The 286760-nt window shown below is 43.8% G+C and overlaps 5 protein-coding genes across 13 annotated transcripts; 2 read left to right on the top strand and 3 right to left on the bottom strand.

Moving 5' to 3' along the window:
- Window positions 1–24141: 24141 nt before the first annotated feature.
- LOC132872389 (aquaporin-3-like) lies at window positions 24142–34982 on the bottom strand. Its single transcript, XM_060907163.1, has 6 exons — window positions 34799–34982; window positions 32208–32334; window positions 31870–32007; window positions 31676–31776; window positions 25715–25932; window positions 24142–25598 (listed from the first exon to the last, which is right to left on the bottom strand). The coding sequence occupies exons 1-6, from the start codon at window positions 34904–34906 to the stop codon at window positions 25427–25429; spliced, it is 864 nt and encodes a 287-aa protein (XP_060763146.1). The 5' UTR covers window positions 34907–34982; the 3' UTR covers window positions 24142–25426.
- Window positions 34983–86058: 51076 nt separating this feature from the next.
- LOC132872388 (aquaporin-3-like) lies at window positions 86059–93597 on the bottom strand. Its single transcript, XM_060907162.1, has 6 exons — window positions 93415–93597; window positions 90789–90915; window positions 90451–90588; window positions 90257–90357; window positions 87632–87849; window positions 86059–87515 (listed from the first exon to the last, which is right to left on the bottom strand). The coding sequence occupies exons 1-6, from the start codon at window positions 93520–93522 to the stop codon at window positions 87344–87346; spliced, it is 864 nt and encodes a 287-aa protein (XP_060763145.1). The 5' UTR covers window positions 93523–93597; the 3' UTR covers window positions 86059–87343.
- Window positions 93598–94861: 1264 nt separating this feature from the next.
- polk (polymerase (DNA directed) kappa) lies at window positions 94862–215003 on the top strand. 4 transcript variants are annotated; one of them, XM_060907158.1, is made up of 17 exons: window positions 94862–94880; window positions 137279–137390; window positions 169048–169210; window positions 169318–169474; window positions 175311–175430; window positions 181534–181686; window positions 186472–186603; window positions 186725–186875; window positions 187305–187481; window positions 204227–204351; window positions 204449–204615; window positions 206478–206510; window positions 206684–206780; window positions 206954–207125; window positions 210728–211861; window positions 214527–214566; window positions 214680–215003. In XM_060907158.1, the coding sequence occupies exons 4-17, from the start codon at window positions 169349–169351 to the stop codon at window positions 214780–214782; spliced, it is 2730 nt and encodes a 909-aa protein (XP_060763141.1). In that variant the 5' UTR covers window positions 94862–94880; window positions 137279–137390; window positions 169048–169210; window positions 169318–169348; the 3' UTR covers window positions 214783–215003. The 4 variants fall into 4 exon arrangements, with proteins under 4 accessions (XP_060763141.1, XP_060763144.1, XP_060763140.1 ...); XM_060907161.1 differs by lacking the exon at window positions 94862–94880 and adding an exon at window positions 133557–134039 and having other exon boundaries at window positions 204227–204342; XM_060907157.1 differs by lacking the exon at window positions 94862–94880 and adding an exon at window positions 133558–134039.
- A 3447-nt stretch (window positions 215004–218450) lies between these two features.
- ankdd1b (ankyrin repeat and death domain containing 1B) lies at window positions 218451–237411 on the top strand. Of its 2 annotated transcripts, none has more exons than XM_060907156.1 (15): window positions 218451–218623; window positions 218822–218922; window positions 223631–223729; window positions 223839–223937; window positions 224052–224156; window positions 225317–225421; window positions 227850–227948; window positions 228131–228229; window positions 228361–228459; window positions 233299–233397; window positions 233744–233842; window positions 233921–234016; window positions 234348–234549; window positions 236532–236663; window positions 236853–237411. In XM_060907156.1, exons 1-15 carry the CDS (start codon window positions 218452–218454, stop codon window positions 236906–236908), a joined length of 1662 nt encoding a protein of 553 aa, XP_060763139.1. In that variant the 5' UTR covers window position 218451; the 3' UTR covers window positions 236909–237411. The 2 variants fall into 2 exon arrangements, with proteins under 2 accessions (XP_060763139.1, XP_060763138.1); XM_060907155.1 differs by having other exon boundaries at window positions 227847–227948.
- Window positions 237412–237872: 461 nt separating this feature from the next.
- poc5 (POC5 centriolar protein homolog (Chlamydomonas)) lies at window positions 237873–263488 on the bottom strand. 5 transcript variants are annotated; one of them, XM_060907150.1, is made up of 13 exons: window positions 263381–263488; window positions 262914–263006; window positions 262657–262804; window positions 260900–261004; window positions 259108–259283; window positions 258399–258575; window positions 256463–256567; window positions 251134–251313; window positions 250892–251057; window positions 245095–245276; window positions 243018–243137; window positions 242710–242898; window positions 237873–238203 (listed from the first exon to the last, which is right to left on the bottom strand). In XM_060907150.1, exons 2-13 carry the CDS (start codon window positions 263004–263006, stop codon window positions 238060–238062), a joined length of 1785 nt encoding a protein of 594 aa, XP_060763133.1. In that variant the 5' UTR covers window positions 263381–263488; the 3' UTR covers window positions 237873–238059. The 5 variants fall into 5 exon arrangements, with proteins under 5 accessions (XP_060763133.1, XP_060763134.1, XP_060763135.1 ...); XM_060907151.1 differs by having other exon boundaries at window positions 242710–242895; XM_060907152.1 differs by having other exon boundaries at window positions 245128–245276.
- Between the last annotated feature and the right edge of the window lie 23272 nt (window positions 263489–286760).

Genomic DNA, 286760 nt, shown 5'->3' with positions numbered 1-286760 from the left:
GAATGACCTAGTTCTGCATACATATCTGCTGCCATGACACACTCGATTTTTCTTTTCTACCCTGGGGATTAGCTATAATTCAGTGTCATTAGACACTGACTTTCACTGCATTTGGTCAAGGCTGATATTGTTTGATATTGATCTGCAAAGCATACCATAGTTGATTTTTTTTTTTTATTTCTTTGTGCCAGAATATCTGATGTTTGCTTTCAATTATGTCTGCACTTTAAGACAAATCCAGCACAGGGGTGAATATATAGTCAGATCTAAAGCCTAAATGAGGTCACTGGGGAAGCCATGGCCTAATGGTTTGAGAAGCAGCTTTCGGATCATGACCCGTTCGATTCCCTGGACCAGCAGGGAACTGGCTGAAGTGCCCTTGAGCAAGGCACCTAGCCCCCAACTGTGCTCCCCAGGCTGCTCTAGGTATGTTGTATGTCACTCTGGATAAGAGTGTCTGCTAAATGCCATTAATGTAATGTAACTGGGTTTATGTCTGTGAAGGTTCTCAGTCATACAGGTCATAGTAAACCATGGTTGATAAAGAAGGCAACTGGACTTGCTTGAAATTCTTGAAGACGTTTCACCTCTCATCTGAAAGGCTTCTTCAGTTCTGTATGACTAGTGGGGAGTTCCAGGTATTTATCCTCTAGTGGATCAAAAGTAACCCTCAGGAGAGTCATCTACAACAACTAGAAAAGGACCATGCCATCAACCAATCTCTGTACTACAGACTGTACCCTAGGGAAGTCCTTCCTCTCATTTATGGACAGCCCCAAGATTCACAAGGAAGGAGCTCCACTCAGACCCATCATCAGCAGTATAAACTTGGTCATCTATAACATTGCCAAACACCTAGCTACCATCCTAGCTCCTCTTGCTGGAAACATGCCACATCACATCAATAACTCCCAAGATTTTGCCACTAAAGTTGCAGACCTTAAGCTAGACTCAGAAGAAACCATGGTTTCCTACAATGTCACTTCTCTTTTTACCTGCATTCCCACCACAGAAGCAGTCAAATCCAACCATGGTTTACTATGACCTGGATGACTGAGAACCTTCACAGATATATTTCCATGCACTTTGGGATGAAAACCCTTTGACTGGTGCGAGAGTATGAGAAGACTTCCAGAAAACTTGCAGATTACAGAAACCACCTGTGTTTCAACCTAAGATGCTGACAATCCAAGATTATCCCCACAAGCCTATGCCTGGGTTCCACTGTCAAAGGACACAGAGCAGAAAGAATCCTCCAGAAGGCCCAGAACCAACTTCTCAATGAGAGAGTGAGACAAGTACATTTCACCATCGATGCCCTCCAAACCAAGACTGAACTGATGTTTGAAGAATTGACCACATTTCTTCCCAGTGAAGTCTTGGAATGAGTCTCTGAGTTCATTGAGAAGGCATGGATCTCACAGCACAACAAAGGAAAGGAACAACAGATACACAAATTTCAAACACTGCTGTCTAAAACCACCTCTTCCCACAAAACAGAAGTGCTGATTTGGAGGAAGAAATCTGACCAGGCAACACAACCTGACATCCAAGAGAAGTGGGTAAAGAACTTATCCAACAGGGAACTCACCCAACCAGAGAAGGATGTTTTATCCAAAGGACCAAACTTTGCAGTTTCACCAGAGCAGATACCAGTGGTAGATCTCATCACAGCCACAGAGTCAGCCATCAGAAACAACAATTTGACTGGCACAGAGGCAGAACAACTTAGACTGAAAGTATCAGCTGCCCTTACCAGTGTGAAAGCAGCCCCCTCCAACCTCACCATCTAAGAAAGGAGGGCTCTTACATCACTTCAAAGAGACCAGAATGTCACTATTCTTCCTGCTGACAAAGGGAGATGCACAGTGGTGCTAAACACAGCAGACTACCACTCAAAGATGACCAGTCTCCTCAGTGACACAACCACCTATGAAACCCTGAGGCAGGAAACCATGGTTTCCTATGATGTCACTTCTCTTTTCACCTGCATTCCCACCACAGAAGCAGCAAATCTGTTAGGAAATGACTTCTTCAAGACAGCACCTTACCGGACAGAATGAACCTCACCACAGACCACATTTGCACCCTGTTTGACCTCTGCCTGAACACCACCTATTTCCAGTTCAACGAATGTTTCTACAGACAGAAGCAAGAATGCACCATAGGCTCACCAGTGTCCCCTATAGTGGCCAATCTATACATGGAGGAAGTGGAAAACAAAGCTTTGACCACTTTTTCAGGAGTCGCTCCCAGCCACTGGTTCAGGTATGCGGATGACACCTGGGTTAAAATCAAAACCCATGAGGTGGAAGCCTTCACATAGCACATCAATGCAGTGGATATCAACATCAAATTCACTCAGTAGGATGTCAGTGGAAACAACCTAGCCTTTTGGACTGTGGTGTGCACATCGAACAAGCCTTAGCATTGAGGTCTACCAGAAACCCCCACACACAGACCAGTACCTTCTGTTTGACTCTCACCACCCACTGGAACACAAATGACCTTACATACAGGGCTCAGAACATTCCTACAATGGTAGAGGGAAAAGAGAAAGAGCAAAAACACATCAAGGAAGTACTTCAGAAGTGTGGGCATCCCAACTGGGCTTTCATCAAGACCAGAAAAAGAAACATTAGGCACAGGGAAGAAAACAGCAACAAATGCAAGAACATTGTCATTCCCTAAATTTCTGGATTATCTGAGAAACTCAGGAGGATCTTCTACAAACACAACATTCCTGTACATTTCAGACCCAGTAACACTCTGAGGCAGAAAGTGGTTCACCCTAAGGACAGAATACCCAGACACAAATGCCCCTTTTCCACTAAATCAGTTCCAGGGCTGGTTTGGGGCCAGTGCTTAGTTTGGAACTGGGTTTTCTGTTTCCATTGACAAAGAACTGGCTCTGGGGCCAGAAAAACCGGTTCCAGGCTAGCACCAGCTCTTTGCTGGGCCAGAGGAAAGAACCGCTTATGTCAGTGGGGGGTGGCAGAGTTGTTAAGACCAACAACAATAGCAAGACCGCGAAAGGTCACCATTTTTAAATAAGCGACGAGATATCATGGATGCAGTAAAGCAGCAGTCATCCATTATTGTTGTTGATGGTGTTGCTGCTTCTTCTTCTTCTCTGTGTTGTTGTTGCTTCGATGTTCGGGCCAAGGTTTATGCAAACGCAGCGATGTAACTGACGTATACAGTGACGTAATGACGTGGCTCCCCTTAGCACCCCGAGCTATGGAAAAGCAAACTGGTTCTCAGCTGGCTTGCAAGTTGAACGAATTATGAACCAGCACCAGCACTGGCTCCAAACCAGCCCTGGAACTGATTTGGTGGAAAAGGGGTAAAACAGGACAACATCGTGTACGCAATTAAATGCAGTGAGGAATGCACAGACCTGTACACTGGGGAAAGGAAACAACTGCTTCACAGGCACATGGCTCAACACAGGAGAAGCAGTTCCTCAGGACAGGACTCTGCAGTCTGTCTTCATCTTAAGAACAAATGACATTCGTTTTGGGACTGCAATGTATGCATTTTAGCCAGAGAAGACCAGTGATTTGAAAGAGGAGTAAAATAAGCCATCTTTGTCAACCTGGAACAACCATCACTGAACAGAGGAAGTGGTCTGAGGCCCACTTTACACGGGGACGGTATAAAACAAAAACGCAAAAGTCCGTTTTCGTTCTCACTTTTTTCCGCGTCTACACGACCGTTTTCAAGGAGGAAATCTGCGTCTATACGGTGACGCATAAATGTCTCCGCTATGTCTGCACGCATGCGCAACATCTTCCGTCTTGTCTGATCTGCACATCTGCGCCGCTGTTCTGTCAAGTTATCCTACCAAGCCTACTACACATGCGCGAAATCCAGGAGGGTAGGAAAATTTAACAGTAGTTTTGTCCCACCGATCAGCTGGGCTGATAGAAAATCGGTGAGAATTTCACGCATTTGCCGATTTTTATGTTTTGTGCGTATTGGTCGAGTCTTTGGCCGAGTCAAATAATTTGTAATGACTTGTTTTAAATAATAAAACGGTCTGTATGAGAACTTGCTAGGATAACTTTACAGAACACCGGTCCGGCTGAGGTACTGTAGTGCTCGAGGGAGGAGCAGGAGCAAACCGAAACTCTTTTAATCTGCCTTTATTAAGTAACACTCACTCTTGTTTCGGTGAAGAAGAGAAAAGGCAGTGTCCATCTCAGCAAAATAAACCCGTTCGGCTGCTAGTTTTGTTTTCAGTCTCGGGTTTATGGTTTCACGAGCGGCTTGAATAGGCGGCGCGCGTGCATGCACACGCGTGTGCGCGTGTGTGTGTAACTTGGCGACACCAAACTGAGGAGCTCCAGCCGGGCGGGTGAGCAGGAAAACACATCTACTGCATTAAAACACAGAGCAGCTTGAAGGTCCGTTGGATCGATGTAATCAGACATGCTCTTACTTTTTTACTTACTTTCTTACTTCCCGGGTTGGCATGTGCAGTATATGACATATGTATGACGTAAACGCGTACCCGACGTGAGCAGATCCGAGCTGAGTTTCGCGTATTGGGTAGTTTAGACGGATATGCAACGGGGGCCGTTTTTAACTTATCCACTTTGGAAGGCGTTTTCAATTTTATCCGTTTTTCAGCCTCGGAAACGCCGTCCCCGTGTAAACGAAAGGCACTTCTGATAAAATATTTAGTCGTTTTTACCCGACAGCGTCCTCGTGTAAACGGGCCCTGACACACCACTTATCAGCCACCTACAATGCAGTCCTTGGCACACTTCCAAGAAAACTGAACACACATCCACACCAAAACTCAGCTGACTTCAGTGACTCACATGATGGCAGAGAGAGCCAATGACCCACAGATCACCCTAATGACTCTCTAGGTTGATAACACCGTTCACATCCAGCCCCCAGGGCCCTACACATACAGGATGACTCAATGACCCAGGTGACCTCAATGACTCTCCTTAGGGTTGCTTTTGATCCACTAGAGGATAAATACCTGGAACTCCCCACTCGTCAGACAGAACTAAAGAAGCCTTTCGGATGAAAGGTGAAATGTCTTCAAGAATTTCAAGGAAGTCCAGTTGCTTTCTTTACCAATCACAGTAACTGGGTTTAGGAAATACTTTGTTTGAAGCAATGTGTTTTGAGGATTCAGAGAAAAGGAAAAGTCATGGATAATCATGCTGGTTTTCAAATTTTCAGGGAGGAAGCTGGAAGTGGTTTTTAGAGAAGAGCTGACAAGAAAAAAAATAATTCAAAGCATTGGTTCAGTGAGGGGCGGCACGGTGGTATAGCGGTTAGCACTGTCGCCTCACAGCAAGAAGGTCCGGGTTTGAGCCCCGTGGCCAGCGAGGGCCTTTCTGTGCAGAGTTTGCATGTTCTCCCCGTGTCCACGTGGGTTTCCTCCGGGTGCTCCGGTTTCCCCCACAGTCCAAAGACATGCAGGTTAGGTTAACTGGTGACTCTAAATTGACTGTAGGTGTGAATGTGAGTGTGAATGCTTGTCTGTGTCTATGTGTCAGCCCTGTGATGACCTGGCGACTTGTCCAGGGTGTACCCCGCCTTTCGCGGGTGGTCAGCTGGGATAGGCTCCAGCTTGCCTGCGACCCTGTAGAACAGGATAAAGCGGCTAGAGATAATGAGATGAGATGAGATGGTTCAGTGAGAAAGCAACACTCAGACTGAGGAAAGTGAAAATGGGCTTACTTCCCAAATATTACCAGTTAATATCTTATAGATATACTTGGATGGTCAGGATAAGTGTCTTCTATCCTGTCATTCATAAAAATCATTCTTTTTCTCATCTTGATGTGCCAAAAAAAAAAATCAACCATTTTTATATCATCCTTAGTTTTGGCTCATGCAAATAGTGCCCCAGCAAGATCCCCAGTCTTTGCAAAATCATATATAATGCTTGAAAAGTCGTTTGGTACAAGGCTGACCTAACTCTGTGACTAATAACACATTGTCTTTAGATGTGAGAGGGTGTCAGACTTTAAGTCTTTTCAAAGTCCTTTAGTGTTTGTTTGGCATTAGATGCTGACATGACTAGTTATTTAAATATACTGATGAAGCTTTGCAAACGACTCATGAAGAACAGGAAGATGACAAAACATGACCGATGTTAACATACATTTTGTGCCACATGGTTCTGATTAGCCTTTTTTAAAATAATTTGTTTATTAGGACATAGTTTCAGTGTACATATCATAAAACAGGAATGGCCATGTCCCATTTTTTCATAAACCATCAGACAATAAGCAAAAACTGACACTTATACAGAAAAAAAAGAAAAGAAACCCTACCCACCTTCACCACCCACATTGGACCATTCCCATACTAAAGCAAAGAGCATGAAGGCAAGGCAAGGCAAGTTTATTTATTTAGCGCATTTCATACACAGTGGCAGTTCAATATGCTTTACAGAGGTAAAGGCAAAACAGTAAACAATAGAAAATAAAATTACATAAAATAAAGGGGGAAGAAGAAAGAAAAATAATATAAGAATTAAACAATAGTAGAAATAAAGTAATAAAATGAAGTAAAAGTTCAGTAAAAAACAGCAGAATAAAATGGAATAAAAGTTAAGTAAAGTTTAAAACATGCAAAGACTGTAAAAGTTAAGTAAAGTTTAAAACATGTAAAGATGGCAATATTTATCAGTTAGCAGAAAGCATCTGAAAACAGCTTGGTCTTTAGTCTAGATTTGAAGCTGCCAACAGCAGGAGCATTTTTGATGTCCTCTGGGAGTTGGTTCCATAGCTGTACTGCATAGTAGCTAAAAGCTGCTTCACCACACTTTGTTTTAACAACAGGTTTTACCAGTAAATTTTGCTGCTGCGATCTGGTAGATCTGATTGGGTTAGGCCGCTGCAACATATCAGAGAGGTAATTGGGCCCTGTACCATTTAGAGATTTGTACACCAGCAGCAATGCTTTAAAGTCAATTCTGTAGCTTACTGGAAGCCAGTGAAGGGACCTTAGAATTGGAGTAATGTGCTCTGTTCTTTTTGTTCGTGTGAGAACCCTAGCCGCTGCATTTTGAATCACCTGAAGTCGTTTGATGGTCTTTTTTGGCAGGCCTGTGGAAAGGCCATTGCAGTAGTCAACCCTACTAGAGATGAAGGCATGTATAAGTTTTTCCAAATCATTTTTTGACATAAGTCCTCTTAGTTTGGAAATGTTTTTTAGGTGATAAAATGCCGATTTAGTGATTGCTTTCATGTGACTGTCAAAGTTTAGCTCACTGTCAATGAAAACACCAAGATTTTTAACCATATCTTTTGTTTTAATCCCCTTTGTGTCAAGAATAGTGGTAATCCTGAGTCTTTCACCTTTTTTCCCAAATAGAATTACTTCTGTTTTATCTGTGTTCAGTTGAAGAAAATTTTGTGACATCCAGTTGTTGATTTGGTCGATACACTGGTAGAGACATTCAAGGGGGGCATAATCATTAGGTGATAGAGCAAAATAAATTTGGGTGTCATCTGGATAGCAGTGATACAAAATTGAGTTGTTCTTGATAATTTGTCCAAGTGGGAGCATATAAAGGTTGAATAGTAATGGTCCAAGGATCGATCCCTGAGGGACACCACAGGTCAAGGACATTGTTGTTGAAGTGCAATTTCCCATGGTAACAAAAAAGCTTCTATCTTTTAAGTATGATTTTAACCAATTGATAACTTTACCAGTCAACCCAACCCAGTGTTCAAGTCGATATAGCAGATATATGAAGAGTGTTACTGTCTTAAGTTTGTTCTGGTGTAATGTTTTCTATTTGAAATTAAGTACTGGAAGCTGTAGACATGTTATCAAAATAAGAGAGGAAAGGCTGCCATGTAATGTAAAACTTCTCAGTTGATCCTCTTAGAGAAAATTTTATCTTCTCCAATTTCAGGAATGACATCACATCAGTTATCCAAACGTGTTGTCCTGGGGCAATTGGTGACTTCCAGTGTAGGAGGATACATCTACAGGCAATTAAAGAGGCAAATGATAGCACATTCAATTTTTGTATGCTGAATTTAGGATAATTCAAAGGGACTCCAAAAATAGCAATAAGTGGACAAGGTTCTATTTCAATCTCTAAAACTTCAGACATGACTTTGAAAAAGTTCTTCCAAAAACCTGTCAACTTTGAGCAGGACCAAAAGGTATGGGCAAGATGTGATGGAACAGAGACACATCTATTACAGGCTTCACTAGTACCAGGAAAGTATTTTGCCAATTTGGCTTTGCTTAAGTGCATCCTATGTAGCACCTTAAACTGTATTAGGTTGAGACGGGCACAGGATGAAGAATGATTGACTTGTAATTTGGCTTTATCCCACCATTCGTCATGAAACTGGACTTCCAGCTCAGTCTCCCATTCATGTTTGATTTTGTCAAAAGGTGAAGGGTCAGATTTCAAAAGGAAAGTGTATAGCTTGGATGTTAGCCCCATCTGATTAAGTGGCTTATCTATAATATGTGGTGATGTATCATCGGGCAGATATGGGAATGTAGTGCAATTGTCTTTAACAAAACTGCGAAGCTGAAGATAATGGAAAAAATGGTTTTGGGGGAGATCATATTGGCATGATAGGGTTTGGAAATCTGCAAATGTGCCATTAAGAAATAATTCTCTGAATGACCTGATACCTTTGTAATTCCAATGTGTAAAATTCCAATGTTGCAGAGTCAAGCTTGGAGGGCAAAAAGTAATGATTATTGCATAATGGTCCAAAGAAGGCAAGATCGTATAATTTAAAGTGTTTGTGAAACTCATCTCATCTCATCTCATTATCTCTAGCCGCTTTATCCTGTTCTACAGGGTCGCAGGCAAGCTGGAGCCTATCCCAGCTGACTACGGGCGAAAGGCGGGGTACACCCTGGACAAGTCGCCAGGTCATCACAGGGCTGACACATAGACACAGACAACCATTCACACTCACATTCACACCTACGGTCAATTTAGAGTCACCAGTTAACCTAACCTGCATGTCTTTGGACTGTGGGGGAAACCGGAGCACCCGGAGGAAACCCACGCGGACACGGGGAGAACATGCAAACTCCGCACAGAAAGGCCCTCGCTGGCCACGGGGCTCGAACCCAGACCTTCTTGCTGTGAGGCGACAGCGCTAACCACTACACCACCGTCCCACCCGTTTGTGAAACTGTGTCCATATTTTCAAAGTTGACAAAACCACTGGATTAGAAGTATAATTTCTTGCTGGGATAGGTAAAGGGGAGCATGTCAAGTCTACAAGTGAGGGAGTGTGACAAGAGAGAAACTCCATTTTACACCAATCTAAATCCTCCTCATATCAACAGCTGAGTATTTTATGTACAACCCCGATTCCAAAAAAGTTGGGACAAAGTACAAATTGTAAATAAAAACGGAATGCAATGATGTGGAAGTTTCAAAATTCCATATTTTATTCAGAATAGAACATAGATGACATATCAAATGTTTAAACTGAGAAAATGTATCATTTAAAGAGAAAAATTAGGGGATTTTAAATTTCATGACAACAACACATCTCAAAAAAGTTGGAACAAGGCCATGTTTACCACTGTGACACATCCCCTTTTCTCTTTACAACAGTCTGTAAACGTCTGGGGACTGAGGAGACAAGTTGCTCAAGTTTAGGGATAGGAATGTTAACCCATTCTTGTCTAATGTAGGATTCTAGTTGCTCAACTGTCTTAGGTCTTTTTTGTCGTATCTTCCGTTTTATGATGCACCAAATGTTTTCTATGGGTGAAAGATCTGGACTGCAGGCTGGCCAGTTCAGTACCCGGACCCTTCTTCTACACAGCCATGATGCTGTAATTGATGCAGTATGTGGTTTGGCATTGTCATGTTGGAAAATGCAAGGTCTTCCCTGAAAGAGACGTCATCTGGATGGGAGCATACTGTATGTTGCTCTAGAACCTGGATATACCTTTCAGCATTGATGGTGTCTTTCCAGATGTGTAAGCTGCCCATGCCACACGCACTAATGCAACCCCACACCATCAGAGATGCAGGCTTCTGAACTGAGCGCTGATAACAACTTGGGTTGTCCTTCTCCTCTTTAGTCCGAATGACACGGCGTCCCTGATTTCCATAAAGAACTTCAAATTTTGATTTGTCTGACCACAGAACAGTTTTCCACTTTGCCACAGTCCATTTTAAATGAGCCTTGGCCCAGAGAAGACGTCTGCGCTTCTGGATCATGTTTAGATACGGCTTCTTCTTTGAACTATAGAGTTTTAGCTGGCAACGGTGAATTGTGTTCACAGATAATGTTCTCTGGAAATATTCCTGAGCCCATTTTGTGATTTCCAATACAGAAGCATGTCTGTATGTGATGCAGTGCCGTCTAAGGGCCCGAAGATCACGGGCACCCAGTATGGTTTTCCGGCCTTGACCCTTACGCACAGAGATTCTTCCAGATTCTCTGAATCTTTTGATGATATTATGCACTGGAGATGATGATATGTTCAAACTCTTTGCAATTTTACACTGTCGAACTCCTTTCTGATATTGCTCCACTATTTGTCGGTGCAGAATTAGGGGGATTGGTGATCCTCTTCCCATCTTTACTTCTGAGAGCCGCTGCCACTCCAAGATGTTCTTTTTATACCCAGTCATGTTAATGACCTATTGCCAATTGACCTAATGAGTTGCAATTTGGTCCTCCAGCTGTTCCTTTTTTGTACCTTTAACTTTTCCAGCCTCTTATTGCCCCTGTCCCAACTTTTTTGAGATGTGTTGCTGTCATGAAATTTCAAATGAGCCAATATTTGGCATGAAATTTCAAAATGTCTCACTTTCGACATTTGATATGTTGTCTATGTTCTATTGTGAATACAATATCAGTTTTTGAGATTTGTAAATTATTGCATTCCGTTTTTATTTACAATTTGTACTTTGTCCCACCTTTTTTGGAATCGGGGTTGTATACAGTATTTGCTGCCCAGTAATAAAAAATAAAATTAGGGAGGCCCAGTCCCCCCTCCCATCTCACTGCCTGCAGAGCACTCCTCCTTATTCTTGCCACCCTTCCTGCCCATAAAAATGGAAGAATAATTTTGTCAAGCCATTGGAAGAATGTTTTGGTCAGGAAGAGCGGAAGACATTGAAAAAGAAACAAAAACCTGGGCAAGATATTAATTTTTATGGTCTGCACTCTGCCTGCCAATGACAGTGGCAACTTGGTCCATTTTTGTCGATCTGCTTTCACCTTGGTTAGTAGCTTATCAAAGTTAAGTTTATGTAGATCCTGAAATGAATGGGCAACGTTAATTCCCAAATATCTGAAGCTGTCTGAAGTGAGACGGAAGGGTATCTGTCCCTGTTTAAGCTGTTTTGCTAAAGCATTAATTGGGAAACACACTGTTTTTTGGAGATTGATTTTGTACCCTGAAAAAGTGCCAAAATCATCCAAGATCTGAATTATTCTGTTAGCACAAATGACTAGGTCTGTGATGTAAAGTAAAAGATCATCTGCATACAGGGAGATATAATGTTCCACATTTTCTCGCCGTATGTCCTGCAGATGTGCTGATGTTCTCAGTTTTATGGCTAAGGGTTCAATGACTCATTCTCATCTCATCTCATCTCATCTCATCTCATCTCATTATCTCTAGCCGCTTTATCCTGTTCCACAGGGTCGCAGGCAAGCTGGAGCCTATCCCAGCTGACTACGGGCGAAAGGCGGGGTACACCCTGGACAAGTCGCCAGGTCATCACAGGGCTGACACATAGACACAGACAACCATTCACACTCACATTCACACCTACGGTCAATTTAGAGTCACCAGTTAACCTAACCTGCATGTCTTTGGACTGTGGGGGAAACCGGAGCACCCGGAGGAAACCCACGCGGACACGGGGAGAACATGCAAACTCCGCACAGAAAGGCCCTTGCCGGGCACGGGGCTCGAACCCGGACCTTCTTGCTGTGAGGCGACAGCGCTAACCACTACACCACCGTGCCGCCCGGTTCAATGACTAGCGCAAATAATAAAGATGATAGTGGACAGCCTTGACGGGTTCCACGGGACAGTGAAAAATATGATGAGCACTGGTTGTTTGTATGGACATGAGCTTGAGGTGAGGTATAAAGCAAGCGCACCCAATAAATAAATTTTTGACCCAACCCAAATTTTCCCAGCAATTTAAACAAGTACCCCCATTCAACCCTGTCAAAGGCTTTTTCTGCATCTAATGAGAGTACTACTTCAGGCTTTGTTGCTGTAGATGGTGCAGAAATTATATTTATCAGACGGCGTATATTTGAGAACAAATGATGCCCTCTAATGAAGCCAGTCTGATCCTCAGAGATGATGGAGGGGAGGCATGGTTCTAACCTTTTTGCCAGAATTTTTGCAAGTATTTTAACATCAACGTTTAAAAGAGAGATGGGTCTGTAGGAACTGCATTTTACAGGGTTTTTGTCTTTTTTGAGAATGACTGAAATAGTGGCCTCTGTTAAAGTGTTTGGCAAAGTCCCCAGGGATAGAGAATAATTAAACATGTCTAGTAGTAATGGAGCTAGCTGTATTGAGAATTTTTTATAGAATTCAGACGGGAATCCGTCTGGTCTAGGGGTTTTACCATTATTCATTTCCTTTATACCACTATATATCTCTCCCAGTATAATTGGTTGGTCTAGTGATATTCGTGTTAGTATATCAACGGTTGGCATATCTATGCTATTTAGAAATGTGTCCATGTTTATGTCTGTATGGGGGGGGCTCAGATGTATAGAGTTTGGAGTAGTATGACTTGAAGGTGGCATTAACTTTTAAGGGACATGTTGTAATACTATTAGAATTATCATAGATCTGTGGGATATGTCGTGATGCTGCTTGTTGTTTGAGCTGGAAAGCCAGCAGGTGACTGGCTTTATCGCCATATTCATAAAGTTTCCCTTTCGACCTCAGTATTGTTTGCTCTGCCTTCTCTGTAGGAGAAAGATCAAACTGGGTTTGGAGGTTCACTTTTTGTTGGTATAACTCTGGAGTGGGAGCTATAGCATATTGTCTATCAATTTCAGATATCATTTCAATTATATCGGTTTGTGTCTTTCTGCGCAGCTTATTATGATAAGAATAAGAAATTAGAGTTAGAGTTAGAAACTTTATTGTCCCCATGGGGAAATTTTGGTTATTCCTCCTCTGATAATAGCTTTCAAGGCTTCCCATAGTAATGATGGACTGGTCTCATCTGAATTGTTAAAACTTAAAAATTCCTCTATTGCTTGAATTATTGAAGTGCAGAAAGTATCTATAGACAATAAAAATGTGTTAAGTCTCCACTGTGGATTTCCAGCTGTTGGAGAGTCAAATCTGAGGTCAAGCAAGAGAGGAGCATGATCTGAAATTACTATTGCTGAATATTCAGAAGAGTGCACAGACGGCAGCAATATCTTTTCAATAAAAAGATAGTCTATCCTTGAATACATGTGGTGTACATGTGAGAAGAACAAATACGCCTTAGTGTTTTGATATAAATATCTCCAAGGATCGCAACCTCCACAGTCTTCCATGAATGATTTCAATGTCATCGCCATTTTTGATAGATTTGTCACCCTAGAGCTGGAGTGATCCAACTGAGTGTCCAAAACACAATTTAGATCTCCCCAAAAATTAAATAATGTGTGTCCATATTCGGGATTAAAGATAAAAGTGTAGTCATAAATTTATCATCATCAATATTGGGAGCATACACACACACACACACACACACACACACACACACACACACACACTAGTGTGACTGGTAAATGAAAGAGTCTTCCCGAGACAATAATGAAGCGCCCATTACGGTCAGGTATTATGTTTTCGGGAATGAACTGTAGCTTTTTAGAAATCAAGATAGCTGTCCCTCTAGCTTTTGAGTTAAATAAAGAATGAAATACTTGTCCCACCCATGGGCGCCTAAGCCTTGGATGATCACTCAATTTAAGGTGGGTTTCCTGAAGAAAATATCTGCTTTGTGCAGTTTGATATGCTGGAACACTTTTGCCCTCTTAACAGGACCATTTAACCCTCTAACATTCTATGACATGAATTTGACATGTAGCTTTTCCAACTCATAACCAGTATTTGTATTAATCATGGGATTCTAGTGATATAATCTCTGGAAAAAACACATTAAATTCCATAGATAATGTTTCATGTGAAATCGTGTTTTGCTTAACAATATAAGTATTATGATTGAGACCAATGTAACCCCCCCACCACCCAATCTCCAACCCAGAAGAAAAGAAAAAAAAAAGAAAAGCAAAAGGTAACATAAAATTAAGTAGCAGCATTAGAACAATCTGCTAGGTTTAAAATCCTATGCTCGTCCTTCCTTTGAAGCGAGCTGCAGGTCCCTCTTCCAATGGCACTTCCAACACTTAACGCAACGTTTGTGTCTAACCAAAACTTAAAAGTATCAAGAAAGCTCCTGCATATTCGAACACATTCTATTAAACATGCACATAATACAATTACAAGTTTCCCTAGTTCTTGGCAGTTCCGTTGGAGAGTCGTGCAATGAACTGTTCCAGTACCACCAGATAGACGATTCCCTCGGCGTCGCAGTTGTCAGCCCTCAGCCACCGCCGGCAGGCGTCCCGGAGTTGCTGGCCAAACGCAAACGGCTGGCCGACTTCCTCTAGGCGCAGAGCGTGGAAGCGCTGGCGTTGTTGTTCAGAGGTGCGCCCCACACGCTGGAGGACGGCCCGGCGCAGGTCTGCATAGACCAGCCAGCTGTCGGTGGGGAGCTGTAGCGCGGCCAGCTGCACCTCACCTGTTAGCAGGGGAGGAGGTGCGCCGCGTGCTGTTCCACCGGCCAGCCCCAGGCCTCTGTTGCTTGCTCGAAGAGCACTAGGAAGGCCTCAGGGTCATCGTGCGGGCCCATCTTTGTTAGGGTGAAGGGGAGAGGGCCTGCGGTGGTGGAGGTGGTGGACCCCGCCAACGCAAGGAGGTGCCGGAATGCCTGATGATCTTCCTGTTGTGCCAGCACCAGGGCCTCGAACTTTTCCGCTTGCTCCTTTCGGAGGGCGAGCAGCGCCTGGTGCTGGCTCTGTTGGGCCGTGGTGAGGGCGTGGATCAGGTCCGCGAAGCGGGAGGACTCCATGGGGCTGTTCTCCTCTGTGCTCCCATCCTGGGTTTCGGCACCACTGTAGTATGTTGAACGGGTGGGTGGAGCACAGAAGTACGGCAGGCAAGAACTGAGTTTGCAAAAGCTCTTTATTTTCAGCTTTTCAGCTTCACATACTACTCCCAGTCACACAGACATGCATACACACATCAGTTGCCTGGTAGGGGAGAGAGCTCCCTTCCTCTGCTCTCTCTCTCCTTATATAGGGCGCGGTCACTGGGGAAGACACACAAACACAGATTAACCAACATCAGGTGCAGTGATTCTGCCACTTACCTTCCCTGACTTCGCCCTCCGGTCACACACCGACGCTTGACTACGCCCCCGCTGCCACAGTGTTCATTGAGATATTGTTTAAAATGTTACTTTTCAAAAGGGGGTGTACTCATTTACGTTGAGCACTGTATAAGTACCTTAGAGGGTACTGGCCCTGTGACAAGCCACTGTATGCCTAAAGGTACAATATTTTCTGAGAGTGTAGACATACTTCCTTTAAGTAATACAGAGTAAACACATCATGACACCTTCTGATGCCAACATTTGTTTATGGGTATGCCTATAAAAGAATGACTTAACTCAGCCAAGGTGGTTATCAAAAAGTCAGCAAGCATCATAAATCTTGACACTTGGTTCTTATGCATGGCCTTGGAGTTCAATTTCACAAGGCAACACAACACAAACATTGTGTCAACAAGACTAAAATATGAGTGCTTCAATGTGAGTATTTGGGGGATTTCAGTTGAAAGAGCTTTATGACACCTGCACAAGCTGAGGCTCGTCCTACAGAACTATTTTTCTACTTCATAGCCATAGATATCCATTTTCTTTTTCTATCATATTAAAATCTCAAAAATCAGTTGTGTCAATGGTCACAACTGCATAATTAATCAACTGCCTATAGGCAAAATTGTATGCCAAATTCACAGTGTGATAATTATACACCCTGATAAAGAGTTTTTGTTTTCATTACATCACAGCATAATGCATTGATAAAGTTAGTGTGCTTTAGAGGGAAAAAAACACTTAATGTGGTATAAAATTCTCTTAGAACGTATGAAGGAATCACACCTTAAATGTGTTGAAGTAACATTACTGTCTATGCATTCATTCATCTTCAGTAAGTATTTCATTTGGTCAGGATTGTATTGGAGCTGGAGCTTATCTTGGAAATATTTGGCATGAGGTAAGAATACATCCTGAATGGGATATGGGATGCCAGATTATTGCAAGGCACCATACATAAACACGTTCATGCACACTTTCATGCATCGAGCCATTTACTTGCATGTTTTAGGAACACACTGTGTCAGACATTTCCTGTGCTGACTGTGCGATGATGATGATGATCATCATCATGATGGTGACAACACACTCTTGGCTGGTATACAACAATTAAATACACATCGTGGTGCTTTCTCCTTCAGTCACTTAGGAAGTGACTGTAGCTTTCGGCCAGGAGAAGATGTCATCAGATGGTGTCCAAATTTCATCGGGTGTTTCAACCCTAAACCACAACGCCCACCAGTTGGCCGGTCAGCAGTGATGGCCAGTCACTACCCAACTTCTCCTGGCCCCCAGCTTAACTCCTCCTTCCTATTCCAAAGCCAGCAAGAGGCTCTCTCCGCTGCCTCCCCCAACCTATGGACAGCTATCTTCCTCTCCTTTCCTACTATTCCCAAAGCTGTGAGCGTGTTCCATACAAACTCTGCCGGGAAGCTCCTGAATCCAATCTCAGTTGGGAATAGCCAGGCCTGCCATCCTTTGTCCCTACATTGCTGGACCAGGTCCTGATACTTGGTGGCTTTATGCTCTGAGGCCTCGACATATCCATCTTCCCATGGGATTGTCAGTTCAATCAGGATGATCTTCTTGGCCTCCTCAGACCATATGACCATGTCAGGCCTCAGGGTGATTTGAATGACCTGGGGAAAGTGTAGTTTCCTTCCCAGGTCCACCCTCATCTCCCACAATGGTGCTGTCTGCAGGAGACCCTTCTTGATCTTCTTGGAGGATGGTGGTTTCTCCCCCTCCCTGATGAACTGAATAGATGGTGTTAGTCTCACGTGGACTTGCTGATTTTTCTGTCTCTCCTGCTCCAAAATGTCAGCCAGTGCTCTGAGGACCTTGTCATGGTACCATCTGTATCTTCCCTGGCTCAGGGCAGTCTTGCAACCTGCCAACATGTGCACCATCGTTCCTCTCTCCCCACATAACCTGCACAATGGGTCCTCCCTCATTCCCCACCTGTGCAAGTTTGTTGGAGTTGGAAGGGTATCATACACTGAATGGAGAAGGAAAGAGATGCGATAAGGCTCCAGTCTCCAGAGTTCAGGCCAGGTGATCTTATGCTTTGGCAGGTCCCACTTCATCCAGGCTCCTTGTGATCCAAGCTCCACAACCCTAGCCCTTCTCCCCTCCTCCTCTAGCTGTCGGACCTCTGCTTGGATCATGTCTCTCCTCTGCTTTGGGTCTGCTTTCGCCCACTGCTGGAAATGGGTGGATTCGAGTCCCTGGCGCCCAGCGCACAGGTTCCCAATGATGTCCTTTAACTTCAGCAGAGTTTCTGCTTGTGCCATCGATGTGTCTGCTGCCCATTTGCATCCGGATCTTGTGGTGACGCCTGCGCCTCTGACCTTTCCATCAGCAGAGTCTCTGAACATCATCACGGCTCTGCACTTTGCAACCTTGAACTCTTCAACCACCGATGATAAGGGCAGTTGCAGCTGACCAGACCTTATGTATAGCCCTACTGATGTGAAGCTTGGTGGAATACCAAGCCACCTGCAGAGGTGTTTGTTCACTTGCCTCTTGATTCCTTCCACCATTGACATAGGAACTTCATAAATTGTCAGTAGCCACAAAAGTCTTGGTAGCAGACCATACTGTATGGCCAGGCCTTAAACTTGCCTGGTAAGCCTGAACTCTCAATCTTACGAAGCCATTCCTCTGCCTGCTTTTCTGTCCTGGAAACACTGCCTCTGTTGTTGAGGGATGAGTCGTACCACTTGCCCAGGCATTTTATTGGGTTTTCCTCAATTGATGGTATAGCCTCCCCCTGGATTTGGAGTTGGAACTTGTTTGTAACTTTACCATTCCTGATCACCATGCTTCTCGACTTCCTTGGCTTGAACCTCATTTGAGCCCGATTTGCCATGTCGTTGAGTGTCTTCAGTATCCACCTTGCTTGCACATGGGTTGCTGTTGTAATAGTGAGGTCATGCATAAAGGATTTTACTGGAGGTTGGCAAATACCAGGCTCCATTATTAGCCCTCTGGATTCCTTCCCTGCTGCTGTTATAAGCAGGTTCATTCCCATTATGAACAAGATGGGGGAGATGGTGCAACCTGTTACCTGTTACCGCACCATTTGATGGTGGCTGTTGCTGCCGTTATGTGAAACCGTTTCTGCTACTGTGTTGGACTAATATTACTGCTTGACTGCCCAATTTTAGTTAATAGGCTACAGGTAAAAACCTTGTTCATTGCTCAGCAAGCCCCGCTACCAACAGGGTAAATAACATGAGAGAAGGTTAACACTAGCTAGTTTATTGGCCAGCAAGCCCTGCTATCAACAGAGCAATGAACATAGGCTACATCCACACGACAACGGCCACGAGATTTAAAAAAAAAAATATCGTGTCCACATGGGCAACGGATCAGTAAAATATCAGGTACATATGGCAACGCAACGCTTGCTGAAAACGATGCAATACACATGCCACACCTCTACGTGCGCTGTAAGACGGTCCCATCGGAGACACCAGAACAATAGAAGAAGTAAGGATGCATGCACATAAACCTGGTGGCCCGTTGCTGGGATACGTCAGAGTGTCCGCCATATTGGATGTGGCAAATCTTCCCCGTAAACCAATGCAAGTAAATGGACTGAACTTCATAAAGCCCCTTTCTACAATAATATTTAACTCGATGCCTTTTATTCACCCATTAAGACACACACGTATATATTTGGGAAACAAACAGGCATCAAAACAACATATATAACTTTTAATGTGATGGTTAACATGCAGTAGGCCTATACCGGAATCAAGCTATCGGAAACTCTTTTTTTTTAATTCCGCTGCTACTATCGTAGGCTACTAACGATATCTACACATCAAGGCATGTTTTGGAGCTCAGCGGGGATCGTGTAGAATAATGTGCTGTGGTTACGCTGCTGAAGCCGTGCCGTGCCATCTCCGCATCACTTTCATTAAATGCCGTGCAGATAGGCTATAAAATGTCTCCAAAAACAATTTTTGCAATATACAGTGCTATATGGAAAAAAATTCAATTAAACCATATTACAATGGGATTGCTCCATGTGATTGCTTCACAGTCTGACATGCTTCCAATCTCTTCTATTTTTGAGTGTGCCATCACCATCTGACAGCTGGTGGTGAAATTGGTTGGGTGGGCTATGAAATAAATTATAAATTTATTTATAAATTATAAATTGTTTGGAGACAGGTTTCACTGAGCGGCTATTATGCGCGAGACTTCATATTAGCCACAAAGTCAGAAAAATCTGTTCGTAAAATTACGTTATAATGACCAAATACAATGAAAAGTATTTTTCCAGTCTCACCTGTGAAAGGTAATCCTATGTGATCTCGTTTGGACGGTAAACCTGTTGGTACAGTTAAACGCAGCACATGAATGAGGCATCTTTATTCTCCGCTTTGCCCCATCCAATATGGCAGCGAGGATGACGTATGATTCTACGCGGAAGGCGGCGTCTATGTTTATATGTCTATGCCTGGCGTGAAGCACTCACAGTCATGTGGTTGTGACGTCATCGTAAACAAATCCGTTCTACTCATCCAGACGACTTCGCAACGGCGCCGTTGCCAGATTTTTTCACTCTGGAACCCGTTTTCAAAAGATTTCGTTTTGGGACACCCAAAACGCCGGTGCCGTGTGGACGCCAGGCCGAAACGATAAACAATTTTATCAGATTCACCTGAATCCGTTGCCATGTGGACAGGGCCATAGTGTCTCACTTGTTTCTCTGTAGTCTTGCTAAATGATGAGTTCAAGGTTGTCCCATTGTCTCCTCGATAGTTCTTCTACATATGGAACACAAAGTAGTGCATTTTTCCCCCCACTGCACGAGAAGTCTGTATAAGCAAAGTGAACAATCCTAGGGGCGTTCTCTTCACGCATTTTAGCGCCATTAACGTTAGTTTGTTCCTGAACATGACGTACAGTATGAACAGGTGAATGTGCATTCTCTTGCATGAAATTAGTACAAAAATTAATGTAGATATAAATATCTTATGCAAAATTATTATGGCATGTTACAAAAAATAAAGAAAAATCAGAGTCCTCATCTCCAATTTATGAGTCCAAAGGCAGTTAATGCATGAGTCTGAGTCCAAGTCCGAGTCATCAGTGCTCAAATCCAAGTCAAGTCAACCCCGGGTCCTGATAACATTCCTGGTCGTGTACTGAGAAACTGTGCCGAGGAGCTCACAGATGTCTTTACAGACATCTTCAACATCTCGTTGACCCAGGCTGTTGACCCCATGCGCCTCAAAACCACCACCATCATCCCGGTCCCGAAGAAGCCGTCTCCCTCCTGCTTCAATGACTACCGCCCTGTCGCACTCACTCCCATCCTCATGAAGTGCTTCGAGCGGCTAGTCATGAGGCATATCAAGTCTGCCCTCCCCCCCGCCCTGGATCCTTTCCAGTTTGCATATCAGTCCAACCGTTCGACCGATGACGCCATCTCCACTGCCCTCCACTCAGCCCTCACCCACCTGGAGACAAAAGACTCGTATGTCAGAATGCTGTTCATAGACTTTAGCTCAGCATTCAACACAATCATTCCTCAGCAGCTCATTCACAAACTGGGACTCAACACCTGCTGGGACTCAACACCTCCCTGTGCAACTGGCTGCTGGACTTCCTGACGGGGAGACCATAGACTGTACGGGTCAGCAGCAACTCCTCCAGCACCATCACACTGAACACGGGGGCCCCCCAAGGATGTGTGCTAAGCCCCCTCCTCTTCACTCTGCTGACCCACGACTGCACACCAACATCCAGCTCAAATCTCTTCATTAAGTTTGGGGATGACACGACTGTGGTGGGTCTCATCAACAATGGCGATGAGACAATCTACAGGAGTGAGGTGAGCCACTTGGCCATGTGGTGCAAGGACAACAATCTCCGTCTGAATGTGGAGAAGACGAAGGAGATTGTTATGGACTTCAGGAGAGAGCACACCCAGCATGCTCCACTATCTATCAACAGTGCTGCAGTGGAGAGGGTGAGCAGCACCAAGTTTCTGGGTGTGCACATCTCTGAAGACCTGTCCTGGAGCAACAACACTGCATCACTGGCCAAAAAAGCCCAACAGCGTCTGTACTTCCTCCGCAAACTGAGGAGAGCAAGAGCTCCGGCCCCCATCATGCACACTTTCTACAGAGGCACCATCGAGAACATCCTGACCAGCTGCATCACCGTGTGGTACGGCGCCTGCACCGTGTCCTGCTGCAAGTATCTGCAGCGCATCGTGAGAGCAGCTGAGAGGATCATTGGCGTCTCTCTCCCTTCTCTAATGGATATTTATAACTCCCGCCTCACCCGCAAAGCCATCAGGATTGCAGGTGACCCCACCCACCCATCTCACAGCCTCTTCAGCCTGCTGCCATCGGGGAGGAGACTGCGGAGTCTCCGGACCAAAACCAGCAGGTTCAAGAACAGTTTCTTTCACCAGGCAGCCAGGAGGCTCAACTCCCTCCCTGTTCTGCCCCTCCTCCCCCCTCTGCCCCCTGCCACAGATTCTGCTCACACACCCCCCTTCAGCATCTGACATGTCATCCTCAAAGTCCCCCCCCAACACACACACACACACACACACACACACACACACACACACACACACACACACACACACACACACATCTCATCGTTCATTAACACACTGAACTCAGGGACTGCACATCTCACTTTACCTTGCTCATTTGCACTATTCCACACTACCTCATCTTAACAGCTGCTAGTTTGTTTATTCTGCTTATTTCATGTTTCATGTTTACCTGCTATACCTCAAGTGCCCTTGACTGTTTAGTTATCTGAACCAATTTATGTGTGTGTGTGTGTGTGTGTGTGTGTGTGTGTGTGTGTGTGTGTGTTTGTGAGTGTTTAGTCTACGTCTAGTTCATATCTAGAGTGTTTATACTGTTTATATTGTCTGTTTGAGTGTTTAGTCTATGTCTTGTTCTTATCTAGTGTTTATACTGTTTATTTATACTGTTTATATTGTTTGAGTGTTTAGTCTATGTCTAGTTCCTATCTAGAGTGTTTATACTGTTTATATTGGTTTTTTTTTCAATTATTCTATTTTTATTTATTGCATTGCCAGTTTGCACCATGGGTCAGAGAGGACTGATATTTCATCTGTGCTGTATGTCGAGCATGTATAGCATATTTTACAATAAAGTTGACTTGACTTGAAGTCACGAGTCCTTAAAATTAGGGCACGAGTTGGACTCGAGTCTGAGTCCTGGACTCGAGTACTACAAGCCTGGACCATTGCCTGTACTTTGACGTTGACCATGCATCACAATTTGGATTTGTTTGCCAGCCTGCTTTAATAAACTCTCTGCCGTTGTTACATTCGTCTGTCCCCTATATTCCTGACAACCGTATCTATCCTAGCCTCACAATGCACACTGTCCCTTCTTTCACTGAATAAACCAAACACACAAATGCTTCACACTTCAATACTGTCTTTTATGTAAAAAGCCTTGGAAGATGAACTTGAAAAACAGATGCCCACAGGCATCCATGAAAGGTATGTGGACAGATTGCTCCCTGAAGATCTTAGATGAAAGATAACAGACATTTTAATATTGAAACACTAGCCCTGTGAAATTGTTCGACTTCACATTTACCAGGAACAACTGATCCACGCAGTTGAAAGTAGGTGCACACTACTGCATGTACCAAAAATCGGTAGCCATCCGAGTTAAATTTCCTGGTACAAGCAAGTATTTAAAAGTAATATTGAAATTATATCCATGTGAGAAACTGTAGTGAAAAATGAGACAGTTTGTTATTGAAGTGTGATAAAGAGCAAAATACAAAGGGCATCACTGACTTTCGGTTGTGAAATTTTCAGGAACTAGTTAGCAAAGGTGACAAATGTGGACCTCAACATTAATGATGGGAACAATAAATCCCAAAGTCTCTCATGATTACAGCAAATAACCTCTGTAGCAAGTAGAACCCAATTCATGTTATTATTATTTTTTTTAAATTAGTCCCAAAACCACCATGTGTACAAGCCAATACTGAAGGGTGAATTCAGAGAGCAGGTGATCTTAATAGTGGAAACTACAACATTAATTTTACATGAATCTCATCATTTTGTAGTATATGAATATGTGAATATTTGACAATAGTGCACCATGGTGCACTATTTGTTTTACATCCAACACGAAACATGACAAACTTACTACATCATAACTAATAAATCAACAAACAACTAAAAGGTTTAAAGGGTTCATTTACATGTTTAAAAATCCATTAAGTATACAAAACACAAAATTTGGATGCATACAGGAGCAAACCTCTCTGGTTTTCAATATTAAACGTAGTTTTGATAATAGTGCTAATAATAAAACTAGTAATGTAAAAGATTCTGATAAGTTTAAATGCACAAGGCCATGCAAATTTAAATGCTTGTTCAATTGAGGAATAAAAGGGAGTTTAAAAAAAAAAAAGCAGTCGACCACAATGCTATTGAAAATGCAAAATGGAGTCAAAGTGCAGTGCTTTTTTTTTTGGCAAGACAATTTTTTTTTTGCCATTCTACTTTTTTTGCAATGTTTTATTTTTTTTTAAGTAAAACAAGTAAACAGGTATTCAAATATATATATATATATATATATATATATATATATATATATATATATATATATATATATATCTTTCCCAAAGACAGCAGTAGTTCCCAAAGAAATTTTAATTACATTTACTGTCGAAAGAAAAACAAAGGGAGGTTGTAGTGAATTCTTTACTTATAGTCAAAGTATATGAACATCAGATATGGATTTTGGCATGGGCAATATGGTTCCGCCCAGGGCGGCACCGTTCAAGTTGCTGCATGTTGGATAAATATAATATCAACACAAGCACAATGTTTCTGTAGCTGGTGAGCTCCCCTGATCAGTTCGCTGGCCCTTCTATTTGTGCTGTTTAGAAAAGTCTAGCCAAAAAATGTGGGATCATTCAGCAGATATTTAACTGTCAGAATGGGTGCAAACGTCAAACACCATCATCACTGCCTTTCTCACATGGAGCTACCAGTCCACCTCTAACCTTTTACAAAAATATGTCCTTTGCACCTCCTCCATGCCTCCTCCTACTTGGTTTAGTCTCTTGACCCTTGACTTACTCTTGGGGGATGAGTAACCACTCAACCTCAAACAGCAGAAATGCTAGTATTTTGGATAAACTTTAGCCATTCCAAAAGTTGAAACAAGAAGGGAAAAACCATCAGGCACACAATTTAAGAATAATAATGAGAAGTGTCATAGATAAAGGTCGGCTATAGATAAAGGTAACTATACTCTGTCATTTACTATGTGGGGCTGGGGTGGTTGGCGAAATCAGACTTCCACACCAGGGTGCCAAGTGATCCATCTTCAGCACTGATCAACATTACTAAGATGCTAATATGCTATTTTAGCCATAATAGAACAGCTAAGAATTCTCCTAAACAATTTACATAGGATATAACAGTTAACAAATAACAGAAGTTCATCACTCACCTATAAGTTTCTTGCCTGACTGAAAAAAATATATTTACACCGAAATGAAAATTAGCAAGTGTGCATACATGTACTAATGCTCACATGGTCATAATCAACTTAAGTACAAAAAAAAATCTCAGCATGATATTAATACAGAAACATTTCAAATAGTACAAAATATATTGTAAATGCAAAGGTTGTAATGCTTTTCCATGATTTGAATTTTGTTTCCATTATTTCTTTCCTTTCTAGAATTAATATAATTCGTCATGAAGAAAGAGCATTTAGGCTTATGTCATGAGGATATATAGAGTACAGAGCACAGATAACAAAGCACTTATAAGTATATACTGTATTGTATGATAGCAATTTTGTGAAATGTAATTAATTGAAGATAGACAGCTGTGTTCTTCCTTACAGGATTCCCTCCATGATAGGCAAGAATACCTCTTGGAATTGTGTCATTGCTCGTAACCTATTGAATCATGAGCAAAACAGTTGTAGGTCTAGTTGCTATATTAATCAACCCAGCTTAGGAAGCTGAAGAATCAACATCATTTAACTTGACAGTAATCTCTTGTGCTGCCTCTTGCTTGTCCCGTGCCTCCCCTTCTGTATGCCAACCCACCATCAGTTGGTACAAAATCACTCCAATGACTGTCCCCACGAATGGTGCAAAGATAGGCACCAGGAACCAGGCCTGCCTGTAAGTGTTGGGGAGAAATAGTTTCATTCATGTGTTTATAATACTATTGCAATGGAAATTGATTCTTCATAAGAGCCGAGGCTGGCAGATAATTTGGTGTTGAGATTAACCTACCTAAAGACTTCTGCACCCCAGCCTGCAATGGCAGTGAAAAGACGAGGCCCCAGGTCCCTAGCTGGGTTTACAGCATAGCCTGCATTGAAGCCCATAGATAAACCGATGACAAGTACAGTGAATCCCACAGTGAAGGCCTCAAGTCCTTGTGGGATGGGGTTGTTGTAGGGGTCTACTATGGCCAGGATGCACACAATCAGTGCAGCTGTGCCTATCACCTATAAAGTATAACAATGAACAAGTGGTGAGATAAAGGTCAGATTCATTTAGTTTAGCTGCACCTGGTTTGAGTAATTCATCAGACAAAGAGGAACAGTTCATACACCTAGATCATATGAGTTACAAAATGTAGACTCAAAAACAAACAAACAAACAAACAAAAAAACACAAAACACATTATAGCATACTCAGTGTTGGTTACTGGGTGAACTGATTTTTTTGTAGAAATTCAACCTGGAAATGTGAGCCCAATGAAACATCAAATTTACTATCATCTTGAAGCTGGAGAGAAAAGTTGTGTACAGCATATGTACAGGCGCGGTTTTAAGGGGTGGCAAAAGGTGGCAGTTGCCACTATAAAAATATGTCTTGCCACCACAGTTGCCCGCTTATTTTAAAAAGAATTATTTATTAAAACACATTTTTGAAATTCAATTATCTATCTACAGCGATACTAAGCCCTTATCTCATCTCTACCTACCATTATTTACGTTATTTCACACCCCACCCCACCCCCGGAATTTTGAAATGAGAGACGTTCTTCTGTTATGATTCTTCTGAATGCTCGACTTCTGATGAGGCAACGTCATTGGTTGGATTTATGGAGTGCTGTCTCACTAGGTTCCAGTAGTAGCTATACCTGTAAGTTATGTTTTTCTTTCTGTGTATGCTAGGCAACAAAATGAAAGCTAATAGTTTTGTAAAGTGATAGGCTTTAGAAAGTAAACAACTTGTGTGTTGTGTGCAGGGCTTTGAACCGGTTCAAGGAACGGAAACAAAAACCGGGAACTTTTTCTATTTCACATGGAACAGAAACGAAACCAGAAACTTTATTATTTTTTATGTTCCGGAACAGAAACGCTTATTAAAAATAATGGTAACCGGTTAATACCGGTTTTTATTTCGTTCCTCAAAGTTTCTGTAGCCTACAAATAAAAAAGTCATTCTTCTCCTGCGCAAGTTTCTATGACCCGCTGGGGTTCACTTCCTGTGTGACGTTCGCTGACTGAATGGAGAGAGCGGGAGGGTGGACTACTATCATGTCTCCACATCTTAAATAAGAGGTAAATATTGCAGTCTATCATTATTCAAAAACGTCAATTTCAAACACGATATCAATATATTTGTCCACGTTAATGAGAGGCTCGCGAACATTAAATGACGTTAACCTCTGTTAGCCTATCAATGCATAGGGCCTGACTAGCCTTTGGTAACACACTAAACGAATTATCTTTCATTTTTGGCACTTTTTCTGTTTGTGTAGATGGGAAGACATACTGAGAATCCAAATCGCCAACATTTGAAATAATAATTCTCGTCTCGTCTCGTCTTCTTCCGCTTTATCCGGGACCGGGTCGCGGAGGCAGCAGTCTAAGCAGGGAAGCCCAAACTTCCCTTTCCCCAGACACCTCGGCCAGCTCCTCGGGAAGAACACCGAGGCGTTCCCAGGCCAGCCGAGAGACATAGTCCCTCCAGCGTGTCCTGGGTCTTCCCCGGGGCCTCCTCCCGGGGGGATATGCCTGGAACACCTCCCCAGGGAGGCGTCCAGGAGGCATCCGAAAAAGATGCCCGAGCCACCTCAGCTGATTCCTCTCGATGTGGAGCAGCAGCGGCTCTACTCCGAGCTCCTCCCGAGTGACTGTGCTTCTCACCCTATCTCTAAGGGAGCGCCCAGCCACCCTGCGAAGGAAACTCATTTCGGCCGCTTGTATCCGCGATCTTGTCCTTTCGGTCATTACCCAAAGCTCATGACCATAGGTGAGAGTCGGAACGTAGATCGACCGGTAAATTGAGAGCTTCGCCTTTTGGCTCAGCTCCTTCTTCACCACAACGGACCGGTAAAGCGACCGCATCACTGCGGAGGCTGCACCGATCCTTCCCTCACTCGTGAACAAGATCCCGAGATACTTAAACTCCTCCACTTGAGGCAGAACTTCTCCACCAACCTGGAGAGGGCAAGCCACCCTTTTCCGGTCGAGAACCATGGCCTCGGACTTGGAGGTGCTGATTCTCATCCCAGCCGCTTCACACTCGACTGCAAACCGCCCCAGTGCATGCTGAAGGTCCTGGTTTGAAGAAGCCAACAGGACAACATCATCCGCAAAAAGCAGAGATGAAATCCTGTGGTTCCCAAACAGGATTCCTTCTGGCCCCTGGCTGCGCCTAGAAATTCTGTCCATAAAAATTATGAACAGAACCGGTGACAAAGGGCAGCCCTGCCGGAGTCCAACATGCACTGGGAACAGGTCTGACTTACTGCCGGCAATGCGAACCAGACTCCTGCTCCGTTCGTACAGGGACCGGACAGCCCTTAGCAAAGAGCCCCGAACCCCATACTCCCGAAGCACCCCCCACAGAATACTACGGGGGACACGGTCGAATGCCTTCTCCAGATCCACAAAGCACATGTGGACTGGTTGGGCAAACTCCCATGAACCCTCGAGCACCCTATGAAGGGTATAGAGCTGGTCCAGTGTTCCGCGACCAGGACGAAAACCGCATTGTTCCTCCTGGATCCGAGGTTCGACTATTGGTCGAATTCTCCTCTCCAGTACCCTGGAGTAAACCTTCCCTGGGAGGCTGAGAAGTGTGATTCCCCTATAATTGGGGCACACTCTCCGGTCCCCTTTCTTAAAAAGAGGGACCACCACCCCAGTCTGCCACTCCAGAGGCACTGTCCCTGACCGCCACGCGATGTTGCAGAGGCGTGTCAACCAAGACAGCCCCTCAACATCCAGAGACTTGAGATACTCAGGGCGGATCTCATCCACCCCCGGTGCCTTGCCACCGAGGAGCTTGCAAACCACCTCAGTGACTTCGGCTTGGGTAATGGACGAGTCCACCTCTGAGTCATCAGCCTCAGTCTCCTCAGTGGAAGACATGACGGTGGGATTGAGGAGATCCTCAAAGTATTCCTTCCACCGCCCGACAATGTCCCCAGTCGAGGTCAACAGCTCCCCACCCGCACTGTAAACAGTGTTGGCAGAGTACTGCTTCCCCCTCCTGAGGCGCCGGACGGTTTGCCAGAATTTCTTCGAGGCCGACCGATAGTCCTTCTCCATGGCCTCCCCGAACTCCTCCCAGTTCCGAGTTTTTGCCTCTGCAACTGCCCGAGCTGCAGCACGCCTGGCCTGCCGATACCCGTCAGCTGCCTCGGGAGTCCTGGAGGTTAACATGGCCCGATAGGACTCCTTCTTCAGCTTGACGGCATCCCTTACTTCTGGTGTCCACCACCGGGTTTGGGGATTGCCGCCACGACAGGCACCGGAGACCTTGCGGCCACAGCTCTGAACAGCCGCGTCCACAATGGAGGTAGAGAACATGGTCCACTCAGACTCAATGTCCCCTGCCTCCCTCGGAAGCTGGGAAAAGCTCTCCCGGAGGTGGGAGTTAAAGACCTCCCCGACAGAGTGCTCGGCCAGACGTTCCCAGCAGACCCTCACCATACGTTTGGGCCTGCCAGGTCTGTCCAGCTTCCTCCTCCGCCAGCGGATCCAACTCACCACCAGGTGGTGATCAGTTGACAGCTCAGCCCCTCTCTTCACCCGAGTGTCCAAGACATAGGGCCGGAGATCAGATGAAACGACTACAAAGTCTATCATTGACCTCCGACCTAAGGTGTCCTGGTGCCACGTGCACTTATGGACACCCCTATGCTCGAACATGGTGTTCGTTATGGACAAACCGTGACTAGCACAGAAGTCCAATAACAAAACACCACTCGGGTTCAGATCGGGGAGGCCGTTCCTCCCAACCACGCCCCTCCAGGTGTCACTGTCATCTCCCACGTGAGCATTGAAGTCCCCCAGTAACACAATGGAGTCCCCAGTCTGAGCACTCCTCAGTACCTCTCCCAGGGACTCCAAGAAGGCCGGATACTCTATACTGCTATTTGGGCCATAGGCACAAACAACAGCAAGAGCCCTCTCCCCAATCCGAAGGCGCAGCGAGGCGACCCTCTCGTTCACTGGGGTAAACTCCAACACATGGCGGCTGAGCTGGGGAGCTATAAGCAAGCCCACACCAGCCCGCCGCCGCTCACCACGGGCGACTCCAGAGAAGTGGAGAGTCCAGCCCCTCTCGAGGAGCTGGGTTCCAGAGCCCAAGCTGTGCGTGGAGGTGAGCCCGACTATCTCTAGCCGGTACCTCTCAACCTCCCGCACAAGCTCAGGCTCTTTCCCCCCCAGCGAAGTGACATTCCATGTCCCAACAGCCAGCCGCTGTGTCCGGGGATCAGGTCGTCGAGGCCCCTGCCTTCGACTGCCACCCAATCCACATTGCACCAGTCCCCTACTGCTACCTCTGTGGGTGGTGAACCCACAGGAGGTCGGGCCCACGTCAGCTCTTCGGGCTGAGCCCGGCCGGGCCCCATGGGCAAAGGCCCGGCCACCAAGCGCTCGCATACGAGCCCCAACCCCGGGCCTGGCTCCAGGGTGGGGCCCCGGCTGCGTCATCCCGGGCGACGTCACGGTCCTCGGATTTTTCTCCATAGGGGTTTTGGTGAACTGCTCTTAGTCTGGCCTGTCACCTAGGACCTGTCTGCCTTGGGAAACCCTGACAGGGGCATAATGCCCCCGACAACATAGCTCCTAGGATCATTCAAGCACACAAACCCCTCCACCACAATAAGGTGGCAGTTCAAGGAGGGGTGAAATAATAATTGTTTTGAATTATTTCTTGTCTTATTTAATGAAGATTGTAATAGAATTAGCCTACATTTGGCTTAAGCTGGATGAGACAGAGACATAATTTTATAGCCATTTGTTAAACAGCTGACAGGGAACGTAATTAACCGTTCCGGGAACGAAATTTTTTTGTTCTAACCGGTTTGGGAACGTCTATTTAATGGTGGAACCCAAAACCAGAAACATTAAAATTCCGTTTCTGTTCGGAACGAACCAATAGGAAAAAAATTCTGGTTCAAAGCCCTGGTTGTGTGTTAGCATTACTAGCAGGTCAGCCTAGCTCGCGTTTTCGCCTGTGTGCTATTCAGTTTAGTGATATCTTAATTTGTTTCTTTTAGTTTTACGGAAATCGAGGATGAACACATCTGTATAAGTTTGAAGTCTTCAGTAAAGATCCACAATCTAAACCGTTCGCTATCTGTCTATTTTTTGATACATCGCTAGGGCAGAATAATTCCATTCATTGCTTGGGAATATACTTTCAGAAAAGATGGTTTAGATGGTTGAATCCATTTTCCTTGATGGTACAATAGCTCAATACATATTTGACAAGATGACTTGATTGTGAGTCTTTCTTGAGCGTAAGTAAAAATGATTTCTACGATTTGCTTAAACTGCTGCATCGACAACCTATGCCCCCCTCCTGGAACCTATGCCCCCCCTTTGCCACCCTAAGGAAAAATCTCTGGAGCCACCACTGCATATGTAGCTGTTCTCCAGAGCTAAAGGCATGACTTCAATGTGACCAACAAAAAACTTGGCAGATGCAACTCTGAACTCAATGGTTGATACGTCTCCCAAGTTATGAACTGATTCCAACCCTGGACTCAAAAGTATTTGGAGAAATTGGGAGCTACATGAAACCATACATTCTTCATGGAAAGGATGTTGGGGATAGAAATAGTTCATCATTTTTCAGTCTAAGAAGGCTGTGCTTTTGAACACACAGTGTTCTATGACCTTTCAACTTCAACTAAATATATGAGACACACTCAGACATCACATCAGCATATAAGAACAGCAACAGATATTATCATGTAGTGATGGAATTACTAACCTGATCAAAAAAGCCGTTAGCGATACTAAGGTGTTTACCAGGATAGGTGGCAAAAATTTCACTTAGATCACTGTCTTGATCTTCATGTACCTTGATGGCATCTTAATCATGGAATTAAAAAAAAAATGTTTGAAAATTATGAACAGTATTTTTGGAATTCTATTACAATGGATTAATCTTCTTGTGATACTTACCATAATACATGCCAAAGACGATACCAGCCCCAAAAAAGGCACCAATTGTCTGAGCAAGAAAGTACACCAGAAACTTTCTCCATTTTGCCCTTCCAAGAAGGCAGAGGGCAAAAGTTACAGCTGGGTTCAGATGACCGCCTGTGAAATTGGTGGCAAAACTTATAATTTATGAAAGGTGAATGGTAAAAAACATTTCAGAACAAAATGAAAGAACAGGGGGAAAAAAGGTTTTAACACTTTGCTTTAATTCCTAAGAATATCTGTGACTAAAATTATTTCTTTCTTCATATCTACAGAGTGGACAAATTAGTGTTCAATATTGAAAGAATTTGTGGTACCTGAGACTTGGCCGCACACCAAGATTCCGAGTGTGGCTGCAAAGCCAAAGGCTAGGTTTACAGCGAGGAAGATGCCATGAGATCCTTTACTGAGTGTTAACTGAGCCACTGCACCACAACCAAACATCTGCAGACAGAAACAAGAATGGATTAAGCACCAAAGCAAGATTGATTCAAGAGATAGATAGATTACATTTTCCCGAGAACAGTCCAAAGACAGTGAACATGTTATCAAAAGTGTGTAGCTCAAGATGGCAGATATGATCAAAACTTTTGGGAGTCAGTTTTCATATCACTATTACTTGTGGCATAAATTAGTGTAGGGGTCCAGCTAGCTGAAATAGATGCTATTCTTGAATTAAAATATAGAAAAGGCTATAGAATCAGTATATGTGAAGTAATTAATATGTCAATTTATCAACCTTGCATATGAAATGCAATTCAGTACAGTGTAATTTTTTTTAGGAAATTATCATGTCCTTGATCAATAAAATATACATATGAACACCTCTCTGGGCTTATTTAACATACCAGATCTTCACACTCTTATTAATTTTTCTTTGAATTTGAATCGAACCGCAATAACATCATTTGATTGATCCTGTAGCTCTTGACAAATCCTTGAAAGTACCTTAGCTAGTGTGCCAGACTAGTGTCTGGCATGTAAGAGCAGCAAGTGGGTATTAAGGTGTTTAACAGAGCCATAGATCATATAGTCTGGATAAAGTCTTCCATTCTTTAGGTGTTCTGAATCACATTAATTTTACTCCAATCTCGGCATAGACATCATTTGTCCTTAAACATAGTAGTCAAGATGCCTTTCAGACACACTTCAGAATAGAAGTTATTTTCTGACAAATAATGTCTCCATACATAGAGGAAATTAATTTTTTTTAGCAAAATGTAACAACGCATCCTTTACAACACATGATTGCCATATCTTTGTAAACACATGTCTCTCCCATTCATTATGAACTTATGTTAACATATCTGGTGTTTTACATGTCAATGCACTTTGAATACATTTACTTAAATGATCTTTGTGCTGTAGGCATGAGAATGATTTCAATACGTTCTTCTTTTGAAGAAATCCAAGCAGTTTCACTGATATTTTAGATCAAACTCAGTCCAATCCCACAGAAGAGCTACTGTAGCACAAACTGCTGAAAAAGTTAATGCTGACACCTTTCTGTTTTAGTCAGCATTAAATTTTTCAGCAGTTTGTGCTACAGTAGCTCTTCTGTGGGATTGGATCATATGGGCTAGCCTTCATGCCCCATGCAAATCAGTGAGCCTTCAACGCCCATGACCCTGTTGCTGTTTCACCGGTTGTCCTTCCTTGGACCACTTTTGGTCGGTACTAACCACTGCATACCGCAAACACCCCACAAGATGTGTCATTTTGGACATGCTCAGACCCAGTCATCTAGCCATCACAATTTGTCAAAGTCACTCAGATCCTTACACTTGCCCATTTTTCCTGCTTCCAACGCATCAACTTCGAGAACTGACTGTTCTCTTGCTGCCGAATATATCCCAGCCCTTAACAGGTGCCACTGTAACAACGTAATCAAGATAATTCACTTTACCTATCAGTGTTTTTAATTTTATGGCTGATCATTGTCAGTGTATGTCTTTACTGGTACATATGTAGTTAGATAACGAACTGGTTTACATGGTGTGTGAATGTCAATCAGCATGTTAGTTAAAAGTAGAAAGTAAGAAAAGTAACACGCACGCACGCACACACACACACACGTTCATATTTATATATATTATGGCCTGTCACTTGCATGTTAATTCTTCCCTGGATTAATTCATCTATGTTATTACTGACCTCATTTCTTATCATAACAGTGCCCTTGAGGAAAGAATGTCTTAAAGCGTTTTTTGTTTGTTAGGGTGTACCCCGCCTTTCACCCATAGTCAGCTGCGATAGGCTCCAGCTTGCCTGCGACCCTGTAGAACAGGATAAAGCAGCTAGAGATAATGAGATGAGATGAGATTTATTCCTCCCAGTGAGCCAGAACTGATTATCATTCCATGTACACTGTATGCATATCTATGCATAACAATACATCAGTTATTTACTAAATTGCACCATCTGGTGAATGTTTTTTTATTTTCCAGTTGCCCCTATAATGCTGCCTATAACCTTAAGCTGATTACAAATATCAACAGTGGAACAGAAAAAAACAAAAATAAATTTACGCATTGTGTATTGTCAAATCCATCAACCAGTGAAGGCAAACTGCATCAACAACTATTTGTCCAGTAAATGCATATCTGCTCATTAAAAATAAATAAATACAAAAATTAAAAAAATATAAAAACCTTAGTTACTGTGCACCAGTTGGATGAATATTCTCTTTATTATCTCTTTATTTGGCCTTTTAAGGCTGTCAATTAAAATATTAGCAATGGGACAGATACACTGAAGGGTATTTGAAAGTTTATCAAATAATGTTACTGAATGCAAATAATATCAGAACTAGAGAAATGATACAAATATGAACATTTTACGAATCAAAGAAAAATGTGAGCTTTTATGAATTAATAAAAGAGAGTGCAAAGAAGAGGCAGACACTCACCACCAGGATTAGCGTCCCCAAGCATTCAGCCAGTCCCTGACGTGCTAGCTTATTACGGATTTGCAAGGTCTGAGCTAGCTTATTCAGTACAAACTTTTGCCTGCTCATTGTCCTGCTGAATTCTTGACTCCAGTTGAATGCTGCACTTTACGTTCCTCAGTGGAATGATTTCAAATTGGCTCAGCATTCTCCTTTGATACTTATATAGGCCTATGCCCAACCCTCTATTACCTCTCATGACCAGCCTCTATACACACCCCTTGTTGAGTCTTGCTTATCCACTTGTCCAAAACAGCTGTTTCAGAGATTGACATGAAACTGGGCCCACTGACTTATCGTCTTTCTCATACTGACACCCTAAAAACATGGGTTAAAAAAAAAAAGGTTCTTAAAGAAACAACAAAATTCCGGTTAGCCAATTCACATGTAAGCTTTGCTGACGAAGCATGTGATACTGTGTTAATTCACATGCAGTATATTTAATTTGTTATTTACCACCATGGAGGACACTTCTTAATCTGTTATGCCTTGTCATGATCAGCTCTTTTATTCTGAGAACTTGGAAAGCAAGCACACACACACACACACACACACACACACACACACACACACACACACACACACAAATCAAAGACTCACACCCAACCATAGTTGGCTTGGTTCACTCAGTTAAGATTATCTCATCTCATTATCTCTAACCACTTTATCCTGTTCTACAGGGTCGCAGGCAAGCTGGAGCCTATCCCAGCTGACTACGGGCGAAAGGCGGGGTACACCCTGGACAAGTCACCAGGTCATCACAGGGCTGACACATAGACACAGACCAGTTAAGATTATATTACAGTTAAAGGTTCCATCTTTAGATTGTCCCTCTGGGTGAACCCTTGAAGGATCTTTGCAGAACCCTATGTAGAACATTCCTGTCTCCTGTGAGTACCGCAAAGCATCTCTGGCTGTTACCGTAATTGTAGCACATTTATTATAGATTTAAGATTTAAAGTTGTAAAGCGATTTACAAATTCTTGTCTGGAAGTTCAGCACTTCTTGTTCCTGACTTTTGCACTTGTTGTACATTGCTCCAGACAAGAGTGTTTGCTAAATTCCTATAATGTAATGTAGAAAAGAGAATTTATTTGTAGAAAGACAGAACCATAATCCATCCAAAGGACCCTTGAGGAACCATTTTAAAAAGTGGAATTATGATGCAGTCCTCTGTAGCAAAAGCATTTATCCATTTTATTTGATCAGCACTGAAACCTCAGGTTCATCAATAGGTCTTATTATCATAGCTATGGTTTTGAAAACAGGATCCATAATGTTGCAATGGTGGCTGTCAAGCTATACTACTCAAGGAAGGCTGTCTGTCTCTCTGTCTCTGTCTGTTCGCCTATGCAAATCGACACGGCTGGTGCGCACTCCATATTTTGCACATGGATTGATGACACCCCAGAGGGGCCCATGACATTTTCGATTTTTCAAAACATGGGATTAGTGCTAACACACTATTCATTTCCCATAGGCTACACACTCGCGCTAACACACTGCACGCAGCCTCGGCGAGGAATCCCCTCCCCCACTCACCTGAGAGTTTCGATTGGACAGGACCTCGCAATCAGTGCTCCTTCCCGGAGCCTTCCACTAGGGCCAAGCCTACATCACCGAGGAGACACGGGGAGCGATTTAGCCCCTGTGAAGAGCGCCATTCAGAGGAAATCAGGTTCACAGGCAATAACTACTAGTTGTTATTAAAGTTGCTCTAGTTATTATTTAATTGTTATATTTGAATATCTGATAACTTGAACTGATCGCTTGATTGCAATGAACATTAATGGCAACAAGGATCTTATTCCAGTTTTAACAAAACCAGGCAAAATGCTGTTACTCTGAGAGACAAATCTAAACCTTATCATAATGTAATCTGTCTGTGTTCTGTGGGTGAAAATTTCAGGAATCAAAAGCTAAGTAATAAATATAGTAGTATATATTTATCTAATGTAGCTAATATTTGAATAACCAAATTATGTTAAATGTTTGAAAGTGGAATTGAGAGTTGGTTGTTGAGAGAAGGTTGCTGCACAAACTGCTCAATATAATAGACATCACATCCCCTCCCTGCATGAACTAGTGGTTGAGCAAAAGGTTTTCATTTGGAGGCTCCTTCATCTCTGCTGTAGCAAGGACCGCTATAGGTGTTAGGACTTGGACTGTTTTGGCCTCTAGAGGCCGCTGTTATTTCCTTTTCGTGTCATATTTATTTTGGCCTCTAGAGGCCGCCACTGTTCCTGTGTTTTGTGTTTTTTTTTGTTAATTGCCTGTTAGTCCTAATTATCATCACCTGTGTCCTTAATTAGTTTGTGTATTTATACCCCTGAGTTCAGTCCTCTTGTCACGGAGTCTTTGTGCTGTTATGTTTATCTCCAGTTTCCTTTGTACTGTGTTTTGTGGATCTTCTGAGCTTTTGCATTTTTGCCTTTTTCTTTTTGAATTATACTCTTTGTTTTTGTTTTTTTGTTTTGCCCTGGATTGTATATAGTGTACATAGTATAAATAAACCTTTTGTTACTTTTTCTACTTCCGCCTCACGCCTCTGCATTTGAGTCATTCCCCTGGTGGCCTAGTGGGGGTTTGCTGGATTATATCACACCAACGAACCAGGTTCGAATCCCAGCAAAACCCTAACAGAAAGACTCCGTCATGACCGACTCAGCAGAGGCTGCTTCAACTGTCTACCCGGCCAACCTTCAGGGAATTATGGCAGCTTTGACACGCTTCGGAGCGACCATGGACGCTCATGGACGTACGCTCACCAGCCAACGTGAGGCCCTTACTCGCCACGAGGAACTGCTTCAGCAAATTGGGAAAACCCTGGCACAGCTGACATCCCTCCCTACCTCTACCTGGAGACCGTCTACCTCCTTCAGTGACTGTCCAGAACCCATGCAAGTGGGTCGTACTCGCCTCTCCGCATCTGAGAGGGAGCGCAGAAGGAGGGACAAGTGCTGCATCTACTGTGGCAAGCCTGGTCACTTCCGAGCATCATGTCCTGAACTCTTGGGAAAAGGACCGCCCCGTCCAGCCGAGGGAGGGTTGTGACGGGGCCTACCCTCTCTCCCGGACTCCCTGGCCAAGGAATCTACATCCCGGTCTCCATCTCCTGGGGTGAGTCTGTCCACTCTTGTCAAGCTTTGATAGACTCAGGGGCGGCTGGGAACTTTATGGATATTCACTTTGCCCAAAGCATCAATATACCTACTGCACCTCTTGAAGTCCCTCTGTCTGTGTCTGCCCTCGATGGCCAAGTGTTAGGTGATGGAAGAGTCACTCAAGTTACTTCTCCAGTCTTCCTCCAGTCTCAAGGTCACAAGGAAGAAATATCCCTGCACCTAATTCCTTCACCTGAGTTCCCAGTTATTCTAGGCCTTCCTTGGCTTACTCGCCACAACCCTCGCATAGACTGGGTAACAAGCCAGGTTGTGGAATGGGGCCCTGCATGCCATGCCTCTTGTCTGCTCTCTAGCTCTCCTGTGTCTCCTGCCGAGCCCCCTGATCTCACCGAGTTATCTCAAGTTCCCACAGAGTACTGGGATCTCAAGGAGGTATTCAGCAAGAGCAGGGCCGCCGTTCTTCCTCCGCACCGGGCCTACGACTGTGCCATCGACTTGCTCCCTGGGACTACCCCTCCTCGTGGCAGACTGTTTTCCCTCTCTCAGCCAGAACGCAAGGCCATGGAGGAATACCTCAAAGACGCCCTGGTCTCTGGGTTCATTCGACCCTTCACCTCACCTGCTGGTGCCGGCTTCTTCTTTGTCGGCAAGAAGGATGGGGGGCTCCGACCATGTATTGACTACAGGGGCCTGAACAAGATCACTGTGCGCAACCGATATCCCCTTCCGCTGATGTCCACTGCTTTCGACCTGCTCCAAGGCGCCACCGTCTTCACCAAGTTGGACCTACGGAACGCATACCACCTCATTCGTATCCGACAGGGAGACGAGTGGAAGACTGCCTTTAACACCCCGTCTGGGCACTACGAATACCAGGTGATGCCCTTCGGACTCACCAACGCACCAGCTGTTTTTCAGGCCCTAATCAACGACGTCTTAAGGGACATGATTAACCTGTACGTCTTTGTCTACCTCGATGACATCCTTATCTTTTCCAAGACCATGCAGGAGCACCGCCACCATGTCTGCCAGGTTCTCCAGAGGCTGCTGCAGAACAATCTGTTCGCCAAGGCCCAGAAATGCGAATTTCATGTTCCCGAGGTCTCCTTTCTGGGATTTATTGTACGGACAGGCCAACTCCAAATGGACCCTGCCAAGACCCTGGCCGTCCGGGACTGGCCTACTCCCAAGTCCGTTAAGGAGGTTCAGCGGTTCTTAGGATTCGCTAACTTCTACCGCAAGTTCATCAGGAACTTCAGTTCTGTGGCAGCACCCATGTCAGACCTCACCAAAGGGACAGGTGGATCTTATGGCTGGTCTCCTCAGGCAGAAAAGGCGTTCAAAGACCTCAAGGCCCGCTTCTGCACGGCACCCATTCTGGTCCTCCCGGACACCTCCCAACCATTCATCGTGGAGGTGGACGCCTCAGACAGTGGTGTCGGCGCGGTACTCTCTCAACGTTCGGAAGGAAAGCTGCACCCCTGCGCTTGCTTCTCCCACCGCCTGAGTCCTGCGGAGTCCCGGTACGATGTGGGGGATCGAGAACTGCTAGCGGTCAAACTGGCCCTTGAGGAGTGGAGGCACTGGCTGGAGGGAGCGCAACATCCATTCCTGGTTTGGACTGACCACAAGAACCTGGAGTACCTCCAGCAAGCCAAGAGACTGAACCCTCGACAGGGTAGGTGGGCCCTGTTTTTCAGTCGGTTTGACTTCACCCTCTCGTACCGTCCCGGCTCCAAGAACACCAAACCTGACGCACTGTCCAGGCTGTTTTCTGCCACTAACAGGGAGAATGAAGTCGGGCCTATTATCCCGGTGTCCCGGATTGTGGCCCCTGTCCGCTGGGGTATTGAGGAGGCTGTTCGACGAGCCCAACGCCAGGACCCCGGTCCTGGGACGGGGCCACCGGGCCTCTTGTACGTCCCACATCAAGCCCGGGCCAAGGTTCTCCAGTGGGGTCACTCTTCCCCTCTCACCGCCCACCCGGGAGCTCAGAGGACCCTGGACTTCCTGAAAAGACGCTTCTGGTGGCCTAACATGGAGCAGGAAGTAAGGTCATTTGTCCTGTCCTGTGAGGTTTGCACCAGAACCAAGAACCCACGACAGCGTCCCCAGGGTCTCCTGCATCCTCTGACCATTCCCCGGCATCCCTGGTCCCACGTGGCAGTCGAATTCATCACGGGTCTCCCTGAGTCACAAGGTAACATGGTCATTTTGGTCATTGTTGACAGATTCTCCAAGGCCTGCCGCTTCATACCTCTGTGCAAACTCCCCTCTGCTCTTGAAACAGCGAAACTTATATTTAATCATGTCTTCTGAGTCTTTGGTCTTCCACAGGACATCGTCTCAGACCGAGGGCCCCAGTTCTCCTCCCGAGTGTGGCACGGGTTCTGCAAGGTCATCGGAGCCACTGCCAGCCTCTCCTCTGGGTTTCACCCACAGTCCAATGGTCAGACGGAGAGGCTCAACCAGGACCTGGAAACCACCCTGCGAGGCCTGGCTATGGATAACCCGACATCGTGGAGCACCTGGCTGCCATGGGCAGAGTACGCCCACAACACCCTGCAGTCATCGGCCACCAAGCTGTCGCCATTCCAGTGCCAATTCGGGTTCCAGCCACCTCTGTTCCCGGACCAGGAGGAGGACGCGGGGGTGCCCTCGGTCAACCAATATGTGAGACGGTGTCGCAAGACCTGGAGCAAGGTCAGGAAGACCCTCATACAGACCTCCAGAACCAACCAGACTCAGGCCAACCGACACAGAAGACCTGCACACACTTTCCGCCCTGGGCAGCGGGTTTGGCTGTCCACTAAGGACCTTCCGCTGCGGGTGGAGAACCGCAAGCTTGCTCCTCGCTACATTGGCCCCTTCAAGGTGGTGCGCAGGGTGAACCCTGTCTCCTACCGGCTCCAGTTGCCCCGGACTCTGAGGATCAACCCCACTTTCCATGTTTCCCTGTTGCGGCCCATACTGACGTCTACGTATGCCCCTGCCCCTAGGAACCCCCCACCCCCCCGCATCTTCCAGGGGCAGACTGTGTTCACTGTGCATCGCCTGCTTGACTCCCGCCGGGTCCGCGGCGGGTTGCAATATCTGGTGGACTGGGAGGGCTATGGTCCTGAGGAGCGCTGCTGGGTTCCTGCTCGGGATGTCCTGGATAAAGAACTGTGTCGGGACTTCCATTCGGCCCATCCGGATCGCCCTGGGAACGTCAGGAGACGCTCCTAGAGGGGGGGGTCCTGTTAGGACTTGGACTGTTTTGGCCTCTAGAGGCCGCTGTTATTTCCTTTTCGTGTCATATTTATTTTGGCCTCTAGAGGCCGCCACTGTTCCTGTGTTTTGTGTTTTTTTTTGTTAATTGCCTGTTAGTCCTAATTATCATCACCTGTGTCCTTAATTAGTTTGTGTATTTATACCCCTGAGTTCAGTCCTCTTGTCACGGAGTCTTTGTGCTGTTATGTTTATCTCCAGTTTCCTTTGTACTGTGTTTTGTGGATCTTCTGAGCTTTTGCATTTTTGCCTTTTTCTTTTTGAATTATACTCTTTGTTTTTGTTTTTTTGTTTTGCCCTGGATTGTATATAGTGTACATAGTATAAATAAACCTTTTGTTACTTTTTCTACTTCCGCCTCACGCCTCTGCATTTGAGTCATTCCCCTGGTGGCCTAGTGGGGGTTTGCTGGATCATCACACCAACGAACCAGGTTTGAATCCCAGCAAAACCCTAACAATAGGAAGTCATTCCTGCCAAGTGCAATATCAATATATCATGACTTTCCTCTGTGCCAGGAGAGGACACTTGTCCTCTGAGTGGCAATACACAAAGCATATTTTATATTTAACTTGCACAATTTAGAGCTGTATCATAATCTCAATTTTTATTCCATTATATTTTCTCCAGTAGGGCAGCACAGTGGTGTAGTGATTAGCACTGTTGCCTCACAGCAAGAAGGTTCTGGGTTCGAGCCCAGTGGCCGACGGGGGCCTTCCTGTGTGGAGTTTGCATGTTCTCCCCATGTCTGGGTTTCCTCCGGGTGCTTCGGTTTCCCCCACAGTCCAAAGACATGCAGGTTAGGCTAATTGGTGGCTCTAAATTGACCGTAGGTGTGAATGGTTGTTTGTCTGTATGTGTCAGCCCTGAGATGATCTGGTGACTTGTCCAGGGTGTACCCCGCCTCTCACCCGTAATCAGCTGGGATAGGCTCCAGCTTGCCTGCGACCCTGCACAAGATAGGATGGATTTTCTCCAGTCGTCTAGTAGGTGGTGTAGATGTCTACAGTACCAGTCAGAAGTTTGGACAGACCTTCTAATTCAGTGGTTTTTCTTTATTTTTATGAATTAAAAGACACTTCCTGTCTTAATGATAGACTGTCTTTTCTCTTTACTTAGTTGAGCGGTTCTTGACAATACGCATGACTACAATTATCGAATAGGCTAGTTACTATACTTTTATTATTTATTATTTCCTCTTTGATAATGTCAAAAACATTAATAAGGGAAGAAATTTGACTAACTTTTGACAAGGCACATCTGCTCATTGAAAAGCATTCCAAGTGACTACCTCATGTTATTGCTATGTTATAACAGTTTTCATGTCATCAGTATCGTTCTACAATGAGGAAATAGTCAAAATACAGAAGAACCTATGAATGAGAAGTTGTGTGCAAACTTTTGACACACCTTTTTATAATAATAATAATAATAATAAGTATTATTGTCTGTTTTGTGTAAGTCATGTATGTTTTTTGTGAGTGATGTGAATTTGCTCCCATGTGTCTGGGGAATTTGTGTCTGGGGAAAGGGAAGTTTGGGCTTCCATGCTTAGACTGCTGCCTCCGCGACCCGGTCCCGGATAAGCGGAAGAAGACGAGACGAGACGATGTGAATTTGCTCCCACAACACTGCCATTTCCTCTAGGGGATCAAACACAAACAAACAAACAAACAAACAAACAAACCCTAATCTATCTGTAGAATCTTCTTGCTGTGAGGAAACATTGCCAACCACTGCACCACCATGCTGCCTAATCAGGACATATCTAAAGAATTTGAGTCATAGCCAATCAAGCAAGGCATCAACGCAAAACTCTTCTCATTATCTCTAGCCTGCTCTACAGGGTTGCAGGCAAGCTGGTGCCCATCCCAGCCGACTATGGGCGAAAGGCGGGGTACACCCTGGACAAGTCGCCAGGCCATCACAGGGCCGACACATAGACACAGACAACCATTCATACTCACATTCACACCTACGGTCAATTTAGAGTCACCAGTTAAACTAACCTGCATGTCTTTGGAGCGTGGGGGAAACCGGAGCACCCGGAGGAAACCCATGTGGACACGGGGAGAACATGCAAACTCCGCACAGAAAGGCCCAAGCCGGCCACGGGGCTTGAACCCGGACCTTCTTGCTGTGAGGCGACAGCGCTAACCACTACACCACCATGCCGCCCCTCAACGCAAAACTGAAATGGCAAATTAGTATTTCAGCACAAATTAGCATACTTTCCTTGAGTGGGGTATAGACAAGCCACAAGATTCTTCTTAAATATATCACTGCAATGTATTTGAAGATTTTAACATCAGTAACCCACTTGATTAAGGCTTTAAAACCTCTCTTTAAAAGGTTGCCTTGGACCTTCCTTTTGGTTTATGCTTGGACTTGCAAGGAAGATGACAGAAAGTGGAAATCTAAATAATCCCCTCATGTGTAAACATAAAACTGGGAAGATGAACAATTTTTGGCAAGCTCTCAATATGCTCAGTCAACTGTGTTATACTGTACATTCACCATCCACTTTCATAGGAACACCAGTATAGCTGCTCATTTATGAGGCTATCCAATCAGCCAATCATGTGGCAGCAGCAAAATGCATAAAATCATGCAAAGACAGGTCAAGAGTTTCAGTTAATGTGCACATCAAACATCAGATTGGGAGAAGAGTGTGAGCTCTGTGACTGCCTAAAAGCAGAAGCCATGGCCTAATGGTTAGAGAAGCAGCTTTGGGACCAAAAGGTTGCTGGTACGATTCCCTGGACTAGCAGGACTGGCTGAAGTGCCCTTAAGTAAGGCACCTAACCCCTAACTGTTCCAGTAAGAGTGGTGGTGTACTTTGTGTCTGATTAGCCAAAGGAAAAACTGATGATGTGATTACCAGTTCGGGCAATGCATGGCCAAAAAAAAAACAAAAAACAAAAGCAGAGCTTCTAATAAATGTACCGTATGTGCAAAATATCTGCAAGCACACAAAATCAACCTGAATAGAATAATAATATTACAGCATATGACCCATTGAATTGTGTAGTGTATTTCATGACAATAAATTACTGCATTGTCTTGTGACAGTGATACCAATAATGAGATATACATCACAGTTACAAATACATATTTATTTCTTTTTTTTGTAACCGTATACCATGCACCAGAAACAACACGACATTTATTATGGTGTGACTCTGCTGGGTGCCTGGTGGACAGCAGTGAACCAGCGCTTTCACTTTACATCATTACTGTACGGTATACGGTAGTTACGACTGAATATCAAACTTGATATGTCAAACTGGTGTCTGGCTACACCTCTCACATCCATACATGTTGGAGCTCAGCGCACACAGCCGCAGACTGCAAAGCATGTGCACACCATTAGGATTAATTACCATGCACCTGTTCCTGATTAAAGCTCAATCACAGCGCATACATATAGGACTGTCAATAACACAGACTTTGCAAAAGCCTTGTGTTTTGTATCGCTTTGCTGGGCTGGGCTGGTTAATGTACACTCACCAGCCACTTTATTAGGTGCACCCATACACCTGCTTCTTCTTCTTGTATGTCAGTTGCAGTTGACTGTTTACTGCAGATTTGTTAGCTACCGTAGCTCAGGAAAGCTACCCAGGACGTTGAGCAGTTCCCACCCAACCATTCACACACACATATTCACACCTATGAGCAATTTAGAGGAGCCAGTCAACCTAACCACATGTCTTTGGATGGTGCGGGAAAACCCACACAGACAAGACACACACACACACACACACACACACACACACACACACACACACACACACACACTATGGCCAAGCCTACACCTGGTAGACAATGGACCATCACACTTATTGTGCTTATTGAACATCTCATTCCAGATTTAGTCCTTCGTTGTTATAAAAACCTTCACTTTTCTGGAAAGGCTTTCCACTAGCATGGTCAAGCATCGATCTGTGACAGGAGGGCAGAGTCAGGGAAGGTAAGTGGCAGAATCACTACACCTGATTTAAATTAACCTGTTTGTGTGTCTTCCCAGCAACCACGCCCTATAAGGAGAGAGAGAGCAGAGGAAGAGAGCTCTCTCCCCAATCAGATGACTTATGTGTGTGTGTATGCGTGTGGCTGGGAGAGTGTGTTTGCGACTGAAAAGTGAAAATAAAAAGAGTTTTTGGAACTCAGTTCTGGCCTGCCGTACTTCTGTGCTCCACCCACCCGCTCTGATTTCAACAGTGGTGCCGAAACCCGGGACGGAGCACAGAGGAGAACAGCCCCATGGAGTCCTCCCCCTTCGCAGACCTGATCCACGCCCTCACCACGGCCCAACAGAGCCAGCACCAGGTGCTGCTCGCCCTCCGAAAGGAGCAAGAACAACGGTCCGAGGCCCTGGTGCTGGCCCAACAGGAAGATCGTCAGGCGTTCCGGCACCTCCTCGCGTCGGTGGGGTCCATCATCTCCACCACTGCAGGCCCACTCCACCTCACCCTAATGAAAGATGGGCCTGCACGACAACCCCGAGGCCTTCCTCACGCTATTTGAACAAGCAACAGAGGCCTCAGGGTGGCCGGTGGAACAGCGCGCGGTGCGCCTCCTCCCTCTGCTAATGGGCGAGGCGCAGCTGGCCGCACTACAGCTCTCCGCCGACAGCCGGCTGGTCTACACGGACCTGTGCCGGGCTGTCCTCCAGCATGTGGGGCGCACCCCCAAACAACATCATCAGCGCTTCCGCGCTCTGCGCCTAGAGAAGGTCGGCCACCCGTTCGCGTTTGGCCAGCAACTCCGGGACGCCTGTTAGGCAGTGGCTGAGGGCTGACAACCGCGACGCCGAGGGAGTCGTCGACCTGGTGGCACTGGAGCAGTTCATCGTGCAACTTCCCAAAGGAACAGCGGAGTGGGTCCAGTGCCATCACCCGGCGTCGCTGGATCAGGCCATCGAGTTGGCGGAGGATCATTTGGCAGCTGTTCCCACGGCAGGATAACAGATCCCCTCTTCGCTTCTCTCCTCTCTCTCTCTCCCTCCTCCCCTTCTGTGTCTCGTCCTCGCCCCGTTCCCCCACCGCGGAGGCGGGGGCCGGCTCCCTCACAGCCGGTCCGCTGCACCCGCGGTGCCCTCCCGTTTCCCGCTTCCGTGTCTGTCTCTCTCCCCCCTCAGGTGAGTGAGCCCCAGAGTACCGGTGCAGAGAGAAAGCCTGGGTCGGTTTGCTGGCGCTGCGGGGAGCCGGGGCACCTCCAGCATCAATGCTCGGCAAAGGAGGTGGGCGTGGTGGTCCGGATCCCCAACGTGCCAGGAGCTGCCCTCGATCGAGCTGGAGCGTATCACATACCGGTGAGTATCCAAGGGGATACGTATCAGGCTTTGGTGGACTCCGGCTGTAATCAGACCTCAATCCACCAAAGCCTGGTGCAAGACGAGGCATTGGGGGGAGCACAATTGGTGAAGGTGTTGTGTGTGCATGGGGATGTTCACAACTACCCTTTAGTGTCGGTCCACATTCTATTTCGAGGGGAGAAATTTAGTGTAAAGGCGGCGGTTAATCCTCGCCTTACCCACTCGATAATTTTGGGGACTGATTGGCCGGGATTTGGGGAGTTAATGAGTCATTTAGTAAAGAGTGGGTCCTGCTGTAGTTCAGCAGGGGGAGGTCCCAGTGTCACATTGGCGGGAGCAGCTGTCACAGAGTCATCTCCGTGTCAGAGTGAGGAGCAGCAGGCTCCTCCTCCCTGTCTTGGGGAATCCCTAGAGGATTTCCCATTAGAGCAGTCACGAGGCGAGACTCTGCGGCATGCGTTTGACCAAGTGAGACTAATTGATGGTCAAACGCTCCAGCCAAACGCCACGCCGTCCTTCCCCTATTTCTCTATTATGAAAGATAGATTATACCGAGTGACGCAGGACACTCAGACTAAAGAGCAGATCATGCAGCTTTTGATTCCAAAGAGCCGCCGGGACTTAGTATTCCAGGCGGCTCACCTGAATCCCATGGCTGGACACTTGGGGCAGGATAAGACACTAGCCCGAATAATGGCCCGGTTCTATTGGCCAGGGATTTGCGGCGATGTCTGTAGGTGGTGTACGGCGTGCCGCGAATGCCAGTTAGTAAATCCAGCGGCCATTCCAAAAGCGCCTTTGCGCCCTCTACCATTAATCGAAACCCCGTTCGAAAGAATTGGGATGGATCTCGTCGGACCATTAGATCGGTCAACACGAGGGTACTGCTTTATTTTAGTCCTGTTGGACTATGCAACGCGATACCCGGAAGCAGTGCCTCTGCGCAATATCTCAGCATGCAGTATTGCGGAAGCGCTCTTCCACGTCATCTCCCGAGTTGGAATCCCCAAAGAGATTCTGACTGATCAAGGCACCTCCTTTATGTTATGCACACTGAGTGAATTGTATGGGTTATTGGGAATCAAGCTGATCTGCACCAGCATTTATCACCCACAAATGGACGGTTTAATCGCACCTTCAAAAACATAATTAAAAAATGTGTAAGTGAGGACGCCCGTAATTGGAATAAATGGCTCGAACCCCTGCTTTTCGCAGTGCGAAAGGTCCCACAAGCCTCTACGGGGTTCTCCTCATTCTAATTATTATATGGGCGTAAGCCGCGTGGCATCCTAGATGTGCTGTGAGAAAATTGGGAGGAGGGACCTTCAACCAGCAAAAATACAATTCAATACGTTCTCGACCTGCGCGCAAAACTCCACACCCTCATGCACCTAACCCAGGAGAATTTGCAGTAGGCCCAAGAACGGCAAATCCGCCTGGACGACAGGGGCACGCGCCTTAGGGAGTTCGCACCGGGAGATAAAGTGCTCATGCTGTTGCCCACGTCGAGCTCCAAATTGGTCGCCAAGTGGCAAGGACCCTTTGAGGTCACACGGCGAGTTGGGGACGTCGACTATGAGGTGAGGCGAACGGACAGGGGCGGGGCATTACAGATTTACCACCTTAATCTGTTAAAACTCTGGAATGAGGAGGTCCCCGTGGCATTGGTGTCGCTGGTTCCAGAGAAGGCGGAGCTGGGGCCAGAGGTTCAAAAGGGAACATTGACTACCACTCCGGTCCCCTGAGGAGGCCACCTCTCCTCGACCCAACTCACGGAGGTTGCCCAGTTGCAAGCCGAATTTTCGGACGTGTTCTCACCCCTGCCCGGCCGCACCCGCCTCATAGAACGCCACATTGAGACGCCCCCGGGGTGGTTGTGCGCAGCTGCCCGAACACAAAAAAAAGGTGGTTCGGGAAGAACTCGAGGCCATGCTCGACATGGGCATCGTCGAGGAGTCCCACAGTGACTGGAGCAGCCCGGTGGTCTTGGTTCCCAAGGCCGACGGGTCGGTCCGGTTCTGTGTGGACTATAGAAAAGTCAATGCGGTGTCTAAATTCGACGCTTACCCAATGCCTCGTATTAATGAGTTGCTTGATCGACTAGGCATGGCTCGTTTTTATTTGACACTGGATTTGACAAAGGGATATTGGCAGATCCCCTTGACTCCATTATCCCGAGAAAAAACGGCCATTTCCACACCGTTTGGCTTCCACCAGTTTGTCACACTTCCTTTTGGGCTGTTTGGGGCGCCCGCTACGTTCCAGCGGCTGATGGATAGGGTCCTCCGCCCCCATGCCACCTATGCGGCCGCATACCTCGATGATATTATCTATAGTAATGACTGGCCGCGGCACCTGCAACATCTGAGGGCCATCCTTAGGTCGCTGAGGTGAGCGGGTCTCACAGCCAACCCGAAGAAGTGTGCGATTGGGCGGGTGGAAGTACGGTATCTGGGCTTCCACTTGGGCAATGGGCAGGTGCGTTCCCAAATTAACAAGACAGCAGCGATTGCGGCCTGCCTGAGGCCCAAGACCAAAAAGGGGGTGAGACAGTTCCTGGGGCTGGCTGGCTACTATCGTAGGTTTATACCTAATTATTCAGACGTCACCAGCCCGCTGACTGATCTCACTAAAAAGGGAGCACCAGATCCAGTCCAGTGGACGGAGCAATGCCAGCAGGCTTTTTCTGAGGTAAAGGCTGCACTGTGTGGGGGGCCACTGTTACACTCCCCTGACTTTTCTCTCCCCTTTATATTGCAGACGGATGTGTCGGACAGAGGGCTGGGGGCGGTTTTGTCCCAGGAGGTGGAGGGGGAGGATTGCCCAGTGCTGTACATAAGCCGGAAGCTGTCAGTACGTGAGGGGCGCTACAGCACCATAGAGAAGGAGTGCCTGGCCATCAAGGGGGCTGTCCTCACCCTCCGCTACTACCTGCTGGGATGCCCTTTCACCCTCTGTTCGGACTACGCGCCCCTCCAGTGGCTCCACCGCATGAAGGATGCCAATGCGCGGATCACCCGTTGGTATCTGGCACTCCAACCCTTTAACTTCAAGGTGGTCCACAGGCCGGGGGTGCAGATGGTCATGGCGGACTTCCTCTCCCGTCGGGGGGGGGGGGGGGGGGGAGTTGGCTGCGGGCCGGACGGCTGCCCGGCCTGAGTCGGGCGGTGGGGGTATGTGGCAGTGGGGGCGTGGTCAAGCGTCGATCTGTGACAGGAGGGCGGAGTCAAGGAAGATAAGTGGCAGAATCACTACACCTGATGTTAATTAACCTGTTTGTGTGTCTTCCCAGCAACCACGCCCTATATAAGGAGAGAGAGAGAGCAGAGGAAGAGAGCTCTCTCCCCAATCAGATGACTTATGTGTGTGTATGCGCGTGTGGCTGGGAGAGTGTGTTTGCGACCGAAAAGTGCAAATAAAGAGTTTTTGGAACTCAGTTCTGGCCTGCCGTACTTCTGTGCTCCACCGACCCGCTCTGATTTCAACACACGCGTGTGCAACTCTCTTTGTTTTTCCAGTGCTTTAAGCATTCTTTTAGCTATGCCATATCTTTGTGCTGTATATGGTCATGGTCACAACAGTAATCATGACTGTGGCACGTTCCGATTTTTTAGAATTCCGTCAATGGTTCAGAAAGACGGTGAGGAAACTCTGAGGTTTTGAACAGAGAGGAGACGAGGGGATCAGGACACTTCGTCCAATGGCCATTTCATCCAATAGTTAAGACATTTCATCCAAAGCCTTTTTCATATGCACTATCAATTATTTTATATTTCAGGTATTCCGGTGTTCGTGAACGAAAGCCCTGTGAGAGCGCTGCTTGGTGCCTAAAGATTTAACATGATCTAGCCGTATTTAAAAATTAATAACTCAGCCAGGGGAGCTAGCAGTGAAGCCAAATTTTACAGGCACCTCCCTCTAAGCCTCCCCCTTCGAAAGAGCACAGTCTAGGGTCAGTAGGACTGCGCCTTGGCCTGGTATTTGCGAATGAATCCCCTGCAAGAGCACTGCTCTGCAACTGAAGATTTAATATGATCCTGCCAGAAACATATACAGGGAAGTGAGCAGCCTGCAATGACAAGGGAGTTAATTCATCCCAGGATCAGCAAGTGGCATGGGCTGACGTGGTTACCCCCTTAGTATGATCTTTAGTGTCAAAGCGCACGTACCATGGCACTCATTTGCTTTACAAAAATGTGTTTTGCCTTGGTCAAATTCCATTGAGAATGCCTCCTTTTTTTCAAACAAACAAATACCTGAAATATAAAATAATTGATAGTGCATATGAAAAAGGCTTTGAACAAAACGTCTTAACTATTGGACAAAAAGGCATTGGACGAAATGACCTGTATTCGTACTCAATGGTTGGTAGAAGTGTCTTATCTTCAGAAAAGTCTGAATTTTTTAAATAAGTCAAAACCACACATATCTCTCTTCTCCTTGTATCGAATCTTCGCTCGACCGTTCAAATCGTGGTAATACTGAGAAAATTCAGCATTGTTTACAGACACGCTTTCAGCGGCTGCCATCCTAGTTGCTTTGAATATCCACCATCATGGCGGACGCTCATGATGTAGCACATTTTGGTCACGTGGTTGCAAGTCATCTATAGACCCTTTTCAGTCACGTGACCTTCGTAAACGCGACCACCATTTTGGACATGTAGTGGACTTCGGCTCAAATCAGTTTGAATGCAAGGAAGGCGACAAACAAAAAACATAAAAGAAAAAGGAGCGAGATGCAGAAAACACCTTCACTATCCAGCGACGTAGGGCATTTACAGGGCGAGCAGAGGGAGAGGTACTGTATTTGCAAAAATTGAGGTTAGCAGGCTTAGAGAACGACGTTTACCTGCTTCCACCAGGATTGTTCACTGACGTACGCTCCGGCTTGCTCCCCCTCAAATTAAGCAGCGCGCTCCGGCTTGCTCCCCCTCAAATTAAGAAGCTTGCTCCGCCGGAGCGCGCTGCTTAATTTGAGGGGGAGCAAGCCGGAGCACGCTCCAGAACCTCAGCCAGAGCACTCCGGGAGCAAGCCGGAGCGCGCTGCTTAATTTGAGGGGGAGCAAGCTGGAGCGCGCTCCGGAACCTCGGATGTTGGCTCCAGCAGCTATTTACACTGGATCCGGTGTAAATAGCTGCCGGATCATCATTACAGTAAGCTAGTAAATACAGTAAAGGAAAAACTTGAGACTGAAAGGTTTTAACAGTCATCCAAATGACTGAACGTAAACATTGCTACAGTAACATACCAGCTACTATGTTGTTGACATTAGCTAGTCAACAATAGCTACTACAGAAGAACAAAGAGGTCACCTCTTTGTTCTTCTGTAGTAGCTATGGGTTATTTTAACCTATTTGGTTACACACTCGCCGCCACAGAATGTTAACAGCAATGTAATGCCTTGTCTGGCTAATTTTATTCGTCTTACCTCCAACAAAGTGGTCACTACACAAGCGTTGGTATGCCGAGGGCTGCCAATCTTTCCTGTTAATGGCCGCTATCCATCTTCTCCATCGGGATCCGAAAAAATGATAAACCTTGCCTTGTTTGTTGATGGCTACTACATCCAGGTGCACAACAATATAGTGGCATGATGGAAGTCTTGCTGAAAGTAAAAACTTTCTTTGCTGCCGTTCCTCAATGTTGGCTGTGGTAAACTATTGGTAGTACATGTCCAAAATGGCGGCCGCGTTTGTCGTGACATCATGTGAAAAGGGTCCATAGAAGTAAGGACTCTGTCATACCACTTGAGTTCTTCCACTCCAAAGTTTGCAAACCATGTCTTCATGGACCTCACTTGTATATACATACAGTGGAGGTTAAAGATCTGAGACTACTAAAGACAATGATTCTATTTTTCAAGTTTAACAACTTTAATACAAAATTTTAATCACAACTTATCAGCAATAACCTGACTGAAGTACAGAATTTTATAGAATTAATTTAGTATCCCTCACAGGCCTGGACTTTGTTGATATCTGTCTACTCTGCAACCAGATCCATCAAGCCCAGGAGCTGCTACTCCAACTTGGGGCCAAATGTAACAAGGTAGGACTTGGTCTGAATACCAAAAAGACCAAGGAAGATCAGGTAGTACACTCAAAGAGGGGCAAGATTTCAAGTACCTGGGGTCCTGGTTGGAGTCTATTGAAACGGACATTAAATGTTGGAAAACTCTACCCTGGAGAGCGTTAAATAGCATGAAGAAGACTTGAAAGTCAAGAGTGTCAAGGGAGGTCAAGCTGAGCTACTTCTTGGCCACAGCAGAGTCTGTTCTGCTGTATGGATGTGAAGCTTGGACCGTAAAACCAGGGCTTGAAAGATCTCTCGATGGTTGCTACACATGCATGCTGTGCACAGTCCTTAATGTTAGCTGGAGGCAGCACATCACAAATGAAGTGCTTGTAGCGGTTCTCACAGGAGGGCGGAGCACAGAAGACGGCAAGACAGAGTTCAGGTTGGTAAAGCGTTTGCTTATTGTTACACTTTTCAGTGAACATCTATCATATAATCACAGACACACACACACACACACACACACACACACACACACACACACACACAATCGGCATCTGGTTCGGGAAAGAGCTCTCTTTGCGCTCGCTCTCCCTCCTTAAGTAGGGCGCGGTCACTGGGAAGACACACAAACACAGGTTAATTGACATCAGGTGTAGTGATTCTGCCACTTACCTTCCCTGACTCCGCCCTCCGGTCACAGACCGGCGCTTGACCATGCCCCTGCTGCCACATACCCCCACCGCCCGACTCAGGCCGGGCGGCCGTCCGGCCTGCAGCTGACTCCCCCCCCTTGACGGGAGAGGAAGTCCGCTATGACTATCTGCACCACGGCCTGTGGATCACCTTGAAAATAAAGGGTTGGAGTGCCAGATACCAACAGGTGATCTGCGCGTTGGCATCCTTCATGCGGTGGAGCCACTGGAGGGGCGCGTGGTCCGAACAGAGGGTGAAAGGGCGTCCCAGCAGGTAGTAATGGAGGGCGAGGACCACCCACTTGATTGCTAAGCACTCTTTTTCAATCGTGCTGTAGCGCCTTTCACGCACCAACAGTTTCCTACTGATGTACAAGACTGGGCAGTCCTCCCCCTCCACCTCCTGGGACAAAACAGCCCCCAGCCCTCTGTCCGATGCATCTGTCTGTAACATAAAGGGGAGAGAGAAGTCAGGGGAGTGTAAAAGTGGCCCCCCACACAGTGTGGCCTTTACCTCAGAAAAATCCCGCTGGCATTGCTCCGTCCCCTGGACCGGATCTGGTGCCCCCTTTTTAGTCAGATCAGTGAGCGGGCTGGTGACGTCCGAATAATTAGGTATAAACCTACGATAATAGCCAGCCAGCCCCAGGAACTGTCTCACCCCCTTTTTGGTCTTGGGCCTTGGGCAGGCTGCAATTGCTGCTGTCTTATTAATTTGGGGATGCACCTGCCCGTTGCCCAAGTGGAAGCCCAGATACCGTACTTCCACCCGCCCAATCGCACACTTCTTTGGGTTGGCTGTGAGACCCGCTGGCCTCAGCGACCTAAGGACGGCCCTCAGGTGTTCGAGGTGCCTTGTTCAGTCATTACTATAGACAATAATGTCGTCAAGGTAGGTGGCCGCATAGGTGGCGTGGGGGTGCAGGACCCTGTCCATCAGCCGCTGGAACATAGTGGGCACCCCAAACAGCCTAAAAGGAAGTGTGACAAATTGGTGTAAGCCGAACGGTGTGGAAAAGGCCGTTTTTTCTCGGGATAGTGGAGTCAAGGGGATCTGCCAATATCCCTTTGTTAAATCCAGTGTCGAATAGAAGCGAGCTGTGCCTAGTCGATCGAGCAACTCATCAATACAAGGCATTGGGTACACATCGAATTTAGACACCGTGTTGACTTTTCTATAGTCCACACAGAACCGGACCGACCCGTCGGCCTTGGGTACCAAGACCACCGGGCTGCTCCAGTCACTGTGGGACTCCTCGACGATGCCCATTTCGAGCATGGCCTCGAGTTCTTCCCGAACGACTTTTTTCTTGTGTTCAGGTAGCCTGTAAGGGCGGCTACGCACTACCACCCCCGGGGGTATCTCAATGTGGTGCTCTATGAGGTTGGTGCAGCTGGGCAGAGGCGAGAACACGTCCGAAAACTTGGTCTGCAACTGGGTAACCTCCATGAGTTGGGTCGGGGAGAGGTGGTCTCCACAGGGGACCGGAGAGGTATGCGATGCCAATGCCCCTTTTTGAACCTCCGGCCCCAGCTCCGCCTTCTCCGGAACCACCGACACCAATGCTACGGGGACCTCCTCGTTCCAGAGTTTGAGTAGATTGAGGTGGTAAATCTGTAGCGCCCCACCCCTGTCCGTTCGCCTCACCTCATAGTCGACATCCCCTACTCGCCATGTGACCTCAAAGGGTCCTTACCACTTGGTGATCAATTTGGAGCTCGATGTGGGCAACAGTACAAGTACTTTATCTCCCGGTGCGAACTCCCTAAGGCGCGTACCCCTGTCGTACAGGCAGGTTTGCCGTTCTTGGGCCTGCTGCAAATTCTCCTAGGTTAGATGTGTGAGTGTGTGGAGTTTTGGGCGCAGGTCGAGAACGTATTGAATTTCATTTTTTCTTGGTGAACGTCCCTCCTCCCAATTTTCTCACAGCACATCTAGGATGCCGTGCGGCTTACGCCCATATAATAAGTCAAATGAGGAGAACCCCGTGGAGGCTTGGGGGACCTCTCGCACTGCAAATAGCAAGGGTTCGAGCCATTTATCCCAGTTACGTGCGTCCTCACTTACAAATTTTTTAATTATATTCTTGAGGGTGCAATTGAACCGTTCAACTAAACCGTCCGTTTGTGGGTGATACATGCTGGTGTGGATCGGCTTAATACCTAATAGCCCATACAGTTCGTTCAGTGTTCGTGACATAAACGTGGTGCCTTGATCAGTCAGAATCTCTTTCGGGATTCCAACTCGGGAGATGACGCGGAAGAGCGCCTCCGCAATACTGCGTGCTGAGATATTGCGGAGAGGCACTGCTTCCGGGTATCACGTTGCATAGTCCACCAGAACTAATATAAAGCGGTACCCTCGTGTTGACCGATCTAATGGCCCGACGAGATCCATCCCAATTCTTTCAAACGGGGTCTTGATTAACAGTAAAGGGCGCACGACAACCAAGTGCACGACATCCAAGGGCACGGAGTGATGGTAGCATCTTCTCTTTCAGTATAGAGCAATACATCTGTGAATTCATGATGCCATCAATGAAATGCAGCTTCCTGACACCAAATTTTTTTTAAATAACTTTTATTTTTATATTTATTATATATATATATATATATATATATATATATATATATATATATATATATATATACACACACACACACACACACACACACACGAGGGTAAGTCAAAAAGTTCTAAGACAAATGAAAAAAATTATGAAAATAACAAATCTATCTCTCTACTTATCCTCCATTTAATTCTAAATACTTCTGCAAGCAATGATTCCATCGGAGAATTCCTTCTTTGTATTCTTTTTCTGAATTCCTTTGAATTCCTGTTGAAATTACAACATCTGTCTTAGAACTTTTTGACTTACCCTCGTGTGTATATATATATGAACTCATCCCAAGTTCAAACATTAGTTTTGTGTTGTTTAAAATTGAACTGAAATCAAACTATGATCTTGATTTCTATGCATTATTCAATGTCTGAAAACACTTTTTTTGTTATTCTAACCAATTATCATTTTCTGCAATTACATGTTCAAAAGTGACAATATTTTTATGTGGAATTTAAGGGAAATGTTGTCAGTAGTTTATGGAATAAAACGAAAATGTTCATGATATGGAATCAATTTTGTGCCAAAATGTTCATACAATACTTTTGAAATATCAAACAAAAACGATAAATCAAAATTAAAAAAAAATTTAAGTCAATTATCAGTAGTAAAACCAGAGAAACTGATAGATAGATAGATAGATAGATAGATAGATAGATAGATAGATAGATAGATAGATAGAAAATTATCAGTTTGAAATCAAACTATGATCTTGATTTCTATGCATTATTCAAGGTCTGAAAACCTTCTATGTAAATGGAAATGTGCTGACAAAGAGAGTGTATTAAGAAGGTGGAAAGAGTACTTTGAGGATTTATTAAATGAGGTGAATCCAAGAGAGAAAAGATCAGATTCATTGGAGACAGCAAATCAGGAAGCAGAGTTGGTTCGTAAGGATGAGGTGAGGGCAGCCATGAAAAGAATGAAGACTGGGAAAGCAGTCGGACCAGATGGTATCCCGATTGAGGCTTGGAGATGTTTGGGTGAGACGGCTGTGGAGTTCCTAACAAGATTGCTTAATAAGATCCTAGAGAATGAGAAAATGCCAAATGAATGGAGAAAGTGTGCTAGTCCCAATATACAAGAATAAGGGAGGTGTACAGAGCTGCAGTAATTACAGAGGAATAAAATTGATGAGCCACACCACGAAGCTATGGGAAAGGATATTGGAGGCGAGACTGAGAAGAGAGGTAGCAATCTGTGAACAGCAGTACGGGTTTATGCCAAGGAAGAGCACGTCGGATGCAATTTTTGCTTTAAGAATGTTAATGGAGAAGTACAGAGAAGGCCAGAGAAAGCTACACTGTGTGTTTGTAGACCTGGAGAAGGCATACGATAGAGTGCCGAGAGAGGAGTTATGGTATTGTAGGAGAAAGAGTGGAGTGAATGAGAAGTATATTAGAGTGGTGCAAGACACGTATGAGAACAGTGAAACAGCAGTGAGGTGTGCAGTTGGAACAACTGAATGGTTCAAGGTGAAGGTGGGACTTCATCAAGGATCTGCTTCGAGTCCTTTTTTGTTTGCCATAGTGATGGATAGCTTGACGGACGAAGTGAGGCGAGCCACCATGGAACATGATGTTTGCGGATGATATTGTGATATGTGGTGAAAGTAGAAAGGAGGTTGAGCTGGGTTTGGAGAGATGGAGGTATGCATTAGAACGAAGAGGAATGAAGGTGAGCAGTAGCAAAACAGAATACATGTGCATCAATGAGAATGGGGATGAGAGTGTAATGAAGATGCAAGGAGTAGACATAAAGAAAGTTGGTGAATTCAAGTACCTGGGGTCATCTGTGCAGGAAAATGGGGGCTGCGATAGTGAGGTGAGAAAGAGAGTGCAGGCAGGCTGGAGCAGTTGGAGAAGGATTTCGGGAGTCATTTGTGATCGGAAAGTCCCAGCAAAAGTGAAAGGTAAGATGTATAAGACAGTCGTGAGACCAGCTGTGATGTATGGATTGGAGACCGTACCCTTAACGAAGAGACAGGAGGCAAAGTTGGAGATGGCAGAGTTGAGGATGTTAAGGTTTGCGACAGGAGTGACGAGGTTGGACAGGATAAGGAACGAGCACATCAGAGGGACAGCACATGTGGAGAGCTTGGGAATTAAGCTAAGAGAGATGAGACTGAGATGGTATGGGCACATCCTGAGAAGAGATGCAGAGCATGTTGGAAGGAGAATGTTGAGGATGGAGCTGCCAGGCACATGAAAACGAGGAAGGCCAAAGAGGTAGATGGATGTGGTGAGAGAGGACATGAAAGTGGCAGGTGTGATAGAGAAGGATGTGGAAGACAGGGAGCAACGGAGACGAAAGATCCGCTGTGGCAACCCCTAATTGGGAGCAGCCAAAAGAAGAAGATTCAAGGTCTGAAAACACTTTTTTTTGTTATTCTAAACAAATGTTATTTTCTGTAATTAAATGTTCAAAGTGACAATATTTTTATGTGGAATTTGGGGAAAATGTTGTCAGTAGTTTATGGAATAAAATGAAAATGTTCATGTTCACATACCTATCAATAGTAAAACCAGAGAAACTGATGTATACATACATCTCAGTGTAAATGAGTACACCCCCTTTGAACAGTAACATTTTAAACAATATCTCAATGAACACAAACAATTTCCAAAATATTGACAAGACAAAGTTTAATATAACATCTGTTTAACTTACAATGTGAAAGTAAGGTTAATAATATAACTTGGATTACACATTTTTTCAGTTTTACTCAAATTAGGGTGGTGCAAAAATGAGTACACCCCACAACAAAAACTACTACATCTAGTACTTTGTATGGCCTCCATGATTTTTAATGACAGCACCAAGTCTTCTAGGCATGGAATGAACAAGTTGGCGACATTTTGCAACATCAATCTTTTTCCATTATTCAGCAATGACCTCTTTTAGTGACTGGATGCTGGATGGAGAGTGATGCTATATTATTAACCTTACTTTCACGTTATAAGTTAAATAGATGTTATATTAAACTTTGTCTTTTCAACATTTTGGAAATTATTTGTGTTCATTGAGATATTGTTTAAAATGTTATTTTTCAAAGGGGGTGGACTCATTTACGCTGAGCACTGTAGTTGCTGCTGCTTCTCCAGATATATACTGTATCTTTTGTAAACTATGGAACCCACATTGAACAGAGGACATACAGTATTGCATGGAAACTTATTATGAATTAATCAGTAAATGCTTACAATCAGCTAAAAATAGTTATGGCCCTGTTATGAGATCTTTGAGAAAATGTGCATGATATTTTTAAGACTAAGAACAATTCAATGCATGAAAATTCAATCATATTTTATGACAGGGCTTGTTTTTATAATGGTAAATAGTTTTCAACCTAGCTATCAATCTATCCAGCTGCCTGTATGTGTCCATTTACAACAGGATTGTCATTTTGAGTGGCTTTCTTACTGACTTTTTAGCCACTTATATAATGATAAACAATAAATTACAATGTGTCTTTACAATGGGAGTCACCTCACTGTGTATGAACCCCAGAGAAATCCCTGTCCCTCAAAAATCTAACAGACTCACAGCAAATAGCTTTCACTAACGGCCAAAGCTGCATGACTGAAGTAAAAATGTGTTGTATATTTCATATTAAGCATGACATCAATGTGGAAATTTCCAGACAATACAAAAAGAGATCCTTTGGCAAAAAAGGTTGCACTATGAATCCTTAACTGATGTTTGCATAACCTGTCCCTAATTAGACTGACAAATACTGCAACCAAACTGGTTATTTTAAACTGTGTTTAAAACTTTCAAACCAAAGCTAAAATCAGTTTCTTTATAGCTCACCTTTTATTTTTTATATATATACACACACAACCCCGATTCCAAAAAAGTTGGGACAAAGTACAAATTGTAAATAAAAACGGAATGCAATAATTTACAAATCTCAAAAACTGATATTGTATTCACAATAGAACATAGACAACATATCAAATGTCGAAAGTGAGACATTTTGAAATTTCATGCCAAATATTGGCTCAGCTGGGACAGGGGCAATAAGAGGCTGGAAAAGTTAACGGTACAAAAAAGGAACAGCCGGAGGACCAAATTGCAACTCATTAGGTCAACTGACAATAGGTCATTAACATGACTGGGTATAAAAAGAGCATCTTGGAGTGGCAGTGGCTCTCAGAAGTAAAGATGGGAAGAGGATCGCCAATCCCCCTAATTCTGCACTGACAAATAGTGGAGCAATATCAGAAAGGAGTTCGACAGTGTAAAATTGCAAAGAGTTTGAACATATCATCATCTACAGTGCATAATATCATCAAAAGATTCAGAGAATCTGGAAGAATCTCTGTGCGTAAGGGTCAAGGTCAGAAAACCATACTGGGTGCCCGTGATCTTCGGGCCCTTAGACGGCACTGCATCACATACAGGCATGCTTCTGTATTGGAAATCACAAAATGGGCTCAGGAATATTTCCAGAGAACATTATCTGTGAACACAATTCAGCATGCCATCCGCCGTTGCCAGCTAAAACTCTATAGTTCAAAGAAGAAGCCGTATCTAAACATGATCCAGAAGCGCAGACGTCTTCTCTGGGCTAAGGCTCATTTAAAATGGACTGTGGCAAAGTGGAAAACTGTTCTGTGGTCAGACGAATCAGAATTTGAAGTTCTTTATGGAAATCAGGGACACCGTGTCATTCGGACTAAAGAGGAGAAGGACGACCCAAGTTGTTATCAGCGCTCAGTTCAGAAGCCTGCATCTCTGATGGTATGGGGTTGCATTAGTGCGTATGGCATGGGCAGCTTACACATCTGGAAAGACACCATCAATTCTGAAAGGTATATCCAGGTTCTAGAGCAACATATGCTCCCATCCAGACGACGTCTCTTTCAGGGAAGACCTTGCATTTTCCAACATGACAATGCCAAACCACATACTGCATCAATTACAGCATCATGGCTGCGTAGAAGAAGGGTCCGGGTACTGAACTGGCCAGCCTGCAGTCCAGATCTTTCACCCATAGAAAACATTTGGCGCATCATAAAACGGAAGATACGACAAAAAAGACCTAAGACAGTTGAGCAACTAGAATCCTACATTAGACAAGAATGGGTTAACATTCCTATCCCTAAACTTGAGCAACTTGTCTCCTCAGTCACCAGACGTTTACAGACTGTTGTAAAGAGAAAAGGGGATGTCTCACAGTGGTAAACATGGTCTTGTCCCAACTTTTTTGAGATGTATTGTTGTCATGAAATTTAAAATCCCCTAATTTTTCTCTTTAAATGATACATTTTCTCAGTTTAAACATTTGATATGTCATCTATGTTCTATTCTGAATAAAATATGGAATTTTGAAACTTCCACATCATTGCATTCCGTTTTTATTTACAATTTGTATTTTGTCCCAACTTTTTTGGAATCGGGGTTGCATATATAAACCCAATTATTTATAATTTATGACAGTAAATGTTTTCTAAAAGCTGCTGGTAATGGTTTCTGGTTTACCACTGGTACTCAGAGGTGTGATTTTGGGCTGTGAGTGCCTTTAATTCCAAAAAAACTCTTCATCTCATCTCATCTCATCTCATCTCATCTCATCTCATCTCATCTCATTATCTCTAGCTGATTTATCCTGTTCTACAGTGTCGCAGGCAAGCTGGAGCCTAGCCCAGCTGACTGTGGGCGAAAGGCGGGGTACACCCTGGGACAAGTCTCCAGGTCATCACAGGGCCGACATATAGACACAGACAACCATTCACACTCACATTCACACCTACGGTCAATTTAGAGTCACCAGTTAACCTAACCTGCATGTCTTTGGACTGCGGGGGAAACCGGAGCACCCGGAGGAAACCCACGCGGATACGGGGAGAACATGCAAACTCCACACAGAAAGGACCTCGCTGGCCACAGGGCTCGAACCCGGATCTTCTTGCTGTGAGGCGACAGCGCTAACCACTACACCACCGTGCCACCCAAAAAAACTCTTACCAACTGTAAATGCTTCTCTTTTTATGAGCATATAAGACATAACAAATGGAGTCTACTGTAGATTTACAAGGGACTAACAGTCCGATTACTCCTAAACCAGGATAGGTGCATGACAGAAACGTGCTTCACAGTATTTCAGATTCCCTGAGCGTAGAACTGTGCAGATCTTACAATACATAAGATAGTATGGTTCAAAAAGCTTGAAGACACATGTTCATATTTCATATGTGCTGTGCAGCCACTTATATAATGGTAGTCAGTTACTTAGGATGCCTCATTATAATGGTAGTCATCTCACACCTTTGGCACAAATAAAACAAAAGTTAGACGATGAATCAGTACCTGATGTTTGCCATCCCTAATTAGACTGACAAATACTTCAAGCATCCTGTGATGAGTTTCCAGGTAACATTGCACTTTAGGGCTAAAGAACAATTTCAACGACGCTCTTAAGCCACAAATGTTGTCTCTGTACGTGGTTTTCCTGAACACACTCATAAGAACATAGTCATAGGGCAACCATGTCTATGGAAAGGTGGTATCTATACCATCACCTGCCTCCCCTTCCCCAGACTACAGTGCCTCCCCATCCCCCATGGCCCCGCTGTCTCCTCATCCCCTGGACCCTCTTAGCTAACCACTTCCCAGGCTGCAGGCAGCCAGAGTCCAGCTGGTTGAGAGTGTCAGTGCAGCCTGGAGCTGCCCAACATTGAAAAGGCATGGCTCCAGTTGCTCCGAGACCTGCATGACCAAAGGAAGTGGCACCATCAGGAGTGGATTGGCCTTAAATGGGCAAAACTAGACCTGCTGGTCAGACAAGTGGGGCTTCAGAGTGGATTCACTGGAGTGCAACCATGATTATTACCTTGCCCAGGACAGAGTCCACCAGGGGGTGAAGTATTGTTTTCGGTGGGGTTTCTTTGCTTGTTTGTTTGTTTGTTTGTTTGTTTGTTTGTTTGTTTGTTTTTTGTTAACAATATTATGGGAAAATGGCTGGACCAATTTTCATGAAACTTTCAGGATAGATGGGCATTGATCTCAAATAGAACCTCCAACATTTTGGGGGTCATTCAGTCAAGGTCAAGGTTTTTGTGGCTACTGCCTCATACACTCATATGTAAGAGTGTAACAATCACACACTGCGCATTTGGTTCACCAGAACGGTGATGTGCACTGCACGTGCATATACACATGTTCTGATTAAAATGGCCGGTGAGTATATACAATTCGGTTCACCATTCAAAATAAATGGACTAAACTAAAGAAATCGCTTTCAGACATGTTTATGCTTATTACAGAGGAAAGTGTGTTCCACTGAGCTCTAGTGCCGGGCCATTTCCAGGAAATAAGAGTTTCAGTCATGGTGGCAGCGTGTGTATGTCAGCCTCGGTTCGGAGGTTTCAGTTTTGAAAACTGTAAGAGGTAAGAGTAGAATAATATAAAGTACAGACACTTGGTATATTTTACTTCTGTGATTTTTAAATTGTTCACTTTTGGATTACATTTCATTTTTGTGGCTACTGCCTCATAGAGTATAATATATCTCTTTCTCATCCACGGGGGGGGGGGGTGGTATCCATGTCATCCTCAAGCTCGGGTCCTCTACCAGAGGCCTGGGAGTTTGAGGGTTCTGCGCAGTATCTTCGATGTTCCTAGGACTGCGCTCTTCTGGACTGAGGCTTCAGATGTTGTTCCTGGGATTTGCTGGAGCCACTCTCCCAGTTTGGGGGTTACTGCCCCAAGTGCCCCCACTACCACGGGGACCACACAACCCTTGACCTTCCACATCCGTTCCAGCTGCTCTTTCAACCCTTGATACTTCTCAAGTTTCTCATGTTCCTTCTTCCTGATGTTGGCGTCAGCTGGGATCGCCACATCTATCACCACCACCCTCTTCTGCTCTTTGTCCATCACCACTATGTCCGGTTGGTTAGCCAGGATCTGTTTGTCAGTCTGGAAGCTGAAGTCCCACAGAACCTTGGCCCTGTTGTTCTCAGCCACCTTCTGTGGTATGGCCCATTGGGACTTGGGTACTTCTATTCCATACTGGTTGCAGATGTTCCTGTATACTATCCCAGCCACTTGGTTGTGCCTCTCCATGTACGCTGATCCAGCTAGCATCTTACACCCTGCTACTATGTGCTGGACTGTTTCAGGGGCTTCTTTGCACAGTCTGCATCTTGGGTCTGATCTACTCTGGTAGATCCTGGCCTCTATGGCTCTTGTGCTTATGGCCTGTTCTTGTGCTGCCATGATTAGTGCCTCTGTGCTGTCTGTCAGTCCTGCATTATCCAGCCACTGGTAGGATTTCTTGATATCAGCCACTTCCTCTATCTGACGGTGGTACATACCATGTAGGGGTTTGTCTCTCCAGGTTGTCTGTTCCTCCTCCTCCTCTGCACTCTCATCAGGGTTCTGCTGCCTGAGACATTCACTTAGCAGTTCATCCTTTGGGGCCATCTTTCTGATGTATTCTCGGATTTTCGATGTTTCATCCTGGACCGTGGTCTTGATGCTCACTAGCCCTCGGCCTCCCTCTTTCCGCTTAGTGTATAGTCTCAGGGCGCTGGACTTGGGGTGGAACCCTCCATGCATGGTGAGGAGCTTTCTAGTCTTGATATCTGTGGCTTCTATCTCCTCCTTTGGCCAGTTTATGATGCCAGCGGGGTATCTGATGACTGGTAGTGCGTACATGTTGATGGCTTGGACCTTGTTCTTACCATTCAGCTGACTTTTCAGGACCTGCCTTACTCTCTGGAGGTATTTGGCTGTGGTTGACACAGCCAAATACCATACATATATATATATATATATATATATATATATATATATATATATATATATATATATATATATATATATATACTGTATGGACATGGTATCAGGAAACTATTTTATTTATAAGCAGTAGCCAAATGTACCCATAGGATACCTATTTTTTTTTCATGATATTTTTCTTCATATTCATCATAAGTGCTACTGGGCGAGGTTTGTTTTGCCTGGCAACGCTTGTTTTAACTGTTATTCATAATGCTACAGTAAGTTGTCAATGTTTTGCCCTTATATACACAATGTTACAGGTGCAACGATTTATCTCATTTATGATACTATATTAGATAATCACTTGCCTACTAGTGGAGTTAGATTTGATTAAAACGTGGTGATATCAATGTGACATTACGATATTTCATTTAATACACGTAATTCAATGACATATTGAAATATAGTGATAATGTATTGTGTATATTTATTTCATAATTAACTCGATGCACTTACAATGTACAAGAAAAATTATTGAATACAGGTAGCCTATTCAACAACAGTTTTTGCCCATTGATTGGAAGAGTTCCTCGGAGGTGCATGTGCATTCTGTGTATTCGGCTGGGAGCAAGATTTTAAAGACGTCCTTTGCTGTGAAAGAGTGATCCAGGTCCATTGTATCTTAAGAGCTAACTAAAGTAACTAAAGCTAAGACAATTTCACTGTGCTTGAGTATGCATGAGACAAATAAAGGCTTCTTCTTCTTCGACTACGACAATGTTTGGGAAAACCAGGTTAGCTTAAAGATGGTTCTAAAGAGGCATTTAAAGACGTTCTTAGGCCCTGTCCACACGGCAACGGATTCAGGTGAATCTGATAAAATTGTTCATCGTTTCGGCCTGGTGTCCACACGGCACCGGCGTTTTGGGTGCTGCAAAATGAAATCTTTTGAGAATGGGTTCCAGAGTGAAAAAATCTGGCAACGGCGCCATTGCGAAGTCGTCTGGATGAGTAGAACGGATTTGTTTACGATAATGTCACAACCACATGACTGTCAGTGCTTCACGCCAGGTAGAAGTGTAACGAACTCGATACGAGTTGTCAACAAATCCTATAACTTGGCTCATGAAACACGCTTACAAAATATTTTCACTGTGAATATTTATTGTGTAATGGTGCAAAGTGAGAGAGAGAGAGAGAGAGAGAGAGAGAGAGAGAGAGAGAGAATAGCCCTTAGGGCAGAGTCTTTAGTCCAAACACTGTGGAAGCAGTACCAAACCGCGCACCGCCCGTGCGCTTTCCAAAAACAAAAACAATCCCGCCAGCAAAAATAGGAAAAAAAAAAGGAGCAATCTCACCTCTTCAGATGTTGGTTTAAGTCCGACAATGCATTCCTCAAAAAGGCTAATGCTACAGAAGAAGGCTAATGCTACAGAAGAAAGGGTTGCGCCATATTGGAAGACCAACAAACTCGTGATTAGGGTGAAATAACGGCAGCGCGCGGTATTTGAACCCACGAGGCACTTGGATCATCAAAAACCTACAATGGTAAACTTTTGTGCTGTGTTAGGGTGTTCTAACAAAGCTGATGGGAAAGGTGAAAAGAAGTCTTTCTACAGAATACCAGCTGTGATTGAGACACAAGCAAACCAAGGAGCTTTCTGCCAGGAGACAGCGAGAGTATTTAGCTGCTTTATGCAGAGCGGATCTGAATACTTCAAGTCTACAACAGTACAGAATATGTTCAGACTATTTTGTTACTGGTAAGTCACTAGGCTAGAGTGTTGTAGAACATTTTTTAAAATGTTTACTGAATAAAAACATCCTTAATTTTATCACATTTATGTTATGTATTTCATTTCTTTCTTTTGTTTTCATTTTCCTCCCTCCATCCCTCTTTGGATTTTAAATATAGTTTTTCCCCATGTCCAAATAATTCAAATATGTATAAATAAAAAGTGATAAGTAGTAAATTAAAAATAAATTGAAATAAAAAAAATCCATAACAGCATGAATACAGATTGCAATAGTGGTCAAGTGCTATAATTTTTTTAACATGATAGTGGAGAATTTCATTTAATCTGCACTGATTATTATATGAAATATAAATGAACAAATTCTGAACAGGTCTTTCATAGAATGGAACAACTGTTAATGTAGTAAAGAAAACACTGTTAACATGTTAATAAAATAAAATTTGCTGCTACATTTCAGGTGTAGTTTGTTTTATGTATGTATGTACTTGAATAGATGTGTACTTGGTCTTCCAATCTGGCGCCCTAACAACATCTCGCGGTGCGGTGACGTCACGCGAAAGCCCTCTATTGTTCTGGTGTCTCCGATGGGACCGTCTTACAGTGCACGTAGAGGTATGGCATGTGTATTGCATCGTTTTCAGCAAGCGTTGCGTTGCCATATGAACCTGAAATTTTACTGATACGTTGCCCATGTGGACGCGATATTTAAAAAAAAAAATTTCGTTGCCGTTGTCGTGTGGATGTAGCCTTAGTGTTAAAAGGCTTTTGGGAAACCCACCCCTGACTGTTTCTCGCCGTATGTCCTGCAGATGTGCTGATGTTCTCAGTTTTATGGCTAAGGGTTCAATGACTAGCGCAAATAATAAAGATGATAGTGGACAGCCTTGACGGGTTCCACGGGACAGTGAAAAATATGATGAGCACTGGTTGTTTGTATGGACATGAGCTTGAGGTGAGGTATAAAGCAAGCGCACCCAATAAATAAATTTTTGACACAACCCAAATTTTCCCAGCAATTGGTTTTTCTGCATCTAATGAGAGTACTACTTCAGGCTTTGTTGCTGTAGATCTCATCTCATTATCTCTAGCCGCTTCATCCTTCTACAGGGTCGCAGGCAAGCTGGAGCCTATCCCAGCTGACTACGGGCGAAAGGCGGGGTACACAGACAACCATTCACACTCACATTCACACCTACGGTCAATTTAGAGTCACCAGTTAACCTAACCTGCATGTCTTTGGACTGTGGGGGAAACCGGAGCACCCCCACACGGACACGGGGAGAACATGCAAACTCCACACAGAAAGGCCCTCGCCGGCCCCGGGGCTCGAACCCAGGACCTTCTTGCTGTGAGGCGACAGCGCTAACCACTACACCACCGTGCCACCCGTTGCTGTAGATGGTGCAGAAATTATATTTATCAGACGGCGTATATTTGAGAACAAATGATGCCCTCTAATGAAGCCAGTCTGATCCTTAGAGATGATGGAGGGGAGGCATGGTTCCAACCTTTTTGCCAGAATTTTTGCAAGTATTTTAACATCAACATTTAAAAGAGAGATGGGTCTGTAGGAACTGCATTTTACAGGGTTTTTGTCTTTTTTGAGAATGACTGAAATAGTGGCCTCTGTTAAAGTGTTTGGCAAAGTCCCCAGGGATAGAGAATAATTAAACATGTCTAGTAGTAATGGAGCTACTGTAGCTGTATTGAGAATTTTTTATAGAATTCAGACGGGAATCCGTCTGGTCTAGGGGTTTTACTATTATTCATTTCCTTTATACCACTATATATCTCCCCCAGTATAATTGGTTGGTCTAGTGATATTCGTGTTAGTATATCAACGGTTGGCATATCTATGCTATTTAGAAATGTGTCCATGTTTATGTCTGTATGGGGGGGGGGCTCAGATGTATAGAGTTTGGAGTAGTATGACTTGAAGGTGGCATTAACTTTTAAGGGACATGTTGTAATACTATTAGAATTATCATAGATCTGTGGGATATGTCGTGATGCTGCTTGTTGTTTGAGCTGGAAAGCCAGCAGGTGACTGGCTTTATCTCCATATTCATAAAGTTTCCCTTTCGACCTCAGTATTGTTTGCTCTGCCTTCTCTGTAGGAGAAAGATCAAACTGGGTTTGGAGGTTCACTTTTTGTTGGTATAACTCTGGAGTGGGAGCTATAGCATATTGTCTATCAATTTCAGATATCATTTCAATTATATCGGTTTGTGTCTTTCTGCGCAGCTTATTATGATAAGAATAAGAAATTAGAGTTAGAGTTAGAAACTTTATTGTCCCCATGGGGAAATTTTGGTTATTCCTCCTCTGATAATAGCTTTCAAGGCTTCCCATAGTAATGATGGACTGGTCTCATCTGAATTGTTAAAACTTAAAAATTCCTCTATTGCTTGAGTTATTGAAGTGCAGAAAGTATCTATAGACAGTAAAAATGTGTTAAGTCTCCACTGTGGATTTCCAGCTGTTGGAGAGTCAAATCTGAGGTCAAGCAAGAGAGGAGCATGATCTGAAATTACTATTGCTGAATATTCAGAAGAGTGCACAGATGGCAGCAATATCTTTTCAATAAAAAGATAGTCTATCCTTGAATACATGTGGTGTACATGTGAGAAGAACAAATACGCCTTAGTGTTTTGATATAAATATTTCCAAGGATCGCAACCTCCACAGTCTTCCATGAATGATTTCAATGTCATCGCCATTTTTGATAGATTTGTCACCCTAGAGCTGGAGCGATCCAACTGAGTGTCCAAAACACAATTTAGATCTCCCCAAAAATTAAATAATGTGTGTCCATATTTGGGATTAAAGATAAAAGTGTAGTCATAAATTTATCATCATCAATATTGGGAGCATACACACACACACACACACTAGTGTGACTGGTAAATGAAAGAGTCTTCCCGAGACAATAATGAAGCGCCCATTACGGTCAGGTATTATGTTTTCGGGAATGAACTGTAGCTTTTTAGAAATCAAGATAGCTGTCCCTCTAGCTTTTGAGTTAAATAAAGAATGAAATACTTGTCCCACCCATGGGCGCCTAAGCCTTGGATGATCACTCAATTTAAGGTGGGTTTCCTGAAGAAAATATCTGCCTTGTGCAGTTTGATATGCTGGAACACTTTTGCCCTCTTAACAGGCCCATTTAACCCTCTAACATTCTATGACATGAATTTGACATGTAGCTTTTCCAACTCATAACCAGTATTTGTATTAATCATGGGATTCTAGTGATATAATCTCTGGAAAAAACACATTAAATTCCATAGATAATGTTTCATGTGAAATCGTGTTTTGCTTAACAATATAAGTATTATGATTGAGACCAATGTAACCCCCCACCACCCAATCTCCAACCCAGAAGGAAAGAAGAAAAAAAAAGAAAAGCAAAAGGTAACATAAAATTAAGTAGCAGCATTAGAACAATCTGCTAGGTTTAAAATCCTATGCTCGTCCTTCCTTTGAAGCGAGCTGCAGGTCCCTCTTCCAATGGCACTTCCAACACTTAACGCAACGTTTGTATCTAACCAAAACTTAAAAGTATCAAGAAAGCTCCTGCATATTCGAACACATTCTATTAAACATGCACATAATACAATTACAAGTTTCCCTAGTTTACCTAAATACAAAATTCGCCATTAATTTTTCAGAAGTCCAAGTCAGTCTCCTTAACGTAAAAACGAATTAGTCACTTGTTGCTGAGACAAACGTCATGTTAGCAAACAGTCCACCTAGTGTTAGAAAATGTACGGCACTTTAAGGCCATAGCATTTCTCCGGAACATACCTGACAAATATTGAGAAACACAGACCTCTTTAGTCACAATAAACCGTCTCTGATCCATGTCCACAAGCACTAATCATCTTCAGCAGTATTGGTCACAGAGGTTTTAACTTGCTTGTAGAACGTTTCTGCCGCCTCTGGGGTGTCGAAGTGATGTTTATTCCCATCAATGGTAATGCACAGGCGAGCTGGGTGGCGAAGTGCAAACATAATTCCAGCCTTGTGGAGTTTAGCCTTGATATCTCTGAATGCTACCCGTTGCTTGGCCAAACCTGCACTCATATCAGGGAAGAACAGGATCCTGTTGTCGTTGAACTTTATATCCCCTTTCTGCGATCTGACACAACGAAGAACATGCTCCTTGTCCTGAAATCGATGGAATCTAACAATGAGTGCCTGTGAACGTTGCCCCTGGGTCAGCTTTGGTGCTGGTGTACGATGTGCTCTGTCAAGCTCCGGTGGCTTTGGAAATATCTCCTCTCTGATTACTTCACGCAGGAGCTGTGAGATGAAGTCTAGAGGCAAAGCCCAGGCACAAAAAAGCCCGCCTAGAGTTTGCCAGGGCCCATGCTGACAAAGATGAAGACTACTGGGACTCTATACTCTGGAGTGATGAGACCAAGATAAATGTTTTTGGAACTGATGGCTTCAAAACTGTATGGCGTCGCAAAGGTGAGGAATACAAAGAAAAATGCATGGTGCCTACAGTGAAACATGGTGGTGGCAGTGTCCTTATGTGGGGCTGCATGAGTGCTGCTGGTGTCGGGGAGCTGCATTTCATTGATGGCATCATGAATTCACAGATGTATTGCTCTATACCGAAAGAGAGGATGCTACCATCACTCTGTGCCCTTGGTCGTTGTGCACTTTTCCAACATGACTAAACACACATCTAAGGCCACTGTTGGATTTCTGAAGAAGAACAGGGTGAAAGTGATTCAGTGGCCAAGTATGTCTCCTGATCTGAACCCAATCGAACACCTATGGGGAATTCTGAAGAGACAAGTTGAGCATCACTCTCCATCCAGCATCCAGTCACTAAAAGAGGTCATTGTTGAAGAATGGAAAAAGATTGATGTTGCAAAATGTCGCCAACTTGTTCATTCCATGCCTAGAAGACTTGGTGCTGTCATTAAAAATCATGGAGGCCATACAAAGTACTAGATGTAGTAGTTTTTGTTGTGGGGTGTACTCATTGTTGCACCACCCTAATTTGAGTAAAGCTGAAAAAATGTGTAATCTAAGTTATATTATTAACCTTACTTTCATGTTATAAATTAAACAGATATTATATTAAACTTTGTCTTGTCAACATTTTGGAAATTGTTTGTCTTTATAGTATGTTGAGCAGGTGGGTGGAGCACAGAAGTACGGCAGGCCAGAACTGAGTTTGCAAAAGCTCTTTATTTTCAGCTTTTCAGCTTCACATACTACTCCCAGTCACACAGACACGCACGCACGCACACATCAGTTGCCTGGTAGGGGAGAGAGCTCCCTTCCTCTGCTCTCTCTCTCCTTATATAGGCTGCAGTCACTGGGGAAGACACACAAACACAGATTAACCAACATCAGGTGCAGTGATTCTGCCACTGACCTTCCCTGACTCCACCCTCCGGTCACAGACCGACGCTTGACCACACCCCCGCTGCCACATACCCCCACTGCCCGACTCAGGCCGGGCAGCTGTCCGGCCTGGAGCTGACTCCCCCCCCCCCCCCTTTGACGGGAGAGGAAGTCCGCCACGATCATCTGCGCCCCTGGCCTGTGGACCACCTTGAAATTAAAGGGCTGGAGTGCCAGATACCAATGGGTGATCCGCACATTGGTATCCTTCATGCGGTGGAGCCACTGGAGGGGCGCGTGGTCCGAACAGAGGGTGAAAGGGTACCCCAGGAGGTAGTAGCGGAGGGCGAGGACCGCCCCCTTGATCGCCAGGCACTCCTTCCCGATGGTGCTGTAGCGCCCCTTACGCACCGACAGCTTCCTGCTTATGTACAGCATGGAGCGGTCCTCCCCCTCCACCTCCTGGGACAGAATGGCCCCCAGCCCTCTGTCCGACGCGTCCGTCTGCAACGTAAAGGGGAGAGAAAAGTCAGGGGAGTGTGACAGTGGCCCCCCGCACAGTGCAGCCTTCACCTCAGAGAAAGCCCGCTGGCATTGCTCCGTCCACTGGACCGGATCTGGTGCTCCCTTTTTAGTGAGATCAGTCAGCGGGCTGGTGATGTCCGAATAATTAGGTATAAACCTATGACAGTAGCCAGCCCCAGGAACTGTCTCACCCCTTTTTTGGTCTTGGGCCTCGGGCAGGCCGCAATCACTGCTGTATTATTAATTTGGGTACGCACCTGCCGATTGTCCAAGTGGAAGCCCAGATACCGTACTTCCGCCCGCCCAATCGCACACTTCTTCGGGTTGGCTGTGAGACCTGCTCGCCTCAGCAACCCAAGGACGGCCCTCAGGTGTTGCAGGTGCTGCGGTCAGTCGTTACTATAGATTATGATATCGTCCAAGTACGCGGCCACATAGGTGGCATGGGGGAGCAGGATCCTGTCCATAAGCCGCTGGAACGTAGCGGGCGCCCCAAACAACCCAAAAGGAAGTGTGACACATTGGTGTAAGCCAAACAGTGTGGAAAAGGTTGTTTTTTCTCAGGATAGTGGAGCCAAGGGGATCTGCCAATAACCCTTTGTCAAATCCAGTGTTGAATAAAAGCGAGCCGTGCCTAGTCGATCAAGCAACTCATCAATACGAGGCATTGGGTATGCATCGAATTTAGACACCTCGTTGACTTTTCTATAGTCCACACAGAACCGGACCAACCCATCGGCCTTGGGAACCAAGACCACCAGGCTGCTCCAGTCACTGTGGGACTCCTCGACGATGCCCATTTCGAGCATGGCCTGGAGTTCTTCCCGAACCACCTTTTTCTTGTGTTCGGGCAGCCTGTAAGGGCGGCTGCGCACTATCACCCCCAGGGATGTCTCAATGTGGTGTTCTATGAGGCGAGTGTGGCCGGGCAGGGGCGAGAACACGTCCAAAAATTCGGTCTGCAACTGGGCAACCTCCGTGAGTTGGGTCGGGGAGAGGTAGTCTCCACAGGGGACCTGAGAGGTACGCGATGCCAATGTTCCCTTTGGAACCTCCGGCCCCAGCCCCACCTTCTCCGGAACCAACGACACCAACGCCATGGGGACATCCTCATTCCAGAGTTTGAGCAGATTGAGGTGCTAAATCTGTAGCGCCCTGCCCCTGTCTGTCCGACTCACCTCATAGTCAACGTCCCCGACTCGCCGTGTGACCTCAAAGGGTCCTTGCCACCTGGCGATCAATTTGGAGCTCGACGTGGGCAACAGTACCCCTGGGGGTGGTAGTGCGCAGCTGCCCTTACAGGCTGCCCGAACACAAGAAAAAGGTGGTTCGGGAAGAACTCCAGGCCATGCTCGAAATGGGCATCGTCGAGGAGTCCCACAGTGACTGGAGACTTTATCTCCCGGTGCGAACTCCCTAAGGCGCATACCCCTGTCATACAGGCGCTTTTGCCATTCTTGGGCCTGCCACAAATTCTCCTGGGTTAGGTGAGTGAGTGTGTGGAGTTTTGAGCACAGGTCGATAACGTATTGAATTTCATTTTTACTCGGTGAAGGTCCCTCCTCCCAATTTTCCTGCAGTACATCTAGGATGTCGTGCGGCTTATGCCCGTATAATAATTCAAACGGGGAGAACCCCGTGGAGGCTTGTGGGACCTCTCACACTGCGAATAACAGGGGTTCGAGCCATTTATCCCAATTGCGTGCATCCTCGCATACAAATTTTTAAATTATATTCTTGAGGGTGCGATTGAACCATTCGACTAAACCGTCCGTTTGTGGGTGATAAACGCTGGTGCGGATCGGCTTAATTCCCAGTAACCCATACAGTTCGCGCAGTGTGCGTGACATAAACAAAGTGCCTTGATCAGTCAGAATCTCTTTGGGGATTCCGACTCAGGAGATGATGTGGAAGAGCGCTTCCACAATACTACGTGCTGAGATATTGCGAAGAGGCACTGCTTCCAGGTACCGCATTGCATAGTCCACCAGAACTAAAATAAAGCGATATCCTCGTGTTGACCGATCTAATGGCCCGACGAGATCCATCCCAATTCTTTCAAACGGGGTCTCAATTAATGGCAGAGGGTGCAAAGGCACTTTTGAAATGGCCGCTGGATTTACCAACTGGCATTCGCAGCATGCCGCACACCACCTACGGACATCGCCGCGAATCCCTGGCCAATAGAATCGGGCCATTATTTGGGCTAGTGTCTTATCCTGCCCCAAGTGTCCAGCCATGGGATTAAAGTGAGCCACCTGGAATACCAATTCCCGGTGGCTCTTTGGGATCAAAAGCTGCATGATCGGCTCCTTAGTCCTAGTGTCCTGCGTCACTCGGTATAATCTATCTTTAATAATGGAGAAATAGGGGAAGGATGGGGTGGCGTTTGGCTGAAGCGTTTGACCATCGATTACTCTCACTTGGTCAAATGCATGCCACAGAGTCTTGTCTCGCGACTGCTCTAACGGAAAATCCGCAAGGGATTCCCCGAGAGAGGGAGGAGGAGCCTGTGGCTCCTCACTCTGATGCAGAGATGATGTAGACGGCTCTGTGACAGCTGCTCCCGCCAATGCCACACCGGGACCTCCCCCCGCTAAACTACAGCAGGACCCACTCTTCACTAAATGTGTCATTAACTCCCAAAATCCCGGCCAATCAGTCCCCAAAATTATTGAGTGGGTAAGGCGAGGATTAACCGCCGCCTTTACATTAAATTTCTCCCCTTGAAATAGAATGTGGACCGACACTAAAGGGTAGTTGTGAACATCCCCGTGCACACACAACACCTTCAGCAATTGTGTTCTCCCCAATGCCTTGTCTTGCACCAGGCTTTGGTGGATTGAGGTCTGATTACAGCCGGAGTCCACCAAAGCCTGATACGTATCCCCTTGGACACTCACTGGTATGTGATATGCTCCGGCCCGACTGAGGGCGGTTCCTGGCGTGTCGGGGATCCGGACCACCGCGCCCATCTCCATTGCCGAGCACTGATGCTGGAGGTGCCCTGGTTCCCCGCAGCGCCAGCAAACCGGCCCGGGCTCTCTCTCTCTGCACCGGTGCTCTGGGGCTCACTCACCTGAGGGGGGGGAGAGACAGACACGGAAGCAGGAAACGGGAGGGCACCACGGGGGCGGCAGGCCGGCTGGGGTGGAGCCGGTCCCCGCCTCCGCAGAGGGGAAATGGGGCGAGGACGAGACACAGGAGGGGGGGTAGAGAGAGAGAGAGAAGGAGAGAGAGAGAGAGAAGAGGAGATTTGCGATCCTGCCATGGGAACAGCTGCCAAATGATCCTCCGCCAACTCGATGGCCTGATCCAGTGACGCCGGGCGATGGCACTGGACCCACTCCGCGGTTCCGTTGGGGAGTCGTGCGATGAACTGTTCCAGTACCACCAGATAGACGATTCCCTCGGCGTCGCAGTTGTCAGCCCTCAGCCACCGCCGGCAGGCGTCCCAGAGTTGCTGGCCAAACGCGAATGGCCGGCCGACTTCCTCTAGGCGCAGATCGTGGAAGCGCTGGAGTTGTTGTTCAGAGGTGCGCCCCACACGCTGGAGGACGGCCCGATGCAGGTCTGCGTAGACCAGCCGGCTGTCGGCGGGGAGCTGTAGCGTGGCCAGCTGCACCTCACCCGTTAGCAGAGGGAGGAGGTGTGCCACGTGCTGTTCCACCGGCCAGCCCCAGGCCTCTGTTGCTTGTTCGAAGAGCACTAGGAAGGCCTCGGGGTCATCGTGCGGGCCCATCTTCGTTAGGGTGAAGGGGAGAGGGCCCGCGGCGGTGGAGGTGGTGGACCCCGCCAACGCAAGGAGGTGCCAGAACGCCTGACGATCTTCCTGTTGTGCCAGCACCAGGGCCTCGAACCTTTCCGCTTGCTCCTTTCGGAGGGCGAGCAGCGCCTGGTGCTGGCTCTGTTGGGCCGTGGTGAGGGCATGGATCAGGTCCGCGAAGCGGGAGGACTCCATGGGGCTGTTCTCCTCTGTGCTCCCATCCTGGGTTTCGCCACCACTGTAGTATGTTTAGCGGGTGGGTGGAGCACAGAAGTACGGCAGGCCAGAACTGAGTTTGCAAAAGCTCTTTATTTTCAGCTTTTCAGCTTCACATACTACTCCCAGTCACACAGACACGCATACACACATCAGTTGCCTGGTAGGGGAGAGAGCTCCCTTCCTCTGCTCTCTCTCTCCTTATATAGGGCGCGGTCACTGGGGAAGACACATAAACACAGATTAACCAACATCAGGTGCAGTGATTCTGCCACTTACCTTCCCTGACTCCGCCCTCCGGTCACACACCGATGCTTGACTATGCCCCCGCTGCCACAGTGTTCATTGAGATATTGTTTAAAATGTTACTTTTCAAAAGGGGGTGTACTCATTTATGTTGAGCTCTGTATAAGTACCTTAGAGGGTACTGGCCCTGTGACAAGCCACTGTATGCCTAAAGGTACAATATTTTCTGAGAGTGTAGACATACTTCCTTTAAGTAAAACAGAGTAAACAGATCATGACACCTTCTGATGCCAACATTTGTTTATGGGTATGCCTATAAAAGAATGACTTAACTCAGCCAAGGTGGTTATCAAAAAGTCAGCAAGCATCATAAATCTTGACACTTGGTTCTTATGCATGGCCTTGGAGTTCAATTTCACAAGGCAACACAACACAAACATTGTGTCAAGAAGACTAAAATATGGGTGCTTCAATGTGAGTATTTGGGGATTTCAGTTGAAAGACAGCTTTATGACACCTGCACAAGCTGAGGCTCGTCCTACAGAACTATTTTTCTACTTCATAGCCATAGATATCCATTTTCTTTTTCTATCATATTAAAATCACAAAAATCAGTTGTGTCAATGGTCACAACTGCATAATTAATCAACTGCCTATAGGCAAAATTGTATGCCAAATTCACAGTGTGATAATTATACACCCTGATAAAGAGTTTTTGTTTTCATTACATCACAGCATAATGCATTGATAAAGTTAGTGTGCTTTAGAGGGAAAAAAACACTTAATGTGGTTTAAAATTCTCGTAGAACGTATGAAGGAATCACACCTTAAATGTGTTGAAGTAACATTACTGTCTATGCATTCATTCATCTTCAGTAAGTATTTCATTTGGTCAGGATTGTATTGGAGCTGGAGCTTATCTTGGAAATATTTGGCATGAGGTAAGAATACATCCTGAATGGGATATGGGATGCCAGATTATTGCAAGGCACCATACATAAACACGTTCACGCACACTTTCATGCGTCGAGCCATTTACTTGCATGTTTTAGGAACACACACTGTGTCAGACATTTCCTGTGCTGACTGTGCGATGATGATGATCATCATCATCATGATGATGGTGACAACACACTCTTGGCTGGTATATAACACTTAAATACACATCGTGGTGCTTTCTCCTTCAGTCACTTAGGAAGTGACTGTAGCTTTCGGCCAGGAGAAGATGTCATCAGAGGGTGTCCAAATTTCATCGGGTGTTTCAACCCTAAACCACAACGCCCACCAGTTGGCCGGTCAGCAGTGATGGCCAGTCACTACCCAACTTCTCCTGGCCCCCAGCTTAACTCCTCCCTCCTATTCCAAAGCCAGCAAGAGGCTCTCTCCGCTGCCTCCCCCAACCTATGGACAGCTATCTTCCTCTCCTTTCCTACTATTCCCAAAGCTGTGAGCGTGTTCCATACAAACTCTGCCGGGAAGCTCCTGAATCCAATCTCAGCTGGGAATAGCCAGGCCTGCCATCCTTTGTCCCTACATTGCTGGACCAGGTCCTGATACTTGGTGGCTTTATGCTCTGAGGCCTCGACATATCCATCTTCCCATGGGATTGTCAGTTCAATCAGGATGATCTTCTTGGCCTCCTCAGACCATATGACCATGTCAGGCCTCAGGGTGATTTGAATGACCTGGGGAAAGTGTAGTTTCCTTCCCAGGTCCACCCTCATCTCCCACAATGGTGCTGTCTGCAGGAGACCCTTCTTGATCTTCTTGGAGGATGGTGGTTTCTCCCCCTCCCTGATGAACTGAATAGATGGTGTTAGTCTCACGTGGACTTGATGATTTTTCTGTCTCTCCTGCTCCAAAATGTCAGCCAGTGCTCTGAGGACCTTGTCATGGTACCATCTGTATCTTCCCTGGCTCAGGGCAGTCTTGCAACCTGCCAACATGTGCACCATCGTTCCTCTCTCCCCACATAACCTGCACAATGGGTCCTCCCTCATTCCCCACCTGTGCAAGTTTGTTGGAGTTGGAATGGTATCATACACTGAATGGAGAAGGAAAGAGATGCGATAAGGCTCCAGTCTCCAGAGTTCAGGCCAGGTGATCTTATGCTTTGGCAGGTCCCACTTCATCCAGGCTCCTTGTGATCCAAGCTCCACAACCCTAGCCCTTCTCCCCTTCTCCTCTAGCTGTCGGACCTCTGCTTGGATCATGTCTCTCCTCTGCCTTGGGTCTGCTTTCGCCCATTGCTGGAAATGGGTGGATTTGAGTCCCTGGCGCCCAGCACACGGGTTCCCAATGATGTCCTTTAACTTCAGCAGAGTTTCTGCTTGTGCCATCGATGTGTCTGCTGCCCACTTGCATCCGGATCTTGTGGTGACGCCTGCACCTCTGACCTTTCCATCAGCAGAGTCTCTGAACATCATCACGGCTCTGCACTTTGCAACCTTGAACACTTCAACCACCGATGATAAGGGCAGTTGCAGCTGACCAGACCTTATGTATAGCCCTACTGATGTGAAGCTTGGTGGAATACCAAGCCACCTGCAGAGGTGTTTGTTCACTTGCCTCTTGATTCCTTCCACCATTGACATAGGAACTTCATAAATTGTCAGTAGCCACAAAAGTCTTGGTAGCAGACCATACTGGATGGCCAGGCCTTAAACTTGCCTGGTAAGCCTGAACTCTCAATCTTACGAAGCCATTCCTCTGCCTGCTTTTCTGTCCTGGAAACACTGCCTCTGTTGTTGAGGGATGAGTCGTACCACTTGCCCAGGCATTTTATCGGGTTTTCCTCAATCGATGGTATAGCCTCCCCCTGGATTTGGAGTTGGAACTTGTTTGTAACTTTACCATTCCTGATCACCATGCTTCTTGACTTCCTTGGCTTGAACCTCATTTGAGCCCGATTTGCCATGTCGTTGAGTGCCTTCAGTATCCACCTTGCTTGCACATGGGTTGCTGTTGTAATAGTGAGGTCATGCATAAAGGATTTTACTGGAGGTTGGCAAATACCAGGCTCCATTATTAGCCCTCTGGATTCCTTCCCTGCTGCTGTTATAAGCAGGTTCATTCCCATTATGAACAAGATGGGGGAGATGGTGCAACATGCCCATACGAAAAAGAACAGTAAAGAACTTATAAGAATTTACCACTGTCTTAGTATGTGGATTTACATATAAAAGGCATAAACATTTTAAACTGTAAAATATAATTTAAAACTACAAACATTACATGAAGCATACAAAGACGGTGTAATTCATCATACACATTATCTGTAAAAACCATGCACAATGTTCACTTCATACATACTAGATTTTCATAAAAAATTTGTATGAGGAAAATGCAAAATGGGCCACTTTCAGGAGTAAATCATACATGGCATATATATTTATTTATAAATCCTTATAAGGATTTATCCTTATATTTATAAGGATTTACTACTAAGACAGTGGTAAATTCTTATAAGTTCTTTACTGTTCTTTTTCGTATGGGTGTTACCTGTTACCGCACCATTTGATGGTGGCCGTTGCTGCCGTTATGTGAAACCGTTTCTGCTACTGTGTTGGACTAATATCACTGCTTGACTGCCCAATTTTAGTTAATAGGCTACAGGTAAAAACCTTGTTCATTGCTCAGCAAGCCCCGCTATCAACAGGGTAAATAACATGGGAGAAGGTTAACACTAGCTAGTTTATTGGCCAGCAAGCCCTGCTATCAACAGAGCAATGAACATAGGCTACATCCACACGACAACGGCCACGAGATTTAAAAAAAAAATATATATTGCGTCCACATGGGCAACGGATCAGTAAAATATCAGGTACATATGGCAACGCAATGCTTGCTGAAAACAATGCAATACACATGCCACACCTCTATGTGCGCTGTAAGACGGTCCCATCGGAGACACCAGAACAATAGAAGAAGTAAGGACGCATGCGCATAAACCTGGTGGCCCGTTGCTGGGATACGTCAGAGTGTCCGCCATATTGGATGTGGCAAATCTTCCCCGTAAACCAATGCAAGTAAATGGACTGAACTTCATAAAGCCCCTTTCTACAATAATATTTAACTCGATGCCTTTTATTCACCCATTAAGACACACACGTATATATTTGGGAAACAAACAGGCATCAAAACAACATATATAACTTTTAATGTGATGGTTAACATGCAGCAGGCCTATACCGGAATCAAGCTATCGGAAACTTTTTTTTTAAATTCCGCTACTACTATCGTAGGCTACTAACGATATCTACACATCAAGGCATGTTTTGGAGCTCAGCGGGGATCGTGTAGAATAATGTGCTGTGGTTACGCTGCTGAAGCCGTGCCGTGCCGTCTCTGCATCACTTTCATTAAATGCCGTGCAGATAGGCTGTAAAATGTCTCCAAAACAATTTTTGCAATATACAGTGCTATATGGAAAAAAATTCAATTAAACCATATTACAATGGGATTGCTCCATGTGATTGCTTCACAGTCTGACATGCTTCCAATCTCTTCTATTTTTGAGTGTGCCATCACCATCTGACAGCTGGTGGTGAAATTGGTTGGGTGGGCTATGAAATAAATTATAAATTTATTTATAAATTATAAATTGTTTGGAGACAGGTTTCACTGAGCGGCTATTATGCGCGAGACTTCATATTAGCCACAAAGTCAGAAAAATCTGTTCGTAAAATTACGTTATAATGACCAAATACAATGAAAAGTATTTTTCCAGTCTCACCTGTGAAAGGTAATCCCATGTGATCTCGTTTGGACGGTAAACCTGTTGGTACAGTTAAACGCAGCACATGAATGAGGCATCTTTATTCTCCGCTTTGCCCCATCCAATATGGCGGCGAGGATGACGTATGATTCTACGCGGAAGGCGGCGTCTATGTTTATATGTCTATGCCTGGCGTGAAGCACTCACAGTCATGTGGTTGTGACGTCATCGTAAACAAATCCGTTCTACTCATCCAGACGACTTCGCAACGGCGCCGTTGCCAGATTTTTTCACTCTGGAACCCGTTTTCAAAAGATTTCGTTTTGGGACACCCAAAACGCCGGTGCCGTGTGGACGCCAGGCCAAAACGATAAACAATTTTATCAGATTCACCTGAATCCGTTGCCGTGTGGACAGGGCCATAGTGTCTCACTTGTTTCTCTGGGTGTAGTCTTGCTAAATGATGAGTTCAAGGTTGTCCCATTGTCTCCTCGATAGTTCTTCTACATATGGAACACAAAGTAGTGCATTTTTCCCCCCACTGCACGAGAAGTCTGTATAAGCAAAGTGAACAATCCTAGGGGCGTTCTCTTCAGGCATTTTAGCGCCATTAACGTTAGTTTGTTCCGGAACATGACGTACGGTATGAACAGGTGAATGTGCATTCTCTTGCATGAAATTAGTACAAAAATTAATGTAGATATAAATATCTTATGCAAAATTATTATGGCATGTTACAAAAAATAAAGAAAAATCAGAGTCCTCATCTCCAATTTACGAGTCCAAAGGCAGTTAATGCATGAGTCTGAGTCCAAGTCCGAGTCATCAGTGCTCAAATCCGAGTCAAGTCAGCCCCGGGTCCTGATAACATTCCTGGTCGTGTACTGAGAAACTGTGCCAAGGAGCTCACAGATGTCTTTACAGACATCTTCAACATCTCGTTGAGCCAGGCTGTTGACCCCATGCGCCTCAAAACCACCACCATCATCCCAGTCCCGAAGAAGCCGTCTCCCTCCTGCTTCAATGACTACCGCCCTGTCGCACTCACTCCCATCCTCATGAAGTGCTTCGAGCGGCTAGTCATGAGGCATATCAAGTCTGCCCTCCCCCCTGCCCTGGATCCTTTCCAGTTTGCATATCAGTCCAACCGTTCGACCGATGACGCCATCTCCACTGCCCTCCACTCAGCCCTCACCCACCTGGAGACAAAAGACTTGTATGTCAGAATGCTGTTCATAGACTTTAGCTCAGCATTCAACACAATCATTCCTCAGCAGCTCATTCACAAACTGGACCAGCTGGGACTCAACACCTCCCTGTGCAACTGGCTGCTGGACTTCCTGACAGGGAGACCACAGACTGTACGGGTCGGCAACAACTCCTCCAGCACCATCACACTGAACACGGGGTCCCCCCAAGGATGTGTGCTAAGCCCCCTCCTCTTCACTCTGCTGACCCACGACTGCACACCAACATCCAGCTCAAATCTCTTCATTAAGTTTGGGGATGACACGACTGTGGTGGGTCTCATCAACAATGGCGATGAGACAATCTACAGGAGTGAGGTGAGCCACTTGGCCATGTGGTGCAAGGACAACAATCTCCGTCTGAACGTGGAGAAGACGAAGGAGATTGTTATGGACTTCAGGAGAGAGCACACCCAGCATGCTCCACTATCTATTGACGGTGCTGCAGTGGAGAGGGTGAGCAGCACCAAGTTTCTGGGTGTGCACATCTCTGAAGACCTGTCCTGGAGCAACAACACTGCATCACTGGCCAAAAAAGCCCAACAGCGTCTGTACTTCCTCCGCAAACTGAGGAGAGCAAGAGCCCCGGCCCCCATCATGCACACTTTCTATAGAGGCACCATCGAGAACATCCTGACCAGCTGCATCACCGTGTGGTACGGCACCTGCACCGTGTCCTGCTGCAAGTCTCTGCAGCGCATCGTGAGAGCAGCTGAGAGGATCATTGGCGTCTATCTCCCTTCTCTAATGGATAATTATAACTCCCGCCTCACCCGCAAAGCCATCAGGATTGCAGGTGACCCCACCCACCCATCTCACAGCCTCTTCAGCCTGCTGCCATTCGGGGAGGAGACTGCGGAGTCTCCGGGCCAAAAGCAGCAGGCTCAAGAACAGTTTCTTTCACCAGGCAGTCAGGAGGCTCAACTCCCTCCCTGTTCTGCCCCTCCCTCCCCCGCCCCCTGCCACAGATTCTGCTCGCACACACCCCTTCAGCATCTGACATGTTATCCTCACAGTTCCCCCCCAACACACACACACACACACACATCTCATCGTTCACTAACACACTGAACTCAGGGACTGCACATTTCACTTTACCTCGCTCATTTGCACTATTCCACACTACCTCATCTTAACAGCTGCTAGTTTGTTTATACTGCTTATTTCATGTTTCATGTTTACCTGCTATACCTCAAGTGCCCTTGACTGTTTAGTTATTTGAACCAATTTATGTGTGTGTGTGTATATATATATATATATATATATGAGTGTTTAGTCTACGTCTAGTTCATATCTAGAGTGTTTATACTGTTTATATTGTGTTTGAGTGTTTAGTCTGTGTGTAGTTCTTCTCTAGTGTTTACACTGTTTATATTGTCTGAGTGTTTAGTCTATGTCTTGTTCTTATCTAGTGTTTATACTGTTTATTTATCTCATCTCATCTCATCTCATTATCTCTAGCCACTTTATCCTTCTACAGGGTCGCAGGCAAGCTGGAGCCTATCCCAGCTGACTACGGGCGAAAGGCGGGGTACACCCTGGACAAGTCACCAGGTCATCACAGGGCTGGCACATAGACACAGACAACCATTCACACTCACATTCACACCTACGGTCAATTTAGAGTCACCAGTTAACCTAACCTGCATGTCTTTGGACTGTGGGGGAAACCGGAGCACCCGGAGGAAACCCACACGGACACGGGGAGAACATGCAAACTCCACACAGAAAAGCCCTCGCCGGACCCGGGGTTCGAACCCAGGACCTTCTTGCTGTGAGGCGACAGCGCTAACCACTACACCACCGTGCCGCCCCTGTTTATTTATACTGTTTATATTGTTTGAGTGTTTAGTCTATGTCTAGTTCCTATCTAGAGTGTTTATACTGTTTATATTGTTTGTTTTTTCAATTATTCTATTTTTATTTATTGCATTGCCAGTTTGCACCGTGGGTCAGAGAGGACTGATATTTCATCTGTGCTGTATGTCGAGCATGTATAGCATATTTTACAATAAAGTTGACTTGACTTGAAGTCACGAGTCCTTAAAATTAGGGCACGAGTTGGACTCGAGTCTGAGTCCTGGACTCGAGTACTACAAGCCTGGACCATTGCCTGTACTTTGACGTTGACCATGCATCACAATTTGGATTTGTTTGCCAGCCTGCTTTAATAAACTCTCTGCCGTTGTTACATTCGTCTGTCCCCTATATTCCTGACAACCATATCTATCCTAGCCTCACAATGCACACTTTCCCTTCTTTCATTGAATAAACCAAACACACAAATGCTTCACACTTCAATACTGTCTTTTATGTAAAAAGCCTTGGAAGATGAACTTGAAAAACAGATGCCCACAGGCATCCATGAAAGGTATGTGGACAGATTGCTCCCTGAAGATCTTAGATGAAAGATAACAGACATTTTAATATTGAAACACTAGCCCTGTGAAATTGTTCGACTTCACATTTACCAGGAACAACTGATCCACGCAGTTGAAAGTAGGTGCACACTACTGCATGTACCAAAAATCAGTAGCCATCCAAGTTAAATTTCCTGGTACAAGGAAGTATTTAAAAGTAATATTGAAATTATATCCATGTGAGAAACTGTAGTGAAAAATGAGACAGTTTGTTATTGAAGCGTGATAAAGAGCAAAATACAAAGGGCATCACTGACTTTCGGTTGTGAAATTTTCAGGAACTAGTTAGCAAAGGTAACAAATGTGGACCTCAACATTAATGATGGGAACAATAAATCCCAAAGTCTCTCATGATTACAGCAAATAACCTCTGTAGCAAGTAGAACCCAATTCATGTTATTATTTTTTTTTTAAATTAGTCCCAAAACCACCATGTGTACAAGCCAATACTGAAGGGTGAATTCAGAGAGCAGGTGATCTTAATAGTGGAAACTACAACATTAATTTTACATGAATCTCATCATTTTGTAGTATATGAATATGTGAATATTTGACAATAGTGCACCATGGTGCACTATTTGTTTTACATCCAACACGAAACATGACAAACTTACTACATCATAACTAATAAATCAACAAACAACTAAAAGGTTTAAAGGGTTCATTTACATGTTTAAAAATCCATTAAGTATACAAAACACAAAATTTGGATGCATACAGGAGCAAACCTCTCTGGTTTTCAATATTAAACGTAGTTTTGATAATAGTGCTAATAATAAAACTAGAAATGTAAAAGATTCTGATAAGTTTAAATGCACAAGGCCATGCAAATTTAAATGCTTGTTCAATTGAGGAATAAAAGGGAGTTTAAAAAAAAAAGCAGTCGACCACAATGCTATTGAAAATGCAAAATGGAGTCAAAGTGCAGTGCTTTTTTTTTGGGCAAGACAATTATTTTTTTTTGCCATTCTACTTTTTTTGCAATGTTTTATTTTTTTTTTAAGTAAAACAAGTAAACAGGTATTCAAATATATATATATATATATATATATATATATATATATATATATATATATATATATATATATATATATATATATATATATAGCTTTCCCAAAGACAGCAGTAGTTCCCAAAGAAATTTTAATTACATTTACTGTCGAAAGAAAAACAAAGGTAGGTTGTAGTGAATTCTTTACTTATGGTCAAAGTATATGAACATCAGATGTGGATTTTGGCATGGGCAATATGGCTCCGCCCAGGGCGGTACCGTTCAAGTTGCTGCATGTTGGATAAATATAATATCAACACAAGCACAATGTTTCTGTAGCTGGTGAGCTCCCCTGATCAGTTCGCTGGCCCTTCTATTTGTGCTGTTTAGAAAAGTCTAGCCAAAGAATGTGGGATCATTCAGCAGATATTTAACTGTCAGAATGGGTGCAAACGTCAAACACCATCATCACTGCCTTTCTCACATGGAGCTACCAGTCCACCTCTAACCTTTTACAAAAATATGTCCTTTGCACCTCCTCCATGCCTCCTCCTACTTGGTTTAGTCTCTTGACCCTTGACTTACTCTTGGGGGATGAGTAACCACTCAACCTCAAACAGCAGAAATGCTAGTATTTTGGATAAACTTTAGCCATTCCAAAAGTTGAAACAAGAAGGGAAAAACCATCAGGCACACAATTTAAGAATAATAATGAGAAGTGTCATAGATAAAGGTCGGCTATAGATAAAGGTAACTATACTCTGTCATTTACTATGTGGGGCTGGGGTGGTTGGCGAAATCAGACTTCCACACCAGGGTGCCAAGTGATCCATCTTCAGCACTGATCAACATTACTAAGATGCTAATATGCTATTTTAGCCATAATGGAACAGCTAAGAATTCTCCTAAACAATTTACGTAGGACATAACAGTTAACAAATAACAGAAGTTCATCACTCACCTATAAGTTTCTTGCCTGACTGAAAAAAATATATTTACACCGAAATGAAAATTAGCAAGTGTGCATACATGTACTAATGCTCACATGGTCATAATCAACTTAAGTACAAAAAAAAATCTCAGCATGATATTAATACAGAAACATTTCAAATAGTACAAAATATATTGTAAATGCAAAGGTTGTGATGCTTTTCCATGATTTGAATTTTGTTTCCATTATTTCTTTCCTTTCTAGAATTAATATAATTCGTCATGAAGAAAGAGCATTTAGGCTTATGTCATGAGGATATATAGAGTACAGAGCACAGATAACAAAGGACTTATAAGTATATACTGTATTGTATGATAGCAATTTTGTGAAATGTAATTAATTGAAGATAGACAGCTGTGTTCTTCCTTACAGGATTCCCTCCATGATAGGCAAGAATACCTCTTGGAATTGTGTCATTGCTCATAACCTATTGAATCATGAACAAAACAGTTGTAGGTCTAGTTGCTATATTGATCAACCCAGCTTAGGAAGCTGAAGAATCAACATCATTTAACTTGACAGTAATCTCTTGTGCTGCCTCTTTCTTGTCCCGTGCCTCCCCTTCTGTATGCCAACCCACCATCAGTTGGTACAAAATCACTCCAATGACTGTCCCCACGAATGGTGCAAAGACAGGCACCAGGAACCAGGCCTGCCTGTAAGTGTTGGGGAGAAATAGTTTCATTCATGTGTTTATAATACTATTGCAATGGAAATTGATTCATCATAAGAGCCGAGGCTGGCAGATAATTTGGTGTTGAGATTAACCTACCTAAAGACTTCTGCACCCCAGCCTGCAATGGCAGTGAAAAGACGAGGCCCCAGGTCCCTAGCTGGGTTTACAGCATAGCCTGCATTGAAGCCCATAGATAAACCGATGACAAGTACAGTGAATCCCACAGTGAAGGCCTCAAGTCCTTGTGGGATGGGGTTGTTGTAGGGGTCTACTATGGCCAGGATGCACACAATCAGTGCAGCTGTGCCTATCACCTATAAAGTATAACAATGAACAAGTGGTGAGATAAAGGTCAGATTCATTTAGTTTAGCTGCACCTGGTTTGAGTAATTCATCAGACAAAGAGGAACAGTTCATACACCTAGATCATATGAGTTACAAAATGTAGACTCAAAAACAAACAAACAAACAAAAAAAACCCACAAAACACATTATAGCATACTCAGTGTTGGTTACTGGGTGAACTGATTTTTTTGTAGAAATTCAACCTGGAAATGTGAGCCCAATGAAACATCAAATTTACTATCATCTTGAAGCTGGAGAGAAAAGTTGTGTACAGCATATGTACAGGCGTGGTTTTAAGGGGTGGCAAAAGGTGGCAGTTGCCACTATAAAAATATGTCTTGCCACCACAGTTGCCCCCCTATTTTAAAAAGAATTATTTATTAAAACACATTTTTGAAATTCAATTATCTATCTACAGCGATACTAAGCCCTTATCTCATCTCTACCTACTGTTATTTATGTTATTTCACACCCCACCCCACCCCCGGAATTTTGAAATGGTTTCACCCAGAGAGAGACGTTCTTCTGTTATGATTCTTCTGAATGCTTGACTTCTGATGAGGCAATGTCATTGGTTGGATTTATGGAGTGCTGTCTCGCTAGGTTCCAGTAGTAGCTATACCTGTAAGTTATGTTTTTCTTTCTGTGTATGCTAGGCAACAAAATGAAAGCTAATAGTTTTGTAAAGTGATAGGCTTTAGAAAGTAAACAACTTGTGTGTTGTGTGCAGGGCTTTGAACCGGTTCAAGGAACGAAAACGAAAACCGGGAACTTTTTCTATTTCACATGGAACAGAAACGAAACCAGAAACTTTATTATTTTTTATGTTCCGGAACAGAAACGCTTATTAAAAATAATGGTAACCGGTTTATACCGGTTTTTATTTCGTTCCTCAAAGTTTCTGTAGCCTACAAATAAAAAAGTCATTCTTCTCCTGCGCAAGTTTCTATGACCCGCTGGGGTTCACTTCCTGTGTGACGTTCGCTGACTGAATGGAGAGAGCGGGAGGGTGGACTACTATCATGTCTCCACATCTTAAATAAGAGGTAAATATTGCAGTCTATCGTTATTCAAAAACGTCAATTTCAAACACGATATCAATATATTTGTCCACGTTAATGAGAGGCTCACGAACATTGAATGACGTTAACCTCTGTTAGCCTATCAATGCATAGGGCCTGACTAGCCTTTGGTAACACACTAAACGAATTATCTTTCATTTTTGGCACTTTTTCTGTTTGTGTAGATGGGAAGACATACTGAGAATCCAAATCGCCAACATTTGAAATAATAATTGTTTTGAATTATTTCTTGTCTTATTTAATGAAGATTGTAATAGAATTAGCCTACATTTGGCTTAAGCTGGATGAGACAGAGACATCATTTTATAGCCATTTGTTAAACAGCTGACAGGGAACGTAATTAACCGTTCCGGGAACGAAATTTTTTTGTTCTAACCGGTTCGGGAACGTCTATTTAATGGTGGAACCCAAAACCGGAAACATTAAAATTCCGTTTCTGTTCGGAACGAACCAATAGGAAAAAAATTCTGGTTCAAAGCCCTGGTTGTGTGTTAGCATTACTAGCAGGTCAGCCTAGCTCGCGTTTTCGCCTGTGTGCTATTCAGTTTAGTGATATCTTAATTTGTTTCTTTTAGTTTTATGGAAATCGAGGATGAACACATCTGTATAAGTTTGAAGTCTTCAGTAAAGATCCACAATCTAAACCGTTCGCTATCTGTCTATTTTTTGATACATCGCTAGGGCAGAATAGTTCCATTCATTGCTTGGGAATATACTTTCAGAAAAGATGGTTTAGATGGTTGAATCCGTTTTCCTTGATGGTACAATAGCTCAATACATATTTGACAAGATGACTTGATTGTGAGTCTTTCTTGAGCGTAAGTAAAAATGATTTCTACGATTTGCTTAAACTGCTGCATCGACAACCTATGCCCCCCTCCTGGAACCTATGCCCCCCCTTTGCCACCCTAAGGAAAAATCTCTGGAGCCACCACTGCATATGTAGCTGTTCTCCAGAGCTAAAGGCATGACTTCAATGTGACCAACAAAAAACTTGGCAGATGCAACTCTGAACTCAATGGTTGATACGTCTCCCAAGTTATGAACTGATTCCAACCCTGGACTCAAAAGTATTTGGAGAAATTGGGAGCTACATGAAACCATACATTCTTCATGGAAAGGATGTTGGGGATAGAAATAGTTCATCATTTTTCAGTCTAAGAAGGCTGTGCTTTTGAACACACAGTGTTCTATGACCTTTCAACTTCAACTAAATATATGAGACACACTCAGACATCACATCAGCATATAAGAACAGCAACAGATATTATCATGTAGTGATGGAATTACTAACCTGATCAAAAAAGCCGTTAGCGATACTAAGGTGTTTACCAGGATAGGTGGCAAAAATTTCACTTAGATCACTGTCTTTATCTTCATGTACCTTGATGGCATCTTAATCATGGAATTAAAAAAAAAATGTTTGAAAATTATGAACAGTATTTTTGGAATTCTATTACAATGGATTAATCTTCTTGTGATACTTACCATAATACATGCCAAAGACGATACCAGCCCCAAAAAAGGCACCAATTGTCTGAGCAAGAAAGTACACCAGAAACTTTCTCCATTTTGCCCTTCCAAGAAGGCAGAGGGCAAAAGTTACAGCTGGGTTCAGATGACCGCCTGTGAAATTGGTGGCAAAACTTATAATTTATGAAAGGTGAATGGTAAAAAACATTTCAGAACAAAATGAAAGAACAGGGGGAAAAAAGGTTTTAACACTTTGCTTTAATTCCTAAGAATATCTGTGACTAAAATTATTTCTTTCTTCATATCTACAGAGTGGACAAATTAGTGTTCAATATTGAAAGAATTTGTGGTACCTGAGACTTGGCCGCACACCAAGATTCCGAGTGTGGCTGCAAAGCCAAAGGCTAGGTTTACAGTGAGGAAGATGCCATGAGATCCTTTACTGAGTGTTAACTGAGCCACTGCACCACAACCAAACATCTGCAGACAGAAACAAGAATGGATTAAGCACCAAAGCAAGATTGATTCAAGAGATAGATAGATTACATTTTCCCGAGAACAGTCCAAAGACAGTGAACATGTTATCAAAAGTGTGTAGTTCAAGATGGCAGATATGATCAAAACTTTTGGGAGTCAGTTTTCATATCACTATTACTTGTGGCATAAATTAGTGTAGGGGTCCAGCTAGCTGAAATAGATGCTATTCTTGAATTAAAATATAGAAAAGGCTATAGAATCAGTATATGTGAAGTAATTAATATGTGTCAATTTATCAACCTTGCATATGAAATGCAATTCAGTACAGTGTAATTTTTTTTAGGAAATTATCATGTCCTTGATCAATAAAATATACATATGAACACCTCTCTGGGCTTATTTAACATACCAGATCTTCACACTCTTATTAATTTTTCTTTGAATTTGAATCGAACCGCAATAACATCATTTGATTGATCCTGTAGCTCTTGACAAATCCTTGAAAGTACCTTAGCTAGTGTGCCAGACTAGTGTCTGGCATGTAAGAGCAGCAAGTGGGTATTAAGGTGTTTAACAGAGCCATAGATCATATAGTCTGGATAAAGTCTTCCATTCTTTAGGTGTTCTGAATCACATTAATTTTACTCCAATCTCGGCATAGACATCATTTGTCCTTAAACATAGTAGTCAAGATGCCTTTCAGACACACTTCAGAATAGAAGTTATTTTCTGACAAATAATGTCTCCATACATAGAGGAAATTAATTTTTTTTAGCAAAATGTAACAACGCATCCTTTACAACACATGATTGCCATATCTTTGTAAACACATGTCTCTCCCATTCATTATGAACTTATGTTAACATATCTGGTGTTTTACATGTCAATGCACTTTGAATACATTTACTTAAATGATCTTTGTGCTGTAGGCATGAGAATGATTTCAATACGTTCTTCTTTTGAAGAAATCCAAGCAGTTTCACTGATATTTTAGATCAAACTCAGTCCAATCCCACAGAAGAGCTACTGTAGCACAAACTGCTGAAAAAGTTAATGCTGACACCTTTCTGTTTTAGTCAGCATTAAATTTTTCAGCAGTTTGTGCTACAGTAGCTCTTCTGTGGGATTGGATCATATGGGCTAGCCTTCATGCCCCATGCAAATCAGTGAGCCTTCAATGCCCATGACCCTGTTGCTGTTTCACCGGTTGTCCTTCCTTGGACCACTTTTGGTCGGTACTAACCACTGCATACCGCAAACACCCCACAAGATGTGTCATTTTGGACATGCTCAGACCCAGTCATCTAGCCATCACAATGTGTCAAAGTCACTCAGATCCTTACACTTGCCCATTTTTCCTGCTTCCAACGCATCAACTTCGAGAACTGACTGTTCTCTTGCTGCCGAATATATCCCAGCCCTTAACAGGTGCCACTGTAACAACGTAATCAAGATAATTCACTTTACCTATCAGTGTTTTTAATTTTATGGCTGATCATTGTCAGTGTATGTCTTTACTGGTACATATGTAGTTAGATAACGAACTGGTTTACATGGTGTGTGAATGTCAATCAGCATGTTAGTTAAAAGTAGAAAGTAAGAAAAGTAACACGCACGCACGCACACACACACACACACACACACACACACACACACACACACACACACGTTCATATTTATATATATTATGGCCTGTCACTTGCATGTTAATTCTTCCCTGGATTAATTCATCTATGTTATTACTGACCTCATTTCTTATCATAACAGTGCCCTTGAGGAAAGAATGTCTTAAAGCGTTTTTTGTTTGTTAGGGTGTACCCCGCCTTTCACCCATAGTCAGCTGCGATAGGCTCCAGCTTGCCTGCGACCCTGTAGAACAGGATAAAGCAGCTAGAGATAATGAGATGAGATGAGATTTATTCCTCCCAGTGAGCCAGAACTGATTATCATTCCATGTACACTGTATGCATATCTATGCATAACAATACATCAGTTATTTACTAAATTGCACCATCTGGTGAATGTTTTTTTATTTTCCAGTTGCCCCTATAATGCTGCCTATAACCTTAAGCTGATTACAAATATCAACAGTGGAACAGAAAAAAACAAAAATACATTTACGCATTGTGTATTGTCAAATCCATCAACCAGTGAAGGCAAACTGCATCAACAACTATTTGTCCAGTAAATGCATATCTGCTCATTAAAAAGAAATAAATACAAAAATAAAAAAAAATATAAAAACCTTAGTTACTGTGCACCAGTTGGATGAATATTCTCTTTATTATCTCTTTATTTGGCCTTTTAAGGCTGTCAATTAAAATATTAGCAATGGGACAGATACACTGAAGGGTATTTGAAAGTTTATCAAATAATGTTACTGAATGCAAATAATATCAGAACTAGAGAAATGATACAAATATGAACATTTTACGAATCAAAGAAAAATGTGAGCTTTTATGAATTAATAAAAGAGAGTGCAAAGAAGAGGCAGACACTCACCACCAGGATTAGCGTCCCCAAGCATTCAGCCAGTCCCTGACGTGCTAGCTTATTACGGATTTGCAAGGTCCGAGCTATCTTATTCAGTACAAACTTTTGCCTGCTCATTGTCCTGCTGAATTCTTGACTCCAGTTGAATGCTGCACTTTACGTTCCTCAGTGGAATGATTTCAAATTGGCTCAGCATTCTCCTTTGATACTTATATAGGCCTATGCCCAACCCTCTATTACCTCTCATGACCAGCCTCTATACACACCCCTTGTTGAGTCTTGCTTATCCACTTGTCCAAAACAGCTGTTTCAGAGATTGACATGAAACTGGCCCCACTGACTTATCATCTTTCTCATACTGACACCCTAAAAACATGGGTTAAAAAAAAAAAAAAAAAGGTTCTTAAAGAAACAACAAAATTCCAGTTAGCCAATTCACATGTAAGCTTTGCTGACGAAGCATGTGATACTGTGTTAATTCACATGCAGTATATTTAATTTGTTATTTACCACCATGGAGGACACTTCTTAATCTGTTATGCCTTGTCATGATCAGCTCTTTTATTCTGAGAACTTGGAAAGCAAGCACACAGACACACACACAAATCAAAGACTCACACCCAACCATAGTTGGCTTGGTTCACTCAGTTCACTCAGTTAAGATTATCTCATCTCATTATCTCTAACTGCTTTATCCTGTTCTACAGGGTCACAGGCAAGCTGGAGCCTATCCCAGCTGACTACGGGCGAAAGGCGGGGTACACCCTGGACAAGTCGCCAGGTCATCACAGGGCTGACACATAGACACAGACCAGTTAAGATTATATTACAGTTAAAGGTTCCATCTTTAGATTGTCCCTCTGGGTGAACCCTTGAAGGATCTTTGCAGAACCCTATGTAGAACATTCCTGTCTCCTGTGAGCAGGGCTTTGAACCGGTTCAAGGAACGAAAACGAAAACCGGGAACTTTTTCTATTTCACATGGAACAGAAACGAAACCAGAAACTTTATTATTTTTTATGTTCCAGAACAGAAACGCTTATTAAAAATAATGGTAACCGGTTAATACCGGTTTTTATTTCGTTCCTCAAAGTTTCCGTAGCCTACAAATAAAAAAGCCATTCTTCTCCTGCGCAAGTTTCTATGACCCGCTGGGGTTCACTTCCTGTGTGACGTTCGCTGACTGAATGGAGAGAGCGGGAAGGTGGACTGCTATCATGTCTCCATTACTGAGCGTCTAAGCAAAGAAGAGCCTCAACGATGCAACCTCCCTATTGGCTGTTTGTAAAAATGTATCAGTTGTTGCCCTTCCCACGGGAATCATTGCAGGCTCGAGAGACGAGACCTGTCGAGTTAGTTCGCTGGTAGCAGAACAAAATGTCTGGACACAAATCGGGTTTTCAGAAAAGGAAAGAAAATAAACGGAGGGTCGAAAATACAAAAAAGGAGGCAGAAAATGCAAAACAAGTTTTAAGGTAGGACAAATGGTTACTTTTCTGAGGCAGCCCGCCGTGACTGCAGGCTTTCAGTTGTGTCATTGAATGGTTACTTTTCTGAGGCAGCCCAACGTGGCTGCCTGTAGGCTTATTTATTATAGCCCATTTAGTTAAAATAGTTAATATAAAATGTTTATAGTTATAGTTATGTGATGGTTGTCCTGATTTAGACTGGTGTTTTTTTTTTTTTTTGGGGGGGGGGTTGCGCGATGTTGCACGATGTTGCACCCGGGTCCAGATTAGGGCAGAACCGGCCCTGGCTACATTTCAGGTGTAGTTTGTTTTATGTATGTATGTACTTGCATAGATGTGTACTTGGTCTTCCAATATGGCGCCTGACAAAATCTCGCGGCGCGGTGACGTCATGCGGTAGCCCTCTATAGGGCCTGACTAGCCTTTGGTAACACACTAAACGAATTATTTTTCATTTTTGGCACTTTTCTGTTTGTGTAGATGGGAAGACATACTGAGAATCCAAATCGCCAACATTTGAAATAATAATTGTTTTGAATTATTTCTTGTCTTATTTAATGAAGGTTGTAATAGAATTAGCCTACAGTTGGCTTAAGCTGGATGAGACAGAGACATAACTTTATAGCCATTAGCTGACAGGGAACATAATTAACCGTTCCGGGAACGAAATTTTTTTGTTCTAACCGGTTCGGGAACGTCTATTTAATGGTGGAACCCAAAACCGGAAACGTTAAAATTCCGTTTCTGTTCGGAACGAACCAATAGGAAAAAAATTCTGGTTCAAAGCCCTGCCTGTGAGTACTGCAAAGCATCTCTGGCTGTTACCCTAATTGTAGCACATTTATTATAGATTTAAGATTTAAAGTTGTAAAGCGATTTACAAATTCTTGTCTGGAAGTTCAGCACTTCTTGTTCCTGACTTTTGCACTTGTTGTACATTGCTCCAGACAAGAGTGTTTGCTAAATTCCTGTAATGTAATGTAGAAAAGAGAATTTATTTGTAGAAAGACAGAACCATAATCCATCCAAAGGACCCTTGAGGAACCATTTTAAAAAGTGGAATTATGATGCAGTCCTCTGTAGCAAAAGCATTTATCCATTTTATTTGATCAGCATTGAAACCTCGGGTTCATCAATAGGTCTTATTATCATAGCTATGGTTTTGAAAACAGGATCCATAATGTTGCAATGGTGGCTGTCAAGCTATACTACTCAAGGAAGGCTGTCTGTCTCTCTGTCTCTGTCTGTTCGCCTATGCAAATCGACACGGCTGGTGCGCACTCCATATTTTGCACATGGATTGATGACACCCCAGAGGGGCCCATGACATTTTCGATTTTTCAAAACATGGGATTAGTGCTAACACACTATTCATTTCCCATAGGCTACACACTCGCACTAACACACTGCACGCAGCCTCGGCGAGGAATCCCCTCCCCCACTCACCTGAGAGTTTCGATTGGACAGGACCTCGCAATCAGCGCTCCTTCCCGGAGCCTTCCACTAGGGCCGAACCTACATCACCGAGGAGACACGGGGAGCGATTTAGCCCCTGTGAAGAGCGCCATTCAGAGGAAATCAGGTTCACAGGCAATAACTACTAGTTGTTATTAAAGTTGCTCTAGTTATTATTTAATTGTTATATTTGAATATCTGATAACTTGAACTGATCGCTTGATTGCAATGAACATTAATGGCAACAAGGATCTTATTCCAGTTTTAACAAAACCAGGCAAAATGCTGTTACTCTGAGAGACAAATCTAAACCTTATCATAATGTAATCTGTCTGTGTTCTGTGGGTGAAAATTTCAGGAATCAAAAGCTAAGTAATAAATATAGTAGTATATATTTATCTAATGTAGCTAATATTTGAATAACCAAATTATGTTAAATGTTTGAAAGTGGAATTGAGAGTTGGTTGTTGAGAGAAGGTTGCTGCACAGACTGCTCAATATAATAGACATCACATCCCCTCCCTGCATGAACTAGTGGTTGAGCAAAAGGTTTTCATTTGGAGGCTCCTTCATCTCTGCTGTAGCAAGGACCGCTATAGGAAGTCATTCCTGCCCAGTGCAATATCAATATATCATGACTTTCCTCTGTGCCAGGAGAGGACACTTGTCCTCTGAGTGGCAATACACAAAGCATATTTTATATTTAACTTGCACAATTTAGAGCTGTATCATAATCTCAATTTTTATTCCATTATATTTTCTCCAGTAGGGCAGCACAGTGGTGTAGTGATTAGCACTGTTGCCTCACAGCAAGAAGGTTCTGGGTTCGAGCCCAGTGGCCGACAGGGGCCTTCCTGTGTGGAGTTTGCATGTTCTCCCCATGTCTGGGTTTCCTCCGGGTGCTTCGGTTTCCCCCACAGTCCAAAGACATGCAGGTTAGGCTAATTGGTGGCTCTAAATTGACCGTAGGTGTGAATGGTTGTTTGTCTGTATGTGTCAGCCCTGAGATGATCTGGTGACTTGTCCAGGGTGTACCCCGCCTCTCACCCATAATCAGCTGGGATAGGCTCCAGCTTGCCTGCGACCCTGCACAAGATAGGATGGATTTTCTCCAGTCGTCTAGTAGGTGGTGTAGATGTCTACAGTACCAGTCAGAAGTTTGGACAGACCTTCTAATTCAGTGGTTTTTCTTTATTTTTATGAATTAAAAGACACTTCCTGTCTTAATGATAGACTGTCTTTTCTCTTTACTTAGTTGAGCGGTTCTTGACAATATGCATGACTACAATTATCGAATAGGCTAGTTACTATACTTTTATTATTTATTATTTCCTCTTTGATAATGTCAAAAACATTAATAAGGGAAGAAATTTGACTAACTTTTGACAAGGCACACCTGCTCATTGAAAAGCATTCCAAGTGACTACCTCATGTTATTGCTATGTTATAACAGTTTTCATGTCATCAGTATCGTTCTACAATGAGGAAATAGTCAAAATACAGAAGAACCTATGAATGAGAAGTTGTGTCCAAACTTTTGACACACCTTTTTATAATAATAATAATAATAATAATAATAATAATAATAATAAGTATTATTGTCTGTTTTGTGTAAGTCATGTATGTTTTTTGTGAGTGATGTGAATTTGCTCCCATGTGTCTGGGGAATTTGTGTCTGGGGAAAGGGAAGTTTGGGCTTCCATGCTTAGACTGCTGCCTCCGCGACCCGGTCCCGGATAAGCGGAAGAAGACGAGACGAGACGATGTGAATTTGCTCCCACAACACTGCCATTTCCTCTAGGGGATCAAACACAAACAAACAAACAAACAAACAAACAAACAAACAAACAAACAAACAAACAAACAAACAAACAAACAAACCCTAATCTATCTGTAGAATCTTCTTGCTGTGAGGAAACATTGCCAACCACTGCACCACCATGCTGCCTAATCAGGACATATCTAAAGAATGACTAGACTGGACTCAAAAGTCATAGCCAATCAAGCAAGGCATCAACGCAAAACTCTTCTCATTATCTCTAACCACTACACCACCATGCCGCCCCTCAATGCAAAACTGAAATGGCAAATTAGTATTTCAGCACAAATTAGCATACTTTCCTTGAGTGGGGTATAGACAAGCCACAAGATTCTTCTTAAATATATCACTGCAATGTATTTGAAGATTTTAACATCAGTAACCCACTTGATTAAGGCTTTAAAACCTCTCTTTAAAAGGTTGCCTGGGGCCTTCCTTTTGGTTTATGCTTGGACTTGCAAGGAAGATGACAGAAAGTGGAAATCTAAATAATCCCCTCATGTGTAAACATAAAACTGGGAAGATGAACAATTTTTGGCAAGCTCTCAATATGCTCAGTCAACTGTGTTATACTGTACATTCACCATCCACTTTCATAGGAACACCAGTATAGCTGCTCATTTATGAGGCTATCCAATCAGCCAATCATGTGGCAGCAGCAAAATGCATAAAATCATGCAAAGACAGGTCAAGAGTTTCAGTTAATGTGCACATCAAACATCAGATTGGGAGAAGAGTGTGAGCTCTGTGACTGCCTAAAAGCAGAAGCCATGGCCTAATGGTTAGCGAAGCAGCTTTGGGACCAAAAGGTTGCTGGTACGATTCCCTGGACTAGCAGGACTGGCTGAAGTGCCCTTAAGTAAGGCACCTAACCCCTAACTGCTCCAGTAAGAGTGGTGGTGTACTTTGTGTCTGATTAGCCAAAGAAAAACTGATGATGTGATTACCAGTTCGGGCAATGCATGGCCAAAAAAAACCAAAAAACAAAAGCAGAGCTTCTAATAAATGTACCGTATGTGCAAAATATCTGCAAGCACACAAAATCAACCTGAATAGAATAATAATATTACAGCATATGACCCATTGAATTGTGTAGTGTATTTCATGACAATAAATTACTGCATTGTCTTGTGACAGTGATACCAATAATGAGATATACATCACAGTTACAAATACATATTTATTTCTTTTTTTTGTAACCGTATACCATGCACCAGAAACAACACGACATTTATTATGGTGTGACTCTGCTGGGTGCCTGGTGGACAGCAGTGAACCAGCGCTTTCACTTTACATCATTACTGTAAACGGTAGTTACGACTGAATATCAAACTTGATATGTCAAACTGGTGTCTGGCTACACCTCTCACATCCATACATGTTGGAGCTCAGCGCACACAGCCGCAGACTGCAAAGCATGTGCACACCATTAGGATTAATTACCATGCACCTGTTCCTGATTAAAGCTCAATCACAGCGCATACATATAGGACTGTCAATAACACAGACTTTGCGAAAGCCTTGTGTTTTGTATCGCTTTGCTGGGCTGGGCTGGTTAATGTACACTCACCAGCCACTTTATTAGGTGCACCCATACACCTGCTTCTTCTTCTTGTATGTCAGTTGCAGTTGACTGTTTACTGCAGATTTGTTAGCTACCGTAGCTCAGGAAAGCTACCCAGGACGTTGAGCAGTTCCCACCCAACCATTCACACACACATATTCACACCTATGAGCAATTTAGAGGAGCCAGTCAACCTAACCACATGTCTTTGGATGGTGCGGGAAAACCCACACAGACAAGAGACACACACACACACACACACACACACACACACACACACACACACTATGGCCAAGCCTACACCTGGTAGACAACGGACCATCACACTTATTGTGCTTATTGAACATCTCATTCCAGATTTAGTCCTTCGTTGTTATAAAAACCTTCACTTTTCTGGAAAGGCTTTCCACTAGCATGGTCAAGCATCGATCTGTGACAGGAGGGCAGAGTCAGGGAAGGTAAGTGGCAGAATCACTACACCTGATTTAAATTAACCTGTTTGTGTGTCTTCCCAGCAACCACGCCCTATAAGGAGAGAGAGAGCAGAGGAAGAGAGCTCTCTCCCCAATCAGATGACTTATGTGTGTGTGTATGCGTGTGGCTGGGAGAGTGTGTTTGCGACTGAAAAGTGAAAATAAAAAGAGTTTTTGGAACTCAGTTCTGGCCTGCCGTACTTCTGTGCTCCACCCACCCGCTCTGATTTCAACAGTGGTGCCGAAACCCGGGACGGAGCACAGAGGAGAACAGCCCCATGGAGTCCTCCCCCTTCGCAGACCTGATCCACGCCCTCACCACGGCCCAACAGAGCCAGCACCAGGTGCTGCTCGCCCTCCGAAAGGAGCAAGAACAACGGTCCGAGGCCCTGGTGCTGGCCCAACAGGAAGATCGTCAGGCGTTCCGGCACCTCCTCGCGTCGGTGGGGTCCATCATCTCCACCACTGCAGGCCCACTCCACCTCACCCTAACGAAAGATGGGCCTGCACGACAACCCCGAGGCCTTCCTCACGCTATTTGAACAAGCAACAGAGGCCTCAGGGTGGCCGGTGGAACAGCGCGCGGTGCGCCTCCTCCCTCTGCTAATGGGCGAGGCGCAGCTGGCCGCACTACAGCTCTCCGCCGACAGCCGGCTGGTCTACACGGAACTGTGCCGGGCTGTCCTCCAGCATGTGGGGCGCACCCCCAAACAACATCATCAGCGCTTCCGCGCTCTGCGCCTAGAGAAGGTCGGCCACCCGTTCGCGTTTGGCCAGCAACTCCGGGACGCCTGTTAGGCAGTGGCTGAGGGCTGACAACCGCGACGCCGAGGGAGTCGTCGACCTGGTGGCACTGGAGCAGTTCATCGTGCAACTTCCCAAAGGAACAGCGGAGTGGGTCCAGTGCCATCGCCCGGCGTCGCTGGATCAGGCCATCGAGTTGGCAGAGGATCATTTGGCGGCTGTTCCCACGGCAGGATAACAGATCCCCTCTTCGCTTCTCTCCTCTCTCTCTCTCACTCCTCCCCTTCTGTGTCTCGTCTTCGCCCAGTTCCCCCACCGCGGAGGCGGGGGCCGGCTCCCTCACAGCCGGTCCGCTGCACCCGCGGTGCCCTCCCGTTTCCCGCTTCCGTGTCTGTCTCTCTCCCCCCTCAGGTGAGTGAGCCCCAGAGTACCGGTGCAGAGAGAAAGCCTGGGTCGGTTTGCTGGCGCTGCGGGGAGCCGGGGCACCTCCAGCATCAATGCTCGGCAAAGGAGGTGGGCGTGGTGGTCCGGATCCCCAACGCGCCAGGAGCCGCCCTCGATCGAGCTGGAGCGTATCACATACCGGTGAGTATCCAAGGGGATACGTATCAGGCTTTGGTGGACTCCGGCTGTAATCAGACCTCAATCCACCAAAGCCTGGTGCAAGACGAGGCATTGGGGGGAGCACAATTGGTGAAGGTGTTGTGTGTGCATGGGGATGTTCACAACTACCCTTTAGTGTCGGTCCACATTCTATTTCGAGGGGAGAAATTTAGTGTAAAGGCGGCGGTTAATCCTCGCCTTACCCACTCGATAATTTTGGGGACTGATTGGCCAGGATTTGGGGAGTTAATGAGTCATTTAGTAAAGAGTGGGTCCTGCTGTAGTTCAGCAGGGGGAGGTCCCAGTGTCACATTGGCGGGAGCAGCTGTCACAGAGTCATCTCCGTGTCAGAGTGAGGAGCAGCAGGCTCCTCCTCCCTGTCTTGGGGAATCCCTAGAGGATTTCCCATTAGAGCAGTCACGAGGCGAGACTCTGCGGCATGCGTTTGACCAAGTGAGACTAATTGATGGTCAAACGCTCCAGCCAAACGCCACGCCGTCCTTCCCCTATTTCTCTATTATGAAAGATAGATTATACCGAGTGACGCAGGACACTCAGACTAAAGAGCAGATCATGCAGCTTTTGATTCCAAAGAGCCGCCGGGACTTAGTATTCCAGGCGGCTCACCTGAATCCCATGGCTGGACACTTGGGGCAGGATAAGACACTAGCCCGAATAATGGCCCGGTTCTATTGGCCAGGGATTTGCGGCGATGTCTGTAGGTGGTGTACGGCGTGCCGCGAATGCCAGTTAGTAAATCCAGTGGCCATTCCAAAAGCGCCTTTGCGCCCTCTACCATTAATCGAAACCCCGTTCGAAAGAATTGGGATGGATCTCGTCGGACCATTAGATTGGTCAACACGAGGGTACTGCTTTATTTTAGTCCTGGTGGACTATGCAACGCGATACCCGGAAGCAGTGCCTCTGTGCAATATCTCAGCATGCAGTATTGCGGAAGCGCTCTTCCACGTCATCTCCCGAGTTGGAATCCCCAAAGAGATTCTGACTGATCAAGGCACCTCCTTTATGTTATGCACACTGAGTGAATTGTATGGGTTATTGGGAATCAAGCTGATCTGCACCAGCATTTATCACCCACAAATGGACGGTTTAATCGCACCCTCAAAAACATAATTAAAAAATTTGTAAGTGAGGACGCCCGTAATTGGAATAAATGGCTCGAACCCCTGCTTTTCGCAGTGCGAAAGGTCCCACAAGCCTCTACGGGGTTCTCCCCGTTCTAATTATTATATGGGCGTAAGCTGCGTGGCATCCTAGATGTGCTGTGAGAAAATTGGGAGGAGGGACCTTTTTACCAGCAAAAATACAATTCAATACGTTCTCGACCTGCGCGCAAAACTCCACACCCTCATGCACCTAACCCAGGAGAATTTGCAGCAGGCCCAAGAACGGCAAATCCGCCTGGACGACAGGGGCACGCGCCTTAGGGAGTTCGCACCGGGAGATAAAGTGCTCATGCTTTTGCCCACGTCGAGCTTCAAATTGGTTGCCAAGTGGCAAGGACCCTTTGAGGTCACACGGCGAGTCGGGGACGTCGACTATGAGGTGAGTCGAACGGACAGGGGCGGGGCATTACAGATTTACCACCTTAATCTGTTAAAACTCTGGAATGAGGAGGTCCCCGTGGCATTGGTGTCGCTGGTTCCAGAGAAGGCGGAGCTGGGGCCAGAGGTTCAAAAGGGAACATTGACTACCACTCCGGTCCCCTGTGGAGGCCACCTCTCCTCGACCCAACTCACGGAGGTTGCCCAGTTGCAAGCCGAATTTTCGGACGTGTTCTCACCCCTGCCCGGCCGCACCCGCCTCATAGAACACCACATTGAGACGCCCCCAGGGGTGGTAGTGCGCAGCTGCCCGAACACAAAAAAAAGGTGGTTCGGGAAGAACTCGAGGCCATGCTCGACATGGGCATCGTCGAGGAGTCCCACAGTGACTGGAGCAGCCCGGTGGTCTTGGTTCCCAAGGCCGACGGGTCGGTCCGGTTCTGTGTGGACTATAGAAAAGTCAATGCGGTGTCTAAATTCGACGCTTACCCAATGCCTCGTATTAATGAGTTGCTTGATCGACTAGGCATGGCTCGTTTTTATTTGACACTGGATTTGACAAAGGGATATTGGCAGATCCCCTTGACTCCATTATCCCGAGAAAAAACGGCCATTTCCACACCGTTTGGCTTCCACCAGTTTGTCACACTTCCTTTTGGGCTGTTTGGGGCGCCCGCTACGTTCCAGCGGCTGATGGATAGGGTCCTCCGCCCCCATGCCACCTATGCGGCCGCATACCTCGATGATATTATCTATAGTAATGACTGGCCGCGGCACCTGCAACATCTGAGGGCCATCCTTAGGTCGCTGAGGCGAGCGGGTCTCACAGCCAACCCGAAGAAGTGTGCGATTGGGCGGGTGGAAGTACGGTATCTGGGCTTCCACTTGGGCAATGGGCAGGTGCGTTCCCAAATTAACAAGACAGCAGCGATTGCGGCCTGCCTGAGGCCCAAGACCAAAAAGGGGGTGAGACAGTTCCTGGGGCTGGCTGGCTACTATCGTAGGTTTATACCTAATTATTCAGACGTCACCAGCCCGCTGACTGATCTCACTAAAAAGGGAGCACCAGATCCAGTCCAGTGGACGGAGCAATGCCAGCAGGCTTTTTCTGAGGTAAAGGCTGCACTGTGTGGGGGGCCACTGTTACACTCCCCTGACTTTTCTCTCCCCTTTATATTGCAGACGGATGTGTCGGACAGAGGGCTGGGGGCGGTTTTGTCCCAGGAGGTGGAGGGGGAGGATTGCCCAGTGCTGTACATAAGCCGGAAGCTGTCAGTACGTGAGGGGCGCTACAGCACCATAGAGAAGGAGTGCCTGGCCATCAAGGGGGCTGTCCTCACCCTCCGCTACTACCTGCTGGGATGCCCTTTCACCCTCTGTTCGGACTACGCGCCCCTCCAGTGGCTCCACCGCATGAAGGATGCCAATGCGCGGATCACCCGTTGGTATCTGGCACTCCAACCCTTTAACTTCAAGGTGGTCCACAGGCCGGGGGTGCAGATGGTCATGGCGGACTTCCTCTCCCGTCGGGGGGGGGGGGGGGGGGAGTTGGCTGCGGGCCGGACGGCTGCCCGGCCTGAGTCGGGCGGTGGGGGTATGTGGCAGTGGGGGCGTGGTCAAGCGTCGATCTGTGACAGGAGGGCGGAGTCAAGGAAGATAAGTGGCAGAATCACTACACCTGATGTTAATTAACCTGTTTGTGTGTCTTCCCAGCAACCACGCCCTATATAAGGAGAGAGAGAGAGCAGAGGAAGAGAGCTCTCTCCCCAATCAGATGACTTATGTGTGTGTATGCGCGTGTGGCTGGGAGAGTGTGTTTGCGACCGAAAAGTGCAAATAAAGAGTTTTTGGAACTCAGTTCTGGCCTGCCGTACTTCTGTGCTCCACCGACCCGCTCTGATTTCAACACACGCGTGTGCAACTCTCTTTGTTTTTCCAGTGCTTTAAGCATTCTTTTAGCTATGCCATATCTTTGTGCTGTATATGGTCATGGTCACAACAGTAATCATGACTGTGGCACGTTCCGATTTTTTAGAATTCCGTCAATGGTTCAGAAAGACGGTGAGGAAACTCTGAGGTTTTGAACAGAGAGGAGACGAGGGGATCAGGACACTTCGTCCAATGGCCATTTCATCCAATAGTTAAGACATTTCATCCAAAGCCTTTTTCATATGCACTATCAATTATTTTATATTTCAGGTATTCCGGTGTTCGTGAACGAAAGCCCTGTGAGAGCGCTGCTTGGTGCCTAAAGATTTAACATGATCTAGCCGTATTTAAAAATTAATAACTCAGCCAGGGGAGCTAGCAGTGAAGCCAAATTTTACAGGCACCTCCCTCTAAGCCTCCCCCTTCGAAAGAGCACAGTCTAGGGTCAGTAGGACTGCGCCTTGGCCTGGTATTTGCGAATGAATCCCCTGCAAGAGCACTGCTCTGCAACTGAAGATTTAATATGATCCTGCCAGAAACATATACAGGGAAGTGAGCAGCCTGCAATGACAAGGGAGTTAATTCATCCCAGGATCAGCAAGTGGCATGGGCTGACGTGGTTACCCCCTTAGTATGATCTTTAGTGTCAAAGCGCACGTACCATGGCACTCATTTGCTTTACAAAAATGTGTTTTGCCTTGGTCAAATTCCATTGAGAATGCCTCCTTTTTTTCAAACAAACAAATACCTGAAATATAAAATAATTGATAGTGCATATGAAAAAGGCTTTGAACAAAACGTCTTAACTATTGGACAAAAAGGCATTGGACGAAATGACCTGTATTCGTACTCAATGGTTGGTAGAAGTGTCTTATCTTCAGAAAAGTCTGAATTTTTTAAATAAGTCAAAACCACACATATCTCTCTTCTCCTTGTATCGAATCTTCGCTCGACCGTTCAAATCGTGGTAATACTGAGAAAATTCAGCATTGTTTACAGACACGCTTTCAGCGGCTGCCATCCTAGTTGCTTTGAATATCCACCATCATGGCGGACGCTCATGATGTAGCACATTTTGGTCACGTGGTTGCAAGTCATCTATAGACCCTTTTCAGTCACGTGACCTTCGTAAACGCGACCACCATTTTGGACATGTAGTGGACTTCGGCTCAAATCAGTTTGAATGCAAGGAAGGCGACAAACAAAAAACATAAAAGAAAAAGGAGCGAGATGCAGAAAACACCTTCACTATCCAGCGACGTAGGGCATTTACAGGGCGAGCAGAGGGAGAGGTACTGTATTTGCAAAAATTGAGGTTAGCAGGCTTAGAGAACGACGTTTACCTGCTTCCACCAGGATTGTTCACTGACGTACGCTCCGGCTTGCTCCCCCTCAAATTAAGCAGCGCGCTCCGGCTTGCTCCCCCTCAAATTAAGAAGCTTGCTCCGCCGGAGCGCGCTGCTTAATTTGAGGGGGAGCAAGCCGGAGCACGCTCCAGAACCTCAGCCAGAGCACTCCGGGAGCAAGCCGGAGCGCGCTGCTTAATTTGAGGGGGAGCAAGCTGGAGCGCGCTCCGGAACCTCGGATGTTGGCTCCAGCAGCTATTTACACTGGATCCGGTGTAAATAGCTGCCGGATCATAATTACAGTAAGCTAGTAAATACAGTAAAGGAAAAACTTGAGACTGAAAGGTTTTAACAGTCATCCAAATGACTGAACGTAAACATTGCTACAGTAACATACCAGCTACTATGTTGTTGACATTAGCTAGTCAACAATAGCTACTACAGAAGAACAAAGAGGTAACCTCTTTGTTCTTCTGTAGTAGCTATGGGTTATTTTAACCTATTTGGTTACACACTCGCTGCCACAGAATGTTAACAGCAATGTAATGCCTTGTCTGGCTAATTTTATTCGTCTTACCTCCAACAAAGTGGTCACTACACAAGCGTTGGTATGCCGAGGGCTGCCAATCTTTCCTGTTAATGGCCGCTATCCATCTTCTCCATCGGGATCCGAAAAAATGATAAACCTTGCCTTGTTTGTTGATGGCTACTACATCCAGGTGCACAACAATATAGTGGCATGATGGAAGTCTTGCTGAAAGTAAAAACTTTCTTTGCTGCCGTTCCTCAATGTTGGCTGTGGTAAACTATTGGTAGTACATGTCCAAAATGGCGGCCGCGTTTGTCGTGACATCACGTGAAAAGGGTCCATAGAAGTAAGGACTCTGTCATACCACTTGAGTTCTTCCACTCCAAAGTTTGCAAACCATGTCTTCATGGACCTCACTTGTATATACATACAGTGGAGGTTAAAGATCTGAGACTACTAAAGACAATGATTCTATTTTTCAAGTTTAACAACTTTAATACAAAATTTTAATCACAACTTATCAGCAACAACCTGACTGAAGTACAGAATTTTATAGAATTAATTTAGTATCCCTCACAGGCCTGGACTTTGTTGATATCTGTCTACTCTGCAACCAGATCCATCAAGCCCAGGAGCTGCTACTCCAACTTGGGGCCAAATGTAACAAGGTAGGACTTGGTCTGAATACCAAAAAGACCAAGGAAGATCAGGTAGTACACTCAAAGAGGGGCAAGATTTCAAGTACCTGGGGTCCTGGTTGGAGTCTATTGAAACGGACATTAAATGTTGGAAAACTCTACCCTGGAGAGCGTTAAATAGCATGAAGAAGACTTGAAAGTCAAGAGTGTCAAGGGAGGTCAAGCTGAGCTACTTCTTGGCCACAGCAGAGTCTGTTCTGCTGTATGGATGCGAAGCTTGGACCGTAAAACCAGGGCTTGAAAGATCTCTCGATGGTTGCTACACATGCATGCTGTGCACAGTCCTTAATGTTAGCTGGAGGCAGCACATCACAAATGAAGTGCTTGTAGCGGTTCTCACAGGAGGGCGGAGCACAGAAGACGGCAGGACAGAGTTCAGGTTGGTAAAGCGTTTGCTTATTGTTACACTTTTCAGTGAACATCTATCATATAATCACAGACACACACACACACACACACACACACACACACACACACACACAATCGGCATCTGGTTCGGGAAAGAGCTCTCTTTGCGCTCGCTCTCCCTCCTTAAGTAGGGCGCGGTCACTGGGAAGACACACAAACACAGGTTAATTGACATCAGGTGTAGTGATTCTGCCACTTACCTTCCCTGACTCCGCCCTCCGGTCACAGACCGGCGCTTGACCATGCCCCTGCTGCCACATACCCCCACCGCCCGACTCAGGCCGGGCGGCCGTCCGGCCTGCAGCTGACTCCCCCCCCTTGATGGGAGAGGAAGTCCGCTATGACTATCTGCAACGCGGCCTGTGGATCACCTTGAAATTAAAGGGTTGGAGTGCCAGATACCAACGGGTGATCTGCGCGTTGGCATCCTTCATGCGGTGGAGCCACTGGAGGGGCGCGTGGTCCGAACAGAGGGTGAAAGGGCGTCCCAGCAGGTAGTAATGGAGGGCGAGGACCACCCACTTGATTGCTAAGCACTCTTTTTCAATCGTGCTGTAGCGCCCTTCACGCACCAACAGCTTCCTACTGATGTACAAGACTGGGCAGTCCTCCCCCTCCACCTCCTGGGACAAAACAGCCCCCAGCCCTCTGTCCGATGCATCTGTCTGTAACATAAAGGGGAGAGAGAAGTCAGGGGAGTGTAAAAGTGGCCCCCCACACAGTGTGGCCTTTACCTCAGAAAAATCCCGCTGGCATTGCTCTGTCCACAGGACCGGATCTGGTGCCCCCTTTTTAGTCAGATCAGTGAGCGGGCTGGTGACGTCCGAATAATTAGGTATAAACCTACGATAATAGCCAGCCAGCCCCAGGAACTGTCTCACCCCCTTTTTGGTCTTGGGCCTTGGGCAGGCTGCAATCGCTGCTGTCTTATTAATTTGGGGATGCACCTGCCCGTTGCCCAAGTGGAAGCCCAGATACTGTACTTCCACCCGCCCAATCGCACACTTCTTTGGGTTGGCTGTGAGACCCGCTGGCCTCAGCGACCTAAGGACGGCCCTCAGGTGTTCGAGGTGCCTTGTTCAGTCATTACTATAGACAATAATGTCGTCAAGGTAGGTGGCCGTATAGGTGGCGTGGGGGCGCAGGACCCTGTGCATCAGCCGCTGGAACATAGCGGGCACCCCAAACAGCCCAAAAGGAAGTGTAACAAATTGGTGTAAGCCGAACGGTGTGGAAAAGGCCATTTTTTCTCGGGATAGTGGAGTCAAGGGGATCTGCCAATATCCCTTTGTGAAATCCAGTGTCGAATAGAAGCGAGCTGTGCCTAGTCGATCGAGCAACTCATCAATACAAGGCATTGGGTACACATCGAATTTAGACACCGTGTTGACTTTTCTATAGTCCACACAGAACCGGACCGACCCGTCGGCCTTGGGTACCAAGACCACCGGGCTGCTCCAGTCACTGTGGGACTCCTCGACGATGCCCATTTCGAGCATGGCCTTGAGTTCTTCCCGAACGACTTTTTTCTTGTGTTCAGGTAGCCTGTAAGGGCGGCTAGGCACTACCACCCCCGGGGGTATCTCAATGTGGTGCTCTATGAGGTTGGTGCAGCTGGGCAGAGGCGAGAACACGTCCGAAAACATGGCCTGCAACTGGGTAACCTCCATGACTTGGGTCGGGGAGAGGTGGTCTCCACAGGGGACCGGAGAGGTATGCGATGCCAATGCCCCTTTTTGAACCTCCGGCCCCAGCTCCGCCTTCTCCGGAACCACCGATACCAATGCTACGGGGACCTCCTCGTTCCAGAGTTTGAGTAGATTGAGGTGGTAAATCTGTAGCGCCCCATCCCTGTCCGTTCGCCTCACCTCATAGTCGACATCCCCTACTCGCCATGTGACCTCAAAGGGTCCTTGCCACTTGGTGATCAATTTGGAGCTCGATGTGGGCAACAGTACAAGTACTTTATCTCCCGGTGCGAACTCCCTAAGGCGCGAACCCCTGTCGTACAGGCAGGTTTGCCGTTCTTGGGCCTGCCGCAAATTCTCCTAGGTTAGATGTGTGAGTGTGTGGATTTTTGCGCGCAGGTCGAGAACGTATTGAATTTCATTTTTTCTTGGTGAAGGTCCCTCCTCCCAATTTTCTCACAGCACATCTAGGATGCCGTGCGGCTTACGCCCATATAATAATTCAAATGAAGAGAACCCCGTGGAGGCTTGGGGGACCTCTCGCACTGCAAATAGCAAGGGTTCGAGCCATTTATCCCAGTTACGTGCGTCCTCACTTACAAATTTTTTAATTAATATTCTTGAGGGTGCGATTGAACCGTTCAACTAAACCGTCCGTTTGTGGGTGATACATGCTGGTGTGGATCGGCTTAATACCTAATAGCCCATACAGTTCGTTCAGTGTTCGTGACATAAACGTGGTGCCTTGATCAGTCAGAATCTCTTTCGGGATTCCAACTCGGGAGATGACGCGGAAGAGCGCCTCCGCAATACTGCGTGCTGAGATATTGCGGAGAGGCACTGCTTCCGGGTATCACGTTGCATAGTCCACCAGAACTAATATAAAGCGGTACCCTCGTGTTGACCGATCTAATGGCCCGATGAGATCCATCCCAATTCTTTCAAACGGGGTCTTGATTAACGGTAAAGGGCGCACGACAACCAAGTGCACGACAACCAAGGGCACGGAGTGATGGTAGCATCTTCTCTTTCAGTATAGAGCAATACATCTGTGAATTCATGATGCCATCAATGAAATGCAGCTTCCTGACACCAAATTTTTTTTAAATAACTTTTATTTTTATATTATATATATATATATATATATATATATACACACACACACACACACACACACACACACACACACACACACGAGGGTAAGTCAAAAAGTTCTAAGACAAATGAAAAAAATTATGAAAATAACAAATCTATCTCTCTACTTATCCTCCATTTAATTCTAAATACTTCTGCAAGCAATGATTCCATCGGAGAATTCCTTCTTTGTATTCTTTTTCTGAATTCCTTTGAATTCCTGTTGAAATTACAACATCTGTCTTAGAACTTTTTGACTTACCCTCGTGTGTATATATATATGAACTCATCCCAAGTTCAAACATTAGTTTTGTGTTGTTTAAAATTGAACTGAAATCAAACTATGATCTTGATTTCTATGCATTATTCAATGTCTGAAAACACTTTTTTTGTTATTCTAACCAATTATCATTTTCTGCAATTACATGTTCAAAAGTGACAATATTTTTATGTGGAATTTAAGGGAAATGTTGTCAGTAGTTTATGGAATAAAACGAAAATGTTCATGATATGGAATCAATTTTGTGCCAAAATGTTCATACAATACTTTTGAAATATCAAACAAAAATGATAAATCAAAATTAAAAAAAAATTTAAGTCAATTATCAGTAGTAAAACCTGAGAAACTGATAGATAGATAGATAGATAGATAGATAGATAGATAGATAGATAGATAGATAGATAGATAGATAGATAGATAGATAGATAGATAGATAGAAAATTATCAGTTTGAAATCAAACTATGATCTTGATTTCTATGCATTATTCAAGGTCTGAAAACCTTCTATGTAAATGGAAATGTGCTGACAAACAAAGAGAGTGTATTAAGAAGGTGGAAAGAGTACTTTGAGGATTTATTAAATGAGGTGAATCCAAGAGAGAAAAGATCAGATTCATTGGAGACAGCAAATCAGGAAGCAGAGTTGGTTCGTAAGGATGAGGTGAGGGCAGCCATGAAAAGAATGAAGACTGGGAAAGCAGTCGGACCAGATGGTATCCCGATTGAGGCTTGGAGATGTTTGGGTGAGACGGCTGTGGAGTTCCTAACAAGATTGCTTAATAAGATCCTAGAGAATGAGAAAATGCCAAATGAATGGAGAAAGTGTGCTAGTCCCAATATACAAGAATAAGGGAGGTGTACAGAGCTGCAGTAATTACAGAGGAATAAAATTGATGAGCCACACCACAAAGCTATGGGAAAGGATATTGGAGGCGAGACTGAGAAGAGAGGTAGCAATCTGTGAACAGCAGTACGGGTTTATGCCAAGGAAGAGCACGTCGGATGCAATTTTTGTTTTAAGAATGTTAATGGAGAAGTACAGAGAAGGCCAGAGAAAGCTACACTGTGTGTTTGTAGACCTGGAGAAGGCATACGATAGAGTGCCGAGAGAGGAGTTATGGTATTGTAGGAGAAAGAGTGGAGTGAATGAGAAGTATATTAGAGTGGTGCAAGACACGTATGAGAACAGTGAAACAGCAGTGAGGTGTGCAGTTGGAACAACTGAATGGTTCAAGGTGAAGGTGGGACTTCATCAAGGATCTGCTTCGAGTCCTTTTTTGTTTGCCATAGTGATGGATAGCTTGACGGACGAAGTGAGGCGAGCCACCATGGAACATGATGTTTGCAGATGATATTGTGATATGTGGTGAAAGTAGAAAGGAGGTTGAGCTGGGTTTGGAGAGATGGAGGTATGCATTAGAACGAAGAGGAATGAAGGTGAGCAGGAGCAAAACAGAATACATGTGCATCAATGAGAATGGGGATGAGAGTGTAATGAAGATGCAAGGAGTAGACATAAAGAAAGTTGGTGAATTCAAGTACCTGGGGTCATCTGTGCAGGAAAATGGGGGCTGCGATAGTGAGGTGAGAAAGAGAGTGCAGGCAGGCTGGAGCAGTTGGAGAAGGATTTCGGGAGTCATTTGTGATCGGAAAGTCCCAGCAAAAGTGAAAGGTAAGATGTATAAGACAGTCGTGAGACCAGCTGTGATGTATGGATTGGAGACCGTACCCTTAACGAAGAGACAGGAGGCAAAGTTGGAGATGGCAGAGTTGAGGATGTTAAGGTTTGCGACAGGAGTGACGAGGTTGGACAGGATAAGGAACGAGCACATCAGAGGGACAGCACATGTGGAGAGCTTGGGAATTAAGCTAAGAGAGATGAGACTGAGATGGTATGGGCACATCCTGAGAAGAGATGCAGAGCATGTTGGAAGGAGAATGTTGAGGATGGAGCTGCCAGGCACATGAAAACGAGGAAGGCCAAAGAGGTAGATGGATGTGGTGAGAGAGGACATGAAAGTGGCAGGTGTGATAGAGAAGGATGTGGAAGACAGGGAGCAACGGAGACGAAAGATCCACTGTGGCGACCCCTAATTGGGAGCAGCCAAAAGAAGAAGATTCAAGGTCTGAAAACACTTTTTTTTGTTATTCTAAACAAATGTTATTTTCTGTAATTAAATGTTCAAAGTGACAATATTTTTATGTGGAATTTGGGGGAAATGTTGTCAGTAGTTTATGGAATAAAATGAAAATGTTCATGTTCACACACCTATCAATAGTAAAACCAGAGAAACTGATGTATACATACATCTCAGTGTAAATGAGTCCACCCCCTTTGAAAAGTAACATTTTAAACAATATCTCAATGAACACAAACAATTTCCAAAATATTGACAAGACAAAGTTTAATACAACATCTGTTTAACTTATAATGTGAAAGTAAGGTTAATAATATAACTTAGATTACACATTTTTTCAGCTTTACTCAAATTAGGGTGGTGCAACAATGAGTACACCCCACAACAAAAACTACTACATCTAGTACTTTGTATGGCCTCCATGATTTTTAATGACAGCACCAAGTCTTCTAGGCATGGAATGAACAAGTTGGCGACATTTTGCAACATCAATCTTTTTCCATTCTTCAGCAATGACCTCTTTTAGTGACTGGATGCTGGATGGAGAGTGATGCTCAACTTGTCTCTTCAGAATTCCCCAAACAAAATAATTTCTTTACACCACAAAGGTGAAGGCTACAAGAAGATGAGCAAAGCTTTACTTATCAGTCAGAATACTGTAGCAAAAGTGGTACAAAAATTTAAGAAAGATGGAACTGCAACCATCTCACAGAGACGTCTAGATCGTCCACGGAAGTTAACACCTCGACAGGAGCGTCTTCTGATGAGAAGGGTTGAAGAAAATCGGCATGCAAGTTCACTGCAGTTATCTAAAGAAGTAGAAAGCCAAACTGGGGTGACTATTTCCCGTGACACAATATGGCGTACACTGCAGAGGAATGGCATGCATGGATGCCGTCCACGAAAGAAGCCTCTCCTAAAGCCCAGGCACAAAAAAGCCTGCCTAGAGTTTGCCAGGGCCCATGTTGACAAACATGAAGACTACTGGGACTCTATACTCTGGAGTGATGAGACCAAGATAAATGTTTTTGGAACTGATGGCTTCAAAACTGTATGGCGTCGCAAAGGTGAGGAATACAAAGAAAAATGCATGGTGCCTACAGTGAAACATGGTGGTGGCAGTGTCCTTATGTGGGGCTGCATGAGTGCTGCTGGTGTCGGGGAGCTGCATTTCATTGATGGCATCATGAATTCACAGATGTGTTGCTCTATACTGAAAGAGAAGATGCTACCATCACTCCGTGCCCTTGGTTGTCGTGCACTTTTCCAACATGACTAAACACACATCTAAGGCCACTGTTGGATTTCTGAAGAAGAACAGGGTGAAAGTGATTCAGTGGCCAAGTATGTCTCCTGATCTGAACCCAATCGAACACCTATGGGGAATTCTGAAGAGACAAGTTGAGCATCACTCTCCATCCAGCATCCAGTCACTAAAAGAGGTCATTGTTGAAGAATGGAAAAAGATTGATGTTGCAAAATGTCGCCAACTTGTTCATTCCATGCCTTGAAGACTTGGAGCTGTCATTAAAAATCATGGAGGCCATACAAAGTACTAGATGTAGTAGTTTTTGTTGTGGGGTGTACTCATTTTTGCACCACCCTATTTTGAGTAAAACTGAAAAAATGTGTAATCTAAGTTATATTATTAACCTTACTTTCATGTTATAAGTTAAATAGATGTTATATTAAACTTTGTCTTTTCAACATTTTGGAAATTATTTGTGTTCATTGAGATATTGTTTAAAATGTTATTTTTCAAAGGGGGTGGACTCATTTACGCTGAGCACTGTAGTTGCTGCTGCTTCTCCAGATATATACTGTATCTTTTGTAAACTATGGAACCCACATTGAACAGAGGACATACAGTATTGCATGGAAACTTATTATGAATTAATCAGTAAATGCTTACAATCAGCTAAAAATAGTTATAGCCCTGTTATGAGATCTTTGAGAAAATGTGCATGACATTTTTAAGACTAAGAACAATTCAATGCATGAAAATTCAATCATATTTTATGACAGGGCTTGTTTTTATAATGGTAAATAGTTTTCAACCTAGCTATCAATCTATCTAGCTGCCTGTATGTGTCCATTTACAACAGGATTGTCATTTTGAGTGGCTTTCTTACTGACTTTTTAGCCACTTATATAATGATAAACAGTGAATTATAATGTGTCTTTACAATGGGACTCACCTCACTGTGTATGAACCCCAGAGAAATCCCTGTCCCTCAAAAATCTAACAGACTCACAGCAAATAGCTTTCACTAACGGCCAAAGCTGCATGACTGAAGTAAAAATGTGTTGTATATTTCATATTAAGCATGACATCAATGTGGAAATTTCCAGACAATACAAAAAGAGATCCTTTGGCAAAAAAGGTTGCACTATGAATCCTTAACTGATGTTTGCATAACCTGTCCCTAATTAGACTGACAAATACTGCAACCAAACTGGTTATTTTAAACTGTGTTTAAAACTTTCAAACCAAAGCTAAAATCAGTTTCTTTATAGCTCACCTTTTATTTTATATATATATATATATATATATATATATATATATATATATATATATATATATATACAGTGGGGCAAAAAAGTATTTAGTCAGCCACCAATTGTGCAAGTTCTCCCACTTAAAAAATGAGAGAGGCCTGTAATTTTCATCATAGGTACACTTCAGGGCGGCACGGTGGTGTAGTGGTTAGCGCTGTCGCCTCACAGCAAGAAGGTCCTGGGTTCGAGCCCCGGGGCTGGCGAGGGCCTTTCTGTGTGGAGTTTGCATGTTCTCCCCGTGTCCGCGTGGGTTTCCTCCGGGTGCTCCGGTTTCCCCCACAGTCCAAAGACATGCAGGTTAGGTTGACTGGTGACTCTAAATTGACCGTAGGTGTGAATGTGAGTGTGAATGGTTGTCTGTGTCAGCCCTGTGATGACCTGGCGACTTGTCCAGGGTGTACCCCGCCTTTCGCCCGTAGTCAGCTGGGATAGGCTCCAGCTTGCCTGTGACCCTGTAGAAGGATAAAGCGGCTAGAGATAATGAGATGAGATGAGATGAGGTACACTTCAACTATGAGAGACAGAATGGGGGGAAAGAATCCAGGAAATCACATTGTAGGATTTTTAATGAATTAATTGGTAAATTCCTTGGTAAAATAAGTATTTAGTCACCTACAAACAAGCAAGATTTCTGGCTCTCACAGACCTGTAATTTCTTCTTTAAGAGGCTACTCTCTCCTCCACTCATTACCTGTATTAATGGCACCTGTTTGAACTCGTTATCAGTATAAAAGACACCTGTCCACAACCTCAAACAGTCACACTCCAAACTCCACTATGGCCAAGACCAAAAAGCTGTCAAAGGACACCAGAAACAAAATTGTAGACCTGCACCAGGCTGGGAAGACTGAATCTGCAATAGGTAAGCAGCTTGGTGTGAAGAAATCAACTGTGGGAGCAATTATTAGAAAATGGAAGACATACAAGACCACTGATAATCTCCCTCGATCTGGGGCTCCACGCAAGATCTCACCCCGTGGGGTCAAAATGATCACAAGAATGGTGAGCAAAAATCCCAGAACCACATGGGGGGACCTAGTGAATGACCTGCAGAGAGCTGGGACCAAAGTAACAAAGGCTACCATCAGTAACACACTACGCCGCCAGGGACTCAAATCCTGCAGTGCCCCCTGCTTAAGCCAGTACATGTCCAGGCCCGTCTGAAGTTTGCTAGAGAGCATTTGGATGATCCAGAAGAGGATTGGGAGAATGTCATATGGTCAGATGAAACCAAAATAGAACTTTTTGGTAAAAACTCAACTTGTCGTGTTTGGAGGAGAAAGAATGTTGAGTTGCATCCAAAGAACACCATACCTACTGTGAAGCATGGGGGTGGAAACATCATGCTTTGGGGCTGTTTTTCTGCAAAGGGACCAGGACGACTGATCCGTGTAAAGGAAAGAATGAATGGGGCCATGTATCGTGAGATTTTGAGTGAAAACCTCCTTCCATCAGCAAGGGCATTGAAGATGAAACGTGGCTGGGTCTTTCAGCATGACAATGATCCCAAACACACTGCCCGGGCAATGAAGGAGTGGCTTTGTAAGAAGCATTTCAAGGTCCTGGAGTGGCCTAGCCAGTCTCCAGAGCTCAACCCCATAGAAAATCTTTGGAGGGAGTTGAAAGTCCGTGTTGCCCAGCGACAGCCCCAAAACATCACTGCTCTAGAGGAGATCTGCATGGAGGAATGGGCCAAAATACCAGCAACAGTGTGTGAAAACCTTGTGAAGACTTACAGAAAACATTTGACCTCTGTCATTGCCAACAAAGGGTATATAACAAAGTATTGAGATAAACTTTTGTTATTGACCAAATACTTATTTTTCACCATAATTTGCAAATAAATTCTTTAAAAATCAGACAATGTGATTTTCTGGATTTTTTTTCCTCATTTTGTCTCTTATAGTTGAGGTATACCTATGATGAAAATTGCAGGCCTCTCTCATCTTTTTAAGTGGGAGAACTTGCAGAATTGGTGACTGACTAAATACTTTTTTGCCCCACTGTATATATACACACAACCCCGATTCCAAAAAAGTTGGGACAAAGTACAAATTGTAAATAAAAACGGAATGCAATAATTTACAAATCTCAAAAACTGATATTGTATTCACAATAGAACATAGACAACATATCAAATGTCGAAAGTGAGACATTTTGAAATTTCATGCCAAATATTGGCTCAGCTGGGACAGGGGCAATAAGAGGCTGGAAAAGTTAAAGGTACAAAAAAGGAACAGCCGGAGGACCAAATTGCAACTCATTAGGTCAATTGGCAATAGGTCATTAACATGACTGGGTATAAAAAGAGCATCTTGGAGTGGCAGCAGCTCTCAGAAGTAAAGATGGGAAGAGGATCGCCAATCCCCCTAATTCTGCACTGACAAATAGTGGAGCAATATCAGAAAGGAGTTCGACAGTGTAAAATTGCAAAGAGTTTGAACATATCATCATCTACAGTGCATAATATCATCAAAAGATTCAGAGAATCTGGAAGAATCTCTGTGCGTAAGGGTCAAGGCCGGAAAACCGTACTGGGTGCCCGTGATCTTCGGACCCTTAGACGGCACTGCATCACATACAGCTATGCTTCTGTATTGGAAATCACAAAATGGGCTCAGGAATATTTCCACAGAACATTATCTGTGAACACAATTCAGCATGCCATCCGCCGTTGCTAGCTAAAACTCTATAGTTCAAAGAAGAAGCCGTATCTAAACATGATCCAGAAGCGCAGACGTCTTCTCTGGGCTAAGGCTCATTTAAAATGGACTGTGGCAAAGTGGAAAACTGTTCTGTGGTCAGACGAATCAAAATTTGAAGTTCTTTATGGAAATCAGGGACGCCGTGTCATTCGGACTAAAGAGGAGAAGGATGACCCAAGTTGTTATCAGCGCTCAGTTCAGAAGCCTGCATCTCTGATGGTATGGGGTTGCATTAGTGTGTGTGGCATGGGCAGCTTACACATCTGGAAAGACACCATCAATGCTGAAAGGTATATCCAGGTTCTAGAGCAACATATGCTCCCATCCAGATGACATCTCTTTCAGGGAAGACCTTGCATTTTCCAACATGACAATGCCAAACCACATACTGCATCAATTACAGCATCATGGCTGCGTAGAAGAAGGGTCCGGGTACTGAACTGGCCAGCCTGCAGTCCAGATCTTTCACCCATAGAAAACATTTGGCGCATCATAAAACGGAAGATACGACAAAAAAGACCTAAGACAGTTGAGCAACTAGAATCCTACATTAGACAAGAATGGGTTAACGTTCCTATCCCTAAACTTGAGCAACTTGTCTCCTCAGTCCCCAGACGTTTACAGACTGTTGTAAAGAGAAAAGGGGATGTCTCACAGTGGTAAACATGGCCTTGTCCCAACTTTTTTGAGATGTATTGTTGTCATGAAATTTAAAATCCCCTAATTTTTCTCTTTAAATGATACATTTTCTCAGTTTAAACATTTGATATGTCATCTATGTTCTATTCTGAATAAAATATGGAATTTTGAAACTTCCACATCATTGCATTCCGTTTTTATTTACAATTTGTACTTTGTCCCAACTTTTTTGGAATCGGGGTTGCATATATAAACCCAATTATTTATAATTTACGACAGTAAATGTTTTCTAAAAGCTGCTAGTAACAGTTTCTGGTTTACCACTGGTACTCAGAGGTGTGATTTTGGGCTGTGAGTGCCTTTAATTCCAAAAAAACTCTTCATCTCATCTCATCTCATTATCTCTAGCTGCTTTATCCTGTTCTACAGGGTCGCAGGCAAGCTGGAGCCTATCCCAGCTGACTACGGGCGAAAGGCGGGGTACACCCTGGGACAAGTCGCCAGGTCATCACAGGGCCGACATATAGACACAGACAACCATTCACACTCACATTCACACCTACGGTCAATTTAGAGTCACCAGTTAACCTAACTTGCATGTCTTTGGACTGCGGGGGAAACCGGAGCACCCGGAGGAAACCCACGCGGACACGGGGAGAACATGCAAACTCCACACAGAAAGGACCTCGACGGCCACAGGGCTCGAACCTGGATCTTCTTGCTGTGAGGCGACAGTGCTAACCACTACACCACCGTGCCACCCAAAAAAACTCTTACCAACTGCAAATGCTTCTCTTTTTATGAGCATATAAGACATAACAAATGGAGTCAACTGTCGGGACTAACAGTCCGATTACTCCTAAACCAGGATAGGTGCGTGACAGAAATGTGCTTCACAGTATTTCAGATTCCCTGAGCGTAGAACTGTGCAGATCTTACAATACATAAGATAGTATGGTTCAAAAAGCTTGAAGACACATGTTCATATTTCATATGTGCTGTGCAGCCACTTATATAATGGTAGTCAGTTACTTAGGATGCCTCATTATAATGGTAGTCATCTCACACCTTTGGCACAAATAAAACAAATGTTAGACGATGAATCAGTACCTGATGTTTGCATAAACCATCCCTAATTAGACTGACAAATACTTCAAGCATCCTGTGATGAGTTTCCAGGTAACATTGCACTTTAGGGCTAAAGAACAATTTCAACGACGCTCTTAAGCCACAAATGTTGTCTCTGTACGTGGTTTTCCTGAACACACTCATAAGAACATAGTCATGGGGCAACCATGTCTATGGAAAGGTGGTATCTATACCATCACCTGCCTCCCCTTCCCTAGACTACAGTGCCTCCCCATCCCCCATGGCCCCGCTGTCTCCTCATCCCCTGGACCCTCTTAGCTAACCACTTCCCAGGCTGCAGGCAGCCAGAGTCCAGCTGGTTGAGAGTGTCAGTGCAGCCTGGAGCTGCCCAACATTGAAAAGGCATGGCTCCAGTTGCTCCGAGACCTGCATGACCAAAGGAAGTGGCACCATCAAGAGTGGATTGGCCTTAAATGGGCAAAACTAGACCTGCTGGTCAGACAAGTGGAGCTTCGGAGTGGATTCACTGGAGTGCAACCATGATTATTACCTTGCCCGGGACGGAGTCCACCAGGGGGTGAAGTATTGTTTTCGGTGGGGTTTCTTTGCTTGCTTGTTTGTTTGTTTGTTTTTTGTTAACAATATTATGGGAAAATGGCTGGACCAATTTTCATGAAACTTTCAGGATAGATGGGCATTGATCTCAAATAGAACCTCCAACATTTTGGGGGTCATTCAGTCAAGGTCAAGGTTTTTGTGGCTACTGCCTCATACACTCATATGTAAGAGTGTAACAATCACACACTGCGCATTTGGTTCACCAGAACGGTGATGTGCACTGCGCGTGCACATACACATGTTCTGATTAAAATGGCCGGTGAGTATATACAATTCGGTTCACCATTCAAAATAAATGGACTAAACTAAAGAAATCGCTTTCAGACATGTTTATGCTTATTACAGAGGAAAGTGTGTTCCACTGAGCTCTAGCGCTGGGCCATTTCCAGGAAATAAGAGTTTCAGTCATGGTGGCAGCGTGTGTATGTCAGCCTCGGTTCGGAGGTTTCAGTTTTGAAAACTGTAAGAGGTAAGAGTAGAATAATATAAAGTACAGACACTTGGTATATTTTACTTCTGTGATTTTTAAATTGTTCATTTTTGGATTACATTTCATTTTTGTGGCTACTGCCTCATAGAGTATATATATATATATATATATATATATATATATATATATATATATATATATATATATATATATATATTTACTATATGGACATGGTATCAGGAAACTATTTTATTTATAAGCAGTAGCCAAATGTACCCATAGGATACCTATTTTTTTTTCACGATATTTTTCTTCATATTCATCATAAGTGCTACTGGGCGAGGTTTGTTTTGCCTGGCAACGCTTGTTTTAACTGTTATTCATAATGCTACAGTAAGTTGTCAATGTTTTGCCCTTATATACACAATGTTACAGGTGCAATGATTTATCTCATTTATGATACTAAATTAGATAATCACTTGCCTACTAGTGGAGTTAGATTTGATTAAAACGTGGTGATATCAATGTGACATTACGATATTTCATTTAATACACGTAATTCAATAACATTGAAATATAGTGATAATGTATTGTGTATATTTATTTTATAATTAACTCGATGCACTTACAATGTACAAGAAAAATAATTGAATACAGGTAGCATATTCAACAACAGTTTTTGCCCATTGATTGGAAGAGTTCCTCGGAGGTGGATGTGCATTCTGTGTATTCGGCTGGGAGCAAGATTTTAAAGACGTCCTTTGCTGTGAAAGAGTGATCCAGGTCCATTGTATCTTAAGAGCTAACTAAAGTAACTAAAGCTAAGACAATTTCACTGTGCTTGAGTATGCATGAGACAAATAAAGGCTTCTTCTTCTTCGACTACGACAATGTTTGGGAAAACCAGGTTAGCTTAAAGATGGTTCTAAAGAGGCATTTAAAGACATTCTTAGGCCCTGTCCACACGGCAACGGATTCAGGTGAATCTGATAAAATTGTTCATCGTTTTGGCCTGGCGTCCACACGGCACCGGCGTTTTGGGTGCCGCAAAACGAAATCTTTTGAGAATGGGTTCCAGAGTGAAAAAATCTGGCAACGGCGCCGTTGCGAAGTCGTCTGGATGAGTAGAACGGATTTGTTTACGATGATGTCACAACCACATGACTGTCAGTGCTCACGCCAGGTAGAAGTGTAACAAACTCGATGCGAGTTGTCAACAAATCCTATAACTTGGTTCATGAAACGCGCTTACAAAATATTTTCACTGTGAATATTTATTGTGTAATGGTGCAAAGAGAGAGAGAGAGAGAGAGAGAGAGAGAGAGAGAGAGAGAATAGCCCTTAGGGCAGAGTCTTTAGTCCAAACACTGTGGAAGCAGTACCAAACCGCACACCGCCCGTGCGCTTTCCAAAAACAAAAACAATCCCGCCAGCAAAAATAGGAAAAAAAAAAGGAGCGATCTCACCTCTTCAGATGTTGGTTTAAGTCCGACAATGCATTCCTCAAAAAGGCTAATGCTACAGAAGAAGGCTAATGCTACAGAAGAAAGGGTTTATGCGCATGAGTCTACTTCTTCTATTGAGGTATTTCACTCACGTGACCAAGTCATGTGATGCTGCCATTTTGGACGGCACGGCTCGAATCAGTTTGAATGGGAGGAAGGCGACAAACGAAAAACATAAAAGAAAAAGGAGCGAGATGCAGAAAACACCTTCACTATCCAGCGACGTAGGGCATTTACAGGGCGAGCAGAGGGAGAGGTATTTGCAAAAATTGAGGTTAGCAGGCTTAGAGAACGACGTTTACCTGCTTCCACCAGGATTGTTCACTGACGTACGGAAGTACACGAAGCCCTCGTCTTTACCTGACTTCGGCCCACATGATCTGTATATCTATGTCATTAAAAACCCATCGCCATACACAGGTATTGATCTGAAAGGATATACGAGTTTGGATACCTACAAATATTTTGTGTCAGGCTGGGTAACATGCCTACATCAGCGGGTCGTCCCTGGAGCCGGTGGTCGCCATCTGATTACAGCTAAGGTTTGTTCACATTTTCATTTACTTTCGGTCCTCAGGATAAACAAAATGTTATTAAATGTCATTGAAATAACTTCTTAGTCTGTTGAGACATGGCCCGTTATAAATTTGCTGTTACCAGGCAATGACTAAGAACTGTATTATTAGGGTCGGTGTAGTTGTAGCAGTGTATTAGCAACTAGCTGTTAGCACTAGCTAATGTCAACAACATAGTAGCTGGTATGTTACTGTAGCAATATTTACGTTCAGTCATTTGGATGACTGTTAAAACCTTTCAGTCTCAAGTTTTTCCTTTACTGTATTTACTAGTTTACTGAGCTAGCGCGCTCGGGCAAGCCGGGAGCCAGCACGCGCTAGCCAGCCAAGCCCGGAGCCAGCGTGCGCTAGCCGGCCAAGCCCGGAGCCAGCGCGCGCTAGCCGGCCAAGCCCGGAGCCAGCGCGCCCTAGCCGGCCAAGCCCGGAGCCAGCGCGCGCTAGCCGGCCAAGCCCGGAACCAGCGCGCGCTAGCCGGCCAAGCCCGGAGCCAGCGCGCGCTAGCCGGCCAAGCCGGGAGCCAGCGCGCGCTAGCCGGCCAAGCCGGGAGCCAGCGCGCGCTAGCTCAGTAAACTAGTAAATCCAGTAAAGGAAAAACTTGAGACTGAAAGGTTTTAACAGTCATCCAAATGACTGAACGTAAACATTGCTACAGTAACATACCAGCTACTGTTGTTGACATTATCTAGCTTGCCGTCCAAAATGGCGGACACCGGGGCGTCACGTGACCCTGTGACGTCAGGTGAAATACCTCAATAGACCCCTTTCACTGACGTCACCCGAAACCGGAAGTAAACAAACCCTGCACCATATTGGAAGACCAACAAACTCGTAATTAGGGGGAAATAACGGCAGCGCGCGGTATTTGAACCCACGAGGCACTTGGATCATCAAAAACCTACAATGGTAAACTTTTGTGCTGTGTTAGGGTGTTCTAACAAAGCTGATGGGAAAGGTGAAAAGAAGTCTTTCTACAGAATACCAGCTGTGATTGAGACACAAGCAAACCAAGGAGCTTTCTGCCAGGAGACAGCGAGAGTATTTAGCTGCTTTATGCAGAGCGGATCTGAATACTTCAAGTCTACAACAGTACAGAATATGTTCAGACTATTTTGTTACTGGTAAGTCACTAGGCTAGAGTGTTGTAGAACATTTTTTTAAATGTTTACTGAATAAACACATTTATGTTATGTATTTCATTTCTTTCTTTTGTTTTAATTTTCCTCCCTCCATCCCTCTTTGGATTTTAAATATAGTTTTTCCCCATGTCCAAATAATTCAAATATATATAAATAAAAAGTGATAAGTAGTAAATTAAAAATTAATTGAAATAAAAAAATCCATAACAGCATGAATACAGATTGCAATAGTGGTCAAGTGCTATAATTTTTTTAACATGATAGTGGAGAATTTCATTTAATCTGCACTGATTATTATATGAAATATAAATGAACAAATTCTGAACAGGTCTTTCATAGAATGGAACAACTGTTAATGTAGTAAAGAAAACACTGTTAACATGTTAATAAAAGAAAATTTGCTGCTACATTTCAGGTGTAGTTTGTTTTATGTATGTATGTACTTGAATAGATGTGTACTTGGTCTTCCAATATGGCGCCCTAACAACATCTCGCGGTGCGGTGACGTCACGCGAAAGCCCTCTATTGTTCTGGTGTCTCCGATGGGACCGTCTTACAGCGCAAGTAGAGGTGTGGCATGTGTATTGCATCGTTTTCAGCAAGCGTTGCGTTGCCATATGAACCTGAAATTTTACTGATACGTTGCCCATGTGGACGCAATATTTAAAAAAAAAATCTCGTTGCCGTTGTCGTGTGGATGTAGCCTTAGTGTTAAAAGGCTTTTGGGAAACCCACCCCTGATTGTTTTAAACTGGTGGTTAAGAACATTGGAACCAATGCTAAAATCTGTTTCTTTGTAACTCACTTTTCCTTATTGCCACAGATTGGTAATGGAGGCATATGAAATTTCAGATAATTTATTAAACAATATACAAATCAAAGGATGAGCATAAGAACCAAAAACATAAACTAGAGACACAGGGCAAAAAGCGTATAAATTATAAAAGATAACATGGCACACACAGAACAGCAAAAGCTTGACAAAGGGTGCTACACGAGACAGGACTTGTATGCAAGTGCTCATTGTCCCACAGTGTGATTCAGTTGCGCTTGATTTCTCTTGTTTTGTGACGTTCTGTGCAGTGGCTGATGTGTATTGTATTTCTGCACCTTGGCCACTAATCTGACACTCATTTTTATACAAAATAAAAACATCTTCAATACCTTTATCTTTAGTGCACAATTCTCTTCCTTATGATGAAAAAAGATGTGTTTTGACTTGTGCTATTAAAGAGGTGAGACCATTAAGTCATACTGTGTCTCTGTGTGCAAAGGTTGATTGACAAGAAAAGGGTGAGAGTTTTATTTAATCTGTTGGGTTGGGTTACCTGTTTATTGTACTGTAGAGGCCTGTTTTGTCACATTGTATCACTGCCCTTCCTGCTGACTAATACTAATGGTGGAAAACAAAACCAAACAATCCCATCCATTATTGTACTCACAGGGAGGTCTCATCTCATCTCATCTCATCTCATCTCATTATCTGTAGCCACTTTATCCTGTTCTACAGGGTCGCAGGCAAGCTGGAGCCTATCCCAGCTGACTATGGGCAAAAGGCGGGGTACACCCTGGACAAGTCGCCAGGTCATCACAGGGCTGACACATAGACACAGACAACCATTCACACTCACATTCACACCTACGGTCAATTTAGAGTCACCAGTTAACCTAACCTGCATGTCTTTGGACTGTGGGGGAAACCGGAGCACCCGGAGGAAACCCACGCAGACACAGGGAGAACATGCAAACTCTACACAGAAAGGCCCTCGCCGGCCATGGGGCTCGAACCCGGACCTTCTTGCTGTGAGGTGACAGCACTAACCACTACACCACCGTGCCGCCTATGATTCCTTATATATGATAGTAAATGTTTTGTCATGGCTGTTGGTAAGGTACTCAGAGGTGTGATCTTGGTTTGTGAGTGCCTTAATGCCAGTAATTATTACCAACCACAAATAATTTTCTCTTTTTTTAATGAGCATTATAAGGCAGAACAAATGGCGTCTACTGTAGATTTACAAGGGACTAACAGTCTGATTGTTTCTAAACCAGGATAGGTGCACGACAGAAACATGCTTCACAGTATTTCAGATTCCGTGAGTGTAGAACTGTGCAGAACTTACAATACATAAGATAGTATGGCTCAAAAAGCTTCAAGACATGTGTTCATATTCCATCTATGCTGAGCAGCCACTTATATAATGGTAGTTAGTCAATTAGGATACTTCATTATAATGATAGTTATCTCACAACTTTTGGGGAAAAAAATGTATACTACGAATCCCTATCTGATCTTTGTATAACCTGGCCCGACAGGTTGTGTATATAAGACAGGATTTATATACAAGTGCTCATTGTCTGACAGTGTGATTCAGGTGTGTTTGATCTCTCTTGGTGCATGATGTTCTGTGCAGTAGCTGATGGTGTAGCTTTCCCTAGGTGTGGGTGGAGCACAGAGGACGGCAGGACAGAGATCAGGGTCAACAAATAGTTTTATTGCTTCCACTTTTCAGGGAACACAATCTGTTTAACACAGACACACGCACACACACACATCAGGTGTCTGGTTCGGGAGAGATCTCCTCTGCTCTCGCTCTCCCTCCCTAAATAGGGCGCGGTCCCTGGGAAGACACACAAACACAGGTTAATTGCTCTCAGGTGAAGTGATTCTGCCACTTACCTTCCCTGACTCCGCCCTCCTGTCACAGACCGGTGCTTGACCACGCCCCCGCTGCCACATACCCCCACCGCCCGACTCAGGCCGGGCAGCCGTCCGGCCCGCAGCCGACTCCCCCCCTCCTTGACGGGAGAGGAAGTCCGCCACGACCATCTGTGCCCCCGGCCTGTGGACCACCTTGAAATTAAAGGGTTGGAGCGCCAGATACCAACGGGTGATCCGCGCGTTGGCATCTTTCATGCGGTGGAGCCACTGGAGGGGCGCGTGGTCCGAACAGAGGGTGAAAGAGCGCCCCAGCAGGTAGTACCGGAGGGCGAGGACTGCCCATTTGATCGCCAGGCACTCCTTTTCAATCGTGCTGTAGCGCCCCTCACGCACTGACAGCTTCCGGCTGATGTATAGGACCGGGCGATCCTCCCCCTCCGCCTGCTGGGACAAAACGGCCCCCAGCCCTCTGTCCGACGCATCCGTCTGTAACATAAAAGGGAGAGAGAAGTCAGGGGAGTGTAAAAGTGGCCCCCCACACAGTGCAGCCTTTACCTCCGAGAAAGCCCGCTGGCACTGCTCCGTCCACTGGACCGGATCTGGCGCCCCCTTTTTAGTGAGGTCAGTCAGCGGGCTGGTGACGTCCGAATAATTAGGTATAAACCTACGATAGTAGCCAGCCAGCCCCAGGAACTGTCTCACCCCCTTTTTGGTCTTGGGCCTCGGGCAGGCCGCAATCGCTGCTGTCTTATTAATTTGGGGACGCACCTGCCCGTTGCCCAAGTGGAAGCCCAGATACCGTACTTCCACCCGCCCAATCGCACACTTCTTTGGGTTGGCCATGAGTCCCGCCCGTCTCAGCGACCTAAGGACGGCCCTCAGGTGTTGCAGGTGCCGCTGCCAGTCGTTACTATAAACGATAATGTCGTCCAGGTAGGCGGCCGCATAGGTGGCGTGGGGCCGGAGGACCCGGTCCATCAGCCGCTGAAACGTAGCGGGCGCCCCAAACAGCCCAAACGGAAGTGTGACGAACTGGTGTAAGCCGAACGGTGTGGAAAAGGCCGTTTTCTCCCGGGATAATGGAGTCAAGGGGATCTGCCAATATCCCTTCGTTAAATCCAGTGTCGAGTAAAAGCGAGCCGTGGCTAGTCGATCGAGCAGCTCATCAATACGAGGCATTGGGTACGCGTCGAATTTAGACACCGCGTTGACTTTTCTATAGTCCACACAGAACCGGACTGAGCCGTCGGCCTTGGGAACCAAGACCACCGGGCTGCTCCAGTCGCTGTGGGACTCCTCGACGATGCCCATTTCAAGCATGGCCTGAAGTTCTTCCCGAACCACCTTTTTTTGTGTTCGGGTAGTCTATAAGGGCGGCTACGCACTACCACCCCCGGGGGTGTCTCTATGTGGTGTTCTATGAGGTTAGTGCGACCGGGCAGGGGCGAGAACACATCCGAAAACTCGGCCTGCAACTGGGCGACCTCCGTGAGTTGGGTCGGGGAGAGGTGGTCTCCACAGGGGACCGGAGAGGTACGTGATGCCAAATTCCCTTTTTGAACCTCCGGCCCCAGCTCCGCCTTCTCCGGAACTACCGACACCAACGCCACGGGGACCTCCTCGTTCCAGAGTTTGAGCAGATTGAGGTGGTAAATCTGTAGCGCCCCACCCCTGTCTGTTCGCCTCACCTCATAGTCGACGTCCCCGACTCGCCGTGTGACCTCAAAGGGTCCTTGCCACTTGGCGATTAATTTGGAGCTCGACATGGGCAAGAGTACGAGTACTTTATCTCCCGGTGTGAACTCTCTAAGGCGCGTACCCTTGTTGTACAGGCGGGCTTGCCGTTCCTGGGCCTGCCGCAAATTCTCCTGAGTTAGGTGGGTGAGCGTGTGGAGTTTTGCGCGCAGGTCCATAACGTACTGAATTTCATTCTTACTTTGTGAAGGTCCCTCCTCCCAATTTTCCCGCAGCACGTCCAGGATGCCGCGCGGCTTACGCCCATATAATAATTCGAACGGGGAGAACCCCGTGGAGGCTTGAGGGACCTCTCGCACTGAGAACAGCAAGGGTTCGAGCCACTTATCCCAATTACGTGCGTCCTCACTTACGAATTTCTTAATGATATTTTTGAGGGTGCGGTTGAACCGTTCTACTAAACCGTCCGTTTGTGGGTGATACACACTGGTGCGGATCGGCTTAATCCCCAATAACCCATACAGTTCGCGTAGTGTTCGTGACATAAACGTAGTGCCTTGATCAGTCAGAATCTCTTTCGGGATTCCAACTCGGGAGATGACGCGGAAGAGTGCCTCTGCAATACTGCATGCTGAGATATTGCGCAGAGGCACTGCTTCCGGGTATCGCGTTGCATAGTCCACTAGAACTAATATAAAGCGGTACCCTCGTGCTGACTGATCTAATGGCCCGACGAGATCCATCCCAATTCTTTCAAACGGGGTCTCGATTAACGGTAGAGGGCGCAATGGCGCTTTTGGAATGGCCGCTGGATTTACTAACTGGCATTCGCGGCATGCCGTACACCACCTACGGACATCGCCGCGAATCCCCGGCCAATAGAATCGGGCCATTATTCGGGCTAGTGTTTTATCCTGCCCTAAGTGTCCAGCCATGGGATTAAAGTGAGCCGCCTGGAATACCAATTCCCGGCGGCTCTTTGGAATCAAAAGCTGCGTGACTCGCTCTTTAGTTTGAGTGTCCTGCGTCACTCGGTATAACCTATCCTTCATAATCGCGAAGTAGGGGAAGGACAGGGTGGCATTCGGCGGGAGCGTTTGACCATCGATTACTCTCACTTGGTCAAACGCATGCCGCAGAGTCTCGTCTCGCGACTGCTCCAATGGGAAATCCGCGAGGGATTCCCCAATAGAGAGAGGAGGAGCCGGTGGCTCCTCACCCTGACGCGGAGATGACGTAGACGGCTCTGCAACAGCTGCTCCCGCCAAAACGACACTGGGACCTCCCCCTGTCAACTGGCAGGACCCAGTCTCTACTAGGTGCGTCATTAAACCCCGAAATCCCGGCCAATCAGTCCCCAAAATTAACGAGTGGGTAAGGCGAGGATTAACCGCCGCCTTCACTATAAATTTTTCCCCTCTGAAAATAATATGGACCGACACCAAAGGGTAGCTGTGAACATCCCCGTGCACACACAAAACCTTCACCCCTTGTGCTCCCCCCAATGCCTCGTTTTGAACCAGGCTTTGGCGAATTGAGGTCTGATTACAACCAGAATCCACCAATGCCTGATATGTAGCCCCTTGGATACTCACCGGTATGCGATACGCTCCGGCCCGATCGAGGGCGGCCTCTGGCGCGTCGGGGATCCGAACCACCGCGCCCACTTCCATTGCTGTGCACTGCTGTTGAAGGTGGTCCGGTTCCCCGCAGCGCCAGCAAACCGGCCAGGGCTTCCCCTCTGCACCGGTGCTCTGGGGCTCACTCACCTGAGGTGGGGGAGAGACAGACACAGAAGGGAGAAACGGGAGGGCACCGCGGGTGCGGCAGGCCGGCAGGGGTGGTGCCGGCCCCCGCCTCCGCGGTGGGGGAATGGGGCGAGGACGGGACACAGAAGGAGGGGAGAGAGAGAGAGAAAGAGAAGAGGAGAGAAGAGATGTCGACATCTGCTGTCCTGCCGCCGAGACAGCCGCCAGATGATCCTCCGCCAGCTCGACTGCCTGATCCAGCGACGCCGGGCGGTGGCACTGGACCCACTCTGCGGCTCCTGCTGGTAAGCAGGTGATGAACTGTTCCAGTACCACCTGATCGACGATTCCCTCGGCGTCACGATCTTCGGCCCTCAGCCACCGCCAGCAGGTGTCCCGGAGCTGCTGGCCGAACGCGAACGGGCTGCCGACTTCCTCCATCCGCAGCGCGCGGAAGCGCTGGCGCTGCTGCTCCGGCGTGCGCCCCATGCGCTGAAGGACAGCCCGGCGAAGGTCAGCGTAGGCCAGCCGGCGATCAGCGGGGAGCTGTAGTGCAGCCAGCTGCGCCTCTCCCATCAGGAGGGGGAGGAGGCGCGCCGCGCGCTGCTCCATCGGCCACCCCGAGGCTTCAGCGACCTGCTCGAATAACGTGAAGAAAGCCTCGGGGTCATCCTGCGGGCCCATCTTAGTTAAGGTGAGGGGAGACGGGCCCACGGCCGGAGCGCTGGTGGGCCCCGCCGACGCGAGGAGACGCCGGAACGCCTTGCGATCTTCTTGCTGGGCCAGCACCAGGGCATCGAAGCACCGCTCTTGTTCCTTTCGGAGTGTGACGAGCGCCTGGTGCTGGCTTTGCTGAGCCGTGGCGAGGGCGTGGACCAGGTCGGTGAACGGGGAGGATTCCATGGGGTTGCTGGGTTGGTGCTCCATTTCCCGGGTTTCGGCACCACTGTAGCTTTCCCTAGGTGTGGGTGGAGCACAGAGGACGGCAGGACAGAGATCAGGGTCAACAAATAGTTTTATTGCTTCCACTTTTCAGGGAACACAATCTGTTTAACACAGACACACGCACACACACACATCAGGTGTCTGGTTCGGGAGAGATCTCCTCTGCTCTCGCTCTCCCTCCCTAAATAGGGCGCGGTCCCTGGGAAGACACACAAACACAGGTTAATTGCTCTCAGGTGAAGTGATTCTGCCACTTACCTTCCCTGACTCCGCCCTCCTGTCACAGACCAGTGCTTGACCACGCCCCCGCTGCCACAGATGGGTATTGTGGTTCTGCACCTTTGTCACTAATCTGACACTCATTTTTATACAAAATAAAAACATCTTCAATACCTTTGCCTTTTTAATAGTGCACAATTCTCTTCAGTTGCATTCTAAAGGCCTGTTTCCATTCCAAATTCATCAAGCTTACTGTCATCCAAGTATATATGCCAACAATGGAAGCCAAGGAAGAAGAGCTAGATCAGTTCTACGAGCAGCTCCAAAGTGTCCTGGAAACTGTCAAGAAACACGACATGTTTATCATGAGTGGCAATATGAATGCCAAGGTTGGAACATCGAACAAAGACAGGGAAGGGGTAATGGGAATTCATGGAACTGGCGATATCTACAGCAACAGTGAGAAACTCGTTGATTTTTGCGAGCTGAATAGCCTTGTTATTCCTACACAAAGAGATATACAAGACCACGTGGACATCATCTGATGGAAGAACACACAACCAGATCAACCATGTTCTCATCTGCAAGCAATTTAGAAAGTCTGTCTGTGATACAAGATTTATGCGGGATGCTGATGTTGGCTCAGACCACTTCTTGTTAGAACCATTATTAGACTGAAGAAGAAGAGGAAGCCCCCTTATTCCTCAAGTGGATATGAAGTCAACAAGCTGCAAGACCAAGCAACTAGGAATGCCTTTTCTGTGGAACTCTGCAACAACTTTGCAGTCCTGGAGGCAATTGATCAAGATCCAGATATCAACACTAAATGGAACCATTTCAACAAGGCACACAACATCACTGCTGAAAAAGTACTTGGTCAGAAAAAGAGGACCAACAAGCTATGGATAAGTGCTGAGCCTTGGTCAATTATTGAAGAAAGAAAACATCTAAAGAGCAGAGTCGAAAGTGCAAGATCAGAAAGAATCCAGCAACAATTCAGGGTAAAGCATAAAGAGAAAGGCAAAGAAGTAAAATCAAGCATCAGATCGGACAAAAGGACCTGGATGGAAAACCAGATGAACATGGCCCAGTGAGCAGCAGACAATGGAAATATGAAGCCTTTAGATGAAATCACCAGGAACATCTGCAATGATGAACGTCATAGCAGTACTGCAATCAAGGACAAATACAATAACATAATTACGGAGGAAGACAGAAGGCTAGAAAGATGGAAGGAGCACTTCGAAGAGGTTCTTACAGAATAGAGATCCACCCGAGAACCTCATTGTAATCAGTGATGACAACATATTGCTGTAATTGAAAGCATCAGCCTGGAACCAATCAGTGTGGATGAAGTCAGACTAGGAATCATGTCTTTTAAAAACAGTAAATCGGGCAGTGTTGACAGCATAGTGGCTGAATTCTTGAAGGCATTTTTAGAGACGTTATCCCAGAAGCTGCATGGTATCATTAAGCTCATTTAGGAGGAGGAAATGATCCCAGATCAATGGTTAAAAGGTTTAACAGTCTGAATCCCCAGAAAAGTAGATTTAAGAGACTGTAGTAATTGGAGAGATGTTACACTTCTGCAAAATGACCAGCAAGATTATTATTAGAAGAATGAAGGAAGTTAAGACCAGAACAAGCCATGTTCCTGGAAGGAAGAAACACTACTGAGCAGTAATATTATTGCACAATATTATTGAGCAAGCATGTGAATGGCAAGCACCCCTGTTCATCAATTTCATCGACTTTGAGAAAGCGTTTGACTCACTCCACAGAGCCGGCCTGTGGGGCATTATGAAATTGTATGAAAGAACAGAGAACAGAGAAGTTTATTCAGGTCATAAGGCTGCTCTACCAGGGTACATAAGTGTGCCGTCCTCCATAATGGGCAAATGTCTGACTGGTTCAAAGTTAAAACAGGTGTGAAACAATGCTGTGGAATGTCCAGCTTCCTCTTCTTCTTTACACTTGACAGGATCATATGCCAAACAACAGAAAAGGCTAACACCGGGATAAGATGGAAGATTATGGAGCAGCTTGAAGACCTTGATTTTGCAGATGATATTGCCCTAATCTCCATAATAACAAACTAGATGCAGAGGAAAACTACTAAGCTTTCGGATGCAGCTAGTACAATCCGGTTATGAATCAGCAGGAAGAAAACCGAGGTCCTTAAGATCAACTGATAAGGAAAGGACAAAATAAAGTTTCCTGATGGCAAAAAGATCAAAGAAGATGACTTTGTATACCTGGGCACAAAAGTAAGTAATGAACGTTGAGCAGACAATGACATGCAAAACAGGCTGGGAAAGTCAGAAATAAAGATATCTATGATATACAGGTATGGCACTAATATTTGATAAATACACGATGAATGGAAAAAACCCACAAAGGCTAAAACAATATGCATAATTGTATTACGAAATGAGATGTGTTTTGACCTGAACTATGAAAGAGGTGAGGCTAAGTCATATTGCATATCTATGCAAATGTAGGTTGACATGGTAAGGGTGAAGGTTTTGTGTCATAGGTTGGGTTGGGTAGCGCTACCTGTTTATTATACTGTAGAGACCTGTTTTGTCATGTAGTATCACTGCCATTCCTACTAATAATGGCAAAAAAAAAAAAAAAAATCCATTATAATAATAACAAGGAGGTACAGGAACTATAAATATGTGGGAAATCACAGAAACTCAATGATTCCTTATATATGATAGTAAATGTTTTGTCATGGCTGTTGGTAATGAACTCAGAGGTGTGATCTTGGTTTGTGAATGCCTTTAATGCCAGTAATTATTACCAACCATAAATAATTGAGCATTATAAAGCATAATGAATGGAGGCTCCTATATATCATAAGAGAATGACAGTATGACTGTCCCAAAACCAGGAATAAGTGAGTGGTAGAAAAATGCGTAAGAACACTTAAAAAGAAATCCTGAATGTAGAACTGTACGAAACTTGAGATACAAGGTTTAGAAAACAGCTACAATTTTGCAACCTTGCAGGTATATCCTTCACAGATTCTATCTACTTAGCTTATAGACCACTGCGAGAAGGAACGTTCCTCGTGTAAACCAATCATTTAATGCTGACTTGCTCTATTCTGAGTGATTTTTTTTTTTTTTTTGTGTGTGTGTGTGTGTGTGTGTGTGTGTGTGTGCAAACGTGACAACTAACTGAAAAAATTTATTCACAGAACTGGGAAGCACAAATATAAAAACTTGTTTTTACAAAAGCACTTCAAAAGAAAAACATAAATTCGCCTCAGGAAGAATGAAATAATGTCTGTTACATAAAAAGCCTGTTGACTAGGAGACATGAAAATAGCTTGACAAACAGGACAGGCTGCTAGAGGGGAAAAAAAAAAAAGCAGCCCAGAAACACTGCAAGCAGTACAGACGTTTTGTCTGTTAGGACAAAAGGTGTGGCTTTAGCTGTATTGAAAAGGCTGAGACACATCTCAAAGACAGAAGAGACGAGAAGGGTGGTTAAACAAAATGGGTAAATTTGATCCCTCCTCACCCACTCGCTACACAGGAAATTTGCCTGAGTAAATTTTACTTAGGGCGGCACAGTGAGCACTGTCAGCTCACAGCAAGAAGGTTCTGGGGTCGAGCCCAGCGGAAGATGAGGGCCTTTTTGTGTGGAGTTTGCATGTTCTCCCCGTGTCTGCGTGGGTTTCCTCCTGGTGCTCCGGTTTCTCCCACAGTCCATTTATAGTCTCATCTCATTATCTCTAGCCGCTTTATCCTTCTACAGGGTCGCAGGCAAGCTGGAGCCTATCCCAGCTGACTACGGGCGAAAGGCGGGGTACACCCTGGACAAGTCGCCAGGTCATCACAGGGCTGACACATAGACACAGACAACCATTCACACTCACATTCACACCTACGGTCAATTTAGAGTCACCAGTTAACCTAACCTGCATGTCTTTGGACTGTGGGGGAAACCGGAGCACCCGGAGGAAACCCACACGGACACGGGGAGAACATGCAAACTCCACACAGAAAGGCCCTTGCCGGCCCCGGGGCTCGAACCCAGGACCTTCTTGCTGTGAGGCGACAGCGCTAACCACTACACCACCGTGCCGCCCCTCCATTTATAGTATTTTTTTTTAATTTCATTTCATTATTTTAAGCCATTTTTGATCTACAGCATTTCTTTATATGTGCCTAAGACTTTTGTTGCACAGTACTGTGTACACACACACACACACACACACACACGGCACATAGCACTTTCCTCCTTAAAACAAACAAACAAAAAAAAAACAACCAGGAAACTTGCTATACACTTGTTTTTACAAAATTGTAATGAGTAGGAAAAAGCCACAAAGCCACTAGACTGCTAAAAAGAGTTTGTTTAAGGGCTTGGAAATGAACTACTCTCCAGTCAGTGTAGTTGCTTTATTTATTATCTCCGCCAGCTTTGTTGGAGGAGGTTATGTTTCACCTTCGTTTGTTTGTTTGTTTGTTTGTTTGTTCCCAACATAACTCAAAAAGTAGTGAACGGATTTTGATGAAATTTTGAGGAAAGTTGGGCCATGAGGCAATGAACAATTGATTAGATTTTCATACAAATCTGAATATGTGGCTCGGCGGCGGTATGAACTCTACCGAGTGCACTTCTAGTTAATTCTAAATCCACTCTGAGATTGTTGTACATACTGTACATACCTATTTGTTAATGCAAAAATGCTGTATGTATGCGTATAGGCAATTCTCCGTACTAATTTCTGCTAAATCCTCAACAAGTGTACGAAATCCAGGCAAAGCCTGCTGCAAATGATGTCAATATAAACATAAGTCTCGACATAACATTAGCTTACTGAAGTCACCTGCACCCTTATAGAAATTTGTGACATAAATTCTGAAAAAAGTATAAAATCCTTCAATTTTGAATATGTGGTAAAATTATAATTCCTGTAATAAAGTATTTTTGGTTTTGTTAAAGTTAGTTTTGGTTTTTGGTGTTCTAAGGTCCCATAAAGAGGGAGAATATAGAGAAAAAATATACAACAGATGTAATACACAATGAGATGTACAAATAGAAATAAAAATAAATTATAATGGATACAACCATAATAATGGATTATAATGTTAAAGTAGTAGTAGATATGTCACTAATAATAACAATACGCCACATTTGGTTTGTGTGTGTATACTGAGGATATGTGTGTGAGTGAATGTTTTAATCTACAGTGGCTGTAAGAGACCAGTATTTGAAGAAGAAGAAGCCCTTATTTGTCACATATACTTTGCGAAATTATTTTCTTCGTATATCCCAGCTTGTTAATAAGCTGGGGTCAGAGCAGATGGTCACTGATGGCATGCACCCCGAAGCAGAGAGGGTTAATGGCCTTGCTCAAGGGCAGCTTTTCAATACTGGAGTTTGAACCCCTAACCTTTTTTTTTTTAAGAGAGGTCAGAGAAAAATTGCCTGATTGGTTTGAGCTGCCAGGAAGTATAACTCATATAATTGCTCTTTACAACCATAGTGAGCAGAAAAGCATCTCAGCATGCAACAGCCGAAGACCACATTGGGTTCCACTCCTGCCAGCCAAGAACAGGAATCTTAGAATCAAGAACAAGCTCCTATTAGAGTGGCCGGTGAGTGTATATAAATTGAATGTTTATTATTATTAATAGTAATAAACGTAATGCAAATTGATATATACAATAGTTAAGTGGTAACAGCATTTTTATACTTGCATTTTCACATTGTGTGAGTTTTTTAGTGATATAAGCACTAAAAATTCTCCAGATAGAGCTTCCTCTACAGAGACAACACCCACTGTGAATGCAGCCTTACAATATATATATAAATATATATATATATATATGGGCGGCACAGTGGTGTAGTGGTTAGCGCTGTCGCCTCACAGCAAGAAGGTCTGGGTTCGAGCCCCGTGGCCGGCGAGGGCCTTTCTGTGTGGAGTTTGCATGTTCTCCCCGTGTCCGCATGGGTTTGCTCCGGGTGCTCCGGTTTTCCCCACAGTCCAAAGACATGCAGGTTAGGTTAACTGGTGACTCTAAATTGACCGTAGGTGTGAATGGTTGTCTGTGTCTATGTGTCAGCCCTGTGATGACCTGGCGACTTGTCCAGGGTGTACCCCGCCTTTCTCCCGTAGTCAGCTGGGATAGGCTCCAGCTTGCCTGCGCCCTGTAGAACAGGATAAAGCAGCTACAGATAATGAGATGAGATATATATATATATTTTTTTTTACACTTTTTTATTTTCGTGTACAGAAGACTTGTTGTGAAGAGTGGTGAAAAATAGCTCCAAGCAAATCATGCTGTGGTTAATACTTATTCTATACATTAATTCACTTGTTTTCAATGACTGCTTTATCCTGCTCTGGATTGTGGTGGATGTTGATGTACATTGAATAAACGAGATCTAGACCAAAGTCCCTAGTTGTTTTAGAATTCTAAAGATAATCATCCTAATATGCACACTCACACAGCAAAGCAAGTTCAATTTGTTCTCAGCATATAGATTTATCATTTTGAATCACTTGCTCATTATTCTATAATTCAATAGCTTTTTCGAGTGTGCGACAACACTCATGTACGTGTATGTGTGTGTGTGTGTGTGCATGCGCGCACTTTAATCCACTTGAACTATGGTGCATAATTCACACGAGTAGAGACAAACATTTTGAGATCTTAATCCTTTAAACTGTGTATTATAAGGCATGTTAATTCCAAAACATGCACAGTGGTATTTTTGTGTAATGGAAATTTCTAATAAACACTTCAGAACGCTTAACAGTTGTCTTTTCAGTCATTTATTATAGTAGATCATATAAAAGATATATAAAATAGGAAAGGAAAGAGAAGAATAGAAGAAGACACCACTTCTGATGATGCCGAGAGTACGCGCACTCTGAGTTGTGTTTTAGGAATGTTATCTATTATACTCTGAAAGCATTCGCTCACTGCTTGTGTCTTCACGTGATTGGCTCAAGATTTTCTATGAAGCTTTGTTAAAGTGTGCACCTGCCGTGCTCTGGTATGTGCAGGCGGATGCGAGTTAGGGAGAGCTCAAGCTCCCTGCTTATCACCACCGAGATCAGGAAAGGTGGTTACATCATGAGAAGATGCGTAGTTAGGACGAACTCAAGCACCCTGCTCATTACCACCAAGGCCACAGAAAAGCGATTACAGCATGTGGAAAAACATCTCTTCTCAGTAACTCAGTAACATACAGAAACACATAGAATAATAATGTTCATCCATTAAGTCACTTGAGCTCAACATACAGGAACACAGAGAATAATAATGTTTGTCCATTAAATTCCCTCATATTCCCCCCTTTTTATCCTATAGGATAAATTGCTAAAAGGAAAGAAAAGAACTGTACACAGTTTCAGTGATAAGAGTTCTCAGAGAGATTCGACTTAACACGTCATTGAGTGTACAGGGATAATGCTAAGGCTGTTTTTATAAGACATAGACATCTTAAATGAATGCTAGCAAGCCATATACATAGATCAGGAATAATAGAACAGGAAACAATCATAATGAAAGTGTTTTAAGCCAGGACTAGTTTCATGTCAACTGTGCTGATGTCATTGAATGGTGGGTTATAGTTTTCGTGTGGGTTTGGAGGCCAGTCAGGCAAGTCATCGGAGTCTATTTTCACCATCTGGTAACCGATATTTGTCAGCTGCCTCTGAAACACAGACATACAACATTGACAGAAAACAGGGAGCAAACATAGCATCACAATCACTAAGCCCAGGACCGGTATGGTGGGTAGAATTAGAGTCTTCCATCCACTAAACCAACACGATCAGCTGTCTTCAACTCCTCCATGTTCATCTGCTCGTAATTGTTCAGCAACCTTGCGCATCTTGTTCAGTGCCTCAATGATGTTACCAAGTTAACCCTTGCCCTTCTTGACGTGTATTGGTGCTCAGAGGGCGGGCACGCCCTATCAGCCCTCGTCCCACCTCACCGGGACTTGGAGGAAACTCGAAACCCTAAGGCTTATCTATCAGCTAGACACTTAAATACTCTTCCCTATTGAGGGTGCGTACGTGATTGATGTGATACTCGCACTGTTCCATGCAGTGATGCCTTTCTTCCTCACGAGCTTTAGACAGTGTCTGGGTCACTTAGGCCTTCCTTTTCCTCCTGCTCAGCCGGTTCAGGAACCCTCCTGCAGTGGCTAGCGTGGATCCACGTCACTCTGCCTGTGACCTTCACTGCCGTTGGGGTCGTGAGCAGGACCTGGAATGGGCTATTCCACCGTGGCTTGTTCCACTTGGTTTGTTGGAAGTCCTTTACCATGATCCAATCCCCTGGTTGTAGATCGTGCAGAGGTCCCTCAGCGGGTTTGGGAAGTGCTGCTTTACCTGTTTGTGGATAGATTTCAAAGCAGAGGACAACGTTGCATAGTAATTCAACATTGCATCATCACACAGTGTGGTGTCCAGCAGTGTTCCTTGAGCTGGCCCTATCCCCGTGTTGGGTACTCGTCCAAACAGAATTTCGAATGGGCTTAACCCATGTTTAGGCCTAGTTTGCATCCTCATTTGTGTGAGTACTACAGGGAGGACCTTTGTCCATCCTAGCCCTGTTTCTGCACAAGCTTTGCTTAGTTTATTTTTAAGGGACCCATTTTCCCTCTCTAAGTGTCAGTTCAATGAAGTCCATTTGGAGGTGATCAAATGGTTTGTCTGGTATTGGGTGTGCTGCTTAAGTTAGTCTGATACCTTGACCTGCATTATGTTGTGCACATATCAAGCATTGCTTGCAAAATTTCGCAGCATAATTTGAAAACCCCTCTGTGAACCATCTCTAATGGCCCTTTTCCACTACCTTTTTTCAGCTCACTTCAGCTCGCTTCAGCTCGACACGGCTCGCGTTTCGACTATCTCAGAGCAGCACGACTCAGCTTGCTTCAGCCCTGCTTAGCACCCAAAACTCGCACCGTTTTGGAGTGGGGCTGAAGCGAGCCAAACCGAGCCGAGTGGGGCTACGGGCGTGAGGAGACACTCCCCTGTGCACTGATTGGTGAGGAGGAGTGTCCTCACATGCCCACACACACCCCACGAGCACACTGGGATCTGTAAACACCGTAAACCCGGAAGAAGAAGAATTACGAATTATGAGAATTTCTGAAGCCTTATGCGCCTCGCCTCATCTATACGCTCTTGCCAGTATCTGTTGGCGTTGTCGGTGACAACAAGCCACAGCACCAAGACCAGCAACACTAACGACTCCATGTCCTCCATGTTTATTGTTTACTATCCGGGTCGTGAGACTACCGCTTAAAAGATCACTGATGTCACTGTTTGCGCCGCATAACGACATCACGTGACGTCCACCCACTTTCGCTAACTCCACCCAATGTGTCCACCCTGTTAGGGTTTTGCTGGGATTCGAACCTGGTTCGTTGGTGTGATAATCCAGCAAACCCCCACTAGGCCACCAGGGGGATGACTCAAATGCAGAGGCGTGAGGCGGAAGTAGAAAAAGAATCAAAAGGTTTATTTAAACTATATACACTATATACAGGGCAAAACAAAACACAAAAAAAAAAACCAAAGAGTAAAATCCAAAAGAAAAGCAAAGTGCAAAAATACAAAAGCTAAGAAGATCAAAAAACACAGTACAAAGGAAACTGGAGATAAACATAACAGCACAAAGACTCCGTGACAAGAGGACTGAACTCAGGGGTATAAATAGACAAACTAATTAAGGACACAGGTGAAGATAATTAGGCAATTAACACAAACACAAAACACAGGAACAGTGGCGGCCTCTAGAGGCCAAAATAAACACGACATGAAAAGGAAATAACAGCGGCCTCTAGAGGCCAAAACAGTCCTAGTCCTAACAGGACCCCCCCCTCTAGGAGCGTCTCCTGACGTTCCCAGGGCGATCCGGATGGGCCGAATGGAAGTCCCGACATAGTTCTTTATCAAGGACATCCCGAGCAGGAACCCAGCAGCGCTCCTCAGGACCATAGCCCTCCCAGTCCACCAGATATTGCAACCCGCCGCGGACCCGGCGGGAGTCAAGCAGGCGATTCACAGTGAACACAGTCTGCCCCTGGAAGATGCGGGGGGGTGGGGGGTTCCTAGGGGCAGGGGCATACGTAGACGTCAGTACGGGCCGTAACAGGGAAACATGGAAAGTGGGGTTGATCCTCAGAGTCCGGGGCAACTGGAGCCGGTAGGAGACAGGGTTCACCCTGCGCACCACCTTGAAGGGGCCAATGTAGCGAGGAGCAAGCTTGCGGTTCTCCACCCGCAGTGGAAGGTCCTTAGTGGACAGCCAAACACGCTGCCCAGGGCGGAAAGCGTGTGCAGGTCTTCTATGGCGGTTGGCCTGAGTCTGGTTGGTTCTGGAGGTCTGTATGAGGGTCTTCCTGACCTTGCTCCAGGTCTTGCGACACCGTCTCACATATTGGTTGACCGAGGGCACCCCCGCGTCCTCCTCCTGGTCCGGGAACAGAGGTGGCTGGAACCCGAATTGGCACTGGAATGGCGACAGCTTGGTGGCCGATGACTGCAGGGTGTTGTGGGCGTACTCCGCCCATGGCAGCCAGGTGCTCCACGATGTCGGGTTATCCATAGCCAGGCCTCGCAGGGTGGTTTCCAGGTCCTGGTTGAGCCTCTCCGTCTGACCATTGGACTGTGGGTGAAACCCAGAGGAGAGGCTGGCAGTGGCTCCGATGACCTTGCAGAACCCGTGCCACACTCGGGAGGAGAACTGGGGCCCTCGGTCTGAGACGATGTCCTGTGGAAGACCAAAGACTCGGAAGACATGATTAAACAAAAGTTTCGCAGTTTCAAGAGCAGAGGGGAGTTTGCACAGTGGTATGAAGCGGCAGGCCTTGGAGAATCTGTCAACTAAGACCAAAATGACCGTGTTACCTTGTGACTCAGGGAGACCCGTGATAAAGTCGACTGCCACGTGGGACCAGGGACGCCGGGGAATGGTCAGAGGATGCAGGAGACCCTGGGGACGCTGTCGTGGGTTCTTGGTTCTGGTGCAAACCTCACAGGACAGGACAAATGACCTTACTTCCTTCTCCATGTTAGGCCACCAGAAGCGTCTTTTCAGGAAGTCCAGGGTCCTCCGAGCTCCCGGGTGGGCGGTGAGAGGGGAAGAGTGACCCCACTGGAGAACCTTGGCCCGGGCTTGATGTGGGACGTACAAGAGGCCTGGTGGCCCCGTCCCAGGACCGGGGTCCTGGCGTTGGGCTCGTCGGACAGCCTCCTCAATACCCCAGCGGACAGGGGCCGCAATCCGGGACACAGGGATAATAGGCCCGACTTCATTCTCCCTGTTAGTGGCAGAGAACAGTCTGGACAGTGCGTCAGGTTTGGTGTTCTTGGAGCCGGGGCGGTATGAGAGGGTGAAGTCAAACCGACTGAAAAACAGGGCCCACCTAGCCTGTCGAGGGTTCAGTCTCTTGGCTTGCTGGAGGTACTCCAGGTTCTTGTGGTCAGTCCAAACCAGGAATGGATGTTGTGCTCCCTCCAGCCAGTGCCTCCACTCCTCAAGGGCCAGTTTGACCGCTAGCAGTTCTCGATCCCCCACATCGTACCGGGACTCAGCAGGACTCAGGCGGTGGGAGAAGTAAGCGCAGGGGTGCAGCTTTCCTTCCGAACGTTGAGAGAGCACCGCGCCAACACCACTGTCCGAGGCGTCCACCTCCACGATGAATGGTTGGGAGGTGTCCGGGAGAACCAGAATGGGTGCCGTGCAGAAGCGGTCCTTGAGGTCTTTGAACGCCTTTTCTGCCTGAGGAGACCAGCCATAAGATCCACCTGTCCCTTTGGTGAGGTCTGACATGGGTGCTGCCACAGAACTGAAGTTCCTGATGAACTTGCGGTAGAAGTTAGCGAATCCTAAGAACCGCTGAACCTCCTTAACGGACTTGGGAGTAGGCCAATCCCGGACGGCCAGGGTCTTGGCAGGGTCCATTTGGAGTTGGCCTGTCCGTACAATAAATCCCAGAAAGGAGACCTCGGGAACATGAAATTCGCATTTCTGGGCCTTGGCGAACAGATTGTTCTGTAGCAGCCTCTGGAGAACCTGGCGGACATGGTGGCGGTGCTCCTGCACGGTCTTGGAAAAGATAAGGATGTCGTCGAGGTAGACAAAAACGTATAGGTTAATCATGTCCCTTAAGACGTCGTTGATTAGGGCCTGAAAAACAGCTGGTGCGTTGGTGAGTCCGAAGGGCATCACCTGGTATTCGTAGTGCCCAGACGGGGTGTTAAAGGCAGTCTTCCACTCGTCTCCCTGTCGGATACGGATGAGGTGGTATGCGTTCCGTAGGTCCAACTTGGTGAAGACGGTGGCGCCTTGGAGCAGGTCGAAAGCTGTGGACATCAGCGGAAGGGGATATCGGTTGCGCACAGTGATCTTATTCAGGCCCCTGTAATCAATACATGGTCGGAGCCCCCCATCCTTCTTGCCGACAAAGAAGAAGCCGGCTCCAGCAGGTGAAGTGGAGGGTCGAATAAACCCAGAGACCAGGGCATCTTTGAGGTATTCCTCCATGGCCTTGCGTTCTGGCTGAGAGAGTGAAAACAGTCTGCCACGAGGAGGGGTAGTCCCAGGGAGCAAGTCGATGGCACAGTCGTAGGCCCGGTGCGGAGGAAGAACGGCGGCCCTGCTCTTGTTGAATACCTCCTTGAGATCCCAGTACTCTGTGGGAACTTGAGATAACTCGGTGAGATCAGGGGGCTCGGCAGGAGACACAGGAGAGCTAGAGAGCAGACAAGAGGCATGGCATGCAGGGCCCCATTCCACAACCTGGCTTGTTACCCAGTCTATGCGAGGGTTGTGGCGAGTAAGCCAAGGAAGGCCTAGAATAACTGGGAACTCAGGTGAAGGAATCAGGTGCAGGGATATTTCTTCCTTGTGACCTTGAGACTGGAGGAAGACTGGAGAAGTAACTTGAGTGACTCTTCCATCACCTAACGCTTGGCCATCGAGGGCAGACACAGACAGAGGGACTTCAAGAGGTGCAGTAGGTATATTGATGCTTTGGGCGAAGTGAATATCCATAAAGTTCCCAGCCGCCCCTGAGTCTATCAAAGCTTGACAAGAGTGGACAGACTCACCCCAGGAGATGGAGACCGGGATGTAGATTCCTTGGCCAGGGAGTCCGGGAGAGAGGGTAGGCCCCGTCACAACCCTCCCTCGGCTGGACGGGGCGGTCCTTTTCCCAAGAGTTCGGGACATGATGCTCGGAAGTGACCAGGCTTGCCACAGTAGATGCAGCACTTGTCCCTCCTTCTGCGCTCCCTCTCAGATGCGGAGAGGCGAGTACGACCCACTTGCATGGGTTCTGGACAGTCACTGAAGGAGGTAGACGGTCTCCAGGTAGAGGTAGGGAGGCTGGGGGGGCTCAAGGCTTGGTGGCGTTCTCTCATCCTGTTGTCCAGACGAATAGCATGTGAGATGAGGGTTTCGAGGTCACTTGGGCATCCAATAGAGGCCAGACCGTCCTTGATGGGGTCAGACAGACCATGGTGGAAGGCTGACACCAGGGCAGTCTCGTTCCATCCACTTACTGCTGCGAGTGTTCGGAACGAGATGGCATAATCTGCGACGCTTCCTCCTTGCCGGATGGACATGAGCTTTCGGGCTGCGTCGGTACTGATGTCTGCCTGATCGAAGACCCGAAGCATCTCTTCAGAAAACAGCTGGAAATCAAAGCACTCAGGTCCCTGTCTTTGCCAGATAGCAGTAGCCCAGGCTCGCGCCTTACCAGCTAATAAGGTGATCACAAAGGCAATCTTGCGGCGATCCGTAGTGTAGGTGGTAGGCTGAAGCTCAAAGGTGAGTTGACACTGGGTAAGGAACTCTCGGCACTCACTGTGCTTGCCGTCATACCTCTGTGGTGCAGGAAGGCTGGGTTCGCGAGGTGAAGAAGGCAGCATTGCAGGAGGCACTGGAGCAGGAGTGGGAGCTGGATCAGGAGCAGGAACTGGATCAGGAGCAGGAGATGCAGGCAGAGATGTCAGCTGTGCCAGGGTTTTCCCAATTTGCTGAAGCAGTTCCTCGTGGCGAGCGAGGGCCTCACGTTGGCTGGTGAGCGTACGTCCATGAGCGTCCATGGTCGCTCCGAAGCGTGTCAAAGCTGCCATAATTCCCTGAAGGTTGGCCGGGTAGACAGTTGAAGCAGCCTCTGCTGAGTCGGTCATGACGGAGTCTTTCTGTTAGGGTTTTGCTGGGATTCGAACCTGGTTCGTTGGTGTGATAATCCAGCAAACCCCCACTAGGCCACCAGGGGGATGACTCAAATGCAGAGGCGTGAGGCGGAAGTAGAAAAAGAATCAAAAGGTTTATTTAAACTATATACACTATATACAGGGCAAAACAAAACACAAAAAAAAAACCAAAGAGTAAAATCCAAAAGAAAAGCAAAGTGCAAAAATACAAAAGCTAAGAAGATCAAAAAACACAGTACAAAGGAAACTGGAGATAAACATAACAGCACAAAGACTCCGTGACAAGAGGACTGAACTCAGGGGTATAAATAGACAAACTAATTAAGGACACAGGTGAAGATAATTAGGCAATTAACACAAACACAAAACACAGGAACAGTGGCGGCCTCTAGAGGCCAAAATAAACACGACATGAAAAGGAAATAACAGCGGCCTCTAGAGGCCAAAACAGTCCTAGTCCTAACACACCCACTTCCAGCCAGCACGGTTCAGCGCGGTTGTAGTCAAAATGCAACTCCAACAGCCCCACTCAGCTCGACTCAGCACGGCACGGCTCAGCCCAACTCAGCCGTGTTGGTAGTGGAAAAGCGGCATTTGTTACTTCTGCTACCATCCCCCCTTTTGACACATGGGTGAGCCCATGTGCCAATTTTTCATAGAAAGGGAACATGTATTTTGGTAAACAGGGATGGCCCGAGGGACAAACCCGGACCGAGTTTGCAAGGATACAGCCTGCCTGTTTCCAGACTCATCTCTCGTCCTGAGTGGCAGTGCTCTGAAGGTCCGCTAGCTGTAAACAAGGGGTAGAAACCTGAGGAAAGGCAAGGTTAGAGGGTGAACTGGAAGCCGAGGCTGCACACTTAGCTGCCGCGTCCGCCCTGGCATTCCCTTGAGACACAAGATCAGTATTGTTAGTATGGGCAGCACACTTACACACAGCAATGGCTCTAGAGAGTAGAATAGCATCCAACAACTCAGAGACCAGTGTATGATGTGCAATGGGAGATCCTGTGCTAGTGAGAAAATTTCTGTGTTTCCAAATGGTGCCAAAATCATGCACAATGCCAAATGTGTACCTACTGTCCGTAAAAATATTGACAGATTGCCCTGCCGCCAATTTGCATGCCTCAATGAGGGCACAGAGCTCTGCTGCCTGCGCCAACAGGTTCGAGGACAGACACGACACCTTGAGGACCTCGTGATCTGAGACTACGGCAAAACCTACTTTCTTCTTTCCTGTCTCTGGGTCTCTGGAGGCTGAACCATCCACATAGAGGACCATGTCTGGATTTTCCAAAAGGGTCACTCTTTAAGTCTGCCCTGGGGGAACAAAAATCGTTAGTGAGAGCAACACAGTCATGTGGCTCTCCATCGTCCTCTGTAGGGAGAAGAGAGGCAGAATTCAGAACAGAACGTTTCACAGTGATGTTAGGCATATCAAGTATGATAGTGTTATACTTCAACCATCTCTGTGCTGACAAATGTGATGTCTTTTTTTTTTTCCAACAGAAGCAGGGAGACAGCATGTGGGACCAAAGGGTGAGGTTAGAATACCCCACAATATTTCTGGAGGCAGTTACCGCCTTTTCAGCTGCAGCAACTGCACGCAGGCAAACAGGAAGTCCAGCCGCCACTGGATCCAGCCTGCTGGAGAAGTAGGCTACAGGTCTCAATCTATCCCCATGTTTCTGCAAAAGAACAGAGGTCATAAAACCCTTCTTTTCATCTACAGTTTGAACAAATGGTTTATTGGGGTCAGGCAGTCCCAACGTGGGTGTGGTCTGCAGAGCACTCTTTAGGGACGTCAGGCGTGTGCGGGACAGCCGCAGCATTGACTGCTTGCAGATCTTGGACAAACCTCCATTCATCGGGCTGGGACAGTTTTCTTGCCTTCTTAACTGGAAAAATAGGAGTGCGCACTGGAAAGTCCTGGCAAGGGACAATTAAATCTGCCTTCAGCAACGAATCAAAGACCGATCTTATACCTGCGATTGCTTCTGGTTTGAGTGGATACTGGGTCTGTTTAGGACTGAAATCTGATTTGGGGGTGATCACCACTGGTTCAGCATTCTTTATTAGGCCCACATCATGTTTACCCTTTGGCCAAACGGAATTTGGAACTCCCCGCCAATTTGGGGTGCACCTCTGCTGGAGTTATGCCTGTGGAAACAGAGACAAACAGGCCACTATGGCCGGGGTCCCCAGGACCCTGGTCATCAGTGGCTAATATTACGCTGCGCTTAACATACACACACATAGCATGACTTTGTTTGTAGACCCCAAGCCTTTGGCAAAACAACACACTAGGGTCCTCTGTTTGGGACCATTCATTGCCATCGACTGCACACTTCCTGACCCACTTCCCCACGTCTTTCCAATGGGCGGCTCGTGGCCTTGGTAATGAGACATGGGATATAGAATTAATGATGTCAAAGAAATCATGTTGGCAGCAGCCGACCTCAAAGTCCTCTGACACGAGGCTGCATATGACATGTTTGAGAACACTGCGATGAACATTGATGCAGCTGTTTGGACAACGAGTAAAATGGACCTGCACAGCACAATAATGTTTAGACCAGTATGTAGTTTTGAGGGTCAATCTTTCACATGTGTGGGGGTCTGCAAACCAAGCCTTTTCAAACTCTACATCTTGCCCTTGGTGAACATGTGCTGTAAAATGTAAATCTTCCTCTTTCATATAATCTGTGTCAACTGATGAGGTGTTCAAGTATGCGAGCTGTACAAGGTGTTTGGGAGTTTGTGTGAGCTGATCTGAGCAGAGCTGCCAGACATACACATACAGGGGGCTTCCAAACCCATACTGCACACCGCACATTTCACTTACTTCAATAGTTAGTCCATCTGGAGTGGATGTGAGATTTACTTCTAATTTGCACATTAAATCATGTGCTAACAAATTTACTGGACATGTATGTGAGATGAGGAATGAGTGGGACGTAACTATTCCTCCCTCACTTTTACACGGGAGGTTGACTGAGAAAGTTTCGGTTACAGGTCGTCCTGAGATGCCCATCGTCTGAATAGAATTTGAGCTGAGCGGTGGGTCTACTGGAAGTACCCCATGTTGTATCACTGAGTGTGCTGCTCCAGAATCTACTAAAAAGGCTAACACATGCCCACCCAGGGACGCCAAATTGTAATGGAAATTTCTAATAAACACTTCAGAACGCTTAACAGTTGTCTTTTCAGTCATTTATTATAGTAGATCATATAAAAGATATATAAAATAGGAAAGGAAAGAGAAGAATAGAAGAAGACACCACTTCTGATGATGCCGAGAGTACGCGCATTCTGAGTTGTGTTTTAGGAATGTTATCTATTATAGACCCTTTTCAGTCACGTGACCTTCGTAAACGCGACCGCCATTTTGGACATGTAGTGGACTTCGGCTCGAATCGGTTTGAATGCGAGGAAGGCAACAAACATAAAAGAAAAAGGAGCGAGATGCAGAAAACTGTATTTACTAGTTTACTGTAATTATGATCTGGCAGCTACTTACACCGGATCCAGTGTAAATAGCTGCCGGAGCCGCCGGCCGCGAGCTAGCGCGCGCTTCCCGGCCGGCTGCGAGCTAGCGCGCGCTCCCCGGCTGGCCGCGAGCTAGCGCGCGCTCCCCGGCTGGCCGCGAGCTAGCGCGCGCTGCCTGAGCCGGCGGCGGCGAGCTAGCGCGCGCTCCCCAGCTGGCCGCGAGCTAGCGCGCGCGCTCCGGAACCTCGGACGTTGGCTCCGGCAGCTATTTACACTGGATCCGGTGTAAAAAGCTGCCAGATCATAATTACAGTAAACTAGAATGGAATGTTAACAGCAATGTAATGCCTTTTCTGGCTAATTTTATTCGTCTTACCTCCAACAAAGTGGTCACTACACAAGCGTTGGTATGCCGCTATCCATCTTCTCCGTCGGTCAGCATCTACCGGGATCCGATAAAATGATAACACTTGCCTTGTTTGTTGATGGTTACTACATCCAGGTGCACAACAATATAGTGGCATGATGGAAGTCTTGCTGAAAATAAACACTTTCTTTGCTGCCGTTCCTCAATGTTGGCTGTGGTAAACTACTGGTAGTACATGTCCAAAATGGCGGCCGCGTTTGTCGTGACGTCACGTGAAAAGGGTCCATACTCTGAAAGCATTCGCTCACTGCTTGTGTCTTCACATGATTGGCTCAAGATTTTCTATGAAGCTTTGTTAAAGTGTGCACCTGCCGTGCTCTGGTATGTGCAGGCGGATGCGAGTTAGGGAGAGCTCAAGCTCCCTGCTTATCACCACCGAGGTCAGGAAAGGTGGTTACATCATGAGAAGATGCGTAGTTAGGACGAACTCAAGCACCCTGCTCATTACCACCAAGGCCACAGAAAAGCGATTACAGCATGTGGAAAAACATCTCTTCTCAGTAACTCAGTAACATACAGAAACACATAGAATAATAATGTTCATCCATTAAGTCACTTGAGCTCAACATACAGGAACACAGAGAATAATAATGTTCGTCCATTAAATTCCCTCACATTTGTTAAGCTAAATATCTGCCAGCAAAGTACAGGACTGAAGTTTTTAGGTAAATATTCTGTGTGTGATATTTGGTGCTGTAAAACACATGCTGTGGTCAGACGAGTCCACATTTTAGCTTGTTTTCAGGAAAACAGGATGTCGAGTTCTCTGTGCCAAAAATGAACACAACCATCCAGTTTGTTATCAGAAAAAGGTGCAAAAGCCAGCATGATAGTATAGGGGTGCATCAGTGCCCACAGCATGGGTGAGCTGCATGTGTGTGACGGTATCATTGATATACTGGGACATACAGTATATTGGGATTTTAGAGAGATATATTCATCAAGGCAATGTCTCTTCCTGGGAAGTCCATGCTTATTTGAGCAGGACAATGGCAGGCCTCATTCTGTATGGGCTATAACAGCATGGCTTTGTAGACACAGAGTACGTGTGCTTGACGGGCCTGCTGCCAGTCCAGCTCTGTCTCCTACTGAGAATGTATGGCGCATTATGAAGAGGAGAATCAGACAACGGTGACCACAGACTGTAGAGTAGCTAAAGTCTTGTGTCAAGCAAGAATGGACAAAAGTTCAAATTGCAAAACTGCAACAATTAGTATCCTCAAATCCCATACGATTAAAAAGTGTTATTGAAAGGGTGGTGTACAACCCCGATTCCAAAAAAGTTGGGACAAAGTACAAATTGTAAATAAAAATGGAATGCAATAATTTACAAATCTCAAAAACTGATATTGTATTCACAATAGAACACAGACAACATATCAAATGTCGAAAGTAAGACATTTTGAAATTTCATGCCAAATATTGGCTCATTTGAAATTTCATGACAGCAACATATCTCAAAAAAGTTGGGACAGGGGCAATAAGAGGCTGGAAAAGTTAAAGGTACAAAAAAGGAACAGCTGGAGGACCAAATTGCAATTCATTAGGTCAATTGGCAATAGGTCATTAACATGACTGGGTATAAAAAGAGCATCTTGGAGTGGCAGAGGCTCTCAGAAGTAAAGATGGGAAGAGGATCACCAATCCCTCTAATTCTGCGCCGACAAATAGTGGAGCAATATCAGAAAGGAGTTCGACAGTGTAAAATTGCAAAGAGTTTGAACATATCATCATCTACAGTGCATAACATCATCAAAAGATTCAGAGAATCTGGAAGAATCTCTGTGCGTAAGGGTCAAGGCCGGAAAACCATACTGGGTGCCCGTGATCTTCGGGCCCTTAGACGGCACTGCATCACATACAGGCATGCTTCTGTATTGGAAATCACAAAATGGGCTCAGGAATATTTCCAGAGAACATTATCTGTGAACACAATTCACCATGCCATCCGCCGTTGCCAGCTAAAACTCTATAGTTCAAAGAAGAAGCCGCATCTAAACACGATCCAGAAGCGCAGACGTCTTCTCTGGGCCAAGGCTCATTTAAAATGGACTGTGGCAAAGTGGAAAACTGTTCTGTGGTCAGACGAATCAAAATTTGAAGTTCTTTATGGAAATCAGGGACGCCGTGTCATTCGGACTAAAGAGGAGAAGGATGACCCACGTTGTTGTCAGCGCTCAGTTCAGAAGCCTGCATCTCTGATGGTATGGGGTTGCATTAGTGCGTGTGGCATGGGCAGCTTACACACCTGGAAAGACACCGTCAATGCTGAAAGGTATATCCAGGTTCTAGAGCAACATATGCTCCCATCCAGACGACATCTCTTTCAGGGAAGACCTTGCATTTTCCAACATGACAATGCCAAACCACATACTGCATCAATTACAGCATCATGGCTGCGTAGAAGAAGGGTCCAGGTACTGAACTGGCCAGCCTGCAGTCCAGATCTTTCACCCATAGAAAACATTTGGCGCATCATAAAACGGAAGATACGACAAAAAAGACCTAAGACAGTTGAGCAACTAGAATTCTACATTAGACAAGAATGGGTTAACATTCCTATCCCTAAACTTGAGCAACTTGTCTCCTCAGTCCCCAGATGTTTACAGACTGTTGTAAAGAGAAAAGGGGATGTCTCACAGTGGTAAACATGACCTTGTCCCAACTTTTTTGAGATGTGGTGTTGTCATGAAATTTAAAAATCACCTAATTTTTCTCTTTAAATGATACATTTTTTCAGTTTAAACATTTGATATGTCATCTATGTTCTATTCTGAATAAAATATGGAATTTTGAAACTTCCACATCATTGCATTCCGTTTTTATTTACAATTTGTACTTTGTCCCAACTTTTTTGGAATCGGGGTTGTAATACAATGGTAATCATGCCTTTGTCCCAACCTTTTTGAATGTGTTACAGGCATCAAATTCTAACTTAATTGTATTTTGTAAATATAAACAAAAGTTGGTCAGTAAAACTATTGAAAATATTTTCTTTTTTTACTTTTGACAGTTAAATAAAGGTTAATGTGAACTAACAAATCAAAGATTTTTGTTTTTATTGCATTTTGGAAAATATGCCAACTTTTCTGGAAATGGGATTAGTTGTGAAATACCTTCGAGTCACGTAGCAGAAGTTATTCAGTATTTACTGAAACTATCCTCATTTCTGGGGCGGCACGGTGATGTAGTGGTTAGCGCTGTCGCCTCACAGCAAGAAGGTCCTGGGTTCGAGCCCCGTGGCCGGCGAGGGCCTTTCTGTGCGGAGTTTGCATGTTCTCCCCGTGTCCGCGTGGGTTTCCTCCGGGTGCTCCGGTTTCCCCCACAGTCCAAAGACATGCAGGTTAGGTTAACTGGTGACTCTAAATTGACCGTAGGTGTGAATGTGAGTGTGAATGGTTGTCTGTGTCTATGTGCAGCCCTGTGATGACCTGGCGACTTGTCCAGGGTGTACCCCGCCTTTCGCCCGTAGTCAGCTGGGATAGGCTCCAGCTTGCCTGCGACCCTGTAGAACAGGATAAAGTGGCTACAGATAATGAGATGAGATGAGATGAGATGAGATCCTCATTTCTCAACTTCTTGTGAATTTAAAGTGAATCATTCTGTCAATCATTTCATCTGAAATGGTGACTCAGCAAATAAAAGTATCTTGTATTTGCCAGTGTATCCATATATGGAGTGTACCCTGTTGAACATAACAACCGATTCAGGTTGTGATAAAGATATTTGCTGAGCATGCTTGAAACTGGTACAGGCTGGTCTGATTGTTACTTGTTTTGGCTAGTTAAATCCTTGAAACTTATGTTCGCTCACACATCTGCTCTCTGTTTTCATAAGTTTATTCTAACCAGTGATATAATGCTTTATCACTCATTGACGTTACTCTGTCACACACAGACAGACAACACAGCTTCTTAAATTATCATCCAATCATATACCTACAACATACTTTTGAATGTGGCTATATACTCATGTTTGTTCTAAAATAAACCAAGAAACATCTCTGAACAGCTGTATCTGTGTCAGTGTCAGTGACTGTTGCTCCAGGATCTGTGAGGCATTAAGTATTGTAAGTTGCATATGTACAGTATTAGTATAAGTAAATAATTAAATAATATTGGCTGTTTTTTTTCATGGTATATCATATATATTCCATTCAGCTAGCATGATATTGAACGAGTTGAAAACGAGTTATTATTATTATTATTATTATTATTATTATTATTATTATTATTATATATACACATTCCTTTCGGTTGTTCAATGCATCTTTATCTTTCAAAATTCTCTCAAACTCTTCCGTATTTAACGAAGCAAACCTGGCGTCCATGTTTGCTTACAAATAGTCACAGTCGCTTGCTAGCATGGAAGTTTTATGTCTCCGACGTGTGACGTCATGTCTTAACAACCATGCAATATCGTAAACCATATTCAACACTCATTCTCCATTGGGTAGAGTGATGTAATACACATAGGAAAAGCGATATGCTAACGATATTGCATGCTATCAAACCAAATGAATGAAACCTGCGAGAAGGGAATAGAATATGATTTTATTCCATCAAAAAAGTGTCCTGTATGTATAATAATTAAAGAATATTGTACATACAGTAAGTTAATAATCTCCTTGTTAAAGTTTTATGTGGTGAATGAAGATTTATTGGTGTCAAAGCATTTTTTTCTAATGTGCATGGTTTATAATTTCTCTCCACCACGTGCACAATTTGTGTGTCATCACCTCAAAATCTATATGAAGGGAAAAAAGAGAAAAGTATGGTGTCCTAAGCCCTGCACTAAATTGTGGGTGTGTTATACCATTTAGGGGGAAAACGCTTATTTTTAGGGTTAGGGGAAGGAAGAAAACATCACAGAAGTGATCGCAAAAAATACACGCACTAGCACACACACATCACTGTACATCGGGATCACAACACAAACAGACTCACTTGGTTTGAGACAAAATTACAAGCCAGCGCACTCTTTGATGGTACTTTGCACTCATTTATCTTTAAAGCTAGATGGCCTTTTGATTTCATAAAATCTGTGAAATTTAGTTCCCTCCTAAATTTGGTCATTGTGATATATGTTCATCTCATCTCATTATCTCTAGCCACTTTATCCTGTTCTACAGGGTCGCAGGCAAGCTGGAGCCTATCCCAGCTGACTACGGGCGAAAGGCGGGGTACACTCTGGACAAGTTGCCAGGTCATCACAGGGCCGACACAGAGACACAGACAACCATTCACACTCACATTCACACCTACGGTCAATTTAGAGTCACCAGTTAACCTAACCTGCATGTCTTTGGACTGTGGGGGAAACCGGAGCACCCAGAGGAAACCCACGCGGACACGGGGAGAACATGCAAACTCCACACAGAAAGGCCCTCACCGGCCACGGGGCTCGAACCCGGACCTTCTTGCTGTGAGGCGACAGCGCTAACCACTACACCACCGTGCCGCCCGTGATATATGTTATTTCTGTAATATCTCACAAAAAATCAGGCCATTCTGTGGCTGAGAAGTTATTTAATTCGAGGGGATTCCTGAGCAAATAATGTGCATGAACTCGCTCGCTTCGTGCAGTCAAGCAGACAGAAGAAGTCCATGTGCGCATGCGCAGGTTTACCTTCTTCTTCTTCTTTTGGGTTTTACGGCAGCTGGCATCCAGTGTTGCATTACTGCCATTTACAGGTTTACCTTGACCGTGCACTGACAGTCACATCATTCTGTCGCTAAACGAACAACTGATCACACCGAGGTGCTCGCTGACCGCCGATATTTATTAGTTTGATCCTGCATTTCCTTTCCTTCGTATATAGCATAACGTCTTTTCTTCTCACTTTACATTACTGTATTCAGTCTTCCATGTTTCATTCACACACTCACATCTTCCATTTTTCTTTCCTGTTTCAAATTTGTATCCCACAAAGCCTTGCGCGTACAAGGAAAGCCCACCAGGTGATGCATGATGTAGTATCTTGAATTTGGTCACGGTGAAGCAGGAAAAAATAGCTGAGAATTTAGGTCCACGTGGCTCTAAATTCATTAATTGTTCTATTTTTAAAAAAACTAATAAAATTGGAAGTCTGTGATTTGAATTCAGTAGCTTTTGGTCCAGTAAACAAAAATAATTGGGGGTCAGGGAAAATTCTTTTTATGACCTACAGTGGTGCTTGAAAGTTTGTGAACCCTTTAGAATTTTCTATATTTCTGCATAAATGTGACCCAAAACATCATCAGATTTTCACACAAGTCCTAAAAGTAGATAAAGAGAACCCAGTTAAACAAATGAGACAAAAATATTATACTTGGTCATTTATTTACTGAGGAAAATGATCCAATATTACATATCTGTGAGTGGCAAAAGTATGTGAACCTTTGCTTTCAGTATCAGGTGTGACCCCTTTGTGCAGCAATAACTGCAACTAAACATTTCCAGTAACTGTTGATCAGTCCTGCACACCGGCTTGGATGAATTTTAGCCCATTCCTCTGTACAGAACAACTTCGACTCTGGGATGTTGTTGGGTTTCCTCACATGAACTGCTTGCTTCAGGTCCTTCCACAAAATTTTGATTGGATTAAGGTCAGGACTTTGACTTGGTCATTCCAAAACATTAACTTTATTCTTCTTTAACCATTCTTTGGTAGAACAACTTGTGTGCTTAGGGTCGTTGTCTTGCTGCATGACCCACCTTCTCTTGGGATTCAGTCCATGGACAGATGTCCTGGCATTTTCCTTTAGAATTCGCTGGTATAATTCAGAATTCATTGTTCCATCAATGATGGCAAGCCATCCTGACCCAGATGCAGCAAAACAGGCCCAAACCATGATACTACCACCACCATGTTTCACAGATGGGATAAGGTTCTTATGCTGGAATGCAGTGTTTTTTTTTCTCCAAACATAACGCTTCTCATTTAAACCAAAAAGTTCTATTTTGGTCTCATCCATCCGCAAAACATTTTTCCAATAGCCTTCTGGCTTGTCCATGTGATCTTTAGCAAACTGCAGATGAGCAGCAATGTTCTTTTTGGAGAGCAGTGGCTTTCTCCTTGCAACCCTGCCATGCACACCATTGTTGTTCAGTGTTCTCCTGATGGTGGACTCATGAACATTGGCTTATGTTGATCTGAGAGAGGCCTTCAGTTGCTTAGAAGTTACCCTGGGGTCCTTTGTGACCTCGCCGACTATTACACACCTTGCTCTTGGAGCGATTTTTGTTGGTCGACCACTCCTGGGGAGGGTAACAATGGTCTTGAATTTCCTCCATTTGTACACAATCTGTCTGACTGTGGATTGGTGGAGTCCAAACTCTTTAGAGATGGTTTTGTAACCTTTTGCAGCCTGATGAGCATCAACAACGCTTTTTCTGAGGTCCTCAGAAATCTCCTTTGTTCGTGCCATGATACACTTCCACAAACATGTGTTGTGAAGATCAGACTTTGATAGATCCCTGTTCTTTAAATAAAACAGGGTGCCCACTCACACCTGATTGTCATCCCATTGATTGAAAACACCTGACTCTAATTTCACCTTCAAGTGAACTGCTAATCCTAGAGGTTCACATACTTTTGCCACTCACAGATATGTAATATTGGATCATTTTCCTCAATAAATAAATGACCAAGTGTAATATTTTTTTCTCATTTGTTTAACTGGGTTCTCTTTATCTACTTTTAGGACTTGTGTGAAAATCTGATGATGTTTTAGGTCATATTTATGCAGAAATATAGAAAATTCTAAAGGGTTCACAAACTTTCAAGCACCACTGTATGTGTACTCGTTTTAAAACTCCGGAAAATAAAATAAATACTATTTACAGTAAAAAGTTGGACAATATTATCTCATTATCTCTAGCTGCTTTATCCTGTTCTACAGGGTCGCAGGCAAGCTGGAGCCTATCCCAGCTGACTACGGGCGAGAGGCGGGGTACACCCTGGACAAGTCACCAGGTCATCACAGGGCCGACACATAGACACAGACAACCATTCACACCTACGGTCAGTTTAGAGTCACCAGTTAACCTAACCTGCATGTCTTTGGGGAAAACCAGAGCACCCGGAGGAAACCCACACAGAGAACATGCCAACTCTACACAGAAAGGCCCTCACCGGCCACGAACCCAGACCTTCTTGCTGTGAGGCAACAGCACTAACCACTACACCACCATGCCGCCATTACAGCATTCTATGGCCTGTTATTTCTGAATAGCAAACCGCTACTGTGAATAACACACTGTTGTTATGGACACAGTTCTGATCATCAACTCTGGAGGACCACATACAATCATATCAATCTGCAGAAAGTCGTCCAGTAAATTTTGTTCCTTTAATAAAAGCTCACCCTGTGGAGAAAAAAAAATTACTCCATCAGAAAACACCATGGAATTTTTTTTATAATATTAATTTTAATGTTCAGTTTAACACAAGGACTGGGAACGATCGCTAAAGATGGCTTGATTGCTTTCCAGTGTTATAGATTTTGTAACTATGAACTAATGTTCTGAGAACGTCCTTGCAATGTTATCTTACAGCTAGGGATGTACTTGAAATTGTGTTGCTCGTAGGTTTTATATGCTGTGTACAAACTAATGGCTATCTAGATCAGGGGTTCTCAACCTTTTCTACTTTAAGGCTCACGTATTCATACTTGTAATGAGTCGGGGCCCATTAAAAAAGATCCCCAATTATTTTGGCTCATCTATTCTATTAGAATCTAATAATCTATCGTAAAGTGTATTAATGGGATGCAGCATCACTCGCTGGTACAGATGGGAGCCCAAGAATTAAATAAATGACATAAAAACAAACTGTTTTTAATTGTAGGTTTTGTATTTAAAACTGTATGGATGTGCCAGAAGCCAACATAAAACTATGCATCTAGGTCATTCTCAGTCAAAAGGGATTAATGATCCAAAAGTGGAGTCTGGTCCATTAACACAAGAAATTATTGCCATGTTTGTGTTCAGCAAACAAGCAAGTTATTAAAACCAAGAAATACACCCAAAAGAAGTGGATATAGAAACCAATCAATGGGTTAGAACCGCGAGTTGGCCTAGTGGTTAGCATGTCCACCTTTTGATCGGGAGAACATGAGTTCTATTCACGGTTGGGTCATACTAAAGACCATCATAAAAATGGTACTGTCTGGCAAGGCATGCTGCAATACAGATGTGAGTGGAGAGTCAAACTCTCGCGGTTACCAGAGGACTAACCCTGCACTGTAACCCTAGCTATGTACAACCCTGATTCCAAAAAAGTTGGGACAAAGTACAAATTGTAAATAAAAACAGAATGCAATAATTTACAAATCTCAAAAACTGATATTGTATTCACAATAGAACATAGACAACATATCAAATGTCGAAAGTGAGACATTTTGAAATTTCATGCCAAACATTGGCTCATTTGAAATTTCATGACAGCAACACATCTCAAAAAAGTTGGGACAGGGGCAATAAGAGGCTGGAAAAGTTAAAGGTACAAAAAAGGAACAGCTGGAGGACCAAATTGCAACTCATTAGGTCAACTGGCAATAGGTCATTAACATGACTGGGTATAAAAAGAGCATCTTGGAGTGGCAGTGGCTCTCAGAAGTAAAGATGGGAAGAGGATCACCAATCCCTCTAATTCTGCGCCGACAAATAGTGGAGCAATATCAGAAAGGAGTCAGACAGTGTAAAATTGCAAAGAGTTTGAACATCAGAGGAGCCTGCATCTCTGATGGTATGGGGTTGCATTAGTGCGTGTGGCATGGGCAGCTTACACACCTGGAAAGACACCATCAATGCTGAAAGGTATATCCAGGCTCTAGAGCAACATGTGCTCCCATCCAGATGACATCTCTTTCAGGGAAGACCTTGCATTTTCCAACATGACAATGCCAAACCACATACTGCATCAATTACAGCATCATGGCTGCGTAGAAGAAGGGTCCGGGTACTGAACTGGCCAGCCTGCAGTCCAGATCTTTCACCCATAGAAAACATTTGGTGCATCATAAAACGGAAGATACAACAAAAAAGACCTAAGACAGTTGAGCAACTAGAATCCTATATTAGACAAGAATGGGTTAACATTCCTCTCCCTAAACTTGAGCAACTTGTCTCCTCAGTCCCCAGACGTTTACAGACTGTTGTAAAGAGAAAAGCGGATGTCTCACAGTGGTAAACATGGCCTTGTCCCAACTTTTTTGAGATGTGTTGTTGTCATGAAATTTAAAATCACCAAATGTTTCTCTTTAAATAATACATTTTCTCAGTTTAAACATTTGATATGTCATCTGTGTTCTATTCTGAATAAAATATGGAATTTTGAAACTTCCACATCATTGCATTCCGTTTTTATTTACAATTTGTACTTTGTCCCAACTTTTTTGGAATCGGGGTTGTGTATATATAGTAACTCTAGACTGCATGCTTTAGTTCCTAACAAATCACCAATTCTCCAGCGTACACTAAACAATAGAATGGCGCTAGAGGCGAAGTCAAAAATACAAGTTTTGGTTGACAAAAATATTGAACTGCTCAAACCTTACTGCAGTATCCAACTTCGTGGCTCCAAAGGAAGTAGGTTACTCAAAGGGGCAACAGCTAACTTCTGATGTCATCTAAAACCTGATTCGTTGAAATGAATTTACAAACTGTCATGTCTCCCCTATGCCAGGTCTCCCCTAGATATCTACAACATGCAGTACAGTGGCATGCAAAAGTTTGGGCACCCTTACTGAAAATGTCTGTTACTGTGAATAGTTGAGTGAGCAGAAGACGAACTGATCACCAAAAGGCATAAAGATAAAGATGAGACATTTCTTTTCAGCATTTTCTGCAAGAATTGTGTATTATTTTTGTTTTGTACTATTGGAGAGTGGTGGCACAGTGGTCTAGTGGTTAGCGCTGTCGCCTCACAGCAAGAAGGTCCGGGTTCGAGCCCCGTGGCCGACGAGGGCCTTTCTGTGCAGAGTTTGCATGTTCTCCCCGTGTCCGCGTAGGTTTCCTCTGGGTGCTCCGGTTTCCCCCACAATCCAAAGACATGCAGGTTAGGTTAACTGGTGACTCTAAATTGACCGTAGGTGTGAATGTGAGTGTGAATAGTTGTCTGTGTCTATGTGTCAGCTCTGTGATGACCTGGCGACTTGTCCAGGGTGTACCCCGCCTCTTGCCCGTAGTCAGCTGGGATAGGCTCCAGCTTGCCTGCGACCCTGTAGAACAGGATAAAGTGGCTACAGATAATGAGATGAGATGAGACTATTGGAGAGTGAAAAAAGAAAAGGAACACCATGCGAAAGTTTGGGCACCCCAATATATTTGAGTTCTCAGGTAACTTTTACCAAGTCTCAGGGCTCGACATTAACGCTTATCCGCTTGTCCGGGACAAGCGATCCTTTATGTCGGACAAGTTCATCGTCTCAGTTACTTGTCCAATCGGACAAGTGCCAAAATACGCCGATATTCGGGTTACATATCAAATTTATCAGTTTATTCACATGATTTCCAAAGCATCTCACTCGACATATTGTTTTGATGAATCACCGGATGTTTCTCTTCGGAAAGAGCGATGTGCGCATGTGCAATATTCCACTTGCGAAACCGGCCAATACCGCTTCGTGTATTTGAGCTGAAAAGTAAACGGTCGTTTATCAGACCCTCCAGGATCTCGCGATGTTGCGATTTGCAACTTCAATGCAAATTCAACCAATCCCCGCGAATTCAGGGCGGTGTTGCAATTATATCCAATCACCGCAACTTTCCCACAAATTTGACCAATCGTTGGCGTCGTCTTGAGGTGACGTCGACAAACTGCGGGTCAGTGTTTATGTAGGCTTAAATTCTGTTACTGAAAGTGTGTTATGTTTACAGTGAAGGACTGTGCGCACTTGACTTTTTTTTTTTACTTAATACAAGAAATTAATGGATGCCAACATTTTTCCCAAAATGGTATTTTATTTTCCATTGTTTAGGCAGCTTCAGCATCATACTGTGAGATTCTGTTCAAATTGTTTTTTTTTCTTCTATGAAGCCTGAGCCATTTATTTTATTAGTTTATAATTATTGTTTAATTTAGTCTTCAGGAGAGACTGCCTGCACACAGTACTAGTATTAATAGTTTTTTTTTCTTACATGAAAGCTGAGGCCGGCAAGGGCCTTTCTGTGCGGAGTTTGCATGTTCTCCCCGTGTCCGCGTGGGTTTCCTCCAGGTGCTCCGGTTTCCCTCACAGTCCAAAGACATGCAGGTTAGGTTAACTGGTGGCTCTAAATTGACCGTAGGTGTGAATGTGAGTGTGAATGGTTGTCTGTGTCTATGTGTCAGCCCTGTGATGACCTGGCGACTTGTCCAGGGTGTACCCCGCCTTTCGCCCGTAGTCAGCTGGGATAGGCTCCAGCTTGCCTGCGACCCTGTAGAACAGGATAAAGCGGCTAGAGATAATGTGATGAGATGAGATGAAAGCTGAGGCATTTATATTATATTTTAAGGTAACTTCATGTTGTGCTGTGAGGTTCTATGCACTTTAACTTTTGAACCAACAGGTGCATTTGGATAAGTAAAGCCTATTTTTCTATATTTTTGTAGTCCTGGTAATCTTTTATATTGGTAAAGTTGTTTATAGGACCATTTCTCAGTGTCTTTGTTTTTTTAATCAATAGTTTTTCAGTAATAACTTAATATTTAACATATCACTCAATTTTAATCACAAAAAGAGAAAATCGCAACAATTTCTCCCAAATTTCACTTCTTCCTGCAATGTAATCGCAACAAAAACCTAAAAAAACACCGCAACTTTCATCGCAACCATTAAATACCATGCAGGAGCCACAATGAATAATTAGACAACAACACTTAATCAATGGACGATATATATTCAAAGTTAATAATTTAAAAATGAAAATATACTGTATAATTTTAATTTTCTGGTTTTCAATTTCTCATAAATAAATTAATGATTGATGGAGTCCACTTTTTTTCTGCGGTGAATAGATTGTGTTAAAGTAATTCTGGTGAAATTAGTTTATTACAAATAGTTTTTGTGGGGTTTTTTTCTCAAATTTTTGTTCGGACAAGTCAACTTCACATTCGGACAAGTAAATTTCCTTTTAACTTGCCCGACAGGACAAGTAGTTTCAAAAGTTAATGTAGAGCCCTGCCAAGGTTCCAGACCTTAATTAGCTTATTGAGCTGTGGCTTGTTCAAATTCTTCGTTAGGAAAGGTCAGATGATGCAGATTTCAAAGCTGTATAAATTCTCTGACTCCTCAAACTTGTCCCTAAAATCAACAGGCATGGGCTCCTCTATGCAACTCCCTCACATTCTGAATAATAAAATAATTGATGCTCACAAAGCAGGAGAAGGCTACAAGAACGTAGCAAAGTGTTTTCAGGTAGCTGTTTCCTCAGATTGTAATGTTATTAAGAAATGGCAGTTAACAGGAACAGTGGAGATCAAGGTGAGGTCTGGAAGATGAAGAAAACTTTCTGAAAGAACTGCTTGTTGGATTGCTAGAAAGGCAAATAAAAAACCCTGTTTGACTGCAAAAGACCTTCAGAAAGATTTAGCAGACCCTGGAGTGGTGGTGCACTGTTCTACTATGCAGCGACACCTGAACAAATATGACCTTCATGAGAGAGTCATCAGAAGAAAACCTTTCCTGCGTCCTTACCACAAAATTCAGCATCTGAAGTTTGCAAATGAACATCTAAATAAGCCTGATGCATTTTGGAAACAAGTCCTGTGGACTGATGAAATCAAAATAGAACTTTTTGGCCACAATGTGCAAAGGCATGTTTGGAGAAAAAAAGGTGCCAAATTCCAGGAAAAGAACACCTCTCCAACTCTGAAGCATGGGTGTGGATCGATCATGCTTTTGGGTTGTGTTGCAGCCAGTGGCACAGGGCACATTTCATTGGTCGAGGGAAGCATGGATTCGAATAAATACCAGCAAATTCTGGAAGCAAACATCACACTCATTCTCATCTCTCATTATCTCTAGCCACTTTATCCTGTTCTACAGGGTCACAGGCAAGCTGGAGCCTATCCCAGCTGACGAAGGGCGAAAGGTGGGGTACACCCTGGACAAGTCGCCAGGTCATCACAGGGCTGACACATAGACACAGACAACCATTCACATTCACGGTCAATTTAGAGTCACCACTTAACCTAACCTGCATGTCTTTGGACTGTGGGGGAAACCGGAGCACCCGGAGGAAACCCATGCAGACACAGGGAGAACATGCAAACTCTGCACAGAAAGGCCCTCACCGGCCACGGGGCTCGAACCCGGACCTTCTGCTGTGAGGCGACAGCGCTAACCACTACACCACCATGCCGCCCTCAAACATCACACCATTTGTAAAAAAGTTGAAGTTAAAAAGAGGATGGGTCCTACAATAAGACGATGATCCAAAACACCTCAAAATCTACAATGGAATACCTCAAGAGGCACAAGCTGAAGGTTTTGCCCTGGCCCTCACAGTCCCCTGACCTAAACATCATTGAAAATCTGTGGATAGATCTCAAAAGAGCAGTGCATGCAAAACAGCCCAGGAAACTTGTAGAACTGGAAGCCTTTTGCAAGGACGAATGTGTGAAAATCCCCCAGGTAAGAACTGAAAGATTATTAGCTGGCTACAAAAAGTGTTTACAAGCTGTGGTACTTGCCAAAGGGGTGTTACTAGGTACTAACCATGCAGGGTGCCCAAACTTTTGCTTCGGGCCCTTTTCCTTTTTTGTCATTTTGAAAATGTCTCATCTCATTCCCATCTCATTATCTCTAGCCGCTTTATCCTTCTACAGGGTCGCAGGCAAGCTGGAGCCTATCCCAGCTGACTACGGGCGAAAGGCGGGGTACACCCTGGACAAGTCGCCAGGTCATCACAGGGCTGACACATAGACACAGACAACCATTCACACTCACATTCACACCTACGGTCAATTTAGAGTCGCCAGTTAACCTAACCTGCATGTCTTTGGACTGTGGGGGAAACCGGAGCACCCGGAGGAAACCCACGCGGACACGGGGAGAACATGCAAACTCCACACAGAAAGGCCCTCGCCGGCCCCGGGGCTCGAACCCAGGACCTTCTTGCTGTGAGGCGACAGCGCTAACCACTACACCACCGTGCCGCCCATTTTGAAAATGTAAAAGATGAAAATAAAAAATTGTTTTTGCCTAAAATATAAAGGGAATGAGTCATCTTTAACTTAATGTCTTTTGGAAATCATTTCATCTTCAACTTGCACGATCACTCAAATACAGACGCTGTCATTACTCACAACGGTCAAAGCGCTAGTAAGCCCGCAGATAAAGCGGAAATGTTTAACAACTATTTCTGTTCCATTTTCACTTCTCCCAGCTCAGACAAAGCGTTTTGCGGTTATACATGTCCCTTGAGATCAGATGAAAAAATAGCTGAAATAACGTTAACCATCGACGAAGTGCGTGACTGTCTATCAAATCTAGATGTAACAAAAGCCACTGGTCCTGATGGAATTCCTGCTTGTATTCTAAAGGAGTGTAGCTCACAAATAGCTCCAAGTCTTTGTGATTTATTTAATCGTTTCTTAAAAACTGGGCACTTTCCTTCAAACTGGAAATGTGCCGACATCACTCCTGTTCACAAGAAGGACTCAGGAGCCTGCTGCAAATTATAGACCTATCTCTTTGCTTCCAGTTGTAAGTAAAGTTTTGGAGCGCTGTGTTTGCAACAGACTTTATGATCACATCTCGCGACTAATAACATCACTCCAGCATGGCTTTGTGCACAGTCGCTCATGCGTCACACAACATCTGTCCGTACTTCACAAAATCGGTGAAGCTCTAGACAAAAACAAACAATCGGACATTTTATATCTGGACTTCGCAAAAGCTTTTGACTGTGTTGATCATACTATCCTGGTCGAAAAGCTGAAATGGTACGGTATCGATGGGTGTCTGCTAGAGTGGTTTCGAGATTATCTTGGGGGAAGAACACAAAGAGTGGTAATTGACGGCGCGGTCTCTAAGCCTCTGCCCGTGACCTCCGGTGTGCCTCAGGGCAGCCTGGTCGGTCCTGTGCTTTTCACTATTTTTATCAACGATCTTCCCGAGGTCGTGGATAAAGAAACTGGAGTCGCTCTATATGCAGACGACACAAAACTTTTTCGCACTATCCTGACATCCGAAGACAGCGAGCAATTACAGTGCGATCTAGCCAATGCCGAGGGGTGGAGTTGTGAATCGAACATGCAGTATAATGCCAACAAGTGCAAAATATTGACCGTCACGCAGAAAAAAAACTCCAATCATTCATGACTACCACCTGGGCAGCACGTGCCTTCAACAAGTTGACGAAGAAAAAGACTTGGGCGTGGTTATTTCAAGTAATTTAGAATGGGATTCGCACGTCTGCTCAATAGTCAACAAGGCTAACTGGATGCTTGGCTTTCTAAAAAGATCCTGTTCCTTGCTGACGGAAATTCAAGTGAGGAGGACTTTATAATTGTCGCTCGTCAAGTCACAGCTCTGTTACGCGTCTGAAGTATGGTCCCCTGCTAGTGTCAACCTTAGAAGCCTGTTAGAGAGAGTCCAACGACGTGCAATGCGCTGGATACTACAACAGCGTATTGGGGATGCTACTTACACAGACAGACTCAGAAGCCTGCACTTGCTTCCTCTGACTTATGATAGGGAGATTAGAGACTTAGTCTTTGTATATAAATGCATTAATGGCCAAACAGATTTGAACATAAACCTCTACGTGTCTTTTGTAACTCATGACTGGTCTAGGGCCCAAAATCCGAAATTAATTTTAAAACCTGCACACTGCAGAACTTCAACTTATCAGGCCTCATTCTTCAATAGGATTGTTAAACCATGGAACTATGTATGCAAATATTTTTCCCCAGATAAATTCCGTAGCCTCCCTGTTTTCAAATCATCCCTGTTAGAGCTGTACTTTGAATTACTGACCTCCACCTATAATACGGACTTTTCATGTACTTGGTCTGTGTACCGTGACTGTGGTTGCCACAGATCAATTTAGTCTAATTTTAATTGTATGATTTTTCTCTTTTATACCTTCGGGGAAACGCCTTGCATGGGTCGCCCGTTCATGTCCTCCCCTTTGGGCTGACTTACTTTATTATGTTTATTTTTATGTTTATTTTGTAACAGTCCAATAAAGTTGTTAAAATAAAAATAACTGTTCACAGTAACAGCAATTTTGACCAGGGGTGCGCAAACTTTTGCACACCTACTGAGTTTCATCTTTAAGCCCATGTTTACATTAGACCGTATCAGCGGATCATCAGATTAACGTTTTTAAAACGATTAGTGTGCACACAGCAACACCAATACACGATTTGCGTGCACACAGCAATATCAATACACGGATACGCTCGGCTCCGCAGGCATCCTGCACTCCAAATCACTCCGCCCTGAACAGCGAGTGCCCTCTGGAGGGTGCGCACTCCGGCCCTGCGCAGCTCACAGAGCACGCGAGTGAAGTGAACAAGCAGTGATTCGGGACTGAGCCGCTGTGTGTGTGATCCCAGCGCATATCACTTACCACTTGCAAGTGGAAGGATGGCAAGCCTAAAGACAATCATAACTACACAATGGGCAGTATTTGCATCAGTATTTGCAGTATTTTCATACTTTTATACTCTTTAATGAAAGGTGATACAAGGCGGAAGTCTGCGCCGTTTTTCAGCAGTCGCATCACATGACCAACGCCAGCGAATCAGGAAGGTGGATGTCACAGTGACGTTGTCCAATGAGACGCCAGCTAGAGCTCAGCACAGCGTATCCGCGTATTCTCAATGTTTACACAGCACCGGACCAGACACGATCTGGATTGAATACGTGGACGCTGGCTGATTCCCGTTTCCCGGCGGTTTAATGTAAACGGACAGTGCATCCGCGAAGAAAACGAGACAGATACGGTCTAATGTAAATGTAGCCTATGGCAGAATCTGAAATATTATCGTAAAAATACACACTGACGTAATCACTAAATCAGTACACTACCATTAAAAAGTTTGGGGTCACCCAGACAATTTTGTGTTTTCCATGAAAAGTCACACTTTTATTTCCCACCATAAGTTGTAAAATGAATAGAAAATATAGTCAAGACATTTTTCTGGCCATTTTGAGCATTTAATCGACCCCACAAATGTGATGCTCCAGAAACTCAATCTGCTCAAAGGAAGGTCAGTTTTATAGCTTCTCTAAAGAGCTCAACTGTTTTCAGCTGTGCTAACATGATTGTACAAGGGTTTTCTAATCATCCATTAGCCTTCTGAGGCAATGAGCAAACACATTGTACCATTAGAACACTGGAGACCTTCAGAAAGATTTAGCAGACCCTGGAGTGGTGGTGCACTGTTCTACTATGCAGCGACACCTGAACAAATACGACCTTCATGAGAGAGTCATCAGAAGAAAACCTTTCCTGCATCCTTACCACAAAATTCAGCGTCTGAAGTTTGCAAATGAACATCTAAATAAGCCTGATGCATTTTGGAAACAAGTCCTGTGGACTGATGAAATCAAAATAGAACTTTTTGGCCACAATGTACAAAGGTATGTTTGGAGAAAAAAGGGTGCCAAATTCCAGGAAAAGAACACCTCTCCAACTCTGAAGCATGGGTGTGGATCGATCATGCTTTGGGGTTGTGTCGCAGCCAGTGGCACAGGGCACATTTCATTGGTCGAGGGAATCATGGATTCAAATATATACCAGCAAATTCTGGAAGCAAACATCACACTCATTCTCATCTCATCATCTCTAGCCGCTTTATCCTGTTCTACAGGGTCGCAGGCAAGCTGGAGCCTATCCCAGCTGACGAAGGGCGAAAGGCGGGGTACACCCTGGACAAGTCGCCAGGTCATCACAGGGCTGACACATAGACACAGACAACCATTCACATTCACGGTCAAACTTAGGAAATGGGCCTCTATACACCTATGGAGATATTGCACCAAAAACCAGCCATTTGCAGCTAGAATAGTCATTTACCACATTAGCAATGTATAGAGTGGATTTCTGATTAGTTTAAAGTGATCTTCATTGAAAAGAACAGTGCTTTTCTTTCAAAAATAAGGACATTTCAAAGTGACCCCAAACTTTTGAACGGTAGTGTACATTCCTGTCTGTTTTGCAGTTTTATCCAGTATTTTAGTGAGTGGTAGTGAAGGTTTCGCTCCTGGACTGCAGGTGGCGCCATGGCAGCGTTTTGTCGGTTTTCGACGAGGAAGTTTGAAAATGGCGGTGAAGGCAACAGCAGTGTCGAAATGTTTTCAGCTATTTTCAGCGAACCAGTGAAGGTTAGCTTCTGTGTGTGTTTTTAAATGTAGCTTGTTTACATCTGGAACTATAAAAAAAAATCTTAAATAGTTTTAAGTTGTTAATATATATGTTTTTTTTTCTAAAGTAAACCAATAGCTGTAGCTGTAATACTGAAAATGGAACCCAGTAGCAGCAGGGGACTGGACCCCATCCTCTCCAGAGTGGCCCTGAATGATAACAAGGCAGGCATGCAGGGCCTCGACAAGGAGAAAATCAACAAGATTATTCTCGAAACATCCAAGGTTGGCTGAACTTTTATGTTTCTTATGGATTCAGTAAGCAAACCTGATTCATGTTGCACAAATTTCATCCTTGCTGAAGATGTAAACTGTACATCTGCACTCTATACTGTAGGGCTTTGATAATTTCATATAAAATTCATGGGCCTGTATTCAGTGCACACTTACTCAAGTATAAATACTATACACCGATCAGCCATGACATCAAAACCACTGACAGTTGAAGTGAATAAGTCAAGTCAACTTTATTGTAAAATATGCTATACGTGCTCGACATACAGCACAGATGAAATTTCAGTCCTCTCTGACCCACGGTGCAAACTGGCAATGCAATAAATAAAAATAGAATAATTGAAAAAAAACAAACAAACAGTATAAACACTCTAGATAGGAACTAGACATAGACTAAACACTCAAACAATACAAACAGTATAAATAAGCAGTATAAGAGCAATTCCAGCGTTATGGACGTGACACTTGAACTCAAAATGGCAACAAATGACCCAGTGCATGTTTTATTGTCTCCCAGTATTTAAACAGGTGTTGCATATTTTAAGGCTGTACCATACTGGAGAAGTGATAGAACAAGAACAATTCCTATAGTACATCTAGGGCATGCCAGAAAATGCCAATAAAAGATGCGTTATGGCTGTGACAGAAAAAGTATCACTTTTCTTGGGTGACTGTACATTTTTTATCAAACTCTGTGAAATTGTAAACCTAATGTCGAAATGGAGATATCCATTTGATAGAGGGGTCCAAGGTGAATATTAAAAAATCTTTGTTTAAAATATTTTGTATTTCATGCAGAGTTTCGAAAGGAAAAGTCAGCGTTATGGATGTGACGAAATTCCGTTATGGATGTGACACGTCTGAAATAGACATGGCATATGTTTAGAAAATCAGCAATTTAACCACTATTACCCTTTGAAAAACTCTCTAAATATCAAATTGGTTCAACTTATTCACATCTGTAAAATACAGGCCTAGGTGATATCTCTGGGAGTGGTTTTGATGTATTACATGTTGCTTTATTTTTGCATGGTGAGGTTGACATTTACATGGAATTGCCCATAACTAAATAACAAGACAGACTAAACACTCAGACAATATAAAACACACTAGATATGAACTAGACTAAACACTCAAACAATATAAGCAGTATAAATAAGCAGTATAACCAGTGCTTAATTTGTGAAGTGGGAGGTCCCGGATCGCAAGAGGTGGGTGGGTCCGGCGACTCAAAAAAAAAAAAACTTTACGCACACATGCCCTATTGTGTGTTAAAAAAAAATATATCAGACATTATGATCTTAGAAAACGCTTTAGTGACGAACAGTTACAGACAGTAATATGTCGTGATATTATGTTATAAAATATTATTTTTTATTAGGCTATATATTAAATTATATATTAAATTTATCTTCTAAAATAACAGACTGTACTCCTATCACAACCGGTTTATTTCACCATTGGAGATCAGATCACACAAGACATGAGTTAAATGACTCATTTTAAGGATTTAAGTAGGGTATTTAAAAGCAGTGCCAGCGGGACTTCGTGGATAAGGTGCCATACCATAAATCCGGGGACCCAGGTTCGATTCCGACCTGTTTTTTTCTCCTGCTCATTTCCTGTCTCTACACTGTCCTATCCAATAAAGGTGGAAAAAGCCCCAAAAAGAGAATAAGTTAAAAGCAGTGCCAGCAAACATAAGTGCAATCAATTCAAGTAATAGTTAAGAAATAAAGGGTTTACAAAACAAGTTGGAGAATTCATTTTAAACATTTTAGTAAGCTTTCTTGTTTTTTTGCCATTTTTTCCACAGCGCAAGCTAACGGCTACAAAAAACCCGGTGTTCTATTGAGCGGAAGTATACACCCCATGCCCCCCCTTCCCCTTTCGCATAGATTTTGTGGATGTCATAGGAGAGAAATCAACAACAGATATCAAAACCGAACACTAAACAATTTTTTATTTACTTATTTATTTAATTTGTTTGATTTTTTTTTCCCTTTGTGATGGTCACGGAGGTGATCTGATCCATTTAAATAGCTGCCGGAACACCGAATGAAACGAAAATAGCTGCCGGATCCGACAACGGAGGTTCCGGATCTTTTTCCGTCATGTTCCGGCTCAAATTAAGCCCCGAGTATAACTAAATAACAAGACAGACTAAACACTCAGACAATATAGAGGGATTTCACTGACATCACCCGAAACCGGAAGTAAACAGACCCTGCGCCATATTGGAAGACCAACAAACTCGTGATTAGGGGGAAATAACGGCAGCGGTATGTGAACCCACGAGAATAAAGTGGAGTGGCAAACGACTTAAACAAACAAATCTGAGCTGTTTTATTTATGATTTATTGGCCCAACAGTAGACTTGAAAGAAACCTGTGTGAGACTTGGCAAAAAACTGTGGATATAATGGATAAGTCTGTGCATGATCTGCGGACACTTTGAGGTAAGCAAACGCAAGAAATTCAGATTTAAAACATGCTAAATTGGCTCCAAATTGATAACTGTATGAGGAGCAAGCCTCCCAGACTTCTACAATTTAATAATAATAATAATTTAGGATGGTTTGGGGCTTGCTCTCCCTCCTATTATATAAATAAAGCATAGTTGTTGTGTAGGCATATATCATAAATACATATGTATAATTTGGATAAATTAACCTAAATTATGGATACCTTAATAGTAAAGTATTTATTTTTTTCAACTGAAAATATATATTATTAAAAGATATCAACAAGATTACCTTGGGGCGGCACGGTGGTGTAGTGGTTAGCGCTGTCGCCTCACAGCAAGAAGGTCCTGGGTTCGAGCCCCGTGGCCGGCGAGGGCCTTTCTGTGTGGAGTTTGCATGTTCTCCCCGTGTCCGTGTGGGTTTCCTCCGGGTGCTCCGGTTTCCCCCACAGTCCAAAGACATGCAGGTTAGGTTAACTGGTGGCTCTAAATTGACCGTAGGTGTGAATGTGAGTGTGAATGGTTGTCTGTGTCTATGTGTCAGCCCTGTGATGACCTGGCTACTTGTCCAGGGTGTACCCCGCCTTTCGCCCATAGTCAGCTGGGATAGGCTCCAGCTTGCCTGCGACCCTGTAGAAGGATAAAGCGGCTAGAGATAATGAGATGAGATGAGAAGATTACCTTGGCCATAACTATATATGTAGGTTATTCTTAACAACAGCTGTAATATCACGAACCAAGCCACTAACAACATAATTGTAAGCCTGTAGCCCTTTGTAGGCTTTCAAGTCATCAGCAGTGTAGGCACTGGGTGTAAACAACAAATAGTTTACAATGTCTGGGTAGCAAACAGATGGCAGAATTGGTGTCAGGTCCTCCTTATGTTTCCATTCTCCCTTGCCCCGAGTCTTATCATATGGGTCAAACCCATCAATCCAGTTTCTCCACATACTGTGCCCTTTCTGCAGCTGGTAATGTACTCACATAACCAGAATTATCAGCCATCGTGTCACTTCACTCTCGCGCCTACTTTTTTATATTGTATGTAGTATGTATGTACTTGGTCTTCCAATATGGCACCCTAACAAAATCTCGCGGTCCGGTGACGTCACGCGGTAGCCCTCTATAAATAGTATAAACACTCTAGATATTAACTAGACTAAACACTCATACATACACACCCACACACACACACACACACACACAAATTGGTACAAATAACCAAACAGTTAAGGGCACTTGAGGTATAGCAGGTAAACATGAAATAAGCAGAATAAACAAACTAGCAGCTGTTAAGGTGAGGTAGTGCGGAATAGTGCAAATGGGCGAGGTAAAGTGAGATGTGCGGTCCCTGAGTTCAGTGTGTTAATGAACGATGAGATGTATGTATATATGTGTGTGTGTGTGTGTGTGTGTGTGTTGGGGGGGGGGGACTGTGAGGATGACATGTCAGATGCTGAAGGGTAGCCTGGGAAATCCCATGCTGCTTTGCACAATCGTTCCGATCTGAAAAGACAGCATGGAAACTATGGTCTAAAGGCTCGCCTGAGTTAGGGAGCCAATCAGAGAGTGGGGAGGGGTGGAAAGACGGTGACGCGTACTACTCGAAAAACGGAAGCTTGTAGTTTATTTGGGACTGTTTACGGATCACATTTAACATGGCGGCGAGCAATACGAGCCAAACTTTCGATCAAACTTTAGACACTGTTCTGAATAGTTTAGAGCGAAAGTTTGTTTTAAAAAAAAAAAAACAGCGTTTGGCGTTTCAGTCTTTCTTCGTCGCTCTAACTATGTCACCGGGTACAACTGCCATGATTGGCCATGGGCTACGTATACGCCAAATGATAGACATTCGCAACGTCCAATAAACGGCCGCTGACAATCGTAAACCACACCTCCCCTACGAGAAATTCAATAGGCGGATTCCAGACCATATTTCACTTGTGATATGGTCTGGTGTTAATCAGACTAGCTGAAGGGGGGTGTGCGAGCAGAATCTGTGGCAGAGGGGGGAGGAGGGGCAGAACAGGGAGGGAGTTGAGCCTCCTGACCGCCTCCTATAATAATATTGATTATCTCATTACAGTGGCACCTGTCAAGGGGTAGGAACAAAAAAACAGTCAGTTCTTGAAGTTAATGTGTTGGAAGCAGGAAAAATGGGCAAGCGTAAAGCCAGTATCTCACTACGCTGTGACAAATTGCAAACATCATTCGCGAGAGTTTCCAAAGTGTCTTGAAACACTCGCGGGACTTCTCAATTTCCTCGCATGAGTCGCAAAGTGTCGCTCCTTCGTCGCTGAAATTTTGAACATGTTCAAAAAATTCGTGTCACAAAATTTCTCTCAAAATAGCCGCAAATGCGTCGCTGGTGTCGCAAAGCCGTCACGAACCCTTCTCAAGTCAGTTTCCGTGAGACAGGAAGTGTGAGTTTAGCCAGTATCTCACTGGGCGGCGATAGCCTGCGACTAGTTGGAGACACAACAATTGCGATAAAATATGCGAATATCAATTCAGTGTGATTCCAAGTGAAAATTGTTGCTAATTCGCATATTTTATCGCAATTGTTGTGTCTCCAACTAGTCTCAGGCTGTCGCAACACAGTCAGATACTCGCTTAAGGATCTGAGTGACAAATTGTGATGGCTGGATGACTGGGTCTGAGCATCTCCAAAATGACACATCTTGTGGGGTGTTCCCAGTATGCAGCGGTTAGTACCTGTCAAAAGCGGTCCAAGGAAGGACAACCGGTGATAGGGTCATAGGTGTTGAAGGCTCATTGGTTCACATAGGGTGAACCATGAAGGCTTGCCCATATGGTCCAATCCCACAGAAGAGCTACTGTCACGCAAACTGCTGAAAAACTTAAAGCTGGCTAAAACAGAAAGGTGCCACCATTGACTAACAATTCTCTCTCGAATTTTGGCACAGAGTGGTGAACCACAACCCACTCTGCTTATTGTGAAATCTTCCAAAATGGAGTTACTTGAATATCTTATAAACTTTTTAGTCTTACAGTATTTTGCCTCTGTCCCGACCTTTTTTTTTTTTTTTAAATGTGTTGCAGGCATCAAATTTGAACTTTCTATCAAATTCTATTTACAAAATACAATTAAGTTGGTCAGAAGAACTATTAAAAATCTTTTCTTTGTGCTTTTGTCAGTTAAATAAAGGTTCACGTGAATTAACAAATCGTAGATTTTTGTTTTTATTGCATTTTGGAAAATATTCCAACTATTCTGGAACTAAGGTTTGTGCTATTTTTTTTTTTCTTAAAACATAGTTACCTGGTATATATACAGAGGAAGAATATACAGCAACATGCTAACTACATTGTAGGTGACTTAAATTTTGTATCTGGTTTGCAGGGATCCAGATTCTATGAGAATGAACTGAAAAAGGAGCGTCAGGTGAACCAGCGCATCGAGAAGATGATGCGGTGTAAAGCTAAGGTTACTGAACAGCAAATACAGAAAGCGCAAGCAGAGGTAATTTTTTTTTTTTTTTGTATTCTGCATTTGAGGCAACTTTCTTTGAATTGTCCCTGAGATGAATAGGCAAGACCTGTGAATTGAGATGTTCTATTTTAATCATTCATTCATCTGTAGTCACCACTTTATCTTGGTAAGCATCATGGTGGATCGCAGCCTATCCCAGGAATACTGGGCGCAAATAGGAATACACCATGGATGGGATGACAGTCCACACACACACAGAACTAGAGGCAGTTTACCTGGAGGGAACACTTGTGGACATGGGAAGAACGAGTCAGTAACTCAGCCACCCACTGTGCGTCCGTTAGGGCTGCACAATATATCGAAAAAGTATCGATATCGCGATATCATAGTTTGCGATACACATACCGCAAAAATTACTTAAATTTCGATAAAAGGCACATTTTTCTGTGCCGTCCAATCACATTTGAATGTCAACAAGCACCGCGGGATAACTCCGCCCCCTATTGCAAAACAAGTAAAAGCCTCGTGGTGATGGCGGAAGGTAGGGGTGTGCAAAAATATCGATACGGCGATATATCGCGATACTTTGTCTTCCGATTCAATATCGATGCTCAAAATTTGAATATCGATATTTTTTCAAATAATAAATCATGTTTCAGACGTGTTGTAAATCCAGTACGACTTCCGCACCTCCGCTCCGCGAGGTGTCGCTGTGCCGCTCCCTCACTGCAAGGCACTCTTCATCTTCTCTTTTTTCCCCAGCGGTTGCAGTGAGGGGAAAAAAACAAGCAAGCATGGCTGTTAACGTAAACCTAGAGACGCCGCCAAACTTTAAGGCAGATGTTTGGAGGCACTTTGGATTCCAAAGGAAAAGAGAAAAAAACAGTGAGCTGGACAAAGAGTATGCACTTTGCAAAACCTGTTTCGCTCCAATTAGATATTCAGGTAACACAACAAACTTGCGAACTTACTTAGCACGACACCACCCCGACATATTAGCTCAGCCGGAGCCACCGAAACCCGACCCGAAGCAAACTACACTGGACAGCGCCAAAGTCCTCCCGTCTACTTCAGTGATGTGTGACTTGCTGTCACTGTGAACTTAATTTTGTCATTTAAGGCCAAAGGCAAGAAGCTACACTTTATTTTGTATTTTCAATTTTAGTGTGTGTGAGACACTGCATTTTATTTTGCGTATTTACTCTAAGTTCAGAAGAAACGTGATTCACTGAGGGTCAGTTCAGTTTCAGTGTGTGGACACTGACCCACACTGCACTTTGTTTCATAATTGTGCTCAGGGAGACTAACACTAGGCTGACACTTGCACGACTTTTGGCCACGATTTTGTCGTGGCAAGTCGTGCCATTTTGTGGCACGAACTGGGAGGCTCCCGCACTGTTCACGACTAGTTCACGCATAGTTCACGACGAGTTCACGAATGCGTGCCCGTCCACATTCACGAACTGGCACGATGAGTTCACGCATAGTTTGCGCATAGTTTACGCACTTCCCGCATTGGCACGACGAGTTTGCGCAATTCGGACGGTGTCGTGCCGACTTTGGCACGCCTGTGTCATGCACAACCTCATCCTCATCAGATACCCACACGCAATTTCAGAAGTGGACCGCGAAGATCCGGACACACATGATCTGATCCCTGGTGGATGGAGGACTGACCGACACCTGCAGGGGCTGCTGCCTCTAACCGGCCATCATACCCAGAAGGATGCAAAGGATCAGCGAGACTACCTGTCACATTACTACATGTCCCCTGCTGGTGCTGTCCCTTGGCAAGAAAGAATGGTAGTAGCTTCATGAGCTGCATCCACAGTTGTTCCATTTTTGAAATAAAAGAAACGACCCCCCCCCCCCCCCAAAAAAAAAAAAGTCATGAAGGAATAGAAAATAAAAGACATTAAAGAAAAAAGCAAGAAAAAAAATTGCGAATGGCGAGAAGTGTCCGGGAAGCCCTATATATGCCCCCGCACCGACGCGAGCGCCACTGTCACGCAGTAGTCGTGAACTGCTCGTGCCATGCGCAAACTGTTCGTGAAGTGCGTAAACTAGTCGTGAACTGCTTGTGCCATCAATGCGTGACCGTGTCAGTGGGAAGGCACGGCCACGCTGCGACGCGCACCAATTCGTGAACATGTCGTGAACTACTCGTGAACTCGACGTGAGCTGTTCGTGAACTATTCGTGGCAGTTCGTGACAGTCGTGGCATGGCGCGCACTGGCACGCATCGTCCCGACGAGTTCACGACGAGATCACGAACAGTTTGCGCATAGTTCACGACCCGGTCGCGAAATTTTGTCGTGACCAAAATTTTGAACATTTCAAAATTCTCGTCCCGACATGGCACGCAGTCACGACGGGTTTACGCACACTTCACGCCAGTTTACGACTAGTTTGCGCACTGGCACGACTCAAGTCGTGCCAATGCGTGCCACGGAATCGTGCAAGTGTCAGCGTACCCTAAGCTGCACACTGCACTTTTCAATGTGTTTCAGACAGTGTGTTGTTCCTGCAAAATAAGCACAAGTTAAATGTTCTCCGGTGTATGTTCTCAAGTTTACAAAGAACAAATTGATATTAGTGTTAGCACTGAAATGTATGTGCAGTCTGCAGTGCAAGTTTTAAGTTTTCATAAAACAATTTGATTCTGCTTGTTAAGCAGCACTGATGTGTCCATGCTTACAGAAAAGTTGAGAATACTAGCACAGAAATGGGAATTTTCTGTATGTTGTAGTGAAGCAACTCTTGGTTTTGCCAGCAGTGGAATAGAGACAAATATATGTCTGGCAAGAGTGTGTAGTTATGTATGTGAAATGTAATTTTACAGTGGTCAATAAATTCTGATTTTCTTCAGTGACACAGATATCGTGATGTGATTGAAATTTCTTGCAATATATCGATTATCGCAGAATCGCTGTACCGTGATATTATCGTTATCGTGGGCAAAATATCGCCATCGTATCGTGAGGTATCTGGTGATACCCAGCCCTAGCGGAAGGTGGGAGCGGTAGCAAGTGTGGTGAGACAAACTTGTGTGAGGAGGAACTGGTTTCCAAAAAAAAAAAAAAAATGCATGTCTGCTATTTGGAAGTACTTTGGATTCAGGAGGGGTGACGTACTGCAAACTCGGGTACTTTGCAAGACATGTACCTGTAAAACAGTGGTGGGGCGGCTCACTGGGACAAACACTGCTGTACAGCAGCATAAAAACATAAAACCACGCTCTCTCTCTCTCTCTCTCTCTCTCTCTCTCTCTCTCACACACACACACACACTACCGCCCGCTCGCTCACTCACACACACCACTGCTCTCTCACCCGCATGTGTTATTAACAGATTGTGTTTGAGTTGATGGTGAATCTGTGTCGCTCACCTTCATCTCCCGGGAGCCGCTGAAATTGCCATTTTGAATGCTTTATGTTAATGTAATGTAGTTTTCAGTTTTTTGTTTACTTCAACTTAAGACATTTTCTGCTGCGCTCACAAAAATTAAGAGATTTAAAGATGATTGATGGACACCATTGCAGGTGTAGCCATGTTTTTCCAATAAAAAATAATGTTGGAATGGAAGCGATGCATTGGGTATTTTTTTTAAAATGCTAGATACAGGGCAGAACGGTGAGTAGAGGTAAGAAAAACAGTATACAGGGAGTGCAGAATTATTAGGCAAATGAGTATGTTGACCACATTACCCTCTCTATGCATGTTGGCCTACTCCAAGCTGCATAGGCTTGAAAGCCTCCTACCAATTAAGCATACCAGGTGATGTGCATCTCTGTAATGAAAAGGGGTGTGGTCTAATGACATCAACACCCTATATCAGGTGTGCAAAATTATTAGGCAACTTCCTTTCCTTTGGCAAACTGGGTCAGAAGAGGGATTTGACGGACTCAGAAAAGTCAAAAATAGTGACATATATTGCAAAGGGATGGAGCACTCTTAAAATTGCCCAGCTTTTGAAGCGTGACCATCGAACAATCAAGCGCTTCATTCAAAATAGTCAACAGGGTCGCAAGAAGCGCGTTGAAAAAAAAAGGCGCAAACTAACTGCCCGTGAACTGAGGAAAGTCAAGCGTGAAGCTGCCAAGATGCCACGCGCCACCAGTTTTGCCATATTTCAGAGCTGCAACATCACTGGAGTGTCAAAAAGCACAAGGTGTGCAATACTCAGGGACACGGCCAAGGTAACAAAGGCTGAAAAACGACCACCACTGAACAAGACACACAAGATGAAACGTCAAGACTGGGCCAAGAAGTATCACAAGACTGATTTTTCTAAGGTCTTATGGACAGATGAAATGAGAGTGAGTCTTGATGGGCCAGATGGATGGGCTCGTGGCTGGATCAGCAAAGGGCAGAGAGCTCCAGTCCGACTCAGACGCCAGCAAGGTGGAGGTGGGGTACTGGTATGGGCTGGTATCATCAAAGATGAGCTTGTGGGACCTTTTCGGGTTGAGGATGGCGTCAAGCTCAACTCCCAGTCCTATTGTCAGTTTTTGGAAGACACCTTCAAGCAGTGGTACAGGAAGAAGTCAGCATCCTTCAAGAAAAACATGATTTTCATGCAGGACAATGCTCCATCACACGCATCCAAGTACTCCACAGCATGGCTGGCCAGAAAGGGTCTAAAGGAAGAAAGATTAATGACGTGGCCTCCTTGTTCACCTGATCTGAACCCCATAGAAAACCTGTGGTCCCTCATCAAATGTGAGATCTACAAGGAGGGGAAACAGTACACATCTCTGAACAGTGTCTGGGAGGCTGTGGTTGCTGCTGCACGCAATGTTGATCGCAAACAGATCAAAACACTGACCGAATCCATGGATGGCAGGCTTTTGAGTGTCCTTGTAAAGAAAGGCGGCTATATTAGTCACTGATTTGTTTTTTTTTTTTTGTTTTTGAATGCCAGCAATGTATATTAGTGAATGTTGAGTTGTTATATTGGTTTCCCTGGTGAAAATAAATGAGTGAAATGGGTATATGTTTGTTTTTTGTTAAGTTGCCTAATAATTATGCACAGTTATAGTCACCTGCACACACAGATATCCTCCTAAGATAGCTAAAACTAAGAAAGCCCTACTCCAACTTCCAAAAATACTAGGGATGTCCCGATCAGGTTTTTTTGCCCTCCGATCCGATACCGATCATTTGATTTTGAGTATCTGCCGATACCGAGTCCCGATCCGATACTTCTTATAATCCATAAAAAATAAAAACGAGGAAAGAAACGGATCCAGGATGTTCCTCATTTTTTTATTTAACACCTTATTTTAACATCCAACAACTCCGTTAGCAAACAGAGCACTTACGTGAGGCAGTTTGAACAATAAATAACAAATTAAAAAAATAACCTTAAAATACCTGGCAGGAATGTAAACAAATAAAAAAAATAAAGTGCCACAGTGCCGGTAATTTGCTTTTAAGAACGCATCTCACAGTGGTGTACAGTAATTTCAATTAAGGAAATGAACGTTTTTCTTGATGAAAACAAGCATTTCTACACTTTCAGGTTTGAGCCCGTTTCTTTTGTCATCCAACGAAAAAAAAAATGATCTCATGCTTTGCTTTCCGCTTCGAACTGCTTCCGTGCTCAACTTTGCCGGCAACAGGCAGCCAATAACCAATAGCGTCCCCGCTACAAAGTGATGTCATGCCGCACGCGTTGATGTTGCTGTGTTGAGACAAGAGGTCTGGTCTCACTCTGTGCCAACGCATAGCTATTGATGTGTTAAAAATGAGAATATATTATATAGATATATATCCGATCCCTGATCGGGAGGCAATGCCCGATTCCGATCGAGTCCGAAACCATGTGATCGGGCCCGATTTCCGATCACGTGATCGGATCGGGACATCCCTAAAAAATACTCAGCTTTGATATTTATGAGTCTTTTAGGTTCATCAAGAACATAGTTGTTTTTCAATAATAAAACTAATCCGCAAAAATACAACTTGCCTAATAATTCTGCACTCCCTGTATATTTAATTATCGTGATACATATCGATATCGAGATATTCAGTCATGTTATCGAATATTGCATATTTTTCTGATATCGTGCAGCCCTAGCGTCCGTGCTGCCCGTCCTGTTTTATCGCATTATAATTTTCTGTCCTGTAGGTGGAAAAGCTGACTGCTGATCTGGAAAAGACTCGCAAGCTGGACAGGGTGATTGTGCATGTGGATATGGATGCCTTCTATGCTGCTGTGGAGATGAGAGACTGTCCAGAACTGAAAGACAAACCCATGGCTGTGGGCTCCATGAGCATGTTGGTGAGGATCCTGGTCATACATTACTATCCCTGTGTCCGAAATCACTCACTATATAGCGAGTTTGCCATTTTGTAGTGCTGTCCGATTGTATAGTGAGAATTATTGCACCCTATCTAGTGGACTCGTAATATCCCACAGTGCACTGTGAAAAGTTGTGTACAACCAATGGTCACTAACCAAGCAATATATACCTTCATGTATTGCAATCGCACTGAAAGAAAAAAAAAGTGTGTTGGAGTGAATGGACGGAGGAAGAAACGCGTTATAAACAAGTACAATTAAAAATAGTAAGAGAATAGAAAATAAGTTAAAATGGAATAAGACAGGGGCGGCACAGTGGTGTAGTGGTTAGCGGTATCGCCTCACAGCAAGAAGGTCCGGGTTCGAGCCCCGTGGCCGGCGAGGGCCTTTCTGTGTGGAGTTTGCATGTTCTCCCCGTGTCCGCGTGGGTTTCCTCCGGGTGCTCCGGTTTCCCCCACAGTCCAAAGACATGCAGGTTAGGTTAACTGGTGGCTCTAAATTGACCGTAGGTGTGAATGTGAGTGTGAATGGTTGTCTGTGTCTATGTGTCAGCCCTGTGATGACCTGGCGACTTGTCCAGGGTGTACCCCGCCTTTCGCCCATAGTCAGCTGGGATAGACTCCAGCTTGCTTGCGACCCTGTAGAACAGGATAAAGCGGCTAGAGATAATGAGATGAGATGAGAATAAGACAGATAAAATACAAGAATAAAAGTTACAGTGCAGAGCAAGAAATTAATCAAAAGCCTCGAACTTGATTTAATAAAAGGCAGCGGGAAAGAAGAAAGTATTCAGCCTTGATTTATAAGAACTGAAAACCACAGCAGACACAAAGTACTTTGTATATTTATTAATGTTGGAAATGCGCTCCGTATAATATGGATTTATCACAAAAATATATGCATGTATTTATTATTTTGAAAACCCACCAGCCGACTGATCTGGCACTTTTTAATTGTGCGACAGTAATGACATGAATAACGGTGCGGCGGATTAGTGTCCGAAAGTGTTGTTTTTTTCCATTTTACCAATGAGCTCACTATTAATTCCTCCTATGTAGAATTCCCTAGATAGCGAGTAGGGAGTAGCGAATGAGTGAGTGATTTCGGACACAGCCTATGTCTTCTCTGATGCCATGTTTTTAAGACTATTGAGGAGTAGATAATTTGCAGGTTTTTGTTCAAACGAAGCACGAGCACACCTTGTTCTACTTGTATAATCAGTTAGACTTAGAACTGTGCAGTGTTTTCTCCAGAAAAAAAATTAAAGCCCTAAATTCTGGCATGATAAAACACAGACAACTGAGTGCCAATGGCGCGAAGCGAAACTAGGGGGGTCCGGGGGCATGCCCCCCCCCGGAATATTTTTTGAAAATAGATGCTCTCAGGTGCATTTTCAGGGTCTCCGAGAGGTTTTAGATACATGATTATAGGATAGATTTTAACAGTGCTTCAATGATTTCTGACCTAAATAGTATTTATGTATACACATTTGAAATTTCACCTTAAAGTTCAACATGCAAGTTAAACTGTTTTGTTATAGATTACTGAGGTATGTGATAGATCTGAAAATCTATGGGGATTCCTTGCACTTAATTATCTATGATCAAGTAGTGCTGTAACAAAAATGTGCATGGAAATATAAACAGTGGTTTGCTCCATCTTATGCAATCCAAAGATGATCATCATGACCTCCTGTTGATCACAAAGGGATCTGAACCTAAGAACTGCCACCTTAAAATAAGTTGCTGTATTACTATAACTGTAATGATTTAGAATGTTTCTGATGCAATTACCATAATATATGTATAACTAAGATGCACTGAAAAGAAAAGTAGGGCAACTGCATATTATAAAGTTTAAATTTTGGCACTTTATTAAATGGACTAGATTAAGATTAAAACATATATTTAAAGGAAAAGAAAACTTTAATTCATACATTTAAGTTTGCAGAAAGATTATGTATTTATAAACACATTCATGAAGAGATTATGTTAATAAGTGTCAAATGTAGCATAATTTCGAATAATAATGATAAGCGTATTTGGCAGTGTGACATCACTGTGACGTCACTGTGAGCCTTTAACAAAAGAATAATCCGGAGCCGCCTTTTGTTAAATGGATCCCAGTGACATCACACTGCCAAAAATGCTTATGATTATTATTTGAAATTATGCTACATTTGGACAACTTCACTTCGTGAGAGTGTTTATAAGTACATAATCTTTCTGCAAACCCAAACTAATGAATTAAGTTTTCTCCTCCTTTAAAGCAGATTAATCCTCCTTGGCTTTTGCTTGGCCCAATGTTGGGCAGCCCTCTCATAGTCCATCTCGCTGTCATCCATGCTGATGTGAATCAGATTGTCCAGCGAGTCTTCTCCTAGCTTATTAAAGTCAGTCGGCTTTGTCCGTCTGGTGGGGGACAACATCGGCAGCCAGTGAGATCGCTTATAATGAATCGGAAAATTCCGGGATGTCTGATGTTTTCTTTCGATGTTTTTATTGGACGGTTTGAACACGTGATCTTGACGTAGCCAACAGATTAGTTTGTTTACATCATACCACGCGGACATGTTACTTTGACAGAATCAACACAAACATTGGAAAAAAGACGGCTTGTTTAACACAAATATCAATCAGTATGTAAATGGATTTGTTATTTGCTCTCCTATGTATCTAGTTACTTGTGGGTAGGAAATTTAACGTATCGGTATAAATCTAAGCGTATCGGAGTTTAACTAAAGCGACTCAGCGTCTCGGCAGGCAGAGCAAGCATATCGGGCCCAATATGCTAAAACGCTTTGGGGAAAACCATGACTGTCTATTATTCTGTGTGTTCCTGATGGTTGCAACAGAAACCTGCAGTCTACTGGACCTTTTGCAGATAAAATTGTCTAACCCCTGGATTACACTCAAGACCTACAGCTCCTTGGATTGCTGTTCTGTTCCACTATATATAGCCTGTGTTTATGGGCAGGATGTCACAGTTGACTTATCTCATCTCATTATCTCTAGCCGCTTTATCCTTCTACAGGGTTGCAGGCAAGCTGGAGCCTATCCCAGCTGACTACGGGTGAAAGGCGGGGTACACCCTGGACAAGTCGCCAGGTCATCACAGGGCTGACACATACACTACGTTCAGACTGCAACCTGAAACGACCCATATCCGATTTGTTGTGAAATCTGATTTTTTTTGTTAGGCCGTTCACATTACCAATTATATGAGACTTGTATGCGATCTCCAGTATGAACGGAAAACGACCCAAAAGTGTCCTGCATGCGCAAATTGACACGTAATAAGCACATCTACGTAATACGTAAACAAAAAAAAGCGCACTCTTCATGTTTAATGATTTTTTTGTTTGTTTGTTTAATTATCTGGTTAGTGTTAAAGTGTGAGGTCTCGTGTGTGTTTTTGTTTCTGAACTGAAATGAAAACGTGTAGCCTGGTAACGAGGGTTGACTCCTAAATGTCTCTCTAATTTCTATACAAGTGCACTACATGTTACTAGGAAGTAATGGATTTTTAAACTCTATATAGTGCACTCGAGCTTCAGTAGGCAGTCATTTGGGATACGGCCGCTGTATTACCAAACTCTTAATTCAGGCTTAATAATTTGCACATATTCATTTCGTCATATTAATAAACTTTCTCTACATTTTTATAAATATTTATTTAGATTGTTTATAGCCAGCTGAATTCTGCAACTTCTCTCAGCGCTGGCTCAAGGTGCATAAACACCAGTGCAGTTTGCTATGGAGATGAGGCGAGACCTGGCGATGTGGTTTTTGTGGCGGCGGCGGAACTCACACAATAATCTGATTAATGTGGGCAGCAGAGTAATGAGACTGAAGGTGTCAAATTACTGGAAATTTCCAGAACAATCTTATAATCTTGTAATACAGGATGGTTTAAGTTATAAATCAGTTATAGAAACTGTTTTATTTAATCAGGCTAACAGATCAACATCCAGGTCCCTACCAAATCCACCATTAGCTTGATCAATTCTATAAAAGTCTATTTAAATTCTGAAAACTGTACAAATGTTGTTGTTTTCCACCAAAGAGGCGGGATTAGCCAACGCAGAATAGTGACGTTTGTCTCTTGTTGATGACGTGTAGGTCGCATGAATGCGACCTGTCCGGTCAGACTGCAGTCGCATGTGAAAATATCGGATATGCATCGGATTTAGGACCACATATCCAAGCGGCCTGGGTCGCATGTGAAAAAATCGGATTTGTGTCGTTCAGATTGTCAATAACAAATCGGATACAGGTCGCATATGGGCAAAAAAATCGGATATGGGTCGTTTCAGGGTGCAGTCTGAACGTAGTCATAGACACAGACAACCATTCACACTCACATTCACACCTACGGTCAATTTAGAGTCACCAGTTAACCTAACCTGCATGTCTTTGGACTGTGGGGGAAACCGGAGCACCCGGAGGAAACCCACGCGGACACGGGGAGAACATGCAAACGCCACACAGAAAGGCCCTCGCCGGCCACGGGGCTCGAACCCAGGACCTTCTTGCTGTGAGGCGACAGCGCTAACCACCACACCACCGTGCCGCCCTCGGTTGACTTATAATGATGTTAAGTCTGCTGTTTGCTTATGCTTTGTGGTTAATATGGATTGGAGGAATCTGAAACGTTAACATCAGAACCAGGTTTTAGCGGTTATGTTAACAATCATGTCCTTCTGATTTGTATCTTTTATACATCTTTAATCATACATTTCAATATCATGTTTAACATTTTCAGTCCACTTCAAACTACCATGCCAGGAGGTATGGTGTCCGTGCTGCCATGCCAGGCTTCATTGCTAAGAAGCTCTGCCCGGATTTGGTCATCGTTCCACTCAACTTTGACAAATATAGAGCAGTGAGTGAGCAGGTAATGGTCAGTTATGTCAATCAGCATGATCAGTTTGAGCAAGTTGTGCACTGTTTTGTCCTTCTGTATAAACGTTTACTGCGTCTTGCTGAGAGATATTTCTGTGTGCTTTGTCTCGAAGGTGCGAGAGGTATTTGCAGACTATGATCCTCACTTTTTGCCCATGAGTTTAGATGAAGCTTATCTGGACATCACTGAGCATCTGGAGCAGAGGAAGCACTGGCCTGAGTCTATGAGAACGTATCAGATCTGTGAAATGAAGACCACAGGAGGTACTGTACTGTAAATCATAAATATTAATACATAAGTATCACTATAGACTGTCAGACAAATTAGCTATTAGAAACACTATTCATTATGAATTTGAAATTGCATATACACAGGGGTGATAGCGTTCCAGCGCCGCGCCGGATTTCCGGCGTACCGTGGCTGGGGGGAAAAAAAAAAAATCTAGTTCGCCCATTGTCCTGTGTCATTCTGAGATGCGCAGATAGACAGTAAAGGGAATTCCGAATTCCCTTTACTGTCTATCTGCGCATATCAGAATGACACAGGACAATGGGCGAACTAGATTTTTTTTTTTTCCCCCCAGCCACGGTACGCCGGGAATCCGGCGCGGCGCCGGAACGCTATCACCCCTGTATACAGTATCCTCATGCCTCAGGATATTGAATGAAAAAATTTTCCCCCTTATGTTCCAGTGAAAGAGATGAATGAACTCGAGACTTCCCCTGTGCTGTTTGAGGACAGCCCAAGTTCCTCCCCTATTGTCTCAGGGGCTGATCGGAAGGTGGAGGTATTTGGGACAAGTCCTGAAGAAGCTGTGAGAGAGATGCGCTTTCGCATCGAGCAGAAAACAACACTGACGGCAAGCGCCGGTAATACAACGAATTATTATCCATACAGGACACTTTTTCGATGTGTTCTGTTCGCTTCTAGCAGGTTTCATTCATTTGGTTTGATAGCATGCAATATTGTTAGCATATCACTTATCCTACATGTGTTACGTCACTCTACCTAATGGAGAATGAGTGTTCAATATGGTTTACGTTATTGCATGGTTGTAGGAGGCGCTGTCGAGCGATGAGCGAGTAGGACGCACTCACCAGTAGCTCTGGCAGATTTTAATTAAAAACGCCAATATAACAAAACCACGTAAATGAAACTCAGGAAAACCGTCAAGGCTTAAGGTTAGAAAGTTGTGAACCAAAGGAGACGCCTGGAAAATGCAGAGAAAAGTGACTACAAAACTCGACCTCGATGACGAGAGAGGCCAACACGAAGCCTCGGGCTCAACCATGGAGGTCAAGACTGGCGACAATGCCCACCAAGCGGATAGCAACGACGGGCTAAAAGCTATAACGACACTAAACTCAGAGTTGGTGCTTGTGAAGTCCAAAATCTGCAAGAAGATCGAGGCAGAGATTGCTGAGGTAACCACCACTTTGAGAGGGGAGATAGCTACATTGAGAACCGAGAATGACACGGCAATCTCATCTCATTATCTCTAGCCGCTTTATCCTTCTACAGAGTCGCAGGCAAGCTGGAGCCTATCCCAGCTGACTACGGGCGAAAGGCGGGGTACACCCTGGACAAATCACCAGGTCATCACAGGGCTGACACATAGACACAGACAACCATTCACACTCACATTCACACCTACGGTCAATTTAGAGTCACCAGTTAACCTAACCTGCATGTCTTTGGACTGTGGGGGAAACCGGAGCACCCGGAGGAAACCCACGCGGACACGGGGAGAACATGCAAACTCCACACAGAAAGGCCCTCGCCGGCCCCGGGGCTCGAACCCAGGACCTTCTTGCTGTGAGGCGACAGCGCTAACCACTACACCACCGTGACACGGCAATATCAGCGCTTAAAGTGCTGATGACACGAACATGACTCTATGCAATTTCTTAAATAAACTATACAACATGGCAAACATGTTAGATTTCTGTTATAATTACGTGAAAAGAAGCTGTTGTTATGCGAATATCCAACTTTTAATTGCACAGCGCAAGAAAACTGGGTCCGTGGCTCGCAGCCATGTTGTGACGTCAGCGGGAGAACACGCTGCGGTTCACTGGCTGTTCTACTCTGGTTCTACTCAATGGAAATGGCGCATGAAAACGCCGGTGAACTCTCTAGTGCTAGCTCTTCCTCTTCTGGGAGTCTAGAATTGTGTTGATCTCTTCTGAATAGAATCTATGATCACCTACCCTCTTTACCCTTTGCCTCTCGTTGCTAGGCGGCAGTTACATGAAAGCCGCAAGCTTTCACAAGCAAATACATGACTGATATCACGCCGACTTTATGATTACATTTATGATTATCATGTAGAATCTATAGCTCTACGTACCTTTATCTTATGTCGTTTCACAACACATGTTCTGACAGGAGGACTGTCTTTGGATCCGACATAGCTACTAGTAGAAGGTTCTTTCGCTGATGTCATATAGCTCCTCCTCCTCCTTCGTCTCCTGGGTGCTGCAGCCCCGTCAAATTTGCCCAAATAGCCGCGTTTATCATCATAACTTGTAAAATAGGCGCCTTCGTGAATTAATATATGGATCATCGGGAATTACTTTTTATGTTCTAAAACATCGCCAAAGATGTCAAAAACGTGACATCAGCACTTTAAAGCCCAAATGGGCTTGCAAACCCAAACCTTGAAAGAGCTAGCAGACGTTGCTAATGACACGTCAGACACAATACAAGAGTTGGAAGATAAGAGACTCTCTGGGCAAGTTGATTCACTCTCAGAGAAATGCCTCGATCTGGAAGGTCGCTCGAAACGACAAAATCTGAGAGTGGCTGGAGCTAAAGAAGGGGAAGAAAACGGGCAAAAACTGAGGGAGTTTGTGGCTCGGCTGTTAAAAGAAGCGCTAAACCTTGAGGATGCACCAGTAATAGACCGAGCCCACAGAGCCCTGCGAAAACGACCTGGTGGTAATGAGCCCCCCCGACATCTCATCGCAAGATTGCACTATTGCCACATTTTTGAAGATATAATACAGAAGGCGATGTCTATCAAAGGCTTAACATTCCGAGGCCAGCGGATACAGATCTTCAGAGGTTTTCCACCCGAAGTCGCCAGACGCCGAGCTGCTTTCACCCCAGTCAAAAGGATGCTGCGCGACAAACCCGGAGTCAAGTTCGGACTTCTGTATCCTGCTAAACTACGAGTGACTTACAATGGGTCGGAGAGGCTCTTCACGGATCCAGAAGAAGCTCGCCAGTACGCCGCTCAACGCTTTGGATCAGCAGTACGAGGGTGAGGTCTTCAAATAACAGATCCAGATGCTGTTAATATTTCGTTCTCATAGAGGAACTGAGACTGAGGACTGAGCTGGTGCCTTGGATAGATGACCAGAAATCACGGCAACTGCCGAAAGTCTGCTCAGATTTAGAATTGCAATTGATATTATTGTTAATAGAATTATGCCGTTGCATTATACACGGTTCTACTTCCACCTGGTTAACAAGCTAATACTACAACGGAGTTGTTTTGTTTGTTTTTTGACCGAACGGTTAACAGTGATGGAGTTTCTCCCAACTTCATTTCATGTAGCTTTTATACAGTGGTGCTTGAAAGTTTGTGAACCCTTTAGAATTTTCTATATTTCTGCATAAATATGACCTAAAACATCATCAGATTTTCACCCAAGTCCTAAAAGTAGATAAACAGAACCCAGTTAAACAAATGAGACAAAAATATTATACTTGGTCATTTATTTATTGAGGAAAATGATCCAATATTACATATCTGTGAGTGGCAAAAGTATGTGAACCTTTGCTTTCAGTATCTGGTGTGACCCCCTTGTGCAGCAATAACTGCAACTAAACATTTGCGGTAACTGTTGATCAGTCCTGCACACCGGCTTGGAGGAATTTTAGCCCATTCCTCCGTACAGAACAGCTTCAACTCTGGGATGTTGGTGGGTTTCCTCATATGAACTGATCGCTTCAGGTCCTTCCACAACATTTTGATTGGATTAAGGTCAGGACTTTGACTTGGCCATTCCAAAACATTAACTTTATTCTTCTTTAACCATTCTTTGGTAGAACGACTTGCGTGCTTAGGGTCGTTGTCTTGCTGCATGACCCACCTTCTCTTGAGGTTCAGTTCATGGACAGATGTCCTGACATTTTCCTTTAGAATTCGCTGGTATAATTCAGAATTCATTGTTCCATCAATGATGGCAAGCCGTCCTGGCCCAGATGCAGCAAAACAGGCCCAAACCATGATATTACCACCACCATGTTTCACAGATGGGATAAGGTTCTTATGCTGGAATGCAGTGTTTTCCTTTCTCCAAACATAACGCTTCTCATTTAAACCAAAAGTTCTATTTTGGTCTCCTCCGTCCACAAAACATTTTTCCAATAGCCTTCTGGCTTGTCCACGTGCTCTTTAGCAAACTGCAGATGAGCAGCAATGTTCTTTTTGGAGAGCAGTGGTTTTCTCCTTGCAACCCTGCCATGCACACCATTGTTGTCCAGTGTTCTCTGGATGGTGGACTCATGAACATTAACATTAGCCAATGTGAGAGAGGCCTTCAGTTGCTTAGAAGTTACCCTGAAGTCCTTTGTGACCTCGCCAACTATTACACGCCTTACTCTTGGAGTGATCTTTGTTGGTCGACCACTCCTGGGGAGGGTAACAATGGTCTTGAATTTCCTCCATTTGTACACAATCTGTCTGACTGTGGATTGGTAGAGTCCAAACTCTTTAGAGATGATTTTGTAACCTTTTCCAGCCTGATGAGTATCAACAACGCTTTTTCTGAGGTCCTCAGAAATCTCCTTTGTTCGTGCCATGATACACTTCCACAAACATGTGTTGTGAAGATCAGACTTTGATAGATCCCTGTTTTTTAAATAAAACAGGGTGCCCGCTCACACCTGATTGTCATCCCATTGATTGAAAACACCTGACTCTAATTTCACCTTCAAATTAACTGCTAATCCTAGAGGTTCACATACTTTTGCCACTCACAGATATGTAATATTGGATCATTTTCCTCAATAAATAAATGACCAAGTATAATATTTTTGTCTCATTTGTTTAACTGGGTTCTGTTTATCTACTTTTAGGACTTGGGTGAAAATCTGATGATGTTTTAGGTCATATTTATGCAGAAATATAGAAAATTCTAAAGGGTTCACAAACTTTCAAGCACCACTGTATGTATACATTAACCCGATCTGACGGGGCAAATAAGTGGAGAACTTTACTGTGCTTACGTTTCTTGTTTGCTGTTTGATTATGAACACCCCCCCCCCCCCCCCCCCCCCCCCCCCCCCTTATTGTTCAATATAGCCACAGTTCATTACGGTTTTGGATCGTTTACATAACTGCAGAGCTACACAGCTAGGAGTAGGATGGAGAGTAAGAACATTTTTCTTGATAAAGATATGGCCCAGTGGGAGATGGGCTTTTTCTTTTTGTTATGGGGTTTGTTTGTGGTGGGTAATGAGACAAGGGTAGGTTGGGTTAAAGTGCTACTTGGATCACAACGCTTAAGGGAGGAGGATGCCACATTAGGATTATGCTTGGTGAATGTCCTGTCACCATGACTGCACGGACGAGAACAGGAGAGAGAGACATAGGATTGACACAAAATCTAACTTTCTGTTCCTGGAACGTAAATGGAATTAATGAGCCAGTAAAACTCGGAAAAGTACTATATCTCACTTGAGACAGATGCAAGCAGATGTGATTTTCTTAGAAGAGACACATTTGAAAAATGATGCACATAATAAAATTCGAGCCAGATGGATGTCAGATGTATCGCTTCAGGTTTTCAGCCAAGGCGAGGGGAGTGGCCATATTAATAAGTAAAAGGGTTCCTTTTTATACAAGTGTACTATAGCTGATAAGGAAGGGAGACATATTCTGGTTGCAGGAGAGATACACTCCACCCCAGTCACATTGCTGAATGCGTATGGACCAAATTGGGACGATCCAGAATTTCATCTCATTATCTGTAGCCGCTTTATCCTGTTCTACAGGGCCGCAGGCAAGCTGGAGCCTATCCCAGTTGACTACGGGCGAGAGGCGGGGTACACCCTGGACAAGTCGCCAGGTCATCACAGGGCTGACACATAGACACAGACAACCATTCACACTCACATTCGATCCAGAATTTTTTAGGAAAAACTTTTAACCTGATACCAGACATGTCTAGTACCAACTTGATCGTAGGTGGTGATTTTAATCTGGTTTTAGACACACATTTAGACAGATCATCAAATAAGAGACTAGTTCAATCTAACGCATCCAATTTCTTGAATTCATTCATCAAGAACACCAATTTGGTCGACGTGTGGAGAGTCTTGAATGCAACAGGCCGAGAATATTCATTTCACTCTCGGGTCCATAATGTGTATTCCAGAATTGATTTCTTTTTGTTGGACAGTAAGCTTCTATCTGGGGTTAATAATGCCAAATACCACAACATAATAATCTCAGACCACTGTCCAGTTTCGGTGTCACTGAAACTGCTTGAGGTGAAAAAGAATTTTAGATCCTGGAGGCTTGATCCCCAGCTGCTGACAAGAAAACAATTTTGTGATTATTTGGAGACCCACATAAGATGCTTTTTTGAGATTAATGATAAGGATGACATTTCACCAGTTCTCTTATGGGAGTCCTTCAAAGCATATATATAAGAGGGTGTATCATTTCCTATCAGTCCTCACAAAAGAAACGCAACAATCAAAAGCAGGTAGACTTAGAAGAACAGATACGAAAATTAGATGCAGAAAATGCTGTTCAACCTAGAGGTCTGCGCGGGACAGAATTTTCAGTCCCGCTCCCGCATTGTGCAGTCCCGTTCCCGCCCACTCCCGCAAAGAATTATGATTTTCAGTCCCGCCCGCACCTGCCATATTTTGTCCCGCTCCCGCCCGCAAATCCTGCATGATGCAGACGTTCGCGTTATTTCTCACGAAAGTTCTTGTCATTGGCTTGGGGAATTAAACATGCTGAGCTTAGCTGAGCTCTCCACTGACCGATCCTTCACCTAGCGCACGTAGCGAGGGTGCGCGTTGCCAGGCGGCATGCGCAGCTGAGGCTTTACAGAGATACCCATTGTGAGCTTCACTAGAGGAGCTCTGCTCTTCTGCCATGATCAGAGATCTCAAACACGGAAGAGCAGAAAGGAATCGGAAACGTACGCGAGATTAGACCACTGTGGCAGCGGGGGCGTGGCCAAGCAGCAGTCTGTGAATGGAGGGCGAGGTCGGGGAATGTAAGTGGCTAGGTCATTACACCTGATGTCAATTTGTGTGTGTGTGTGTGTGTGTTTGTTTGTTGCAGGGATGGAGTATAAAGGGAGGGGGAGAGGAGCGAAGAGGGGTTCGCTCCCCGACCACAACGTGTGTGTGTGTGTGTGTGTGTGTGTGTGTGTGTGTGTGTGAGAGAGAGAGAGTGAGTGAGTGAACGAAAGAAAGAAAGAAAGCTGAAAAGCTCAATAAAGTGAGTGGGTGTGAACACGAACTCTCGCCTGCCGTGCTTCTGTGCTCCACCCACATCAGGGATTACTACAGTGGTGCTGAAACCCGGGACGCACACCACTCACTTTATTGAGCTTTTCAGCTTTCTTTCGTTCACTCACTCACTCACACACACACGTGTTGTGGTCGGGGAGCGAATCCCTCTTCGCTCCTCTCCCCCTCCCTTTATACTCCATCCCTGCAACAAACAAACACACACACACAAATTAACATCAGGTGTAATGACCTAGCCACTTACTTTCCCCGACCCCGCCGTCCATTCACAGACTGCTGCTTGGCCACGCCCCCGCTGCCACAACCACATCTGCAAATTTAGGCATCTTAAAATGTTTTTATTAATGCCAAATAAAATATCCAGCACAAATTATATATGATAGACATAAAATAAAATTTATAAATTATAAATTTAAACACGTTTTTAGTTAGCGGGACTGCAGCTTATCACCTCTCTCGCCCGTTCCCGCATTGTGCACTCCCCCTCTCGCTCGTGCCCGCAATGAGCTTTCAAAATTTGTCCCGCGCCACACTGCTTTGCGGCGGGTCCCACGGGACTCCCGCGGGAGTGCAGGGCTCTAGTTCAACCTTTTGCAGAGAAGCATAATAAAGTTTCAGCTCTTAAATACCAGCTTAATACGATACTCTCTGAAAGAATATCTAGAGCCTTTACGCTTACTAAGCAGACCTTTTTTTGAATTTGGGGATAAACCTCACAAATTGCTAGCAAGGCAGCTGCGGAAAAGGGAAAGTGACAGAGCTATTCATAAGATAAAATCAGAGGCTGGCATCTCTGTCACCTCGCACAGTGATATTAACACCACATTCCGCCGGTTCTATGAGTTATTGTACAGTTCTCAGGCATATGCACCAGAAGCTATGGAACAGTTCTTAGACGCATGTCAATTACCAGAGAGAGACCAGAATTCTTTGGGAGCGGATATTACAGAGGGAGATACAAGAAGAACGATAAACCCTCTAAAAAATGGCAAAAGCCCAGGACCGGATAGGATATGCACGGAGTTTTACAAAAAGTTTGCCAACATAATAACTCCATTTCTACTCAGGATGTACAGTAAATCCCTAGAGGTTGGCAAACAGTGGCGGCTGGTAGTCTTTCAAACAGGGGAGGCTGGTCGGTTACGATATTTCCAGATTTTAAAAGTAAAAAGAAAAAACATCAATTTTGCCCATACTCTTGCCTCTGATCTGGCTGATTGTTGGCAGGGTCACAAACTGAAATAACAGGTTCTTTTGGCCCATTAGCCTACTGTCCAATATACATGATGGTGGTGTTGGGGGTGGGGTATATTTTAACATTTTATATTTTAAAATTGTGGCATGTTGTTTAAAAATTGATCATTATTGAAAGCAGCTCTTTGTCAGGAACCTCAGCAGTAACAGCAGAGTGTTCTGGAATAGGCACAAGCACTGACCTTGGGGAACCAAACATAGAGCTGGGTGCCACACATTTCATTCAATGACACTTTCCCTATATTTTACTTATTTTGACTGAGAAATGTTTTATTGACAATTTTGATAACCCTTCACTTTTAATCCAGGTCTGTAGTGTGAAATGTTCTCGGCTGTGTTTTTGTTTAAAAATATGTTTTCCAAATTGTAGCTGTGTTTAATTCATATCCAGAAAAATATATATTCCAATATAATATACTCAGCATAAACATTTTAAATAGATTCTATATTTTTGGTCCATCCATGACATATTACTAAAGTAGCCTATTTACTGTTGTTGATGTGGGTCACTTGCTGTTAGCCAATTCACTTTCTCGTACCAGGAGAGCTGAAAGGAACGAGTATTATTCCCTACCTTTTTCACCAAGTCAATTTGAGGCGTTGGTCTACCCTGCTCTTTAATTTTAATTTTTTCCTCGAAAGGAAGACTGGCAAATGGCTTTGCCAAAATTAAATCAGCAATGCTTGGCATCCGTGCGCAGCTTTCTTGCTAGCTGACTAGCCCCCTCAAGTTCAAGGTCAGTCACTCAAATAAACGAAATTTCTGGAACTAAGATAGCAAACTTGACAACACTATATTTACACTTTATTTACAATGAAAATATATACAAACTAAAAACGCTGGTAGAAACCGTATGTAATGAATGAAATCGAAATGTAAGCTGATCTCTTACAATACACCACAGCACTTGCGAATCCGCACGGGACTGAACTGAAATTCACCGCTGCCTGTCTATATTTGAAACGAGCTGTCAATCAAAGAAAATATCCGGCCGCTTTCACCAATCACCAGTCTCCTCGCGGAAAGCTTTGCCATGTCCCTCCCATGTGAGGCTGGGAGTCCGTAGGCGGGCGTTTTCGCAGTATTTGTCCAATAATCATCTTGCATTTTGAGATTGAAAAGCGCAGAGCTCCCAAATGCCATTGAAGTCCACTGAGGCTGGGAGTCCGTGAGACTCCGTGGGCGGGCGTTTTCGCAGTATTTGTCCAATAATCGTCTTGCATTTTGAGATTGAAAAGCGCAGAGCTCCCAAATGCCATTGAAGTCCACTGAGGCTGGGCTGCGTCGCGCTGTCACGAGGGGGAGAAACTCACGCACACATTAGGCGAACTGGGGAAAGTTATAACGGAATGATTTCGCACTGTAGTTGGGTTGAGCACATATATTTCTATGATTCTGGATCTGAAATAGCAATGTTATAAGGTCGGCTATAACATAAGCCTAGCGCAATTCATCCTACATGATGTTCGTCATTTTTAGAGGAGGCTGAGCCTCCCTCGTTGTCTTAGAGCAATCGCCCGTGTTGGCAAACTATCACAGACACTGAATGAGGCCACCATTACACTTATACCGAAGAAGGGGAAGGACCTAGAGCAGGTGGGGTCATATAGACCATGTCACTGTTAAATTCTGATCTGAAAATCCTGGCCAAGACACTGGCATCAAGGCTCAGCCCTCTTGTAACCAAATTGATACACCCTGACCAGACCGGATTTATTCAAGACAGACACTTGTTTCATAATGTTAGACGCCTCTTTAATATCATATATTCACCCAGACATCCAAAGGAGGACTTATTCATTTTAAGCTTAGATGGCGAAAAGGCTTTTGACTGTGTAGAGTTCCCATACCTATATGCTGTGCTAGGGAAATTTAGACTGGGAACAAAATTTATCTCATGGATAAAATTACTGTATTCGAATCCTAACGCCAGAATCCTCACTAATCAGACAATTTCAGACTCGATTAACCTTCACAGAGGCACTAGACAAGGGTGCCCGCTCAGCCCCTTGCTATTTGCATTGGAACCCTTAGCGGCAACAATTCGCGCAAGGGAAGAGATTCATGGTTATGACCCAGATTACACCTCAAATAAAATATCACTGTACGCGGACAACATTTTGACCTTTATTACAAAGCCACAAACCTCAATACCTGCTCTACTGTAGACAATTGAATTGTTTAGCTCGTTTTCAGGATACAGAATAAATTGGGGGAAAAGTGAGCTGATGCCTGTACGATGCAGTGACCCGGGTGTGTTAGAGCGGACTCCATTCAAATTGGCATGGGAAAAATTTACATATCTGGGGTTAGAAATTACAAAAAAATATTTGAAGCTAATTGTATGGTTATACTGAATAAGTTCAAAAATAAATTGGAGTTCTGGAAAACCCTCCCCATTTCCTTGATAGGAAGAGTAAATGCAGTGAAGATATGTCTACCTCAGTTACTGTACCTCTTCCAAAACTTATCTATATTTCTGAGTAAAACCTTCTTTAAGAGATTAGATAATATGATTCTTTCATTTATTTGGAATTACAAATCTCATAGGATCAGAAAGGGGCATTTGTGCAAGAGTAACTAGACAGAGGGTGGGCTGGCCTTCCCGGATTTTATAAAGTATTACTGGGCAGCAAATATCCGCTGCATTTCCTATTGGTTGGATGAGACGATTGTGCTCGCCAGCTGGTTAGATATGGAACGAGAGGATTGTATTCCCTGTTCGATTGGTGCTGTTATAATGTCTCCCGGGCGGCACGGTGGTGTAGTGGTTAGCGCTGTCGCCTCACAGCAAGAAGGTCCTGGGTTCGAGCCCCGGGGCCGGCGAGGGCCTTTCTGTGCGGAGTTTGCATGTTCTCCCCGTGTCCGCGTGGGTTTCCTCCGGGTGCTCCGGTTTCCCCCACAGTCCAAAGACATGCAGGTTAGGTTAACTGGTGACTCTAAATTGACCGTAGGTGTGAATGGTAGTGTGTCTGTGTGTCAGCCCTGTTATGACCTGGCGACTTGTCCAGGGTGTACCCCGCCTTTCGCCCGTAGTCAGCTGGGATAGGCTCCAGCTTGCCTGCGACCCTGTAGAACAGGATAAAGCGGCTACAGATAATGAGATGAGATGAGAATGTCTCCCATCCACCTTAAAAAATCTTGTTATAACTATAACCCAGTCATTCATAGTACTATTCAGGTCTGGAGGCAAATAACAAAGCAGCTTAAACTTAGGCAACTATCCAGGCGCGTAACTATAGCAGGTTCAGCCGCACCTGGGCCCGTGACCGTCGGGGGGCCCGTTGCGGATTTATTTATTTTTTTAACAAATCCATCAAATAAACGCTACATAAAATGATAATAGGTCTTTGTTGTCATTCTATTTCGCAAAAGTAACTGTTTCTATTGAGATTACAAGGAATTCTGGGTAGGCTGATCTGGGTAGACTGATCTCAGTGTCTTTGATGTCTGCATATTTCCATTATCGTTGCGAGCGAAACAATGCCCTTCAAACACAAAAGCGGCTCCAAGAAGTGGCAGGAGCATAGGGAAGAACAGGAAAGGGTGGCAAACTAACATCTACTCCTTCCCTGTATGGAAAAAGACCAGATATAATTTATATCACACTGACACAGTAATAGTTGTTCTGTGTATAGTTTTTTTTTTATCGCTGTGTATTCTGGCGAGACATTTTTAGACACTCCATGGTGTCTAACTGGAGGTGGAGCTTTCATAGGCTGTGTCTGAAATCACTCACTCATTCACTACTCCCTACTCACTATCTAGGGAATTCTATATAGAGGACTATATAGTGAGCTCATTGGTAAAATGAAAACACACTTTCCGACACTACTCCGCCGTGCTGTTATTTACGTCATTACTGTCGCACAATTAAAACGTGCCAGATCAGTCGGCTGGTGGGTTTTCAAAATAATAAATACACGCGTGTATTTTTGTGATAAATCCATATTATACTGAGCGTATTTCCTTATCTCATCTCATTATCTGTAGCCGCTTTATCCTGTTCTACAGGGTTGCAGGCAAGCTGGAGCCTATCCCAGCCGACTACGGGTGAAAGGCGGGGTACACCCTGGACAAGTCGCCAGGTCATCACAGGGCTGACACATAGACACAGACAACCATTCACACCTACGGTCAGTTTAGAGTCACCAGTTAACCTAACCTGCATGTCTTAAATCCTCCCTTAAGTGTCACTATGTCCACTAGGGGGCCCGTATTCACACGTCGCACCGGGGCCCGCGGCGAGCTTCTTACGCCACTGAAACTATCATTTACACTCCCGATATCAGCAAACTCATCATTCACCCCTTCTATCATAGATGGAGGTTTTGATAAATGGAAAGAACTTGGATTGTGCAGTATAGGAGATCTTTACACTAATGGGACATTTTCATCATTTCAGCTACTGCAGGAGAAGTATGGCCTGTCAAAAAATGATTTTTTTTTTTTTTTTTTTTTTAGATATCTTCAGATCAGGTATTTTGTAAGGACCTATTTGATTCACTTTGAAAACTCTACACCTGATAGACTAGACAGATGTCTCCGAGACTGCACAATGGAAAGAAATGCAATTTCATTCGTATATGATTTTTTGCAAGAGCAGGACCAAGTAAATGTGGAGTGTGTAAAGCAGAGGTGGGAATCAGAACTGGGTATGGGAATAGCAGAAGATATCTGGAAGGAAAGCCTGAAATATGTCAACATTTGCTCTCTGAATGCTAGACACTGCTTGATCCAGTTTAAAATCCTGCACAGGTTACACTATTTAAGGGTTAAATTACATAAAATTTTTCCAGAAGTGTCACCCATCTGTGAAAAGTGCAGTCAGGCAGATGCAGACTTACAACCCCGATTCCAAAAAAGTTGGGACAAAGTACAAACTGTAAATAAAAACAGAATGCAATGATGTGGAAGTTTCAAAATTCCATATTTTATTCAGAATAGAACATAGATGACATATCAAATGTTTAAACTGAGAAAATGCATCATTTAAAGAGAAAAATTAGATGATTTTCAATTTCATGACAACAACACATCTCAAAAAAGTTGGGACAAGGCCATGTTTACCACTGTGAGACATCCCCTTTTCTCTTTACAACAGTCTGTAAACGTCTGGGGACTGAGGAGACAAGTTGCTCAAGTTTAGGGAGAGGAATGTTAACCCATTCTTGTCTAATGTAGGATTCTAGTTGCTCAACTGTCTTAGGTCTTTTTTGTCATATCTTCTGTTTTATGATGCGCAAAGTGTTTTCTATGGGTGAAAGATCTGGACTGCAGGCTGGCCAGTTCAGTACCCGGACCCTTCTTCTACACAGCCATGATGCTGTAATTGATGCAGTATGTGGTTTGGCATTGTCATGTTGGAAAATGCAAGGTCTTCCCTGAAAGAGACGTCGTCTGGATGGGAGCATATGTTGCTCTAGAACCTGGATATACCTTTCAGCATTGATGGTGTCTTTCCAGATCTGTAAGCTGCCCATGCCACACGCACTAATGCAACCCCATACCATCAGAGAAGCAGGCTTCTGAACTGACCGCTGATAACAACTCGGGTCGTCCTTCTCCTCTTTAGTCCGAATGACACGGCGTCCCTGATTTCCATAAAGAACTTCAAATTTTGATTCGTCTGACCACAGAACAGTTTTCCACTTTGCCACAGTCCATTTTAAATGAGCCTTGGCCCAGAGAAGACGTCTGCGCTTCTGGATCATGTTTAGATACGGCTTCTTCTTTGAACTATAGAGTTTTAGCTGGCAATGGCGGATGGCACGGTGAATTGTGTTCACAGATAATGTTCTCTGGAAATATTCCTGAGCCCATTTTGTGATTTCCAATACAGAAGCATGTCTGTATGTGATGCAGTGCCGTCTAAGGGCCCGAAGATCACGGGCACCCAGTATGGTTTTCCGGCCTTGACCCTTATGCACAGAGATTCTTCCAGATTCTCTGAATCTTTTGATGATGTTATGCACTGTAGATGATGATATGTTCAAACTCTTTGCAATTTTACACTGTCGAACTCCTTTCTGATATTGCTCCACTATTTGTCGGCGCAGAATTAGGGGGATTGGTGATCCTCTTCCCATCTTTACTTCTGAGAGCCACTGCCACTCCAAGATGCTCTTTTTATACCCAGTCATGTTAATGACCTATTGCCAATTGACCTAATGAGTTGCAATTTGGTCCTCCAGCTGTTCCTTTTTTGTACCTTTAACTTTTCCAGCCTCTTATTGCCCCTGTCCCAACTTTTTTGAGATGTGTTGCTGTCATGAAATTTCAAATGAGCCAATATTTGGCATGAAATTTCAAAATGTCTCACTTTCGACATTTGATATGTTGTCTATGTTCTATTGTGAATACAATATCAGTTTTTGAGATTTGTAAATTGTGTTCCATTTTTATTTGCAATTTGTACTTTGTCACAACTTTTTTGGAATCGGGGTTGTACTTCACAGCTATGCACGATGCCCTAAACTGGAAGGTTTTTGGACAGCAATTTTCTCATTCTTCTCAAAGGATTTTAAGACTACATTAAGACCAGATCCACTTTTGGTTATATTGGGGACGTCAGAAAACTCTAGGAGTCTACAGAACACTCAACGCTGCCTTCTGTCTTGCGGTCTCCTATGTGGGAAGAAACTTGTCCTTTTATACTGGAAATTGAAAGAAGCACCAACTTTCAGGGCTTGGATAACTGCACTGACCGAGATGTTACACTTGGAAAGGATCTGTTATGCTCTGAACGACAGGCTGGAGGACTTTAAAAGGACTTGGAAACCGATGATATCGCTTCTAAGATGTGACGCAGATCTGAGTGGCACTTGATGGGGGGGTAGGGAGGGAGGTCTCATTGTCTGTTTATTATTATGCCTTATTTATCTGCCCAACATTATTTAGGTATGTTTTCACTTTGTTTGTTTTTGAATATTGTAAAAATGAAGCAATGTCTATACAAAGCAACGATACTGAGAATTGTATTAACTGTTGCTTCGCAATAAAAAAATATTTGAAATGTTATTGCATGGTTGTCAAGACAACATGACGTCACACTGATGCAAATATTCAGTGATAAAGTTTTCTCTTGCGCAGAACTATTTCTTTGTTTGCCGGCGGCGCCCAAAGTAAACCGTCACAGTGAATTGAAAATGCCATAAGATACGTATTACACGTAAAACTTCAACGCTAGCGAGCGACTGTGACAGTTTGTAAACAAACTTGGCCGCCAGGTTTGCTTCGTTAAATACAGATTTTGAAAGAGAAAGACACGTTGAACACCTGAAAGGCTACCAAAACGTCATTAGAGCATTAGAATCTTGTTCCATCGAATGTGTATGTGTAATAATAATAATAATGGCTGGCTTTTTTTTTTCATGGTATATTAGATACAAGTATATTCCATTCAGCTAGCATGATATTGAACTTGTCTATCCCTGTGTCTGAAATTGCTCACTTGTTCACTACTCCCTATATTGGGAATTACTATATAGAGAGCTCATTGGTAAAATGAAAAAACGCTTTCGGACACTAGTCCGTCGCGCTGGGATTTGTGTCATTACTGTCGCACAATTAAAACGTGCCAGATCAGTCGGCTGGTGGGTTTTCAAAATAATAAATACATGCATGTCTTTTTGTGATAAATCCATATTATACTGAGCGCATTCCCCACATTAATCAATACAAAGTACCTGCATCTTTCAGTTTTCTTTAAATCAAGGCTGAATACTTCCTTCTTTGCCGCTGCCTTTTATTAAATCAAATTTGAGACGTTTAATTTGATTTATTTCAGCGCGACCGCAATGCATGATGGGCTATATTGCTTTGGTTAGTGACCATCGTTGTACACTACTTTTCGTGATGCGTTGTGGGATACTTTTGCTGTGTTCACACTTATACCGGTACGAAAGTGGTATAACTGTATCGATACAAAGTATACCGGTACAGTTTAGTGCATCTGTCCACACTAGCGAGAAATGTTTGTGGTTTTCTTTCACGGAAGTTGAAATGCGCGTGCGCGAAATGTTTCCGTGGTTACCGAGTAACTTCCTTCCGAGAATATGGCGGATGAAACAACGTGTGTGCGCTTTTTGTTGTCAATGTACAGTCTGTATTTCTGGTGGTCATTTATTCAGTTGAATCGTATAAAGCACGCGAGGCAGTTGAGAAAGAAACAAAGAAAACGAATCTCACTTTCTCCCCCCTCACTTTCTCCCTCTTCCCTTCTCTTCCCCTCCCTTTCTCTCCCTTTTCCCCTCTTCCTCCCTCCTTCCCCCTCCCTCCCTCCTTTCTTTCTTTGCTCCATGGTCGTTTTGAGCCATTTTGACGAACGTGTGTATTGTATGTATGAATAACCCGGAAGAAGTAGGAATGGTTCATTGCGCATGCGCATTATATTTGTATCGATACAGAGCCGCTTCATCTGTCCACACTACGCGAAGCGCTACAGTACCGATACTGTACCGGTACGAAACCCATACATTTGTGGGTTTCGTACCGATACAGTTATACCGCTACAGTACCGGTATAGTTGCTAGTGTGGACAGGTGTTGCGGTACGAAAGTAGTTTCGTATCGGTACAAAATCCCTAGTGTGGACAGGGTATTTGAGTGCACTATATAGGGTGTAATAATCCTCACTAAGGTTTCGGACAGCACTACAAAATGGCGTCCCCACTATATAGGGAGTAGGGAGCGATTTCGGACACAGGGTTTGACTTGTTCAATATCACGCTAGCTGAAAGGAATATATCTGATTGACCACTCGATGCCAGCCAATGTTATTTAATTATTGCATTTTATTTATGCATAGTGGGGATAATATGATTTCTAAAACGTTTCATTATTACTCTAACAGGTATCGCACCAAACATGATGCTTGCAAAAGTGTGCAGTGATAAGAACAAGCCCAATGGTCAATACAGAATTCTTCCTGAGAGAAAGGCTGTGATGGACTTCGTCCAAGAGCTGCCTGTTCGGAAGGTTTTTCCCTCTAATGATCACAGGCACACAAGTAACATACTGCCAAGATGGTGACCTATAAAAATGCTAATTTTTATTTTTATTTTTTTTCACGCAGGTCTTTGGGATCGGGAAAGTAACTGAAAAGATGCTCACTGCTTTAGGCATCATCAATTGTTCTCAGTTTGGACAGCAGATGGCGATGCTCTCATTGCTCTTCTCTGAAACAACCTGGCACCGTTTCCTCCAGATTTCACTGGGGCTCGGTTCTATTCACATAGACAGGTGTGTAGCACTGACTTACTTGGTCTGTCTGAACTACAGTAAGATCCCTTTTAAAATAAAAAAAAAATAAATGCTGTCAGGACTTACTCCCTGTCTTAGTCATTTAAAATCTGAAACGTACTTCTTGTCCACCTTACAGTCAATGTCTAAGAATTGCACTATAAGGAAAATGAATAAGGATTTTACAAGAAAATTAAAGCGCACATCTGGACTTGTGTAACTAAGTGCCTTACCACGGAAGTCCGCTCTGTTTTAGTGGATTTTACACAACTGGGATGTGGACTGAATTTGTGCTTTTTTTTTTTTTAAATTTTGAAACAAATATTCACTCGCATTTGTTTACTTATTCACATATTCATTTACATATGCATTCATTCATATAATTCATACTCGCTCACGTATTCTGCTGATGTACTGCATAGCCCTCCTTTGGCAAGGTTTTTGAGTTTTTTTTCAAGATTCAAGATTTTTTATTTGTCATATACACAATAACAGACACAGCGGTTTATTATTGGGTAATGAAATTCTTATTTTGCAACTCCCCAACCAATCTCATCTCATTATCTCTAGCCGCTTTATCCTGTTCTACAGGGTCGCAGGCAAGCTGGAGCCTATCCCAGCTGACTACGGGCGAAAGGCGGGGTACACCCTGGACAAGTCACCAGGTCATTACAGGGCTGACACATAGGTGGGGTTTACATTAGACCGTATCAACGGCTCATCAGATTAACGTTTTTAAAAACGATTAGCGTGCACACAGCAACGCCAATACACGATTCGCGTGCACACAGCAACGCCAATACACGGATACGCTAATCACATGACTAATTCGGCACGTAAGTTGAAATGTGTCAGTGCGGCTCATCGCTTCCTCCTCAGCGGCTGCGCTCCAAATCACTCCGCCCTGAACAGCGAGTGCCCTCTGGAGGGTGCGCACTCCGGCCCTGCGCAGCTCAGAGCGCGCGAGTGTAGTGCATGAGCAGTGATTCGGGATTGAGCCGCTGTGCACAAGTCACTTACCACTTGCAAGTGGAAGGATGGCAAGCCTAAAGACCATCATAACTACACAATGGGCAGTATTTGCATCAGTATTTGCAGTATTTTCATACTTTTATACTCTTTAATGAAAGGTGATACAAGGCGGAAGTCCGCGCCGTTTTTCAGCAGTCGCGTCACATGACCAACGCCAGCGAATCAGGAAGGTGGATGTCACAGTGACGTTGTCCAATGACGATGCCAGCTAGAGCTCAGCACAGCGTATCCGCGTATCTCAATGTTTACACAGCACCGGATCAGACACAATCTGGATTGAATACGTGGACTCTGGCGGATTCCTGTTTCCCGGCGTTTCCAGACGTTTTAATGTAAACGGACAGATGCGGTCTAATGTAAACTTGGCCATAGACACAGACAACCATTCACACTCACACTCACACCTACGGTCAATTTAGAGTCACCAGTTAACCTAACCTGCATGTCTTTGGACTGTGGGGGAAACCGGAGCACCCGGAGGAAACCCACGCGGACACGGGGAGAACATGCAAACTCCACACAGAAAGGCCCTCGCCGGCCACGGGGCTCGAACCCGGACCTTCTTGCTGTGAGGCGACAGCGCTAACCACTACACCACCGTGCCGCCCGCCCGACCAAACTACATTTACCAATATAAAAAGAAATATATATAAAATATAAAGTGCATATGGAATGCAAAATATAAAGGTAGAGTGAAAAATGAAGATAACATTTAAAAAAAAAAGGAGAGGCAAACAAACAATGTGCAAACATAGAGGTAGATATACTGTGCAATGTCTTTATAAAAAAAAATGTTTTAATGTTTCTTATTTCTGTCTTTGCGTCCGCAGAGATTCTGAGAGAAAAAGCATGAGCACAGAAAGGTAAATCACTCGACAGGCTGTTACATATTTTGGACATCTAAAATGTCTTATGAAATTGAAATCGAAGCCAGCATCTGAAAACAAAAAGGAAATGCACCAGCTTTAAGATCTGTAATGGTAGTAATGTCAAGCCCAGTGTGTTGAACTAGAATGATGCTTTCTGATGATGGCAGGACATTTGCAGAGATGAGTGATGCACACAAGCAGTACTCACTGTGCAGGGAGCTCTGTCACGATTTGGCAAAGGATGTACAGAAGGAGGGCCTGAAGGTAGAGCTTCACATTCATCACGTTTATTTCGTGCCTTTGAGAGGCTGGTAATGCTGAAGAACACTCTGTGCTCACTGCTATATATTTTTAGCTCAGCAGCCAGTTTTTAATTTAAAAGTGAGGCCTACACTCAACACAGCAGTACATTTAATAGATTTTTCTTACTCGTACAGGGTAAAACTGTCACTTTGAAACTGAAGAATGTCAACTTTGAGGTGAAGACCAGAGCGTTCACACTGCAGTGTGCTGTGTGCACCGAAGAGGAGATTTTTGCTGCTGCTAAGGACCTTTTGAAAGCTGAGATTGATAATGTCAGCCCTCTACCCCTGAGACTGAGATTAATGGGTACATGGTTTGTTTTTGTTGTGATGTGTCTTCAGTTATTACTCTGTTGATGTTTTACGAATCCACATATGATGGAAAGGCCTTTCCTACTTATCAGGATTATATAATGGAGTTGTGATTGTTTGTTTCATGTTTAATTTGTGCTAGCAGCGCCGGCACAAATTGTTACTCTCATTCAGGATCTTTCTACTTTCTTCTTATTATTATTATTGTTATTATCCTCCTAACGTTTTTTAGGATGCTATTTGTCAGAGGTGGACAGTAACGAAGTACATTTACTTGAGTACTGTACTTAAGTACACTTTTTGAGTATCTGTACTTTACTTGAGTATTTTTTTTTGGAAACTTGTGACTTTAACTTCACTACATTTGAAAGACAACTATCGTACTTTTCACTCCACTATATTTCTATCAAGTTACTCGTTACTAGGGCTGAACGATCTATCGTTTTTGACCGAAAGTCGCGATCTCAGACAACACGATTTTGGGATCGTCAAAGCCGCGGTTTTTCTCAGTGCTCCTAAACTGACCCATGTTTTGTTTCGTCAATAAATTGTCCTCATTTTTTACACTACAGACAAAAAAAAATTGCGTTCAGGAAAGCCTTGTGGCACTCAGTGTGAAATAATTTTGTGAATATCTCCTTCCGTTTTCGTGTAAATCCCCGTTGTTTGGAGGGAGCACTGTGAGGAGAAACTGCGCTTTCTCTGTCTGTGTCTGAGCGCGCGGGTGGGGGAGGGGCTGCTCGCTCACTCTCACACACACAGGAGGGAGGGGCCCTGCAACAGCGACTGCTACAGCCACTGCATCACTCTTATTTCCCACAGGGGAATTGTTGGCTCTAGTTATAATTTATAATGCTTATGTACATTCTTTTACAAAAGTGCAATATTTTGATGCTGCTGAGCCATTGATCAACCTTTTTTTTTATGTCTGATATGTTGTAGACAGGGGTGATAGCGTTCCGGCGCCGCGCCGGATTTCCGGCGTACCGTGGCTGGGGGAAAAAAAAAAATCTAGTTCGCCCATTGTCCTGTGTCATTCTGAGATGTGCAGATAGACAGTAAAGGGAATTCGGAATTCCCTTTACTGTCTATCTGTGCATCTCAGAATGACACAGGACAATGGGCGAACTAGATTTTTTTTTTTTTTTTCCCCCCAGCCACGGTACGCCGGAAATCCGGTGCGGCGCTGGAACGCTATCACCCCTGTGTAGATGGGAAAAGTAAAAAAAGCAAAAGTTTACTTAAGAAAGATGGCTCTCTTTTTATTATTTTAAGTTATTATAACTTGTTCCTCAGGCACTCAATGTTAATAAACAGGCCTACATTTGAAATCTGTTAACGTCAGTTTTCATTCTTGCATTAGCTTTATGGAATTCATTGTATTAATTAATTTGCACTGAAACTTGATTTAAAGAAAAAAAATCGTGGTTGAAATCGAAATCGCAATATCTGCCAGAAAAATCGCAATTCAATTTTTTCTTAAAATCGTTCAGCCCTACTCGTTACTATGAAGCAGCTTTGAAAGTGGATGCTTTTTTTCTTTTCTAAAACGTGATTGGTTTTCTCGCAGGTGACACTGAGATAGCATATCAGTAATCACTAGGGTCACGTCACATCCATAGACTGTATAAAATCAAGCTCAGTGATCTCAGCAGCATTATTAAACATGATCAGTTGATGGCAGAATGGAAGGAGGCGGCTCTTCTGGGGAATGTACGCACCCATGGCTATAGCTAGAACCCATGTTTCAGTTTTCTGAAAGGATTAAAGATTCATTTTGTTTTAAATGTTTGCTTTGTTTGCAGAAAACGAACCACATCACGGCGTTCAAAAACTTGCCGTCCAACCTGCGGAAGCATATCGAGGGATATAAACGTTTTATTCCAAGAGAAAACTTGTAATGAAGTTGTCTGTGCTTTTAGAGCTAGCGATAACGGTGCAATAGCTATGCAGTCTGGTTAGTCAAATGACTTTCTATGGATTTTCCCGCCAAGTTGCCGCAGCCTTGTCCACGGCTAACGTTTACACATGGCTAGTTAACTCGGACACTGTTAGTTAGCATGTAAACACGGAGTTATGCTAACATGAATAATGTTAACTTATCTGAAGTCCTTTCAGAAATGTGTTTTAGCATAATCTTGCCAAATAAACAGAATGTAGAAATCTTTCTTTTCTAGTAGCGTTAGCTACCCAATATGATTCCAAATTTGGAAAGCGTTTACTAGCATGTCAGATGGAGTTTCACTGACTAGCTAGCTTAATATTAAACCACCATGACAGCACAGTATGCGTTCATTTTGTGAATTCACATTTCTGTCTTTGGTGATGGCATTAGGTTTTGTAAGCGTTGTGGCAATAATACAACGATGCGTTGACAGAAAATGTACTTTTAATACTTAAGTATTTTTAAAAGCAAGTACTTCAGTACTTATTTACTTGAGTAAAAATGGCTGTACAATTTTCACTTGTATCGGAGTAACATTTGACCAGTCGGATCTGTACTTTGACTTCAGTAATGAAGTTGGGTACTTTGTCCACCTCTGCTATTTCTCCCTCAGTTTTCAACCAATCATCACCAAATTTCACATGAAGAATACTGCTGGGCTGAATTAAGTTGCTATGACTTTTGGTGCTGATCTGGATCACTGAACCGGAATGATCCTTAAAAAACAGGCCTTTTTTTCCCTCACTAAGCATCATTCTCTATCTCTTACCGTTCCGGATCTATAGGGTACGGTGACCAGACGTCCCGGTTTGTGAAAGCTAGCGCAAATCACTGTGACTTTAGTCACACTATCTATCTAGTTTTCTCTTATTTACTCAAGTGACAAAAATTATTTTGTGTTCCCATTAACATCTCTGGTTAATGTCATAACATCAGGTTGCTTCACTACTTTGTTGACAGGATCCAGTTTTTTTTTTTCTTCCTGTCTTTAGATAGAGAAATAGTAGCAAGTAATTACCCTTAATGACACGATTACCAACACTAGACAAGATTTCTTTATCTGTTGAAGAATGCGTCAAATTTAAGAGCTCTGTTAATGTCTCAACATCACCACTCAGTGCAACAGCACTTTGCTGTTTACCTTTCACTCCCAGAGTGAAATGCAGTTACAGCAGTGGGGGGAAAAATGCGAAGTCAGCATTTAATTCTTTAAAAAAGCAACACTTTGCTGATGCATTCTTACGAAAGAGATCCATCACTGCAAGAGCAATGCAATGAAGATGTCACTTTTCAGCGTGTAGCACTTTTTGACGTAGATTTTGACTAATGAAGTGTTATACAGCCTGTGGCACGGATTGCTTTCGAACACGGATTATATTCACTTCTGGTACGAGTTCAGCATTTAATTCCTAAAATGCAATCCCGTTAATAGTTTTTCGTTCAAGAGATAAAGCAGTACTTCATAAGAGCGATGCAGTGAAGGTTTTGCTTTTCAGTGTGGTACGTTTTCTCGACATCGCTAATGAAGAATAATGCCGTTTGTATTGCGTGTTTTATATACGTTGCTTTTCTTTCTGTCCTTGAATCTTCTAAAACCTTAATTTTTTTTCTTTCCGATCTTTATACAAGTTCTCTCTCTTTCTCTTTACTAGGTGTTAGGATTTCAAGCTTCATCAGTATTGATGATAAACAGCCCCTGCAGAAAAGCATTGTGGGGTTTCTGAAGATAGCATCAGATTCTAGCGGTCCAGCTCAGCCATCCAAATCAGAAATCAGCAGCGTGTTGGGTTCTAGTGTCAATTCAACAAGGGAACAGTGTCCTGAGACCAGAAGTCCTTCATTTATAGAGGAGAAATCTAAACCATTCAGTAAGTGGCGGACAGAATCTGGTTGCACTACTGAATCTCAGCAACAGACCTTTTTCCAGAAGGCTCATGCAAAGAGGCTGCAAAAACAATATGAGCAAGAAGAAACATCTGCAGACAAAATATCTAAATGTTTAGCCATAGATTCAGCAAATAACCCTGCCTTTATTGTTCCAACCCACAAAGCAACAGTCAAAACGGAAGAAACTCGGACATGCACATGGATAAAACATCCGGATACAGATGAAACTGCAGCCAAAGCTGACTCAAGTGTGTCCAAAACAAACACAGTATCATATACAACCCAAACAAAAACACAGTCTACAAACATGCAGTGTTTTACGTGTCCCGTGTGCTTCAGTGAAATAGAAACTAAAGGCCTGTCATCATTCAACCAACATATAGACAAGTGTCTTAGCAGTGAACTGGACAAGAAAAACACATCCATGGATGAATGTGAGGAAGAGAAACTACTGGGCAAGCAAGATGAAGTAGAAAAAGATCATGTTCATCATAAAATCACAGATTTGAGCTCAGGAAGCAGGACATCGGTATTGAAAAGAAACGATGAAGGGCCTTACACCAGTACCTCCACACCCGTTTTTGAAAACGATGCCCATTCTGATTTTAGAACGCCATTTTTTAAACGCTTTACAAGCACGCGTGAAAAGCGTTCTCTTGTACCTCATGAAGCCATGAGTGATTCAGGATCTGTATCTTTCCTCCAAGCAGCTAGTTCAGTTCAAGCTATTAGTCAGTCACTGGACACGAATGTGTCCACTTTGACATGTCCAGTGTGCAACCAGGCTCAGGATACTGATGACCTCGTTCTCTTCAACCATCATGTGGATATGTGTCTGAATCAGGAAGTGCTTTCGGAGTTTAGAGAAGCCGTTCCTCCAAGAGATTCCAGAATCAAAGGTCAGTGTCTTCAGGGAATACTTAAATAATATTGGCTGGCTTTGAGTGGTATATCAGATATATTCCATTCAGCTAGCATGATAGTGAATGAGTTCAATATCATGCTAGCTGAATGGAATATATCTGATATACCACAAAAAAGCCACTATTATTATACATACATATTCTCTTTTCCAGTTTTTCAATGTCTGTTGGTATGTTTTTCTCTTGTAAACAAAGGAGAACCATCAGGGCCTTCTAGGCCTTCAGAGAAGGCCCAAACATATCAGCATTTCAAATGTTAAATTTAATTTCTTTCAATCTTTAATTATTTTCATTCTTTCATCATTTCATGATATTTTCTTCTGATTCGAATTTGGCCTCATTTTCTATCAAATTAGCTTCAGAAATGAAAGGGTTACTGTCCTGAAAACATTAAAATCGAGTTATCCAATGAGATTTTTTTTGTTTGTTGTCTCTAGGCTGAGAAGAGTTTTTAGAGTCGGCTCACCCAGTGGTTAGGACTTCATTGCTGGGACAGAAGGCCATGGCAGTGTGTGTTTATGTCGGAAGTGACGGATGAATTAACCAATCAGATTTTGATTTATAGTGGGAAGGACCAAAAATTTATTGCCCTCAACCTTCTTGAAGGCCAACGCGAGCTTAACCGCGAGTCAGCGCTGTCAGCGCAGCAGTGGCGTCACCTTCCAGCTGGTGTAGCGTTCATCAGTAGTGTTAGCGAATGCTAATAAAGCGGTCAAGCCAGTGCTATCGAGAGCAAGTAGCGCAGGCTAACGACCGAGAAACTAAGATTTCGGTCTCCAGACTCTTCTTCCATGCCGCTCGCCACAGTATTTTTCACTCATACTTAAGTATTCATTTCCCTGTGTAATTTACTGAGTTACTTTTAAAATCAACATCAACAACTACACACAACGGCACGACCTGGCAGCCTGCCGCTAATCCCTTGCAAAATCCTTTGCCCTGTTACTTTTCTGGTGTCTGGCTAAGTTTTGGCTGAGCTCAAGTCCCAGCTTGAATAGTGACGGTTCGCTACTGCTTGTAAATGTGACGCCTCTCCGAATCCAGGGACGCATGTCGGCCGAAACGAATCCGAGATAATCGCAAAAGAAGCATTTTTTTTCGAAATTTGTGATTTTCGTTTTTTTCCATAATGTGCAAGTTGAGATCTTGAAGAATGCAATCAGTATTTCAGATAATAGATTGTTTTGTTGGAAAAGCATACATTTTTTGTTGCAAATTGTCTCGTTTTTGTCAGGACTGTAGCCTGCTGGGGGGTGTGGGTAAATTACCATATGGGCCATTCACATGATGATTTAAGTCTTTTGGGGGTTTTTTTTCCGCCAATCAGCTGTATGATACGAGCTGAGCTCGTGGCTACTTAGCTGCATACAGGCATGTAATTTCACTATGGAATGAGCCAGCTAAACAGAGCGCAGAGGAGCTGAAACACCGCGAAGCAAACAGACGCACGGTAGTTACATCGGAGATAACCATTTCTAGCAATAAAACCGCAACCAAAAGGAAGTGTTCTAGGACTACATTATTCCATCGGAGGCATTGGTGTGTGCAAGGCGACGTTTCTCTTTCTGATGGAGTAAGTTTTTATTAATCTAAGGCTGTGTGGTTATTTTTGCATGTAACGGAGAGTGTTGTGGTTTGGTTACATGAAACTAGCATTGTGTTAGTTGTGTCATCATCGTGCTATCTTTCTTTCTTACGGTGTGAGTAATTTTTCAACCACAAAATGTTAAAGTATACTTTAGGACTTATTTTTGTACTTCATAATTGTTTTGGGCATACTTTACATGGAAGGAAAATTGACGTGATGATCTTTGTTTACATAAAAGTAGCATCGTGCTAGCTAGTAGGGGGTAGGGCTTTCCTTAATGTCATGCAAATGAGCACCATTATGTGCCCGCCCTACACCCAGAGTAGCTGAGATGGAAAACTTTGAGGGCGATTTTCTCCCTTTTCTGTTTTAAGAGGTATACACTTTCAAAAGGCCACACATTCTTCAAATATTGTCAGATCTCCACATGGAAGGCATCATTGGAAAGCTTAGAAACTGTACTTTCTGAATCTGTCAATAACTCAAAATGCCCCCGGGCCGACATGTCCCTGGATTCCGTTATCTGACACATATGTGTGAAGAATATCTGATGAAGTTTTGGTAGCCTTTCAGGTGTTCAATACGTCTTTAGTTTCAGTTTATTTATTTAGTGCTTAATAGCACTGGATTAGCCTAACCTCCTTCTTTCCCGGCAAACAAAGAAATGCTTCTGCGCATGCGCAGCAGAAAACTCTCTCATTGGATATTTGCATCAGCTCCGACGTGTGACGCCACGTTGTCTTGACAACCTGCAATATCATAAACCATATTCAACGCTCATTCTCCATTGGGTAGAGTGACGTTATATGTGTAGGGTAAGCGATATGCTAACAATATTGCATGTTGTCGAACCAAATGGATGAAACCTGCTAGAAGGGAATAGAACACGTTTTTATTCCATGGAAAAAGTGTCCTGTATGTATAATAATTTACAATACTGAGAAATATACTGTAAATTCAGTATTGGAATGTGTTAGGCTATGTCTTGGCATACTGTATATTTTTCATTGAACATTTTTCTTATGCTGTTTGAATACATTGATTATTTTGCAGGTCATGAGAAGGACTCGACTGCAAGAGGAAAGAGCAAAAGGTCAGGTCCTTTTACTTATTTGTACAGCCATGGTAGCTATGAATGACCTGTTAAATAAGAACACAACTTCAGGACAATTGAATATATATATTTTTCATGCCTTTTAATTGCAGACGAGGATCACCACCACCTCCTCCCTCAAAGAAAACCAAAGCCATCAGTACAAGACACACCATTGATAAATTCTTCAAGGGGAACAGAAATCAGAAATTTTAACTTGCTTCATCTTATCTCTTGGTGTCTGTGTCTGCTACACCTGATAGCAGGTACAGACCAGGCAGTGCAGCTGTCAATGAAGTAATGAATATTTAAAAAAAAACATCATGAGTCAAGATGTTTTGCTGAACTTCCATTTTGGATGGAATATATATATATATATATATATGAGTGATTCCACGCTTATGGGTACTGAAATGGGGACATGAACTTATTTTTAAAAATTCACCTAAAACCATTTCTTTTTTTACCATCAGGTCACAAAACATGTAATCTTTAATGAATGATATGTTAAAAGATAACTTTAATTTTCTGAGATGTAATAAAAACATATTTATATGCCAAAGTCAGAACGTAACAGAAGTGTTGTGGACATATATATTCTCAATTTTAACAATGTAGAATGACTTTTTGAAACATAGGAAGGTGATGTTTTAGCAAATATAATTAATAAACATGTGTAGTAGAATAAACATACACATTCTTTCAATAAGATTAACATGGTATATAGCTAGATTGTAATTAATTTGTAACAGACGCGAGATGGACAATCGTAACAGAAGTAATGTAACAGACATCATTTTGGAACTCATAGGCTCGACTTTGGCATATAAATATGTTTTTATTACATCTCAGAAAATTAAAGTTATCTTTTAACATATCATTCATTAAAGATTACATTTTTTGTGACCTGATGGTAAAAAAAGAAATGGTTTTAGGTGAATAAGTTCATGTCCCCATTTCAGTACCCATAAGCGTGGAATCACTCTATATATATATATATATATATATATATATATATATATATATATATATATATATATATATATATATGAAGCTCTATCAGATCTGATTGTGTTATGTTTGTAATACAATGCTTGCACTTTTGCCTTGTGTGCTGTACTATGAGAAGTATTTAATTATTAAACACAAACAAAGCACTTTAGACCATATACTGTATGTAGAAATCTAGAAGGATCAAAACCATAAATCAGCACTTAGTTGATATAATTTTTTTAATAAATGGTTTGAAATTAAATGTTGTAATATAGCACATTTAATATTTTACAGATTTGTTTAAAATGCATCATGTGAAAAATTAAAACATTCTTCTCATGATATTGGCTTCCATCAGTACTTTCACAGCTCATTTTCATATTTGAAGACAAATACTTCCATACATTTCATGTATAAATATTGCATTACATGTATAGAATTTGTATTGATAGATTTACTTTATTGATCCCAAGCTCGGAAATTGTTACAGCAGCAAGTTATGAGACAAGTAAAAAGAAAAACACACTGTACAACACAAGATAGAATTAAAAAAAAAAAAAATCCCCAAAACAAGCTGACTATACAGTATAAAGATAAAAATGTAATATTTTATATACACACACGCAGTGGATATAAAAAGTGTACACATCCCGTTAAAATGATAGGATTTTTTTTCTGATGTAAAAAAATGAGACCACGATAGATAATTTCAAAACTTTTCCCACTGTTAATGTGACCTATAACCTGTACAATTCAATTGAAAAAACAAATCTGTTACGGGGAAAAACATAAAAAAAGTACAATAAGCTGGTTGCATAAGTGTGCACACCCTTATGGTGAAGGATACATCTTGCTGATGCGCTGGGATACATCATCAGTGATTTAACCTGGGGTCACTGGGTGTTTCGGGTCTTTTAACATCAGACACCCTCGCCCAGGCGACCCGACCGGAGGTGATCAGACTCTGGCCTGTATCCCAGCAGCATTCGTCCACGGATCAGCCCTCTTGATCCAAAGCCATCTTGTGGCTCTTTCTGCGGCTTCAGTTGCAGACCTGATGGCCTTCCTCTTTGCCTCACCAGTAAGGCCCAGCATGGTGAGGACTTTGCAGAGGGACCGCCCTGCAAATCCTCGGCATCCAACCTCCAGGGGTTCGCAGTAGGTCTTCCAGCCTTGGCTCCTGCACTCCTCCACCAGCTCCTGGTACTTGGCACGCTTCCTCTCATTTGCCTCCTCCATGCGTTCTTCCCAGGGAACTGTGAGTTCCAGAATGATCAATTGTTTGGTGGCATCTGAAACAATGATCATGTCTGGTCGGAGACATTATACCCTTAAACTAATACTTTGTCGAAGCACCTTTTGATTTAATTACAGCATTCAGTCTTTTTGGGTCGGAGTCTATCATCCTGCCACATCTAGACTTGGCAATATTTGCCCACTCTTCCTTGTAAAAGCGCTCCAAATCTGTCAGATTGATTGGGCATCTCTTGTGCACAGCCCTCTTCAGGTCACCCCACAGATTTTCAATTGGATTTAGGTCTGGGCTCTGGCTGGGCCATTCCAAAACTTAAATTTTCTTCTGGTGAAGCCATTTTTTGTTGATTTCGATGTATGCTTGGGGTCATTGTCGTGTTGAAAGATGAAATTCGTCTTCATCTTCAGCTTTCTAGCAGACACCTGAAGGTTTTGGGCCAAAATTGACTGGTATTTAGAACTGTTCATAATTCCCTCCACCTTGACTAAAGCCCCTGTTCCAGCTGAAGAAAAACAACCCCAAAACATAATGCTGCCACCACCATGCTTCACCGTGGGTATGGTGTTCTTTTGGTGATGCGCAGTGGTGTTTTTGCACCAAACATACCTTTTGGAATTGTGGCCAAAAAGTTCAACCTTGGTTTCATCAGACCATAACACATTTTCCCACATGCTTTTGGAAGAGTTGATGTATTTTTTTTTTGCAAAATTTTGCCTGGCCTGGATGTTTTTCTTTGTAAGAAAAGGCTTCCATCTTGCAACCCTACCCCATAGTCCAGACATATGGAGAATACAGGAGATTGTTGTCACATGTAGTACACAACCAGTAGTTGTCAGAAATTCCTGCAGCTCCTTCAGTGTTGCTGTCGGCCTCTTGGCAGCCTCCCTGACCAGTTTTCGTCTTGTCTTTTCATCAATTTTGGAGGGACGTCCAGTTCTCAGTAATGTCACTACTGTCCCGTATTTTCTCCACTTCTTGATGACCGTCTTCACTGTGCTCCATGGTATAGCTAATGCCGTGGAAATGTTTTTGCACCCTTCTCCTGACTGATACCTTTCAACAATGAGATCCCTTCGATGCTTTGTAAGCTCTCTGTGAACCCTGGCTTTTGCTGGAGGATGCAACTGAGTAAATGTCTGAACTTTATTTGGGGTTAATCAGAGTCATTTTAATTGATGGCAGGTGTGAACCCAAAAAGACTGAATGCTGTAATTCAATCAAAAGGTGCTTCAACAAAGTATTAGTTTAAGGGTGTGCACACTTATGCAACCAGCTTATTGTACATGTTTTTTTTTTTTTTTTAAATGTTTTTCCCCCTAACAGATTTGTTTTTCAATTCAATTGTACAGGTTATAGGTCACATTAAAGTTTGGGAAAAGTTTTGAAATGATTTATCGTGGTCTCATTTTTTTTTTTTTTTTTACATCAGGAAAAACCTACTGTATCATGTCCCACTTCTGTTCTAAATTGGCATGAGCAAAAGCTTTCCCTGAGCTAGTCAGTACTACAGTCAGCTATTGTTTGCACATTACCTGTATGTACTTTGTGTAAGAGTAAATTTCCTTGGGTGTAGCCTTCTACAGCAAATAAACCCAACTGCTTCGAAAACCATTTTCTGTTTAAGGAGCTTGTGCACCATGGAGGACCGAGTTTTGGCTTTGAAAAACAGAATAATGAAGCATCCTCTGGTGAAAAAGGAAAAGTTGAATCCTAAAACATGGATTAATTCAGAGCATGTTAAAGATTTCACAGATTTCATCCTCCAGAAAGAGCCAGAGCCAAACACAGATTTCGATAATGTGGAGATGTGTAAGTACACCCTGGAATACAGAATTAGTTGAATTGTTTAGGAGCAGCCTGGTTGTTTTGAACCACTTTAAACAATTATTTCTTTATAGTTGAAGTGATTGTTGTTTTGTTCAGTATGCATTATATTTATTGATGAAGACAGCCTAAACAACTAAGATAAATGGCTCGGTTTATTCGTCATTTGCTTCTTTGCTCTAGTGCTACAGACAGAAAAAGAATACATCGAAGCAGCAAAAAGGAACGATGTGGAAACCATGAAGCTTTTAGGACGGGCTGTGAACGTTAATGCTAAAAACGTGGTACGTCAATAACATCATTTGCCTGTGTTCCATGAAGTTCATGTGAAAAATCACCAATCAGTATCATTAAATTGCCTGAGAAGCAAAAAATGCTGGATTTTATTATTGTTAGTTGACTCAAATCTGCCTCAGAGGCAGCATTCCACTCCATTATTTAATAACTGGCACACCTTTACATTTCCTAATAAAGTACACAGACTGTAAGCAAGCTACCTATGCAGATACTTAGCTAATAGTCAATATATTGTTAGTTAATATAAATAGATTTCAAAAAAGTTGGGACGGTAAAGCATTTACTACTTTATAATGTTGCCATTCCTTCTCACAACACTTAAAAGGTGTTTAGGGACTGAAGACGGCAAGTGATGAAGTGTTTCAGGTGTGATTTTGTCCCTTTCTTCCTGCAAACAGGTCTTAAGGTGTGCAGCAGTCAGTGTCGTCAATATCTTACGGTATTTTTCATTTCAAAATTTGCCACACGTTCTCTACTGGGGGCAGAGGGGACAGACACCTTTAACAGTTCTTGATGCCTTGATGCAGTGCTGTCTGAGGGATCGGAGATTGCACACAGGTGTTCAGCTTAGGCTTGTGCCCTTGCCCTTTACGCACCGAAATTCCTCCAGATTCCTTGACTCGTTTAATAATAATATGCACCGTAGAGGGCGAAATATCCAAATCCCTTCCTATCTTTCTTTGAGGAACATGTTTTTTAATATTTCAATCATTTTCTCATGCATTTCTTGACAACCTGGAGATCATCGGTCCATCTTTGCTCCTCAAAGACTAGTCTTTTCCTGGATACTGCTTTTGTACCAAATCATGACTCACCTGTTGATATCATCTGTTTCAAATCACATCATTATTTAATTGTTTTATCTCATTACTAGCCCTAAATTGCTCCCGTCCCAACTTGTTTTTAGAATGTGTTACAGGCCTCAAACATAGGAATGGATGTACAGTTAGGTCCATAAATATTTGGACAGAAACATTTTTCTAATTTTGGTTCTGTACATTACCACAATGAATTTTGAACAAAACAATTCAGATGCAGTTGAAGTTCAGACTTTCGGCTTTAATTCAGTGGGTTGAACAAAATGATTGTATAAAAATGTGAGGAACTAAAGCATTTTCTAAACACAATCCCTTCATTTCAGGGGCTCAAAAGTAATTGGACAAATTAAATAATTGTAAATAAAATGTTCATTTCTAATACTTGGTTGAAAACCCTCTGTTGGCAATGACTGCCTGAAGTCTTGAACTCATGGACATCACCAGACGCTGTGTTTCCTCCTTTTTAATGCTCTGCCAGGCCTTTACTGCAGCGGTTTTCAGTTGCTGTTTGTTTGTGGGCCTTTCTGTCTGAAGTTTAGTCTTTAACAAGTGAAATGCATGCTCAATTGGGTTGAGATCAGGTGACTGACTTGGCCATTCAAGAATATTCCACTTCTTTGCTTTTATAAACTCCTGGGTTGCTTTGGCTTTATGTTTTGGGTCATTGCCCATCTGTATTATGAAACGCCGACCAATCAGTTTGGCTGCATTTGGCTGGATTTGAGCACACAGTATGTCTCTGAAGACCTCAGAATTCATCCGGCTGCTTCTGTCCTGTGTCACATCATCAATAAACACTAGCGACCCAGTGCCACTGGCAGCCATGCATGCCCAAGCCATCACACTGCCTCCGCCGTGTTTTACAGATGATGTGGTATGCTTTGGATCATGAGCTGTACCACACCTTCACCATACTTTTTTCTTTCCATCATTCTGGTAGAGGTTGATCTTGGTTTCACCTGTCCAAAGAATGTTCTTCCAGAACTGTGCTGGCTTTTTTAGATGTTTTTTAGCAAAGTCCAATCTAGCCTTTTTATTCTTGAGGCTTATGAGTGGCTTGCACCGTGCAGTGAACCCTCTGTATTTACTTTCATGCAGTCTTCTCTTTATGGTAGATTTGGATATTGATAGGCCTACCTCCTGGAGAGTGTTGTTCACTTGGTTGGCTGTTGTGAAGGGGTTCCTCTTCACCATGGAAATTATTCTGCGATCACCCACCACTGTTGTCTTCTGTGGGCGTCCAGGTCTTTTTGCATTGATGAGTTCACCAGTGCTTTCTTTCTTTCTCAGGATGTACCAAACTGTAGATTTTGCCACTCCTAATATGTAGCAATTTCTCGGATGGGTTTTTTCTGTTTTCGCAGCTTAAGGATGGCTTGTTTCACCTGCATGGAGAGCTCCTTTGGCCTCATGTTTTCTTCACAGCAAAATCTTCCAGATGCAAGCACCACACCTCAAATCAACTCCAGGGCCTTTTATCTGCTTAATTGAGAATGACATAACGAAGGAATTGCCCACACCTGCCCATGAAATAGCCTTTGAGTCAATTGTCCAATTACTTTTGGTCCCTTTAAAAACAGGGTGGCACATGTTAAGGAGCTGAAACTCCTAAACCCTTCATCCAATTTTAATGTGGATACCCTCAAATGAAAGCTTAAAGTCTGGACTTTATGTCCATGTCATAACTATAACCTGAATATGTTTCAGTAAACAGGTAAAAAAGCAAAATTTGTGTCAGTGTCCAAATATATATGGACCTAACTGTATATTAACCAATGAAATGAAGTTGACCAGAGAAAACATGAAGCATCTTGGGTTCATACTGTCTGCAATGAAATACAAGTCAAAGTCAATTTAGAAATCACTGCTTTCTTTTTTTATTTGTACTTTCCATACCATCCCAACTTTTTCTGATTTGGGGTTGTACAGTGGTGCTTGAAAGTTTGTGAACCCTTTAGAATTTTCTATATTTCTGCATAAATATGACCTAAAATAACATCAGATTTTCACACAAGTCCTAAAAGTAGATAAAGAGAACCCAGTTAAACAAATCAGACAAAAATATACTAAATACTTGGTCATTTATTTATTTAGGAAAATGATCCAATATTACATATCTGTGAGTGGCAAAAGTATGTGAGCCTTTGCTTTCAGTATCTGGTGTGACCCCCTTGTGCAGCAATAACTGCAACTAAATGTTTCCGGTAACTGCTGATCAGTCCTGCACACCGGCTTGGAGGAATTTTAGCCTGTTCCTCCGTACAGACCAGCTTCAACTCTGGGATGTTGGTGGGTTTCCTCACATGAACTGCTCGCTTCAGGTCCTTCCACAATATTTCGATTGGATTAAGGTCAGGACTTTGACTTGGCCATTCCAAAACATTCACTTTATTCTTCTTTAACCATTCTTTGGTAGAATGACTTGTGTGCTTAGGGTCGTTGTCTTGCTGCATGACCCACCTTCTCTTGAGATTCAGTTCATGGACAGATGTCCTGACATTTTCCTTTAGAATTCGCTGGTATAATTCAGAATTCATTGTTCCATCAATGATGGCAAGCCGTCCTGGCCCAGATGCAGCAAAACAGGCCCAAATCATGATATTACCACCACCATGTTTCACAGATGGGATAAGGTTCTTATGCTAGAATGCAGTGTTTTCCTTTCCCCAAACATAACACTTCTCATTTAAACTAAAAAGTTCTATTTTGGTCTCATCTGTCCACAAAACATTTTTCCAATAGCCTTTTGGCTTGTCCATGTGATCTTTAGCAAACTGCAGACGAGCAGCAATGTTCTTTTTGGAGAACAGTGGCTTTCTCCTTGCAACCCTGCCATGCACACCATTGTTGTCCAGTGTTCTTCGGATGGTGGACTCATGAACATTAACATTAGCCAATGTGAGAGGCCTTCAGTTGCTTAGAAGTTACCCTGGGGTCCTTTGTGACCTCACCAACTATTACACGCCTTACTCTTGGAGTGATCTTTGTTGGTCGACCACTCCTGGGGAGGGTAACAATGGTCTTGAATTTCCTCCATTTGTACACAATCTGTCTGACTGAGGATTGGTGGAGTCCAAACTCTTTAGAGATGGTTTTGTAACCTTTTCCAGCCTGATGAGCATCAACAACGCTTTTTCTGAGGTCCTCAGAAATCTCCTTTGTTCATGCCATGATATGCTTCCACAAACATGTGTTGTGAAGATCAGACTTTGATAGATCCCTGTTCTTTAAATAAAACAGGGTGCCCACTCACACCTGATTGTCATCCCATTGATTGAAAACACCTGACTCTAATTTCACCTTCAAATTAACTGCTAATCCTAGAGGTTCACATACTTTTGCCACTCACAGATATGTAATATTGGATCATTTTCCTCAATAAATAAATGACCAAGTATAATATTTTTGTCTCATTTGTTTAACTGGGTTCTCTTTATCTACTTTTAGGACTTGTGTGAAAATCTGATGATGTTTTAGGTCATATTTATGCAGAAATATAGAAAATTCTAAAGGGTTCACAAACTTTCAAGCACCACTGTATAAGCTGATGCAATGTCGGAGTAAATAACGTTATTTGACAGCAATATGTGGCCCATAGACTCTCAAGGTTAAATCTCTGGTTTAATTCTGTGGGAGAACTCTTAAAGACTCTCTGTAGAAATGTACAACAATGTTTGTTCCCCCCGATCAAAGAGTATTCACAGTAGAATTCATTTAGGAAGTGATGGATCTGTAACTATGAAAAGAACTCTTGAATAACCCTTTTTTCCAGGGTAGAGGTTCAGAAACCACTTTTAAGGAAATTCTTCTTGTTGAAACCTTCTAGATTGATTAATATTAATCTAGAACTTTCTAAATCACTCTTCTCGCCTCTTAGCACCATCGAACTGCACTTCACTATGCTGTAGCCCGCAAAAACACAGAAGCTGTTGATCTCCTTCTTAGAAGAAGAGCAAAACTAGACTTGCAGGACAAGGTATGACATGACATATGTGACGTTCATATGAGACCGGAATACTCTGAATACGCCAGATTTGAGGACATACTGCATCTAGTTTTACATCATCCTACATCTTCCTACACAGTTTGGAGTCACTGCTATTCACCTTGCTGCATGGTTTGGCAGTTTGGAAATCCTGAAGCTCCTTGTACAGGGTGGTGCTGATCAGAGGGTTTTGAACAAGGTGACGTTGTGATCATCTTACTAAATCTAAATTCAGTATCAGTATCATGTCTCCTATGGTGAAATATTTTTGACATCAGCATCCTGGTTTAAAGCTCGTCATTTCTGACTTCAGGAAGGGATGAACATGATGCATTGTGCTGCAGTGAACGATCACACAGACATCATGGCGTACATTGTTGATGACCTTCAAATGAAAGAACTCAACAAAGAAGATCATGTATGATATCATGATTTACTCTTTTATTTCTAATTGCTAAACAGAAGCTGCAATTTCCATGATCTTTTAACCCAAATACCCCTTCAGCGAAAATAACATAAAACATAAAAGGAGTTTTCAATATAACAGTTACTCATACTGTACAATACATTTAACAGTTATTCCATGAAATCGAGTCATGCATAAGCTTATAAGCCAATGAAGCGCGTAGCAACGAGTTGGCTATAAGCCATGTACGATGAGATTGAGTGGAATAACTGATTTATTATATCCACGTTCACTGGATTTTGAGAAACGGAGCATTTTTATTTTTTGCAAATTCAATAAATAAAAACTTTATCCAAAACGTCCGACAAAATCATTTCCGCTTAGAATGTAAACAAACCGGCAAAATGACAGTAGCAATTTGTGAAAAATGCTAAAATAATGATTCTTGAAAAATAAAAAAAGGACACTTTCTTACCATCAAATACTTTTATTCCATATTTTGTTGCTTTTTTGTATTTTTGGGGGTTTTGTTTTCAAGTAGTTTTTATTTTGTCCTCAGTCGGTTCAGCAACATGCACCGCCATTTTGTTTTTCTCTACTCATGGTGTATGAGCTGATATCCTAGTAGTAGAGTAGCCAATCAGAGCGTGCGATTGCTCATATCCAGTGAATGTGGATAGAATACTATACACTGTATCTCGGCTAGAAAATGTATGTCATTTAATAATAAAGAGTTTGACAGTTACTTTGATGCGACCTCCATAACTACATATTTATGTTTTAACTACCAAAATGTTTGAGTGTCAGTTTTGGTTTTATAACCTTGATAGGAATTTATAAACCTTTTGTTTCTTAACGAAGCCACTTCTCCATTTTGCATTAATTGCAGCATGTTTTATGTTTATGTTCTAATGCATAGAACATAATGCATTTAATTATAAAGTCGGTTCTGATGCACAGTAAGTATTATTTGGTTACTTATCGTATTAAATCCATTTAATTATGTCAGTAATACTACTTAAATAAAATTTACAGTAGTACCATTTTCTTTTTTCTCTTAAAATATGCTTCCTGTTCCATTACAGACTTAAAAGTATCACTTGAATTCAGGGTATCGTATTAATAGATCCAAAATCCTGGATATACAATAGCAGTTTGTTGATGTGTGTTAGCATGGAAACAGGCCATTTGCTGTAGCAGCGGAGCACGGCTGCGTGCGGATGTTGCAGATGCTGATGGAAGAACCTTACAAGATGGCCACCATGGAGGAAAATCAGGTCCACATCACATTTCCTACAAAATATTTGCATTTTCCTTCCTTAAACCAGGTCATAGTCCTGATTAGTTGTTAGAAACATTAACCAGAATAATTTAAGATTCTCTGTTAGTGACCAAAATGTTGTGTTCTGCCTTTCAGAATGGCTCTTCATTAATAACTGCTCAGTTGTATGCTTAATTCTGCCTTGGTAGTGTACGACAAATGGATAAATACACATCTTAATGCTACATAAGAATGTTACACAACTAACTTGTTATATGTAATTATTTGTATCGCAAAACTAATTTTTCTTTGGTCATGCACACTACACTGAGTGCAGAATTATTAGGCAAGTGAGTATTTTGACCACAACATCCTTTTAATGCATGTTGTCCCACTCCAAGCTGTTTAGGCTTGAAAGCCTACTACCAATTAAGTATATCAGGTGCTGTGCATCTGTGTAATGAGAGGGGGTGTGGTCTAATGACATCAACACCCTATATCAGGTGTGCATAATTATTAGGCAACCTCTTTTCCTCTGGCAAAATGGGTCAGAAGAGAGAGCTGACAGACTTTGAAAAGTATAAAATTGTGAGATGTCTTGCAGACGGATGCAGCACTCTTGAAATTGCGAAGATGTTGAAACGTGATCACCGAACAATCAAGCGTTTCATTGCAAATAGTCAACAGGGTCGAAAGAAGCGTGTGGGGGGAAAAAAAGGCGCAAAATAACTGCACATGATCTGTGGAAAATCAAGCGTGAAGCTAACAAGCAGCCATTAGCATCCAGTTCTGCCATATTCCAGAGTTGCAACATTCCTGGAGTGTCAAAGAGTACAAGGTGTGCAATACTGAGGGACATGGCCAAGGTAAGGAAGGCTGAAAAACAACCACCACTGAGTAAGGCACACAAGATAAAACGTCAAGACTGGGCCAAGAAATATCTTAAGACTGATTTTTCTAAGGTGCTGTGGTCTGATGAGATGAGAGTGACTCTTGATGGGCCTGTGGCTGGATCAGTAATGGGCACAGAGCTCCACTCCGACTCAGACGCCAGCAAGGTGGAGGTGGAGTACTGCTATGGGCTGGTATCATCAAAGACGAGCTTGTTGGACCTTTTCGAGTTGAGGATGGACTCAAACTCAACTCCCAGACCTACTGCCAGTTCCTGGAATAAACCTTCTTCAAGCAGTGGTATAGGAAAAAGTCAGCATCTTTCAAGAAGAACATGATTTTCATGCAGGATAATGCTCCATCTCATGCGTCCAAATACTCCACTGCGTGGCTAGCCAGTAAAGGTCTGAAAGGTGAAAAAAATAATGACATGGCCCCCTTGTTCACCTGACCTAAACCCCATAGAGAACCTGTGGTCCATTATAAAACGTGAGGTCTACAAAGAGGGAAAACAGTACACCTCTCTGAACAGCGTCTGGGAGGCCGTGGTTGCTGCTGCACACAATGTTGGTCGTGAACAGATAAAGAAATTGACAGAATCTATGGATGGAAGGCTTTTGAGTGTCCTCATGAAGAAGGGTGGCTATATTGGTCACTGATTTGTTTTTGTTTTGTGTTTGAATGTCAGATATGTTTATTTGCAAATCTGGAGTTGTCATATCAGTGTACCTGGTGAAAATAAATAAGTGAAATGGCTACATATTTGGTTTTTATTAAGTTGCCTAATAATTCTGCACAGTGAAAGTTACCTGAACACATACATATTCTCCTAAAATGGCCAAAACTAAAAACACCCCACTCTAACTTCCATACATATTCAGCTTTGATATTTATGAGTCTTTTTGTTTGATTGAGAACATAGTTGTTGTTCAATAATAAAACTAATCCTCAAAAATACAACTTGCCTAATAATTCTGCACTCCGTGTATATGGCCAAAAGTTTGTGGACACCTGACCATCACACTCATACTGTATGTGCTCGTTGGACATACCATTACAGATTTAGTCCCCTTTTGCTGTCTTCTCTTCTTTGAAGGCTTTTCGCTAGAATTTGGAGTGCGGCAATAGGGATTTGCTCATTCAGCTACAAGAACGTTAGTGAAGTCAGGCTTTGGTGTTGTATGAGGAGGTCTGGGGTGCGGTTGGTGTTCCAATTGATCTCAAAAGTGTTCAGTGGGGTTGAGGTATGGACTCTGTGCAGGCCACCTGAGTTTTCCCACTCCAACCTGGCTTTATGGATCTCACTTTGTGTCCAGGAACGTTGTCATGCTACAAAATACAAAGACATCCTAGACAATTGCATGCTTCCAACTTTGTGGCAAGTTTGGGGAAGAACTACATATGGGCATGATGGTCAAGCATCCATATACTTTTGGTGATATAGTGTAGATATTGAATTCCAAGAAAAGTGCTTTCCAATACAAGTGTGCATAAAGAGACAAGGCTGTCAAGAAAACGGCCTCACAGCGATGTGTTTGTCCAACTCTCAGCAGAAAGGAGACACACCTTTACATCTTGCTGCTAAGAATGGTCATCTCGGTGCCGTGCAGCTGCTGCTTGATTATTTTGAAGTCCGTAATGAAGTCAATCATGTGAGTGTAGACGAATGTAAAGCTAACTATCTGAACAGTCCTGGGTGAAATGTCATAAAATTACTGTAGTATTGGAATACCTTATTGTCCTATGTAATAAGAAAGCATCCAGATTTCTACAGTATAATACACGTATTGGGTGCCATGCTCTTAGTGTAACCTCATCTGTCATTTGTTTAAAGGCTGGGGAAACACCATTATATTTAGCTGCTGATGGAGCTCATGAGGACTGTGTTTTGGCTCTCCTAGAAGCTGACTGTGACCCAAACATTCCCACTACAGTATGTAAGAAATCCCTTTGGAAGCACCAAGAGCTCAAAGGACTTTGTTTTTATCAGTCCATTAGTGAGCTGATTCCACAAATTAACTTGTGTTTTCAGTGTAATCTTGCTTTCTTAATATTTGCTTTCAGAACAGAATCAGCCCTCTCCATTTGGTGTGTGAAAAGGGCTACATGCCAGTGGTGAAGCTCCTTATTGATCATGGTGCTCAGATGAATATTCAAAACCAAGTAAATCCCTAAAACTATTCTTCACGACACCAAAACATGCATTGTAACTTTCTTTTAAGATTGTGTGAATCTAATATGATGTACATAACCAGGGTTGGCGAATGATACAGTGGTGCTTGAAAGTTTGTGAACCCTTTAGAATTTTCTATATTTCTGCATAAATATGACCTAAAACATCATCAGATTTTCACACAAGTCCTAAAAGTAGATAAAGAGAACCCAGTTAAACAAATGAGACAAAAATATTCTACTTGGTCATTTATTTATTGAGGAAAATGATCCAATATTACATATCTGTGAGTGGCAAAAGTATGTGAACCTCTAGGATTAGCAGTAAATTTAAAGGTGAAATTAGAGTCAGGTGTTTTCAATCAATGGGATGACAATCAGGTGTGAGTGGGCACCCTGTTTTATTTAAAGAACAGGGATCTATCAAAGTCTGATCTTCACAACACATGTTTGTGGAAGTGTATCATGGCACGAACAAAGGAGATTTCTGAGGACCTCAGAAAAAGCGTTGTTGATGCTCATCAGGCTGGAAAAGGTTACAGAACCATCTCTAAAGAGTTTGGACTCCACCAATCCACAGTCAGACAGATTGTGTACAAATGGAGGAAATACAAGACCATTGTTACCCTCCCCAGGAGTGGTTGACCAGCAAAGATCACTCCAAGAGCAAGGTGTGTAATAGTCATCAAGGTCACAAAAGACCCCAGGGTAACTTCTAAGCAACTGAAGGCCTCTCTCACATTGGCTAATGTTAAGGTTCATGAGTCCACCATCAGGAGAACACTGAACAACAATGGTGTGCATGGCAGGGTTGCAAGGAGAAAGCCACTGCTCTCCAAAAAGAACATTGCTGCTCATCTGCAGTTTGCAAAAGATCACGTGGACAAACCAGAAGGTTATTGGAAAAATGTTTTGTGGACGGATGAGATCAAAATAGAACTTTTTGGTTTAAATGAGAAGTGTTATGTTTGGAGAAAGGAAAGCACTGCATTCCAGCATCAGAACCTTATCCCATCTGTGAAACATGGTGGTGTCAGTATCATGGTTTGGGCCTGTTTTACTGCATCTGGGCCAGGACGGCTTGCCATCATTGATGGAACAATGAATTCTGAATTATACCAGCTAATTCTAAAGGAAAATGTCATGACATCTGTCCATGAAGTGAATCTCAAGAGAAGGTGGATCATGCAGCAAGACAGCAACCCTAAGCACACAAGTCATTCTACCAAAGAATGGTTAAAGAGGGATAAAGTTAATGTTTTGGAATGGCCAAGTCAAAGTCCTGACCTTAATCCAATGGAAATGTTGTGGAAGGACCTGAAGCGAGCAGTTCATGTGAGGAAACCCACCAACATCCCAGAGTTGAAGCTGTTCTGTACGGAGGAATGGGCTAAAATTCCTCCAAGCCGGTGTGCAGGACTGATCAACAGTTACCACAAGCATTTAGTTGCAGTTATTGCTGCACAAGGGGGTCACACCAGATACTGAAAGCAAAGGTTCACATACTTTTGCCACTCACAGATGTGTAATATTGGATCATTTTCCTCAATAAATAAATGACCAAGTATAATATTTTTCTCTCATTTGTTTAACTGGGTTCTCTTTATCTACTTTTAGCACTTGTGTGAAAATCTGATGATGTTTTAGGTCATATTTATGCAGACATATAGAAAATTCTAAAGGGTTCACAAACTTTCAAGCACCACTGTACATGAAAAAGTATGGGTATTGTGTTAATCTTGTGTGTGGAGGAAAAGTAGAGGTAGAGTTTACATATTGTACTTGAGTGGAAGTTTAATTGTACATCCACTAACAGTAAATGTACTCAAGTATGTATAATATTTAAAATTGAAACACGAATTAGTTTAACTGAACGTTATTTGTCCAACATTGTCTCGTGAAATTTCTTGTATGAAAATTTACAAAGGTCAGGGTTTGTAAGGATTAGCATGGGATCAGCGTTTATACTTTTGCTAACAATTTAAATTAATACAATTCAGAATTCTCATGACATTTGTTGCATAATGTACAGAAATTAAGTAAGACTAATATACACTATGTCCAAAAGTATGTGGACACCTCACCATCATACTCATACAGTGGTGCTTGAAAGTTTGTGAACCCTTTAGAATTTTCTATATTTCTGCATAAATATGACCGAAAACATCATCAGATTTTCACACAAGTCCTAAAAGTAGATAAAGAGAACCCAGTTAAACAAATGAGACAAAAATATTCTCTCATCTCATTATCTCTAGCTGCTTTATCCTTCTACAGGGTCGCAGGCAAGCTGGAGCCTATCCCAGCTGACTACGGGCGAAAGGCGGGGTACACCCTGGACAAGTCGCCAGGTCATCACAGGGCTGACACACAGACACAGACAACCATTCACACTCACATTCACACCTACGGTCAATTTAGAGTCACCAGTTAACCTAACCTGCATGTCTTTGGACTGTGGGGGAAACCGGAGCACCCGGAGGAAACCCACGCGGACACGGGGAGAACATGCAAACTCCACACAGAAAGGCCCTCACCGGCCACGGGGCTCGAACCCGGACCTTCTTGCTGTGAGGCGACAGCGCTAACCACTACACCACCGTGCCGCCCCACAAAAATATTATACTTGGCCATTTATTTATTGAGGAAAATGATCCAATATTACATATCTGTGAGTGGCAAAAGTATGTGAACCTCTAGGATTAGTAGTTAATTTGAAGGTGAAATTAGAGTCAGGTGTTTTCAATCAATGGGATGACAATCAGGTGTGAGTGGGCACCCTGTTTTATTTAAACAGGGATCTATCAAAGTCTGATCTTCACAACATGTTTGTGGAAGTGTATCATGGCACGAACAAAGGAGATTTCTGAGGACCTCAGAAAAAGCGTTGTTGATGCTCATCAGGCTGGAAAAGGTTACAGAACCATCTCTAAAGAGTTTGGACTCTACCAATTCACAGTCAGACAGACTGTGTACAAATGGAGGAAATTCAAGACCATTGTTACCCTCCCCAGGAGTGGTCGACCAACAAAGATCACTCCAAGAGTAAGGTGTGTAATAGTTGGCGAGGTCACAAAGGACCCCAGGGTAACTTCTAAGCAACTGAAGGCCTCTCTCACATTGGCTAATGTTAATGTTCATGAGTCCACCATCCAGAGAACACTGGACAACAATGGTGTGCATGGCAGGGTTGCAAGGAGAAAGCCACTGCTCTCCAAAAAGAACATTGCTGCTCATCTGCAGTTTGCTAAAGATCACGTGGACAAGCCAGAAGGCTACTGGAAAAATGTTTTGTGGACAGATGAGACCAAAATAGAACTTTTTGGTTTAAATGAGAAGCGTTATGTTTGGAGAAAGGAAAACACTGCATTCCAGCATAAGAACCTTATCCCATCTGTGAAACATGGTGGTGGTAGTATCATGGTTTGGGCCTGTTTTGCTGCATCTGGGCCAGGACGGCTTGCCATCATTGATGGAACAATGAATTCTGAATTATACCAGTGAATTCGAAAGGAAAATGTCAGGACATCTGTCCATGAACTGAATCTCAAGAGAAGGTGGGTCATGCAGCAAGACAACAACCGCACAAGTCGTTCTACCAAAGAATGGTTAAAGAAGAATAAAGTTCATGTTTTGGAATGGCCAAGTCAAAGTCCTGACCTTAATCTAATGGAAATGTTGTGGAAGGACCTGAAGCGAGCAGTTCATGTGAGGAAACCCACCAACATCTCAGAGTTGAAGCTGTTCTGTACGGAGGAACGGGCTAAAATTCCTCCAAGCCGGTGTGCAGGACTGATCAACAGTTACCGGAAACATTTAGTTGCAGTTATTGCTGCACAAGGGGGTCACACCAGATACTGAAAGTAAAGGTTCACATCCTTTTGCCACTCACAGATATGTAATATTGGATAATTTTCCTCAATAAATAAATGAGCAAGTATAATACTTTTGTCTCATTTGTTTAACTGGGTTCTCTTTATCTACTTTTAGGACTTGTGTGAAAATCTGATGATGTTTTAGGTCATATTTATGCAGAAATATTTGAAAATTCTAAAGGGTTCACAAACTTTCAAGCACCACTGTATATGCCCATTCCATACTCATGGGCATTAACATGGAGTTGGTCCTCCATTTGCTGTTATAATGACCTCCACTCTTCTGGAAAGGACTTTCACTCAATTTTGGAGCATGGCTGTGGGGATCTGTGCTCATTCAGCCACAAGAGCATTAGTATGGTTGGGCACTGATGTCCAGTGAGGAGACGAGGTGCACTGTCAGGATTCAAATTCATTCCATAGGCATACAGTGGGGTTGACATCAGGGCTTGGGCCACTTGAGACTTGAGTTTTCCACATCAGCATTGGCAAACCATGCGTTTATGGACTTTGTGCTTTTGGGCATTGTCATGGTGAAACAGGTTTGGGTCCTTTAGTTCCAGTGAAGAGAAATTGTAATGCTACAGCGTACAAGGACATTTTCAACAAGCATGCGCTTCCAACCTTGCGGCAACAGTTTGCAGAAGAACCACATATAGGTGTCCACATACTTTTGGCCATATGGTGTATCAAAAGAAAAAAAATATATTTTTGGTATTTGTGACAATTGGAAACTCAAAATGAAACTAATGTACAGTATTAGTGTTAATATTCAGTTGTACCAAGTATAAATCTGAAATGATGCTTAATTATAGTAATGAAATACAATCACGTAAGTACTTCCGTAAATAGTATAGATTGTGATGGAAATGTGCTTCTTAAAAAATACCTGAATATTGAAATGAAAAATACTTAAATTTGATATTAGCTCTTAAATATTCCTTATTGTTTCTAGCATTTACAGACACCATTTCACTTAGCAGTGAAGAACTGTTACACTACAGTGATTGAATCTCTGCTGGAATCTCACTGTGACACTGATCACACAGATCACGTAGGTTATTACTGACCAAATACCCTCTTTGGGACTAATGCAGTTCATTTATCCTTCTTACTATCTGTCCTTTAATCATCAATTCCATAAACCTTCTTCCCAAGTTTTTCCCCTTCCTCCCGTCATTGTACTTACTTACTTAAGACTACTTACTGATTTAACGTCTGCGTCCTTACTTGCTTTCTCAATATCCTTCCTTTCCATCAAACCTCCTTCAAAACTTACTTTCTCCCTCTTTCCTTCCTTCCTTCAGAACTTTTCTCTTGAAATTCCTTCCTGATTTTGTAAATACAGACTTCTGTGTTTAATATTACTTGATGATACTTTATTCCTTCATCACCTTTAGCTGGGCCAGACAGCGCTCCATATAGCAGCAGAATTGGGCAAAGTGGACGTGATTGAGATTATTCTGAAAGCTGGCGTAAATCTGGAGATTAAAGACAGGGTAAATCCTTACTGGGATACCAACAATTTCCAAATGAAGGCATAACCTTTTAATGAAGCTATTTGTTTTAAACTCCAGCAAGGTAAAACAGCCTTAGGTGTGGCAGCCAGAGCTGATGTCGTGATCATTGTAGACATGATCATCAAAGCTGAAAGATACTTCAGTTGGATAAAGGTGAGTACTCCAAACGTGCAGCGGAGACTGAACAAACCGAAGCTTTTCTTTATAATCCCTTTCATAATATAATTTGATATTAAATTTGAATGAGCGATTAATGTAATTTCACAGTACGTATGACATCATGCCAAAATGTCAGCGCAGCAGGTTTGTCTCGCTAGTGGGCTTTTCAATACAGTTTGATAAGCAATTAACTAACCAACAGAGACAGTTACTATTAGAGACTGTCTGGGGATAATGATGGATAATGTGCCTTGCTGTGTTATTTCAGCACTTGTGTTTTTTTAAGCATCTGGCCTTTCTCAGAATCGGACCTTTATTGTATTAGTCCAATACAGAAACTAATGAAGACCTTCATGATGAGTTTTCACTAACATTTAAACCGGACCACCGCGCTGAGACGAAACAGGTGCGCGGTATGCTGTGGAATCTGGCCTACAAACTTCTCAGCAAGAACGAGTGGAAGAAACTGGCAGAGCACTGGGCCTTTACTGAGGAACAGATTGCTGCCATTGAGGAGCAGTGGACAGGTGAGGAAACGTAATTTATTTAGTTTTACTTTATGCTGTAATTATGTTGTATCTACTGTACAAATATGTACAGCATGAGGACGTATTTTTGCATATAATCCGAGTGCAATCTCAGACACTGTATCCACAAGATCAGAGAAATCTTTTTTCAAAAATATTTAACAGTTATTCCATGAAATCGAGTCGTACATGACCTGATAGCCGACGAGGCACGTAGTGGCGAGTTGGCTATAAGCCATGTACGACGAGATTGAGTGGAATAACTGTTTTATTCTATCCACGTTCACTGGATTTTGAGAAGCGGAGCATTTGTTTTTTTACTTTCTTGCAAATTCGATAAATAACTTTATACAAAACAGCCGACAAAATCATTTCCACTTAGAATGTAAACAAACCGGCAAAATGACAGTAGCAACTTGTGAAAAATGCTATAATTCATTATCTCTCATTATCTCTAGCCGCTTTATCCTGTTCTACAGGGTCGCAGGCAAGCTGGAGCCTATCCCAGCTGACTACGGGCGAAAGGCGGGGTACACCCTGGACAAGTCGCCAGGTCATCACAGGGCTGACACATAGACACAGACAACCATTCACACTCACATTCACACCTACGGTCAATTTAGAGTCACCAGTTAACCTAACCTGCATGTCTTTGGACTGTGGGGGAAACCGGAGCACCCGGAGGAAACCCACGCGGACACGGGGAGAACATGCAAACTCCGCACAGAAAGGCCCTCATTGGCCGCTGGGCTCGAACCCAGGACCTTCTTGCTGTGAGGCGACAGTGCTAACCACTAACTACAAACTACACTAATACTACTCATCTCATTATCTCTAGCCGCTTTATCCTGTTCTACAGGGTCGCAGGCAAGCTGGAGCCTATCCCAGCTGACTACGGGCGAAAGGCGGGGTACACCCTGGACAAGTCGCCAGGTCATCACAGGGCTGACACATAGACAACCATTCACACTCACATTCACACCTACGGTCAATTTAGAGTCACCAGTTAACCTAACCTGCATGTCTTTGGACTGTGGGGGAAACCGGAGCACCCGGAGGAAACCCACGCGGACACGGGGAGAACATGCAAACTCCGCACAGAAAAGCCCTCGCCGGCCACGGGGCTCAAACCCGGACCTTCTTGCTATGAGGCGACAGTGCTAACCACTACACCACTGTGCCGCCCCTGCTATAATTCTTGTAAGAAAAAAAAAAAAAATACGTTCATCAAACACTTTCATTCCATATTTTGTTGCTTTTTTAAAAAAAATTTGGGGGGGGTTTTGTTTTCGAGTAGAGTTTTTATTTCATCCTCAGTTGGTTCAGCAAAACGCTCCGCCATTTTGTTTTTCTCTACCCACGGTATACGAGCTGATATCCTAGTAGTAGAGTAGCCAATCAGAGCGTGCGATTGCTCATATCCAGTGAATGTGGATAGAATAATATCTGCTCTGTACCTCCTGCTAAAACTGTGTTTGGAACTTGGGGATGAGGCAGGTAATACAATCTTTAAAAGTACTGCAAGATTGCAGATATTTTTGTCTCCTAAATAAGTTTCATTAATGAATGAATCACTAAGACGGTGTGTAAAAGTATCATATTCATCTCGTACCAAGTTCCACCATCCTTCATCCCGCAAGCCAGACCTCTCTTTGCTAGAGGTTGTCGTTTTGTAAATAAACATAGCCAAGAACACAAGATTAACTCAAACAGCTTCACGCAAAATTCTTTAATAAAATTTAAAGTTGGAATTCAGTTAACTTTTTTCATACTAGTGATTGTATCATGCTCCAAAAAGCTCACTGGATCATAAAAGTGTGTTTACCAGCATATACGGGCATGCACACCGAAGTGCAGTGAACAAATCTGATTGCCGTCTTCAAGATCCTGAAGGCTGTCGCCAGAAAAGCGTACAACAGATCAAATGCTCCAAACAGACTGCGTGCACTGGAATACTTAGAGACCTAGTGGTTTGTCTTTAGGTCCTAACAGTTACCAGGAGCATGGAAATAGAATGCTGCTCATTTGGCTCCATGAAGTGTTAGTTGCTCAGAGAAGCCCAGCTAAGGAGCTCTACCAGGGACTAATTGCTATTGGCAATACCAAAATGGCAGGTGAGATTAAGTTTTTCATTCCATACACTTTGTTCTTTTGAAAATCAAACCATTTAATCCAACTCGTAATGATTTAATGTTATTTCAAGTATACTAAATTTGTTCATTAGATTAACTCTTTTCCTGCTAGTTGATTTGATTGGTGTATCTGGCAACTTGTATATAATCCTGCCCTATTTGTTCTGACAGAAAAAGTAAGGCTGGAAGGAGAGGACAACGATAAACGGAGCTGTGAAATTTCATGAAAGCCTGGAAACTGAATGTACAAAATACTTTATTTCACACAGAGCCTTAAAGTGCCATTCCACCATTGGATGTATTCTTTGGCATAAAATACAATATATTTTATGACAACATGACTAGACAGAGAAATCTTTCAGCTTCAAAATGATAAACAATTTTTTGACAACGACAAGTATATTAATTTTGCGACCGAAGTCACCTACCCTTTTAATTTCCGCGCGGTAGTGAAACGTGATGTCATCGGCAGGTTCCCCTTCTTGTGTACCACGTGTCGGTCTATTTTTAGACCAGGAAACCCCCAAAGTGAGAGAGTCATTTCTCCTCGTATATGGGGGCCAAAAAAAATTGCGAAAAATTTTGAGTTAATCTTTCAGTTAGCTAGATTTATTGGTATTAGCTAGATTTATTGGTATTATTTTTATTGCGTTCTATCCGCCATTGCTGATAATATGTGCCACGTCACACGTCACGTGGTACACAAGAAGGGGAACCTGCCGATGACATCACACGCGGAAATTAAAAGGGTAGGTGACTCTGGTCGCAAAATTAATATACTTGTCGTTGTCAAAAAATTATGTTTGATATATCATTTTGAAGCTAAAAGATTTCTCTATCTAGTGATACCATTTATATATGTTGTCAAAATATATTGTATTTTATGCCAAAGAATACATCCAATGGTGGAATGGCACTTTAACAAGCAACAGCAGTCTCCAATTTTACTTCATGCACCGTGACGTTACATTAATAAACATACCTGTTTCTTCAAATCAACGATTCACATTCATTTTACCAACTCACAAAATCTCCAAATTGTGCAAACGTTTGACTTAACTTCCCACAAGCCGCTGCTGAAAATAATCGCATCATACATCAAGGGCAAACTGCCACACAGTGACGACAAAATACCATGAATTAAATAAAAGGCGTATCTCAAAATTCATTAGTATTAAAAATATAAAAATATTTTAAAACGTACAAAAGGTTTAATAAATCGTTAGAAAAACAAAAAAATGTAATGTACACCTGAATGGACAATATAAAACCTTTAAAACAAGAAGCCCTGATTCTCAAATAGGTTTTCGCCTATTCAACATACAGCTCGATTCGGTGAGAGGATGGTGTTCAGTACGTGTGTGTGTGTGTGCGCGTGTTAGTCCACTACTTTAATGGAGTGGATGTGAAATGCGGAGGACGGCTGTCCCCTGGGCTGGCTGGAACTTTTAGTGCTGGACACAGCGTGGCTCTGTAGAGCAGAGCGAGGAAACTTGGCCGCTGTTGCCTGACCGACGGTGACCTGGAACAGGACACAGAGCTGAGAAAAAGTGCTGAAGAAGTGACACCTGCTTTATGGAACTCACTTTAGGAGCTGTTAGTTTATTTAAAATAAATAAACCCTCTCTATTTTAACAAAGTTTTTTTTTTTTTTTTTTAAATCATGAATCAGCATTAAATATTTGCTTACTTTTATCTACCTCTCTCTTTTTTTAAACTTCTTATTGTTTATTTATTTTATGCCCATTAAATCTGGTCAGTCAAGTTTTGTTCGGATTTTGATTCATACTGTAAAGTAATTTAATCTTTTTTCTTTTAAAGAAATGTTTGCTATGTAATGATCATCAGGCAAGACTTTAAAGGCAAACAAAAGCCAAAAGGAAACTTCTTTATACTGACAGATAATATCCATACAAGACATCTTCGAGTCTTCGCTTGTTCATATTTGTACCTGTGCACAGATTTTATTTTAAAAGAAAAACAACGTCCTGGGCGCTGCCATCTCACTCCGAGGTTAAAAGATCACGCCGAGTACAAATTATGTGAGAGAATCTGAGATTGTGATGTCACTTATGCCGCTTTTCCACTACAAACGCGGCTGTGCCGAGTCGAGCTGAGCGGGGCTGTTGGAGTTGCATTTCGACTACAACCGCGCTGAACCGTGCTGGCTGGAAGTGGGTGGACACATTGGGTGGAGTTAGCGAAAGTGGGTGGACGTCACGTGATGTCGTTAAGCAGCGCAAACAGTGACATCAGTGACAGTGGCGGAACAAGTCAGAGCCGGGCCGGGGGCGGGGCAAATGACCGGGCCCTTTATTAAAGCTTATCATAACATCATTTTAGGCTACAAAATGTCCGCAACTGCGGTGTTTACCAATTTCAACACTACCGGGTGCAACTATGTTATTTAGTACATCAAGTCCTTCAAACGAACATGTAACTCAGAAACAAAAAACATTAGGATACTGTACATGGCTCATAATAAAACATCAATAGCCTATACTGCGCACATTATTTGAAGGGCATACGAATGAGCGCTCAGAGGTTGCAACGGTGACAGGAAGAGTCAGAAATAAAAGGAGGGCGGTGCAAACCTCACTGAATGCACTGTGTTTACCAATTTCAACACTACGGGGTGCAACTATGTTATTTAGTACATCAAGTCCTTCAAACGAACATGTAACTCAGAAACAAAAAAACATTAGGCGACATACTGTACATGGCTCATAATAAAACATCAATAGCCTACTGCGCGCATTATTTGAAGGGCATACGACAAGCCTTGCGCTCCGCGAACTCGTCCACGATGCTCTGTATGTCACTGATTCAGTGAGCTTTTAAGCGGTAGTCTCACGACCCGAATAGTAAACAATAAACATGGAGGACATGGAGTCGTTAGTGTTGCTGGTCTTGGTGCTGTGGCTTGTTGTCACCGACAACGCGGACAGATACTGGCAAGAGCGTATAGATGAGGCGAGGCGCATAAGGCTTCAGAAATTCTCGTAATTCGTAATTCTCCTTCTTCCGGGTTTGCGGTGTTTACAGATCCCAGCGCGCTCGCGGGGCGTGTGTGGGCATGTGAGGACACTCCTCCTCACCAATCAGTGCACAGGGGAGTGTCTGCTCACGCCCCCAACCTCACTCGGCACGGCTTGGCTCGCTTCAGCCCCACTCCAAAACGGTGCGAGTTTTAGGGGCTAAGCAGGGCTGAAGCGAGCCGAGTCGTGCTGGTTTTTGGTAGTCGAAACACGAGCCGTGTCGGGCTGAAGTGAGCTGAAGCGAGCTGAAGTGAGCTGAAAAAGGGTAGTGGAAAAGGGCCATTACATGCTACATCACTTACCGAGCCTGAGATCTAGTGGATACATCGCTTCAAAATTGGAAACAACCTTGAAGGTGCCCGAGTGTCAAACATTTGGCTGTAAAAAATAAGCCCGATCACTGAAGCAGTGAACACACACGCATGTAAACAGTGAGCCCACACATACCCAGCCTTCGGGAGCTTTTTGCTGTCTATAAATGCTACATCACCAACTACACACAGTGGTAGTCTGGCTAACGCGACAAAGCTCTACGAGCTATTGGTCTGGCCAAGATATTAAGCCCAACCGTTTCCCAAAGTGCATGCTTGACCCGCCTCCCTGAAATGCCTCAGTTTGCTACTGGTCGAAGCCAGAAAAGGCTGTGACAAAGCTTAAACCAATCACATCACTCTTTCCTCTGACGTATGCGACGCGACGGGGCTAACTGGTAGGTTAAACTCTTACCGAAGCCGGTCGGGAGCAAGGCGAAAGCGTCCTTCCTTTCAATAAATACCTCCAGGGCTGCTTTTTGCTCCGTTTTCAATGAGAACTTCCCGTTGAATGCTTTCAATACAGCATCTACCACTGTGTTAAAGGCTTGCCGCTGCTCCATGTTCGTGATGTGAATGAAGCGCTTCCGGCATAGATTCTGTAAACAATCTATGGCTTCCGGTTGCAGTTCTACTACGTCAGTGCCTTGAACACGCCTCTACCCAGGGCCGTTGGAGATGCTCAAAGTTGATTGGTTCCTGATTTTTCGGGAGCTTGGAAGAGCTGCAGATAGCTTGCCTGGCCAGACTAAGCTCGCAACAGGCCCTCGTGTTGTGTCACGCTTGGGATGGGCGGGCCCAGGCTAACACAGTGGGGGTTTTTTTATTTTTATTTTGTAGAGTAAATTTTAGTGTGGCGGCACGGTGGTGTAGTGGTTAGCGCTGTCGCCTCACAGCAAGAAGGTCCTGGGTTCGAGCCCCGGGGCCGGCAAGGGCCTTTCTGTGTGGAGTTTGCATGTTCTCCCCGTGTCCGCGTGGGTTTCCTCCGGGTGCTCCGGTTTCCCCCCACAGTCCAAAGACATGCAGGTTAGGTTAACTGGTGACTCTAAATTGACCGTAGGTGTGAATGTGAGTGTGAATGGTTGTCTGTGTCTATGTGTCAGCCCTGTGATGACCTGGCGACTTGTCCAGGGTGTACCCCGCCTTTCGCCCGTAGTCAGCTGGGATAGGCTCCAGCTTGCCTGCGACCCTGTAGAACAGGATAAAGCGGCTAGAGAGAATGAGATGAGAAATTTTAGTGTCATACTGTTTTGTAATTTTCCTTTTCCCTGAGTGTTGCCTCTTCAAGGACTAACGACTTAGAACATTCTGCACTGAAACATGTTCATCTTATGTTCATTACGTGCGTACGCACATCTGCTACAAGCCAGCGATTAGAGAAGATCCAATCAGCTTTAGAGCTGATCACACTCCTGGAGCATGATCAGGGCATGTAATTGCAATAGATGTCTCCTTTTTATCTAGTAAAGAGAGTATATATGGATTTGAGAACAAAGGGACGGTATGAGTGGTGTGCCGAACCCTCATCACTATGTGTCCGTTTCTGCAATAAACCTTCTTTCACTTGCAAAAGGATGAGACTGGTATTGGCGTTTGTCATTTTTTTCACGACAATTAAAAATTTCCTTGTATTTTTTATGCGACATGCTTTTTGTTAGTTTTTATTCACTGAGAAAAGCAATCTTTTTAGACGTCAAGAATCGCGTTGCTATGACGACCACTGTTTACTAGTATCCATGTCAGTACTGCATATGCGTTATCTAGCCGCGTGAGATTTAAATTTCATAAAAGTGAAGTCTGTTGATTCACGGATTTTGTTGCCAGTAAAAGTCACATGGTTACAGAAAATTTCTAATTAGATTTTTAGAATTAGAAGCCTGTCACACATACATGACAGCACAGTACAATTCTTTCTCTGTATTCAACCCTGCTGAAGCAGTTAACATACAGAGAGAGAGAGAGAGAGAGAGAGAGAGATATGGCACCTGGTGATTAATTAAATAATAATAAAAAATAGAAGCCTTTATTTCATGGCTCTGTGTTACTAAGGGAAACGGCGTACTAGTGTGTCGGTTACACCACAAACCGATATCCGGTTTCAGTGCAAGTGGTTGTGCCCAGGTAAGCCTGTTTTTAGCAATATCATAACTTATCAAAATCGATAAATTGTTCTAAAGTTTTATTTTAATTTCACCGTGCAGGGAGCACATCAGGGTGCTCGCTGTGATCAGCAAACAGCGTTTATTTTTGGCTTTTGTTTGACATTAAAAGATTGTTAATGTTTAATTTACATAGCAATTTTCTCATAACCAAGGTCACTTTAAAAATTTGGAAAAAGAAACAAAACAAGAGCACAAAACATTACTAAAATAAACCACAGACTGGTAGGCAGAGTCCAAAGGTGGTTACTGTGGCTAAATTTCTATGGCTGATCACAGTTACAACGCTGGCCTCAAAAGATACCGTTCACTCGATAACATCATCTGTACACGGATATGTGCTTAAAATACCAAAACAAGCATGCTTCATATCTCTAGGACTTACTAATGAAGCAAATTTTAGACACCAAACACGGGCTGATAGAAAATGGGAAACTGTATACATTTTTTGTTATCGTCTCAAGCACTTTTTATCTGCTTTATTTGTATGTTGTTTTATTATCGCTACTATATTAGATACCTGAGTGACAGGGTGGTGTCTCTCCACAATGATGGAGCTCATGGGTGGAGCCACACCCATGACATGCAGGTTGCCAGGGTTACGGCCTGTCTTGCCCAGTTCTGAGCGTCCCGTGATACGTGCAGTCACCGTCTTTGAAGCTTTCTGTTGACCAGCTGTGACCGTCCGTACACTCGTCTGTGGGAACTGCTAGAAAAAATAAACCAAACTGCTCACCATGCAACGCTGCCTTCATCGATCACACACACAGACAAGCCGCCTTGGGATGCATTTGCAAAGCGTCTACTCAATGGTGATGCTTTTTTTACCTGTCGAAGGGAACTTGTCACGCCTCCAGGAGCTAAAGCAGTGTTCACGACTGTAGTGGAGGGCGGTGCATCTGTCCGACTGACTGCTGCACTATAGCTGGGCTGAGAGCTACACTGATCCTGCAACAGAGGAAACATTGGCGACTAGACTTGAAATAAAAAGTACAGGATAGCAAAGATGCCTACAATAGTCATGCTTAGAAGGAACTGTGCAGGGTTCCTGCTCATTTCAGAAAATTATTTTCCTTCAATAACATACATTTTTCACACCTGTTGGTCATCTTAAAATGACTCATATCTGCTGATATCCTAAACCAGCGTTTCTCAACCTTTTTTCAGTCACGGCACCCTTCAGAAGGATGCAAATTCTCAAGGCACCCCCATATAAAATATACGCAGTCACGCTGACCGTACGCTGACCCCGGCAGTGACGTTGTGACATGGGAAAGGGGGCCGTGAGACAAATTCTGATGATGCACGAGGCGGCGATGATCTGCATTAGTGTAACTATCGTTTTTTGGAATTTTAATTCTCATCTCATTATCTCTAGCCGCTTTATCCTTCTACAGGGTCGCAGGCAAGCTGGAGCCTATCCCAGATGACTATGGGCGAGAGGCGGGATACACCCTGGACAAGTCGCCAGGTCATCACAGGGCTGACACATAGACACAGACAACCATTCACACTCACATTCACACCTACGGTCAATTTAGAGTCACCAGTTAACCTAACCTGCATGTCTTTGGACTGTGGGGGAAACCGGAGCACCCGGAGGAAACCCATGCGGACACGGGGAGAACATGCAAACTCCGCACAGAAAGGCCCTCGCCGGCCCCGGGGCTCGAACCCAGGACCTTCTTGCTGTGAGGCGACAGCGCTAACCACTACACCACCGTGCCGCCCGGAATTTTAATTCATTTTATTTATTTCAAATGTTAGAATATATAATTTTTTGACAGCACCCCGAACGAAGCCAGACTGCACCCTGGTTGAGAAAGGCTGTCCTAAACAGTACAACCTTTAACAATCCTTTATTAACCAACGCACACTATTATATTACCAATTATGAGCGGATAACCTCAGTTCAGTAAATCTTGTGGAAATATTCAAGCTTACTCACTGTTACAGAGCAGTGGCTGGTTATATTTTAAGTATGGTTTGGTTTAATTGCTTCAAAACTCCACTTTCAGTTCCCTTCATTTAACCAACAAAAATTTTTACGCATCACTGATCAGCTCAGGCGTCACAGTGGTGTAGTGGTTAGCGCTGTTGCCTCACAGCAAGAAGGTCCAGGTTCGAGCCCCGTGGCCGGCGAGGGCCTTTCTGTGTGGAGTTTGCATGTTCTCCCCGTGGGTTTCCTCCGGGTGCTCCGGTTTCCCCCACAGTCCAAAGACATGCAGGTTAGGTTAACTGGTGACTCTAAATTGACCGTAGGTGTGAATGTGAGTGTGAATGGTTGTCTGTGTCTATGTGTCAGCCCTGTGATGACCTGGCGACTTGTCCAGGGTGTACCCCGCCTTTCGCCCGTAGTCAGCTGGGATAGGCTCCAGCTTGCCTGCGACCCTGTAGAACAGGATAAAGCGGCTAGAGATAATGAGATGAGACTGATCAGCTCACGTCACACAAAACACTCCAGATTATAATACATAGGCCTTTATCTCAATACTCAAATGGGGAACCAGTGGCCAAAAATATCTGCATACCTTAGCATATTGAGCAAAAATATTCATAAATGCATTCTTAGTGGTTATGAGCCTAGCTATACATTTTACCCCCATTTACCATACAGTATGCTGTCCACTGATGAGATACCGTAGCTAGTCTTTAAGTAAATTGTCTAGGTGTTCCAGAGTGTGTGGAAACCCTGAAATTCTTGAAAATGCTGAAATTGACCCATTTATCTGGTCTGGCGAGTCAGATTCTACTCACCAACAAGGACACTTGCGTGAGTACCAGATCTGTTTTTAACCAGAAATTATTTCCCCACAAGCCCAAAGCAAACATATGAACCCAATATTGGTACAAGGGATTATGGGTCAATGCACAAGATCATGTGTGTTTGTGTGATGTGACCCACTGAAGCAATGCCTCCATAGTGTTCATGTCTTACTGCCTCCATGTCCTCTGTATTGGCGCGGGAGTGGACGGGTTGCACTGGAGTCTCCATGCTGACTGGGCTTAGGCGTGCTGATGATGCAGTAAAGATGGGACGACTAGCCACTGAGCTAGAACTGGGTTCATCTCCTGAGGGGGGAGCATCTGAAGGAAGAATACAGTTTATTATGATGATTCACACCCATCAACACAAAAAAGGGAAACAAATCCGCCCCACATTGACCCCAACACATACAGTGGTGCTTGAAAGTTTGCGAACCCATAGATAGACAGACAGACAGACAGACAGATAGAGTAGAAAACGACTCCTTCAAGACAACACCTTACTGGATAGAATGAACCTCACCACGGACCAGATTTGCACCCTGCTTGACCTCTGCCTGACCACAACCTATTTCCAGTTTAATGAAAGTTTCTACAGACAGAAGCATGGATGCGCCATGGGCTCACCAGTGTCCCCTACTGTGGCCAATCGATACATGGAGGAAGTGGAACATAAAGCTTTGACCACTTTTTCAGGAGTTGCTCCCAGCCACTGGTTCAGATATGTGGATGACACTTGGCTTAAAATCAAAACCCATGAGGTGGAAGACTTCTCTAAGCACATCAATGCAGTGGATATCAACATCAATTTCACTTGGGAGGATGTCAGTGGGAATAATCTAGCCTTCTTGGATTGTGATGTACACATTAGACAAGACAGAAGCCTTAGCATCGAGGTCTACCGGAAACCCACACACACAGAGACCAATACCTACTCTTCGACTCTCACCACCCACTGGAACACAAACTGGGGGTCATTAGGACCTTGCAACAGTAGAGGGAAAAGAGAAGGAGCAAAATCACATCAAGAAAGCACTTCAGAACTGTGCGTATCCCAACTGGGCTTTCTTCAAGAGCAGAAAAAGGAACATAATGGACAAGGAGGATAACAGGAACAAGTCCAGTTGCTCTCTTTTACCACCCACAGATTGCTGCTCGTCTGCAGTTTGCTAAAGATCACGTGGACAAGCCAGAAGGCCATTGGAAAAATGCTTTATGGATGGATGAGACCAAAATAGAACTTTTTGGTTTAAATGAGAAGCGTTATGTTTGGAGAAAGGAAAACACTGCATTCCAGCACAAGAACCTGATCACATCTGTGAAGCATGGTGGTGGTAGTATCATGGTTTGGGCCCGTTTTGCTGCATCTGGGCCAGGACGGCTTGCCATCATTGATGGAACAATGAATTCTGAATCATACCAGCGAATTCGAAAGGAAAATGTCAGGACATCTGTCCATGAACTGAATCTCAAGAGAAGGTGGGTCATGCAGCAAGACAATGACCCTAAGCACACAAGTCATTCTACCAAAGAATGGTTAAAGAAGAATAAAGGTAATGTTTTGGAATGGCCAAGTCAAAGTCCTGACCTTAATCCAATCGAAATGTTGTGGAAGGACCTGAAGCGAGCAGTTCATGTGAGGAAACCCACCAACATCCCAGAGTTGAAGCTGTTCTGTACGGAGGAATGGGCTAAAATTCCTCCAAGCCGGTGTGCAGGACTTAGACAAAACTTTATTTATCCCCGAAGGGCAATTAGAAGGGTGAAGAGCAGTACATTAAAAGAGCAAGAAAATAAAATCACAAAGAGAATAAAATCACAAAAATGGGTGGGGAAAAAAAAAAAGCATATTACCGTATGTACAATATACAATGGCAGGCCTGTTGCCAGTAACAAAGTAAAAGAAAAAAAAATAAATAAAAAAAGGTAGCAGATAAAATATGACAAATAAATAAAATTACGCGTGGATAAAATTAAAATGACAATATGATTAGAGTGGCATTGTAGTTAAAGTGACAAGGTGATATTGTAATATTGCACATCAGGACATGTGATACTGCACTAGAGTATTGTACAGAAGACTTAAGTTATTGTAACTGTCTTAGATTTCTTAGAGTTCAGGAGGAGAATAACACTTGGAACAAAGGTTGCTCTCCTCCTCTGGGTCTTACAGGCCGGACAGCGGAACCTGCGACCAGATGGCAGCTGCTCAAATGCCGGGAACAAAAGCACGAGTTGAGTCCTTAAGAATTCGACGAGCCAGGCCGCTAGCCTGCTGGTCGTACACAGTATTCAGGTGGCGAGCAGGAAGTGCAATAATCTTAGAACACACCTTGACAATATTATGCAGGCGGTTCCTATCCTGTACAGTAATGGAGTAATACCAACAGCATATAGAAAAAGCTAAAACACTTTCAATGAATGTATAATAGAATGTCAACAAGATGTTCTGACTGACAGAAAAAGAGTTCAGTTTCCTTAGTAGGTACATCCTCTGGTGGCACTTCCTCAGGATCCCTTCTGTGTTGGAAGAGAACCTCAGTTGGCAGTCCAGAATGGTTCCCAGGTATTTATATTCCTCAACTGTCTCGACCGGAAAACCTGATCAACAGTTACCGGAAACGTTTAGCTGCAGCACAAGGGGGTCACACCAGATACTAAAAGCAAAGGTTCACATACTTTTGCCACTCACAGATATGTAATATTGGATCATTTTCCTCAATAAATAAATGACCAAGTATAATATTTTTGTCTCATTTGTTTAACTGGGTTCTCTTTATCTACTTTTAGGACTTGTGTAAAAATCTGATGTTGTTTTAGGTCATATTTATGCAGAAAATTCTAAAGGGTTCACAAACTTTCAAGCACCACTGTACTATACATCAGGTGCTGATTCAAAAACACAGAAGGTGACATTAAAAATTTCACAGCCTTCCTAATGCCCAGGTCAAATGGTAGAAAGACGCATGCTGCGACCTGCGATCAGTCGGGTGGCGAATGGACGCAGGCGTTTTGCGCCAAATCCTTCGTTGTGGTCAGACTTTGTAACAGTCGAAATCGTGAAATGTGCCTTTAAGACATGCTGCGTTACCTAGAGAGGTGGCGTCATCAGCTCGCGCTTGTGTTTTCTGTTAGTTGAGCCGTGCACCTTGCTGGAAATGGGTGTCTGTTAATGAGCTCCTTTTCTTTTCGCTCCTCAACTCAAGAGTAACGTTTAGGGAATGCGTGACCTATTTTGTTCATGTATGATAAGATGGAGCCGTTCAACCGGGCATGGTAAGGTTGAAGTGTACACAGCAAACTTTATAGTGTTAAATCAACTCTGAGAGTTGATTTTAACACTATGCTGGTGTTTATTTTGTCCCAATCTCTGCAGTGTTAATTTAACACTTCCTAAAATTAAATCAACTGTTTACAGTGGCATATCAACTCTATATTTTAACACTTCATTGAGTAACTCTGAGAATTTTGCTGTCGTAAGTTAATAAACTATGAGTATTGTGGAAGTCCCAGAGTTCGTGTGAACGTGTGTTTTTGCCTTCCTCTCTTCTCCACACACTCCAAACTGCTTCAACCTGTGACTGGTCGCTCAAGCGTTGCACGACCGCCTGCCTCTACATGCGTCAACCTGCTATTTGCACCGATTGGAAGCGAATCGCAGCTGAAATGCGAACAGATCATGATCCAACCTGCCTCTACTAAAGACCCTCTGTCAAAGTCCCTTTCCATGCCATGTGGCGCATAGGGCAGTTCCGATCTCCGTTTCCGTAGCCCTCGGCCTCTCGCCTATTACATAGCTAGTGTTACAGTGGGGGGTTAGTCCTCTGGTAACCACGAGAGTTTGACTCCACACTCGCATTCTGTATTGCAGCATGCCTTGCCAGACGGCAATAGGCACCAATTTTATGATTGTCTTTGGTATGACCCGACTGTGAGTAGAACTCCCGATCGAGAGGCAGACACGCTAACCACTAGGCCAACTCATGGTAAAGACCCTCTGTAACACTCCGCCACTATCTGCGTCGTCGTGCGTCGACGCAAGGCCAGTCTTGCATCTACCTGCAAATTTTATCATCGCAGGTAGACGCAAGTAGTTGAAAACTACAACCGCCGATTCCAAAAAAGTTGGGACAAAGTACAAATTGTAAATAAAAACGGAATGCAATAATTTACAAATCTCAAAAACTGATATTGTATTCACAATAGAACATAGACAACATATCAAATGTCGAAAGTGAGACATTTTGAAATTTCATGCCAAATATTGGCTCATTTGAAATTTCATGACAGCAACACATCTCAAAAAAGTTGGGACAGGGGCAATAAGAGGCTGGAAAAGTTAAAGGTACAAAAAAGGAACAGCTGGAGGACCAAATTGCAACTCATTAGGTCAATTGGCAATAGGTCATTAACATGACTGGGTATAAAAAGAGCATCTTGGAGTGGCAGTGGCTCTCAGAAGTAAAGATGGGAAGAGGATCACCAATCCCCCTAATTCTGCACCGACAAATAGTGGAGCAATATCAGAAAGGAGTTCAACAGTGTAAAATTGCAAAGAGTTTGAACATATCATCATCTACAGTGCATAATATCATCAAAAGATTCAGAGAATCTGGAAGAATCTCTGTGCGTAAGGGTCAAGGCCGGAAAACCATACTGGGTGCCCGTGATCTTCGGGCCCTTAGACGGCACTGCATCACATACAGGCATGCTTCTGTATTGGAAATCACAAAATGGGCTCAGGAATATTTCCAGAGAACATTATCTGTGAACACAATTCACCGTGCCATCCGCCGTTGCCAGCTAAAACTCTATAGTTCAAAGAAGAAGCCGTATCTAAACATGATCCAGAAGTGCAGACGTCTTCTCTGGGCCAAGGCTCATTTAAAATGGACTGTGGCAAAGTGGAAAACTGTTCTGTGGTCAGACGAATCAAAATTTGAAGTTCTTTATGGAAATCAGGGACGCCGTGTCATTCGGACTAAAGAGGAGAAGGACGACCCAAGTTGTTATCAGCGCTCAGTTCAGAAGCCTGCATCTCTGATGGTATGGGGTTGCATTAGTGTGTGTGGCATGGGCAGCTTACACATCTGGAAAGACACCATCAATGCTGAAAGGTATATCCAGGTTCTAGAGCAACATATGCTCCCATCCAGACGACGTCTCTTTCAGGGAAGACCTTGCATTTTCCAACATGACAATGCCAAACCGCATACTGCATCAATTACAGCATCATGGCTGCGTAGAAGAAGGGTCCGGGTACTGAACTGGCCAGCCTGCAGTCCACATCTTTCACCCATAGAAAACATTTGACGCATCATAAAACGGAAGATACGACAAAAAAGACCTAAGACAGTTGAGCAACTAGAATCCTACATTAGACAAGAATGGGTTAACATTCCTATCCCTAAACTTGAGCAACTTGTCTCCTCAGTCCCCAGACGTTTACAGACTGTTGTAAAGAGAAAAGGGGATGTCTCACAGTGGTAAACATGGTCTTGTCCCAACTTTTTTGAGATGTGTTGTCATGAAATTTAAAAATCACCTAATTTTTCTCTTTAGATACATTTTCTCAGTTTAAACATTTGATATGTCATCTATGTTCTATTCTGAATAAAATATGGAATTTTGAAACTTCCACATCATTGCATTCCGTTTTTATTTACAATTTGTACTTTGTCCCAACTTTTTTGGAATCGGGGTTGTAGTTGCAGCCTGCTGTCTGACCTGGGCATAAACAAAGTCACCTCTGTTTTATTTTCAGCCAAATAACAGATAACTGCTCATGAAATAGAGTATGTGACACATCAGTCCCATTACAGACCTATATAACAATAGAATATTTATGCTATCATTGAACTGTGCCTTATATTTTCTTCCATGTTCGACTTGTATGGCCCAGTGTCAGAGTTTTGAAGAGAGGAAGGTTTGCCTACCTTGCTCCTGTCTGCCTGTATCTGCAGTATGGAACATGCTGAGTGCCTCGATGTTCAGAGCACAGACACCACGCATGAACGCCTTCTTCATGGAGTCTTCATAGCGCTCTCTCTCTCTGTGCAGCCTTTGGATCTCGGCTTGAGCTTTCTGTAGGGCCTCTGCATGCTGAAACACACACACACCTTCGTAACTGTCTATGTTTATCCTGAAACACGGCTAAATGGTTTCCAGGTCTTTTTACCTCCGCCAGCTTAGCCTCATAGTCAGCAGAGAGTTGCAGACAGACCTCCTCAGCACGAGCACGGCATGCCCGCTCTGCCCTCTCCCTCCAGCCTCTTTGGATAAGCGAGTGCCAGGCAGCCCACACTTTCTTCTTCAACTGCAGTTGGTAGTGTTGCTCTGCCAACTTGCTCGCCTGAGCCTGGTGAACACAGCACATACGTATGCATGTATAATATTAAAGAGGGCACTATAATAAATAAACACACACACAATAAATGAAATACAGTAAATAGCCCTATTCCACAACTCTATTAATCCATACTGTGTCAAGAAGCACTCAACTAAGTCAAGAGAAATGACATCCATCATTAGCTTAAGACATGAAGTGTATTTTAATTAATAAAAATAAAACACTGCATGTCCAAACTTTTGACTGGTAGCGGGCAGTACGGTGGTGTGGTGGCTGTTGCCTCACAGTAATAAGGTTCTGGGTTTGAGCCCAGTGGCCGACGGGGGCTTTTCTGTGTGGAGTATGCATGCTCTCCCCGTGTCTGTGTGGGTTTCCCCGACAGTCCAAATACATGCGGTTAGGTTAATATGGGCGCGGCCTTGGGCTGAAGTGCCCTTGAGCAAGGCGCCTAACCCTGAACTGCTCCCCAGGCGCTGTAGTATAGCTGCCAACTGCTCTGGGCATATGTGTGTGTTCATTGCTTCAGATGGGTTAAATTCAGAGAGGAATTTCACTGTGCTTAAAGTGCTGATGACACGAACATGACTCTGTGCAATTTCTTAAATAAACTATACAACATGGCAAACATGTTAGATTTCTGTTATAATTACGTAAAAAGAAGCTGTTGTTACGCGAATATCCAACTTTTAATTGCACAGCGCAAGAAAACTGGGTCCGTGGCTCGCGGCCATGTTGTGACGTCAGCGGGAGAACACGCTGCGGTTCACTGGCTGTTCTACTCTGGTTCTACTCAATGGAAATGGCGCATGAAAACGCCGGTGAACTCTCTAGTGCTAGCTCTTCCTCTTCTGGGAGTCTAGAATTGTGTTGATCTCTTCCGAATAGAATCTATGATCGCCTACCCTCTTTACCCTTTGCCTCTCGTTGCTAGGCAGCAGTTACATGAAAGCCGCAAGCTTTCACAAGCAAATACATGACTGATATCACACCAACTTTATGATTACATTTATGATTATCATGTAGAATCTATAGCTCTACGTACCTTTATCTTATGTCATTTCACAACACATGTTCTGACAGGAGGACTGTCTTTGGATCCGGCATAGCTACTAGTAGACCCCCTCCGGAATACTGGCAGTGTTGCCAGATTGGGAGGTTTCCCGCCCAGTTGGGCGGTTTCAAGTGCATTTTGGTGGGTTTTGAACACATTTTGGGCTGGAAAACTTCAGCAGTATCTGGCAACAGATACTGCTGACGTTTTCCAGCCCAAAATATGTTCAAAACCCACCAAAAAATGCACTTGAAACCGCCCAATCTGGCAACACTGTGTAGGCACTGCTGATGGTAGTAACACACGTTTGTGCTGAACTGAACACCCAAGAGATTCTTTTAAGCTGGGAAGGGTGTCAAAACAATCCAAATCGAAGTGTTCAGAGCACAGGACGGATGTTGGTGAGGGCTCCCACTTGTCACGAGTGCGCCTGACTTGCCTCACCCACTTCGCATGCAGCTCGGGATCTCTGGGAAACTTGAATAAACTTACCCCATCCTTGTGGGTTTTGGAGCAAAAGCCGGCAACACAACGCGAAGGCATAATAACTATATATATAATAATGTATAATAATGTCTAATAAAAATACTAATAATGATAAACTGAACACCTGTCGCATCAACAACAAACTGGTAAGTTAGGAGGAAGGTTCTTTCGCTGACGTCATATAGCTCCTCCTCCTCCTTCGTCTCCTGGGTGCTGCAGCCCTGTCAAATTTGCCCAGATAGCCGCGTTTATCATAATAACTTGTAAAATAGGCGCCTTCGTGAATTAATATATGGATCATCGGGAATTACTTTTTATGTTATAAAACATCGCCAAGGATGTCAAAAACGTGTCATCAGCACTTTAAGAGCACTTCTCATCTCATTATCTCTAGCCGCTTTATCCTTCTACAGGGTCGCAGGCAAGCTGGAGCCTATCCCAGCTGACTACGGGCGAAAGGCGGGGTACACCCTGGACAAGTCGCCAGGTCATCACAGGGCTGACACATAGACACAGACAACCATTCACACTCACATTCACACCTACGCTCAATTTAGAGTCACCAGTTAACCTAACCTGCATGCCTTTGGACTGTGGGGGAAACCGGAGCACCCGGAGGAAACCCACGCGGACACGGGGAGAACATGCAAACTCCACACAGAAAGGCCCTCGCCGGCCCCGGAGCTCGAACCCAGGACCTTCTTGCTGTGAGGCGACAGCGCTAACCACTACACCACCGACTTTAAGAGCACTTGTGATAGATAAAGTTGTTCTTCTACTGAATACATATACCGTATTTTTCGGACTATAAGTCTCACTTTTTTTCATGGTTCGGCTGGCCATGCGACTTATACTCCGGTGCGACGTATATATGTTTTTTTTTTTTCACCACGAGTAATAACGATAGTAACGATTAGTAATAGGCTACTAATATTAGTTATAATAATAATATAGGCTATTAGTAATAATGATAGTGATGGTATTAAAGATAGTAGATATTTAAAATAATCAGACTAGGCTATTTACAGGACAAAGGGCGCGTTATCACTGCTCAGCTGTTCGTTTATTTAATAACAATGCAGTCGCGCAGTAACCACGCGCCGCTTATCAGATAGAATCACAGATTCTATGGATAGAATAACCCTTCAAAAAAGTGCGACTTGTAGTCCGGTGCGACGTATATATCTTTTTTTCATCTTCATAATGCATTTTTTGGCTGATGCGACTTAAACTCCGGAGCGACGTATAGTCCAGAAATATGTATATCTGCAGGAAGAAAAACAGATGAGGATGGGTTCGCTTTTGAATCTGGTTTCTCTCACGGTGTCTGCGCTTCAGTCAAGCTGCTTTGTGTCAGTGGCCATTGTTAAAAGCCCCAGATTCTGAGGAATGACATGTTTTAGGAAAAAAAAAAAAAATGTATATGATCTAGTAGTAGTATGCAAATATTGCAGGACTTGGGGTTTAAAGTGCATATCACGGGTAAATTCAGGAGCAAGATCAATGTAATTCTCCTATTTTATATTAAACTTGTCAAATATCTGTAACATTCTGCATTCTGTGCAATGTTTTTACCTTGCGCAATACCAGAAAAATTCAGTTCAAATCAAGCCATTTGAGGCGAATTGGTCCGCCTCTGAAAAAACCTGGCATTTGGATTTCCCGGGAAACATTGATTTTCGTGACGTCGCGTACGGGACGCCTCCTTCTGAATCCTACGTCAGCGCTGGTTTGTTTATGAGAAAACGACCTGGTGGTTTTCTGCAAATTTCTTCAACGTTATCGCGTAATTATTAAAATGGTTAACAGATGTGTCGTAGGAGGGTGTAGCGACACCAATCTTGATGGGATTAGTACTCATCGTTTCCCAAAAGACCGGACAGTGAGAGAGAAATGGGAGCGCTTGGTCTACACAGGCTGTGTACTGAAACCGTACAAAGCTCGCGCAGCCTGCTGGCGCTTCCGCAGGTAACGTCACGAATCTGGCTCCAGACTCCCTTGGGGTTTTTCCAGACGCGTTTTGTTATTTTATTTTTTTCTGCTGTAGACAGATGGCTTTGTGCAAAATTACCCTTCTGGATGAGTGTGTAAAGGGACATTCTTTCATATAAAAAAAGCTGAAATTGGTCCAGAATATGCACTTTAATTAAAAAGATGTTTTGCCAATCATCTGTGGGGCATCATAGTTTCTGCAGAATAAAGGGGAGCTTATGGTTCTGTTCCAGTGTTGGAAAGTAAAAGTAAAGAACAGTTTTCATATTTGCATTACAAAGTCACATATTATCGATGTTAATTAATGTAAAGCCAGTATCTCACTGCGCTGCGACAGCTTGCGACAAATTGCGAACGTCATTCGCGAGAGAGTTTCAAAAGTGTCAAAGTTTCAAAAATTCTCAATTTCCTCGCATGAGTCGCAAAGTGTCGCTCCTTCATCGCTGAATTTTTGAACATGTTCAAAAAATTCATGCGACAAAATTTCTCTCAAAATAGCTGCAAATGCATCGCTGGTGTCGCAAAGCCGTCGCGAACCCTTCTCAAGTCAGTTTCCATGAGGCTTCCTCTACTTCCCTGCCTGCCGAGGGAAAGCCAGGCTGCGACAGCCTGCGACTAGTTGGAGACACAACAATTGTGGTAAAATATGCGAATATCAATTCAGTGTGATTCCAAGTGAAAATTGTCGCTAATTCGCATATTTTATCGCAACTGTTGTGTCTCCAACTAGTCGCGGGCTGTCGCAGCCCAGTGAGATACTACCCTAAGGGCCTCTGCATGCTCTTGCGACAAGGCTTTCGCAGATAGCTTTTCGCAGACAGTTGTAATTTATCGTTGAGCGGGGAGTAATAGGCGTGCGCGATGTTATTCACCGCCACAACGCAAGGGGGCGTGAAGTCGTGAAATCGCTAGGAGTAGTTGGTGGGTGTGGTTAGTGGAGTGTTTATCCTCCGGTTACTTATAATGACTAGAACTGCAGTCGTATAGATGTACGTACTTCCTCACTTCCTCGATCAACCGCTCTTCGTGCTGCTCCATCTTCGCTCGTGTTTTTAAAAATGGCGGTCGTGAAAACAAACCAAACCGGGGAAGTAGGGAAGCGGAAGTGCGTGTACAGCGGATGTAGAGTGGACCAATCAGAGCCCTCTTGTCTGCGACGCTGTCTGCGGTGTTCACAATTTTTGGGAGGTGCGCACAGAGCGTCTGCGAAGGTGGGGGGGCTACGCAGACGCTATCTGCGAGGACTGGGTTATCAGCATAAATTGGCCTTTAGTCAACAACTGCCCCTAGATTTCCAGCCTGAGTTTTGAGGAAACAGTTTTTTAGCTTTTCTCTCAATACAAGGAAAAGTGTTGATGTATGTGAAGGAGAGCATCTTCCTTGAATACTATTTTATAAACATATGCAACTTTTTAGAACCTGCAGAATATTTAGGACATTTTTTCCACATTTAGCTCAGAAATGCTCTCTCAAGTCAGAGATCAAAAAGTAAGCAATCATTCAAAGATTAAAAAAAAAAAAAGCCAAAACCTGTCAAAACCATGCAGAAATATCTATATAAAGCTGATCTGAATAAATAAAAGGCGCTGGCCCTTAGTCACCGTGTCACTGGGCTGTCACTCAGCTCACCTCCTCTTTGACAGCACTGTGCTGGAGTCTCCACTGGGTGAAGCTCCTCATCAGCTCCACCCGCTCCCGCTGCCTGTCAACCGCCCGCGTCAGATTCACGATCACCTGCAGGCCAAGGAAAGGACGTCACTGAGCGAATCTGAAGGTGTCTGTGTACATTTCCTTAGTGATTACTAATACTGTTGAGTATCGGTATGTAAAGTGGTGCTTGAAAGTTTGTGAACCCTTTAGAATTTTCTATATTTCTGCATAAATGTGACCCAAAACATCATCAGATTTTCACACAATTCCTAAAAGTAGATAAAGAGAACCCAGTTAAACAAATGAGACAAAAGTATTATACTTGGTCATTTATTTATTGAGGAAAATGATCCAATATTACATATCTGTGAGTGGCAAAAGTATGTGAAACTCTAGGATTAGCAGTTAATTTGAAGGTGAAATTTGAGTCAGGTGTTTTCAATCAATGGGATGACAATCAGGTGTGAGTGGGCGCCCTGTTTTATTTAAAGAACAGGGATCTATCAAAGTCTGATCTTCACAACACATGTTTGTGGAAGTGTATCATGGTACAAACAAAGGAGATTTCTGAGGACCTCAGAAAAAGCGTTGTTGATGCTCATCAGGCTGGAAAAGGTTACAAAACCATCTCTAAAGAGTTTGGACTCCACCAATTCACAGTCAGACAGATTGTGTACAAATGGAGGAAATTCAAGACCATTGTTACCCTCCCCAGGAGTGGTCGACCAACAAAGATCACTCCAAGAGTAAGGCGTGTAATAGTTGGCGAGGTCACAAAGGACCCCAGGGTAACTTCTAAGCAACTGAAGGCCTCTCTCACATTGGCTAATGTTAATGTTCATGAGTCCACCATCAGGAGAACACTGAACAACAATGGTGTGCATGGCAGGGTTGCAAGGAGAAAGCCACTGCTCTCCAAAAAGAACATTGCTGCTCGTCTGCAGTTTGCTAAAGATCACGTGGACAAGCCAAAAGGCTATTGGAAAAATGTTTTGTGGACGGATGAGACCAAAATAGAACTTTGTGGTTTAAATGAGAAGTGTTATGTTTGGAGAAAGGAAAACGCTGCATTCCAGAACAAGAACCTTATCCCATCTGTGAAACATGGTGGTGGTGGTATCATGGTTTGGGCCTGTTTTGCTGCATCTGGGCCAGGACGGCTTGCCATCATTGATGGAACAATGAATTCTGAATTATACCAGCAAATTCGAAAGGAAAATGTCAGGACATCTGTCCATGAACTGAACCTCAAGAGAAGGTGGGTCATGCAGCAAGACAACGACCCTAAGCACACAAGTCGTTCTACCAAAGAATGGTTAAAGAAGAATAAAGTTAATGTTTTGGAATGGCCAAGTCAAAGTCCTGACCTTAATCCAATCGAAATGTTGTGGAAGGACCTGAAGCGAGCAGTTCATGTAAGGAAACCCACCAACATCCCAGAGTTGAAGCTGTTCTGTATGGAGGAATGGGCTAAAACTCCTCCAAGCCGGTGTGCAGGACTGATCAACAGTTACTGGCAACGTTTAGTTGCAGTTGTTGCTGCACAAGGGGGTCACACCAGATACTGAAAGCAAAGGTTCACATACTTTTGCCACTCACAGATATGTACCCGTAATATTGGATCATTTTCCTCAATAAATAAATGAGCAAGTATAATATTTTTGTCTGATTTGTTTAACTGGGTTCTCTTTATCTACTTTTAGGACTTGTGTGAAAATCTGATGTTGTTTTAGGTCATATTTATGCAGAAATACAGAAAATTCTAAAGGGTTCACAAACTTTCAAGCACCACTGTAAGCCTTCAAATGAATCCTATCAGATTTTTTTTTTTTTATTTGAATTTTGACCATATTTAATACCATCATAATGATCATTAATTAATTCTATGTCAGTCCTAGTCGAGAGTATTACATGCCTCATCTTTCCGCTGATTGGAGATCTGGTAGGTATTGAGCAGGTCTTTGAGGCTGTCCATCTCTGCATTAATGCCTGCTACGTGAGCGGCGTGTTTTTCTCTCTCCTTCGTCATCTCCAGTCTGTGCTGCTCAACAAAGGCTATTTTCCATCTCCGTAGCTCCATCATCACATTACTCTACAGAAAGATGGATCTATGAGACTTCACAGCTACACACTGTATTCACAGTAGGGTTAAATGCACGTAGTGAGGAGTTATTACTGAAATTATACACCTGTTTTCAGATCTCTGAGGTAAATACAGCCTTACGAATTACTCATACAATTGAGCTTGAGCAGGATTTGCAAAAAAGTAGCGCGTCTCAGTTATAAATTATTCTGATCTTGGATTTATGAGTAGATTTTTTCTGAAACATCAGCTCAAGGAGATAGTATCTCAATCAGAGACATTGCTTAACTCAAGGACTGAAAATTATGAACCTGTCTAAAAATCGCTTCTGATCATGTTGGCGGCAAAAATGCAATGCTGTTATTTCTGGATAATTACAACATTCCTGTACAATGCATTAGAAAGGCATTTCTAATAAACTCACAACTCTGTAGGAATCAGTACTTTTTATATACAAGTATTAGTAGACATCACACCTGAAAGACGTGACATTTTAGAGATAGATAGATAGAGAGAGAGAGAGAGAGAGAGAGAAGTAAACCTTCAAGTTGTTGCTCCAAGTGTCCAAAATGTCCTCCATTTTGTTCAGGTTCTCTTCAGACACAAACATCTCCATCATTACGTTGATCACATGATCTGGACTGCTCTTCCCAGATCTGTCTGAGTCACTATGTGTTCCTTCTGATCCTCTGTCAGACCTGGATGCCACCTCCTCCCCTGAAAACCAGGTTATAGTCACTTACAATAACAGCAATTATTATACATGCAGAACACTTTTTCAATGAAATAAAAAACGTGTTCTATTCCCTTCCAGCGGGTTTTATTCATTTGGTTTGTTAGCATGCAATATTCTTAGCGTATCGCTTATCCTGTGAGTATTACATCACTCTACCCAACGGAGAATGAGCGCTGAATATGGTTTACGATATTGCATGGTTGTCAAGACAACATGACATGACAGCTGATGTGAATATTCAATGAGAAAGTTTTCTGCAGAAGCATTTCCTTGTTTGCCGGCGTTCCTCGCTTCGACTCATTCAATATCATGCTAGCTGAATGGAATATAGCTGATATACCACTCAACGCCAGCCAATATATATTATTTAAATGTACACTGCCTGGACAAAGAAAAACGTCGCCATTTGGATTTAAATAAGTAAATACTTGAGATCCTTTGATTGGATAATTACTGCAGTGATTAAGGCGTGTCAGCTGGCAACAATTCTTTAAACCCTAACTGATGCAGTGAGTAGCTTCTCATTTCGTAAACAAACATGTCGGAAGACGTATCCTGGGATCATGGAAAAGATGTTACTATGTTTCAGAAGGATCAAATTATTGGGCTGCATTAAGCAAAGAAAACAATGAAGGAAATTGCTCACATTTCTGGAATTGGGTTAAGAATTGTCCAACGCATTATTAAAACCTGGAAGGACAGTGGTGAACCATCAACTTCATGGAAAAAATGTGGTTGGAATAAAACTGATTGTAACTGGAGATCACTTAAACACAAAGTTGATTTAAAGAAAAACGTAATCATTGGGGGGAAAAAAGAAGACAATAAAAGCCACAGCTATATTTAATAGTGAAATTAAGAGCATTTCCACACTCAGTATGTGACGAGATCACACAGGACTGGAACTAAACAGCTGTGTGACCATCAGAAAACCACTTGTTAGTGAAGATAACTAAAAGAAAATGCTTCGATTTGCTCGGAAGCATAAAGATTGGACTCTGGCGCAATGGAAAAAGGTCACGTGGTCCAATGAGCCCAGATTTACCCAATTCCTAAGTGATGGGTGTATCAGGGTAAGAAGTGAAACATGAACCAAATGCACCCATCACGTATGGTGGCCACTGTACAAGCCTCTGGAGGCAGTGTTACGATCTGTGGTTGCTTCATTTGGTCAGGTCGAGGCTCAGCAACATTATGTGGCAATAAAATGAAGTCAGCTGACGACCTGAATGTACTGAATGATCAGGTTATCACATCAGTGGAGTCCCCGTCCCTCCCCCGCTCCGACGGCATGGGCATAAAATTAGTTCTTAATTCTACTGAAAGTCTTTGGGATGTGCTGGAGAAGACCTTACGCAGTGGTTTGACTCTCCCATCATCAAGACAAGATCTCAGCGAAACATTTATACAACTCTGGATGGAAAGAAATGTTGTGACGTTGCATAAGGTTGTTGAAACAATGGGTGACTCCATACCATAATCAAAGCTAAATGCGGTCCAACAAAATATTTGTGTGTGACTTTTTTTTTTTTGGCCGGGCAGTGCAGTCAACTCCAATGTTTGTCATAGTGTTCGGGGACTACAGTGTTAGCCTTACCTTCAGAAACTTGACTCTGTGGTCGGGATCCTTCTAACTGTTGAGGACAGGTGGCTGAAATCACCTCACGTACAGGTGACGAGCGTCTCCCGTTTCCTCGGACATCTAAAAGAGATCATAGTGAAGTAAATTATAAAACATCACACACATCTACACCACTGTTCAAAAGTTTGGGGTCACCCAGACAATTTTGTGTTTTCCATGAAAAGTCACACTTTTATTTACCACCATAAGTTGTAAAATGAATAGAAAATATAGTCAAGACATTTTGAGCATTTAATCGACCCCACAAATGTGATGCTCCAGAAACTCAATCTGCTCAAAGGAAGGTCAGTTTTATAGCTTCTCTAAAGAGCTCAACTGTTTTCAGCTGTGCTAACATGATTGTACAAGGGTTTTCTAATCATCCATTAGCCTTCTGAGGCAATGAGCAAACACATTGTACCATTAGAACACTGGAGTGAGAGTTGCTGGAAATGGGCCTCTATACACCTATGGAGATATTGCACCAAAAACCAGACATTTGCAGCTAGAATAGTCATTTACCACATTAGCAATGTATAGAGTGGATTTCTGATTAGTTTGAAGTGCCATTCCACCATTGGATGTATTCTTTGGCATAAAATACAATATATTTTGACAACATATATAAATGGTATCACTAGCTAGAGAAATCTTTTAGCTTCAAAATGATATAATCAAACAATTTTTTGACAACGACAAGTATATTAATTTTGCGACCAAAGTCACCTACCCTTTTAATTTCCGCGCGTGATGTCATCGGCAGGTTCCCCTTCTTGTGTACCACGTGACGTGTGACGTGGCACATATTATCAGCAATGGCGGATAGAACGCGATAAAAATAATACCAATAAATCTAGCTAATACCAATAAATCTAGCTAACTGAAAGATTAACTCAAAATTTTTCGCAATTTTTTTGGCCCCCATATACGAGGAGAAATGACTCTCTCACTTTGGGGGTTTCTTGGTCTAAAAATAGACCGACACGTGGTACACAAGAAGGGGAACCTGCCGATGACATCACGTTTCACTATCGCGCGGAAATTAAAAGGGTAGGTGACTTTGGTCGCAAAATTAATATACTTGTCATTGTCAAAAAATTATGTTTGATATATCATCTCATCTCTCATCTCATTATCTCTAGCCGCTTTATCCTTCTACAGGGTCGCAGGCAAGCTGGAGCCTATCCCAGCTGACTACGGGCAAAAGGCGGGGTACACCCTGGACAAGTCGCCAGGTCATCACAGGGCTGACACATAGACACAGACAACCATTCACACTCACGGTCAATTTAGAGTCACCAGTTAACCTAACCTGCATGTCTTTGGACTGTGGGGGAAACCGGAGCACCCGGAGGAAACCCACACGGACACGGGGAGAACATGCAAACTCCACACAGAAAGGCCCTCGCCGGCCCCGGGGCTCGAACCCAGGACCTTCTTGCTGTGAGGCGACAGCGCTAACCACTACACCACCGTGCCGCCCTTGATATATCATTTTGAAGCTAAAAGATTTCTCTGTCTAGTCATGTTGTCATAAAATATATTGTATTTTATGCCAAAGAATACATCCAATGGTGGAATGGCACTTTAAAGTGATCTTCATTGAAAAGAACAGTGCTTTTCTTTCAAAAATAAGGACATTTCAAAGTGACCCCAAACTTTTGAACGGTAGTGTACAAAGTGATTCTACTATCATTAGTATACTAAGAATGATAGAGCGGTATAGTTCGAACCCTCAACCGCCTCAGATCTTGCAGAATCCATTGCACTGGAATTCTGGGCAGGTTTTAGAGAAGATGAGCTGTGTATCAGCTGGGATGGGACACTTGGATCATACTTTGGGGTGACTACAGCAAAGCGAAGCAGTTCTTCATACTCCTCCTAATGCAAGCAGATGGGCAGAGAAACAGTGATAGACTCAACAAACGTGAGATCATTAAGGGTGTCATTCTGACCTTTATTTTTGGTTGTTTTGAGGAAAATAACTCACTTGAAGTTCAGAAGACACTGAACTGCCCCGGTCTGAGTCCTGAGGCAGGTGTGGACTGGTCAGTTCCTCTTCATCCGAGGACATTTGAGACATCTAGGGACAAAACAATTAAACAATGCGAAGGAATCCATTCGAGTTTTAAAACATGACTGAAATACATTCAAGTTAGCAGGCTGCTATTTAAGCTTAGCAACGTTGCTACAAAGAAAACAGCTTTGCTAGCTAGCTCCCTAAACCCAAGCTGATGTTTAGCATATTATTAGTTTCCCCCATGTCACTTTCCTTGTTTTTATATAAAACACATATAATATCCACCAAGTCAAAACTCGTGGAACTGAAAACAATAACTAGCTAACTAGACTAACACTCCTAGCAAGCTAACTTTAGCATCCTTGCTAACGATATGCTCGATACAAAACACGCCATGAAGCAAGACTTTTCCGACAACACCACAGGACTGTTATTACCTTCCCTGAGTGATTGAAGTTTATTCGTGTTCTTGTGCGCCTGTGGAAGAAACTCTACAACACAAGCACAGAACTGGCAGTCTGCAATTCAAACTGTTGGAAAAAAAGAAAAGCCCCAAACAAGACGCAATGTGATAGGTTAAAAAATTTCGCATACCATTCATAGACTGTTATGATTGGACAATTCGTTGTCGTGGCAACGCAGATGCGGAAGCCGCCGTTGGAAAGCAAAGCAAAGCAAAGCTGCTAAGTTAAAGAGTCATGAGGATGATCTCTTGAGTCCACCCCCTTTGAAAAGTAACATTTTAAACAATATCTCAATGAACACAAACAATTTCCAAAATGTTGAAAAGACAAAGTTTAATATAACATCTGTTTAACTTATAACGTGAAAGTAAGGTTAATAATATAACTTAGATTTTCTTCAGCTGAACGCAGATAAAACTGAAGTAATTATATTTGGCAAAAAGGAGGAAAGGCTTAGGATTGCCACTGTTCTTGAAACTAAGGGGCTTAAAGCAAAGGATACTGTCAAAAACCTTGGTGTCCTTATTGACAGTGAACTTAACTTCAACAGTCATATGAAAGTGGTAAAAAAAAAAGTCTGCATTCTCATCTCATCTCATCTCATTATCTCTAGCCGCTTTATCCTTCTACAGGGTCGCAGGCAAGCTGGAGCCTATCCCAGCTGACTACGGGCGAAAGGCGGGGTACACCCTGGACAAGTCGCCAGGTCATCACAGGGCTGACACATAGACACAGACAACCATTCACACTCACATTCACACCTACGGTCAATTTAGCGTCACCAGTTAACCTAACCTGCATGTCTTTGGACTGTGGGGGAAACCGGAGCACCCGGAGGAAACCCACGCGGACACGGGGAGAACATGCAAACTCCGCACAGAAAGGCCCTCGCCGGCCCCGGGGCTCGAACCCAGGACCTTCTTGCTGTGAGGCGACAGCGCTAACCACTACACCACCGTGCCACCCAAGTCTGCATTCTATCACTTAAAAACATTTCTAAACTCAGGGGTCTCATGTCAAAACATGATCTAGAAAAACTTATTCATGCTTTCATCTCCAGTAGGGTTGATTACTGCAATAGCCTTTTCACAGGTCTTCCAAAAAAGACCATCAAAGAGCTTCATCTCATCTCATCTCATCTCATCTCATCTCATTATCTCTAGCCGCTTTATCCTTCTACAGGGTCGCAGGCAAGCTGGAGCCTATCCCAGCTGACTACGGGCGAAAGGCGGGGTACACCCTGGACAAGTCGCCAGGTCATCACAGGGCTGACACATAGACACAGACAACCATTCACACTCACATTCACACCTACGCTCAATTTAGAGTCACCAGTTAACCTAACCTGCATGTCTTTGGACTGTGGGGGAAACCGGAGCACCCGGAGGAAACCCACGCGGACAACATGCAAACTCCACACAGAAAGGCCCTCGCCGGCCATGGGGCTCAAACCCAGGACCTTCTTGCTGTGAGGCGACAGCACTAACCACTACACCACCGTACCGCCCAAAGAGCTTCAACTAATCCAAAATGCAGCAGCAAGGGTTCTTACAAGAACAAAAAGGGTAGTCCATATCACTCCAATCCTAAGGTCTCTGCACTGGCTCCCAGTGAGCTATAGAATTGACTTTAAGGCATTACTTCTTCTATTTAAAACATTAAATGGGATGGGACCCAGCTACCTACTGGATATGTTTCAATTATATGCACCAACTAGGTCTCTAAGATCACAGGAGAAAAACTTGCTAGTAATACCAGCTGTCGAAACGAAGTGTGGTGAAGCAGCCTTTAGTTGCTATGCTGCTAAGCTTTGGAACCAACTTCCAGATGATATCAAAAATACTCCTACTGTTGTTAGTTTTAAATCCAGGCTCAAGACAAAGCTGTTTTCAGATGCTTTCACTTGATTAATTTTTACCTAAAGTGTAATTAATTTCCTTTAACATAATTTCTTTTAATTTTGATTTTAATGATTTTATTTTAATTCTTTATTTTAATTTCTTTTTAATTTTGGATTTTAATGATTTCACTTTTACTTTAATTATTTGTTACTGTTCTTATGCTTTTATTTTTTGTGAAGCACACTGAATTGCCTGTGTGTATGAAATGCGCTATACAAATAAACTTGCCTTGCCTTGCCTTAGATTACACATTTTTTCAGTTTTACTCAAATTAGGGTGGTGCAACAATGAGTACACCCCACAACAAAAACTACTACATCTAGTACTTTGTATGGCCTCCATGATTTTTAATGACAGCACCAAGTCTTCTAGGCATGGAATGAACAAGTTGGCGACATTTTGCAACATCAATCTTTTTCCATTCTTCAACAACGACCTCTTTTAGTGACTGGATGCTGGATGGAGAGTGATGCTCAACTTGTCTCTTCAGAATTCCCCATAGGTGTTCGATTGGGTTCAGATCAGGAGACATACTTGGCCACTGAATCACTTTCACCCTGTTCTTCTTCAGAAATCCAACAGTGGCCTTAGATGTGTGTTTAGTCATGTTGGAAAAGTTCACAACGACCAAGGGCACGGAGTGATGGTAGCATCTTCTCTTTCAGTATAGAGCAATACATCTGTGAATTCATGATGCCATCAATGAAATGCAGCTCCCCGACACCAGCAGCACTCATGCAGCCCCACATAAGGACACTGCCACCACCATGTTTCACTGTAGGCACCATGCATTTTTCTTTGTATTCCTCACCTTTGCGACGCCATACAGTTTTGAAGCCATCAGTTCCAAAAACATTTATCTTGGTCTCATCACTCCAGAGTATAGAGTCCAAGTAGTCTTCATCTTTGTCAGCATGGGCCCTGGCAAATTCTAGGTGGGCTTTTTTCTGCCTGGAGAGCTTCTTTTGTGGACGGCATCCATGCATGCCATTCCTCTGCAGTGTATGCTATATTGTGTCACGGGAAATAGTCACCTCAGTTTGGCTTTCTACTTCTTTAGATAACTGCAGTGAACTTGCATGCCGATTTTCTTCAACGCTTCTCATCAGAAGACGTGCCTGTCGAAGTGTTAACTTCCGTGGATGACCTGGACGTCTCTGTGAGATGGCTGCAGTTCCATCTTTCTTACATTTTTGTACCACTTTTGCTACAGTATTCTGACTGATAAGTAAAGCTTTGCTGATCTTCTTGTAGCCTTCACCTTTGTGGTGTAAAGAAATTATTTTCTTTGAGGAATTCTGAAGAGACAAGTTGAGCATCACTCTCCATCCAGCATCCAGTCACTAAAAGAGGTCACTGTTGAAGAATGGAAAAAGATTGATGTTGCAAAATGTCGGCAACTTGTTCATTCCATGCCTAGAAGACTTGGTGCTGTCATTAAAAATCATGGAGGCCATACAAAGTACTAGATGTAGTAGTTTTTGTTGTGGGGTGTACTCATTGTTGCACCACCCTAATTTGAGTAAAACTGAAAAATGTGTAATCTAAGTTATATTATTAACCTTACTTTCACATTATAAGTTAAACAGATGTTATATTAAACTTTGTCTTGTCAATATTTTGGAAATTGTTTGTGTTCATTGAGATATTGTTTAAAATGTTACTTTTCAAAGGGGGTGGACTCATTTACGCTGAGCACTGTATATATACATCAGTTTCTCTGGTTTTACTATTGATAGGTATGTGAACATGAACATTTTCGTTTTATTCCATAAACTACTGACAACATTTCCCCCAAATTCCACATAAAAATATTGTCACTTTGAACATTTAATTACAGAAAATAACATTTGTTTAGAATAACAAAAAAAAAATGTTTTCAGACCTTGAATCTTCTTCTTCTTTTGGCTGCTCCCGATTAGGGGTCGCCACAGCAGCTCTTTCGTCTCTGTTGCTCCCTGTCTTCCGCATCCTTCTCTACCACACCTGCCACTTTCATGTCCTCTCTCACCACATCCATGTATCTCCTCTTTGGCCTTCCTCATTTTCATGTGCCTGGCAGCTCCATCCTCAACATTCTCCTTCCAACATGCTCTGCATCTCTTCTCAGGATGTGCCCATTCCATCTCAGTCTCATCTCTCTTAGCTTAATTCCCAAGCTCTCCACACATGTTGTCCCTCTGATGTGCTCGTTCTGATGTTCTATCTATCTATCTATCTATCTATCTATCTATCTATCTATCTATCTATCTATCTATCTATCTATCTATCTATCTATCTATCTATCAGTTTCTCTGGTTTTACTATTGATAATTGACTTTTAAACATTTTTTTTTAATTTTGATTTATCGTTTTTGTTTGATATTTCAAAAGTATTGTATGAACATTTTGGCACAAAATTGATTCCATATCATGAACATTTTCGTTTTATTCCATAAACTACTGACAACATTTCTCCTAAATTCCACATAAAAATATTGTCACTTTTGAACATTTAATTGCAGAAAATGATAATTGGTTAGAATAACAAAAAAAAAGTGTTTTCAGACATTGAATAATGCATAGAAATCAAGATCATAGTTTGATTTCAATTCAATTTTAAACAACACAATACTAATGTTTGAACTTAGGATGAGTTCACACATATATACATACAGTGGTGCTTGAAAGTTTGTGAACCCTTTAGAATTTTCTATATTTCTGCATAAATATGACCTAAAACATCATCAGATTTTCACACAAGTCCTAAATGTAGATAAAGAGAACCCAGTTAAACAAATGAGATGAAAATATTATACTTGGTCATTTATTAATTGAGGAAAATGATCCAATATTATATATCTGTGAGTGGCAAAAGTATGTGAACCTCTAGGATTAGCAGTTAATTTGAAGGTGAAATTAGAGTCAGGTGTTTTCAATCAAGGGGATGACAATCAGGTGTGAGTGGGCACCCTGTTTTATTTAAAGAACAGGGATCTATCAAAGTCTGAGCTTCACAACACATGTTTGTGGAAGTGTATCATGACATGAACAAAGGAGATTTCTGAGGACCTCAGAAAAAGTGTTGTTGATGCTCATCAGACTGGAAAAGGTTACAAAACCATCTCTAAAGAGTTTGGACTCCACCAATCCACAGTCAGACAGATTGTGTACAAGTGGAGGAAATTCAAGACCATTGTTACCCTCCCCAGGAGTGGTCGACCAACAAAGATCACTCCAAGAGCAAGGCGTGTAATAGTCTGCGAGGTCACGAAGGACCCCAGGGTAACTTCTAAGCAACTGAAGGCCTCTCTCCCATTGGCTAATGTTAATGTTCATGAGTCCACCATCAGGAGAACACTGAACAACAATGGTGTGCATGGCAGGGTTGCAAGGAGAAAGCCACTGCTCTCCAAAAAAACATTGCTGCTCGTCTGCAGTTTGCTAAAGATCACGTGGACAAGCCAGAAGGCTATTGGAAAAATGTTTTGTGGACGGATAAGACCAAAATAGAAATTTTTGATTTAAATGAGAAGCGTTATGTTTGGAGAAAAAAAAACACTGCATTCCAGCATAAGAACCTTATCCCATCTGTGAAACATGGTGATGGTAGTACTATGGTTTGGGCCTGTTTTGCTGCATCTGGGCCAGGACAGCTTGCCATCATTGATGGAACAATGAATTCTGAATTATACCAGCGAATTCTAAAGGAAAATGTCAGGACATCTGTCCATGAACTGAATCTCAAGAGAAGGTGGTTCATGCAGCAAGACAACAACCCTAAGCACACAAGTCGTTCTACCAAAGAATGGTTAAAGAAGAATAAAGTTAATGTTTTGGAATGGCCAAGTCAAAGTCCTGACCTTAGTCCAATCAAAATGTTGTGGAAGGACCTGAAGCGAGCAGTTCATGTGAGGAACCCCACCAACATCCCAGAGCTGAAGCTGTTCTGTATGGAGGAATGGGCTAAAATTCCTCCAAGCCGCTGTGCAGGACTGATCAACACTTACTGGAAATGTTTAGTTGCAGTTATTGCTGCACAAGGGGGTCACATCAGATACTGAAAGCAAAGGTTCACATACTTTTGCCACTCACAGATATGTAATATTGGATCATTTTCCTCAATAAATAAATGACCAAGTATAATATTTTTGTCTCATTTGTTTAACTGGGTTCTCTTTATCTACTTTTAGGACTTGTGTGAAAATCTGATGATGGTTTAGGTCATATTTATACAGAAATATAGAAAATTCTAAAGGGTTCACAAACTTTCAAGCACCACTGTATATACAGTAGGGCAAAAAAGTATTTAGTCAGTCACCAATTGTGCAAGTTCTCCCACTTAAAAAGATGAGAGAGGCCTGTAATTTTCATCATAGGTATACCTCAACTATGAGAGACAAAATGAGAAAAAAAAATCCAGAAAATCACATTGTCTGATTTTTAAAGAATTTATTTGCAAATTATGATGGAAAATAAGTATTTGGTCAATAACAAAAGTTCATCTCAATACTTTGTTATATACCCTTTGTTGGCAATGACAGAGGTCAAACGTTTTCTGTAAGTCTTCACAAGGTTTTCACACACTGTTGCTGGTATTTTGGCCCATTCCTCCATGCAGATCTCCTCTAGAGCAGTTATGTTTTGGGGCTGTCGCTGGGCAACATGGACTTTCAACCCCCTCCAAAGATTTTCTATGGGGTTGAGATCTGGAGACTGGCTAGGCCACTCCAGGACCTTGAAATGCTTCTTACGAAGCCACTCCTTCGTTGCCCGGGTGGTGTGTTTGGGATCATTGTCATGCTGAAAGACCCAGCCACGTTTCATCTTCAATGCCCTTGCTGATGGAAGGAGGTTTTCACTCAAAATCTCACGATACATGGCCCCATTCGTTCTTTCCTTTACACGGATCAGTCGTCCTGGTCCCTTTGCAGAAAAACAGCCCCAAAGCATGATGTTTCCACCCCCATGCTTCACAGTAGGTATGGTGTTCTTTGGATGCAACTCAGCATTCTTTCTCCTCCAAACACGGCAAGTTGAGTTTTTACCAAAAAGTTCTATTTTGGTTTCATCTGACCATATGACATTCTCCCAATCCTCTTCTGGATCATCCAAATGCTCTCTAGCAAACTTCAGATGGGCCTGGACATGTACTGGCTTAAGCAGGGGGACACGTCTGGCACTGCAGGATTTGAGTCCCTGGCGGCATAGTGTGTAACTGATGGTAGCCTTTGTTACTTTGGTCCCAGCTCTCTGCAGGTCATTCACTAGGTCCCCCCGTGTGGTTCTGGGATTTTTGCTCACCGTTCTTGTGATCATTTTGACCTCACGGGGTGAGATCTTGCGTGGTGCCCCAGATCGAAGGAGATTATCAGTGGTCTTGTATGTCTTCCATTTTCTAATAATTGCTCCCACAGTTGATTTCTTCACACCAAGCTGCTTACCTATTGCAGATTCAGTCTTTCCAGCCTGGGGCAGGTCTACAATTTTGTTTCTGGTGTCCTTTGACAGCTCTTTGGTCTTGGCCATAGTGGAGTTTGGAGTGTGACTGTTTGAGGTTGTGGACAGGTGTCTTTTATACTGATAACGAGTTAAAACAGGCACCATTAATACAGGTAACGAGCAGAGGACAGAGGAGCCTCTTAAAGAAGAAGTTACAGGTCTGTGAGAGACAGAAATCTTGCTTGTTTGTAGGTGACCAAATACTTATTTTACCGAGGAATTTACCAATTAATTCATTAAAAATCCTACAATGTGATTTCCTGGATTCTTTCCCCCCATTCTGTCTCTCATAGTTGAAGTGTACCTATGATGAAAATTACAGGCCTCTCTCGTCTTTTTAAGTGGGAGAACTTGCACAATTGGTGGCTGACTAAATACTTTTTTGCCCCACTGTATATATATTTATACACACACGAGGGTAAGTCAAAAAGTTCTAAGACAGATGTTGTAATTTCAACAGGAATTCAAAGGAATTCAGAAAAAGAATACAAAGAAGGAATTCTCCGATGGAATCATTGCTTGCAGAAGTGTTTAGACTTAAATGGAGGATAAGTAGAGATATAGATTTGTTATTTTCATAAATTTTTTTTCATTTGTCTTAGAACTTTTTGACTTACCCTCGTGTGTGTGTATTTTGGCCACAATTTATCTCATCTCATTATCTCTAGCCGCTTTATCCTTCTACAGGGTCGCAGACAAGCTGGAGCCTATCCCAGCTGACTACGGGCGAAAGGCGGGGTACACCCTGGACAAGTCGCCAGGTCATCACAGGGCTGACACATAGACACAGACAACCATTCACACTCACATTCACACCTACGGTCAATTTTTTAGAGTCACCAGTTAACCTAACCTGCATGTCTTTGGACTGTGGGGGAAACCGGAGCACCCGGAGGAAACCCACGCGGACACGGGGAGAACATGCAAACTCCACACAGAAAGGCCCTCGCCGGCCCCGGGGCTCGAACCTAGGACCTTCTTGCTGTGAGGCGACAGCGCTAACCACTACACCACCGTGCCGCCGGCCACAATTTATTTTAAAAAAATTTCATGTTCTCATTGCCCCAAAACAGAGATACTTTTTCAAGTGGATTATACAACTGGGCACCAATTGCCATGGACAGAACTGGGTCTTTGTGTCAGCGAGAGGAACGCAAGCACTAGCATTCAGGACACTCAGGGCATTGCTAAGAAAATGAGTCCCCTTGGGAGCGGTACTTTACTGGAGAGAGATAACCACCAACCATGCCTCCCTTACAGGCTGGGGAGCAGAATGGTGCCACAGATGCATTGGAGTGCAGGTCAGAATACAATCATCTGAAACTGAGGGTGATCTGTCTGTCTTCAAGTTCTTTTCATGTTCTGAGATGTTGGTTTGCACAGACACTGTTGTGTTGGCCAGCTATATAAATGATAAGGGCAACACAAAGTTGACTGGTTCTCTTTTTATTCCTGCCTTTCTGAAAGGAGCAAGAGACCTTCAAATTCCATGGAGCCTGGCGTGGAATCTCTGTATGTGGTAACAAGCTCATGTTGGCTTAATCTATACAACATGAAGAGGATTCACCCACTTCTGTCCACAGAGGCTGATCAAGTTCTCATTCAGTCCATTGTTATCTTGAAATTGGACTACATCAACTCATGCTTGGCAGGTCTTCCTCTGTCTATCATTTAAACACTAAAAAGCTGAAAACAGACACATACATGGAAGACACCGTTTCTCCCAAATTCGCGTCAATATCCCATACCTCAAGACACACAGAAGGCATGCATTCAGTCCTCTCATTACCAAGGTTATGAAATAAACTTCCACTGACTGGCCAAATGGCTGAGTCACGGGCTGTCCTCAAACAAAGACTGATGACCTCTGACTAAGCACTTAAGTAATTACTACGGTATATCTGTGCTTTAAACATCAAATTAAAATAACTCCTGTCTATCAGAGTCTTGGCTTGATGGAATTCTTAGACCCTGACCTTTTGGTACTTGTATGAAGTGTTTTTCAGCATTGTTTTTAGATACGTAAGTGTGTCTGTCACATTCTGTAAGTGTAAATGTAATTGGCTTGAAATGTCACTATGAAATAGAGAATATTACCTTAAATTTGAGGGGATGTGCATCAGTTTTGGGTAAATAGTCTTCGTAACCCCATAAATACTGTACACAGCCCTTCTATAATCATCAAATGTGCTAAAACAACACAGTACCACTGTCCAGTGACTTACATACTGGACATACAGTTTTTCCTGATGATAAAGCTCACATCATTATTGATTGTAAAGTATTTTATATAGCACCTTTTCAAAAAGGAATGAATCTATTTTGGAAGTGTTGCTATAGATCAGTATTTTCTCTGTATATCTGTAAAATACGCACAATGGATTAAAGAAATAAGCCACTTAAATCTCAAATGTAAAGATGTAAAAAACAGTATCATAAAATTGGTGCATTATATTAATATTTAATTGTCACTGACTTCATATATTAGCTTTTCATCTGAGCTTTCTTATTAACAGGAACACAGCTGGTTCCTTCTGCTTGCAGACAACGATGGACGTAATGCAGGCACAATATATTTGACACTGACAGCTCATTAAGTTAAGTGCTTCTTGACTTTATATCATTCTGGCTTGAAGTCAGTGTGCCAGCAGACCTCAAAACCTCGTTCGTATTCCAGTCATACAGTGGAAGCACAAAGACACACACCATTCCAATCAGCTCTCTTCGAGAAGAAGAATTATTTCATATAGACCAATGTGTGATATGCATTTTCGATTGACGAAGGATATAGTGGAAGGTTACAAATCATCTTATTCTATCCACATTCACTGGATATGAGCAATCGCGTGCTCTGATTGGTGACTCTACTACTAGGATGTCAGCTCAGATATCGTGAGCAGAGAAAAACAAAATGGTGGAGCATGTTGCTGAACCAACCGAGGATGAAATAAAAACTCGACTCGAAAACAAACCCCCCCAAAAATGTTATGAAGTATTTAAAAGAAACAGAAATAGCTAAAAGAATATAGTCCCCCCCACCCCCAGTATCCCCTGTTCCACACTCCAGCCTAGTTGGTGGCAGTAATGCATCTTTAAGTTGGTTTGCCAAACAGCAAAAAAAAAAAAACTAAAGAAGAAGAAGACCCCAAAAAATACCAAAAACACAACTAAATATGGAATAAAAGTATTTGATGGTAAGAACGTATCTTTTTTACATTTTTCAAGAATTATTAATATTATTATAACATTTTTCATAAATTACTACTGTCATTTTGCCGGTTTGTTTACATTCTAAGCAGAAACAATTTTGTCGGACATTTTGTATAAAGTTTTTATTCATCAAACTTGCAAAAAATTAAAATAAAAATGCTCTGTTTCTCAAAATCCAGTGAATGTGGATAGAATAAAACAGTTATACCACTCAATCTCATCGTACAAGGCTTGTAGCCAACTTGGCGCTATGCGCCTCGTCAGCTATCAGCTCATGTACGACTCAATTTCATGGAATAACTGTAAAATATGCAGTATATATCATAAAGTAAATTCTTTTTAAAGGCCAGACAGTAGTATTGCCACCTCACTGCTCCAGGACTCCTGGTTTCATCCAGAGATCCTGTTGGTGTAGGTTTCCTTTGGGTTCTCTGGTTTCTTCCCACCTCATGAAAACATGTCAGTAAGAGGATTGGCTATTCTAATTCGCCCCAGGGAAATAAAGGGAAAAATAGAGGGAAATTTTTTTTATCCTCATAGGCCATAAAGTTATTTATCTCAGTTTGCATAAACTGTGTGAATTTGTGTGTTGCAATTTGATATTCCTGTTACACCTGACTGCAAACTTAATTTCCTTTTCAGGGACGGTAAAGACACTGAACTGAATTAGATTGAACAAAATGAGCTACAGTTTAAAAATATTCCCAAATGCATTCATATTCGATGAAAGCCTGACCCTGATATTGCTATGCATACTAAGTATTATAGTGTTATTGCATAAGCACACGGAAATGCATTGCTCCTGCCCTGTTATACACTACAACAGAATACATTACAAAAATAAAATATATCCTCTGCTGTCCAAGACTCCATACAGTATATTAAATGACTTAGAAACGTAATAATAATAAACCGTGGCATGTAATGTAACACACTGGGCCTAGTCACTTACAGGGACATTATTTATTTAAATTCAAACATAATGATTTATGAGCTACAGATGAGCTACAGGGGCGGCACGGTGGTGTAGTGGTTAGTGCTGTCGCCTCACAACAAGAAGGTCGGGGTTCGAGCCCCGTGGCCAACGAGGGCCTTTCTGTGTGGAGTTTGCATGTTCTCCCCGTGTCCGCGTGGGTTTCCTCCGGGTGCTCCGGTTTCCCCCACAGTCCAAAGACATGCAGGTTAGGTTAACTGGTGACTCTAAATTGACCGTAGGTGTGAATGTGAGTGTTAATGGTTGTCTGTGTCTTTTGCCGCTTTTCCACTACAAACGCGGCTGAGTCGGGCTGAGCCGTGCCGTGCTGAGTCGAGCTGAGCGGGGCTGTTGGAGTTGCATTTCGACTACAACCGCGCTGAACCGTGCTGGCTGGAAGTGGGTGGACACATTGGGTGGAGTTAGGGAAAGTGGGTGGACGTCAGGTGATGTCGTTAAGCAGCGCAAACAGTGACATCAGTGATCTTTTAAGCGGTAGTCTCACGACCCGAATAGTAAACAATAAACATGGAGGACATGGAGTCGTTAGTGTTGCTGGTCTTGGTGCTGTGGCTTGTTGTCACCGACAACGCGGACAGATACTGGCAAGAGCGTATAGATGAGGCGAGGCGCATAAGGCTTCAGAAATTCTCGTAATTCGTAATTCTTCTCCTTCCGGGCTTGCGGTGTTTACAGATCCCAGCGTGCTCGCGGGGCGTGTTTGGGCATGTGAGGACACTCCTCCTCACCAATCAGTGCACAGGGGAGTGTCTGCTCACGCCCCCAGCCTCACTCGGCACGGCTTGGCTCGCTTCAGCCCCACTCCAAAACCATGCAAGTTTTAGGGGCTAAGCAGGGCTGAAGCGAGCTGAGTCGTGCTGGTTTTTGGTAGCCGAAACGCGAGCCGTGTCGGGCTGAAGTGAGCTGAAGTGAGCTGAAAAAGGGTAGTGGAAAAGGGCCATATGTGTCAGCCCTGTGATGACCTGGTGACTTGTCCAGGGTGTACCCCACCTTTCGCCCGTAGTCAGCTGGGATAGGCTTCAGCTTGCCTGCGACCCTGTAGAACAGGATAAAGCGGCTGGAGATAATGAGATGAGATGAGCTACAGATGATGCAAAATGGGTATCTGAAATAATGACCAAGACCTGTGGCATTAGACATTACCATATTTAAAAAAATACTAAAGTTCATTGATAGCAGGATAAACTACCCATGTGGAAATATTTCAGCTGTTCCAGCATTCCTTAAATGGCACGACAGATCTGGAGAGCAAAGCCAATACGGATAATGTGGGTAATGGAGTTGTCTTTAGTAGTCAGGTTCAGCACAATCCTCAGTGTATTCATGGTCCAAATCAATAGCTCTGACCCAGCAGTAACATCTCACGTCACTGAATCTGCTATTGTGCATGTTTTGGGGAGATCTTAGATCCTGTTGCTAATAAGAAGAAGAGAGAATGGGACACACAGGCTAACACATCCTTACAAAACATAACTTCTGGTCGGATATATTTTGGTTTTGCTTAGTAGTGGATATACACTAAGCAGCAGAAATAAATCTTGAGGATTTCTGTCTAGTCACTGTCAGTGGTTTACACACAAGAGAAGGAGTGTGAGCCAGATTGTGTGTTTTAATACCTAATACGCTGCCAACTCAGAGGTTTAGAAAAGAGAGTATTACGCAAATATACGTACAAAAGAGATCTAATGCAAATTTGCTTTTGATGGAAATTTACAGGCGGCACGGTGGTGTAGTGGTTAGCGCTGTCGCCTCACAGCAAGAAGGTCCTGGGTTTGAGCCCCGGGGCCGGCGAGGGCCTTTCTGTGCTGAGTTTGCATGTTCTCCCCGTGTCCGCGTGGGTTTCCTTCGGGTGCTCCGGTTTCCCCCACAGTCCAAAGACATGCAGGTTAGGTTAACTGGTGACTTTAAATTGACCGTAGGTGTGAATGTGAGTGTGAATGGTTGTCTGTGTCTATGTGTCAGCCCTGTGATGACCTGGCGACTTGTCCAGGGTGTACCCCGCCTTTCGCCCATAGTCAGCTGGGATAGGCTCCAGCTTGCCTGCGACCCTGTAGAAGGATAAAGCGGCTAGAGATAATGAGATGAGATGAGATGGAAATTTACACACAAAATGAAAACAAACCCTTATGAAAATGAACAATGGTACCATGGTATGTTTTTCTCGTCTCGTCTTCTTCCGCTTATCCGGGGCCGGGTCACGGAGGCAGCAGTCTAAGCATGGAAGCCCAAACTTCCCTTTCCCCAGACACCTCGGCCAGCTCCTCGGGAAGAACACCGAGGCGTTCCCAGGCCAGCTGAGAGACATAGTCCCTCGAGCGTGTCCTGGGTCTTCCCCGGGGCCTCTTCCCGGGGGGACATGCCTGGAACACCTCCCCAGGGAGGCGTCCAGGAGGCATCCGAAAAAGATGCCCGAGCCACCTCAGCTGATTCCTCTCGATGTGGAGGAGCAGCGGCTCTACTCTAAGCTCCTCCCGAGTGACTGTGCTTCTCACCCTATCTCTAAGGGAGTGCCCAGCCACCCTGCAAAGGAAACTCATTTCGGCTTGTATCCGCGATCTTGTTCTTTCGGTCATTACCCAAAGCTCATGACCATAGGTGAGAGTCGGAACGTAGATCGACCGGTAAATTGAGAGCTTCGCCTTTTGGCTCAGCTCCTTCTTCACCATGACGGACCGGTAAAGCGACCGCATCACTGCGGAGGCTGCACCGATCCGCCTGTCGATCTCACGCTCCATCCTTCCCTCACCCGTGAACAAGATCCCGAGATACTTAAACTCCTCCACTTGAGGCAGGACTTCACCAACCTGGAGAGGGCAAGCCACCCTTTTCCGGTCGAGAACCATGGCCTCGGACTTGGAGGTGCTGATTCTCATCCCAGCTGCTTCACACCCGACTGCAAACCGCCCCAGTGCATGCTGAAGGTCCTGGTTTGAAGAAGCCAACAGGACAACATCATCCACAAAAAGCAGAGATGAAATCCTGTGGTTCCCAAACAGGATTCCTTCCTGCCCCTGGCTGTGCCTAGAAATTCTGTCCATAAAAATTATGAACAGAACCGGTGACAAAGGGCAACCCTGCCGGAGTCCAACATGCACTGGGAACAGGTCTGACCTACTGCCGGCAATGTGAACCAGACTCCTGCTCCATTCATACAGGGACCGGACAGCCCTTAGCAAAGAGCCCCGAACCCCATACTCCTGAAGCACCCCCCACAGAATACCACGGGGGACACGGTCAAATGCCTTCTCCAGATCCACAAAACACATGTGGACTGGTTGGGCAAACTCCCATGAACCCTCGAGCACCCTATGAAGGGTATAGAGCTGGTCCAGTGTTCCGCGACCAGGACGAAAACCGCATTGTTCCTCCTGGATCCAAGGTTCGACTATTGGTCGAATTCTCCTCTCCAGTACCCTGGAGTAAACCTTCCCTGGGAGGCTGAGAAGTGTGATTTCCCCTATAATTGGAGCACACTCTCCGGTCCCCTTTCTTAAAAAGAGGGACCACCACCCCAGTCTGCCACTCCAGAGGCACTGTCCCCAACCGCCACGTGATGTTGCAGAGGCGTGTCAACCAAGACAGCCCCACAACATCCAGAGACTTGAGATACTCAGGGCGGATCTCATCCACCCCCGGTGCCTTGCCACTGAGGAGCTTGCAAACCACCTCAGTGACTTCGGCTTGGGTAATGGACAAGTCCACCTCTGAGTCATCAGCCTCAGTCTCCTCAGTGGAAGACATGATGGTGGGATTGAGGAGATCCTCAAAGTATTCCTTCCACAGCCCGACAATGTCCCCAGTCGAGGTCAACAGCTCCCCACCCGCACTGTAAACAGTGTTGGCAGAGTACTGCTACCCCTCCTGAGGCGCCGGACGGTTTGCCAGAATTTCTTCGAGGCCGACCGATAGTCCTTCTCCATGGCCTCCCCGAACTCCTCCCAGTTCCGAGTTTTTGCCTCCGCAACTGCCCAAGCTGCAGCACGCCTGGCCTGCCGATACCCGTCAGCTGCCTCAGGAGTCCCGGAGGTCAACATGGCCCGATAGGACTCCTTCTTCAGCTTGACGGCATCCCTTACTTCCGGTGTCCACCACCGGGTTCGGGGATTGCCGCCACGACAGGCACCGGAGACCTTGTGGCCACAGCTCCAAACAGCTGCGTCCACAATGGAGGTAGAGAACATGGTCCACTCAGACTCAATGTCCCCCGCCTCCCTCGGAAGCTGGGAAAAGCTCTCCCGGAGGTGGGAGTTAAAGACCTCCCCAACAGAGTGCTCGGCCAGACATTCCCAGCAGACCCTCACCATACGTTTGGGCCTGCCAGGTCTGTCCAGCTTCCTCCTCTGACAGCGGATTCAACTCACCACCAGGTGGTGATCAGTTGACAGCTCAGCCCCTCTCTTCACCTGAGTGTCCAAGACATAGGGCTGGAGATCAGATGAAACGACTACAAAGTCGATCATCGACCTCCGACCTAAGGTGTCCTGGTGCCACGTGCACTTATGGACACCCCTATGCTCGAACATGGTGTTCGTTATGGACAAACCGTGACTAGCACAGAAGTCCAATAACAAAACACCACTCGGGTTCAGATCGGGGAGGCCGTTCCTCCCAACCACGCCCCTCCAGGTGTCACTGTCGTCACCCACATGAGCATTGAAGTCCCCCAGTAGCACAATGGAGTCCCCAGCCTGAGCACCCCTCAGTACCTCTCCCAGGGACTCCAAGAAGGCCGGATACTCTATACTGCTATTTGGCCCGTAGACACAAACAACAGCAAGAGCCCTCTCCCCAATCCGAAGGCGCAGAGAGGCGACCCTCTTGTTCACTGGGGTAAACTCCAACACATGGCGGCTGAGCTGGGGAGCTATAAGCAAGCCCACACCAGCCCGCCGCCGCTCACCACGGGCGACTCCAGAGAAGTGGAAAGTCCAGCCCTTCTCGAGGAGCTGGGTTCCAGAGCCCAAGCTGGAGGTGAGCCCGACTATCTCTAGCCGGTACCTCTCAACCTCCTGCACAAGCTCAGGCTCTTTCCCCCCCAGCGAAGTGACATTCCATGTCCCAACAGCCAGCCGCTGTGTCCGGGGATCAGGTCGTCGAGGCCCCTGCCTTCGACTGCCACCCAATCCACATTGCACCAATCCCCTACTGTTACTTCTGTGGGTGGTGAACCCACAGGAGGTCGGGCCCACGTCACCTCTTCGGGCTGAGCCCGGCCGGGCCCCATGGGCAAAGGCCCAGCCACCAAGCGCTCGCATATGAGCCCCAACCCCGGGCCTGGCTCCAGGGTGGGGCCCCGGCTGCGTCATACCGGGCGACGTCACGGTCCTTGATTTTTCCTCCATAGGGGTTTTTGGTGAACTGCTCTTGGTCTGGCCTGTCACCTAGGACCTGTCTGCCTTGGGAAACCCTGACAGGGGCATAATGCCCCCGACAACATAGCTCCTAGGATCATTCAAGCACACAAACCCCTCCACCGCAATAAGGTGGCAGTTCTAGGAGGGGGTATGTTTTTCTTTCTCTTACTAACGTAACAGTTACTATAAAGTACTGTAGTTCAACCATTGTGATTTTGGTGTCATTAGATACCACAGTAAAACTGTTGCATGATCAGATATATTTGTAATAAACTTACCATCACACATCTTAGTAAAGCATGGTGGTGGTAGTATCATGATTAAATCTATGGAAATATATGGTCAAATATGTATTAAGCACAGGCACTACACAGCACCTTAGTAAAAAACAAACAAACAAAAACATGGTTACTGTCATGCATTACTGTCATGATTGGATAATTGTTTAACATGTACAGTACTAACAATAGATGCGGCGTAGTGGTTAGCACGGTCGCCTCACAGCAAGAAGGTTCCGGGTTCGAGCCCAGCAGCCGGCGAGGGCCTTTCTGTGTGGAGTTTGCATGTTCTCCCCGTGTCTGCGTGAGTTTCCTCCGGGTGCTCCAGTTTCCCCCACAGTCCAAAGGCATACAGTTAGGTTGACGTGGGGTGGCCTTGGGCTGAGGTGCCCTTGAGCAAGGTACCTGACCCCTGACTGCTCCCCGGGCGCTCTGGTGTGGCTGCCCACTGCTCTGAGTGTGTGTGGGTGTGCTCACTGCTTCAGATGCGTTAAATGCAGAGGACGAGTTTCACTGTGCTTGAAGCGTCCATGTGACAAATAAAGGTTTCTTCTTCTTCTGAATTACTACAATACATCATACAATACAGTACAGTGAAAAATAATGAAGGTATTATCGACACACACAAACAAGGTGTGGGAGCTCATGAATTTCGCAAGTTACAGAATTCACGGGATCTTGTGAGAAATTAAAACAAACAAACAACCCGAAATGTATTAGGCCAATTAAATCATACAGTAATTCTGATATAAAAAGCCAAACCTTTCTTAATCTTTTATCCTCAGAGAAGACCTCAACTAAAACTATCACTAGTAATATTTTTCTTTTTACATTGAACTAGGTGTGAATGTGAGTGTGAATGGTTGTCTGTGTCTTTGTGTCAGCCCTGTGATGACCAGGGGACTTGTCCAGGGCCTTTCGCCCGTAGTCAGCTGGGATAGGCTCCAGCTTGCCTGCGACCCTGTAGAAGGATAAAGCGGCTAGAGATAATGAGATGAGATAATATTGATATCCCTAGGAGCCGTTGGTGTGGCAATAAATTATGGATGAAGTGTAACTTCCAGGCAAGGAGAGGAGAGTTAGGAAGGGAGTCCTCATAATCTGCTTTGTCTTAAATCATGCGTCATCAAATCAAATTTGCCTTTGCTTACGTCACACCACGGTGCTTCCGTCAGGTTCCTCCGCAACGCACCATCCTCTCTCTCTCTCTCTCTCTCTCTCTAGTACTGCAGACATACAACTGACTGCAGCGGGGGAGAAACACCTCTCAGCTCTCTCCTCAGCATCCCTGTAGTTTGTATTCAGCACACACAGCATGCTCATTTAGTGGGGAAAATGGAGTACCAATACAAAAAGCATATTTGGTCAGCCTTTTAAAAGGTAAGATCTTTTTCTATCTGTAGCCTACATTTTATGCCTCACGACACAACATCTTTAGAGTGAATAGGCTCAATGAAAAGCGTAAAAGAAACATGATGAACCATTTCAAATAACTGAAGCAGTGAATGTGAAAGTAAATGCCTTTCCTCTTTGCCTATCAGAAAGTTATTTAGAGTTGTGTTAACTGTTACCACACTGTGTTGTCATGTGGATTATTGTCACTCAGTGACAACTGGAGTGCTGGCAGGAGCCAACTGCAGTGATGATCTTTCCACATGGTCATGAACAGATCAGTAATTCGGTGATTACATTCAGATCTCAGCTTCAGGCGACAGCTCTTGGTATCGTTAATAAAGTAACGCTTGGAATAAGAGATAGCTCAGATGAATACAAGACACGTCTAAAGACTCCCTTCTTCGCTCTCCCTGTTTGTAAGTTCTGCTTCATGCACAATTTCCCACCTTCTCTTAAACTGCATTTTTGATGTGAGTTAAATGGACTTTCCAGGCAGTGGAGTGGAGCGCAGAACGCGTGCAGTATAAACGCCCCTGGCACTCCGAGTGCGCGAGACGAGTCTGCTGAAGCTATAACAGAAGTATCGCGAGAACACGCAATTGTCTTACTTTCCTATCGAGGATCTTCCATTTTGTGCACCTAATTAATTCTATGCCTATAGGCTACCTAAAGCGAACCCTAAACTTAACCTCAGTCACCAAAAGGGAACCTTTTGGCTCTATAAGTTTATTTATTCTATCCACATTCACTGGCGCAATTGCACACTCTGATTGGCTACTCTACTACTAGGATATCAGCTCATATACTGTGAGTAGAGAAAAAAAATGCCGGAGCCATTTGTCGAACCAACCGAGGATGAAATAAAAACTACTCGCAAAAAAATATGGAATAAAAGTATTTGATGGTAAGAAGGTATCTTTTTTATTTTTCAAGAATTATTATTATAGCGGTGGCACGGTGGTGTAGTGGTTAGCGCTGTCGCCTCACAGCAAGAAGGTCCGGGTTCGAGCCCCGTGGCCGGCGAGGGCCTTTCTGTGCGGAGTTTGCATGTTCTCCCCGTGTCCACGTGGGTTTCCTCCGGGTGCTCCGGTTTCCCCCACAGTCCAAAGACATGCAGGTTAGGTTAACTGGTGACTCTAAATTGACCGTAGGTGTGAATGTGAGTGTGAATGGTTGTCTGTGTCTATGTGTCAGCCCTGTGATGACCTGGCGACTTGTCCAGGGTGTACCCCGCCTTTCACCCGTAGTCAGCTGGGATAGGCTCCAGCTTGCCTGCGACCCTGTAGAACAGGATAAAGCGGCTAGAGATAATGAGATGAGATTATTATAGCATTTTTCACAAATTGCTACTGTCATTTTGCCAGTTTGTTTACAGTCTAAGCGGAAATAATTTTGACAGATGTTTTGTATAAAGTTTTTATTTCTGAAATTTGCAAAAAAAATAAAAATGCTCTGTTTCTCAAAAGGGCGGCACGGTGGTGTAGTGGTTACCTCGGTCGCGTCACAGCAAGAAGGTTATGGGTTCGAGCCCAGTGGTTGACAGAGGCGTGGAGTTTGCATGTTCTCCCCGTGTCTGCATGGGTTACCTCCGGTTTCCCCCACAGTCCAAAGACATGCAGGTTAGGCTAATTGGTGGCTCTAAATTGACCGTGAGTGTGAATGGTTGTGTGTCTCTATGTGTCAGCCCTGCGATGACCTGGCGACTTGTTCAGGCTGTATCCCGCCTTTTGTCCATAGTCAGCTGGGATAGGCTCCTGCGACCCTGTACAGGATATGCGGTTATGGATAATGGATGAATGGATGCTTGTCAAAATCCAGTGAATATGGATAGAATAAAACAATTATTCCACTCAATCTTGTTGTACCCAACTCGGCTGTCAGCTCATGTACAACTTGATTTTGTGGAATAACTGATTCCTACATATACATTAAAGCTACAGATTTTCTTTTATGACCAACCAAGGTGAAGACTGTCACATATTCACACACACACACGAGAATCCAACTACCAGCTTCTTCACTGAGGTTAATCATGACAAATGTATTCCCTCGTCAGCAAGTGCACGCTTTGACTAATTTATCACTAAATGTTTTACTAATAGAGCCGTTTTTAGTTCAGGAGCTGTGGATGTGCAGTTATCTTCTTGTTAACAAATATAAAATCAGTGTTAATCAGAATGGGATAGAAATGTAATTAATCTTACAAGCAAATTTGTTTTGTTCATGTTTTTATGGCCACATTTTATTTTAATCTCTGTAGTGTATTGGCTTTGGTATGTTGATACGCCTTTTAGTGCTTATGTGCTTTAAAAGACAAGACAGAATCTGCAAGAGCCAGATATTCAAGACTTTAATTTCTTAGGTACACAGAAAGTCCCGCATAGGTTTCCTCCGGGTGCTCCGGTTTCCCCCACAGTCCAAAGACATGCAGGTTAGGTTAACTGGTGACTCTAAATTGACCGTAGGTGTGAATGTGAGTGTGAATGGTTGTCTGTGTCTATGTGTCAGCCCTGTGATGACCTGGCGACTTGTCCAGGGTGTACCCCGCCTTTCGCCCGTAGTCAGCTGGGATAGGCTCCAGCTTGCCTGCGACCCTGTAGAACAGGATAAAGCGGCTAGAGATAATGAGATGAGATGGGACACAGAAAGTCTAATTTTTCAGGGACATTGTAGGCTTGAATGAGTTGAAAGCTTCGGAGTTAACTTTTAAAACCATATTTAGTTCTTTGTAATATTTCTAGGTTATTGCTTCTAAGAATAGCTGCTGTTAATTCTTTTAAGCTCACTTATGCTTGAAGGTTTCCGACCAGAGCATAGCGACAAATTGCTTGCAAATTGATTTGTACTATACAGTGTACAGGAGATATAAGATACAGGATCACACCTCTATTGTGCCTGAACTCAGCATCCCACCATCCCACTAAAGGAAACGTGAAGTGCTCTTTTGTTTTCATCAGAGTCGATTACTCTTGACAGGTGCTTTGTCTGGACGGAAGAGTCTGAATGCGGCGCGCACATAATCCGAAGGATGCTTCTGCATCTTTGAGTAATTTATCTTGTGTCTTTTACAGGCTCCATATTACCATAAAGCATTAGTTTTGAGTTGTTATGGACGGATTACACCAAGATATTATCGTCCTCTTGAAGAAAACATAAACAAGCATCTGCTTAGCACAGAGCATCCACCACTTCATCTTATGGGTAACACCACACCATATAAGATTACATTTACGTTTATTCACTATTGTCCTTGGCTAAGTTTTGTGACTCAGCCCCTAAACGCTGAACTTTCTGGAAGGCTAAAAGACTCTCAAGGTTGTGTCCTTGAAATGGGCGCTTCATCAGCGATGCCGCATTGCTGAGGCTTTTATATGAATGGTCACAAAGTTCAAATATATCAACCAGATATGTCGTGACTCACCTTCATTAGATGATATTTTAAGCAAATGGGCAATTTGGAGCTAAATTACAAGTAAAATTGTGAATCAGTGTCTAGTAATTGTATTACTCAGCTCTGGTCCTTTCATAGAAAGAAAGCAATGTGATTAAGTCCCAAAGTCAGTGTAACCTGTATACTAGAAATATAGCAATACTTATTTAAACCTGTAAAACTGCACACTAATCACTCATACAACACATACACTAATTAACATGTTTATATTCATAACCTGTATCTTATTCCCGTTGTTTCTGTAGATGACGATGCCAGCATTCACGACACATTGGTATGTACTGTATAAAGAAGCAGCCAAGGAATAGATCGTTTGCTCGTTTGCTCTGCTCACATGTCGTGCCATCTCACTGGGGTAAAGTTGGCTCATCTGAGTGAACATATGTCCACTGCTTGGCTCAGGATCTGCCACGGAAATCCGCAATCCGCAATATAGCCCCTGAAGCTGGGAACAAGTAGCCACTCTGCCCACTGAGCAGCGTCTTTATTGAATCACCTACAGAGCAGAGCAGTCAGCTGTGGACTTATTGAGAGTGACAAGGCTGATAGGATCATCCAAGCCTCTTTTGTTTTAGTGCTGAGGGGTGGATAGCATTGTGTGACATTCTTATGCATGAATGGATTGAATTAAGGCTGGAATAGAGATATTTAACAGTTATTCCACAAAATCGAGTCGTACATGAGCCCACGAGGTACGTAGCACCAAGTTGGCTATAAGCCATGTACAACGAGATTGAGTGGAATAACTGTTTTATTCTATCCACATTCACTGGATTTTGAGAAACAGGGCATTTTTATTTTTTGCAAATTCGCTAGATAAAAACTTTATACAAAACATCTGACAAAATCATTTCCGCTTAGGCGGACTTCTTAAAAACCTATCAATGGCTGCACAAATTGACTTTCGTGGGGTTTTTTTTTGTAGAAAGTGCCGTCTTGCTGTCATGCCGAGGTATAGAATAGCTTTAGACATTTATTTAATTCTCCCATGGACATTTCAGCTATGTGATTTTCAAACTTCTTTAAGCTTTTGAACCAGTCTAAAAATAAAAATCAACAAATTTTAATGCTTAAAGTTGAAGAATGTAAACAAACCGGCGAAATGACAGTAGTAATTTGAGAAAAATGCTGTAATAATAATTCTTGAAAAATAAAAAAAGATATGTTCTTACCATCAAATACGTTCATTCCATATTTTATTTATTTATTTATTTTATTTTTCAGGGTTTTGTTTTCGAGTAGTTTTTATTTCATCCTCGGTTGGTTCAATAAAATGCTCACGGTATATG

The sequence above is a fragment of the Neoarius graeffei genome, chromosome 24, assembly GCF_027579695.1.
Source record: "Neoarius graeffei isolate fNeoGra1 chromosome 24, fNeoGra1.pri, whole genome shotgun sequence".
NCBI lineage: Eukaryota > Metazoa > Chordata > Actinopteri > Siluriformes > Ariidae > Neoarius > Neoarius graeffei.
Note: the sequence above shows the minus strand (reverse complement) of the source record. Positions and strands in the feature narration are given on the sequence as shown.

What these genes read in the sequence shown, in the direction of transcription:
- LOC132872388 (XM_060907162.1), bottom strand. Translation starts at nt 93,522, where the DNA reads ATGAGCAGGCAAAAGTTTGTACTGAATAAGATAGCTCGGACCTTGCAA. An exon ending in GGTGTGCGGCCAAGTCTCAG is followed by an intron (nt 90,589 to 90,788) that starts GTACCACAAATT and finishes CCAATTTCACAG; the next exon opens with GCGGTCATCTGAACCCAGCT. An exon ending in TGGGGTGCAGAAGTCTTTAG is followed by an intron (nt 87,516 to 87,631) that starts GTAGGTTAATCT and finishes CAACACTTACAG; the next exon opens with GCAGGCCTGGTTCCTGGTGC.
- polk (XM_060907158.1), top strand. Translation starts at nt 169,349, where the DNA reads ATGGAACCCAGTAGCAGCAGGGGACTGGACCCCATCCTCTCCAGAGTG. An exon ending in TGAAATGAAGACCACAGGAG is followed by an intron (nt 186,876 to 187,304) that starts GTACTGTACTGT and finishes CTTATGTTCCAG; the next exon opens with TGAAAGAGATGAATGAACTC. An exon ending in TACAGAAGGAGGGCCTGAAG is followed by an intron (nt 206,781 to 206,953) that starts GTAGAGCTTCAC and finishes TTACTCGTACAG; the next exon opens with GGTAAAACTGTCACTTTGAA.
- LOC132872389 (XM_060907163.1), bottom strand. Translation starts at nt 34,906, where the DNA reads ATGAGCAGGCAAAAGTTTGTACTGAATAAGCTAGCTCAGACCTTGCAA. An exon ending in TGGGGACGCTAATCCTGGTG is followed by an intron (nt 32,335 to 34,798) that starts GTGAGTGTCTGC and finishes TTCTGTCTGCAG; the next exon opens with ATGTTTGGTTGTGGTGCAGT. An exon ending in GGTGTGCGGCCAAGTCTCAG is followed by an intron (nt 32,008 to 32,207) that starts GTACCACAAATT and finishes CCAATTTCACAG; the next exon opens with GCGGTCATCTGAACCCAGCT.
- poc5 (XM_060907150.1), bottom strand. Translation starts at nt 263,006, where the DNA reads ATGTCTCAAATGTCCTCGGATGAAGAGGAACTGACCAGTCCACACCTG. An exon ending in CCAATCAGCGGAAAGATGAG is followed by an intron (nt 256,568 to 258,398) that starts GCATGTAATACT and finishes CTTGGCCTGCAG; the next exon opens with GTGATCGTGAATCTGACGCG. An exon ending in GACACCACCCTGTCACTCAG is followed by an intron (nt 238,204 to 242,709) that starts GTATCTAATATA and finishes GTCCTGTTCCAG; the next exon opens with GTCACCGTCGGTCAGGCAAC.
- ankdd1b (XM_060907155.1), top strand. Translation starts at nt 218,452, where the DNA reads ATGGAGGACCGAGTTTTGGCTTTGAAAAACAGAATAATGAAGCATCCT. An exon ending in TCCGTAATGAAGTCAATCAT is followed by an intron (nt 227,949 to 228,130) that starts GTGAGTGTAGAC and finishes ATTTGTTTAAAG; the next exon opens with GCTGGGGAAACACCATTATA. An exon ending in CATTGAGGAGCAGTGGACAG is followed by an intron (nt 234,550 to 236,531) that starts GTGAGGAAACGT and finishes GTTTGTCTTTAG; the next exon opens with GTCCTAACAGTTACCAGGAG.